The sequence below is a fragment of the Mustela lutreola genome, chromosome 4 (genome assembly GCF_030435805.1).
Source record: "Mustela lutreola isolate mMusLut2 chromosome 4, mMusLut2.pri, whole genome shotgun sequence".
NCBI lineage: Eukaryota > Metazoa > Chordata > Mammalia > Carnivora > Mustelidae > Mustela > Mustela lutreola.
In genome coordinates this window covers 96,646,392-96,873,470 of record NC_081293.1, presented here as the reverse complement: position 1 = coordinate 96,873,470, position 227,079 = coordinate 96,646,392, and the positions used below count along the sequence as shown (strand labels likewise).

The following is a 227,079-nucleotide window of genomic DNA, read 5'->3' as shown; positions in this document are numbered from 1 at the left end:
TTATAGAAAAAAAGCCTTAGATGCTCTTACTGTTACATTAATGTATCCATGTTATATTTACATAAAAGTTTAAATGTGAAGTTAAAAGTCAGACTGACCTGTGACTCTGATGCCCACCTGGGGCTGAAGCGTTTGTATGCAAATGTGGCCTGAGGCAGCCAATCTGAACGGGGAGGGAGACCACATCTCCAGAGTGAGTGGTTCCAGTGCAGGAAGACTTAGATCATTTCCTTGTAGTAAACACAGAACTAGCCCACTCTTACCTCCTCCGGTGCAAATAGAGAAAAAAGTCATTTCTCTAAATCTGAAGGTAGTAAACATTAGTGTTTAAAGGAAAAAGAGTGCACGAATTAACACACAGTTCTCTGTTAATCTCTTCCTTTGATGTTTAAGAAGAAACCAGACAGGGCAGCCTAGGTGGCTCAGTTGGTTGAGCAACAGCCTTTGGCTCAGGTCATGATCCTGGTGTCCTGGGATCGAGTTCCACATTGGGCTCTCTGCTTGGCAGGGAGTCTGCTCCTCCTGCTGACCTCTCTACTCATGCTCTCTCTCTGTCTCAAATAAAATCTTTAAAAAATAAAATAGAAAATAAAATTTTTAAAAAAAAAGAAGAAGAAGAAGAAGAGACCAGACAGGAGATACTTCAAGACTGTTTTTATATTCTGTGGAAAGCCTCAATGGTGAATGTTATTATTTGTTGACTGAGCTTTGTATCTTCCAACTTAAAATTTATTTTATTACAAAAAGATATTAAGAGGGGCGCTTGGGTGGCTCAGTCGGTTAAACCTCTGACTTCAGCTCAGGTTCTGATCTCAGAGTCCTGGAATCAAGCCCTACATCCAGTTCCCTGCTCAGTGGAAAGCCTGCTTCTCCCTCTCTCTCTGCCTGCTTGTGCACACTCTATCGCTCTGTCAAATAAATAAATCTTAAAAAAAAAAAAAAAAAAAGATATTGGGACGCCTGAGTGGCTCAGTCGGTTAAGCGGCTGCCTTCAGCGTAGGTCATGATCCCAGGGTCCTCGAATTGAGTCCCGCACTGGGCTCCCTCCTCAGCAGGGCACTTGCTTCTCCCTCTACCTCCTCTGCCTGCTGCTCCCCCTGCTTCTGCTCTCTCTCTGATAAATAAAATTTTAAAAATAAAAAAGATATTAAGATAAAAAGCAAGCATGAATGAGGAAGCTACTTAACCCATAACACTTTAGTATTGTACCCATTTCACAAATGTAAAAACTGAGGATAAGAGTTTCAATAACTTCTCTAAGATTATACAAAACAAAATATGGTAAAGCCAGAATTTGATGCTGGCTTAGGAGCCTGCTTTTTAAACCACTGTGCTGTATAATTACCCACAATCAGTTTTAGGTTTCAATATATTTTTCTATATACCATATATAGACATATTTCTTTAATCAAATAGAATCTTACTATACTTTTTATCCATAACAATATTCTCCAAGAGATGGATGTTTATAGGATATTCATGCTTATTACTTTGTAAATAATGAGATTATTTATAGCAGATTCTCAGAAATGGAATTGCTGTCAAAGTGCATTTTCCCTTCCTCAGTATTTTAAAATTTTTGTTATTCAGACCCTCAAAAATGTGTATTTCATTTTTTAAATTTATTTCTTTAAAGATTTTATTTATTTATTTGACAGAGATAGAGATCACAAGTAGGCAGAGAGGCAGAGACAGAGAGAGGGAGAAGCAGGCTCCCTGCTGAGCAGGGAGCCTGATGCAGGGCTCGATCCCAGGACCCTGAGATCATGACCTGAGCCGAAGGCAGAGGCTTTAACTCACTGAGCCGCCCAGGGCCCCCCAAATGTGTATTTTAAACATTTTCTCTTTTTAACTTTAGTATCTGTACTTGTATATAACCAATTGTCCCAGCAAACTTAATGTCTGGTAGAGCAAGTCCAAATTCTTGTTTGTTTGTTTTTTTTTCCCAAATTACCTTGGCTATTCTTGGCCCTCTCTTCTTCTGTATAAATGCTTCTAGCAACTTTCTCAAATCGTGTATTAATGCTATTAACTTTCCTATAGATTCTCTTCGGTGTCCTGTGTGGACAGTCATATAGTCTGCCATTAGGAACTTTTTCTTCCCTTCCAAACCTACTTTTCTCTTCCTTTCTCTCTCTCCCCAACTCTTTCGTAACTGTGTAACAAAGACCTGCCACGAAATGCTGAATACCAAGTAGTAACTAATAATGGGCATCTTTGTCCCTTCCTGATCTTAAAACGAGCATGTCTAACATTCTGTGCCAATATGTTCCATGTGTCTTTAGGTTTAGGTAATGATTATAATAGTTATGTAACAGAACTGAAACATCATTATTTTCTTAAATGAGTCTAAAATCATGAATTTTACTTCCAAAAATACATTAGGAAATAGAGGGCCAGGAAAAGGGGAAAGTGGGCAAATTTCTTTTTTATTTGGTAATGGTCTACAGCAACTCTTTTATACCTGAGGTTATTCATTCAAAAAATGGGTTTACATATGTCTTCCAAACATTTAAAGCTAAACAGGAACATTACAAATCAACAGAAGGCCTCCAAACACGAATTTTAAAGAGAGAGAAAAAGAAAGTTAGCAGAAGGTTAAAAACAAAGCCAGCAAGGTGACACTGAAAAAAGAAGAGTATAAAATAAACTGACAAAAGACTAGGTAAGTTTGATAATATTAAAACTGGACCTAGTAGAATTAAAGGTTTAAAAAACTTGAATAAATGGAATAAAGATTATGAATCTATGAACCTGTAAGTCCTGAATGTAGCACGGACTAGGTAAGACAAAGAGGATTAGGCCTATAAGGAAAAATACGCAAGAGCAGAATGAGAATTTACATTTCTCCTTGAGAGAAGTAGAGCATAGATGGTAAGGATCTAGAGACTCTTACCACTATTCAATTAATAACATTGACCTAATTGTTACATGACACATTGTTTCAAAGGACATACCCTTTACAGAGAACCAGGAAATATTTACAAAATGTGTTTGCTTAGCATGCTAAAAAGAAATCCTTATTAAATTCTCAAAAAGCAGCCTGTGTGCACTGGCTATATGTAATAGAAGCTATAAGTTAATAACAACAACAACAACAACAAAAGGTAAAAAATAAAAAATGCAGCCAGCCACCTGGAAACTGAAACACGCTATCCTAAATAATCCTTGGATCGAACGAGCAATCAAATTTGCAGCCAATAATGAAAACACACCATTCTCAACCTATGGGATAGAGCCATAGGAGTGAAATACTAAAAACTAGATATTCATAAGATCAGAAACAAGAATGTTCATTATCATATTCAATCAACTGGAAATTGTTAAAACCATCAGAGAATTCCTAACAGTAACATGGTTTTAGAATTGGAGAAAGGAAAACAAGTGTATCAGTCAGTAATGGATCCTCAAGAGGTAGGAATAAGTAAGGGAAGTAGAAGAAAGGAATCAAAGTCAAAATGCTGAAATAAATGAGAAAATGAGGAAGAGATTATTCTTCTCTGGTGGTGAAAGAAATAATGGAAGGACAAAGGTTGCCATTATGATACATTATGCCAAATGATACATTATAATATAGATAATACTATAATGTTATAATGATCAAGATATTATAATAGATAATAAATGTATTTACAACACAGATTATTAAGTGCAACTATATGCTAAAAACATTTTACTTTTTAAAAGATTTCATTTATTTATTTGAGAGAGAGAGCAGGAGGGGCAGAGGGAAGGAAAGGGACAAGCAGACTCCCCACTAGTGTGGAGCCAACAAGGGGAGGTAAAGGTAGGGGTTGAGGGGGAGATCTACCCCAGGAGCAGGAAATCATGACCAGAGCTGAAGTCGGATACTTAGCCAACTGAGCACCCAGGTACCCCAATGCCCAAAACATTTTATTTTTATTTATTTATTTTTAAAGATTTTATTTATTTGACAGAGAGAGAGAGAGAGAGAGAGAGAGAGAGAGATCACAAGCAGGGGGAGCAGCAGGCAGAGGGAAAGGGAGAGGCAGTCTTCCTGTGCAGCTGGGAGCCCAATGCAGGGCTCAACGCAGGTCTCAATCCCAGGATCCTGGGATCATGACCTGAGCTGAAGACAGACGCTCAACCGACTGAGTCACCCAGGCACCCCAGGAAAACATTTTAAATATAAGGTAGACCACATGATGAATTTCCAGAAAAGGGAAAACTACCAAGATGTACTTAAGAAACAGAACCCTGAACGGAGCAAGAACACGAGGAAGTGGGGCGCCTGGGTGGCTCAGTGGGTTAAGCCGCTGCCTTCAGCTCGGGTCATGATCTCAGGGTCCTGGGATCCAGTCCCGCATCGGGCTCTCTGCTCAGCAGGGAGCGTGCTTCCCTCTCTCTCTCTCTCTGCCTGCCTCTCTGCCTACCTGTGATGTCTGTCAAATAAGTAAAAAATCTTAAAAAAAAAAAAAAAAAAGAAAGAACACGAGGAAGTAAAAAAAACTGAAATAATCACCTTGTAGAAGAGTCAAGGTCAATAAACAGATAATCCTCACAATATATAAACTATTCTAAATCAAGCATGAGATAGTTTCCCAGTTTATTCTGTAAAGCTATCAAAACCTGTTAATCAAAACCAGACTTGTCTCTTATGCATAAATACAAAATCCTAAATACAGGGTTAGTCAACAGAATACAGCAGCATTTTAAATGAGCGGCTCAATATTAGATTCTACTAACATAGTTTGTTTCTATTATCGTAGCTCAAAGGAGAAAATCTGTGTAACGGTAGACATTGAAAAGTCATTTGAAAAAAATTTAATGTCTGTTCCTAATAAATAGGCTTCATGCATATTCTTAATATTCAATTTCTAATTCGTACTTAAAATTATACACAGGAGTGAAATACTAAAAACTAGATATTCATAAAATCAGAAACAAGAATGCTCATTATCATTTTCAATCAACTGAAAATTATTAAAAATCATAATAAAAGTTAATGTGGCCAGGGGACCCTGGGTGGCTCAGTGGATTAAGCCTCTGCCTTCGGCTCAGGTCAAGATCTCAGGGTCCTGGGATCCAGCCCCACATGGGGTTCTCTGCTCAGCAGGGAGCCTTCCCCCTCTCTTTCTCTGCTTGCCTCGCTGCCTGCTTGTGATCTCTCTCTCTGTGTCAAATAAATAAATAAAATCTTTTTTTTTAAAGATTTTATTTATTTATTTGACAGAGAGAGAGAGAGATCACAAGTAGGCAGAGAAGTAGGCAGAGAGAGAGGAAGGGAAGCAGGCTCCCTGCTGAGCAGAGAGCCCGATGCGGGACTTGATCCCAGGACCCTGAGATCATGACCTGAGCCGAAGGCAGCGGCTTAACCCACTGAGCCACCCATGTGCCCAAATAAATAAAATCTTTAAAAAAAAAAAAAGTTATTGTGGACAGTGCTTTAAAAACCCACATGACACCTTTCTGATTTATGCAGTGCCCAGTTTAAGATATTACTGTACTTATATAATACGAGTCAACAAAATTTCTAAAGTCAACAAAAATATTTTTTGGAAACTTATTTAAAAAAGCAACATGTCAGAACTATGGTAAAGAAAATTTTGGAACTTTTAAGGAGGAACATGCAAAAAAACCCAATTCTGTGCTCTCAACAGAAAGACTTCCAAGTAAATTAAACACTTAATGTTTCCAGTTACGATCCTAAGAGGATACCATTGGAAAAGTGATCAAAATGATTCTGATAGTCACAGGGAAAAATAAACAGGCCAGAATAGAAACCTTTGAAAAAGGGACACTTAAGTTCCCTCCTACAACAGTATTATTGTCTGCAATGTACTACCCATTGTTCTAAGAATTGAAAATACAGTGATAAAAACACTACAATGTCAGATGCATAATTTATAAAGATATGATCCAAGCAAACTTGTAACAAAAGAAATCAGGGTGTAATATAACTGAAAGCCCAGAAACAGACTCCAAAAATACATAGATGGTATTTACAAACTAGGACTAGGATGTACGGTTCACCAAGGCTGTTTGTATAATTTACTATGTCTTCCAAACATTTAAAGCTAAACAGGAACATTACAAATCAACAGAAGGCCCCCAAAGAAAGCAACAAAGTTGGACCCTTACCTCACAACATCTAATCGGTTAAATTCTAAAATGGTTTAGCACTAAAGGGCGAGAGTAGGAAGCCAGAGAAGTAAAACAAAACTTGTGTGAAAATTAAAATCATCTTGGAGAAAGCTTTTCTAAGGAGAAACCATAGGAACAGAGTAGAATTGACTACATATATATGTAACTGTTAAAATTTTCCTACATCAAAACACACCATTCAGTATTTTTAAAGTTATAGTTTCCATAAGGCTCTCTTTCTTATACAAAGAGCTCTTCAAAGAGACAGAGATAAACACCTAAAAATTAAACATGTGAATAGTTAATAAAAGAAAAGATACCTGGCTGACATGAAATAATAATGAATTTCATTAGCAATCAAAGAAATACAAATTAAGATGATCCATCACTAGTCCAAATGGCAGCTTTAAAAGTTTTAACAGAGCTAAAGGAAGAGTGACAGGAGTGAATGCAAAACTTATAGACCTTTCCTGGGCAATTTGGGTTCAGCAGGGGTTTAGAAGGATACTCTTTGCACCAGCAATGCCAAAGAAATCATGGGTATTGTGTATTTATGCAGATTCTTAGCACACTGTCATTTTTAACAGAAAAGTTAGAAATAGTTTGTGTCTGGCAATGAAGACATTTTAGGTTATGGTTCTTCTATAAAGGAATAATTGATAACCATCAAAAAGAAGGTAGAGGGGCGCCTAGGTGGCTCAGTGGGTTAAAGCCTCTGCCTTCAGCTCAGGTCATGATCTCAGGGTCCTGGGATCGAGCCCCCCTCATCAGGCTCTCTGCTCAGCAGGGAGCCTGCTTCCTCCTCTCTGCCTGCCTCTCTGCCTACTTGTGATCTCTGTCTGTCAAATAAATAAATAAAATCTTTAAAAAAAAAACACTAAGATTCTATGATTTAGGAAAAAAATAAAGAAGGTAGAATGTAATTGTTGACAGAGAAGGATGTTCACAATGTATTATTAAATGAAAAAACTAAACCACAAACTTATGGGCAATATAAACCCATTTGTTGTAAGAAGAGTAGATGCTCATTTATATACATCCATCAAGGCTAAATATTAATGGTTATGACTGGATGTGTTCCTACATTTTCGGGTGTGTACCAGGCTAAAAAGGGAAAAATAAGTGTTCTTATCCAACTGAGCCGCCCAGGCGCCCTGGGAATTCAGTGTTCTGGGTTTTAAGCTTTGTCCCTACAACATGGCACAATGGATAACAAGTTCCTCTTTGTCAGACAAGATTGTTTCTTAAAGTCTGTTCTGGGTATAAGCAAGAATAAAACAAGGCTAAAAATGGCCTGGAATTCTTATGGCAGTTTATTTACAGACTATCATATACAGCCTTTTTTTTTTTTTTTTTTAAACAAATGGCTTATATTAAACACATCAGATTTCACAGTTACAAGACTTTACTAAAAGTTCTTGCAAGAAAGCACAACACCTTTACAACAAACTAACTGTAAAAAACAAAAACAAAAACAAAAAAAACCCCAAAGGGAGATTCATTTACAGGGCCTCATTCTGAATGCAATTAGAACTAAAAATTCTTTTTTAATAGGACATTTGACATGGTGAAAGGAGTAAGACCCACAAAACTTGTTAGTCTACATAATTCAAAGGACAAGTTTTTTTTCCATTATGGTCAATACTCTGTTTTCTCCATCTTCAACTGGATCACTTGATAGCTTATTAATTTGTTCTTAATAGCTTTTATTTTTAATTAAACTAAAAACACTTTAAGAAATTATCTGAAGAGGCTTTGATAAATGAGAAACTGTTGCTCTCTCCTAACACTGTTGAAAATTATAAAACCTTGGAAGAATTTAAAATTAATGTTTGCAGAGGACTGCTGATTTTCCTCCTACAAACAGAAAACAGATTTAAATGAAAGATTTTGTCTTACTACCGAATTGTAATAACTACGGTCTTTAAAAAAAAAAAAAAAAAAAGAGGAACCTCCTTTTTAAAACCTAGCCATCCTGCTCTAGGCTTCTTGTTTTCTATTTCTCTATTTTTTGTTTTTCAAGTTGACTTTTTGAAATCATTTGTGTTAAACTCATTGTTCAGTTTATAAATTTATTTTAGATACTGGTAACTATTTTAAGTCCATTTTCTTGTTAAAAAGTTAAGTGTTTCCTGCAGAATTTAGATAAGGCTTAGAGGGACAGCCCAGGCAACCCATCTCTGAATCTTCTTCTTAGCTATATAAAGCAAGGGGATGTATCGTATGATACTAGATTATTAGAATGTATGTTTCAGACTTTAAAAGTACCCAAACCAGTATCCCTGAGGATCAGTAGATCTTCATTCAGAACTTGTATTTCAGGTTTACTTAAAAAAAATAAAAAATAAAAAAAATAAAGAAAAAGGACTTATGGTGGAAAGTTGCGTAAAATTGGACTGTGCTCCCAGCAAACACAGCAAAACTTTTTTGACTCACAAGTTCCTGTGAGTAGTTTGGAAGCATTTAACCCATTTCACCTTCCACCTTTCTTAAGAAATCCTGATCTTTTCTGCAGATTGGCTTTTTACAAACTGGACAGATGCAAGTTAAAATATGTTTTCATGATAGAGTTTCCAGCTGTTCTATTTCTTTCTGGAATGTTATTTCTCTATTCCAATTTGACTATAAAATTTCACACTCACATTGTCATCTCTTACGTTCACTTACGTGTAATTTAGATACAGCTGAGTAGCCTGTCAGCCCACCACAAGTATGACTTAATGCCCTTCGCGGGCATTACTGACATACCAAGTACTCAACTATACTGACGCGTCCCGAGTGCTTGGCACTGGGCAGGCGCTGACTGTATGTTCACTGACAGAACGAAGCCCTAATCACAGCTAGAGCATTATCCTAATTCACATTCCCCCAAACCATTTTCATCAATCACCCCTTAAATGAGTCTCTTAAAATTTCATGGGTGACCCCAAGTCTCCAACAAATAGGAGACTTGAGTTGCATGCAGGAACTTCCTGGGTCAGGAAACAAAAAAGGGAGCTCCACAGGGGAGACAGTAAAATGTCTTGTTTTGGTAGGTCAGGCTTCTGAGCCTTCAACTTTCATCTTTATAGTTGCCATCTGACTTACCTGTGTCTGTCCCCAAAACTTAAGTAATATATTATGTTCCTGAGATTTCACTCCGGAATACTCAGGGATTACGGTAATTATAATTTGGAATTAGTGACTTCCATCCCTGTTCTTTTTATGAAACCAAATTTGCTCAAGTATTCAATGGTACGGAAGGGACGCATGAAGAGTTTTACTACCGTATTTCATTGATTAGTTTTACTACCATATTTCATTGATTCTTTTGTAGACTAACATCTCTGAATTTGGGAAGTGTCTTATGATTCATGCATCTTAGCATTGTGTTGTCATTTAATTGGCAACAATTTTTTTCTAAATGGTACGTAAAATATTGGTATGTCTCACAATTAACGATGTCTTAGGGTACTATTAGAAGCTGTAGTTCAGATTTCCAATTCCATCAACCGTTTCCCTGTCCTCCCAGCCACTCACCCAAAATACATACGTCACTGAAATGTTGGAAGAACTATCCAAACACAGTTCAATTTTATATAAAATATTTAATTTTTAAAACACAGGCTATTCATGTCACATAAATATCTTCAATTTTAGGTTAGCTGCTATGGTCAGCAGAATTATCGACTGTGACTATTAAGAATAACTTAGATACTGTCACTTATAGGAAAGTCTAAAGCGCTAAGACTCACCATATTAAAATTTCAGATACTTGAATACTGTAGCTATTTTGCTAAATTTCAAAATATTTCTTCACTTCCTGCAATGTAGTTTTATTATATAAGTTGTTAGTACGCAATATTCAAATAAAAGCAAAATAATTTTTCTTCCATTCATTTCTTTCTCCCCAACAACAAAAAAAAAGTTCCATCGAAAAAATAAAATGATCAACTGACATCAACTCATTTTATAGCAGTAAAATGGTAAAATATCCACTTTAAAATATCCTGTCACCAAACTACAATGTTTCCCATATACTGTTTTGAAATGAAGGGTCACAAGTCAGATAGAGGGCGTGGGGGTAAAAAGACTGAGTTTAGAACTGGAGCAATTTCCATTCTAAAACAGTTCTTTCAATTTACAATTCCAATCAAAAAGTAAGTTACCCGGAGAGCAGTTAAAACAAAATGGCTAATTGGCACGACTCTCATTTCCAGAGTTTATTTTTCCATTTAGTGATTAACGGAAACACTGGTTCTTCACCTTTGGTTCCTTTCGAGAATTATTATAATTCTGTGTGTGCGTGAGCATGCACGAAAAGTTAGTTAGACTTGACACCATTACGGCTTACATAAGGGTTAGTCTGTCATTCTTTGTTGCTTTTAAAAAAAGAAAAAAATGTTAAAAATGAACTAAAGTTGCTCTAAGTCTGGCAGAAGTCGTAATAAACCTCACAGAAGGTAAGAGGAGGGAAGAGAAGAGGTTTTCTTTCACTACTTTTTCTTTTTAGCATCAGTAAATTCAATCTAGGCAATGTTTCTAGTTAACAAACCAAACAGTTAAATTTTTTCTTAAAATGGCATTGCATAACTTAAGATATATGATGTTTGCCACCCCCCCCCCCCCATAAACTTTAACAGAATCAGGGAAATTCTGTTTCTGAAGCCTTGCGTCTATACTACTGCCTTCCAATGATCCATGACAAAATGAAACAGGGACAATATGGCAGCCTGGGAAAAAATGGTACTTGGAAATGCTCATTTAGCTATTACTTTCAACCACTTAAATGACATAACTTTGTAGAACTTCTTGGAAGTAACGAGGTCCTGACTGGAGTTCTAGTCCCTTTGTTTGCTCTCACTCTCCTATCAAGACCAGGTGATAGTGGAACGTAACACAGCCCAGCGATAGGCAAGAAAGAAGTGGGACAGGCAGAGGGAATGGATCTAGCAGGAACTGACAGGCAGCCCCGAAAACACTGGAGAGCTCCCTGCCTCTTCAATACAGTGTATTGATTCCCTTTAGAAGACAAATGGGTATAAAGGTTAACTGCTTTTTCAGACCTTAAGCTTACCTGTTAAGGCACTTACTTACCCTCCCCACCCCATATTTTTCATATAAAACCCACTATTTCATTTGAATGCATTTTGCTCGGCTATGATAATCTGCAAAATAAAACAAAAATAACGTTGACCATTTTTTTTTTTTATAAAACTGTTGCATCAAGAGAAAGGTTGTGTTTTATTTTCTGAAGTGAGCACAAAGTACACCTTTCACAATAACACTGAAAGCAGGTGCAAAGACTGACAGTGACCTTTGACTAAAGGTAGCTTTGTAAAAAGAAAATACCAAATAAATCAGTGCCCTTTCTGATTGTTGTAAAACTGAGGGGGGCAGGGGAGGGGTTGGTTGGTTGTTACATAAAAGTTGGTCCAAACTTACAAAATAAGCACAAATGTGCATAGTTCAGAAGATCTGCAAGAGGGCCATAAAAGACTCTTATGTCCCTAAGATTAGCATCCACTTAAAACTGCAAGAATACAAAATAAAACTGTTAACTAGAATTTGTGAAGATGTACAATCAACAGATCTAGTTTTTAGAACAGCATGAATTTAAGCAAAGGTTTTTTTTCTTTTTTTTTTAAACTATTGTATGCAAGACCCTTTTCCACATAAAAATAAAGCTGTTGTTGAATTAATATTATTCAAGTCTCTTGGATTGCTGCCTTAAATTGCAGCTAGAAAAGTCTTTCCAGATAAAAATGATGTGCCTGAGGAAAAACAGATACTCAGTATGGTAACCCTCTGCCTCGACCTCTGCCAGCTGGTGTGCTAATGTGTCCCCTGTATCCTTGTGAGTATCCAGGTCCTTGGGCAGGAGAAGTCCAGGTCTGCCCGTGCATGAGGCCAGGGCCACCCGGGTTTTCCTGTAAGTTACCGCCATAGTTATAGTTGTGCATCTTTGCTGGCAAAGGATGAGTACTCTCTGGCCCTGCGGGAGGGTCACTGCTGTTGGCCAGGACTGCAATGGGGCCATGGCTATATTCAAACCTGTGGTCCTTGTCTCCACTAAACAACATGGGACCGGTATTGAGGTAAACGTCTCCATATCCAGCTACTGAACTGGGAAATGACTCGGAAAAGGCAGAAGGCTGAGGCGGACCACCAGAATGAGATGAAGCAGTACTGTAGTTATCCAAAGACTGAATATCCGAGTTTCCAATGAAGCTCCGTCGTTCCAGTGTTGGAGCAGAGCTACCTCCCAGACCGTCACTGCTAACGTAGGGAGCGGAAGAGAAAGAGGAGGATCCAAAATTGTCCTTGTAGTCGGAAGTGGGTACGTAAGTGTCTCCTGCCTGGTAATCAATACCACTTTCTCTTTTGGGGTCATCCTGGGGCTGATGCTGGGCGAGCAGCTGTAACAAGGCAGCTTTCACTCCGGCGTGAGGGTCAGTTAACGCAGAGCTAGTGGTGGGAACATGCTGGTTTTCTGTCCGATAATCCAGATCTTCTTCAGTGACTGGTGGTGGTTCAGGTGGCTCAGGAGGTCGCTGATCAGGAGGCAGAATACGAGGCCGGTCTGGTTCTGGTGTGAGCTCCAACATCCTCATATCTTGATGCTGAATGAGGTCATCTTGCCCTAAGTGACGCAAAGCAAAAAAAAAGAGTTACAAGTTATCATGGAAAACCAGAAGTTCCAAACAGTCCATGTTTCCTATGGGTGGTTGTAATGAACACCAGAAGTTCCATCTCTGGAGAAAGGGGAAAAAAAAAGAGAGAGAGAGAGAAAGGAAGGACGGAAAGAAGGAAAAAAGGAAGGGAAGGGAAAGCAAAAGAAGGAAAAAGGGATGGAAGTGCTAATTTGCAGGCTACCGCTTAAGTCTACGGTGACTGAAAAATTTAATTGCATTTGACTTCTCAAAGGTATCTCACATCAACCTATTTATCGCTTGAAGAACAAAAAGCTCCTATCCACAGAGTCTCTGCCTTGGTCAGTATCGTCTTGTAGTTGGAGTAAAGACTATTTCTCAACTACAGGTTTACATGAGAAGGCTCTACGGCATTCATAATGAGCCAAGTCACACGTGAGGAATTTGTTAAAGAAGCTGCTCCTAGAAATAAAACGACTAAGGAGACAACCCACCACCTGGGATTTTTCAGAACCCGTCCGCCGGTGATGCCACGGACACTCCGCGTCACCGCTGCCCCCCAACACCACACACACGGCGCGGGCAGCAGCGTGTTAGAGATGGGCCATCTGCACACTCACCTGATGCCGGGGTGCTAGGTTCTGGAGGTGGCCTGAGTTGTAACGACGCTTCGTGTCCTGATCCATTTTCCCTCTCTTCTAGCAGCACATCCTTCTGCTTTGACTGCTGGGCCTTTATTAACTGAGTCAGCAGAACCGCAAACGCGCTCTGCACGGCCGCCTGCGCAGCGTCCGTCTCCACTTTAGGCTGCGTGCTCTGAGAAGAAGGCTGAATTCCTCCCAATGGTTTCGAAGACTCCTGCTGTGGTGTGGATGGATCTGTCTGTTTTTCACCTGTTGCCAAAATTCCAGCAGGAAGGTTTATTTTATTTAGCTGCTGTTGAGTCTCAGAGTTTACCTTAATGTTCAACACTTGGACAAAATCAGTCATATTAACACTTGTTTTAGACTGCAGTAGGTTTAGGAGAATTGCCAATTCACTGTGGTTTAACTGCGGTCCAGGGCCTGTTTTTACTAAAGACAAAATTTGTATTAATTAGCATTGCCATAATTCATAGCACATCCCGCCCCCTAAAATGGCCCTGTGTGACCATATTCAAATGTACATTTGTGGGACAGTGTTTAAGAAATGCTGTGAAAAAGGCATCTTAGTCTAGTTCTAATTTCATGGACGTTTAAGATGGAACTGCTCTGAAGTTAAAACAACTGAAACTGTGGCCCATTCTTCAGGGGGAAATACTTCACAAAGGAAACGTGAGACTATGGCTGGAAGCCCATACCCTACACAGAAGCAGGAACCAGGAGGGCAGAGGAGGAGGCACCTACAGAGTCCGCATTCTCTAAGCATTTCACATCCTTTACTCCTCACAGCAACCTTAAAGCCATGATCTGTTATTAGTATGCGCCGCCCCCTTTTTTTTTTTAACTGAAGAAACTGACCTCCGGAGACACTAACTCACATGCCCAAAGTCACGCACTCTAAGTGGCTGAGTTGAGGTGAGAACCTGGGTGCTCTGATTCCAGACTCACAGCTCTACTCACTGTACTGCTCATCTAAAATAATACTTTTTATATCTAAGGACTGTACCTTATTTTTGCAGTAAATTCACACTGTGATGTTGTAGAATCTTTCATAAATGTATTTTATTCAAATTACCATTTTTTAAGTTAACTCACTTTGGGAAGCTCGGACCCCCTACAGAAACATGCTTATGATGTGGACACAAGAGGGTTTTAGCTCAGCATCAGCAAAACACCTGTTTTTCTCGAATTTTCCATTTAGACTTGTGATAGTTACACAGGTTCTTGTGCAAGCCTCTGTGAGTCACATGGAACAAGGCTCGAGGGTATATACTACCATGGAAGCTCAGTGACAATACATCGATAAGCAATTTCTCTAAGAATAAAAGGCAAATAGAAGAGAGACTTCAAGAAGATGAAACACTGATGATTAAGGCTATCCTTTTATTTTCTCTTTATATATCTTGAGATACTTTTATTACTTCTTAGTTATTTTTAGGTTAACTTGAAACAAACTTTTGCAAATTCTTCTCATGACCCCCAGGCATTAATAAGTAAGGAGCCAAGCCTGTTTGCTGTGGCGCTAAGAGCCAGTTTCCCTCATTCTCCAGTTCATGGACGTTTAACCTCTATCAGCAGAGGTTCTGTAATGATGCTCTCTCCTCTACAGAAAGGGCATTTTCTTATTTTAAGACAGCTGATGATAACAAAAATGGAGCACAGAGGATTCATTTCTATTTCACAAAACCAGAATTCTCACTTCTTAACAGTGACAGTTAAAAAGGGTGGGGGACAAAAAATGAAATGTTGACCAACAAGTAACAACTGGTTTTGGTTTGTAATGTAACATGTATCAGCGCTTTAATGTAGTCTGACCAAGGTCAAGTATAAGCTTGCAGCTTACATGGGAAAGCATTAAAGGTAATCTCTCTCAGGCTTTCTCAGCTAATCTACTCTATATTTATACTCCACCACCAAAAATTGAATCTGATCAGACCTGTTTTCATCAACCAACTGACCTTTAAAACCTAAACCTAAATGACAGAATGAGTTTAATAAGATTTCCAACCACACTGAAAAGGTTTCATTCTCAGGAAGAAGCTGACTCTTCTAACAACTGAGTCAGAGGAAGAAATCTGTTTCCCCCAAACAGCCTTCTTCATCATACATCAAGTCCTTTCTGGCACAACAGGAGAGTCCAATCTTTGAGATTCTAGAATATAATGGGACATATATTAAGAGTGAGTGGATATTATAAACCATACAAAACAGCTTCTTTTAGGAATTCGGCTGTTTCCCTGTATCTGTCTATGAACGCCCACACTAGAGCAGGCAGAAAGTCAGGAAACCTGGCCTCTCACTGATCGCTCTCTGCCGAGTCCATCTTAACCCACGGTGACTTCCTACTGAGGCACCTGGGAGCAGTGCGGCGTCTGCGCAGGCAATTCCCAGGGAAGTGTTGAGTGCGGGGAATAAACCTGAATGTTTCAACCACAGATGCGAGCAGTCTCATCACCGTGAGGCCAGAACAAGGGAAGAACACCGACCGCCGCGCAAAGCACTACTGACCAGGTGCGAGACTCGAGTTGGCCTGAGGTTTCAGCTGCGAAGATGGCAGCGTGCCCTGCGGGGTGCTGGCCCTGCTGTCGTCGAAGCCAAGAGACAAGTCCTTCCTGGGGGCTTTCACTGTGGACACATCATCAGTCATGCCCATCTGCTTCTGTCGTCTTCGCTTCTTACTCCACAGCTCATGACAATCTTGCCATAAAGGAAGGCTGGAAAAAAAAGTATCCAATTGTGTGCAATGTTACTTCTTAACAACACCCCAAAACTGCTAACAGTCACTACAGAGCTGCTCCCCCCCCACCCTGCCAGTCATTTCAGAAGACTGCAGACACATGCTGTGTGACTCCTCAGTAAAAATCAGCCTTGACGCCCGCCCCCCAACTTCAGGGCTTCACCTCTACAGCCAGACTATTTTTCTGTGACTTCTGAATGATCAGTAAATAATCATTTAGTAAAACTATGAACGAAGAACACAAGTTCATAAAAGTATGTTACTATCATCCTTGGTGCAACCTTTTAAAGCCGGTTCTTCTCACAGTCCACCACACATTGAACAGGACATGGGGAAAAAAGGGGAAAAAATGCCACTTGCAGAAAATGGAAACAGGATTAAAAAGTAGCAAAAGCTAGGAGATGACGTCTGTGAAAAACTTCCTAGTAAAAGCGTCTTACTTTTTTAATGCCCTCTTATTTACTTCCATAATGAAGTGCTCTAAAATTAAACTATGCTACAGAGAAGTTTCAAAAATAGGTAATCCAGGCTCATGACTACCTGTCAACAAAGATTCTGAAAAACTAGCAACTATCAAAATTACCCACAATTCTGAAACAATTCTGCCTTAATGTGATTTCATAAAACTGAAAACACTATAGAGTAACTTTTGCTTAAAGACATAAACGTTTGATTTAGAAGTTGATTTCTTCTTATCCTAATAAAAATTCCAAAGGGAAGTTACTATTATATCTATTTTAAAGATGAGAAAATTGAGGCTTGGAAAGGTTAATAAACTTGCCCAGAATAACTACAAATGCCCTTACACAGCCCCAACCTGGTGATAGATCTGCCACCTTTAACCTGGATATGTTTCCCTCTAGGGATGCTCTCCAAGGGGTACACCTGAAACTGCTGTAAAATAACTCGCATCTCTCTTTGTCCTCTTTCCTGACCTCGATCCTTGAGAGTGGCCTGCACAGCAAGTTCATTCACACCTCCTCTTCCAGTTACTCTCATCTCACGTTATAAGGTAAAGGCATATGCAACAATATGGTCCAATCTTAGCAATATAATATTAAGTAAAAAAAGTCATTCCCAAAAGATTACAAACAGCATGATACCCTTTTAATAAATTTTTGATAAAATTAAAAACAACTAAAATTTTTAAATATAACTTTTTATGAATACATATAGATGGCAACAAAAGTATATACAAAAGAAAACAGGGATGATGGTTACCTCAGGTGGAGGGAGGCAAGGGGATAGGTCGTAGGGCAGGGGGTGGGGAGAGGGGATGATATGACTAACGGAGGTTATTGTCAAGGTTCTAGCTTTTATTTGGTAGGTTCATGGCTGCTTATTAAAATCATTTAAAATAACTAAGTAACTAAAAGAAAAAAAAGAGAGCCATGCATGGACCAATGATGAGTGACACGAGGATTATGATTAAACCAAGTCTATGCACCTGAGGTCCAAAAACAAAACAAAGGCATACCTCTCAGCCATCTTACTATGGTGCATTGCCTCAGCGTGTAAAAACCTCCTGGAGTAACAAACAAAGGTACAATTTGAAATATTGATATTGGGAAGCTTTAAGGCATCATAAACCCGCCGAAGACTTTCCTTTCTGTGCGCTGTGCGTGTACATGTATCATAAGATGTGTGGCCTTAGTCCCTGCTGGAATATTCTGAATTCAGATACGCTGCGGAGTAGGGAAACTGGAGTGACCTCACTTCGAGGCTCCTGCGGCAAAGCCCCATGAGAAGAAAGCAAGCAAAGAACTCCACTAACAAGGGCTTTGGTTCCCTCCCATAGTTTAAAGCTAACAGCTTCCTCTATGGATTATCTCAACACTCATCTCTAGGAAAGAGAAGCAATACCCAACAAACAGCTGAAACGTACAGGTTAGTGACTCTGACTCTGGATACACCAGCAATGTTTTCCAGGATGACCAAATTTTTATTTGCTTTTCTGAAGGTTCAAATACTGGCTCAGCCACTTACTTATTGTGTCTCATCAGGCAAGTAACTTGACCTCTGTGCCTCAGTTTCCTTATCTTTAAAAATGAGATCAGCAATACAATCTACCTTATGGGGTAGAGGTAATACATGTTAACATACGCAGGCACTGGACAGTGCCTCTCACACAGCAGGCACTATATTCATGTCTGATGCCATTTACCATCATTCAACATGACAGCTGAAAACTACTTTAATCAAATCACATCATGAAATATTTATTCCAATTACAGTTGATCACATTTTATCTTAGAAATTGGTGTTTTTTACTTGCTGTTAAGAAAAAATAAAATTATAGGCTAGCTGTCACTCTAATTCACTTTTTAGCAGAAAATGCCTTCTTTTCGTTAAATCAGAAAAATCTGACACCACGTCTCATACAATTAATGTAGTTGTTTTGGTTTTTTAATATCCCATTCTCATTTGATTATTCCAAAAAAAAATGACAAGAGTTTAATAAATACACATAGCTCCCAAAGGAATACCACGCCAATGCTTTTCTTCACAGTCCTCACCTCACAGATAATTGATCATTTTAACTACCTATTACATATTACAAAATAATGAGATGTTTCTATAACTCTTAATTTATATATTAAATCGATAGCATTATAATTTCAACCTGACTGCTTTAGTGATATATCCCTAATTTATTACTGGATTACAGCCTGTTCACCAAAATGTGTATTTAACATCCTTATTTTTAATGGAGAAATGCAGTCAGTTGTGTTCTGATAAAAATTAAGTGAATTTAGGTGATGTGTTTGACAATATGAAGAGAATTTCCAATTAGGTAATGTGGCACGCGCTTCCCATTAATGGGATGTATCTACGGTTCCAAGGCTTCCACAAAAACATTTAATAAGAAAAACAATCTAACATACAGACTGGCCAAGTTGTACTGACATTACATGTTGACTTCCTAAACTTTTCTACGTATACTAGATGAAACAAGCACTAATAAAAGAAAAAGTACCAAGTGTAAAAAGTCATTTAGGGGCACCTGGATGACTCAGTTGGTTAAGTGACTAACTCCTGACTTAGGCTCAGGTAATGATCTCAGGGTAGAGAGATTTGAGCCCCATGTTTGGAACTGTACTGGGTGTGGAGCCTGCCTAAGATTCTCTCTCCCGGGTGCCTGGGTGGCTCAGTTGGTTAAACGCCTGCCTTTGGCTCCAGGTCATGATCCCCAGATCTGGGATTTCTCTCTCGAAAATAAACAAAAATCTTTAATAAAAAAAATTTTCTCTCTCCCTCTTCCTCCGCCCCTCCCCAGCTCCCCACCCCTGGTTCATGTGCCCTCCTCTAAAAAAAAAAAAACAAAAAAACAAAACAAGAAGGCATTTATTAAGTATTGGTAAAGCTTCTTTAGCTTACTTTCTCAAATTTTGAAAAAAATGATTAATTACTGGATTAAAAAAAAGTCTCTTCAAGTCACATGGTTTCTAATTCTTTACTATCAAGAAAATTATGAGAAAGAATCCTAAAGTTGACATCTGAAAGATCATTCTAATAATTTCTGATGACAGGGGCACCTGGGTCGCTCAGTGGGTTAGGCCTCTGCCTTTGGCTCAGGTCACAGTCTCAGGGTCCTGGGATTGAGTCCCACATCAGGCTCTCTGCTCAGCAGGGAGCCTGCTTCCCCGTCTTTCTGCCTGCCTCTCTGCCTACTTGTGATCTCTCTCTCTGTCAAATAAATAAATAGAAATCTTTAAAAAAAAAAAAATCTCAGGGTGCCTGGGTGGCTCAGTGGGTTAAGCCTCTGCCTTTGGCTTGGGTCATGATTCCAGGGTCCTGGGATCAAGCCCCGCATTGGGCTCTCTGCTCAGCGGGGAGCCTGCTTTCTCCTCTCTCAGCCTACCTCTCCGCCTACTTGTGAGCTCTGTCTGTCAAATAAATAAATAAAATCTTAAAAAAAAAAATCTCTGATGACAAATCACTATGTGATTTTTTCAAGCCATGTGGAAGAAATGCAAAGAAATCAGTGACAAAACTATGACAAGAGTCCATCTGTTCGTGAAGGCTTATTTACAAGGGTACTTATAAAAATAAAAAATAAAATTACAATTAATGTGGGACTTTGTCATTCTAGAATAAGGAGTATTAACTGATAGATATTAAAATTACATGGGGGATCATAGCCCTACTATTTCATTAGGTTGCATCACCAACCAAATTTACATAAACATACACACACACACACACATATTCATTTTTTATTTTTTAAGTAGGCTCCACACCCAGCATGGAGCCCAACATGGCTTCAACTCATGACCCAGAGATCAAGACCTGAGCTAAGATCAAACAGTTGAACACTTGACTGACTGAGCCACTCACACACCCCTTTCTTCCTTTTTAAAAAAAAATTTTAATTGAAGTAGAGTTAACATATAACATTATATTAGCTTCAGGGGTACAACATAGTGATTCAACAATTTTCTTTCCATTTTTAAACTTAAATTAACATACTAGTAATATTTGCAAAGATCAATTGATCAAGAAGAAAAAAAAAGGCTTTGTATTTTCTAAATGACTCTTGGTGAATATCAAAATGCTAAGATATTTTGATCCCGCTGGACACATTTACAAGAGTGATATAACTGCCCATTTGAAAATGTCAACACTTACCATACACTGAAATTTATATCTTTTGCAACTATTCCAACCCTTGATTAAAAAAAGTTTATACACCAATTTAAAAATATGCTCAATATAGCTTTTACCAGAAATCTTTCCTGTGGACCAATTAAACCAAGAGATCAACTTAGTATTACCTTGGGAGAAAAATGACCTTATATTCCTCTTGACAGGATAAAGCAAGAAGCTCACCTCACTACCTCAGTAGTATTCTTGACACATACAAAGGTTACTCTAATTCTGATCACAAGAAAGCCATCAGAGCTAGATTATAGAATGTTTTACAAAACAGGTAGCTTCAACTCTTCAAAAATGTCAATGTCATAAAAGCCCTACCCAAAGAGTAATTAAAGACTGAAGAGACACTGCAACTAAATGAAATGTGTGAGCTTTGAATGAATTCTTCATCTAAGACAAAACAAAACAAAACAAAACAAAACAAAACACAACCCCAAAAACCAGACTATAAAGGAAATTACTGGGCCAACTGGAGAAATCTGAATATGGACTATCTACTAGATACCGCAATGTTAAATTTCTTACGCTTTATAATCGTACTGTAGTTATAAAGTCCTAGTTCTTACAGAAACACAGCAAATTATAAGTGTCGTGTCACTCTCACAATATAATAGTTCAGGAAAAAAGGCTTATTATATATAGTGATAATGCAGATGTCAGTGACTATTGAATCTACATGAAGGGTATACAAATGCTCATTGTACTATTCTTCCTGTTTTTCTGTAGAGGTGAAATGTTTCCAAATCAAAAGTTGAAAAGAATTCTTCTTTGAAGGAAGAAGAGTCAAAGTTTCAAAAGAATGATTCAGATCCTTCAACTTCAAATGATAGATCCTTTTTGTCTTTCAAACCATCCAGTAATGGCAATTCATATATAGTTCAATAAAAACTTAATAAAGCTGAATATGAAGGTCTTAGAAAATATAATAAGCCCAATCTAAGTGATAAGTGGAAGAGCCAGGATTTGGAACTCCAAAGCCCACGTTTGTTCATTCATAATACACTAATTTTATTACATGGAAACCTGCTTTTTATCAATTTTTAAAGTTATCCCTACAAAGTTTCTAGAGCCTATCAAAAAGAACCAAATGGATTGCTTTGTCCCCTCCCCCCCCCCCAAAATAGATCTAGAGAAATTATAGGAGCCACGAGGGAATGAAGGTTCAAGAACCCAGTTACTGTGACTCTCAAACTCTATATATTTTCTCTCAATCATACAATAAATTCATTCTATACTGGCTTTTGTTACTAACGCTCTTAGGATTTCCTATTGTATTGTCTGCCAAGGAGCATTTCAGAACTGCTCTTTCTTACTGAACTTGCTGGCTCCACCCTGAACTAGATTTGTATTCTTGGGCAAGTTTCTTAACCTCTTTGAGCCTGCTTCTTCCTCTGTAGAACAGTGACAATAATAATAACCACCTGATAGGAGGGAATACAAGAAAAATGCTTAGCAGAGCACTCAAGTTTTTAACTATAGGAACTAGCAGCAGGATAAACACGAGGTATGGTAGAAGTACTACCAGAATAATATTGGCAGCAGGAATATTAGAGTTGAAATCTAGTAAAATTAGAAAGAGGAAGACTGCTTTTGCTAATCCTGGTTAGCTAAACATGAAACGAGGTTCTGCATTCTAGATGTACAAATTATGTGTGTTACTACTACTCTTTCTTTTGATTTATGCTACTTCTTTTGACTTAACTAATCATGGAAGAGTTTCTGATTGTTTTATAGCGATGCTATTAAAACTGGCCAGATGGGATCTAACATAATGAAAAGCCACTTACTCTGGTGGAGGCATTTTTGAGGGTTCCACGTCCCGCAGGAACTCGCACTGGAGCGCCTGTTCTGCGGTGCAGCGCTTACTGGGATCCAAGGCGAGCATGTAATCAAACAAGTCTAGTGCGGCTGCAGGAATACTGGCAGGAGAGGACGACAGAAGTCATGCATAGTCTCTGACACAAGCTTAGTGTTTCTTTAAGTTGACATTTCATAACATGTTTGCTCTACTTTATTCCAATAGATTCCAAATTTCCCTTTTAAGACACAGTCATTTTTACATAATTTTTTAAAACTGCTATTCTAAATAATTTGAAATTTGGCCAACAATGGTGTATCTTATTACTGTTGGAAATTTGCGATTATGCCATAAATTAAGAACTGAATAGAACAGTTTCCTATAACAAAATAAAAACCGGAGCTTCATTAAATGGTGTTCCAGCTCTGTCATGTAAGCTCCAAATGAAACACACACCCCTAAATCACCGATACCATAATGACAGTGAGATGGTAATTTGCATGTAGCAAAGGGAAACTCAAAAGTAAAGGACATAGAAGAACTGTGATAGGTCTACCTTGGATCAATAGAGGACAGAGTGACATTTAGAATTCTCAAGAAATAACTAAAAAAAAAGAAAAAAAATTCAGTGCGATATGGACACTTAAGCATCCCCTTCTTACAAAACAAATTCTTCTCTTAACTTTCGACGATATTGCTTCTTTGGTTTCATGGTGTTGAAATATGGTAGTTTGATTACATCGGGCCACACTGCAGGACACGGACTCCCACATATACGGCTGAACAATACACAAAAAGAGGTACATCAATATAAACTCCACAGAAGAAAAAAATACAGACAACTGCTATATAAAAATCCCCCCATCCTTCAACACAGAAAAGTTGGAGTCTTGATACAATATATAAGAAATTTCATTAAATATTTTAGCATCCCAACTTAATTACTTGTTTTAAGGAATCAATTTATTGTCAGTGGATATTTCTAACACTCCAAACATTCCAATTCCTAAAAAGAAAACCTTCACATTTGCAAAATCAAGTCTTAAAACACAGGTAACACTCCAAATACGTTGACCATGTCTTGAACCGAGATGAAAAATTTTATGCCAATAAATTAAGGAACCAGAGTGTAGGTTTATGTCTTTCTCTGGTCTTACAGGTACCTGTCATTACTTCTGCAAGAACTGCGGAAACAAATTTCCACACAGGAAGGAAACTATACAGTCATGTCTGCTGCTGCATTCCATCAACAGAAGGACCCTCAAAGTAACACTCTTGAAACACAGAAGTTCTTCAGCTTAAGTAATGCCACTGAATTCAAGGTATTGAGAAATTTTAACTGCTTTACTCTGTGCTTATCTGTAGCTTGAAAGCCCTATTTTTGTACTAACGACTAAGTCCCTGTTACAATAATGTGTAGAGGTAACTCCAGCTGGTAAGCATTTAAAACTCACTCGCCAATAAGTAGATGAAAAATTTGTTAAATATGGTAAGCTTGCATATACTGAACCTCAAAAATAAATGTACACTGAACATAAAATCCTCAGCTGATCTTCACATGTGAAGAGGAAGTGTCCATGCATCACTGACTAAAAATAAAAATGTTCTGTACGTAATAAATATAAATGCACCAGTGTGCATAAACAAGGGATGACTAATGTTGTCCAGCCATCCTTTAGCTGAGCTGTAGAACGCTATCTCAGAAAACATACATATTTACATAAGACAACTGCTCATCTTTTTTAAGCTATGTCCCTAAAATGTACTTTTTTGGTTTCAACAGAGTTTACGATTTTGGAAACACAAGCTTCTAAGAAGGTAGTAAGAGCCTATCCTTTGCACACGGCCAGTCTCTTCTTCCTCCCGACTGGATTTTTACACCTCCTCAAAAATACAGTGGCTCCCTTAGGAAACAAGACTGACCCTGGGTCTCAATCTGCCTTCCTAATCTCAATCCCCAGTTCATCTCTCCCCACTGCCCAATCACACTCTTCAATGTCCGTGATCAAATTCTCTTTCCCTAGATTCTAACTAGTGGAGAATCTTTTTCATTGCTCGAGATTCATATCAAATAATCCATTCAGTGCAGTCTTCTGTATCCCCATGGCAACTCAGAAGGGTCCCTTAGCATTCTACTTGCTTCTTTGGACACTTTTTCATATTTCATGCTGCTTTGTATCTTGGTTGACCTGCCTGTTTCGCTCACTAAAGTGAACCGTGTCTCTCACTGTTTTGTGTACTTCTCCAAGTAAGTATATAAATATAAATACTCCCCGGCAGACTGATGTGTTATTACAGAAGTATGAAGTTCACTGCAATATTTAAAAATGAAGGATACTTTCAACTGCAGAAATACAGGAACATGCACTCAAGATATGGACGAGGTGTGGAATTTTGGCTACAGCTCCAAGGATAAGCAAGCAACAGACAGGTCAAAAGTAAGTAAGGGAAATGTTCCTGGCAAAGAGAAGTCCATAGACAGAGCCATGAAGTAGTCAAGGACAGACATGTGGGAAGAAGACCAAGGAAACAGGTGGAACATGGGGCTCAGGGAGGGTTAGCTGAGAGCACAGATAGGAGCCACACAGTGTTTTAAAAGCCTAACTATAATGAAGACAGACTTGGAAAACAAACTTTAAAACGGAATCCTGTCTGTGATACTGGTTAAACTGCATTGCTGAAGAATCTTTCTTCTTTTGTAAAAGAGAGGTTCATTTCCCTTCAAAGCTGTGAGATTAAATGAGCTGGCATCTGGACTGTTCAAAAGCCCTTCGATAAAAGTAAGTTTCATTACCTCTTAGCTGAAGAGCTTCAATTATTTTACTCTGTGTTGTGGGAAGATAGCTGAGTGGTTATCTAGCTGGTAGTAGCACACAGGACAGAACAGATCCACTGAGGCAGGGAAGCTTACTAGGAACTAAGGAAGCAGACAGGACAGCAATTGATGGTAATTGCTTATTAGCAAAAACTAGCCTGATAGCCAGCCAGTTATCTCAAAATCACTTACCGAAGAGGTCTTGAGATGTATTATACACTAAATCCGCAAATACCTGAGGTCTATTTTGGGAATCTATTCTGATCTATGTACTCTGATATCAGTACCATATGGTAGCTTTTAATTTTTGTAAGGCCAACAGAACAAAGCCTTCTATAATCCATTCCTCTAATTAGTCTCCTCAGCATGATGAACCTAGCATCAATGCTGTCACACTCCAAAAGTAAGAGCATCTGTTTGGATTCAACTGCAGCTCTGAATTTATAGATTAATTTAGAAAGGACAGCTATCTTCAGAAGGCTTAACACTTCTGTCCCAGAAATACCCCATTTTTCTATTTCCTTCAGTTTTATATTTCCATTTCTTCAATTAGATCTTATATATTGCTTTTTATCAGGTTTTTTGGGACGTTTTTGAATGTATTCTTATTCCTATTATACAGTCTAAGCAGTAAATAGGGAAGTTCTGTTACAGAAGACATTCTTACATATGACATACAAAGTTTTAGATAGCCATCTGAGAGCCTATGGCTCTTACCATAGTTTTAATAGTTTCTTTGAGGCTTTCCAGGTTTACAATCTTATCACCTATAATAATTTTTTCTCTGTTTTTTCAAACATGGATACTTCTTTTTCCTGATATGGTACGGTATGTGACAATTTCTAAACAATGTTACAATGATAATGATGCCACACAATATTGGGTAGTTTTGTTTGGTTTCTAACTTTAATGGGAGTACTCCCTCTCACTGTTTACAAATGGGAAGGATAATGACTTGTGGTTTGAGAAAAACAACACATAATAAAGATAATCACAGCCACACACACAAACTCACGCATATATGCTGTTAAGAATTCATTTATTCCTTTTTACTGTGGGCTTTATTTTTGTAACTTTTAAATTTTAAAGGATACTTCAGTTTTGTTAGTTTCATTTTTAGAAACTATTATAATCATCATCTGCATTTTTCCCCCTGAATAACTCATGTCATGAATCATACTAAAAGCATTCTTAATACCCACACTTACATTCAATAGAGGAGTACTTCCTGGCCTTAGTAAAATACTATCATTTTAGTGTAATGCTGTATCCTACTTGTTCATTTAGATGTTGTACATCAATATTCCTATGTGAGATTAGTACACAGGACTTCTCAAAAATGGAGTTCAGACTCTTTAGGTGAAAGGTATTACTAATACATTATTTGCCTTTTTCAGTGTGTTGATTTTGCACTGATGGTACAAAGCCTATGGTGGAGAATGACCAGCACCTTAGCAAGATTCAAGGCAGTGGCACCAAACTATCAGGCAGTAAATACTCTTCACGACTATACCATCTCCTGGGGTGGGGGCAGGGGTGGGGAAGAGACACACCACATGCCACTTAAGAATGTACTCATTGAAGTGGTAAAAAATCGTTAATGTTATTAAACCCTAACACTATTTGGAACAGTATATATCTTCTTTATATTTTCAATGATGAAGCAGAAAATACTCATAAGCACTTCTGCTGCTCAAGAAATTCTGACAGCTACCCTGTGAAGCACTTGTGCAATTATTTGAGCTGCAAGCTGAAGTAGCCGTGTGTTTTTCATGGACGGTCATTTTTACCTATATGAACAAGCAACACACTATGGTCACTCAGACTTGGGTGTCTGCCAGACATTTTCTCACGTGTGAACGAGTCCACTTGTTACTTCAAGAATGATGACTGCAGTATTTATGTTCAATTATAAAATCCAAGCTTTCAAGAGAAAATTAGAATTACTAGGAAGCTTACATCTATGCCATAGACTCGACAGCTTCACAATAAATATCTGTGGGCTTTTCTGATGAGATTAGTGGTGATAACCAAAATTATATAAAGAAATGTTACATTTAGAAGATCTGCTGAAATAGGGGACCCACTATTTTCCGTATTACCAGTGTTGCAAAATCATCACAGATCCAGAGTGCAAGACAGACTAATGCATTTTAATATATTAGAATACAAAATATGCCTTCATATGTTTTCAGACCATATATTACAACTAACCTATAAGAAATTACCACTTACTTAGTGTAATTTCAAAGAAGAACATGTACAATGACCTGAAAAGACAACCGAAACCAGCATATTACAGAGAGGGAATCCAGATGTTACTCTATTAAGCCAGACATTTCTTTTAATGTCTTTTTATGTAAAATCTTTTGTAAAAGATATGTAAAATATCTTTTTATGTAAAGATGTAAAACAGTGCTACTCATTTCACCAACATTTAGTTTGGAAAATACAGACGTTTTATAATTAAACAATGTTAACATACTGTTTTAAAATAGGTATTTTTACTTTCTCAGTTTTAATTTCTAGTATGATAAATATTGAATAATAGATATAACTAGCATAAATAAAGCTCCTGGGATCTTTCATAATTTTTAGGAGTGCAGAGAAATTCTTAGCGCAAAAAGTAGCAATTTACAGGATTTTTTATGCTATTGTTCTTTGAAGACACACATGCTTCATTTTTAAAAATCTGGGAGCTTCCCTTCTTTACCTATATTCTAGAACAATCAAAGTCTAAGCCTTTAAAATTATAAAAATCTCACCCGTGTGACCATCTAGGTCTCAGGCTTTGTGTGTATAGGGCCGGGGGAAGGGAGTGGAGGTCAGACAAAAGAAGGGTTCTTTTTATTCCAATCTAATTTTTTCCATGATTGTAATTTTTTAAAAATTTCATAAGCAATGTATACTGTGTGATATAAAGGTTCTTTCTGGCTGCTAAAAGGCTTAGGGTTATAAGTGTGACCCTTATGTTAAAAACATTTTTTGCCTTTATTCATCCCATCTTGTCATCACCTGTTTTTCATTTTCTTTTGCTATCACTTTTTTTTTCTAAGATTTTATTTATTTGTTTATTTGACAGAGAGAGAGCAAGGGAGAGAAAGACAGATAGCAAGCACAAGCAGAGGGAATGGCAAGCAGGGGAGAAGCAGGCTCTCTGCTGAGCAAGGAGCCGGGATGTGGGGCTCAAGCCCAGGACCCTGGGACCATGACCTGAGCTTAAGGCAGACACTTAACTGACTGAGCCACCCAGGCGCTTTTTGCCATCACTCTTTTTAAAAAAAGATTTTATTTATTTACTTATTCATTCATTCATTCATTTGACAGAGAAAGACACAGCGAGAGCGGGAAGACAAGCAAGGGGAGTGGAAGAGGGAGAGTCAGGTTTCCCGCTCTGTGATCATGACCGGAGCCGTAGGCAGACGCTTAACAACTGAGCCACCCAGGTGCCCCTGCCATCACTTTTAAACCCCCTCTATTTCTATCACAAAACTTCTGTACTTTGCCTAAAATAGTGTTTGGAACAAGCTAAGTACAAATAACTTGATCACTGCTGTGTGAAACATTTTAAGATAGATTCTGATTAGTATTCCCACCTTTCATTAGTTCATACATATTTCTGTACCATGCAGACTAGAACTCATCATTCCTGGGGCTTTAGATTGGGGATATATCCCAGCATTACTGCAGGTAAAATGAGGGGAAGAAATATGTAGGAAACTTACATTTATTGGACTCCTGTAACCCTAAGAATACGATTAGTACTGTTTTACTTGTGAATAAACAAACTGAGAGCACTATGGAACTTACCCTAAGTCCCAAGGGCAGGAAGCAGCTGAGCTGGCATTAGAACCCAGGTCTGTAAGATTCCAAAGCCCACCCTTTCAATTAATACGCTGCTGCCTCCTTCCTAACAGGGAGAAAACTGTTTCTTTTGTCAGAAACTTAACTTTTCCTTCATGTTTTAAAACTACTTAATGCCACAGAATCAAAATTGCAGCACTTTTATATTATTATTAATACTTAATATTTATATTATTATTAATACTTTATATTATTATTAAAATACTTGGTATTTTACCAACAAAAACATGCTGAAATATATAAATTGGAATGTAAAATAGTCCTCTTCGCAGCCCTCTCACAAATCCATGCTCACATAACAACTCCAGACTCTTCTGCAAACCAAACACAGCCTTCTATCGCACGGCTCATCATGAAATGATGTTGCTTTCCTGTGTCAGCATCCCCAGGTCTACCATTTCCTTTTTCATATCTATATAGTATATCACCAAGTGGATGGATTGAGCTTTCTTTTTTCTATATAGTTCACTAACCGACTTAACATGTTCATAAAATAATCCAAATACACTCATGCCTCAGGATCGTTATTACTTTGTTGTTCCCTCACTTCACTCAAATGATACCTCTGGGAGAAACTCCCGGACTCTCTCTGTAACACTGCCTCCTATAATTTTCTATCTCCTTACCCTTATAAGCACCTGATGTATTTTATTCATTTGTCTTGTCTCTCCCAATTAGAAACCAGAAGAAGCTGTGTGCTAGTTACTAGGCACTGAGGATACAACCCCCACTCTTCATTGTATTCTCAGTGCCCTGGCACACAACCAGAAACCAATGGATACGTGTTCTGTTAATCCCTCTGACTTGAAATGACTTCTGTCTCATATTCGGAGGTCCATATAAACTTGCTTTACTTCAGGACTTTCCCTGTCTTGCCACCACTTCATCTATGTATCTTGTAGTAAAATGGTTTTAGTTGCCATAATTTTAACATACAATATGCCAAATTTTCCTTCTTTTTAAGACTTTTTCTGGTTATTTTAATGTTTATCTGGAGGGAAATTATCATTTGAAATCTGCATTAGGCCTATAATGATTAATACAGGTTGAACTGTCATATTTAAAAAGTTAAGGCTTCCAACCAAAAATGAGATATGCCATTCCCAATAGGTACTTTAAATCTACTTTACAATTTTCAGTGAGACATAGTTTTCAATATCCCTGGACTATATATGGTGGTGCTTTTGTTAAAGGCATCTTCTTCCTCATGTACATTTCTAACTGCTTATTGCTGGTACATATTTTTAAGAAGCTACTGCTTTTAGTATGTATGTATTCGTATGTCATATTAGGATACTGTGTTCATAAGTTTACACACAATATACACAAGCACATATTTTCTCAACACTTGTCATTTTATTAGACTCTTTTACTTAAGGTGTTTCAGGTAATTTCCTTGCAGGCAGCCTGTATACAATGCTTTCATATACAAATTATGACAATACTGCCTTCATCCTGCCACTCTTTATACCTCTTACTGGGTCACTTACCAGTTAACTAGTTAGTACTTCTAAAACACTCCGAAAATAATGATACTAGAAGACGCTTTTTATCATTCTTGTCTTACATCTTCTAGTATTTCACCACTAAATATTATTCTGGCTAATACATATTTTCACCATGTTAAAGAAATATACTTTTACACTTAGTTTGTATTCCAGCAAATGCTTATTCAACACCTACTAAGAAAAACATATTACCTTATTTCTAAAAGTGGTGAATTATAATAATGGATGTCCTAAAACTGCAACATTCGTGTATTCTTTGAATGACTCCTACTTGACTCAGCAAGTTGATTTTTAATGAAAAGCTAGATATGACTGGCTAATCTTTCCTTCAGAATTTTTGGATTAATATTCTATAGAAAATTTTCAGGATGTTTTTGTCAATTACTGATGTATGTGTCATACTAACCTAAAAGCTTCAGGAAGTCTTACTTCCCACATGGTGTAGAGAATTCATTAACATTTCGCTACTAAGGTAGAACTGTCTAAATTCAAATCTCGATTTTGCTGCTTGCCAGTTATATGACCCTAGACAAATTCTTCACTTTCTAAGGTTCCATTTTCTTAATTATAAAAAGTAAATGGAAGGCTGTATGAAGCTTAACTGAGGCTAATTCAAGAGAAATTCTTAGAAAAATGCTTGCATCATGTATAAATAAAAGTTAGGATCATTAATAGAATCCCTAGTATCCAAAGAATCAGGACCACTGCCTTATTAAGTGAAAAAATGGGTAAGAGGGAATCATGAAAAAATAAAATAAAATAAAGAAACACAGATACAGAATTTAAATATTTTATTATAACTGAAAAATTTTAAATATACATTTTCCAATTTTCTGACACAGAGCAAGGCCTCTCTTTGAACAGAGGATTTGTTGAATGGGACTCAGCATTAGCTTTCTTGAACAAACCACATTATTCTTAAGGATTTAAAGCAATTTGAGTACTAAATTCTTCTAAATTTTTATGACTTACCTTTCTAACTTAAAGTAACTTGCCTCCCACCCAGTTAATTTGATAGCAACTTTGTTAAGTCTTTGCAAGCACTGCATCTGTATATATTTAAAGGACACACATATAATAATAAAAAGTTGGTATACAAAATTGGAAACAACCATCTCTTAGTCATTATACTTCAACGGGTAGGATAAATACATAGTCTTACTAGAGAGTAGTAGTCTACCAGCTGCAAACATTCAGCGTGTCATGTATCATGCTACTGTTACTTACAGAGGGACTGGAGAGCATCAATTAATCCAATAAGTCTGTTGAAGGGAAGGTTCATAGTATATTGGTATCTGTGCCTCATACCAATATCTTTCCTAAAAGTTCTCATCCATATTTTGAGACACACACAAAACTTAGAAGTTGCAAATTGACATTATTATATATGAAAGCCAAAACTCTTTTTTTAAAAAGAAAAGAATTACTTTAAAACATTACATGAAGAGAAAAGTGATTATGTATGCCCTTATGACTTAGGCACTACAACAGACTCCAAATAATGAAGACTGACGCCTGTAGGTACATACAGATGTTTCCATGTATAAACACTCACATATAAACATGTATGCATATGTGTATATAAAACAGTTTGTCTTTACAGTATCCCCAAAACACTAATTCTTCCATCCTGCCATACTAAAAAAAAAAATTTATCTACCATTTATTCTCTCCTTCCTCATATTTATTTACTCTTTCTTCCTGGTCTTATTTTTTGGGCCCCCCACCCTTTCATTTAATTGCAAAAAGATTTAGGGACTTTGAGATCTTTAATTTTACTAGATCAAGTATCAAGAAGTACCCACATTCTAGTTTCTCCTCCATGCAGCAATCATTAGCTTTCAAGAAAACCATGCTGTTCTCCTAAAGACACAAACTTGAAAGATTTTAAACTTCCTATGAAGTATTACACACCCCTCAACAAATATTACAATCAGGAGCTTACCTTATTAACTCTAGTTGTGCAAGTTCTTGATTTGCTTGAAATATAGGTTTTTTTGTGAAGAGTTCACCAAGGATACAGCTAGAGGAAAAAAAATATGCATCATTATAAAATGATATGATTTTACTTTACTACCAAAAATTTCAAGTAAATTAAACCAGTCAGTAAGCCTATCTTACCCACAGCTCCATACATCAATAGCAGGTGTGTATCTTTCTTCTCCCAACAGCAGTTCAGGTGGACGGTACCATAAAGTGATGACCTTGTTAGTATACGGCCGACTAAAAAACACAGAAAGCACTCTTTTGAGTTAATATCTGTTAATAAGAGAGATTCTCTTAAGAAATATTATTTTGGCTCATTAAAGCAATCCTACAATCCTAACTAAAACCAATTTCATCTGCCTACTAAATTCAGCCATGCTATTACATCTGACATATGTGATCAAAAAATACATTTGAGAGCAACATGATTAACTGAAAATTTCCAAGTAGTTGGCTGATTTTAACTGTCATCTGGTCAAAAAATGGTCCCAACTGTTCAGTTCTGTTTTTTCCTTTCCATAACTTTAAAGGGGATTAACTGACTTAAAGGAAGTTGATTGATTTTGACCAAATCTGGCAAATTACTAATGTGTGGCAAGATATAGTACAAATTGGAATCACCTAACAAAAATTTTCACTTGGGCTTATTTTTGACAATATTTCACTGACTGCAACTCCACTTCAGTATGCAAATACAAAGTACGTAAATGTAGACTGTAGTCGTTGAGATCTATTCTGCAAAGTACCACTGGTAATAGATATGATACTTTATCAAGATAATTTCTTTTGTCACCTTCTAAAAGAGAGGATAGACACATACTGCTACCTCTTTATTTGCCAGTAGGGCTTATCTGGTGGACCAAATAGGCTGTAGGGAATGGAACTGAGATACTTCTCCAAAAGGCTTGCCTGCAGAGTCACTGAGATACTTCTCTAAAAGGCTTGCCTGCAGAGTCACTCATGCCAGGGATGAACACAATGCAGCTGTTTGAAAAGCCACTAGACTGTTGTGAGGAAGATTCATTGGCTGATCTTAAGCCAGCCACAAGAGGGGCAGGGGCCTGTTGGGGCTCTGTCCAGGGACAAAGGTGCTGCCAGACACCACTGTTGCACCTTCCCTCTATTCTGATAGCACTGGTGGTACACTCCGACCCTGCACTCTCCTATGGCCCCACTAAAGCTGGCAGGTGCACCCCAGTCCTGTATTCTCCCCCAGCTGCACTAAAGCTGTTGGTCACATACACTCCACAACGGAGATGCTCCCTGATCACCTGGCTCTGGTGGCCAGGGAACCTGCATTTCTGGGTCCCATGGGAAAGTAATAATCAAACCGTTCTTGGCAGGCTACCATGCCCAGGGCATTATACAGACTGAAACACACCCCTAGTCTTTCTGGGCAGGCCTACTTAGATGTCCTGGAGCTTCAGCCTAAGGGGCAGACTTCAGGTTTGCCGCACATCTGAAGTCTACAGAGGTGTTCTCAGGGACAATAGGGCAGAGGACACCATCCTTGCATTCTCTACTGACCTCATTACTGGTACCTCTCAGAAAGGAGCTTTTTACTTCATCTTATGCTCTGACTTTTCCAACTGTAGTCCAAGGGATATCTCCAGAATAACCTGGTCTGCAGGCCAGAGGATTTACAATTGTGGTCCCATATGACTATATATATTTGCATACATTAAAAGCTACTGCCTGAGGGTCTGGCTTCCAATCAGCCTGAATCTAGGTGCTGATTGAAAGCCCTGCCTTTGCAACACTGACGGGTCTTGGAACATCCTCAATAGTTGGTTCCTATCAAATATAAATCAGACTGCTTAGACAAACACAAAGGTTTGAGAAACAGAAGAGCTAGAGCAAGGCTGAAAGATAAAGATCATCTCCTATACAAGGCCACTCCTTCAAGACTAGAAGAGACAGCTGTTTTCCCTAAACATAGAAATAACCACAATCAAGCAAAAAGAGGAAACAGAAAAAAATATGTCCAAATGAAAGAAAAAGGTAAAACCTCAGAAGAAAACTTATTTGAAGAAACAGTGGCTGCAAACTTCCCTAACGTGGAAAAACAGATATCCAGGTCCAGGAAGCCCAAAAGAGCCTATAAAAATGAATTCCAAAAGATCTACACCAAGACATAGTATAAATAAAATGTCAAAAGTAAAAGAAAGAGATAATCTAAAAAGGAGCAAGAGGAAAACAACTTTTACATACAAAGGACCTCCCCTCCCCAGGTCTGCATAAGACTCTCAGCAGATTTTTCCGCAGAAACTTTGCAAGCCAGAAGAAAGTGCACATTATATTCAAAGTGCTGAGAGAAAAAAAAATCCCAAACAAAAATACTCTACCCGGCAAGGTTATCATTTAGAATTAAAGGAGAGAGAAAGTTTTCCAGACAAGTAAAAGCTAAATAATTTCATCATCTAACCTGGCTTTTCAAGAAATGTTAAAGGGAATTCTTTAAGCTGAAAAGAAACTTTCTTTACTAATTAATAACAAGAAAACATTTAAGTATAAATCTCACTGGTAAAGATAGACTAATGGCAGTGGTTTAAATCACATAAAGCTACTATAAAGGTTAAAAGACATAATTAGTAAAACAAACTGTAATTACAATAATCAGTTAAGGGATATACAAAGGAAAAAGATATAAAATGTGACATCAAAAACATAAAATGCCAGGGTAAGTAAAAATGTAGAGTTCTAGAATGCATTCAAACGTAAGCTGCTATCAGGATGCCTGGTTGAGGGTCCAACTCTTGGTTTCAGCTCAGGTCAATGGAGTCCTGCACCAGGCTCCACACTAAGCAGAGTCTGCTTGAGATTCTCTCTCCCTTGGTCCCTCCCTCTGTTCCAATGCATGCTCTCACTAAAACAAGGATATCTTTAAAAACAAAAACAAAAAAACCTTAAATTGCCATCAACTTAAAATAGATTGTTATATATAGGCTGTTATGTGTGAGCTCATGATAACCACAAAGCAAACATCTATAAGAGATGCACAAAGATAATAAGAAAAGAATCTAAGCATAACACTAAAGAAAATCACCAAACCACAAAGGAAGAGAGCAAGAAGGCAAGAAAGGAACTAAAAGCCAGAAAACAATGAACAAAATGGTAATAAGTACAGATCTATTAATAATTACTTTAATAGAAATGGATTAAATTCTCCAACCAAAAGACACAGAGTGGCTGAATAAATAAGACGAACAAACAAAAAAACAAGATCCTTCTATCTGCAACCTACAAGAGACTTGCTTCAGATCTAAGAATGCACACAGCCTTAAAGAGATAGAAAAAGACGTTTCATACAAATGGAAACCGAAAGAAAGCAGGGGTGACTTTACTTATGTCAGACAAAATAGATTTTAAAACCAAGAGTGTAATAAGAGACCCTTATTAGTGGGAAGAGGGATGCCTGGGTGGCTCATTGGTTAAGTATCTGGCTATGGCTCAGGTCAGGATTCTAGGGTCCTGGGATTGAGCCCTACATTGCACGCTTTGCTCAGTGGGAAGTCTGCTTCTCCCCCGCACCCCCATGCTCATGTGCTCTATCTCAAGTAAAATAAATAAAATCTTAAAAAAAGAGAGAGCAAGTGAAACAAAGAAGACCTTTATGATGATAAAGGGGTCAATCCAACAAAAGGATATAACACCTCTTTTCTTTCTTTTTTTAAAAAAAAAATTTTACTTATTTATTTGATAGAGAGAGAGCATGAGAGAGCAAGCGAGCATGAGAGGAGGAAGGTCAGAGGGAAAAGCAGACCCTCTGCTCAGCCGGGAGTCTGATGGAGGACTCAATCTCAGGACTCCAGGATCATGACCTGAGCTGAATACAGTCGCTCAACCAACTGAGCCGTCCAGGCGCCCAGATTTAACATTTCTAAATGCTTAAGCACTCAAGATAGGAGCATCTAGATAATGTGAATATTAACAGACCTAATGGGGGGACTTACACAATAATACAGGGGACTTAATACCCCACTTCCACCAATGGACAGATCATGTGGACAAAAAACATCAATAAGGCAACATCAGCTTTAAGCAACCAATTAGATCATATGGTTTTATAAAGATATATACAGAACACTCCATCCAAAAGCAGCGGAATGTGCATTCTTCTCAAGTGCATATGGACATTCTCCAAGATAAATTACGTTAGGCCACAAAACAAGTCTCAATATACTTGAGAAGCTGAAATCACATTGAGCATCTTTTTCAATCACAATTGTATGAAATTAGAAGTGAATGGAAAAAAACTGGGAAATAAATCACAAATACATAGAGATTAAACAATATGTTACTAAACAACCAATGGGTGAATAAGGAAATCAAAGGAGAAATAAGTAAAAACCTCAAAACAAATGAAAATGGAAAATGCAACTTACCAAAATCTATGGGATGCAGCAAAAGCAGTTCTAACACGGAAGTTCAAAGCGATAGAGGCCTACCTCAAAAAAACAAAATCTCAAATAAACAATCTAACTTTACACCTAACGGAACTAGAAGAAGAACAAGCAAAACCCAAAGGTATTAGAAAGAAGGAAATAACAAAGAGCAGAAATAAATGAAATAGAAACTAGTAAGACAACAGAAAAGATCAATGACACCATGAGCTGGTTCTCTGAAAAAAGAACAAAAACAAAAAAAACAAACAAAGGCAACAAACTTTTAACTAGACTCAAGAAAAAAAGAGAAAAGGCTCAAATAAAAATTCCTAGAAATATATAATCTTCCAAGACTGAATCATGAAGAAAAATAAAATCCGAACTGACTGATTACTAGTAAGGAGAATGAATGAGTAATTCAAAATCTCCCAACAAACAGGTCCAGGACCAGAAAGACAGCTTCACTGATGAATTCTACCAAACATTTAAAGAAGATTTAATACCTATCCTTCCCAAACTCTTCCAAAAATTGATGAGGAGAGAACACTTCCTAACTCATTTTATAAGGACAGCATTACCCTCATAACAAAACCAAAGACATCACAAAAAAACAAAATTACAGGCCAGTATCCCTGATGAATACAAATACAAAAATCCCTGACAATGATGCCCACTCGATCCACTCTATTTGTCATAGTATTGAAAAATCCTAGCCACAGCAATTAGTTAATAAAAAGAAATAAAAAGGCACTAAAACTGAAAAAAGAAGTAGTAAAACTGTCACTATTTGTGGATGATATGATTTTATATATAAAAAATCCTAAAGACTTCACCAAAATACTGTTAAAGGTAATAAATTCTGTAAAATTTCAGGATATGAAATCAACTATACACTAACAATAAAGTGTGAGAAAGAGAAAATAAGAAGGCAATCCCATTTATAACTGCATCCAAAAAAAAAAAAAAAATGCCTAGAAGTTTAACCAAGAAGATTAAAGACCTATACACTGAAAACCATAAAGACACTGATGAAAGAAACCAAAGTCATAAATAAATGGAAAGATGTTCCATGCTCGTGGATTGGAAAAATTAGTATCATTAAAATGTCTACACGACCCAGTGCAATCTATTGATTCAATGAAATTCCTATCAAAATCCCAATGGCATTTTTTTTAATTCTGTTCAGTTAGCCACTCTATAATATATTACTGGTTTTTGACTAAAGGCATTTTTTTCACAAAAATAATGCAAAGTACCCCCAAATTTATACAGAACCCCAAAACACTCCAAATAGCCATGGAGGCACCACACTCCCTAATTTCAAACAAATTTACAAAGCTATAGTAATCAAAACTTTATACAGTATTGGAATAAAAACTGATGCATAGATCAATGGAACTGAATAGAAAGCCCAGATATACACCCATGAATAGCTGGTCAAGTAATTTATGATAAAGGAGGCAAGAATATACACTGGGGAGGGATGCCTGGGTGGCTCAGTGGGCTAAGCGTCTGCCTTCAGTTCACGTCAGGATCCTAGGCTCCTGGGATTGAGTCCTGCACTGCACGTCTTGCTTGGCAAAGAGCCTGCTTCTCCCCTGACCTGCTGCTCCCACTACTTGTGCTCTCTTTCTCTGACAACTAAATAAATAAAATCTTAAAATATATATATATATATATATACACATACTGGGGAAAGGACAATCTCTTAAATATCAATGGTACTGGGAAAACTGAATAGCCACATGCAAAAGAATAAAACTGGACTACTATCTTATGTCATACACAAAATTTAAATTGAAATAGATTAAAGACTGGAATGTTAACATCTGAAACTATAAAACTTATAAAAGAAAACACAGGCAACAAGCTCCCTGACATCAGGTGTTTGTTTGTTTGGATCTGACTCCAAAAGCAAAGGCAACAAAGGCAAAAATAAGTTGGGACTACATCAAACTAAAAAGCTCTTGCACAGCAAAGGAAACCATCAACAGGAGAAAAGACAACCTACTGAATGGAAGGATATCTGCAAATCATGTATCTCCTAAGGGGTTAATATCCAAAATATATAAAGAATTCATACAATCAAACAGCAAAACAACCTCCCAAAATCTGATTAAATTATGGGCATAGGATCCAAAGAAACATTTTTCTAAAGATGACACACACATGGCCAAAAGGCATATAAGATGCTCAACTTCACTATTCATGAGGGAAATGAAAACCACAATGAGATCACTTTACACCTGTAAGAATGGCTGTTATCAAAAGGACACGAAATAATAAGGATTACCAAGCATGTAAAGAAGGAACCCTTGTGCACTGTTGGTGGGAATGTAAAAACTGGTAGAGTCACTATGGAGTGTTACAGTATGGAGGTTTCTTCAAAAATTAAAAATGGAAATCCCATATGACCCAGCAATCCTACTTCTGTGTATTTATTAAAAAAAAAATGGAAACACTAATGGAAATACTAATCTGTACTTCCATGTTCACTGCAGCATTACTTATAATAGTCAAGATATGGGATAACCTAAGTGTCTCTAGGTGGATGAATTGATAAAAAAGATGTGGTACACACAGTAAGTCCCCCTTACCCATAAGGAATACCATCTAAAACCCCCCATGGATGCCTAAAACCACAATAGTACTGAACCCTATATATACTATGTTTTTTGCTAATCCATACATAACTATAATAAACCTTAATTTATCAATTAGATACAATAAGAGATTAGCAACAATAACAGAACATTTATAATACATACAGTAATGAAACTTGTGAATATGGTCTCTCTCTCCCTCAAATTATCTTATTGTACTGTACTCATCCTTCTTGTGATGATGTAAGATAATAAAATGCTTATGTGAGGAGATGAAGTGAGGTGAATGATGTGTAGGCACTGTGATGGAGCATTTGGCTACTAGTGACCTTCTGATGATACATCAGAAGGATCATCTGCTTCTGGACTGGGGTTAATCGCAGTAATCTGAATCTGTGAAACACAAAACCCAGACAGGGAGATTACACATATATAATGGAATACTATTCAGCCATAAAAGACAATGAAATCTTGGTATTTATGACAACATGCATGGCCCATGAAGGTATTATACTAAGTGACATAAGTGGATGGAAAAAGACAAATACCATATGATCTCATTTATATATGAAATCTAAAAATCAAGCAAATAATAAAAAACTCATGGATATAAAGAACAGAAAGGTGGTTGCCAGGAGGAGGGAGAGCAAAGTGGATGAAGGGGGTTCAGGAGGCACAGACTTTTCACTGTGAAATGAACAGGTCATAGGGATGTGATATGAGACTGGTGATTACAGTCAATGGTACTATAGTACATATTTAAAGGTTGCCAGGAGAGTGGATCTTTAAAGTTCTTGTCACAAGAATAAAAGAGAAATTTTTCTTTTGTAACTTTTTATAGTGACAAATGATGACTAGACTTATTGTGGTCAATTCACAGTGTACACAACTGCCAAATCATTACATTCTAAGATTAATGTGGGTTTTTTTTAAGATTTTACTTAAAAATCTTTATTATAGGGGTTCCTGGGGTGGCTCAGTCGGTTAAGCATCTGCCTTTGGCTCAGGTCATGATACTGGAGTCCTGAGATCCAGCACCACATCTCACCACATCGCCTACTTCTCGCTCTCCTCCCTGCTCATGTTCGCTCTCTTGCTATCTCTGTCTCTCCTTCAAATAAATACATAAAATCTTTTACAAATAAATAAAATCTTTAAAGATTTATTATTTTAATTTTTTAAAAAAGATTTTATTTATCTGACAGAGAGAGAGAGATCACAGGCAGGGAGAGTGGCAGGCAGAGGGAGAAGGAGAAGCAGGCTCTCCGCTGAGCAGGGATCCTGATGCGGGGCTTGATTCGGGGACCCTGGGATTGTGACCCAGCGGAAGGCAATGCTTAACCGACTAAGCCACCCAGGCAACCCTAAAGATTTATTATTATTTATTTATTTGAGAGACAGGCAGGTGGCAGAAGCAGAGCCCCAGAGCAGCACAGGCTCTGAGCTGAGTATGAAGCCCAACGTAGGGCTCAGTCTGATGACTCTGAGATCATGACCATCAAAGGTCAGACGCTCAACCAACTGATCCACCCAGGTTCCCCACTAATACGTGCTGTATGTCAATTACACCTTGATCAAAAAAAGTTCACCTGTTTATGCCTTAACTCCTTTCAAATTTGAAATCCCCTCCCTATTTTTCTCCTTTAATCCTACACCTCCTTCAAGACATAGTGAAAGACCAATCTCTGTAAATTCTAATCTCTATTATCAACAGATTTAATTTCACGTTCTTATTTTTTAAATAATATTTAAGACTATATTCTATTTTTAGGTTTTCTATCTTTCCCAGAAGACAAAAAACCCAGGTGCCATTTTTTGGTATGACCCCCACAGACAAAGCCCAGAACAACATGGGGCATGGGTCAGATACTTTCATGTATATGGCCTTTAGGGATGCCTGGATGGCTCAGATGGTTTAAGTGTCTGCCTTTGGCTCACGTCATGATCTGGGGTTCTGGGATCTGCTTCTCCCTCTGCTCACGCTCTATCAGTCTCAAATGAATAAATAAAATCTTTAAAAATATATATATGTGGCCTTTTTTTTTTTTTAGGATTTTATTTATTTATTTGACAGGGAGATAGATCACAAGTAGGCAGAGAGAGAGAGGGAGGGAGGAAGAGAGAGAGAGAAAGGAGGAAGCAGGTTCCCTGCTGAGCAGAGAGCCCAATGGGGGGCTAGATCCCAGGACCCTGAGATCATGACCTGAGCCGAAGGCAGAGCTTAACCACTGAGCCACCCAGGCGCCCCTATATGTGGCCTTTTAAGTTTAGTTGACATACATGCATTAGCTGGGTGGGAGAACAAAGTTTGTGAAAATTATAATGACCAGTTTTCAAAAAACATTTCAAGGATCTGTAAGCATATGAAACCTATGGTCTTGTTAACTCAAGTTTAACTGAATACCTATGGTCTCAAGAAAAAAAAAAAAATTTTTTTTTAAAGATTTATTTATTTATTTATTTATTTGACAGAGAGATCACAAGTAGACAGAGAGGCAGGCAGAGAGAGAGAGAGAGACAGAGAGAAGCAGGCTCCCTGCTGAGTAGAGAGCCCATGCGGGACTCGATCCCAGGACCCTGAGATCATGACCTGAGCCGAAGGCAGAGGCTTAACCCACTGAGCCACCCAGGCGCCCAAGAAAATGTTTAAATTAATATAGATCCTTCTGTAAACAGTGAATACTTTATCTTTTTGTTTTAGTGTTTTTAAATATATTTTTAAAAGTAAAAATATGTTAAATTATATAGAGAAATCACACAAATTAAAGTTATTAAATTTTATTGAAAAGAATATTTGAAATATTATTTTATATACTATGTATTAAGTTCTAGGCAGCATTTAGAACATAGTTGTCTTTAGCAGCTAAAATTAAGACTAGTTTTTTTTAAACTCTTCTATCAAATTTAGAAGTGAAAATATTTAGTGCATAATCGAAAATGATAGGGGCACCTGGTAGCTCAGTCAGTTAAGCGACTGCCTTCAGCTCAGGTCATGATCCCAGGGTCCTGGGATCGAGCCCCACATCAGGCTCCCTGATTAGTGGGGAGCCTGCTTTTCCCTTCTCCCTCTGCCTGCTCTCTATCTCTGTCAAATAAAAAAATAAAATCTTTAAAGAAATGATTAAACACAAAACTAGATGAAATATACTTCTAAGTATATGGTAAAAGTATTTCATGTATACCAATTAATGGCTTTTTCAAGTTTTTCTAAATTCTTAGTTTTTGCCACAAGAACTATGTAAAGTCAGAAAACACATTCAACTGTAAAATATGACACAGAAAGTTCAATTTTATTTATTCGTTTAAAGATTTATTTATTTGACAGAGAGAGAGAGCAGGCACACACAAGCAGAGGAAGCGGGAGGGAGAGGGGGAGGGAGAAGCAGGCTCTACATCCCCCATCCCCGGCCCTGCCCCGAGCCAGGAACACACTGTGGGGTTCCATCCCAGGACTCCTAGGATCGTGACCTGAGCCAAAGGCAGACAGTTAACCAACTGAGCCTGCCCAGGCACACCAGAAGTTCAATTTTAAAACACAAATATCTCAAAACTGTGGAAATGCTTTCATTTGTAAAATGAATAAAATATTCAGGCTGATAAATACTTTTAATAAAGCAAAGTACCATCACTGAATTTTCAATGTATTTTTCTTTACATCCAATGACGTATCAATCGAGATCAAAGACACATCTCAATACTCTGCCCTTAGATAATCCCAGGAATTCAAAAGATGGGTGGATCAGGAGAGATGAGAAATAGTTATGGTCTTCCTTACCTTCACCCCCAACAAATAAAAGTACCACCATTAAGGGTGTGTCCCCAGGCTGGCAGATGGCTGAGCCTGCCCTTTGGTCTAAACAGATAAAAGGCATAAAGCAACTGCTCAGAGCAAGATCTTAGTTAGGCCCTTGAGGTACTTGGGAGGTTCTGGATAATTAAAATACACAAGCCAGAGCTGCTAATTTTAAAGACCCTTACAAGAAATAAAAAGAGAATTATATTAAAGGAAATACCTAAATTGCTCTAAATGCTTCATTTTTTCAACATATGTAATAGTCTATACTTCTTTTAGACTATAATATTTTTAAGAAAAACATGGGAGAGCCTTCAGCTAACAAAATTTATCATCTGAACAAATGCCATGTCTTCCCTCAGAATCCACTGCAGAAACACCTACCACACCTACAGAAGAAATCTGGGGTCTGATTTTAACACCTATGCTTCAGAAGTCAAAAATCTTCTGTCATCTTTTATTCTCTTTCCTTCAAATCTCACATCTGATGGATGTATCAACAACTTCCATTATTTCTACATCCAAATAGATCCTAAATCCAACAATTTTCCAAAATTTCAGAAAGTGTAAGCCAAGATTATCTTTTGGTCTGAGCCACCATTATCTTTGCACTGGTACTAGTTTTTCTGCCGTACCTATCCCTAGCCTGCCTTCTCCATTTTTTTTTTAAGGTTTTTTTTTTTTTTTTTTTTTTTTTTTTTTAAAGCATAGAACCAGCTCATATTACTGTAACTACATAACATTTAAACTTTACCTCAGTGGGTAAGACCATATTCCCAAGTGTCTCATTTCCTATTTTTACACTGGGCAAATGTTTAGCTCTGAAACGTTCCCAGTCTAGTCCCAAGCTTTGCAGCTGCTGAGCTCCTTCTCCTTGCAATGTCCGTGGCCTATGCCTTCATTAAGTTATCCCATTCTCATCACTCAGGTTGGTCCTAGCTCAATTTTACTTTGTCAAAGGTCTGCACTAACTACCTTACCTAAAAATTACCCATATGCCCAGAGTGTTCTTACTGTCACTATTTTATTTGCTTTGTAGCATTTAAGTATTTTAAATTCTTTATTCCATAGACTTGTTGTCTACCTTCTTTCACCACCATGTAAATGCGATCAGAGACCAAGTCTGTCATAGCTGCAGTTATAATACTTAACCTGTAGGCATTACCTTGGTTGGTGTTAGGCACAAAGTAATAAGCACTTATTGATATTTTTAATCAACTGACCTATGCCATAAATGTTATATAACACATTTTTCCCCTTATCTTTTGATATTTTCCATGAAAAGTAACTCTGAAATTTCTGTATTATAACACTGGTACAGAGAAACCAAAGTAATTTTTTCCCAACTGAAATCATCTTACAATCACTTTTCTATTACTACTCATGTAAATTTATCAGTCCTGTAAGTACCCGTATCTAAACACATCCAAAAGGATGCTACCCACTTGCTGCCTGTTTCCTGTCCCAGGAAACACCATCATCACTTCCAGCAGAGACTACTACCTGTCCTCCAAAATCTGTTCTTTTCTTCAATGGTAGCTGCCCACCTACACTACATTCCCATCCTCACTGTAGCTGGTGTGATCACATGTCCAAGTCCTCATCAGTGGAACATGAATGTAAGTGTTAAGTGCCGTTTCTAGGTCTGGCTCATAATGCCCCTACCTCCTTTTTTCTAGTTTCTGGCTGACAAGAGGTGGTATACCTTGGAAGGCATATGAAGATGGCAGATCTTCCAACTTAGATCCCCGAATGACTGTATGTAGTCGACACCCCCTGATCTAATGATAATGAGATGGTTAAATACTCTTAATTGTCTACTGAGGTAAGCAACAACCACTCCTGATCCTTAAGTGAGAACTACATATAAATTTCCTATCTTTATGCCACTGAATTTTGAGGTTTTGTTTGTTGCAAAAGCTTAACTTACCCTAACAAACTGTGTAGCCAGTAGCTTAAGCAAAATCTTACAGCAGGGGCACAAGCTGGGATGTGTTTAACAATACGTATTCAACCATTTTATATCTTATGATATAATTGATCTTTCTAACACCTATGCCCATTCCCTAATTCTAACCATAATCATCCTGCCTAGGTTTACTGAAACAGCTTTCTAACTGACTGCCCTTGTTTCCATACTTACAAGGTCAATCCCCTTTTCAAAATAAAGTCAAAGTGATAGCATAAAGTGTCAGTATCTTATACCTTTAATACACACTGCTGCCTCCTACCTCCTAGAGAATATGCACACAAGGCCCATAAAAATATCTATTACTTGGTTCTTGCTCCAACCACAATGAACCATCAGTTCCCTTAGAAGGTTGAGCAAATGTTCATTTTCTACAGCTAGGAGAAAAAGCCAGGGAGAGAGCAGAGCTGGTAGGAAAACTTTCAAGAAGACAGTGGTGCTATAATTATGTTTTAAATGTCTGAGATAGACATTTTTTAAATAAACTTCTTTTTTTAAAGACTTTATTTATTTGTTTGACAGAGAGAGATCACAAGTAGGCAGAGAAGCAGGCAGCAGCAGGGTGGGGAAGCAGGCTCCCCGCTGAGCAGAGAGCCTGATGGGGGCTCAGTCACAGGACCCTGGGATCACAACCTGAGCCGAAGGCAGAGGCTTAAACCCACTAAGCCACTAGGCGCCCCTTAAATAAACATTTTAAATAAGCTTTTTAATAAACTAGTTTAAAATAAACTTTTAGAAGTTAACATTGACAAAAGATAATGAAAATGGTTTTATTACTCAAGAAAAAAAACACACCATTTATTCAAGAATTTTGCAAAACAGGTGTCCTGCCTCACTTTCCACCTTGGTGTTAAATGAGAAGGAAGCAAACACTGAGAAAGTACACAGACAGAAAAAGACATTAATCATAAAAGCAAATTCCAAGGTAGATGGAGTTAGCAAATAAAGCCAATTTCAAATCACCTAATTCACTTATTTAAATGATTAACAAACAAGTATTAAAGAAAATATTCTATGTTACGATCATGAAACTGTTTTTACAAACATAATGATGAAAATAAAAATAACCGAAACTATGTTCTGAAACTAGGTTGTTGGGGGCACCTGGGTGGCTCAGTCATTAAGCGTCTGCCTTCAGCTCAGGTCATGATCCCAGAATCCTGGGATAGAATCGCACATTGGGCTCTCTGCCCAGTGGGAAGCCTGCTTCTCCTTTTCTTACTCCTCCTTCCTGTATTCCCTTTCTTTCTGTCTCTCTCTTTCTGGGTCAAATAAAGAAACAAAATCTTTGAAAAATAAAAAACCACTAAGTTTAAATCTCAAGAAAACTAAAGTACTGTTGTAATATGAAAACAGAACATCCAAAATTAGACAAATAAGTGAAAAACCAAAATCCCCCCAAATGTGTCAAATTTGGTTACTAAGTTTAGCTATATATTATCAAGATCCTAAAGATGGTCTTACTTAGATCACAAAAATGCAACTGATGTGACACCTCATATATGATGCTTTATTTTTCTTTCATGAATTTTTTTTAAAAATTACATTCTTGATATCTCTACCCAGTATTTCCATAAAAAGTGAATTTATAACTATGAAAAAAGAAACAGGAATAAAAAACAAAGATGGTACTTAGATGGTACAGAATAAATACACTTTAAAGAAGACAACCTAAGTTCCTGGGGGGCTCAGTTGGTTGAGGGTCTGACTCTTGGTTTTGACTCAGGTTATGATCTCAGGGTTCTGGGACTGAGCCCCGCATCAGGCTCCCCAATCACTGGGGAGTCTGCTTGAGATTCTCTCTCTCCCTCTCCCCTTCCCCTTGCTTGCGCACTCTAAAGTCTTTTAAAAGAAAGAAAACCTAGGCGCCTGGATGGCTCAGTGGGTTAGACCTCCGCCTTTGGCTCAAGCCATGATCTCAGGGTCCTGGGATCGAGTTCCGTATCGGGCTCTCTGCTCAGTGGGGAGCCTGCTTTCCACTCCACCCCACCCTGCCTCTCTGCCTACTTGTGATCTCTCTCCATCAAATAATTAAAAAAAAAAAGGCCAAAAAATGGAAAATAAACCACCCCATTTACTCCCATAATTAAGTTAAACTCCCAAGTAATAAATTCCATAACCTGGCAAAACAGACAACACATGCAATCCCTCTGGCATTAAATTTAAAAAAACAAAACAGTAATTCCAATAAGCTATTATTCTTAGTAAAAACTAAACTTTGTAAGGATCCAGAAATAATGGTCTCAACAGTAAATACTCTGAATTTCAATTTCTATTGAATATCTTCATGGTTTTTGAGAAGAAAGCAGACACTCTCTTTTCTGCTAGGGGGAAAAAACCCCAACACTCTAGAAACAACAAGAAGAATACTCCCTTTGTTTTGTTATTTCAAAACTTCTACCTTAATACGGTCAACAAGGTTTTAAAATGTAAGTCATCAGGCTTGTATATAATAAAACTTCCATGTGAAATCTCAGGTTATTTAAAATATCTGGTGCTATCAAAATACTTCTCAATTACATCTTTCTCATTTGGTATTTAAGGAGCTTTACAGGAGATTCAGAAATGGAAATATCATACAACTTGCTGGAAAACTAAATGAGTATTCTTCAATGGGCAAAAATAAAATATATTATTTGAAGGCCAAGAAAATAGAGACAATGAAATTCAGTAACTGTTTGTTTTGACAACTGAAAAACCTGCCATCAGCCTAATGGTACCTCCAAAGCAGACTCTAGATGCCCCTAGAATTCAGCACTTAGAAGATACTTTTAAAAGTGGGAATTTTTTTTTTTTTAAAGATTTTATGTATTTATTTGACAGAGAGAGAGAGAGGGAGAGCAAGCACAGGCAGACAGAGTGGCAGGCAGAGTCAGAGGGAGAAGCAGGCTCCCTGCCGAGCAAGGAGCCCGATGTGGGACTTGATCCCAGGACGCTGGGATCATGACCTGAGCTGAAGGCAGCTGCTTAACCAACTGAGCCACCCAGGCGTCCCTAGAAGTGGGAAATTTAAAAAGAACATACTTCTAGGAGATCAAAGTTAGATCCAGAGTCTTACCGAAGCAGCACTCCAGTATAATGAAAATAAAAAGGCTTTCTGTCAAAAGATTTGAGTTTAATTCTTAGCTCTACCACTAATTAGGTGATCTTGAAAATATACTGAAATTTTGTAAATTTCAGTTTCATTATATTTAAAATGTACATAAGAATGATATCTACACCACCTGTTTCAGAAAAACTGCTGCTTTTGCTTAAAATAATTCTTGTGAAAGAGGACTATATATAATAAACTACCATGCACAAATGCTAGTTAAGTTTGTTCCTTTTTTATAAACAACAAATATTTATGAAACTCTGAGCTCGGTACTGTACTAAGAACCAAGAGATGGCTGGCCGAAAGAGTCAACCACCAACACGATTGGAGCTGTTTAAAGCCTAATTAAGAGTTTGGTAGTGATAGAAATTATAATAATACACTTTAAGTACTATGTAAATTAATGAAAAATGTATTCTGGCCACATGAAGACGTGCCCAATGCTGACTACAAGAATCAGGGTAAATTTTTCAGGAGTGGTAGTGACTAAACTGAAGCAAAAAAACAAATCTGTCAGATTGAGATAATGCAGAGTCTAACTCCATATAAAAGTTAAGAACTTATGCAGATTCAGAGAGGCATTTAACTTGTTTAGGGAACTACAAATAATTCAAGGGTTGCTTGGCGGGGCGGGGGTTGAGGTGGGGAGTAGCAGGCAGGGGACAGTAGTAAGAATGACCTAAGAAAATAATGTTAGGGAAAAAGACCAGAAGCACAAAAACCAATATAATGCTATTTACAGTGGTCTACAGGGACATATCTATAAGTGACTGGGTATCTTCAACTAAAACATGAAATAAAGGAAAAGGAGCAGACTTTTTCTGGGGAATGTGAAGACCGGCTTTGTAACAAGATGTTTAACTTACAGTATCTATATCACCTGGGTGGAGCTGTCCGTACACACATAGCTTTAGAGATCAAAAGAAAGATGAAGTCTTGAAGTTGGGATTCGTAAATCTTCAACATTAAGGGAATGGATCAAATTTCCCCTACATGAAGAGGGGGCACACCATACCCTAGAGAATTAAATTGCCTTTCCCATTTTATATACTAAAAAATGTAAGCTACTCCATTAAGGCCAAAGGAAGTACAATTTAATCTTGATCTTATGATTAGGTCAGCAATCTAAATGAGATTTCTATTCCTAAAGCTTGTTTAGTCACATTAGTGACATTATTTACTATTATTAATGTTATTAATGATCTTATTACTATGGTTCTAATAACTGGCCCAGAAGATCCTTTGAATTATCTACAGTCCCCAAGGCTCCCCGCACTAACTGATATCAGGAGGGTCCTCCAGATCAGAATGACCTTCTCTTGGATCAGAACTGATCAAGCAATTACTGTGAATATGTTTTAAACTTTAGGGTAAAAACCAAACATTTAAAATATGGTCCCTGTCTTTAAATCGACTAGAATTCTAGCTTGAGTGTAAAGACAAGAATACAAATAATAAGTCCTGGATATAAATTTCATCTAGTCCTTGGATAAGCTGCAAGAGGTAATACTTTCTCCCTCTTCCACTGATACCTATAAATAGCCTTCCTATGTATAGGAAAAGTTTAGTTTTGCTTTTAATGGCAATTTTATGAAAAGCCACTAGGTGGTGATATTGCCTTAAAAATGTTCAAGAAACTTATTTTGATCTCAGTAACTTGTAGAACTGTAAGAGATGTTTTCTAATACCCTTTAAATAAAGATTTTAGAGATTTTCAATCCTTCATCTTATAGTTGAGAATGATAAGATAGAGATTAAGTAACTTGCCAAAGATTCCACAACTGCTTAAATAAAGGGCAATGACAGGACTAGAGCCAAAGTCTCCCTGATTGAGCCCTAAGGGTGTTATGTTCCTTTCATTAAAAAATGTGCTAAGTTCTAATTCAATCTCTAGAAAATGAAATTATCTTCAGTTTATGTGGAAAGCATGTATGTACTCATATGGAATGGTCACATAAAGAGAAAAATATCCTGTAATTTGGAAAAGCACTGGAGCAACGACGTGGTAAAATAAAAACTCAGAAATGGGTTATATATTACTGTGGCTAAAAGTTTCAGGACAAGTTGATTTTAAAATAGCTACTGAAAAAAAATGAACAGGTATAAAGAAATGGGCAAAAACCTCTGGTCTCCAGTTCTGTATTTTCCAAGGCTAGATGGGACAGTGTATAAATACTGATATACAAAATAAGAAAATGATTATTAAAGTTTAAAGAAATAATTTCCCCCCTAATTTTATCCCAGTGGTTCTCTTTTCTTCCACTTAGCACACATGACAGAGGAGATCCACATGGGTCGCATCACACCCGATCCTCAATTCCTAAGTATGGACTATCACACTCCATTCCAGTTCTCAAGTTCAAAAAAATATCTGAAACCAAGTAAGTGAGAATGTAGTTAAGCTATTACAGTAGTTAGCTAAAATGTGTTCTGCTTGGGAACAAACAAAAAACACTGCAATAATTTCTTGAACACTTCAGTTAACTCTATCTGTAATAGCTAATTACATAGAAAATAATTCAAAGTGACTTAACATTTGGATGGGTGTTATCACGATAAAGGCTTACCCTTCTTCCGGCTTATAATGACAAAGAAATATGAATGAAAAGTCATTTGTCATGTTTATTTCAAGAAATATCTAGAGCGGCGCCTGGGTGACGCAGTGGGTTAAAGCCTCTGCCTTTGGCTCAGGTCATGATCCTGGGGTCCTAGGATCGAGTCCCACATCAGGCTCTCTGCTCAGCAGGGAGCCTGCTTTTCAGTCTCTCTCTACTTGTCTCTCTGCCTACTTGTGATCTCTGTCTGTCAAATAAATAAATAAAATCTTAAAAAAAAAAAAGAAATATCTAGAAAAGTTGGGACAATATTAAATCTGCTAAAGGCAGTATGGTAAAAATTGGTATGTTATTAAGATTTACTAGAACAAAACATGTATTTTTAAAGTCATTCCTTTAAAATTAAGCCTACTTCTCTAATTTTAAAGAATTATTCAAATCAAAAATGAAAAAGAAAAGTTTTAAGGGAAAACATAAGCCCCTAAAAGACAGGATATTTGCTTACAAAACAAAATAATACACCAAGCCCTGTCTTTTAGGAACTTACGAATTTGGGTAAGCAGGAAAGTTTAGTATATGTTACCTGAAGACGCAAATTTTAAATTTTCTTCTTTAGTAATCTCAAAATTCCTGTATCAATTCAGTAGAGCAATGGGGATCATGGCTCAATGAACATATCATACCCTTGGAACTCCACTGAAACCCAACATTCCATTTTAAAAAAAGGTAAAGTAAACAGGGAAAAATGGGAGTCTAATACGTAAAATTTGACTTTACAGTCAGTTATCCTGGAATGTATCTAATATGTGAATAAATATCAGCAAACAGGAATCTATAAGATGAAAACAGTAATTTAGCTCTTCTCCATCTCCACTGAAACCTAACGTGAAAACATGAAGGGATTTACATTCAAGAATGACAAATACATATACCTGTATTAAGGATGATCTAAACTATAGTGAAATCTCAATTAACCAGCTATGTAAATAGAATCCTTAATTAAGCAAAATTCCCCCCACCCCAAAGAACAGTCATTGAAATTTGGTTATTAAAATATACAAATACACATCAAGAGAAGTTTTCAATTAAGTGTATATTTGGCCAGTCTGTTTTTTCCTTCAATTTCTACCAAGAAGTATTATTATATAAGATGGAAAACAAAACAAGAAACAACCTGATAGCTGGAAACTTGAAATTATATACTCTTGATTCTGACAACAAATATTTTCTGATCTTTAAAGCCACCCAACCCTTTCTAGGTCTCAGTTTTCTCAAATACAAATGAGGGTTACGCTTTTGTGCTTTAAAACAGTTTTTTAAAAATTAACAGTTTCAGGGTACAGGTCTGTGATTCCTCAGTCTCACACAATTCACAGCGCTCACTATAGCACATACCCTCCCCAATGATCATCACAAAGCCACCTAAACAGTGTTAAACTTAAAACAACAACAACAACAACAACAACAAAAACAACCCACAATGGTTTCTTTAAAAAAGCGTAGCAAGTAAAACAAATAAAAGTGGAAAACTCTGACTAAAGGAAGTATAGGGGACTGGAACCCTGTCCAAAACAACTGTCTACACCACAGTTTTCTGAAGGGTTTAATGAATTCTAATGGATCTTAAACACACCATTTAAAAACCTCTCCACACTAAATAATGAAAATAATTTTCAGAATGACATGATGACACGGCAAGATTCAAAAATAAACAAATTTTCACTGTAAAAAATTCAAACATGAATGTTTTACCAACTAACCAGAAACTGGCCAACATTCAGTGAAAGTAAACACCTACTTCTAAGAATTCCAATTAACTGATGCATCATTACATTAAAGTATGGTTACACTGAAGAAATTACAGAATTGACAAACATAAAGTACTTTAGAATATGTAAGTGAAAATTAAGAAACAGTACTGTTTGACAGGAAAGAAATGGGTCACACTAGAGATATATTAAACTGAATTAAGTCTGCAATATATTTACATAAAATCCATTATATCACAGAAGTATTTTATTTTGAAATTCCGTATCAGTTCTTTTGTTTTTTAAAAATTTTATTTTTAACTAGCCTCTATACCCAATGTGGGGCTCGAACTTACAACTCCAAGATCAAGAGTCGTATGCTCTATGGACCAAGCCAGCCAAGTAACCCCATATTAGTTCTAATAAGACAAGTCATATTTCACCACCACCATGTCCAAAGGAGCCAAAGGAATATACATCCTAACTGCAGCCACAGAAGCTCCACAAAGAAAAGTTATGCAATGGAAATTCTTCACAATAGTTTGTTTAAATAAAAGGCTCTAATGAGATTAAAACAAATATAACTGTAGATAAAAGTATAGTTTTAAAAAGTCCAAAATAATAACTAAAAGTGTGTACGTTTAAACACACAATATTAAAAAAGGTATATATTAAGATTTTTCACCAAACACAAAAATCATAAACATCTTAATATCTGAGTCTACATTAGAAATTTAAGTATGAGTTTTTTAAAAAGAAATTATATTTACCTCTAAATGCCAAAAACCAATTATTTTTAAATTGAGATAAATGCATAAAATTTGCAATTAAAATAATCAATCCAATATGGTACAAAATTATATTATTTCACATATTTAACAATGAAAAGTAAATTTCCTTTTTCTTAAAAAAATAAAGTATTAATAAGGTATTCTTAAAACTGGTCTCTATTATCTTTAATAGTCACTTAAAAGTACTCTTACCTTTCTTCTGAGCTATACAATCGAGCAAGTCCAAAATCTGCAAGTTTTATTTGCCCTCTGGTAGAAGACAAAATGAACAAAAAGCATTAGTGTTCTCTGAAATAATACACATTTGTATCCATTCATTGATGTCTAATTATATACATTCATATTCTGTTCCTAAAACTAATTAAAAATATGTAAACTTTAACTTTGATCACACAGCAGTACCCTAAGTCCTAAAAGAAAAGGCAAAAAGATAAACAAAGTAAAAAAGTAGTACTTCTCCTTTGGAGACTTCAGTTATTATTATTCTATCTAGAACCACCACCACCACCGCTATTTTTATTGTACTAGTATTAACAGTATTTTAGTACTACCTAGTTCCTATTTAGAAAAGTATATGACAATGAAAATAAACGGAGATAATTTCTGCTACTTAGTAATTAGACGTATTACCTGTTCAATTCAAATCAATAATGCATAAGACTAAATCACATTATTTTTTTTTTTTTTTTTTTTTTTTAAAGATTTTATTTGTTTATTTGACAGACAGAGATCACAAGTAGGCAGAGAGGCAGGCAGAGAGAGGAGGAAGCAGGCTCTCTGTTGAGCAGAGAGCCTGATGTGGGGCTCGATCCCAGGCCCCTGGGATCATGACCTGAGCCGAAGGCAGAGGCTTTAACCCACTGAGCCACCCAGGTGCCCCTAAATCACATTATTTTAAATCTATGTTTAGTTTCTAGTTCTTAGAGGGACTAGGGACATAAAACCCTTTTGCACACTAAAGTCGAACTAGGCATGCCTCACTTAAACTAACAAGTAACACCAACTGTAACAGAATTACCAGAGCTCAGGTTATGTTGTCAGTAAAATGTTTTTAACATACACTTTAAATATCCATTTATGCAGGGGCATCTGGGTGGCTCAGTCGATTAAGTGTCCAACTCTTGATTTTGGCTCAGGTCATGATCTCAGGGTCATGAAATCGAGCCCCCTGTCTGGCTCTATACTGGGTGTGGAGACTGCTTAAGATTCTCTCTCACTCCCTCTGTCCCCCACCCTCCACTTGCACTTTCTTTTTGGGGGGAAAAAAAAAATCAACTTATGCATATGTGTGTGTATACACACGTCAGAAAAGCTCTTTTTAAAACTGTGATACTGGTGTAAAAACAATTTCTAAATAAAAAATTCTTAGATCTATTCTTAACCTAAAGCTGAAATCACATTATTAATTACTAGAATATCCATTCACATTATTTGGAAGAATATCAAATGAGAAATTCAATTAAGTATTATTTTATGTACATTAAAAACTACCATTGGAAATTAATTAAAGTATATTTAACACAAGTCCAGTTAGACCTCAAGCAATAATACTGATTATATTGAAACAGTTTGAGCAATAAAATAAATTTAGGTCTTTTTAACAGAATCAAGGCATATATTATACAACACTCATTTTAAACACATATATCAAACTCACATCATACCTATTATTTAGAAGAATATTTGAACATTTAATATCTCTATGCAAAAAGTTCTTCTTATGACAATAATCCAGACCTTCCATGAGCTGTCTCATGAATGACTTTATGTGATTTTCATTAAAATGAACCAAGCCTGATTCCAGTAGTCCCATCAGATCATGGTCCATATATTCAAACACCAGATAAAATGCACCTAAGAAGAAGAATAATTCATTAAAGTTTTTATTCTTATAACTTTTCTATAGGTTCAAAATTTTTAAAAATTAAATGCTATGGAGAAAATTATTCCTTGAAAAGAAGTCCTACTTTGTCATTTCAGTAACATTCATCTTTCTCTCTGAATTTAATATAAATAAATGCATTCCAAGGAAACATCTAACTCAATTTTCTTCTTTTGAAGAAGAAAACTGTTAAAATATCAAATCAACTCTACAATGCATAGTTTCTGGGTGGTGATTCATGTAAAATAAGTTCTTAACTGTTTTATATATTGAACAAACTGTCTCTCAGCAGAAGTTTAATAAAATCAGTGTAGTTCATCAAAGAAAATTCTAAAAGTGTTAAAACAATTGTGTTTAATTAAAAAAAAAAGAGAGACTCTGGGCCCAGTTGGGACTTTAGATGATTTCTATTAAACCTTCAAAAAACATATAATTTCATTCTGTTTATACAGCTCCAAAGCATTTGAAAGCACACAAACTGCAACTCTATTTTATAAGACCAGCTTAAACTTGCTACCCAAACCTAAAATCACACATAGTACATACACAACAATCGTGATTCAAAAATCCTAACTGAAGCTCATACAAACTGAAACCAAAGCTGTATCCAAAAATATTCCAATCAGACTAAGTTTAAGTTACCAATTCAAGAATGGAAAAACTAACAAAATTCAACATATCTATCAAAGAAAAAACCTATTTATATGTCAAAAAAGTCATCTGAAGAAAGCTAACAATCAGTTCCTAATTAAAAACAAACATCTCACTCACAGTAAACTTAGAATGATTCTTAAAAGTTGGGGATTAAAAAGTGTACTTGTGATGAGCACTGGGTGTTATATACAAGTGTTCAATCACTAAATTCCACACCTGAAACTAACACTTGAAACACTTGTATGTTAACTAACTGTAATTTAAAAATTATTTTTTAAGTTTATAATGGTATCTCTCTCAAATCAACAAGTCTTAATGAAGAGTAAAATGCCAGTAAAACATGACAAAAACATTCATTACTAGTAACTGCTCTAAACGTTAAGCAAAATTATTGTTAGTAAATAAAATTAAAGACAATGTATGAACACTGAAATAGAGAAAAATATAATTATTGATAAAGATGACTATTTTCCTTGAAATCCAACAGAATAAAGAGAGTACCTGGGTTAGAGAAAATCATATATAAAAAGCAAAAAACTTCATCTATGCAATTAACAACTCATTAGAAAATAAAATTTAAATAACTCCACAAAAGGAAAAAAAAATTACTACAAAGGATTAGGAATAAACTTTAACAAGAACTATACAAATTCATTAAATACCAAACTATAAAACAATAAGAAAATCAAGGATTTGCTTCTATTTTCTTTTACTGAGAGAATAAATACTTCACAAAATAATTCTAAAGTTCACCTTAAACAAGAACCAAAGTACCAGTACCAGCTAAAATGTTTCTGAAAATTAACCTACCAAAGATTAGTATGACCTATAGGGACAAATATGAAAGTATAACACGATATATACCAGAAAACAGAGCCTAAATATACATCTAATAATTATGAAAGCAACTATCAGTTGAAAATAAAGAGGCAAACTGGTTAATGGGACGAATGTGTGACACCTTAGGAAGATGGGGAGTTATAACAAAGACAAAACAAAACCCCATTAAAAACCAAGAAATTTTATTAAATAAAAATTTAGAATAAAACATATATAAGTAAACAATATGGAAGAGAGGGAAAAGTAAATGATAAAGCAGAGAAACACATTTGCTACAAAATGGGTTAATATCCTTAATATAAGACAAAGTCTTAAAAATCAGTACAAAAGAAGATCAATCCCACAAGAGAAAATGAGAAATAAAATGAACTGTCAATGTGCAAATGATATTTTGGACAAAATACATGAAAACTCCCACTATTAATCAAAATATACAAAGTAATATAATACTTTTAACTAAAGGGAAAAGATTTCAAAAAGACAGACAATAAATACACAGTAGTAACAACCTTTACTGTGTGTAAGGTAAACAGATAATGTTATAGAGTGCTAGTAAATCAGAAGATTAAAATTAGGATTAAAATCAGGCAGGCGCCTGGATGGCTCAGTGGGTTAAGCCGCTGCCTTCGGCTCAGGTCATGATCTCAGGGTCCTGGGATCAAGTCCTGCATTGGGATCTCTGCTCAGCAGGGAGCCTGCTTTCTCCCCTCTCTCTCTCTGCCTGCCTCTCTGCCTACTTGTGATCTCTCTCTGTCAAATAAATAAATAAAAATCTTTAAAAAAAAAAAAATCAGGCAATATACATGAAAGCTTTAAAAATGACATATCCTTTTACATAGCAAGTACATTAATAGATATTTAGCATAAGGAAATAAAGATTGCAAAGATTTAGCTATAAGCATGTTCACTAAAAGCAATGCAGAATTAAATATTTAAAAGCAAAACAAAAAGCAAACAAAAAACCTGGTTATTATGGTACATCTATACCATACCATGCACTTTGAAAAATCACTGCAGAGGTATAATATTAATGTGGAAATGTATTACTCATATTGAGTTAAAGTAAGTAGATTATAAAATAATAGTTACTTGATAGATCTATCTTTGATGGCATTAAATAACGAGAAAGTACTTAGAGTCTACACAGTGCAACAAAGCCACACCAGCTATTGAATACTTCAAATGTGGCCAGACCAATGTTCTGGAAGTATGACGTATACATTAGATTTCAAAGACTTCCTACAGCAACAAAAAAAGAATACAAAATACCCCAATAACTGTTGTATTGAGTATACTGATCTATTAGATATACTGGATTAAGTAAAAATACTTGAATTAGCAATTGATTTTTTAAAATGCAGCTAAGAGATTATTTTAAAATAAAACAGAATGGCTTGCATTCTATTTCTATTAGAACTGCATTAGAGGTATAAGAACTGAAATAAGAGAGCTAAAATTATCTCTCTATGCAGATAATATGATCTTTTGTTCCCCAAAAGACATAAACATTCAATAAAAAAATTATTAAAAACAGTATCACAATTTAGAAAAACAGCAGAAAAAAATCAGTAGTCATTAACAGAACTACCAATTAAAAGACAAAAGGGAAGACACCATTTCTACTAAGAGATTTTTTTAAACTTAGAAATGTAACAAATTCTTCAAAGATAAACTAAGAAGACAAAAAACTTTACACAAAAAAATGCATAAATTCTTAGGAAGGCTCAACCTGATAAAGATGTCAAAAATTTTCCCCTAAATAATTTATAAATTAAACACAAGCTCAATTTCTACTTATTTATTTAAGATTTTATCTATTTATTAAAAAAAGGGGGGGGGAGAGAGAGAGAGAGAAAACTCAAGCAGGGAGAGGGGCACAGAAAGGGAGAGCAAGCAAAACTCAAGCAGACTGCGCTGAGTGCAGAGCCCCAAGCAGGGCTTGCTCAATCTCACGACCCCAAGATCATGACTTGGGCTGAAACCAAGAGTCAGATACTTAACTAACAAAGCCCCCAGGTGCCCTCACAGCTCAATTTTTTTTAAATACAGATTTTTTCCCCTAAAATTAAACATGAAGTCCATGTTATAACCACATAGAAAAATAAAGAAAGAAGAGCAATGAAAACACCTAAAAGAGAAAAGGGGATCTAGGCATGAGGCTCTACCAGGTATTAAGGTCTATAACTAAAAAGTGTAATATTGCTAAGTTAACATGAAATAAAACAAATCCAGAAATAAGTCCAAGCATGTACAGAACTTTAATATAAAGATGGCATATCAAGTCAATGGGACAAAAGATAGACTGATTAACTAGCAATATTTGAGGAACTGAAGAGGCAGAAACAGATAAAACTGATCTGTTTCTCACAACATACAAAACATAAAAAAATAAAGTCATGAAAACAGTTTTTTAAAAAACATGAATTTGGGGGCACAGGTGGCTCAGTGGTTTAGACCTAGGCCTTCAGCTCAGGTCATGATCCCAGGGTCCTGGGATCGAGTCCCACATTGGGCTCTCTGCTCAGTTGGGAGCCTGCTTCCCGTCCCCCCGCCTGCTTCTCTATCTGCTTGTGATCTCTCAGTCAAATAAATAAATAACATCTTAAAACACACACACACACACACACACACACACACATGAATTTCTTCATAGCCTCAGATCGAGGAAAACTTTCCTAACTATGAATCAAATCAAGCAAAAATAAGAAGAAAACACTTCAATAATGTCACTAGGTAAAAATAAAAATCTAATGGGGCGCCTGGGTGGCACAGTGGGTTAAAGCCTCTGCCTTCGGCTCAGGTCACGATCTCAGGTCCTGGGATGGAGCCCCGCATCAGGCTCTCTGCTCAGCGAGGAGCCTGCTTCCTCCTCTCTCTCCACCTGCCTCTCTGCCTACTTGTGATCTCTGTCAAATAAGTAAATAAAATCTTATAAAAAAAAATCTAATGCATGGCTAAAAACACTACAAATTTAGAAGAGTAAAACAAACTGGCAAATATTCATTTGAAACTTACATTCCAGATAACTAAATAATATCCATCATAAAACGTCCCTATAAGGTGGAAAGAAAAAGATTAACAACCTTACAGAAAAGTGGGCAAAGATAGAAAACTCATGGGATGGTGGGCGGGAGGAGAGCAGGAAAGGACAATAAACTGCCATTAAATCAATGGAAAGATGCTTAACCTTACTCATAAAAAATTTATTTTTCAAACTGAAACTTCACCACAATAACAAACTGACAATAATCCAGAAGAATGACACAACACTCTACTGCAGAAGCTGTGAGAAACCCTCATACACTGCTAAGAATTTGGCAATATCAAGTTTAATCACATTTAGCATTTCCCTTTGACTTAAGCCCAATTCTAGGGAACCTGTCCCAAAATTCACTGACAAAAATACAAAATGATGCAGGCACAGAGCTATTCAATGCACCATTCTTTTTTTAAAATATTTTATTTATTTATTTAAGAGAGTGAGAGCGCGACAGCACCAGCAGGGAGAGGGGATAAGCAGACTCCCCACTGGGCAGGGAGCCCGACACAGAGCTGAATCCCAGGACCCTGGGATTGTGACCCCAGCCGAAGGCAGACGCTTAACCAGCTGAGCCACCCAGCCACCCACCTCAGCATTACTTCTAACAGTAACATACTGAAAACAATGCAAATGTCTATTAGTAGGAGGCTGAGTGAATACACCGGCACATCCACACAGTGGAGTACTGTACAGCCATAAAAAGGGATGACGACAATCTCTACTGACAGGGAGTAATCTTCAGGATACACAATACAGCATTTATTATTATGCTGCTCTTATATACAGAGGGGAGGGTGAATATATAGGAACTAAACGATGAATTGAACTTTTCAAAAATAAAATCCAGTTGCCCATAGGTAAGGGAGAAAACAAAAACAAGAGAAATGAAGTGGGACTATTCTGCATGTGGCCTATTTATTATAAAGTTTTGAGTCTGGAATCACATAATATTTTACATGATTAATATATATCATTAAACCAAAAGGGTAAAAAAATAAATGCCTAAAAATTGGAAACAGATGAACCTAAATGTGTATCAAACTGGCTGCACATGGTCTATATCATAGTATTTTGACTAACCATCCCCAGTGGGGTATATTCTAAGTATAAAAAGAAACACTATGAAATCTAAAACTTCAGTTAGTAGTCTTTTTAGTAATTAATAGTAATACTGTTATCTTAAAATTATTTTATGTATATTGTAGGTCTACATTAATATCTTGGAATCAAGATTTTTAGTATAAAATAAAGACAAGTTTAAGATAAAAAAAACAGGGCGCCTGGGTGGCTCAGTGGGTTAAGCCACTGCCTTCGGCTCAGGTCATGATCTCAGGATCCTGGGATCGAGTCCCGCATCGGGCTCTCTGCTCCGCAGGGAGCCTGCTTCCTCCTCACTCTCTCTGCCTGCCTCTCTGCCTACTAGTGATCTCTCTCTGTCAAATAAATAAATAAAATCTTAAAAAAAAAAAAAGATTAAAAAAAAAAGAAACCCTGTTCTTTTAAATTAAAATCATCTATGGTAGGGGCAGCAGTCTGGCTCAGTCAATAGAGTGTGCGACTCTGGATCTCAGGGTCATGAGTCCAAGCCCGTGTTGCATGTGGAGCCTACTTAAAATAAAAAAATAAGTAAGAGTTTCTCTTAAAAAAAAAAAAAAAATCTATGGTAGCAGGTCACTAAAATGGCCCCAATGCTTCTTATCTACGAGTATCTATGCCCTCACACAGGGATTTAAGGACAGTCTGTGTGACCAACAAAGTATTGCAGAAATGATGTCACTAGCTACCAAGGCAAGGTCACATAAAGGCTCCATTTTAGTTTCTTAGATTAATTTGCTCTGGGGAAAGCCAGCCACCAAGCTGTGAAGATAGTCAAACAACTCTGTTGAAAGGCCAATGTAAGGAACTGAGACATCCCACAAGTAATGGAACTACAACCTGCCAGCCATGTGAGGAAGGTGATTGTCCAACTCAGTCAAGCCTTCTTTTTTTGACTACAGCCTTGATCAACATATCATGGCGAACTCATGAGACAACTTGAGCCAAACAAAACTGCCCAGCCCAGATGCTCCCAAATCTCTGCCCATAAAAACCACAAGAGATAATGGCTTCTAGAATCATCTTTGAAGTATAACTGCCAAACAACTGGATTATATCTAAAGAAGCTTCTAGCTCTAATTACCATTCATAGGAAATATGTGAGTTAGAACAAGCTAAAAACACTAAAAGGAAGCATTTAGCCAAATCCAAAATGTGGCTTATTCTTCAATGAATAAGTGGAATGAAACGTCAAAAAAGCAAGAGAAGATACCACAGATTCTAGGAGACCTAAAATGATAATTAACCACATAAAATATAGATCTTGTTTGCATCCATAGTCAAACAAAGCTCCTATAAAAATATTTATAAGATAGCTGGGTAAATGTAAACACTGACTGTTAGATAATATTATAAAACTGTGTATTTTGTTAGGTATAAGGCCTCTTTCTAACATAAACACAATTTCATTATTATAGACAGATTATGTTCACAATATGATGCCTGGAAATTACTTAAAAATAGTCAAGCAAAATAAAAACAAGTAGGGAAGGATAAAACAAGACTAGTATAATGTGGTAACAGTTAAATGTGAGAAATGGTAATACTGGGGTTCAGTATCCCGTTTTATTTTAAGTATGTTTGAGTACTTCAATAATACTGTTTCATTTTTATTTTTTTTTTAAAGATTTTATTTTATTTATTTGACAAACAGAGGTCACAAGTAGGCAGAGAGGCAGGCAGAGAGCCCAATGCGGGGCTTGATCCCAGGACTCTGCAATCATGACCTGAGCTGAAGGCAGAGGCTTTAACCCACTGAGCTACCCAGGTACCCCAATAATATTGTTTTAAATGTCCAAAACAAAAATAAATAAAAAATTTAACAGGCTTTCAAATTATCCTGAATTAATCAATATATTGTTCCTGTATTTTAACTGGTTTTATTTTTATCAAGGTTTATATTTATATAGTTTTAGGCAATGTTTCAAAGTCAATGTTTCCAATCGTTTCAAATGTTTCAAACTGTGTCATGTAATCAATTTAGTAGGTCACAACCCACATTTTAATTTTTATTTATTTTTAAAGATTTTATTTTTTATTTTTTAAGATTTTATTTATTTATTTGACAGAGAGGTCACAAGTAGGCAGAGAAGCAGGTAGAGAGAGGGGGAAGTAGGCTCCCCACTGAGCAGAGAGCCCAATGTGGGCCTCAATCCCAGGACCCTGAGATCATGACCTGAGCCAAGAGCAGAGGCTTAACCCACTGAGCCACCCAGGCGCCCTAAAGATTTTATTTTTAAGTAGTTTGTACATGTAATGTGGGGCCCAAACCCATAATCCCAAGATCAAAAGTTGCATGCTCTACTGACTGAGCCAGCCAGGCATCTCACAACCTGCATTTTTTTTTTTTTAAGATTTTATTTATTTATTTGACAGAGAGAGAGAGAAAGAGACAGACAGACAGAGTGAGAGAGAGGAACACAAGTAGGGAAAAGCAGGCTTCCTGCTAAGCAGGGAGCCCAATGCGGGGCTTGATCCCAGGACCCCAGGATCATGACCTGAGCTGAAGACAGATGCTTAATGCCTGAGCCACCCAGGTGTCCTGACAACCTGCATTTTTAAAAAGCTCATTCTATTGCATATTATTTTTCCTTATATTGTATTTAAACATTAATAAAATCATATGTTATAGTATTTTTATAATACAGCAGGCCAAGTAAACTTTCACTTTGGTAGGAACTTACATACATACACAGAATTAGAAAAATGTCCAATATCAAAATTCTAAGAGGAGTTTATCTCTGTGTGAGCAGATGGGTGATTTTTACTTTCCTGTTACGCTGCTATTTTCTGACCTTTCCTGGGATCAAGTCCCTTGGGCTCCCTGCTCTGTGAGGAGTCTACTTCTCTCACTGTCCCCACCCCAAAATCATTCTCCCGATCTCTCTCAAAGAAATAAAAGTTTAAAAAAAAAATCCTCACCAAATTTAAGCAAATAGAATCCAACAATGTGTGAAAAAATATTTATACCATGACCAAGTGGAATTTAGTTCAGATATGCAAGCCAGGTTCATCATTCAAAAATCCATTAATGTAACCATACCATCAAGGCTAATAAGAAAAAAAAATTCGTATGATCATAGCAAGAGAGGCAGGAATAACATCTGACCAAATTCAGCACTCATTCTTGATTTAAAAGAACCAAAACTCAGCAAACCAAAAATAGAGAACTTCTATGAAAGAGTATCTACAAAAACCTAGAGCTAACATCATAGTTAATAGTGAGAGATCTCCCACCAAGAAAGAACGAGCCAAGGATAGCCCCTCTTATCACTTCTATTTGAGGCAGTACTATAAGACCTAGCTAATGCAGTGAGACAAGAAAAGGAAATACAAGGTATACACTATTAGAAATGAAAAAATAAAATGTCTTTGCTCACAAATTACATGACTGTATACACAGAAAATCCCAAAGAGTCACCAAAAAAAGTCCTGAAACTAATAAGCAATTATAACAAGGTTGCAAGATGTAAAAGTGATGTACAAGGTTAGCACCTTTCTTATATTCCAGCTATGAACGGAGATTTTCAATTAAAAACATTATACGATTCACATTAGGAACAAAAATAATTAAATACTTAAGTTATAAGTCTAATAAAATATGTACATGATCTACATAAGAAAAACTACAAACTTCAATGTAAGATACAGAAATCTTTATCAATGAAGATATTCCATGTACATGCACAGAAGACATAAGATTGTCAAGATGTCATTTCTTCACAGTCATATCTATGTATTTATCACAATCCCAATTAAATCCTAACAGGTTATTTTATGAATACTGACAGAGTAATTCTACAATTCATAGGAAGAGGCATTTCTGATAAAGGACTAGTATAAAACATGTACAAAAAAGTCATTAAACTCAATAATAAAAAAACAGACCAATTAAAAAATGGGCAAAAAATGTGTACAGATACTTCATCAAGAAAAAAAAAAAGAAAGAAAAATACCCACACACAGATGGCACATAAGCATATGAAAAGATTCTCAACATCATATCTCATTAAAGAATGGTAAACTGAAACAACAATGGGTTCCATACATACCTATTACAAAGGCCAAAATCCAAAACAATGACTACACTAAAGGCTAATGAGGCTATGGAACAACAAAACTCTCATTCATTTCTTGCGGAAACACAAAATCATACAGCTCACTTCTGAAGAGTTTGAGGAGGAGCTAAAATAGCAGCAGAATAGGAGGACCCTAGGCTGGTCTTGTCGGTGAAACACAAAGAGGTAACTATCAAGTCATCCTAAGTACCCCAGAAATACACCTGAAGACTGACAGAACAAACTCTACAACTAAACGGAGAGAAGCCGCCTCGTCGAAGGGGGCAGGAAGGGCAGAGGTGTGGTTTGGAGGAGAAAGGGATCATGACTGCTGTGGAGGAGGAAGACCCTTGGTGGAGGAAATGAGAGAGAGAGAGAGAGAGAGACATAAAGAGACAGAGTAAGCAAGAGAGTCAGAGGAGCACAGAGGGGAACCTACAGGGAGAACATTTCCCCAAAGTCATTTTCTGGGAAAAAGAGGGGGTGAGTTTTTTTGAGTTTTTTCAGCCAGCGGGGCTTCAAGCCTGGAGTCTGAAAGGTCGATGGGCTGGGCTGGCCTAGAGCCCTGAGGGTGCTGTCCTGCTCCCAGAGAGAAGGCAGGCAAACACCCCGGAGGCAGAGGGCATGGGAAAAGCCATCTGAAGAGCCCTTCCTGGAGGAGCTGGAGAGGTAGTATTCCTGGAGAGGCCTCAGTGGACACACAGAAGAGGGCTGGCGCCATTTCTCTCCCCTCCCTTCAGCAGAAACACAGATGCACCAGCAGGAGACGGCACTGAGACAACAGAGGCTGCCTCACTTGCTTCCAACAAACCCCAATTCCCTGCACTCTGGTGAGATTGTCTTTCCAGGTCAAGCTCACCTCAGCCCCAGCGCAGTGAGACCCTCCCCCAGAAGAGCAGCACAGACCCCTGCCCACATCATATCCCCGACAGCTAGAATCTGAGAAGTCAGCAGGCTCGACTGGGATAGAACCCACAGGACAACTGCGCTGCTCCTGGTCAGGAGGAAGGCCAGCAAGCCAGGAGCATATGGCCTGGAAAGAGCAACCTGGAAAAGCCCTGGGACACATCAGGGGGAGATGATTTGTTCTTCTCAGAGAACCTTCCTCAAAAGCCGACTGCTCTCCAGGGACAATGGAGAGTGCCATTTTCCTCCATGACCACAGAGTCACCTGAGGTGGTAAGCAGCACAGCAAGAACATGGGCCGCTTAACTTGCTGATGCCAAGTCCCACACTCTGGCGCTCTGGCCCCGCTGTCCTTCTCCGTCAAGCTTGCCTCAGTCCCAGAGTGGCAGGCCCCCGGCCCAGAAGAGCAGCACAAGCACCCGCACATACGGCATCCTGACTAGAGTGTTCTGCGGGGCTGCAATTCTAGCTGAGTAGCATCAGGTCCCATTTCACAAGCAAAGCAGAGCACACCTAGTGCAAACTCGCCACATTCCAGCCAGGGACCACCACTGTCCACAGCCGGCCAGGAGAGCCTGTGCTGATGACTGGCCTGAAGGCCAGAGCAGCCAAACCCCAGCAGCAGTCATGAGACGCACGCACAGACGCTTGCTCAGGTGCCAGATACCAGGCACTACATACCCTCGGCTTCATAAAGCCCTTGCTCTCCAAAGTGGGGAAACAAATGAACTTTTCTTGCACCCAGAAGGCAGAGAGTCAGACAAAATGCCAGAAAAATTCATCCCAAATGAAAGAACGAGAGAAAGCCATGGCCAGAGATCTAAGCGAGGCAGTAAAACACCTGATGGAGAACTTAAAGCAATCCTAAGGATACTTGCTGGGATGAAGAAAAGAACTTCAGGGACGCCCTTACCACAGAGATAAAAGTTAAAAAAAAAAAAAAAATCAGAAATGAAAAATGCAGTAACTGAGACAGGAAACACTTGATGCAATGAACATGAAAATGGAAGGAACAGATCTCTCCACAGACACGTGGCAGGCCAGAAAGGAGTGGCATGATCTATTCAATGCCCTGAATGGGAAGAAAATTTTGATCATAAATGGCAGATTTCATTTTTTTGATGGCTGAGGAATACTCCATAATCTGTGTATACACACACACACACACACACACACACACACACTATGCGTAACACATCTTCTTAGCCATTCGTCTGTCGATGGGTATTTGGGCTCTTTCCATAGTTCAGCTATTGGGGAGGATGCTGCTCTCAACACTGGGGCGCACGTGCCCCTTCTAATCTCTGTGCATCCTTTGGGTAAATAAATACCAAGCAGTGCAGTTGCTGGCTCATCGGGTAGCTCAGTTTTTCATTTTGGGAGGAAACTCCATACTGTTTTCTGGACAAATGTGGATATTAAGAAACAAAAGAGAAGATCATAGGGGAAGGGAGGGAAAAATAAAACAAGATGAAATCAGAGATGGAGACAAACCATAAGAGACTTTCCACTATAGGAAACAAACAAGGGTTGCTGGAGGGGAAATCGGTAGGGAGATGAGATAACTGAGATGGAAATCAAGGAGGGTACTTGATGTGATGAGCACTGGGTGTTATACCCAACTGATGAATCACTGAACTCTACCTATGAAACTAGTAACAGATGTTAATTCACTGAATTAAAAAAAAAAAAGAATGGAAAAAAATCTGCATCCAAGAAGACTCTATCTAGGAAGGGCACCATTCAGAATCGAAGGAGAGATCAAGAGTTTCCCAGACAAACAAGCACTAACAGAATTTGTGACTACTAAATCCGATTGTAATTATTAGTGTCAAGTGGTGTTCCTGTGAGATGTCATTTCCCAGTCTTTTTTGGGTGGTAATTATTTCACAGGAAGACATCATTTTTTTGTTTTGTAGAATCTATTTAGTTTTCTGTTACCTAATGAATTTTCTTCTCTCTCTTGAAAAAAAAAAAAACAGTTTGAAAGTTTTTCAAAAACCAAATATACTCTTACTACATGATCCAGCAATCGTTGGATTAATACCAATCCTTGGTATTTAATCAAAGAAACTGAAAACTTGGATTCAAACAGAAACATGCATGTGAATGTTTACAGCAGCTTTACTCATAATTATTCAAAACTTGGAAACATCCAGTATGTCCTTCAGTGGACGAATGGAAAAATAAATGTAGTACAACCATACAATGGAATTTTAATTATCATTAAAAAGGAAGTGAGGTGTGAAACTATGAAAAATACATGGAGCAAACTTAAATATAGATTACTAAGTGAAAGTAGACAATCTGAAAAGGCTACCTACCATATGTTTCCAATTATAATGATGTTATGGAAAAGGTAAAACTATGGAGACAGTAAAAAAAAATTAGTATTTGCCAGAGTTTCAAAAGGTGGCTATAAACAGATGGAACACAAGGATAAATTTTTAAGACAGTGAGAGTGTTCTGTGCATGGGGATGTTAGATTCTCTGTGCCTGTGAGATTTTCTGTGCCTCTTTGTCTCTCTTTCCCTGTGTCTCTCACAGTCTCTCTCAGACTACCAAAACTTGAATTCCCTGTATCCCTGCTTCACTGTTTGACTCTCTCTCAATTTATACATTTAAATATATTTTTCTATTATTTCTATTTTCATTTTTAAGCACAAAGCGTCTTGAAGGATATGTAACATGCTATTAACCCTGGATTGGGAAGTAGCAAGAAAAAAAAAGGGAAATTTTTTCTTTATATGTATTTATATTATTTCAATGATTAGGATAAAATCATTTTTACTTTTATGCTTATTACAGAACTTTATTTTCAAGAAAATATTTAAAAAATAGGGGCGCCTGGGTGGCTCAGCCGTTGAGCATCTGCCTTCGGCTTGGGTCATGATCTCAGGGTCCTGGGATTGAGCCCCACATCGGGCTCCCTGCTCCACAGGAGGCCTGCTTCTCCCTCTTCCACTTCCCCCGCTTATGTTCCCCCTTTCACTGTGTCTCTCTCTGTCAAATAAATAAATAAAATCTTAAAAAAAATAAAAAATTTATTAAAAGTTAAAAGACCTTGAATATAAGAGATTTTAAATTCAGTAAAAGCTAATCACAATAAGCTCTACACTCAAAGGCAAAGCAATAAAATGCAATAAGAAGAACAAATAAATTGGGGGGGCTAAATTATATTTTACTTGCACTTCTGATCACTTTCACTGAATAGATAGTTGAGTCATTGCTGTTCATAGTAATTAGATTAAATCCTTAAATGTCTGCCACACCAGATCTAGAATAACCCTTTATAAGAAGTCAAGTGAAGAATCTGAGGCCTGAGACCTGGGAATCACAACTTGACCTGAATTATAATTGGCAGAAACCCTCTGATCAATCCCAGAACAACCCTGTGCTACTAGGGCATTCTAAGACCACAGGCCATTTTAAGATGGACCTCCCTAATCCATACCTACAAGCCAATGCACACTGACCTGAACAAAAAAGACAATTTATCAATCTTCTAAACATTCTCTGTTTCAGGTACAGAATGAAACAGAGCTCTCACAGTCAGATGGCAGAAGTCTAGGTTCCCTATCTACCCCTCAGTGCTAGCTCTACATGTAGAACCCAGACTGTCACAAGGTGGTGGTTGTAACAACAGCTCCTTCTTGCTCTCAGGCTTATACCTCACAGGCAAGAGGACCCCACTCTATGCATGAAATCTGAGGACTAAGTCTCAATCTCATGGACAGGAAAACCTTACTGTAATTGGCCAGTGGTGTGCCCCTAAGGAGCTGGGAGTGGAGTTAGCTCTACAGCTACATGAATAGGTAAAAGGTAGAGCCTCAAAAACAAAAAGCCCACATCTGTTACAGGAAATAAGGCATTAAGAAGTAGGGTAAACTGGTGGTAGGAGGGCGCCTGGGTGGCTCAGTTGGTTGGACGACTGCCTTCGGCTCAGGTCATGATCCTGGAGTCCCGGGATCGAGTCCCACATCGGGCTCCCAGCTCCATGAGGAGTCTGCTTCTCCCTCTGACCTTCTCCTCGCTCATGTTCTCTCTCACTGTCTCTCTCTCAAATAAATTAAAAAAAAAAAAAAAAAAAAAAAAAAAACTGGTGGTAGGAGACACCAAAACATGTCAAATACTGTATCAACCCCAAAGTAAAGCCAATATCAAGCTATATTCTAGAACATGTTGTCCATTCAAAGGCCTCAGTCACAAGTGCCTATGGTGCAACTGAAACGTGGCTAAACTCAATGAGACGAGATGTACCATGGATTTTGAAGATGGTACAAAAACATGTAAAATATTTCAATAAATTTTAAATACTCATTACATGCTGAAATGATAGTACTTGAGGAAATTTTATTTTTGTTTATTTATTTTTATAGATAATATATTTTGTATTTTAAATAAAATACTTACAAAATATTAATATATTATGTAATATATTATTTTTTATTTTATTTTAGAGAGAATGTGTACAGGAGAGGAGGAGAGGATCTTTTTTTTTAAAAAAGATATATCTAGGGGCGCCTGGGTGGCTCAGTGGGTTAAAAAGCCTCTGCCTTCGGCTCAGGTCATGATTCCAGGGTCCTAGGATCGAGCCCCGCATTGGGCTCTCTGCTCAGCAGGGAACCTGCTTCCTCCTCTCTCTCCGCCTGCCTCTCTGCCTACTTGTGATCTCTGTCTGTCAAATAAATAAATAAAATCTTAAAAAAAAAAAGATTTCTCTATCTATTTATTTAATTTATTTAAAAGAGAGTGAGAGTATCTACAAGTAGGGGAAGGGTGAGGGAGTTGAGGGTGGAGATAGAGAGAGAATGAGAGAGAGAGAGAGGCAGATACTGACTCCTTGCGGAGAGTAGAGCCTGACAGTAGGCTGGATCCCACGACCCTGAGATCATCACCTGAGCTAAAATCAAGACTTCAGGCTTAACTGACTGAGCCACCAAGGCACATGCACCTTGGGGTGTTTTAGATAAAGTATTATTTAAAATAATTGGTGGGGCACTTCCGGGTCTGGAGATCCAACCCACGCCCCACTCCCTACAGGGCGTGGAGCCTGCATAAGATTCTCCCCCTCTCCCTCTGTTCCTCCCCTGCCCAGCTCATTACGCTCTCACTCTCTCTCTCTCTAAAAAAAAATCACATCTAGCACAATTTATAAAAATGTTTTAAAATTCTTACACAGTAAGATTATTCCTAATAGGGAAAACTATTCAAGAAAGATTGTGAAAGACCAATCTACTTTCAATTATCCATTCTAGAAATCATCTACATTGATTCTACCTGTTCAAGGCTAATAAATCAGTAATGCCTGAACAGAAATAGTGAATATGAATGAGAAACTACAAGTTTCCATTTGTAAATCGTAATTTATTTTTTAGTTACATATTTTATGTAAGCTCTTTATATGATCTCAATCATTTTATAATTTTATCTGAGACATTTTTCAATAAAACAGTCAACAGAAGTTTATTGTTTAGAAGTACAAAGATGACTAAGAGCTGCTGACATCAAGAGCCTAATAAGGTAGCACTGCAGACATTAAGTAAATAAAATAACACTACAATACTTCAATTGCTAGGCCTAAAATGCAGCTGGTATCCTGATTAGGGAATCAAGAAGGAATATTTTAAGTTGGGCTTAAAATTAGGGCTAGGAACAAGCAGGGTGATGGGTACAGGAGGCACACTCAGTTTGAGAAATGCTTGAGAAATGTCAATATGGAGATATCAACTGAATAGCCTGTAACTATCTGGAGCTCAGGTGTTGAAATATTTTTACAAGGTAATAGCACAGTCAGTGATGGTAACAACCTTAGCCAACAAGAGTATTTGGAATAAGAGAGAAGACCACCAAGGACATAACCCCGAGGAATACCAACATTTAAGGATAAGGCAAAGAAAGGGCCAACAATTAAGACTATGAAGCCACAAAGAAAAGCAAATCTGACTAGAATTTTTCATACAAGCCAAGAAGACATTCAAGAAGCAAATCAATGTAATAAACGCTGCCCACATAAAGAAAAAACTGAAAAATTACCACTGGCTGGCAAGAGATCTTTAGTGACCTTATCTTAATAAAGTGGTAGGAAAATTCAGACCCACTTTGTGAATGAAAAAGCAAGTACAGACAGCAATTGCTGATTATTCTTTCCGAAAGTCTGGCAATAAAGGAAAGGAACAAGACAGAGTAATGGAGTCATAGTAGACTCCTATCAAAAAATAATTTTTTGTTTTGTTCAAGATAGAAGAGATCTAAGTAAGTTTAGTGCTGAAAGAAAGGAGCAGAAAAGTGAAATGGATGAAATGCAGAAGAAATAACAAGCAACCAAGATGCTAGGAACATGAAGGAATCAGCTTTGCTATGAAGACTTAAAGAAGAAGCTAAGGGTTGTCTAAGGAGCCTTGAAGTCCTAGTAATATAAACCAAAACCTAGGGAGGAAGAAAACCCTTACACTTCAGTGATTTTTCTCAAGCAAGTTTAGTATCAAAAAAGTGATCAAGGGGCACCTGGGAGGCTCAGTGGGTTACACCTCTGCCTTCGGCTCAGGTCATGATCTCAGGGTCCTGGAATTGAGCCATACATCGGGCTCTCTGCTCAGCAGAGAGCCTGCTTTCCCCCTCTCTCTGCCTGCCTTTCCACCTACTTGTAATCGCTCTCCCTGTCAAATAAATAAAATCTTTTTAAAAGAAAAGTGATTAAGGTTGAAGGTTAGGGCAGACAGCTAGGACTGAAGGACAAATATCAAGAGGTAGGAGTTGACTGGCAAAAGCCATTAATTATGACTCCAAGTATCTTTACTTTCCGAAAATGTATAATCAAAAATAAAGTATCAGTTGTATAACATCAGAAATAATCAGGGAAGGAAAGTTTATGGAGATGATTTAACAGTTCTCACTATAAAACTAAGGACTGCAAGAAGTGCCTTGTTTTCTTTCTTTTTTAAAAGATTTAATTTATTTATTTGACAGAGAGATAGAGAGCATAAATAGGCAGAGCAGCAGACAGAGAGAAAGGGAGAAGCAGGCTCTCCGTTGAGCAGGGAGCCCCATTCAGGGCTTGATCCCAGGACGCTGGGATCATGACCTGAGCCACAAAGGCAGCCATTTAACTAACACGCACCCAGGCACCTAAAGTGCATTGTTCTTAAAACAAGTAAAAGAATCATACAGACTCAATTCGTAATGTATAAATTTTCAAGACATTTATATAAAAATCAAAAACATTTCTGCCTCAAATATGCGAAGAAAGAAAAAGAAAGCAAAAATATTTCTTCTTCTGGTCATCTCTGCCTTTAATCTGTAATTGCCAGAAAACATTTCCTGCTTTAACAGGAGGAAATTATTAACCTAACACCAGCATCCCAGCCACAGAGCATCACTGGAGTAGATGGGGGACATTGCTCCCCTCTCTTTTGATTCTGTCATTCTGTTCAAGCTGGAGCAGTGAAAAGCATCTTCTTCATTCCCCTATTCTGTTAAATCCGCCCCAGCCTAACCCCAATCCTCAGTTCTTATGGTAGAATATCCAAGACTGCCTGCGTCTTACTCAACTAGAACTTAAGCACTGTAAGATAGGAATCTTGTCTATCTAATTTACTGCCTATTCCTAGCACCTAGAACAACGCATGGTAGATGACAGGTACTCGACAAATATTTAAGTAATCTCTCTGAAAGTATCCAGACAATCTTATTTCAGCATTTTTATTTACTCAAAAGTCACTTTTGTAGCTCACATTTCCCACAGGCCAAAGAGACAGAAAAATGTGTTTGGGTTAAGGGGCTGGTGTGTGGGTATTGACACAGAAGGCAGAAACCCGTTCCCCTCATTCTCATTGGTATTAGTGATAGAAAACAAAAACACCGGATATATACATGTTATACATTACAAGAAGTTGCAGCTGGGAGTGGCAATCAGTAGCAATCAAAAGAGAAATAGATCAATTCTGAAATGGCAGACTTTGTGAGAGCCTGAAACCAAATACCTCAAATCCAGAGATATTTATCTGGATTTGGCCCGAAGCTTCCAACTCTGAAAACCTGAGAGCTCCTGGCTCGTCACCTGAGGTTCTCCATTCCTCATTTCAGGCCTCCAAGGCCACTACCAGTGACAGCGAGCTGGATTAGGAAACACGCACCCACCATGTGAAAGTAATAGAACCAGAAAGAGGAGAAATCCATTTAATGCCACAACTGGGAATGGGAGGAAACAGGTATGTACCTGGCCTCAATATCTGTATTCCTAATAACTTTCCCCACAGGTATACTATGATACACAATAGTTAATTTCCCTCATCCTACTAAAATCAAACAAACTGAAATGACTATCTGCTTGAAAAGAAGTATTTCTAGTCACTATTTTTCATATACCAGGTATTGTGTACATCAGAAAGTGGTTCTGACTTTTCCTGTATCTCATTTCCTTCTCTCTTCCTCAGAGATTTTTTATGAGGATTAAATGAAATCTTTATAAACTGCTTAGGATAGTGCCTTGCCCACAGTAAGCATCATTATCATCATTATTATTTTACTAAATAAAACACTACTTCATCTTTCAAATATGTTAAATTAATTTTCTTTCTTTTTTTTTTTTTAAGATTTTATTTATTTATTTATTTGTCAGAGAGAGAGAGAGAGAGCGAGAGCGAGCACAGGCAGACAGAGTGGCAGGCAGTCAGAGGGAGAAGCAGGCTCCCTGCGGAGCAAGGAGCCTGATGTGGGACTCGATCCCAGGGCACTGGGATCATGACCTGAGCCGAAGGCAGCTGCTTAACCAACTGAGCCACCCAGGCGTCCCTTAAATTAATTTTCTGAATAATTTTCAAAAAAATATATTTGGCTCTACTTTTTTTTTTAAGTAGGCTTCAGCCCAGCATGGAGCCCAAGGCAGGGGGCTTGAACTCACAACCCTGAGATCAAGACCTGAGCAGACTAAGCTACCCAAGCACCCCTTCACTTTACCTTTTTAGTGATGTTTTCATAATTTTTTTTGAATCTACCTCAAAAAGGAATGTCTAGCATTCACACAGTCAAAATTACCATTTCTGAAGACTAGCACATCAACTGCTCTTTGGGACTTTCAGATTACTTTAATTTATAACTTTATCATTTGTAACTTCCCGGTAAGGCTTAATCTTTCCTAAAGTTGCCTTGCTTTTTTAAAATGTTATCTACAACCTGTTTTACCTACAGCTATAATTATCACCCCCTTAAAAGTATCTTTGTTATGTTTAAGCAACTTCTATTTACCTTAATCATGAGTGCTCCATTAAACTGCCATCATTTTTTTTTAAGATTTTATTTATTTATTTGACTGAAAGAGAGATCACAAGTAGACAGAGAGGCAGGCAGAGAGAGCAGAGAAGCAGGCTCCCCACTGAGCAGAGAGCCTGATGCAGGGCTTGATCCCAGGACCCTAAGATCAACCTACTGAGCCACCGAGGCACCCCTAAACTGACATCATTTAATGCAGCTTCTGCTGTGAGAGCTGGATGAACAATAAGTCTGTGCGACCTCAATTACATTCTGGGACAAATATAATCACAAAGCATTTTAGGGAGAGCATGCCAATCAAGGCTTTCTTATGCAACTGAATATGCTGGGAGAAAGGGAACAGCTTTTAAAATAAAGAGTAAAAGTGTGTAGACTTGTCAGTGAAGGGAATCAGGGTGGCCAAGTGGCTGCAGCAGAAATAATACGAGGTGGTAAAAGAATCTGAACTTTGGAACTTTAAAGTTTACTGGTTCTATTAAGTCTAGAACATACTATAAAATTCCAATTCACTTTCAGAAAACTTATTATAACCAGAAACAAATAACCACAAAAAGCTGTCGAGAAGTACAAACTCATTCAATTCCTGTTACCCCAAATATCTGTAATAATGGAAAAATCTTATGATTATACAGCATTTGTTAGAAAAATCCCACTGTACACAAAAATGACCCCAAATCCCCAAATTAAAAGTCTGGTACCTGAAAAACTTAAGAGTGAAATGAACATAAACCCTACTAAACAAGCCCAGTGATAGAAGCAGCAGTCAGGAAATAATTACTACATTCACTAAAATAAAACACAGAAGTCAGAACATTAAAATAGGATATCAATGCAACTTTCCATATCCTAAATTAAAAAGTCAGTAATTCCATTAACTTTATGACTCAGCATTTTGGCTGCCAATTCCCACCTGTCCTAGAGACATAGAGTAACTTAAACAGAAAAAAGTTTGAGTAACTTTTTCTTGCATGACAGAGTAGGTATTTCTTGATCTTCTATTATATTGCAGTGTCTTCAGATCACATGTGAGGCCAAGATCCAGCTTCTGTCTGACTCAGCTATCTCCTCCCTCCTAACAAATCCCAAGTGCCAAAACTGGTACTTTTCTTAAGTTTCTTTTCTTTTAATCATATTCTAATTACAGCACATTTTATGGTAAGTATTTTTTTTTTTTTTTAAGATTCTTATTTATTTGAGAGAGAGAGAGAATGCATGGGGGGAAGGGCAGGAGAGGGAGAAGTAAGCTCCCTGCTGAGCAGGGAGCCCAACACAGGCTCACAGCAGGGCTTGACGCCAGGACTCCAGGATTGTGACCTGAGCTGAAAGCAAGCACTTAACCTAGCCGCCAGGGCGCCCCTAAGTAGATTCTTAATAACCCTCCTGCGTGGGGAAGTGGTTCACAGATTTGCAGGCACAGCACAGATTTGGGCCCACTGAGGCACTGAGGAAGGCCCCTGAGAGAGAACCCTTCATGGACTTTAGAAAGCCATGGAAAGCCAGGCTTCCCCCTTACCAGAGAGGAACAATCAATCACCTCTTCCCCCTATCCTACAGTGAGAATGAAACAGACACTGTGGATGGTATAACTTGAGCCTTTGATGACATCCCTAAGCCACTAGTGAATCAACTAACCCTGCCTGCACAGTCTCTGGACCACTGCTTATGTAAGCTAATACATTCCCATAGGATTTAAACCATTTCAACTGAACTTCCTGTCACTGCTAAAATCACTCTGATACAGTATGATGGTTAATTTGATGTGTTACCTTGACTAGGCTACAATGACCAGTGTGAAGGTATTTTTAGATGAGATTAACACCCAAGTCCATAGACTCTGAGGACAGATTACTCTCAACAGTGTGGGCAGGCTTTATCCAATCAGCTGAAGGCCTCAAAAGAAAAGACTGAGGTCCTTTAAAGAAATTCTGCCTTTAGAATGCCTTTGAACTCAAGACTGCAACACACACTCCTGCCAGAATTTCCAGCTTACTAGCCACTCTCACAAATTTCAGACTTGCCAGCCTCAACAATTCTATGACCCAGTTTCTTAAAATAAATCTCTATATGTGCATATATTCTATTGGTTTCATTTTTGAAGTAATAAACTCAATAGTTTTCCTTGAGCTTATTACATTTTAACAGAACAAGAATGTTTTAAAGTTTTAATGTGTTAATTAACAATAATAAATTAGAAGGTACACTTTAAGTAGTTTTCATATGGGTAAGCACCTCTGAGACTATGGCTACAACTAAGACACCCATCACCCTCAAAAGGTTTCCCTGTGCTCCTGGAGTATACTTTTAATACAGAAAATGGATTAAACTTTATATATTCCTTTGTAAACGTTTTCCAGTTCATAATATATAGAGTGAACGATTTTCCTTATCTTGAACTTTTACACAATTTTAATGGCTACACAGTACTCCACAGTAATAATACGCCATAGTCCTGTTAAATAATCCTCTGTTGTTAGATATTTACATTATTTCTAACATTTTAGTATTGTAAGTCATACTATGAAGAACATTCTCATAGCTGTATTTATGTGAAGTCATGACTATTTCCTTCTATATTTCTGATAAGGAACTGCTAAGTTAAAGAACACGTTATTATAAGATCAACATTAAATACTTACACATTTAGTGTGTGCCATGTACCATACATGCCCTTACTCTATGAAAACTTTACCAATTTTCACTCTCAGGCATTACATGAATTTACCTATGATCTCATACACTGACAATTAAAAAAAAAAAAATCCTTATCCTTCCCCAAATAAATCTGAACATTAATTCCAGTCAAATCTCCATTGTTAAGTTTTCACACTTCATAAACATGTAAAATGCATAAAATAAGCAAGTGGAATTTGGGAGGAGACCTTTATCTAACAGTAATTAAAATGTAATATGAGGCTACAATAATTAAAACAATGTGTGCTAACAGGACATGCAAAAGGATCTATAGAACAGGAGAGCCCAGAACATGTACAAATTTTATACAGGATAGACATGACAGAATAACATAAGAAATTCAGATATCTAAATATTTTTAAAAACTTAAATAGAGGGGGCGCCTGGGTGGCTCAGTTATTAAGCATCTGCTTTCGGCTCAGGTCATGATCCTGGGGTCCTGGGGTCCCTGCTTGGCAGGAAGCCTGCTTCTCCCTTTCCCCACTTCCCCCGCTTGTATTCCCTCTCTCGCTCTCTCTCTCTGTCAAACAAATAAATAAAATCTTTAAAAAAAAACCCAAAACAAAAACAGAAATTTTTTAAAAATCAGAAAATAGAACTACTCTACAATCCAGCAACTGCACTACTAGGTTTTTATCCCTAAGACAAAAATAACTCAAAGGGATACATGCACCCTGATGTTTGTAGCAGCATTATCTACAATAGCCAAATTATGGACAGAGCCCAAGTGTCCATTGACAGATGAATAAAGATGTGATTTTTATATATATATATATATATATATATATATATATATATATATATATAGTAATACTCAGCCATAAAAAGGAATGAAATCTTGCCATTTGCAACAACACAGATGGAGCTAAAGAGTATTATGCTAAGCGAAATAAGTCAGAGAAAGACAAGACCATATGATTTCACTCATACGTGGAATTTAAGAAACAAAACAACTAAACAAAGGCGAAAAAAAATGAGAGAGAGAGAGAGAGAGGCGCAGACCAAGAGTCTTGATGGAGAACAAACTGATGGTTACTAGAGAGAAGAGGTTACAGGGAGGTGGTAATTGGGTGTTGGGAATTAAGGAGCGCAATTGTGATGAGCACTGGGTTCTGTAGGGAAGTAGTGAATCGCTATATTGTATACCTGACGCTACTGCACACCTGAAACTAGTATTACACTGTATGTTAACTAATTGGAATTTAAATAAAAAATTTTAAAAATTGTTTTAATACCTGAAAATAATCAATTAAAAAACTAAAAAACATTCTTATACCTTTCCAGAGGGTTGAGCCTTCCTGAGCATGAGACAAATCACCTTCCCTCAAAAAAATCCCCCAAACTGACAGACATGACCACATACAAGTTTCAGAATAACAAAGAACAGAGAAAAACAAAGTTAAGGGCAAACAATGGAAATAGGGAAAATTATCTGTATGTGAAATACACAAAACATTTATATTTTCATAAAACTATCCTGTGAGTAGCCAATGCCAAAGAAACAGGCAATTCAGAGAATAGCAAAAAAAACCCATGAAAAATCTTGAGCCTTTTGTTTACTGCTCTAATGCTGATGGTGCCCTAAATGGTGCTCTGCTACTTCCACCCCTCACCAGCCCTGCTGCAGAATTCAAGTGCAGAATTTTTTTCTTTATTAATGGCCACGGTATTCTCAATGTCAGATCACCTGCTTCTTCACTTCCCCCTCTACTCTCCATTTCAAACTGGTACCACGGCCTCTGCACTTGGCATCTGTCTTACATGCCCTGTTGCTGAGTGTCATTCTTATGACTTCCTTTTCTAGGCCTGGGTTTGATCCAACTGAGGACCTCACTTTTTTAACTTCTGGTAGGTTAACTAGTCAGTTAAAGCTACTCATATGGGACAAGTTTTACACTCTTCTTTAAAAAAAAAAAAAAAAAAAAGATTGTATTTATTTATTTGACAGAGAGACAGAGTGATCACAAGTAGGCAGAGAGACAGGCAGAGGGGGAGGGGTAGGCAGGCTCCCCACTGAGCTGAGAGCCCAATGAGGGACTCAATCCCAGGATCCCAAGATCATGACCCGAACCGAAGGCAGAGGCTTAACCCACTGAACCACGCAGGCACCCCAAGTTTTACAATCTTCTTGACAACTTTTACTATTAGTAATTAGAGACTACTTTGAAGCTTTCAGAAAAAAAGTTTCTTTTTCTTAATTTCTGGGTCTGCTCTCCACCTAATAAAATTTCACTAGAGGACTAAAACTAAAATATTTAGTTCTCCCAAACCTCCATCTTCTCTGCTCAATTATAAACAATTATTGTATTACTGATCTATTTCTGCCCTCTCAATCAATAGACTATTAAACTATAATAAATGCAAACCGGACTGTGTGCTTACGGTCTGTAATATTCTTAAGTGCTTCATATGCATTATTTCATATAATATAACACACGATGGAAGAAGCATGGATTCAAAGTACACTTCTAACCATTACACACATTTCTCATCACTACTACCTTATAACATGTGCCCTGAAAGAACATACTTCTTGTAAAGGATATATTGCCAAGAGAAAGGCACTCCCCACTTTTCATGCCCATCTACTCCTTCCCAACATTCCCACAGATTTCTTGTCCCTTAAATTCTACAATCCTTTTGCCATAAATCATCCCCTGGTGGGCACCTACATTCTGATTTCTCTATATTCTTAAAACTCTAAATTTCAGGGGTGCTTAACTGGCTCAGCAGAATTCACAACTCTTGATTTCGGGGTCGTGAGTTCAAGCCCCACCTTGGACGTAGAGCTTACTTAATTAAAAAAACAAATAAATGAAATTAAACTATAAATTTCAACAGAAGATGCTAACTCTATATTTCCTTGTGATCCAAAGAAGAGAGTCACTCCTAATTAAGATTTTACATTTTTTCCTTTAAAAAGTTACATGCTATATTTAATTAAATACTTTCCTATATTGGGGCGCCTGGGTGGCTCAGTGGTTTGGACTGCTGCCTTCGGCTCCGGTCATGATCTCAGGGTCCTGGGATCGAGCCCCGCATTGGGCTCCCTGCTCCGCAGGAAGCCTGCTTCCCTCTCTCTCTCACTCTCTGCCTGCCTCTCGGCCTACTTGTGATCTCTGTCTGTCAAATAAATAAATAAAATCTTAAAAAAAAAAAAATACTTTCCTATATCTTTTAACTTATTATGCAAAATTTACAATAATTTAAGGTTCATTTGGTTATTGTGGAACAGACTACAATCTGTTTTATAAACATTTTCCTCCTCAATTCAACTCAAACACTTACTGAACACTACCGTGAGAAACAGGAGAGGAAGGAAACCAGACGCCTGGATAGTTTTTATATAAATCACTCCAGAGAAGAGCATCCTTACTATGTGACAAATATATTCAAAATCAATTAAGAAAAACACTAACACTAGAAATGCACTCACTTTAAAAAATATAGGCAAAGGACATAAAAATAAGCAATATATGGATAAAGATATATAAATGGCCTGTAAGCGCAGGAAACTGTCTAACCTCTATAGTAATAAAAATAATTATTAAAAAGACAGGATACCATTTTTTACCTATCCAAATTGTCAAAGATCTACAAAATCACTGTTCCGAGCTATTTTTTCTGAAAAAAGTAAAAAATATTTTGGTGTCTTGGCGTTGTATTTAAGGTCAAGCACCATTTTTGGTCCTAGGCTTTCTTTCCAGCCTCCTCTTCCATACTGACACATAACTCCTCTCAGCTTACATGGTATTTTCATCAAAACTAAGAATCTCGGGGAGCTCTCTGGGCTTCTGTCTTAAATAACAGATTTATTGAGATCTAATTCACATACCATACATTCACCCATTTGAAGTATACAATTCCACTGGTTTTAATGTTTTCACAGAGCTGTGCAACCATCTCCACAATGAATCACCTCAAAAAGAACCTCATACCCATTAGCAGTCACCCCTCCTTTTCAGCCCCTCCCCAAGCCTCAGGCAACAACCACTCTATTTTTTTCTACAGATTTGCCTATTTTATATAAATGGAATACAAGTCTTTTTTAAACTAGCTTCTTCCACTTAGCATATTGTTTTTAAGGTTCATCCACGTTACAACATTTATCAGTTCTTGATTTCTTCTTTTAAAAAATTCTTAAAAATTGTGGTTATATATATATGTATATATACATATGTATATACACACACATATATATATATATATATATATACACACACATATATATATATACACATACATACATACATAAATCAAGCATGGTACGTATTTTGAAGTATACAGTTTAGTGGCATTAAGCTCATTCAAACTGTACGCAACCAATCACACCATCATTTCCAGAATAGTTTTCATCTTGCAAAACTGAAATTCTGTATCTGGTACACAATAACTGCCCATTTTGCACCACCCACCTCTACTCCCTGGTAACCACCATTCTACTTTCTCTAGAAAGTAGTTTCTCTATAAATTTGACTACCTCAGGTTCTTCCCATAAGTACAATCATCCTTTATTTCTCCTTTTGTGACTGGCTTATTTTAATTATTAGCATAATGTCCTCAAGGTCCAGCCATGCTGTAGCTGTGTGAGAATTACCTTCCCTCTTACAACTGAATCATATTTCATTGCATGCATATACCACATTTTGCTCATCCACTCACCTATCTGAGGACATCTGGGTTGCTTCCACGTTTTGGATACTCTGAATAATGCTATGACCATAAGGTACAAATATCTCTTCAAGATGCGGCTTTCAGTTCATTTGAGTAACTAAGCAGAAATGCTGGCTCATATGGGAAAACTACTTTTAGCTTTTTGAGGGATCACTGTGTCATTTTCCACAGCAGTTTTACCATTATTCATTCCTACTGGCAAAAAAAAAAAAAAAAAAGGGCTCTAATTTCTCCACATCTTTGGCATCACCTGTTATTTTCCCTCATTTTTAGTTTTGTTCTTTCGGCAATAGCCATTTTAATGGGTATGAAGTGGTGACTCGTTGTTTTAATCTGCATTTCCCTAATGCTGATGTTGAATGTCTTTCATATACTTAAAATACATTCAAGTCCCTTGCTCTTTGATTTGTGTTGAGTTGTAGTTCGTAAACTGAATACGAAACCTTATCAGATGTGATTAGCAAATATTTTATCTCATGAGCTGATTTTTTACTCTCTTGATTATGTCCTTTGATGAATAAAAAATTTTATTTTGGGGGGGCACCTGGTTGGCTTAGTCGGCAGAGCATGTGGACTTTTGATCTCAGGGTCATGAGTTTGAGCCACATGTTACATTTGGTGTAGAGTTTAAAGGGTTTTTTTGTTTTGTTTTGTTTTTTAGTTTTCATGTAATCCAATTTTTTGTTTGTTTGGGTTTGTTGCCTGTGATTTTGATGTTAAGAAATGGCTGCCAAACCCAAGGTAGTGAAGCTCCCCCATATGTAAGAGTATTCTTGTTTTAGCTCATATATTTAGGTTTTTGATCCATTTTGCGTTTGTTGCTTTTTTTTTTTAATATGGTGTTAGTTAAAAGTCCAACTTCATTGTTTCACATAAGGATATCCAGTTTCCCCAATACCATTTGTTGAGAAAACTGCATTTTCCCATTTTAGCACCCTTGTCAAAAATTATTTGACCATATACGACAGGGTTTCATTTTGAGCTCTCAATTCTATCCCATTGGTGTATAAGTGTATTTACGACAGTACTACAATCTGATTACTGTAGCTGAGTAGTATAGGAATTTGAAACCTCCAACTTCATTCTTTTCCAAGATTGTTTTGGTTATATGGGGGTCCTTTGAAATTCCGTATGACTTTCAGGGTGAATTTTTCCATTTCTGCAACAACCATTGTTGGGATTTTCATTAAAATTCAATTAAATCTATACATTACTTTGGGTAGTATTGACATCTTAACAATATTAAGTCTTCTAATCCAGGAACACAAGATGTCTTTAATTTATGGTGTCTTTAACTTCTTTAAGAAATATTTTGTAATTTTCAATGCACAAGTCTTTCATCTCTTTGGTTTATTTATTCGTATTTTATTCTTTTTGATGCTATTGGAAATGAACTTGTTTTCTTCATGTCCTTTTCAGATTTTTTGCTGTTACAATACAGAAACTCACGTCTTTTGCACATTGATTTTGTACCCTTCCATTTGCTGAGTCCACTTATTAATTCAACATTTAGCATGGTAGAATCTTTAGGGATTTCTACATTAAGATTATATTATCTATAAACAAAGGTAATTTTATTTCTTCCTTTCCAATTTCGATGACTTTATTTCTTTTTCTTGCTTAACTGCTCTGATTAGGACTTCCAGCACTAGGCTGAATAGAAGTGACAAAGGTGAGTATCCTTGTTTTCTCCCTGATTTAGAAGAAAAGCTTTCCATCTTTCAGCAGTGAGTATGATGTTGCCTGTGAAATTTCCATAAATGGGACTTTAATATGTTGATATAGTTTCCTTCTATTCCTAGTTTGTTGAGTGTCATTAAAATGAAAGAATGCAGAACTCTGTCAAAAGTTTTTCCTGTATCTATTGAGATGATGGTGAGATTTTTTTCCTTCATTCTGTTGAAGCAATGTATTATTACACGGACTGATTTTCGTATGTTAACTGTCTTAGCATTCCAGGAATAAATCTCATTTGGTCATAGCACATGATCCTCTTAATATGCTGCTGAATCAAGTTTGCTAGTGCTTTCTGAGAATTTCTGCATAAATATTCATCAGAAATACTGGTTTATAGTTTTCTTTTCTTGTCATGCCTTGGCCTGGGTTTGTTATCACGGTAATGCTGTCCTCAGAGAATGAGTTTCAAAGTGTTTTTTTATGGTCAATTTTTTGGAAGAGTCTGGAGAGGATTGGTGTTAATTATTCTTTAAATGACTGGTAGAATTCACCTGTGAAATTCTGGTTCTGGGCTTTTTAGTTGTGATTGCTGGAAGTTTTTGCTACAGATTCATTCCCTTACAGTTATAGGTCTCTTCAGATTTTCTATTTCTTCATAATTCTTCTTAAGTTGCACATTTCCATGAATTTTTCTATTTCATCCAGGTTATCACATTTGTTGGTATAAGTTCTTCATTCCCTTTTATGGCATAATAATATTGCACTGTATGGATACACCAGATTTTATTTATTCATCAACTGATAGATATTGGAGTTGTTTGTATTTTTTGACTATAATGAATTATCCTGCTCTGAACATTAGTATACAGGTTTCTGTGTGGACATTTGCTTTTATTTCTCCTGGATATATCCTGAAGAGTAGAAGTTTTAGGTCTCACGATAACTCTATGTTTACTATTTTGAAAAAATACCAGATTTTCTTCCAAGATGGTTGTACCATTTTACAACCCTATCAGTAGTGTATGAGTCTCCCACCAGTAAGTAATGTTTTAATCTTTCAATCTCCATATTTTTCCCAACACTTAATATCTACCCTTTTTCTTATGGCCATCCTATTGTGCACTGAAGTGGAATCTCACTGTAATTCTGATTTGCATTTCCTTGATAGCCATGATATTGAACATCTGTTCAGGTGCTTACTGGTCATTCGCATTTCTTCTTTGGAAAAATGCTGCTTCGGATTTTTGTACACTTTTTAAACAGGTTGTCTTTTTATTATTTGGTTTTAAGAATTCTTTATGTGGGGCGCCTGGGTGGCTCAGTGGGTTAAGCCGCTGCCTTCGGCTCAGGTCATGATCTCAGGGTCCTGGGATCGAGTCCCGCATCGGGCTCTCTGCTCAGCAGGGAGCCTGCTTCCCTCTCTCTCTCTCTCTCTCTCTCTACCTGCCTGCCTCTCCATCTACTTGTGATTTCTCTCTGTCAAATAAAATAAATAAAAACCTTAAAAAAAAAAAAAAAGAATTCTTTATGTATTCTAGATAGAAGTTCCTTATCAAATAGACACTTTACAAATATTTTCTCCCATTCTATAAATTGTTTTTTCACTTCTTTAGTAATATCCATTGAAGCACAAAGGTTTCTAATTTTGATGAAGTTCAATATATCTACTTTTTCCTTTATTACTTCTGCTTTTGGTGTCTTAAGAAGGCTTTAGCTAATCCCAAGGTCATGAAGATTTACTCTTATATTTTCTGTAAAGAGTTTTAAGGTTTTAGCTCTTATATTTAAGTCACCTATTTATTTTGAGTTAATTATTATGTATGATGTGAGGAAGAGGCCCAATGTCATTCTTTTGCATATGGCAATCCACCTGAGCCAGAAATGATTACTGAAGTGTTGTTCTTTACCACTAAACTGTCCTGGTGTCTTCACTGAAAATCAGTTGACCACCAAAAATGTTAGTGTTTTATTCTAGACTTCCAAATCTATTCTCCTGATCTTATGTTTACCCTAAAGCCAGTACTATACAGTCTTGATCACTCTATTTTTGTAGTTAAGATCTGAAATCAGGAAGTATAAGTTCTTCTGTTTAAAGGTATTTCTTGACTGTTTTACCACTCTCGAATTTCCACATATATTTTAAAATCAGCTTGTCAGTTTCTGAAAAGAAGCCAGCTGGGATTTTGAAGAAATTGAAATGAATATACAGATCAATTTGCCATCTTAAATAATATGGAATTTGTAGCATCCATGAACAGAGACTGTCTTTCCACTTATTTAGGTTTTCTTTAATTTTTTTCAATGACATTCTGTAATTTTCAAGGTACAGACCTTAGATTTTTTTGTTGATTTATTCCTAGATACTTTATTACTTTTAAGGCTATTACAAATTGAACTGTTTTCTTTCTTCCTTTCTTTCCTTTCTTTAAAGACTTTATTTATTTACTTGACAGAGAGAGACAGGGAACACAAGTCAGGGGGCTGGGGGGAGAGGGAGAAGCAGGCTTCCCACTGAACTGGGAGCCCAACGCAGGGCTCGATCCCAGGACCCTGGGATCATGAACCGAGCCAAAGGCAGATGCTTAATGGCTGTGCCACCCAGGTGCCCCTGTACTCTTTTCTTAATTTCACTTTGGAGTCTTCATTCTTAGTGTACAAAACTACAACAGATTTTTCAGTACTGATCTTGTATTCTTCCACTCTGATGAACTCATTTATTAATTCTAAAAGTTTCTTTTTTTTTTTTTTTAAAGATTTTATTTATTTATTTGACAGAGAGAAATCACAAGTAGATGGAGAGGCAGGCAGAGAGAGAGAGAGGGAAGGAGGCTCCCTGCTGAGCAGAGAGCCCGATGCGGGACTCGATCCCAGGACCCTGAGATCATGACCTGAGCCGAAGGCAGCGGCTTAACCCACTGAGCCACCCAGGCACCCTGAACACAGCAATTATTAACACTGGTTTTTGATTATCCAGGATAACCCAGGCGCCCAGATGATTTCCTTTTTGAAACAAAATAGTATTGGGATGCCTGGGTGGCTGAGTGGGTTAAAGCCTCTGCCTTTGGCTCAGGTCATGATCCCAGGGTCCTGGAATCGAGCCCTGCATCGGGCTCTCTGCTCATTGGGAAGCCTGCTTCCTTCTCTCTCTGCCTGTCTCTCTGCCTACTTGTGATCTCCATCTGTCAAATAAATTTAAAAAAAAAAAAAAAAATTTTTTTAAACAAAATAGTATTTTATTTTCAACTTCTCAAATTTTTGTAATTTTTTTTCATCTTTAAGTAGAGCCAAGTTTTTAAAAAACTCTTTATGGTGTTACTCATATATAGTCAAATACTTGTGTTATAATAATGCAAATATTTATATTTTTATATTAGCAAATTTACTTGGTATGTGTGTTGTTTAAATTTTTCATATTTAAATAAACTTTAAGTATTTGGTTTTACTTTTTTTTAGCCTTATGAATTTTAATATGAACTATTAAAGTTCCCATACTGTCCTTCTGCTCCAGGGTAGCAATCACAATTAGTATAATGGCACAGAGCTAGATTAGAACCCAAAGACTTCAAATCTAGTTCCCTTTTCACCAAATCAGGCTGTTTCATCATGGTTCCCCAAAATTAAGATTCATTAAAAAAGGATTGTGTTATCTCATACTTATTAGAATGTCTATTATCAAAAAGTCAAGAAATAACAATTGTTGGTAAGGATGTAGAGAACAGGGTACCCTCAGGCACTGTTGGTAGGAATGTAAATTGGTACAGCCATTATGGAAAACAGTATAGAGGTTCCTGGAAAAATTAAAAATAGAAGTACTATATGATCCAACAATTCCACTTCCGGTTATTTATCCAAAAGAAATAAAACTCTAACTCAAAAAGATATATGCACCCACCACGTTCACTGCAGCATTACTCAAAATAGCCAAGACATGGAAGCAACCTAAATATCTGTCAAAAGATGAATGAGTAAAGAAAATGTATTATAAATATACGATGGAATATTCAGTCATAAAATAGAAGGAACTCTTGTCATTTGCAACAGCATGAATGGGCCCTAAGGGCACTGTACTAAGAAGTCAAATAGAGAAAGACAAATATTGTATGATCTCACTTATATGCAAAATCCAAAACAAAAAACAAGAATTAAAAAAATATATATATAGAGAGAGAGATACAGAGTACAGACTGGTGGCTACCAGAGGCAGGAAATAGGAGGTAGCAAAATGAGCAAAAGGGGCCAAAAGGTATAAATTTCCAATAATAAAATAAATAAGTCATGAGGATGTAATACACATTATGGTTACTATAGTTAAAAATACTGTATCGACAGCTGAAAGTTACTAGGAGAGATCTTAGAAGTTCTCATCACACACACACAAAAAAAATATTCTATGTGTACACACACACACACAAAAATCCAGAACGTTAACTGGATTTATTGCAGTGCTCATTTCACAGTATATGTAATACTAAATCCTTATGTTAAATATTATATGTATGTTAATATAATCCTTGTATTAGTTAAAATCAATTATATCTCAATAATTTTGAAAGAGAATTTTATGCTGACATAAATTATATCCCATGATTATATCCCTGACATACTATACTATATTTAACTAATACTTGGCATCTGAATATAACTTCTCATGTAGTAAAATACTTTTTCTTATTTATCATGATTCCAATAATTATGAACAGGATTATGGTGGAGGGAAAAGAAGATGAGGAAGCAAATATATGAAATTCTATGATTTGTAAAATACAGTGCTAGGCATTGTGGGGGAGACAAAACAAAACAAAAAACAAAGTACTCAAGGGAATTTATAATATAGTAAGGAAAATAACTTACAGCCATATATATAATACAAGGAAAACTATGAATGCTTTTATGTTCAAAGATAACGTCTTTTAAAAAGTCATTTAGAGTATGGACAGGATATAGTAACTAGAGCTGACTTAGACATCCAGCAATCAGTTATTCATAGTATCTTCTTCCATGGCCTAACCAGTGAGCTAACCAGTAAGGGTTATAATAATGAATAAAACAGATATGATTCCCATCCTCATGTGGAGTAAACAAGTAACAAATCAGTTATTTGGAAAAGTTATTTAGAAAAAAATAAGCCTTTTAAGTGGCACGTGTCTACATAAAATAGAAAGTGGTCCAGTTAGGCCTCACTGATAAATAAAGTAACATTCAGTCTGAGACCCAGAGGATGAGAAGCCAGCCTTCCAAATGGTGTGTGCACAGGTGTGTGTGCAGGCGTGCATGCGTATACACGCATGTGTGATGAGGGTGAAGTGTAAGCCCAGAAAGCTACACATGGAAAGACTTCTAAGACAGAGAAGCACATTGGCATATTTGACAACTCAAAACACCCATATGACTGAAGCTTGGTGGAAAACCAGAAAAACGGCAGAGATGAGGCATGGGGCATGATCCCAAAGATCAAAGAAGCAGGAGGTCCAGAGTACGTTGGAGGAAGAACAAATATATTAATTTGACTACATGAGGAGGTTAATGGAAAACAACATTACACACAACCCTCATGTATAAGATCTTAATTTATATTATATTAGAATAGAATAAAATAGAATAGAAATAATGTAAGAGAAATAATGTTTCCCTTTAACAGATGAAGAGGTCAGAGGCTCAGAAGGGCTAAGAACTTGCTCATAAGCAAAGTGATGAATTCCAGACATTGAAGCACAAGTCACACCTTTCTACTACATAAAGGAATAAAAAAAATAAGGTGAAAAGTACAAACTGGATTAACAATCAAGCTAAGGAATATGGGTATTATCATGGACAAAAACAGTCCCCAATTAAAAAGATGATTCTAATTATCTTCATAGTACGTACAGAATACTGACAAAAGAAGTTCCTTTCTACAAAATTACCGTGTATTATGTCAATCACTTTGATACTGTTCCCCAGAAGAGTAAGTGTGGGTGTGTGCACACACATATGCATCTGTGTAAGTTGGGGATGGAAGGGGGCTAAATACCATGTTCAATCAGAACGTACCTATTTTATTCTTTCTCTTTGAAAACTACAGATTATAATTGAGTCATTTTTGGTTCCGACATCTTACTCTGAAGATCCAAAACCTAGCAGAAGTACAATCTTTTACTCACCATATTCCTTATAACTACTTTAATAATCATGCTAATTTCTTTTTAGCTTTTCTACTAAATATCAAGCATATGCCACTATAGTTTATTAAAGTCAATTTCAGATAAGATTTTGGCCTCCACACCTTCAGAAATAACATGTTTACCATAAAGTTTCCTTATATGTTAAGGCATGATATTAAAAAAATGTAAGGTAAATATATTCTATACTACTATAAATTATTTTTCAACATCTAAGAAAAGCAGACTAAAAATTACACATTTATGTTCAAAAAACAACTACTACTACTGACAAATATGCTTTTTTGTTTACTAAGGTGACTCAAAAACTACTGAAGTAAATTAATTCTTCAGCTCAACCACATTTAAAATTAGAGTATGACATTAACACAATAGTTTTATGTACCCAGTAATTACTCAACTGATCAATACCTATGACAAAATCTCCAAGTTAGCAACATCATGCATATGCAGAACTGGTTATGTAAATATGTATGCATACCTTTATCCTTCTTAAAATCCAAAGCATCTTCTTTATCAGTCACTATTTCCTTCATATTGATAATACTCTGATGGGTAAGCTGCCGGAGAATTTTAATTTCTCGAATTGCTGTAATTGGAAAGCCTTCCTTTTCATTATCTAGACGTACTTTCTTTAGGGCTACCATTTCTCCTATAAAAATTAAGTAAAATCAAGTTAATCAGATGATAAAACGAAATGACATTTTTCTTAATTTTAACTTTATTTTAATTCATAATGCCTGTTCCTACCTCTTGAAATTACAATGTTTATAGTACAAGAAATTAAATATCTGGTTAGATAAAAGTATAAAATATTTACCCAAATTGTGGAATACTATACGACTGTTAAAAAGGATGGGGCTAGGTACATAAGTACTGTTATTTTGGCTCTCCAAGATATATTAAGTTAAAAAAAAGCAGATGATGTGATGAACAGTAGATGTATCACAATACGAATTTTAAAAAGTGAAGGAGGGGTGAATAAATTTACCCAATATGGTTATACATGCATAAAATCTCTGAACAGAAATTCTGTACATTATGAAGGTAAGAAAATAAGCTCAGACCTATTAACTTGTACAAGGCTGCCCAGGTGACTAGCAGTGAAACTGGGATTCAAAATCTGAATCAGCTATCTCAAAAGTATTTCTTTCCCACTATACTAAATGGCTTCACAATTCAGATACCAATGAGTTCTGATCAGGGAAGATCTAACTATTAAATAGAACACACAAACACATACCCCTTATAAGAAAAAGTTCACTATCATTCCACTTCTTTGGAGAAAAAAGGAATTCTGTACTTAAATATTTTCCAAAAGGTCATTTATAACATTTATGCTTTTAATTATCAAAACTTCCTTGATTCTTTTTGACAGAAGTCTAAAATGTACGATTCCTTGTTTAATAAACGGCTCCTAGAAGTTATAATTTAATCTTTTTGATAATACGGAATCATTATAAATATTATTACCCTATGTTATAATTGCCCTCCAGAGTTTTCTTATACTAAATGGCTTCAAATAACTCTGCTATTTTAATCTACTGGTTTATTTTAACAAGAAATTATAAGTAAAGATTAAGTACAGGCTCTACCCATTACTTGCTAAAATACATAGCCTCTAACATAGTTACTTTTTTACTCTGCTGCAAAAACTTTTAAAACTTTCTCTCAGGTTCCTGATTATGTTCTAGAAGATTAGGCTGCTAAATCTAGCCTCCAAACAAAGGGTAACTTCAAAAGAAGAATATTTTGGGTAAAATAAAAAGTGTTACATAAGACTTAATACAACAAAATGTACTACTAAGTTGGTCAAGATACTTTTGTTCCCTGATTACTAATAACATAAGAATTTATTCACAATTAAAGAAATCGAAATCCTACCATACTACACATCACAAATACTAAAAAACTTTAAAAATATTTACATACCCACTTAGAGGTATTCATACCTTACATTAAGCGCACACATAAAACAAAAAAGACGAAACAAAAGCATAATAAATTCAAATTTAACTTAAAAAAACCCTTCAAATTACACATTTGAGGAGAAAAACAAATTAAGTACATTCCATAGATCTAGAGATCCACAGCAGCTGACATACTTACCAGTGTCTTTATCCCGGGCCTTGTAAACTTGTCCATAGGTACCTTCTCCAATAATTCCAATGATATCAAATTTATCCACGCAGCGCTTTCCCCAGTCAATATCTTTTTCTTTGATTTCACCATAGCGAGGCCCACATATTCTATCAAATATAGTTCTGAAGTTTTTATATGCAATCAAGCAAACTGAATAAACTGTTTAATACTTAATACCCACCCTCCCCCAATCTTAAATCCTTTATTTCCCTCCACCCTCGAACACTTGTGATCATGTAAGACAAGTAACACTGTAATTTGCTATTATAAATTATCACGAAAGTCAAGGCATCATTTCTCCATACCAGCTCTTTTTCTATAGACAAACAAGCTGAGAAAAAGAAGTAAAGCTTGTATGAAGAACTTTCAAAAATATAACGCAATTTTCAATAAATGGATAAAACCAACACTAATACAAAGAGTCAACGTTCTCTAACCAACCTCCAGAGGTTTTTCTTTTCATCTATTATATATATATATATATATATATATATATATATATATATGTCACTCATTTTTCAAGAACAAGTTTAATAATGAATATTATTACCAAAAATTCTAACTATAAAGCTTATTGACAAATTTAAACTTATGGCCCTTAAAAATGAAAACACAAGAAGGATTTTTAGTCCAAGAAAGTACAAAAGTATTACTATAATCAACTCTCAGTAATCCACCCTGTGTATGTGTTTCTGTGTGTCATATATATATATGACAAATATTTGACATTCTTAAAAAAAAATAGGTTATTTTGTAGTCTCTCAATATTCTGGTATGTAACAGAAATTCACTAAAGGAATAAAGCTACAAAACTCAGAATTTTAAAAGTTTTCTAGTTTTCTACTCTATACTAGGAAATCCCATCATACTCTCGCTAGGCACCTGAACGGCAATTCTAAAATCAGATCTAACTCAAGTTCTTACTCACACTTTCACACTTTCCCTTGATTAAGTAGAAATAATAAAAAAAAAGAATCAGTGTTCTCCCCCTTTAACTGATAAACAGGTTTCAAGGGAAAGAGTTGGTTCTAGGCACTTACTTGAAGCTAATTTAGGATACAGATTTCAAACCTTCTTCCACTCCACCTCTTGCAGAATGAAAAATACATTTAGTTAGGGGAGCAAATGGAGCTAAAAAGCAAAGGAAAACACAGCAGCTTGCCCATTACTAATTTTGTTTGGGCTCACTGAATGCTGACTTCCATCTTCTCCAATTTCAGTGTTTTAAATTATTTAAGTATCTTAATTATAGAAATTATCTTTAACATATAGTAACCCAAGAAATTAATACATTACAAACTGTGAGAGAAAATTAAATCTGGTTTTATTAGTCATTTTGAATAGGAATGCAGGGAATTATGAAATGTTTTTAAAACTCTAGAATTTATTCATATACTTAAGTTTAAAGAATAAATACACTTTTTATTATTTTAAATCTTAATTTTTTGTTTTATGATTTTATGATGACCCAGAATCATTTCTGGCCAATGTAAGAGCAGGCGGAAAGCAAGCACATACTTAGGCCTCCTTTTACTATGTAACTGTGTTGCTGTTTTCTTCTCCTCTGGACTCTTCGAGAGATCATCCCCTCCTGGTAGCTCTGGGGGCAGTGGTAAATCAGCAAGTAAACATCGGAGTTTCTTCTCTACTTCCTTTTTAACTGCTTTTACCGAAATATTTCCACGTAAGCTAAAAGAGAAAGGAGTCACACAAATAAAACCCAAACATCTGAGAAATAAAAACACAGCCACATCTCACACTTAAATAGCAATGGCAAAATACTGAACTAAGTTTCTTTACTTTCCAGCTAAAATAATGTACTATATTCAATTACAAAATATAAAATTGGGGGGTAAAAATGATACAGAATTAGAGAAACACTAAGGAAATCTGAACAAGGTGTGAAGTTTAGTTACGATAATGTACTGATATGTGTTCACTGATTGTAACAAAGGTACCATACTAATATAAGATGTTAATAATGAAGAAACTAACTACAGGGTATATGGGGACTTTCTGTAGTACCATAATGTTTACGCAAATCTAGCACTGTTCAAAAAAAGTATACTTTTAAAGATGATACAGAATTACTATAAAATTGTATATTAATACCAAAAAAAGTCAACTTGCCATGCTTCACTGAAAAATTGAATAGTTTTGTGATTGCGTTTTGTTTGACACTATTAGAGAGACATAAAGAGGTTTTCTAAGAAATAACACTACATGCTATTATTTATCTTACCCATTTAAATAACCACAAACAACTAGTCTAGCTTTGCCCCTTTATAGGGTTACTTTTCTTAAACTAGACAATAATTCTTTTAAAATTTTTTAAGGTTCTAGCTTACTGATGTTACAGGTAAAAATTTAAGTTCAGTTAGTTCTGTACTTTTTTGAATGCATAAAATATATCTTAATTAGGTAATTTAAGTATACTAAACCTCCCAGTTACTAAAAAAATCTCTTTAATAGTAAGATATTTCTTGAAAGAGAATCTTATTTTAGTAGAATTTGGACTTCCCACAGTTTCATATCAGTTATGAGTCCCATAATGAAAAAGTTTAGTGAGACTACAATACTGGGGTCACAAATTACCAATACATTAGCAAAGTAAATCATTTTAACTTCTCTTATTCATTCTGAACATTAATATTGTTGTACAAATGCATGATTTAATACCATCTGATAAAAACCATTTACCAATAACTATAACAAAACTGTGCCTTTTCTTCGTAACTTTGTGTTACTCACTAGAAGGGTTTTTTTTTTTTAAGATCTCATTTATTTATTTGAGAAAGAGAAAGGGGAAAGAGAGCGAGTGTGCTAGTGTCAGAGAACAACTAAGCAGGGGCAGGGCATTGGGAAAGGGAAAAAGAGAACCCAGAGCACACTCCGCACTGAACATGGACCCCACTGAGGGTTGGATCCTACCACCCAAGATAATGACCTGAGCCAAAATAAAGAGTCAGAGGCTTAATTGACTGAGCCACCCAGGCACCCCAGAAGTTCTTTAACAGAGAAAATATGCTCAAAAGGAAATTGGTTTGTAGTTTTATTTTTAAAATAACGGTATGGGAGCACCTGGGTGGCTCAGTGGGTTAAGCAACTCTTTTTTTTTTTTTTTTTTTTTTTTGAAGATTTTATTTACTTATTTGACACTCAGAGATCACAAGCAGACAGAGAGGCAGGCAGAGAGAAAGGAGGAAGCAGGCTCTCCGCTGAGCAGAGAGGGCGATGTGGAGCTTGATCCCAGGACCCTGGGATCATGACCTGAGCCGAAGGCAGAGGCTTTAACCCACTGAGCCACTCAGGAGCCCCAAACAACTGACTCTTAATCTTAACTGATTCAGGTCATGATCTCAGGGTAGTGAGACTGAGCCATGAGGCTCCATGCTTAGCAGGGAGCTTGTGCAAGATTTTCCCTCTTCTTCTGCCCTGCCCTACCCCACCCAATGCTGTGCCAAGTGTGTTCTCTCTCTCTCTCTCTCTCTCTCAAAAATAAATAAATAAATAATAATATCACACAGCCCACTTTTCAGTACTAATGTTTTGTCCAATTTGCACATTGATTTCATGCTTCTATGTGCTAGGTATTAGGTAAGGCACTGGTGTTTAACAGCAAAGACAATAAACAGATTAAGATAGAACTCCTCTCAGAAAGGAGCTTGGATGGTCATTGGGAGAACACAGTCAAATAAGCAGCAGGATAAAGTACTACACAAAGGGCTTCCTAGAGTAATGCTGCTGAAGGGTAGCTAAATCAGGACTGAAAAACAGTAAAAGCTTCCTTCTAAAAAAGATACCACATGAACTGTACCTGAAAATAAACCTATCTCTAAGAATTTACTTAGAAAACTATAGTTTCTTAACTTGTAAGGTTTTAGTCAAGAATTCTCATTAGGCTGAATATTCAAATGAACATTTCTAGAAGGTAAAACTAAAAATCTTAATTTTACTTACAATTTAAAATTTAAGAGACTGCCTATATTGATATATATTATTACATGAACTACCAAATTCAGCAAGGCTTCCAGACTTCAGAGAAATGAAATACTAACTTTCCAAGAGTAACACTGTATAATTAAAAATATCATTATTTTAACTGAGTACTTGTAATAACCAAATAGGGAGTATGATTTTTATTTTTTTAAAGATTATTTATTTATTTATTTGACAGAAAGGTCACAGGTAGGCAGAGTGGCAGAAAGAGACAGAGAGGGGGAAGCAGTTTCCCCGCCAAGCAGAGAGCCTGATTCGGGACTTGATCCCAGAACCCTGGAACCATGACCTGAGCCGAAGGCTGAGGCTTAAACCCACTGAGCCACCCAGGTGCCCCAGGAGTGTGATTTTTAAAAGTCCCCATGTGTTCTAGCAACAAAAACAATAAAGTACCTCAACAAGAAATATATAAGATCAAAAGAAGAAAATTAAAAGATAGGGCTGATGAACCTAAAACTGGATCTGAATGAACAGAAAGAAACCATGTTTTGGGGGCACCTGGGTGGCTCAGTGGGTTAAAGCCTCTGCCTTCGGCTCAGGTCATGGTCCCAGGGTTCTGGGATCAAGTCCTGAATCGGGCTCTCTGCTTGGCGGGGAACCTGCTTCCCCCTCTCTGTCTCTGCCTGCCTCTCTGCCTACCTGTGATCTCTATCTGTCCGATAAATAAGTAAAATCTTAAAAAAAAAAAAAAAAAAAGAAAGAAACCATGTTTTTGTATGGAAAATTGTAATATGGTAAAGCTGTCAGTCTCCAAATTAATCTACATTTGGTTGAGTCCCAAACAATTTAAAGTGACTTGACAAGCAGACTGACTATAAAATCTGTCAAGAATAAAGGCAAAAAATCTGCCAAAAAAACTTCTGAAAAAGAGTAATTAAGTGCAATTTGCCCTGTCGTGTGGTCAACCTATTTTAAAAGATTGCAAACCAGAAGCCCAAGACTGGTTAAAGTCAAGGGTATGTATTATGGTCTACCCAACGTTTTATAAAAAAACTATGAATTTAAATTGCCAATATTTTTAAATCAGAAGATTCAGATTTCAGGCTTCCTTCAAAAAAAAAAAAAAGTACCAAAAGCTCTAGCAACACTGGGCCCTAAATTAGGTGGGCTTCAGCAACACTGAAGCGGAGACTGAATGGCAGAGCTATTCGCTAATTAGTAATTCACTCCACCCTTCACTTTTGTACTAGCTGCCTATCCCTACAGCAGAAACTCGAGTCTGAGAACCAATGTATCATGCCTAACGAAGTTAAAACAAATAAGTACTGGCAAAGAAATAATAAAACATCTTAATAGAAAAGAGTCCAGAAACACAGGTATCCATAATAGTTTTTATATATGGCACCACAAATTATGGATTTTTCAGTAAATGTTGTTAGAAACAACTGGATCTATCAGTCTACATGGGAGATGGGGGAGAGCATCTTTCTTCTTCATGTAATAAACAAAAAAAAAAATTTGTGTGACTTGATTTAATCTTTTTAGCTTTATAAACCCGTAAGATATAAAGAAAAAATTATTAAATCCGACAATATTTTAAAATGAAAATAGCCAAGGGACACCTGGGTGGCTCAGTTGGTTAAGCAGCTGCCTTCGGCTCAGGTGATGATCCCAGCGTCCAGGGGATCGAGTCCCACATCGGGCTCCTTGCTCAGCAGGGAGCCTGCTTCTCCCTCTGCCTCTGCCTCTGCCTCCCATTCTGTCTGCCTGTGCTCGCTCTCTCCCCCTCTCTCTCTCTGATAAATAAATAAAATCTTAAAAAAAAAATGAAAATAGCCAAAACCAAAACAAATATATGTCAAAAACAAGCAAAAAGACTCTGATAAGCAAAGATCAAGATCCTAAACATAAGGGGCACCTACAACTCAATTAGAAAAAGGAAAACACGTTAAGGAAAAGTTAGCATGAGATATGCACAAATAGTTCACTGGAAAAAATAAATACCCAACAAGTATTCAGAAAGTTGCTATATCTCAATAATCAGAAAAATGCAAAATTAAATAATTCCATATTTTAAGGACTAACAAATTGGTAACAGTCTTATTAAAGTACAATTTGAGGGAGGCAGCTGGGTGGCTGAGTTCGTTAAAGGCTGCCTTCAGCTCCCAGGGTCCTGAGATCAAGCCCCACGTTGGGTTCCCTTCTCAGTGGGGTGTCTGCTTCTCCCTCTCTCTATGCCCCTCCACCCCCTGCTCTCTCTCAAGTAAATAAAATCTTTAAAAAATAATAAAAATTTAAAAATAAATGTATATACTTTAACCTGGTAACTATCCACAAAAATTGCTCTTGTACACATAAAATAAAATACAGTTTGGTAACAAAAAATTATAAATCTACATATCCCTTAATCAATAGCTGAGTAGTAAATAAGAGCATGATTTATCCATTCTTTTTTTTTTTTTTTAAGATTTTATTTATTTATTTGACAGAGAGAGAAATCACAAGTAGGCAAAACAGCAGGCGGGGAATAGGGGGTTCGATCCCAGGACCCTGAGATCATGACCTGAGCCAAATGCAGGGGCTTAACCCACCGAGCCACTGAGGCACCCCCATAATTTATCCATTCTTATAGATAGGAATATTAAACCTATCTATATAGGTGAAATAAATTTAAATAAAATAAATTAAACCTATCTATAGCTATCTATCTATATATATATATTGACACGGAAAGATCTCTAATACATTAATGAAAAAAAAACAAGTCAAGGAGTATTATGCATAGTATGATCCTAATTGTTTTAAAAAATCAATTTATTATATGAAAGCATACAGTTTAACAGTCTACCTTGTGATTTTCAGAGAATAATAAATTCCAGGTCTGCAAGAGAAGCAAAGTTAAAAGCAAGCCTAAAAGATACTATCTGGCCGGAAAGTACTCAAAAATAAATAGGTCACGTCAAAAGGACAAATAAGTCAGCTTAAAGGAGTTCCCACTGACATTCAGAGCATCAAAAAGAGTGACTAGTGTTGAATTGACCTTTGGCCACACCAATTAGTAGTAGTATCCATGAAATATACAGACACCTTCAAAGAAAGAAGAGCAAAGACGCAATAGAAGAGAAAAGCAGAAGAGACAGAGAAGAAGGTGGGTCAGAATATTTTTTTAGGGGCGCCTCAGTGGCTCGTTCGTTAAGCATCTGCCTTCGGCTCAGGCCACAATCCTGGGATCAAGCCCCACATCAGGCTCCCTGCTAGGGAGGAAGCCTGCTTCTCCTTCCACTCCTCCTGCTTGTGTTCCCTCTCTCACTGTCTCTGTCAAATAAATAAGTAAAATATTTTTAAAAAAATTTTTAATGATAAGCATGACATGTACCGTCACCCCATTAAAAACAGATGCACAAAGAATACCCTCCTTAAGCACTCACTTGTATATATGTTGAGTTCTTGAAGAAACCACCAGTAAAAATTTACTTCCAAAGCATATATGAAGAATAAAGTAGAAAATGAGTCTCACTGGCCCAGAATTACTGGATTTTTTTTTCCTTAAGATTTTATTTGTTTATTTAAGATAGAGAGAGCACAAATGGCAGGGGGTGGGGAGCTGGCAGGAAGGGACAAGCAGACTCCCACCAAGTGGGGTGCCTGATTCAGGCTCAATCCCAGGACCCCAAGATCATGACCTGAGCCAAAGTCAGATGTTTGACTGAGCCACCCAGGCGCCCTCAGAATTACTGGATTCTTCGCAACTGGGATTATTCACTCACTAATGAAGTGACTCAGTTCTATATTCATGCCTCCCTGTGATGGAGAGCCCATTCCCAGACTCATCCAAATTATAAATCACTACTCTGTTATGAACCTTCAGTGCTCCTAGAGAACAGTCAAACCTGTAGGTACCATAATTAGAGTGATATAATTGGTGAATACCTGATTATATTGGATGAGATCTCTTGGCAAATTTTTGATTACAGAAAAAAGACATCACAGAGGGCATGAAACACAGGAATTATGATTTCTTTTTTGTTTTAAATTCTAAAATTTTCATAATGCCAGCCAAAGTGAGCACTTGAAAGACCTACCCACACAACATTTTCATCCACTTTTCAAATTCTATAAAGATGTCAGCTAGAACTGCTCACATAGCTGTTTTTTTAAAAGAAAATGAGAGAACAGCTTTAATTTCTCCATAAAAATAAAAATGAAAATGAAAAATGTTAAGTGGTATAACAGACAGATATTACACAGCAGCATAATGCTTCTATCCTAGCATACATTTCAGAGATATTCTTAGAACTGCATTTACCTTACACTCAACTCACTCGTATCTTTATCTTCTAAAAAATAAAAATGTTTCAAAATTTAAAAAAACCTCACACCCCCAATATTCACATAGAAATCTGTAAACACGTTAAAGGAAAACAAACACATTATGGGTTTCCTGCAACATATAATTAATCTCCAATCGCAAAAAAATTGAAAGGTTCAAGGAAAGTCTAAAAAACTATAAACTCATAATGTACCCAGAGTGATAAATTTGTAAGACTGCTGAAGAAACCTAGAAATAACCAATACACCTGCTTCATACCACCCAAGGTAGAGTCTCTCATAAACTGTCACGTTTCTGACAGGGTCATTAAGGAACACTAAGCTAAAGAAAGCACACTATGCACATTTCCAATTCCCAAGCTGACATATATGTTGTATCCCAAGGCGAGAGCAAATTCTTCCTGGAATTCTTAAACTATAATTCTGTCACCCTACAAGCAATGTGCTTCATTTATAATAAAGACAGCTTATGGCTTTTTTATATAACCTTTCTATCTGGGGGGTCAGACAGCTTCTCACTTCAAACTTTTCTTTCAACTGCTGGTGACAACACTCTCTGGCACTTACCTGTCAGTGTCCTTATCTTCAGGCAGCATGGGAGGCAAAGGTAACGGTGGTAATGTAGAGGTCACTAAAGCCACATGGTGCTCCTTCTCCTTGGCTCCTAAGCTTGGTGTAAGTGGTTTGGTTTTCTCTTTAAGAGATACTGGTTCGTCCTTTGTAGCAGCAGATTTACTCTCCTTCCCAACTACAACTGCTTTCTTGGTGGCTTTATCTACAATCAAGTTATTGTCCACCTTTGTTACCTGAAGAGGTGGCTTTGTTTTTGCCTTGTCATTTTTTAAAGTTCCACCACTTGAGGGAGAAGGTGCATGCTCAGTTTTCAGTTTCTTCACATCCTTCACGTGGTTGGTTTGTGACGCACCAGCCCCGGTCTCCACGCTCCCCTTTGTAGGTGTAGAAGTGTTAGAAGCTTTGGCAGCTTTGGCAGCGGCCTCAGCAGCCTTCGCTGCCTCTGCAGCCCTCGCTGCCTCTGCAGCCCGGGCTTTTTTATTCTTGTTCAACTCGGCTGCCAGGCTACTCTTCAGAGTTAGTGTGCTAGGAGAAATGCTAGAATGACGACTTCTGGATCTAGACAATCTGTGCCTGCTACGAGATCTTGAATGCCTAGATGAATATGGGCTTCTGCTTCGGGATTTGGCAGAACGTCTGGTGGAAAATAATGAAGATATAGTCAGTAATTCAGAAGAGGTGAGTTCTAAATTTATAAAAACTGCGAACTGAAGCCTGTGAAATCAAACAGAAATTTATTTAATTTCAAAATCGTAATATATTTTGATTATATTGATCTTGGTCTAGCCTATGAATGCTCAGAGGTGAGACTGGATGAAAGTAGATCTCTGTGAGAAGAAATACTGTAAGGTTAGGAGAGAAAGTGTGACAAGACATCCCCGCTGTCTTGGAAAACAGAAGTATACAACAAGGACACAGCAATGGTGGCAGCAGCTGGGTCAAGTCTGACCAATCACTCAATAGGGAGACCACCTCTACACCTAAAAAGCATCCTTGCCCACAAGCTCAGAAGTCAGCAGTGCTCTGTCCAAAACAAGAGTGAAAAAGATAAATGCCTATCATGAGAGAGTAAATACAGTCTCTAAATTTTGGAAACTATTTAATACTGACTATGTAATTCACTTCCCCCAAACTATTGGAAAACACAAAACCTATCATCTATTTAGAAGTATGGTGGCAACCAAAGTTCCTGTAAAACAAATGCAGCACGGCGCCCCGTGAAAGGAAGCTGAAGTTTTCAAATCAATACCTTATCAAAACTAAAAACAAATACTCACCAGACAAAGGCACTATGATAGCACTTTCACATGTCTGCCATGTCTCATTTTAATTGCTCACATCAACCCCAGTGAAGTATCTACAGTTTACAGATTAGAAATTTAATCTAAAATACCATGTAACCTAAAATCAATCCCATACTTATCAGTAAATGTACTAGTAATTATCTTACTACCACTACCCTCTTCCTCTAATACTCTTCTGCCCAACTCTGTGCCCAAGAAGGCTAACCTTAACAGACATATCTTCTGGGTTTCAGTGTTACCTGTCACTGGAAGGTCAGAAGGTAGAGAAATGCTGGGTTATTTCTTCCCAGCACCCTCCCTCCTTTTGGTCACATTTTCTGACAGAAGCTTTGTCACCCGACCACCATGGCTCCTCTGTCAGGCAACCCTTTCTCCACAACTCTCCCCAGGCTCTAATAACACTGTATTTTCCCTGTCCCTTGAAGCTTCCTTCTGTAACTTATAGAAAACATCCCTTGTGGGTTCCCTTAATCCACCCCTACCTCTGCAGTCCTTCACTGAAGTCTCTTGCACCATCTCAGTTAGATTCGTTTCCTTCTAGAACCTTGCCTGATCTAGTTGTATGCCATCTTAAACCCAGACCTTCTGACTGGAAAGTACATAGGTCAACACGATACACAAATTAATACACTGTGGAGGAGATAGCTCCTGCAGACATTTTGTAGAAGTTACATGGAGAGGGTAAATAAAGGAACAAAACTCCTAAAAACCCATAATTAAAATGCACACAGAGGAAAGGAAGGACTGGAAATTTTGTTTATATTTGACATTAAAAGAGCATGGAAGAAAATACTGAGAAACATTTTACAATTCTAGTATGAAAACGAAATGATATTTAGGTTTAAGATAAACTCAAATACAAACTGAACTTTGCCCTCATTTTTTCAAAAAGATTTCAAAATGTACTAAGGGCTAATTACTCTTCAGCACTGAGGTACTTTATACATAGTGTTTATATAACATTATTTTAGATTAATGAGAACAGTTTAGAAAACATTCAAATCTAACACTTATCATTAAATACTCATTAAAATTACCAATGAGCTTACAAGTATTTGTGGAAATGCAAGGAAATGTTTTGTTAAATAGACAACTTTAGTATAAGAACCAATAATGTCATAACATGAAATACTCAGCCACATTTTTTAATTTTCTCTCCCTTCAGACCCTTAGATCTCAAAACAAGTCTGACCATGCTTCTAGAGCAGAAAGGTAGAGCAGGAGGAGAGCAAAGAGACTATCATTTCATCAGAGGTAATAGCACAGAACTTTGTTAAATTAACTTTCCTACACTAACAAGATTCTGGTCACCAAATTCATACAGACACATAAATTATATTTAACTGAGAGATTCATGGCCACTAAGTTTCACCTAAGAAAAGAGAGACAAATATATCAGGTAAAATCCCAACATAATTAACACCTTTGACCTACTAAATTATTTTTTACTGGAGAGAATCTAGATAAGCATTATCAGCGAAGACTTAAAAAACAAACCATAACCTCCATTCCTCTCCAATTTCTCTCTGTTTCTCTTTAAAAGTTCCTTAACTTTTTAACTTCATGTCCTAGTAAACATGCATTCTTTCACAAAGTACGTATTTACTAATAAATGTCAATGATATATTTAATGTTCATAACATGTTTTGGGAACCCAAAATTAAATATAATCACAAAATCCAAATTTAGGTAATTTTTACTAATGACCTAACTTCAGCCATACAAAGTTAGGAGGGTAAGAAAATGCATCTCTGAGACTATATAATGAATTACATCATGAAGTTTTAGTAAAAGAACTGAAATGGATGGTAGAAAACAAGTCCTTTTTTTTTTTTTTTTAAGATTTTATTTATTTGACACAGATGGAGGGCATGAGCAAGAGTGGGGAGAGACAGAGGGAGAGGGACAAGCAGACTCTGTACTGAGGCACAGAGCCCAATTTGGGGCTCAATCTCACAACCCCAGATCATGAACTGAACCAAAACCAAGAGTCAATTCCTTAACCAACTGAGCCATCCAGGAGCCCTGCAAGTCCGATTTTTCTTCTTTCTAAAAAAAGTTTTTTTTCTAATTATTTCTATACTACAGAATCTGCAGTGAATATGTATTAGCTGTTTGTCTGTTATTAATGGGTTTTTTTTAAGCTTTTTTTTTTTTTTAAGATTTTATTTATTTGTGAGAGAGAGAGAGATCGCATAAGAAGAGGGAGCAACAGGCAAAGGGAGGATCAAGCTCCCCACTGAGCAGGGAGCTTGATATGAGACTTGATCCCAGGACGCTGGGATCATGACCTGAGCTGAAGGCAGACACTCAACCGACTTTGCCACCCAGGCATCCCAATGTTTTCAAGAGATGACAGTATCTCTTTAGGAAGAGAACTTTCTATGTTTCTAATGTTTCCAAATTCATGTAACACAAAGCAGAACCACAACAGAAACTCAGTATCCTGAAACTCAACTGGTTAAGTTTGCTGTTGATTAGGTTAGTGTTCCTTAGAAAGGAGAGCATAGTGTACTATTCACTCAACTGTATCACACAATCTCTCCAAGAGTTCAGGTCTCCTGAAATGGTGCATAATTAGCAAACACTGATTCTTAATAATTTTACTATAATAAGATCTAATCCCTTATTATATAAAACAACAGTGAACAGTGCTATCCAAAAGGACTTTCTGGGGATGCCTGGGTGGCTCAGTAGGTTAAGCCGCTGCCTTTGGCTTGGGTCATGATCCCAGGATCCTGGGATCAAGTCCCACATCCGTCTCTCCTTGACCTGTAAGAAGCCTGCTTCTCTCTCTGCCTCTGCCTGCCACTCTGCCTGCTTGTGAGCTCGCGTGCTCGCTTGCTCTCTCGTTCTCTCTCTCTCTCTGACAAATAAATGAATAAACAAAATCTAAAAAAAGAAACCCAACAACTTTCTGAAATGATAGTGTTCTATACATGTTGTGTCTGATACAGTAGCCACTATTTTCAACATTTTTTAAGCCTAATTTTTCTACCCTGCTTATTTCTTTTCTTTCTAGTATGGGAATTTAGTATATGATAAAGAGTATTTTAATTTTGTTTTGAGAAAGAGAGAAAGAACAAGTACATAACCAGGGGGAAGGGAGGAGAGGAGAGGGAAAGAGAAAATCTTAAGCAGGCTCCAAGCCCAGTGTGAGCCCTTGAACTGAAATCAAAAATCAGACACCCAAAGGACTGAGGCCATCCAGGCACTCTTCCCTGCTTCTTTTACATGCTAATAGCAGTTGTACCCATTTGAAAAACTTGTTGATTACCCTCCCCAAAAGGATATAAAAACCACTTCCCATACAAGCATCATCCAAAATACTACATCTACAAAATGAAGGATAAAAATCACATAATCACAAAAGCATTTAACAAAATTCAGCATCCTTTAATGACAAAAACTAAACAAACTGAGTATAGAAAGAATATACTTCAACATAATAAAGGCCATTTAAAATAAGCCCACAGCTAATATTGTACACTCAGTGATGAAAGCTGAAAGCTTTTCCTCTAAAGATACCCACTCTTACCACTTTTACTCAACATAATACTGGAAGGCCTAACCTGAGCAATTAGGCAAAATAAATAAATAAATGATTTTTTTAAAAAGATTATTTATTTGACAGAGAGAGAGAGAGAGACAGCAAGACAGGGAATACAAGCAGGGGGAGTGGGAGAGGTAGAAGCAGACATCCCCCCAAGCAGGGAGCCCAATGTGGGGCTTGATCCCAGGATCCTGGAATCATGACCCAAGCCGAAGGCAGATGCTTAACTGCCTGAGCCACCCAGGTGTCCCCCAAAATCTTCTTTTTAAAACATAAGAAACCGCAGCACACCTAGGTGGCTAGTCGGTTAAGTGTCAAACTCTTGATTTTACCTCAGGTCGCCAACTCAGGGTCCTGGGATTGAGCCCTGCAACAACTCCTCTATCCGTGGGGAGACTGCCTGAGGATTTCTCTCCCTCTCCCCTCAGGGGTGTGTGTGTGTGTGTGTGTGTGTGTGTGTGCGCGCGTGTGCACATATGCTCTCTCCCTCTAATATAAATAAATAAATCTTTAAAAAAGAAAATAAAAGCATCAAAATCAGAAAGAGGTAAAATTTTCTGTTTGTAGAAAACCCTTCCAAAGATACCACTAGGAGGATGTTAGAACTAATAAATTTAATAAAGTTGCAGGATATAAAATCAACAGTTGACCCCGGACCAATACAGGAGTTAGGAGAGCCCGAGGCCTCCTGTACAGTTGAAAATCGACCTTTAACTTTTGACTTCCCCAAAACTTAACTACCAGGCCTTCTGTTGACCTGATCCCTTAGCAGTAACATAACAGTCAGTTACTTTATATTTTGTATATTATATGCATTATATACTGTATTCTTTTTTAAAAGCTAGAAAAAAGAAAATGTTATTTAAAAAATCATAAAGAAGGGTGCCTGGATGGCTCAGCTGGTTAAGTGACTGCCTTAGCTCAGGTCATGATACTGAAGTCCCAGGATCAAGTCCAGAATCGGGCTCCCTGCTTAGCAGGGAGTCTGCTTCTCCCTCTCACCCTCCCCCTTCTCATGCTCTCTTTCTCTAATAAATAAAATCTTAAAAATAAATAAATAAATAAATAACCATAAAAAAGAAGAAATACATTTACAGTACTATCTATTGAAAAAAAAAATTCCATGTATAAGTGGGCCCACACTGTTCAAACCTGTGTTCTCCAAGAGTCAATTGTGTATCTTTTTTTTTTTTTGGTTAAGATTTTATTTATTTATTTGACAGAGAGAGAGAGGTCACAAGTAGGCAGAGAGGCAGGCAGAGAGAGGGGGGGGGAAGCACGCTCCCCACTGAGCAGAGAGCCTGATGCATGGCTCTATCCCAGGATCCTGAGACCATGACCTGAGACAAAGGCAGAGGCTTAACTCAGTGAGCCACCCATGTGCCCCAACTGTGTTTCTATAGACTAACAACAAAGAGCTGAAAAGAGAAAGAAAATAAATTTATTTATAACAGCATCAAAATGAATAAAATACTTAGGAATAAATTTAATCAAGTAAATGAAAGAAACAGATTAAAGAAATTGAAGAAGGCACAAATAAATGGAAAGATATTCAGGGCTAATGAAATGTAAGAATTACTATTGTTAAGCTGTCCATACTACACAAAACCATCTACAGAGTCTATGTAATGCCTATTAAATTTCCAATGGCATTTTTCACAGAAACAGAAACCCTAAAATACATACGGAACCACAAAGACCCAGAACAGCCAAAGCAATTGTAAAAGAAAAGCAAATTTAGAGACATCACACTTCCTGATTTCAAGCTGTATTACAAAGCTATAGGCCATAGTAATCAAAATAGTATGGTATTGGCACTGGGAAAAAAAAAAAAGACAAATCAATGAAACACAGTAAAGGGCCCAGAAATTAATCCACATATATATGGTCAATTAATTTTCAACAAAATAGGCAAGAATATACAATGTGGAAAAGATACTCTCTTCATAAATGGTGTTGGGAAAACTGGATGGCCACATGCAAAAAATAAAAACAAAACAAAACAAAAATGAAAGAAAGAAAGAAAAGAAATTGGACCCCTATCTTATACCATACACAAAAATCAACTCAAAATGGATTAAAGACTAAACTTAAGACCTGAAACCATAAAACTCGTAGAAGAAAACACAGGGGATAAACTCCTTGACATGGGTTTTGGCAATGGTTTTCATATTTGACACCAACAAAACAAAGCAAAAATAAAAGAATGGGACTACATTAAACTAAAATAACTATGCTCTGCAAAGGAAACCATCAATAAAATGAAAAGGCAAGCTATGAATGGGAGAAAATATTTGCAAACCACAAAGAAGTCGTGTAACTCAAACAGGGAAAACAAAACAAAACAAAACACCCAATTAAAAAGTGGACAAAGGGCCTGAACAGGTATTTTTGTGCAAAGAAGACATCCAAACAGCTAACAAGTATCTGAAAAGGCACCGAATATCACTAATCATCAGTGAAATGAAATTCAAAACTACAACGATATCACCACACCTGCTAGGATATCTATCATCAAAAAGATAAGCAATAACAAATGCTGGTGAGGGTGTAGAGAAAAAAGAACCCTTGTACACTGCTGGTGAGAATGTAAACTAATACAGTATTATGAAAAATAATATTGAGAGATTACTCTAGAAGTTAAAAATAGAACTACCAAGTGATCCAGATATCCCACTTCGGAGTATATAAGTCAAAGGAAATAAAAGTATTACTTCAAAGAGATACTTGTACTCTCCTGTTCATTGCAGCACTATTCACAATAGCAAGGTACAAAAACAACCCAAGTGTCCATCAACAGATGAATGTATAAACAAAATGTGGTGTGTATACATGTCTCTGTGATGGAATACAATACAGGCTTTAAAAGGAAGGAAATTCTGCCATTTAGAACAACACAAATGAGCCTAAAAAGCTTTATGCCTTGTGAAATAAGCCAGAGAAAGACAAATATGGCACGGCACGGTATCACTTATGTGTGGAATCTTAAAAGAGTCAAACTCGGAGAATAAAGGGTGATTTCCAGGAGCTAAGAGGGAAGGGAAAAAAGGAGAAGCTGGTAAAAGGATACAAACTTTCAGTTAGAAGATTAATGAAGTATGAGGATCTAATGTGTAACATGATGACTACAGTTGATAATACTGCATAATTGAAATTAAAAAAAAAAAAAAGAAGAAGAACTCTAGCCACACAAAAAAATAAATGTATGAGATGATGGATGCATTACTTAACTTGATTATGGCAATCCTTTCACAATATATACATGTATCAAATCATCAAAGTGATACTTTAAATATATTAATTTTGTCAATTATATCTTTTTTTTAAAAGATTTTATTTATTTATTTGACAAAGAGAAATTACAAGTACACTGAGAGGCAGGCAGAGAGAGAGAGAAGGAAGCAGGCTCCCTGCTGAGCAGAGAGCCCGATGCGGGACTCCATCCCAGGACCCTGAGATCATGACCTGAGCCGAAGGCAGCGGCTTAACCCACTGAGCCACCCAGGCGCCCTGTCAATTATATCTTTTTAAAAAAAGATTTATTTATTTATTTGGGAACAGGAGAGCATGGGGGGGAGGGGCAGAAGCAAGAACTTGGGCTCCATCAAGGGCCCTGAAATCATGACCTGGGCCTCTGAGGCAAAGAGCCACTCAGGTGCCCCTAATTTTGTCAATTATATCTTAATAAAACCAGGAAAAAATGCTTTCTAAACTGAGAAACAGTAAAATAGTAGCAATTTTTCAAAAGCCTTTCCCAATCATCCCTCTTGTTACATGCTCAGTCAATATTCTAAATATTCGTATATAATCTGCCATATACTGGTATTAGCAGCTCAGTTAACTTTTTTTTTTTCACTTTTTTCAATTAACTATTAACAGTACCATGGCAGCCTCTTAAATTCCTCTCCCTGCTTTAGATCTTCCTTCACCCTATCTCATCCGTACTTACTGCAAAATGAACATCTTCCTTTAAGATCTACTCCTTGTAATTCTGTATTTCACTACTATCTTCCATCCATTTACCCAGGCTAGAAATCTTCCCAGATTCCTGATGCCCATCAATCCCAATTAATTTTCAACAAAAATTAATCAATCCCATCCCACATCCCATCAATCCCATCAACTGTCTCGCTTTATCAGTTCTAACTCGGCATTCCCGTACACCCACGCTTCAAAGCATGTTTCCTACTACTGCTGTAACAAATTATCACAGACATAATGGTTTAACCACACCAATTTATTATCTTACAGTTCTTGAGGACAGAAATTCCATAATCAGTCTCATTGGGCTAAAATCAACAACAACAGGGCTTTGTTTCTTATGCATTTTCATGGGAAAATGTTTCCTTGCCTTTTTCAGCTTCAAAACGTCCATGCCTTGGCTCTCAGTCCAACAATCTGACCTCTGCTTCCTTTATCACATTTCCTCTTCCTGTGCTTCTATCCTCTCATGGCCTTTTCTGACTCTGCTGACCCTCTTGCTTCTTTTTATAAAGATCCTTGTGATTACATGGCACCCACCTATACAATTCAGGATAATCTCTCCATCTCAAAATTCCTATTTTAATCAGACCTACAAAGTCTCTTTTGCACATAAGGTGACATACTAACAGTTTCACAGGGACATCTTTGGGTGGGCCACAATTTGTAATTATTTCTCAAGGTCCCTGTTCTGTTTCAGACCTCATTGTCTCCCCTCAGGGCTACCTTATCATTTTAAAAATCGTCCTATCTAGTCTCTCTCTGTTCCAATTATTTCTACAGACACTATAACTGAACTAATCTTCACTGTTCAGTGACTATTACGTATCCCAAATTCACTCTTTCCTTCTCTTTTTAGTAGCTATTCCAAATCTTCACAAACTGTTCCAAACCTTTCTACCCATCTTCAAGTTAACAATTTCCAAAGTACTTCTATTCTGCAGAAAAACAAAACAAAACACAAAAATTATTAGGCCTGTCTCCTGCCTGCAAGCTTAATCTGTATCTCTGTCTACCTCACATTTTACCTGAGCTCAGAACAGAGTTACTCCTCTTCCTACCCAAGGTTAACTCCTGTACAATACTAGCAATGTCCTATCTCAAGATCTTACTTCAAAGAGGGTTGGCCACAAATCTGCAGCTTCAGCCTCATCTGGGAGTTTGTCAGAAATGCTGTATTTTAGGCCCCAACCCAGATCTTCCGATTCAGAATCTGCATTTTAGTAAGATCCCCACTAAAGCTTGAGATGCACTATGCTAGGCTCCTCTATGACTTGTGACTTCGACTCTTTGCTATCCATTGACTATTTCCCCTCAAGGATTAAATAATTCAAGTCTCTAAGATCTTTTAAAACAGATAAGAAAAAACAAGCAAATAATGGTACTCTGATATTTTATCTTTCTCCTCTCCTTCCAATAACAGCCAAATTCTCCTACACACACCCCCACCCCCCACACGTGGCCCTCAAACCACAGTAACTTGGCTTGTATCCTCACCAAAATTACTAAGGTGACCAATGATTTATCTTTGGGGCGGGGGGGGGGGGGGATAGCAATGCCTGTGATGACAATGCTGACCACACCCTTAAATACACTTGCTAACCACTTTTACTCTTCTTTCTCCTGATTGTTTTCTAACCTCTATGGCTATTTCTCAATGCTCTCTTAAGAACCCTCTTCTTCACTAAGTTCATCCACCCACAAGAGTCTAATTATGCTATGAATGGTTTAAATTATCACCTAAAAGTTGATTACCCCACCAAGTCATCCTCCCTGCTCCCAATTATCCTACATGCATGCAACTTCAACACAGTCCAGATAAAACGATTAAATCCAAAATCCACCCTTTTTCTTCTTATAGATACCCTACACACAGGCAATGGCAGATTCTGAATTTCTGAAATAGCAAAGATCCAGAAATCATTCTATACCCCACATGGTCCTTTTCCTTTCTTCTTCCACATCCAACTGATCTCCAAGTCCAGCCAATTTTATATCTTAAGCATCTCGACAGTTTTCTAGGCTCTTTGTCCCCAAAGCTATTCTTTCTCTTTAGGTCCTGTATCATCTCTCACCTGGCCCAGTGCAACAGTCACTCTCCAGGTTTCCCACCTCAAATCTCTATCCTTTCCAATTTCCTTTCCCTACCACCACTTGAATCTTTCAGTTCCCCCTCTACCAAAGCTCTTGAAAGTCTTGCACTACATACAAAGACCTTGTGCAGCCAACCCAAAACATACAAAGTCAGGCATGGAAAGCTGTTCTCACATTTCCTCTCTTCACCTCTTATATCTGGCTAAGTACAGGGATACTTACCACATCACTTTCAAGTCTTCCCTCATTATGGCAGAGAGCTGGAGATGTTCCTCGTCCTATGATTCTACTACTTTGTTCATACCTCATTAGAATAATAATTAGATAATCTGTCTTCCCCAATGAGACTGAGATCACTGTACCTCCACAGCCCTAACTAGCACAAACCTAGCACAAAGGCAGATGCTAGATAAATATTTGTAGAATCAGGGGCACCTGGGTGGCTCAGTGGGTTAAGCCTCTGCCTTCAGCTCAGGTCATGATCTCAGGGGTCCTGGGATCAAGTCCTGAGTTGGGCTCTCTGCTCAGCAGGGAGCCTGCTTCCCCCTCTCTCTCTCTTGGCTTGCCTCTCTGCCTACTTGTGATCTCTCTCTGTGTCAAATAAATAAATAAAATCTTTAAAAAAAAAAAAATTGTAGAATCAGGTACACTGGTGAGAGTATTTCTACTGAATAGAATTCACTTTCCTTAGCCTAATATTAAGGTACTGCATGATCTTCCTGGTTCTATCAAGTTCTGATTCTGCCTAATACTACCATGTCTTTACTCCCACAGACTCACTGAGAATGTCCTCTTTCCACCATCTTCTACCGAAGTCCCATCCATCTTCCAAGAATGTAGCTCAAGAGTTCTTAATTATTCACAAAGCCTCACCAACTCCAAGAAGGCTCTCCCTTTCTGTGAACCCCCACTGGGCCTTATCTGCATCTTTCTTAAGATCTTAATCATTCATAACTTTGTATTTAAGATATTTACCACACTATTAGACTATATCCTCTTTGAGGCGCAGAAACTAGGTCTAATTCATTTTTTTATCACTCGACAGCCCTTAGCATACCACACAGATGGTAGTCTTTTACTGAGTAAACAAACATACAATAAACCTCACAGTTCACAAAAAACACTTTTATGACATTTTTCATTTGACTTGTTCTTCATAGCAACCAAGGTATACAGAAAGGAGATGAGGGAACTAAGAAGAGAGTTAAGAAATTTAGAGTTCAAGGGCTATAAAGAGAGTCAATATGCAGACCACATCTTCCAATTCAAAGCCAGGCACTATTTTTGTGTTACCACATCAGACTACACCCTTCCCCTCCATTTATTTGATTCTCATCTGTCTTTAAGGATCAAGTCGAAGTCCCACCTCCTCTATAACCTCATTTGCTAAAATCACATAATGCTTGTGACATATTGCTTTGTACTTTAAAAAATAAATTGGATTATGCCATACCTTTGCCTAAAACTCTCCAATAGCTTTTCAATACATTCAGAATAAAAATAAAAATCCTCATTGTGATCTGCAAGACCCAAACCACCTCTCACTTCACTCACTATAAATCTATTCTCTTACACCCTCCTTCACTCACTACGATCTATACACACTAACCTTTTTTCTAGTTCTTCAAAAAGTTATGCTTCTTTCCTGACTTGATGTCTTAGCAATACTGTTTTCTCTTCCTGGGATGCTTAAATCACATAGCTGCTCTTTCTTATCATTCAGGGCTCTATTTATCACCCCTTTAGGGAGGCTCTCCCACATCAGAAAGATAAATGGGCATATCATATACCCCTCTCCTCCCACCATTGTCATGTTCACCATATCCCCAGTGCCAGAACTATGTCTGGTGTGGAATAAACAAAAGGTATTTATTGAATTGATGAATAAAAAAACATGTATATCAACTACTTTCCTAAATGCTGCCCACAAATACAAGCAGAATGCTTTGTATAACTGCTATCCAGCTAATTAACTAATAGGCATAGGTCCACTGATAAAATTCTATTTAAACTAAGATTTAGAAGACAGAATAACCCTTAGCTAATTAGTTTCTTCATATAAACATTGAGATGACTTTATTATTTTTATTAACAACCAAACCTTTTGCATCCATTATCCCATTTTGCATCCATTAATAAGTGAAACTAGTTTTTCTATTGTAAAACTATCTTTATTTCTTATTTTTAGTAGCTACAGGGTTCTCTTGATTAAAAAATATATAGTCACAGAAGAAATACAAATGGCCAGTAAAGAAATGTAAATGCTCCCTTCTCTACTGTAACCAGAAAATGCAAAATAAAAGGAGCCATCCATCAGAATGGCAAAAAATGGAATTTTGAAAACATCAATTGTTCATAAAAATACGAAGAATGGCCACTTATATAAATTATCAGAAGGAATATAAAATTGCAGACTTTTATATCTAGTCAATGCTTCTGATTTGCAACTTCACCTATAAGAACACATCTGACAAAAACATTTACATATGTGTCAAAAACTTACTACAGATATTCTTAAAAGGATTGGCTGTAATAAAGAAAAATTGAAAAACTAGTACCCAGCAACTGATAGTTAAATAAAGCCTGAAACATTTCATGCAATACTGGAGTTCTATGTAGCCATTTGGAAAGACCTTCAAATCCTACTGCTAAACAAAAAAAGCATGTAAAAAAAAGTATGGTATGGTAACATTCTTAATGTTTATGTGTATATACTTAAGTTTGAATATAAGCATATACACAGAAAAAGGACATACAACAGCTACTGACATGGTAATATATTTGAGAAGGACATAAAGGGTAGCTTTCACATCTTGCTATGTATGCTTCTGTACTATTTTCAAGCATCTTGCATATAATTTTTAAATACAGAGCATGGATTTTAAAAAAGGTAACAATTTCAGCATAGAGAATTGAGAAATACAGAAAAGTTTAAAAATAAACTCTAATAGAACTTGCCAATGGTTCTGTTGTAGCCTTTATGCCCTTGATTGCTATTCTGTTATTCCCAAATAAATCCACTTTTGCTAGTAAAAATAAATAAAATAAAAACAAACAAACAAAAAACCAAAACCACCAACAGGGCTCCTGGCTGGCTCAATCAATAGAGCATATAACTCTTGATCTTGGGGTCATGAGTTCAAGCACCATGTTGGACACAGAGATTACTTTAAAAAACAAACAACAAACAATATAATACTCAAAACTTATCAAAAAATAAATAAACACCAACAGAAAAGTTTAAAGATGAACACCAGAAATTACATCAAATTAGAATGTATGGTACAAAGAAACCCTGTCACTTTTTTTTTTTTAAAGGTTTTATTTATTTGACAGAGAACACAAGCAGGCAGACAGGCAGGCAGAGAGAGAGGAAGGGAAGCAGGCTCCCTGCTGAGCAGAGAGCCGGATGAGGGGCTCGATCCCAGAACCCTGGGATCATGACCTGAGCCGAAGGCAGAGGCTTTAACCCACTAAGCCACCCAGGCGCCCCAACCCTGTCACTTTTTTTAATAAAAATAAAAAAACTTACTCCAGTACACCAATTACTTAACCTTAAAAAAATTAAATTTGGAAAATCATGAGTACTTAAGTAGCACTAATTTTAAAAATACTATAACATTAATGCATATACTTTTCATAATAAAAATTTCTTCATGCACATTGATGAACTCAATACAGCTAACCCATTACACATACTACAAAATAGGAATCTTCCTCTTTTCCTAGACCCTAGGACAGAAATAAATAATTAGACCAGTTCATGTATTAGGGACAACCAAAGCATCCACAATTTTTTTTGATACCAAAAATTATACCCTGATGGAAACAATTTTATTTTTTTATTTTTTTTAATATTTTATTTATTTATTTGAAAGAGAGAGAGATCACAAGCAGGCAGAGAGGCAGGCAGAGAGAGAGAGGGGGAAGCAGGCTCCCCGCTGAGCAGAGAGCCCAATGCGGGACTCGATCCCAGGACCCTGAGATCATGACCCGAGTGGAAGGCAGAGGCTTTAACCCACTGAGCCACCCAGGTGCCCTGGAAACAATTTTAAACAAAAAGTAGGCATTTATAATAAATTCACAGCCAACATCATGTTGTAGAAAAAATGACTAAAATGCTTTCCCTATGGGATCAGGATCAGAACAAGGAAATCTAATTTTGCCACCTCTAATCAACACTGTACTTGAGATTCTAGGCACTGCAATTAGGCAAGAAAAATACATAAAAGGAATCCAAACTTGGGGGGAAGGGGGCGTAAAACTATTTGCAGAGGACAATCTTGTACACAGAAAATCCTAAGAAATCCACTAAAAACTATCAGAACTAATAAACAAGTTAGCAAGGCGGCAGGATATATGATCAATGTAGAAAAATATACTACAGTTCCATACACTAAGCAATAGACAATTAAATGAAATTACAAAAACAAATCCCATTTCAATAGCCTTAAAATGTAAACTTACGAATAAATCTCAAAAAACTTCAAGGACTGTACCCTGAAAACTTCAAATTACCAATGAAAATATTAAAGGAACATAAATAAATAGAAAGACATTTCATATTGACGTATTTGATGACTTAACATTAAGATAGCAATACTCCCAAATTGATCTCCAAATTTAGTCCAATTCCAATGAAAATCCAAGCTGCCTTTTTGCACAATTTGGGAGGCTGTTCCTAAAATTCATGTGGAAATGCAAAAAACCTTTCTCCTCCTCTAAGAAAGGGTATAAGATCAAAGCAATGCAAAAGAAGGAAGCTGAAAGACTTGCGCTTCCTGATTTCAAAAACTACCACAAAATTAGAAAAATCAAGACTGTATGATACTGGCATAGGATAGACATGTAAGTCAACGGACAACTGACAGTCCAGAAACAAGCCCTCACATTTATGGTCAATGTATTTTCAAAAAGGATGCCAATACAATTCAATAAAGAAAGAAAATTTTTTTTAACAATGATGTTGGCACAAATGGCTTTCCACACAAGAGAACGTAGTTGGGCCACTTTCTCTCACCGTACACAAAAATTAACTCAAAATAGATCAATGACTAAACTAAAACTAAAACTATAAAACTCTCTGAAGAAAACATAAGAATAGAGCTTTGTAATGTTCATTTAGGCAAAGACTTCTTAGATATGACATCAAATCACAAGCAACAAAGAAAAAATAAACTGGACTTCATCAAGATTAAAAACTGTGCATTAATGGATGGCAACAGTGATACAGTGGGGAAAATTTTTGCAAATCATGTATCTGTACCATAATTTAACTGCTCCCCAATTCACTGTACTTGGGTTGTTCCCAGATTTGTTTCTTGTTCTTTTTTTTTTTTTCTTAAACTAGGTTGGCATCATTTCTCCCATTTTACAAATAAAAAGACGAGAGCTCAAAAAGGATAAGTAAAGTGATTAATAGTGTTCTGCTATGAAAGCACCAGAATTAGTACCTAAATCCACATCTGTATAATTTCTAGTCTGTGCTTTTTCCTTTATAGTGGGTATTTACCCAGTCAACCCAAGAGAGAAGATCTGCCACTAGATAAGAATCTTCTAGTTGTTCTGTTAACACTAGATCCTAGAAATTCTTTCCTTCTTTTTTTCTTCTTATGGTCCACACTGACTCAAAAGCTAAGTTCTTTCCCAAAGTTTACACTATCAGAATGACCTAAGTGGTTACAAATAAGTTATACCTAGAGAAGAGCCTCCCCCCCCTCCATTTTTTTTTTTTAACTAAATTAAAATGGACTCTCCCAAATACAAGAGTTCTTCTTTCTAGAAGAAATGTCACAGGAATATTAGTACCCAAAATATATAAAGAACTCTAGAGATTCAACAAGAAGCCCCAACTTTTTTTTTAAAGATTTTATTTATTTGACAGAGAGAGAGAGAGAGAAAGAAAGAGACAGCAAGCGAGAGAACACAAGCAAGGGGAGTGGAAGAGAGAGAAACAGACTTCCCACTGAGCAGGGAGCCCAAAGCGGGGTTCAATCCCAGGACCCTGGGATCATGACCTGAGCCAAAGGCAGACACTTAATGATTGAGCCATCCAGGCACCCCCCCCACACCATTTTTTAAAATAGGTGAAGGATTTGAATAAACATTTTCCCAAAAAAGACATATAAATGGCCAATAAACATATGAAAAGATGTTCAGTATCAGTCACTTAGGAAAATGCAAATCAAAAGTACAAGGAGATATCAGAATACAATTTTAAAAACTTGTCAAGATATGTGAAACAATTGTCAAGGACATGGTGAAACTGAAACCTTCATATATTGCTGGTTGGAATATAAAAGCAATGCAGACACTGAGGAAAACAGGTTGGCGGAGCACCAGGGTGGCTCAGTCATTAAGGGTCTACCTTCAGTTCAGGTCATGATCCCAGAGTCACTGGTCTCCCTGCGCAGAGGGGAGCCTGCTTCTCCCTCTCCCATTCCCCCTGTGTTCCTTCTCTGGCTGTCTCTCTCTGTGGAATAAAATCTTTAAAAAAAGAAAAGAGTTTGGTAATTCCTTAAAATGTTAAAACACAGAATTACCATATGACCCAGAAATTCCACTCCTAGACATATGCCCAAAAGAAATAAAAACATATTTCATGAAAAAAAAAATCTCATGCAAAAACTAAACACAAGTGTTCGAGGAAGTATATAATTCGTAATAGTCAAAAACTGAAAACAACTGAAATGTCCATCAACTGAAAATAAAATGTGGAATATTCATACAATGGCATACTATTTTGCCACAAAAAAAATAACCGATGACACATGCTACAACATAAATGAACCTTAAAAACAGTATGCTTAAATGAGTTTAGTCAGCCATAAAAAAAACATGAATAATATGATCCTATTTATATGAAAGGTCCAAAATGGGCAAATCCATGAGATAAAAAGTAAATTGGTGGTTGCTAGAGGTGAGAATGGGGACTGACTACTAACAGGCATGGAGTTTCTTTTTGAGATGATTAAAATGTTCTAAAATTAGTGGTAATGGCAGCGCAACTCTGAATATACTAAAGGCCACTGACTGTACTAGTTAAAATCGGAGTAAATTACATGGTAGGTGAATTATATCTCAAAAATGTTATTTTAAAAACTAGAAAAATTAAATAACATAAAACTGAAATGTTTGTGCTTATTTCCTTTAGTTCCTTATGAAACACTAAAAGTTGAGAAAATAAGAGTCATGACTGACTTTTTGCGGATTTTCTCAGGCAAACAAGTTCTAGTCCACTGAGCACATGAACTGTGCTTGTCTTCATGTTTCACTGAACCATGTCCTGATACGTGTTTTTGAAGAGAGAAAAAGGAAAGATGGTAAGAAGTAGAGGGAAGGCTTAATACTTGATCTGCACAAAGGCACATTCTTTTGATTGGTCCAGCTCTAGCTATGACAAATTTGTACATAAGCCAATATTAGACCCTGTTAATATGAGAAGGATTTTTTTTTCAAAGTGTAAGGTGCTGGATATTTTCTTACACAAATCAATTTTATAACATTTGTTGGCTATCTATTTCCTATCACATGCTGTGGTAAGTGCTTAAGAGACATCAAGATTAAAAAAGAATCCCATGGGACTTACAATCCAGCGGCTGAAGCAAAAAATAAGTATTATGTAAATTCTCATCAAACTACAAAAGCCAGAAGCAGAATACGTCAAAGAACTAAAAAGGGAAAAAGAAGTCCATGTAGAATTCCATACCCGGCAAAAATATCTTTCAAAATGGAGACTTTTTCAGACAAATAAAACAGCAGAGCTACATTATAAGAAATGTTGAAAGCCAGTTCTCTCAGTAGAGGAAAATATATCAAACTTTGGATCTACATAAAGGAATGAGAAGTGTCTGAAAAGAAATAAATTAAAGCAGACATAAATGATTTTTCTCATTTTTTAGGTCTATAATTAACATACATAAGTCATATATATATATATACATACACACACACATACAGAAATAAGACATATGACAAGAATGGTACATAAAAGGAGAAAAATGTAAACATGCTCTTATCATATTATATTATACAAGAAGACAGACTGTGATAAATTAAAGATGCATATTATAAAACCAAAAATGAAATCTTTGTGACCATGAGTTAGGCTTAAGTTTTGGGGTGGCAAAAAAAATACATGACTCATAAAAGAAAAAAGCTGCTACATTGGACTTCATCAAATTCTGCTCTTCAAAATTATGTGAAGGAAAGGTAAACCACAGAATGAGAAGAACCATCTGCAAAGTATTTATATCTGACAAAGAACTTATCTAGAATATGTACAGAACTCTTAAAATTCAATAAAACAAATAACTTCACAAAAGATATGAAGAGCAAATAAACATACGGAAAGATGCTCAACATTATTAGTCATTAGGCATTCGCAAATAAAACCACAGTGATGTACCACTACACACCCACCAGAACAGACAGCTGAGAACAAAGACTGACAAAAACTAAAGTCTTAGTGAGGATGTGAAGCTACTGAATGGTCACACACTGTTGACTGGGATGCACAATCATACCATTTTGGAAAACAGGCTGCTTATAAAGTCAAAAATTCACTAACTATACAACACAGCAATCCCACTCTTAATTTATTCATGAGAAATAAAAACAAAAGAACTATATTCACAGCAGCTTCGTTCATAATAGCCCAAAACTGGAAACAACTCAAATGTTGATCAACTAGGTAATGACAAGCAAATTACTGTATATATATGGAATGTATAAGGAGATGGAATACTACTCAGCAATAAAAAGGAAGAAATGGCTCAAACATGCAATAACATTGATGACTCTAAGTGGAAAGCACACACCAAAAATTACATACTATATAGTTCTATTGATATGAAGTTTAAGAAAAGTAAATTTGTTATTATATATACAAATATATATATTTTTTATTTTGTTATTTTTATTTTGATCTTTTACAAACAAATTTGTAGATTTGTTATTTTATATATATATATGTATTTGTGTGTACACACACACACACACACACACACACACTAATGTGACAGAAAGCAGAGTAGCAGTTGCCAAGGACCACAGGTAGAGTAGCGGACAAACTACGAAGGGGCCACAGGAAACTTTTTGGGGTAATTAAATGTTTTTTATCCTGACTATGGTGGTGGTTACACAAGTACACCTATTTGTCAAAAGCCATTTAAATGTATATGTAAAATCGATAAATTATACCTTAATAAAATTGATTTAATGAACAGATGAAACATGTCCAATATCGGAGGGGAGGCAACCAACTCAAATTAATGCAAGGCTGAATATGAGAAATCACTTCTGGATGAAATTAATGAAGATGACACCTCAACTATGGCTGGAAGAATGGCCAAGTAGGATTAGCCTGTTAAGGGAAGGGCATAAACTAAAGTGTAGGGAACCTGTAATTCCATGTTTTGAAAATAGTAAGGGGTCCAGTTTGTACTGTGATCAGCATATTTACTGAGAAACAAGGGAAGTTTGGGTCTGTCTCAGATAAGGAATCTTAAGTGCCCAGTTCAAGAATTTGATTCTGTAAGTATGTTTCACAGAAAAATGAAGGACTCAAAATGGCATTTTAAGATTAATATGAATGCAGAAAACAGGAGAGGCTCGAAGAGGGAAAAACCCAAAGTAATCAGATCCAACAATAAAAACATAAACAAAGGGGTTTCAAACCAAGTAAGAATAGATAAAGACCACTACAAAAGGACAAACACAACAAGCAATTCACAAGAACTGGGGAAGGAGAAGAGGTTAAGTATTACTAAAGTTTTGGCACTGAGTGTGTGGGAGCAACTACTGTTAACTTTTTTTTTTAACAAGATTTAATGTACATTTATTCCTAACATGTGGAACATATAAAGCTTTTATACTGAATAAATGATATTCATTAAGCCAGAGGAAAAGGAGGAATTTACATCAAGTTTCTTCTTTTTTTAAACTACATTATCTTGAAATACAAATGTGGATTCTCGTCACTGAAAAACCTTTCAAGTTGTGTTTCTTCTTTTTAGTTTTATTTGTTTCTTTTTTGTCTGTACTGGTAACCATAGTCTAAATCAATCCATATGCAACCATTTCCACACCTTGATTCATGAAGCAAATTGTGATCAGCTGCTCTCCCAAAATAGAGCATGACTTTATACATACAGAAACTTGTACAACTACTGTAACTTAAGAGACATGAACATAGACATATGTCAACAGTTTTTGTTTTTTTTTTTTTTTAAGATTTATTTACTTACAACAGAGAAAGATAGCAAGAGAGGGAACACAAGTATGGGAAAGCTGGAGAGGGAGAAGCAGGCTCCCCGCTGATGCTAAGCAGGGAGCCCATTACGGGTCTTGATCCCAGGACACTGGCATCATGACCTGAGCAGATGCTTAACAACGGAGCCACTGAGGTACCCCCCAAGTCAACAGTTCTTAAAACACTTTGAGGTGCCTGGGTGGCTCAGTCAGTTAAGCATCTGCTTTTGGTTCAGGTCATAATCTGAGGGTCCTGCAACTGAGCCCTGCATCAGGCTCCCTGCTCAGCAGGGAGTCTGCTTCTTCCTCTCACTTTGTGCCATCTCTCCCCTTCTCAGGTAAATAAATGTAAAAAAAAAAAAAACTTTAAAAACAAAAGAAACCAAAACATTACATAAACAATGTTAAAGAACAAAAGACAAAATTCATGAAAGATACTTGTTATGCCACAAAGACAGTTAATATCTCTAACATACAGAAAGCTCTTATAAATTAGTAACAGAAATGAATCAAGAAATTAAAACATTCAATAAACAAATTAAAATAAATTCAGTCTAATTAAATAAATGCAAATGGAAAAATTGCGTACCTGACAACTCTTAAGTGATGATAATACTGAGGAAATAAGCACTGGCACATTGTTGGGAAACAAAAAATGGTAAAAGCCTTCTGAAGGGCAACATGACACAGTATCAAAATTACAAATGTGTATACCATTTTTGACCCAACAATTTTACCTCCAAGAAATCCAACATATAAGGAGATAAGGGAACAAATGTGCACACCAACTATTTGCAATAGATACATACACATCTCAAAAATTTTGAAAGTAAAAAACTAGGAGTCTAACAAAATGAACTTGGCCAAACAAGTTACAGCACATGCATACTACAAAATACCAGACACCAACAAGAACATAGTACAGAGCATGGCATATAAAGTAGCATTGTAATATGTTCCTGTAATTCCCAAGATTTACATAAAATCTTTTGTCCCAAATCATACATGCAGAGGAAAATCTAGGAAGAATGTTATTAAAACCTCAAAGATGATCATCTCAGGTGGTTGGATTCAGTACAACTTTTAATCTCTCACTCTTCTGTACTAACTGAAAACTTCCACCTCGAGCCTGTAGTATCTTTGTGAACAGGTGAAAAATAATGCAGAGCAGTATCAGAAAAAGAAATGACTCCAAGAAAGGTGAAATAATTAATTTAATGTTAGATAAGTTTGGAGAGTCAATAAAATATCTCATTGAAAGTGCCCCATGCAAGTGAAAACGCAGAAACAGAAAAGTGGGGAGACTGTAGCCCATTAACTACTTTCAGTTTTCAGTTCCTCTCACTACCTTTTTCATTTCCATTTTATAAATCCCAGTTTTTAAGCCAGCAAAGGGAGAAAAAGAGAAAGCGGGGGCAATCAAGAAACAGACTCTTTACAGAGAACAAACATGGTTACCAGAGGTGGGGGGGGGGGGTCAGGGTATGGATTAAATAGGGGATGCAGATTAGAGCGCCCTTGTTGTGATGAGCACCTGGTGTTGCAGGGAACTGTTGAATCACTATCCTGTACACCTGAAACAATATTACAGTGTACGTTAACTAACTGGAATTTAAATAAAAACTAAAAAAATGAATAAAATAAATTGTAGTTTTTAATCCTCTAATTTACATTTATTTTGTTTCCAAAATATACTAAGAAAACTAGATTCTCTCACAACTTAGATGTGTGGAAATTCAAGGCACAAAAAAAATCACTACAAACAAGTAATACTTCTGACTCTAGCCTCATACTTTTGCTTCTAACATCCACTTTAAAGTTTACAAATATCTACCTGTAAAACAAAGCCAAGCAAAAACAAAAACAACAATAAAAATTTAAGTGCTATTCATAGAAAAAGCAGAGAATAAGAGATCAAAATTATCTAAAATATGAATATTAATTTTCAACTGATTTTTGAGAAATAGCTATAATTTTTCAGAGAGGAAATAAAGCTTGGCATACAGTTTGTTCAGAAAATCTGCACGAAGAAAACATATCACTTATCTTGATTAGTACAGCAGAATGCAAATACAAACACTAGGTCTGAATTTATTCTATTCACACTAGAAGTGACTCCTAGCATCCTCAACTCATTCCAGTAAAGCAGCAGCTGGAAAGAGAAGGTTCTTAAATTCTCTCCTTACCAATCACTTCACCTATCCTAAAGTATATGTGAAATAGCAAGTAAATTCAGAGATACAACTTCAATCTGTGCAAAGTTGGCTTGCATTAATCTGTGCAGAAAAATGCTATTTAAACTGATTCAAACACTAATAAACACACACTAAAATTTGTCCTCCAGGAGCTTACAGTCTAGTAGAGAAAATACAAATGTAGCCAGCCAAATAATCAGAATATTATATAGAATTTTTTAAAGCTCTATAACAAAGATAAAGCAAAGTGCCATAGGAATATAAGAATGAACTTTTTCTACATGAATGGAGCAAGATCTCGAGATGGTTGAATTGGAGCTGGGTTTTGAATGCAAAGCCTGAAGCAGAGAAGAGGGGGAAAAGGGCATTTCAAGGTAAAAGAACAGCAAGAGTAAAACTACAGAGAAAAGTGCCTCTAAAAATAGAAATCTGATAGAATGGGACCAGTTCATAAAAGGCATTACCTGACAACGCATTGGAAAGTCTGGACTGTGGAAGTGATGCAATGTGACCAAGAACTTAAGAAAATTCTCCTTTAAAAGAATGAATTGGGAAGAAAGGAATGGAAGAACAGCAAAGAAAAGAACAGTAACAGGTAGTCTGATTAAAAACAAAGGCCTAAACTGAGTTGCTGAAAATGGAAACGGGGATAAACATTAGTGTTAGAACAAATAAATGATAAAGACTGTGCAGATGTAAATGTTGGGTAAAGTTTGGTCAGAGAAGGAACAAAACACAAGGCCATCTTGAGAATGAAATAAGTGATTACAGATTTGGAGACTTAAGACTTCACCTAAATTTCTGTTCCTTCTCTGAGTGTTTCTGCATTTATTCTAGTATCCTACATATCTGACATTTTTAAAAAACATTTTAAGCATAACATTCACCTAAGGATACTCATGATTTAGTTCTATTAAGTACAAACCAAATCAGCAGCATTTTATGAGTTAAAAGGACCTTTTTTCCTTATTCTGAAATGTCCTCATTTTGTATATTTCTGAACACAGTTTTTAGGACAATTACATTAAATAAACCATGACAGAGGTACCCCGTACCATACACAAGTAAATACTAGTAACTTCACTCACTTACACCTACCGGTCCACCCATCTTTAGACTCCCAGGGTCACTAATACTACTCCATAACGGAGGCTTCTGCTGCTTCTCAGTGGAAAAGAATCTCACAGAATCTCCGTAAGTTCATAAACAGAACCAATTAACAGTATATATAACAATTTAGTGTCCTGTTTGTAACTGATCTGACTAGAGTGACTTCAGATCAAGATATCCCACTGCAAAAACAAAACAAAACAAAACTGTCAATAACTAAATATAATTAAAGTCTTCAAGGACATGTTTTTAGACTCATACTCAAAAGCTACAAGTTAATGAGCCAAAAGAATCTCTAGAAGAATTTGTTTTTTACAATTCTGAAAATGCTGCAAAAAACGGTCATGTAAAAGAAATTGATACATAAATACCCAAACAGGAGATGAATTTTAGCAAAACAGATCACTATTTGAAGGGGTCAGCTCCCTTGAATGCCATGACAGTATCAATATCTAGTATCAAGATCACGTCACTTCAGGGGCACCTGAGTGGCTCAGTGGGTTGGACTGCTTTCTGCTCAGGTCAGGATCTCAGGGTCCTGGGATTGAGCCCCACAACGGGTTCTCCACTCAGCAGGGAGCCTGCTTCCCCCACCTCTCTCTCTCTCTCTGCCTGCCTGTCTGCCTACCTATGATTTCACTCTCTCTGTAAAATGAATAAAATAAAATCTTAAAAAAAAAAAAAAAAAAAAAAGCACATGTCACTTCAGTCAGCCCAGGGTTTGAATCCAAGCTGACTTCGGAATAAATCACTTCTATTTTTTGGAGCTTCAGTTTCCCCATCTATCAATAGAAATGTAGGAGGTGAATGTATGTTGTTAAGTATTTATCAATGCCTGGCACACGGTAAGACCCAAATGTCAGTACCATTCCCTCCCTTCAAAAACAGCTCTACTACACTCTCACATGACAGGAACTAAATAAGACCAAGAAAAATCTTCATACTATGGTTTGAATACTATTTTCAATGTGCATGCATCTCCTTAAAATATCTATGCTGACAAGTCTTTAATATATAAGGTCCACGTGGGCTGGTAAAAGATCATACTGCTCTTTCTCATAGCATAACACATGGTCTCTATTAAACACTTATACAATCCAGGCCCACAATATTTCATATGCTCAGTAAACTCCATCATCCCTTCATTTACCCATTCAACAATTATTAAGCAATGATTTCTGCCAAATACTATGCTGAACACTAGGAATACAATGGTGGGTTAAGACAGGATAGCTGCCTTCAGAGCTCAAAATCCAGCAGACTATTCATTAAATAACACAAGCCACTTAAGACATTGCTAAATTCTTTTTTTTTTTCTTTTTTTAAGATTTTATTTATTTATTTGACAGACAGAAATCACAAGTAGGTGAGAGGCAGGCAGAGAGTGAGAGGAGGAAGCAGGCTCCCCGCTGAGCAAATAGCCTGATCCCAGAACCCTGGGATCATGACCTGAGCTGAAGGCAGAGGCTTTAACCCACTGAGCCACCCAGGCGCCCCGTCATTGCTAAATTCTTAAAGTAAAACTTTTTGCACTAAACTGGACAAATGAGTTCAATTAACTGTTCCTAAACAGCAATAACACACTTGCTGTATTTAAAATTTTTTAACTTTTCCAATCAGCTATGTTAGGTGTAAATTCTGGGCCCTAAATTTTAAGCAGGACAGCTGATAAACAGATGTAATGTGAAAAATCTGAAAACCATATCTCATGACAAATGAAGTTTTTGGACCAAAGAAGGAAAGACTCAGAAGACTGGCAAGTGTCTTACATTTTTAAAAAGTAGTAGCATACAGTCGAGTTTGCTCTGGTTAAACTTGAAGCAATGGATAGAAAGTTATACAGAAGGAGATTTCAGTTTCAATGCGAAGGGTTCTAATAATTCAAACTATTCAATAATAACCACATTACATTTCCATAATAATCTATAGTATTTCTATACTTTACAAAACATAAATTTTCACTTAATCCTTGAAATCATCCAAAAAAAACGCCACAAGTATTTCCCTGTTACAGTTTAGGAAACTGAGTCTTGCTAAGATACTGGGGCAAAGCAGTCCAGTTTAGAACTCTCAAGTCCCAAATCTAATGGAAGAGGCTGTCTCAAAGTAATGTCTTTCTATGTCTAGATGTATTTAGGCACACACCAAATGGACAGCTGTCTGGAATGTTGGCCGAGATACTCTAAAGCTTTGTCCAAATCCAATCCTTTAGAAATGTCAGTGGTAAATATAAAAACCATGAAAAGATTCAGCAATGAATGGTCCTCTAGAATGCAATCTTCATGAAGGCAAGGACCTCAGCTTCCTTCATTAATCTATTCCAGGCCCTGAAACATTAACTAGCATATGATGTGCTGAGTAAATATTTGCTAAATACAAATAATACTAATCATACATGACACTACTACACAATATATATAAAATACCTACGACTATTAAGGGCAGGACCTTGCTGAAGCATCCAGCAACTAAAAATTCAAATAAACACAAACCCAATTTCTTAAAATTGCATCAAACACTCAAAATTGCTATCTAAAGTCCTGAGACTTAACCTAATCAGTTTTCAAAAACAATGTTAATTGCAAAAACAAACAAACAAACAATAAAAAAAATGCAAACCTCTGGCAAATCTAAAATATTTTAACTAAAAGTAAAATGCAAGGAGTGATATAAAGATACAAAGGCTAAATTTGGTGAACTGAGTTCAGTGTTGACAGACCTTTCCTTAAAGCATCTATTAGCATTTTAAGTGTACTGAACATTGTAAGAATGAAGAGATTTGTAGAGCTGCTTTCAATTAAGGACAAACTCACAACCAGATCTCTACTTGCATCCCATCTTGACAAATATTTACTAGGCTGACACTTCAAAGAGATTCGGTAATTTTACAGGTACATGCACTGAAATTCAACATAATGTCTACTCAGAAGTACTTGCATCCACTTGGCATTACTGAAAACTAAGACCAATAGGAAAAACACAACCAGCGAAAAGTCATTTTTTTAATATTCTAAACTATAATACACTAAACTATAAGAATTTCCAGACAGCTCAAGAAATAGAACCTCCAAAATATTCAAAAGTTATTTTTAATTAATTTTGCTGAACAGGTATGCATAGATCAATGCTCATACTCTTCCTGAAGAACAGAATTATATAACAAGGTATAACAACTACATAAAAGATTTACTCCAATTTCGCTAGGTTAAATTATACCTTTTAAAAAGATTTCTGAACAATGATCGTGATATTTAAAAATATAGCTAACTTTAAAGTAAATGTAAATAGCAATTTAATATAATAGTAAACAGTGTAATACTGTAACGGCGAACAAGACCATTCACTTGGTTACACCAATTAATTATACGTTATTAGCAACTGGGTGTCATCACAAACCAACAGCGAAACCACAAGCTTGTCATTTTCTCTTCTTTTAACACTTAAAAAACCATTCCACACAAGAATATCACAAAATGAGCATCTTCCTTATCTTAAGAATTTAGAACTGTAAGTTTCCACATAAGCTTTTTTCACCTATTAAAAGAAGAAACTCTAGAGAAAAGCTGCTTTTTTCACCGCTCTATGCATCAGCTGCAACATATGCAATCCACATCTAACTGACATCAGCAAGTGGTTCCGAGTCTCCTCCACAATATGTGGGTCCGTCCCTAAATCTCCAAAGATGGAACCTCTTCAGAGAGCTTTCAAAATTATGACAAATTAAACCACCTCTAGGTTTTCCCAAAGAAAATGCTGGAAATGCAAAGAGCAGTTGAGAGAAATCCCGTCAATATGTTAATGCAACAAATTTAAAACTCTGGGAACTCTTTCTTGGACACGTTCCCCGGCAGAGCGAGAACAGCCCCGCTGGACCTGTTGCTTTGTCCCTCCACCCCCCTAAAAGGTGCCCTGGGCGCGCGAAAACGCTTCTCCCTACTTGCACCCGGCCTGAAGCTGGGTTTTCCAGCGCCGGTGGCCGACCGGGGCGGCTCGGAAGAGGCCAGTCACCACTTCGCCAGCCTCCGGGAGAACAGGTCGGCGCCGCACAGGACGAACGCCGCGGGGGGCGGACTCACCTGATCACGGGGCTGTAGGGGCTCCGGGAGCGGCGCCAGCTGCTGCTGCTGTACGGGCTGGGGGACACGTCGCCGCCCCGCTCGTAGGAGCTGTGGCGGCTGTAGCTGGGGGAGCGGCGGCGGCTGTAGGGGCTCGGGGAGCGCGGCAGCCGCCGAGAGTACGGGCTGCTGCCACCTCCTGCCGGGCTGGGGGACTTGCGGCTCCTCAGGCTCTGCGAGGCCCTGTGGGACACCGGGCTGTCGTCCCTGCCTCCCAGCGGGCTCAGGGACCGCTGCCGCCGCCTGTAGGCCTTGGGCTCGCTCTTGTCCTCCCGGTAGGCCTTGGGCGGCTCCTTGTAGGCCGAAGGCGGCTCCTTGGACGACTTAGTCCGGCTCCGGTGGGCCTTCAGGTCTCGATCTTTGCGGCTGCTGCTGCTGCTAGACGTGGCCGAGGCGCTTTTCCGGCGGCCGCCGCTGCTGCTGCTGCTGCCGCTCTTGGCGGCCTCGGCCCGCTCCTCGCCGCTGTGGCTGTGGCGGCTGCGGGACTTGGAGGCGTCGCTGCCGCCGCGCTGCCCATCCCGCCGCCGGTGCTCGCGGTGGCGCTCCTTGCTGCGGCCGCTGCTGCTGCGGCGGTCCCGGCGGGGCCTGCGCTCCGACCCCTCCCCGCGCCGCTGGGTGCCGGAGGAGGAGGCCGGACTCCCGCCGCTGCCCCCCGTTCCCCCGGCAGCCGTCGCCGCCGTTGCCGCGCTGGCCCCCCCCAGCAGCAGCCCCTGCTCGGACTGGGAGCTCACATCCTCGTATTCCACCAGCGGGGTCACACCCCCGCCGCTACTAGCACCGCCACCGCCGTCCTGCTGCGGCTGGGGCAGCGAGAAGACCCGACGCTTCTCCGCCTCCTGCCCGGCGCGGGGCCCGCGGCGCCGCTTCTGCCGCCCTCCTGCGCGCCTCTTGCCTCTCGCCAGCCGCTTGACCTCCAGAGGGGGGCCCGGGCTGAAGCAAGAGGAGGAGGCCGCGGCGGCGGCGGCTGCGGCGGCGGCCGTGCCGGGAGCAGCCAGGAAGAGCAGAGGCGGCGGGGGCGGCGGCGGTTGCAGGAGCTGCGGCTGCAGGAGCGGCAACAGCAGCGGCGGCTGCTGAGGGGACAGGAATCGCCTCCGCTTGCGGCGTTCCTCCAACTTCTTCTCCGCCCAGCTCAGGCCCCCGCCTCCCCCCAGCGCCGTGTCCGAGCTGCTCGGCATCGCCTAGAGCCCGCCGCAGAGCGCGGCGCGGGTGCGGCCTCCTCCCGGGTCAGATCCTGGCCATCTCCCCCGCCGGAAACGGGAACTGCGGCGGCGGCGGAGGGACACCGAGCGCCAGGGCCGGCCAGAAGACACGCCACGATAATCCGGGTCAGGACTCGGGTCCCGGGGTTCCAGGTCACAGTCGGGTATGCAGCGGCCTCCGGGCCCGAGAGAAGCAGGAATCCGGGGGACAGAGCTCGCGATCGTGCTCGTCGTCCTATCCTCGGCAGCGAAAACACCAGATGCGCCGGGCGCTGACCTGCGGGGGAGTCCGGAGTCCTCCAAGTGCCCCCGGGGGTGGGGGAGCGGCCTCGGCCGCGCTCTTGGCTCGGGCAGCGCAACGCGGAAGTACCACCTTCGTCCCCGCTTCACTCCATCGTGCCCTGACGTTGGGTGCGAGTTCAGGGGAGGGGAGTGGGCGAGACAACAACACGCCTCCGCCGCCGCCGCCTCCTCCGCGTCGACGTCGTCCTCCTGTGGTGGCGGCGACACACGGCGGGTGCCTCGGAAGTGGCCTGGGCCTGACAACAACTCCCGGCCTAGGGCCTCGCGCACTCTGCCGCCCGCAGGGACGGGCGGCGGGGCGGGGCGAGGCGGGGGCGACCGGGCTGCGGCTCACGGTTGGGGCAGCGAGTGTGCGGGGCTGGGCGGGGGGCTGTTTCCGGGGAGATAGGGGCGGGGAGGGGGAAGTTTCTGAGCCTGTGGCGGTGGGTACGGGCCCTGACTTTCTTCTTCCTTCGCCGCCGCCGCAAACAGAGGTGGCGGAGCTCTCCTTTCCTCCGCTCCCCCCCCCTCCACGAGGAGGCTCCTGGTGTGCGCGGCCGGCCCCGGCTCGCTCCTCCCCTTCCCTCTCCGATCCTTGTCTAGGAGGAGGGAGGGCGACGGGACTTGCTGGTTGGGCCCTAACCTCCACAACCCCTCCTTCTCGCCTCGCTCTTTCGGCCTTTCCCCTCGGCCCTGACGCAGGGCCGGGGGCGCGCACGCACGTCACGCTCCGAGAAAGCCGAGGGTGAGTGGTGTTGGGGCAAAGGAGGCGGGAACAAAGTTGCCGCGCACCAGCGTGCTCGCTCCCGCCAGAGACGGGCGCGCGGACCGGAAGTGGCGTAATGTAGAAACGGCTCCACTTCCGGTGGGGGGGCCTACGTGTGAAGCAGGGTTAAAGAAAGGAGAGGGAGGATTCGTGTACGCCTACTGCTGTCGCTTGAGTCTCTCGCAGTGATGGCACGCCGGTCGTGCCTGTTGGGTCCAACGCGGAGTTGCCCGCCCGCCTGTTGAAAGATCAGGGCAACAGCAAGAGTTTGGGGACTGAATAATTAAGTTAGGGGCCTTCTGGACTGTGTAGTCCCCCCATCACTGTGCCCTTAGCCAGACCCTGCGGAGAAAAGAGGGCACCCCGCAAAAGCCGGCGGAGGTGGCATTGGTTAAACTGTCTTACCTACGCCTAAGTGCGAGGCCCCATCTTAACGTAAAAACACACTTGGGTATCACATTCTTGAGCATTAGTAACGCTGAAATTCACTTTAAAAAAAAAAAAAAAGCCTTAACGTTAATTCAGGGAGTAAATGAAACGTCAAAAGAGACTACTGGAAATCCCAGAATTATTACAGCTGCTTGAAGTCCAAATATTTGCTCAAATCAGGGCTGCCCTCTCAGCACTTCACCCACTTTCTCCTTAATATCTAAACCTGTGGAAGCGCCGAATGTAGTCATTCGCTGTCTTCACATCTAATTTCTTGCCTTACCAAGCTTACCTTTCAGTGATAGACTGGGCTCATAGGATAATTGGCTCTTAATGTGCTTGCAATATCTTATTTTCTTTTTAAGATTTTATTTTTAAGTAATTTCTACACCCAACATGGGGCTCAAACTTACTATGGGGAGATCAGGAGGAGTCCAGTGCATTACCAACTGAACCAGCCAGGTGGCTTTCATGTGCTTGAAAAGAAAAGCCTAAGGAGTCCACCCAGGGACTACATATAGCAACCCCTTTGCAGGTTTATTTTTTCAGATCACCAGTTGGTTCTTAATTCCTAAACACTTGGTATCCATCCATCATTCATGCCCTAGTGTAAATATTTTTAATTGGCTTGACATCCACTAACACTGTATTTCAGACTGGACTAATCTAAACCGAAAATCAGACTAAAGTGAATACAAAGGGTGTGTGTTTGCTGAAGGATAAAGGAGGAGGCAAAGCATTGCCCAGGAAGGTGGACCTAGGTGGGCCACAGTGGGGCCTAGTGTGTAGCCAGCAGGAAGTGGTAAGGGCATTGAGAAACTGAATAGAGAAGTAAGGGGCAGGGTGCCTAAAACAAATTTCTCCTTGGTAATATTGCTGAGTGGAGGTCTTATAGTCTGCTAGAGACCAGTTAGCAAGTGGTTTTTTCCCCAAAATAGGATTAACTACTATCATTGTACTTTGAAAAGCCTGGAGTAACAGAAGAGGAAACCAGAGTAAGAGGTTTATTTAGCAGGTTCTCAAATCTGTAACCAATTTCACTTGAGAATGTCATCTGTACTTGCGGAAAAACAAAAAACAACCTTGACCCGTAATAAGTGGGCAGCTTACAAGCCAGGTTGCAAACAGAAAAGATGTACTAAAAAAAAAAAAAAAATATATATATATATATATATATTTTTTTTTTTTTAAGATTTTATTTATTTATTTTACAGAGATCACAAGTACTGAGAGAGGCAGGCAGAGGGGGGGGCTCCCTGCTGAGCAGAAAGACCCCATGCGGAGCTGGATCCCAGGACCCTGAGATCATGACCTGAGCGGAAGGTAGAGACTTAACCACTGAGCCACCCAGGTGTCCCCTAAAATATTTTTAGTAAGGTTTTGCTGCCTACATGTTCTGCAGAGATTCTGTCTTGGGAAGAATGGAAAGGAGGAAGAAATGAAAAATTAGGAGCTTCTCAAAGATACCTGCTTGCATACATTGAAATACTAATAATCAAGTTCAAATTTAGAAGAAATAAAATAAAATAATGAGAAAGACCTATAAGTTAGTAGCCATCTGTTTCTTTTTTTTTTTTAAGATTTTATTTATTTATTTGATAAACAGAGATTGTAAGTAGGCAGAGAGGCAGGCAGAGAGAGAAAGAGGAGGAAGCAGGCTCACCGCTAAGCAGAGAGCCCAATGTGGGGCTCAATCCCAGGAGTCTGGGATCATGACCTGAGCTGAAGACAAAGGCTTTAACCCACTGAGCCACCCAGGTGCCCCAGAAGCCATCTGTTTCTTAAGCATGTCTACTTGTCTGCATATAAAAAGATTTGAAATTGCCATTTGGAATTATATTTTAGTATCTCACTGTTTGTGTGTTATAACTTATTGCTTCCTGATTTAAAAAAAAAAAAAAAAAGCAGGTAGTGGATTTGTTTTATTTACCTAATAGTCATATCATACCATATCAGCTGTTCTTAAAGTGTGGCTTAAGACTAAAACCTATTCAGTGCCCCATGCAGTCAAATCTATTTTCATAGTTAAAAAACATGATTTTTTTTATCACTCTCATCTCCTGAATTTACAGTGGAGTATTCCAGACACAACATGACATCATCATTCTTATGGCTAATGGAACGTGTGCTTGTGTGTTCTTATGTTTTCTTGAATGCTCTACAGTATTAGGTTTCTCAAATATGTAAACATTTGGAATATCTGAATGACTCAATAAACTAATGGATGATTTTACAAAATCTTGAGTAAAACGTTCATTCAAAGTGCAAGACTAACCAGCAGGCTTTGATATAACAGTACAAAAAGTTCATTGATGGGATTTCTGATTCCACTTTACAACTAACTTTTAAAAAAACTACTGTGGAGTTTTGGTGTAGTATAAAAGAATAACCACAGAAAGGCTATTAAAATATTCCCTCATTTCCAAGGACCTATCTCAGTTCATATATTTTCACCAATACAACATATTGCAACAAATTGCACAAAAAGGCAGAAGTGAGAATCAGTTTCAGTTCTATTAAACTAGTCAGTAAGGAGATTTGCCAAAATATTAATCCTCTCACTCTTATTTGTAAAGATAGTTAAGGGATGCCTGGGTGGCTCAGTTGGTTAAGCAGCTGTCTTCAGCTCAGGTCATGATCCCAGCGTCCTGGGATCGAGTCCCACATCGGGCTCCTTGCTCAGCAGGAAGCCTGCTTCTGCCTCTGTCTGCTTGTGCTTGCTCTCCCTCTCTCTCTCTGATAAATAAATAAAATATATATTTTTTAAAAAAAATAGTTAAATGTTCGCTGTGTTAATATATGATGGGTTACTGTTATTTTGCATGAATGCTTTCAAATATTTTCCACTTTTATTTATAATATCAGTAGATATAACTCATGTAAATGAAACTCTTTGTGGTCCTCAAAAATTTTTTAAGAGTATAAGGGGATCTTCAGACCAAAACCTTTGAGAAATAGTAGACAAAATCATTAAAATTCTGACTCCCTGCTTTGTGCTTCTAATGAATGTCTTTCTTTCAACACTGTTCCTCCTCTGGAGAATTTGGCTGTTTGACTTTCAATTAGGTTTTTCTCCACCTTGAAAAAAAATCAAGCTCTTCTTATGGCAGTCCACTATTCTTTATCATAAGGAAGATTATCAACATATTATTGCTAGAAAAGCTGAAACAATGGAAATTTTCAGTTCAAAAATAAAAACGTGGCTAGAATTTACTGAGCACTTGCTCTGTATCAGGTTATGTACTAAATGCTTTATTTTCTCATTTAATCCTCTCATCAGTACCTTGAAGTAGGGTGACCGTAGTTCTGGTCTTATGCCACATGTTCAAGGATAATAGTTAATATTATCCCCTTCCCATCACATTAAAATTTTCCAGTTTGGACATAAAGTATCCTATCATCCCACTTATAAAAATTATTATCCACAATTTATATATGAGGAAACCGAGGCATTGATAGATTAAATGTACATTGCTAGTAAATATAGCTCTGGGATCCTAACCCCAATCCATCTAGCTTTATAGTCTAGTCTTTTAAGAATTACAAGATGTTCCTGGGGTACCTTGGTGGCTCAGTTGGTTAAGCGTCTCACTCTTGATTTTGGTTTAGGTCATGATCTCATGGGTTGTGAGACTGGGCTCCTCCCTGGGCATGGAGTCTGCTTGGGATTCTCTCTCTCCCTCTATCTTGGCTCCTCCCTCTCTTTAAAAAAAAAATTACAAAATGGTTCACAGTGTTATCAGTCCTGAGACTTATATTGAACACAGCTATAGTAATAAGTTCCCCAGTACAAAATAGTATAACACAAAATTTATGATAAAATTTTAAGATCAATTTCACTAGTAAAACTCAGAAATAAAAGCTGTGCCTCTCCCATGCTCATCTTTCACACAGTTCAGAGCCCATACTGGCTATCAATCCTTTGCAGAAGAGCAATGCTGCCTCTGTGTGTGGCGATTTGGGGGTTGGGGGGGGGCAGGTGATGAGGAAAAGAGTTCTTCCCAGTTCAATAAAGCTGAAGGGTACTTATTTATAGAACAGGAATGGTGGACTGAACTACTAGAGACCTTCCTAATATGGATTCTCCCTGATCATAAGTAACAGAACACTGGTTTTGAAGGGGGTATAAATATGCCTGGTGAAAAACTACATCTCCCAGCACTCCTTGCAGATGAAGCACATAAACGTATTATGCAGTTCTGGCCAATGAAATGCAAGTGGAAGTTATAGGATAAGTCTTCTGTAAATACTTCTTAAAATGGAAGGCAAATTTAAGTGCCCTGTGCCTTTTGCCCTTCACCCTTACTTTTCTTTACGTCTGGAATTCAAATGCAGTACTGGAGTTTGAGTAGCCGTCTTGTGACTACAAAGAAACAAACATGTGCTAAGAATTACTAGGTGAAGGAAGGCCAGAGGGACCTGTCTCCCTGAGGACATTGTGCATGTGTCAAACCAACCCTGGACAAAAAAGACATAAAGCTGGCAATATGTTTAAGCCACTGCTTTTTCCAATTTTATTACAGTCAAACTAAATTCTTAAATATTGCAGTGTGACCCATGTTCATTCCACTTCCATGATGGATATCATTAATTAAGGACAGCAGTCCTTCCTGCACATTCTAAATATAACCTCAGACTCCATCTCAAAATAAGTGCCTAAAACCCACACAGGAGCAGATCAGCTACATTGCCCAGCAGCTTGGGCTTGAGAAGGACAAGGTCCAAGTGTGGTTCTTTGGCCCTCACCAGAAGGGCAAGCAATTTAGTAATTACTCTTCAGGATGAAAGGATTTTGAGGCTGCCGGTCTCCTATCTCAGGGGCACCAGTATCCTTTTCTGTAGCACCATGGCCTCATTTTGGTACCCCAGGCTAAGTCCCTCACTCCACTAGGCTGAACTCCTTGAAGCCTTTCCCTGAGGGTAAATCCTTTCCCTGTGTGTCCCCCACCACTCTGGGCTCCCCCATGCCTTCAAACTGAGGTGCCCGCCCCTTCCCAGGATTTGAGAAAGAAGAGAAGGGAGAGCTACGGGAGAAGAACCCTGGCGTTTATACCATGGCTTTTGGAATTAAATTATTCATTCACTAAGGAAGGAACTGGGAACACAATGGGTATGGGGACAAAAAGTTTAGGGAATTAGTTGGAGGGAAAGTCAAGTTCAGTGATGCTCTTGATGTTAATCCATCATCACTTTGTTCTTTTTTTTTTTTTTAAAGATTTTATTTATTTATCAGAGAGAGAGGGGGAGAGAGCGAGCACAGGCAGACAGAATGGCAGGCAGAGGCAGAGGGAGAAGCAGGCTCCCCGCCGAGCAAGGAGCCCAATGCGGGACTCGATCCCAGGACACTGGGATCATGACCTGAGCCGAAGGCAGCTGCTTAACCAACTGAGCCACCCAGGCGTCCCATCATCACTTTGTTCTTAAAGAAGCCTGGGATAGAGAGAGAAAGGTAATGTATTTCAGAATAAGGTAATATTTGTGATAAAATTTTAAGGTGAATTTTGCTAGTAAAACTCTGAAGTAATAGATGTGCTGCTCCCACACTCATGTCTCACATGGTTCAGAGGCACATTACCAGCAATTAAACCATGTTTCATACCTATCCTGGAGGAACTTTTGTAATGATTTGGGGATGAAAAGATGCTCAGCATTATTCGTGATTAGGGAAATTCAGATAAAAACCATAATGAGATACCACTTCGAACACGAGGATGGCTATTATAATCAATAGACAAGTTTTGTTGAAAAATGTGAAGAAAATGGAACCATTATTGCTAGCAAGAATGTAAAAATGGTACACCTGCTTTGGCAAACAGTTTGGCAGTTCCTCAAAATGTTAAACATAGAATTTCAATGTGATCCAGCAATTGTACCCCTAACCTCTGAGATGTGAAAACATATCTCCATGGAAAAACTTGTACATAAATGTTTATACCAGCATAATTCATAATAGCCAAAAAAAAGTAGAGCCCAAATGTCCATCAATAGATGAATGGGAAAAAAATGTGACATAGTCATACAAATATAGTATTTGTCGGCAATAAAAAGGAATGGATTTCTGATGCATAGCTAGGAATTTCTAGTGGAAATCAGGGGATTGTAGAGCTGGCAAGAATCTTTAAAGTCGAACTCAATCCCCCCATACTCTCTTTATTGATAAAAACTGAAATTTACACAAATGAAATGTCTTGTTTAAGGTCCTACTGTTACTTTGTATTAGAAATCCAGGGTTTTTTGGTCTCCCAAGCAGTACTCTTTTTACATGAGACATTTTCAAACTCATTAGTGGTACTCAAAGACATTCCAAGGGGCATATATGCTGGGAAAGTTCTGAGAAATTAGTGGTCAGATCCTCAACTTCATACCTCTAAATTGGATCTGCTTGAGAATGTTCTCATGGTCAAAGGTCTCTTGCAGGTTCTCCTCGTTCCACTTTACAAAACAAAGATAACACCCCTCGTTCTGTAATCCTAAAGACTCACTGCCCAAAAGCATAAGAACAAAGACAAAGCAAGCCACAAATCAAAACACTAGTGTGAGGAAGGCTTTGTAGATAAAGACAACCTGTCTAATTATAGTAGTCAGTAATATATTTCTATGGACACAAGAATGAATAGGGGGCATATGTACTAATGTCTGAAAATTATTAGTCCAGGGACGCCTGGGTGGCTCAGTGGGTTAAAGCCTCTGCCTTCGTCTCCAGTCATGATCCCAGGGTCCTGGAATCGAGCCCTGCATCAGGCTCTCTGCTCGTCAGGGAGCCTGCTTCCTCCTCTCCCCCTCTCTGCCTGCCTCTCTGCCTGCTTGTGATTTCTGTCTGTCAAATAAATAAATAAAATCTTAAAAAAAAAAAAAGATTAATCCAAACATGAGATATTTTTGCTGTTTTGATCAATTGTATATTGCTGATAGTAAAGATTTTGCTTCACACTAGCAGAAACATTCTAACATTCATAAATTTCTACTTTTTTTTAAATAAATTTCTACTTCTATACATACTTTTATAGCAGTGTGTTAAGGTGATCAATTAAAAACTTTAAAACAAAACTGTAAGTATATTACATTAGGACAAAATTATGTGAGAGAAGTTGAATGAAAATATAAATTCAAAGAGAAAGGAACATTGTAAAATTCTGCCTATTGAAGGCTGATACAGCTTTTCTAAAAGAATGATAGTGGGGGCCGGGGGCTGGCTGGCTCAGTTGGTAAAGCAGGCAACTCTTGATCTTGGGGTTGTAAATACCAGCCCCCACCTTGGGTGTAGAAATTACTTAAAAAGAAAATCCGACAAAATAAACAAACTGAAGAATGATAGTGGGTATCAAATAGCTATCATTTGAGAGTCTTTTAGATACACAGAAAGTAATCTAATGGTTTTATTTTTAAATATTAATATTTATAGGGGCACATGAGTGGCTCAGTCAATTGGGACTCAAACGAGTCTCAACTGAGACTCTGACTTCTAGTTTGAGCTCAGGTCGTGATCTCAGGGTGCTGAGATCAAGCTGCAGGTCAGACTCCATGCTCAGCGGGGAATCTGCACGAGGTCCTCTTTCTCCCTCTCCCTCTGCCTCTCCCCCAGCTCTCTCTCTCTCACTCTCTGAAATAAATAAATAAATCTTAAAAACATCAATGTTACCATAATACACGGAAAATTGCCTCCTTTGCAAATATTTAATTTTAATTTATAACGAAAGAACAATGTTAATATTTAAAATGTGCAAAGGTATATAGAGTGTTTCAAAATTATTTTAGGACGTACAAACAGAAAAACCTGAAGGCTACTGTTACAAACAATTCTGTATAGTAAATTGATGACTCATAAAAATCCATTACCATTGTCAAAGAAAATCCTCAAACCATCTGCTAATTTTTTTTTTTTTTTTAAAGATTTTATTTATTTATTTGACAGAGAGAGATCACAAGTAGGCAGAGAGGCAGGCAGAGAGAGAGGAAGGGAAGCAGGCCCCCTGCTGAGCAGAGAGCCCAATGTGGGACTCGATCCCAGGACCCTGAGATCATGACCTGAGCCGAAGGCAGCGGCTTAACCCACTGAGCCACCCAGGCACCCCATCTGCTAATTTTTAACGCATGAATATCATTTCTACACATAAAAGAAAGCACAATATTACTTTCTTTAAAAAAAAAAAAGTCTGGAAATAACAGATTTTTGCTTCTACCCCTAAATTTTGCAACATTTTCTTACACAATATTTTCAGGCACTGAGGCAGCAGTTGCTATATAATAAGATTTCTGTTTAAAACCCTTCTTAAGGGGCGCCTGGGTGGCTCAGTGGGTTAAGCCACTGCCTTCGGCTCAGGTCATGATCTCAGGGCCTGGGATCGAGTCCCGCATCGGGCTCTCTGCTCAGCAGGGAGCCTGCTTCCTCCTCTCTCTCTCTCTGCCTGCCTCTCTGCCTACTTGTGATCTCCGTCTGTCAAATAAATAAATAATAAAATCTTAAAAAAAAAAAAAAAAAAACCCTTCTTAAAATGACTGCTTGTGTGAGAAGGTGCTAACACTTTAATGGGATTCATATTATTTTGCATGATCTGATTGCTCCATATTTATGTTGTTATCCCTGTGCAAACTCTGCACTTCAGTCACATACAACTTCTTTTCAGCTCTTTGAAAGTCCTGTACCCTTCTCAACTCCAGGCCTTCTCATGGGTTGTCCCTTCTATTTGGAATACTCGCCCCAACTCCTACCTCTCAAGTATGTCTGACTTTTACATATCTAAATTTCAGTTTAGATATCCCCTGAAGCTTTCTCTGACACCCCCTGCCACTGCCACCACAAAGGTTGGGTTAAATGCCCCTTCTTTGTGTTCCTGACGAATAGTGTCCTTCTCCACCAAGCTTGTACTGCAATCATCTCTTTCCTCATTTTATCCTCCAGTAGACTGGAGGGTCCAAGATAGTAGGGACAGTGTCTACTTTACTCACCATCCTATTAAGGCCCACTCTACATATGGTACCTAGGTGCTTAATGGACATTGGGAGAACTAATGAATGGCTGGGTTGATTTTTCAGACTTGTCAATTAAAATAATGCCACTGTAAGTTAACAGCTCTAAAACAACTCTAAAAATCTCAAGTTAAAAAGGAATTTATTGGAAAAAAAAAAAAGGAATTTATTGGAGACACGTAAAGGACTCACGAGTTGACAGGAAGCTGTAACACCAGGGCTTAAAAAGCTAAAGACCCAGATAAGTCCAGACCGCAAGAAAGCTGGAAAACATTAGCAGGACTAGCTGAGGAAGGACATAACCACTTCTGTTGTAGGGCACTGCTGTTTGGCGGGAATCTCCCCAACGCTGTGAATTAAATCTCATCCCCTCTTGATCTTTGCGTCATTGGCTTAAGATTCAAATTTCTGAAAAAAGTGATCGTTGGCAGCCATGCAGGCTGCCAGGGGATATGGCCCCTTCCACTTCCAGAATGGGAAGGAGGGCCTGCCTGTCAATAAGACAGTAGGGGAATTCCCACAAACAGGAAGCAGGGAAGGTGACGGTGCGGCCGAGCAAGTCCAGCTGTCCATTACAGCTGTCTAGAACTAAAGCAAAGTATGTGTTCCCATACAGAGCAGTTTGTTTTGGTACCATGGGTGTATTGGGGGCCTCTAGAATAGCTTAAAAAATAATGAAACGCAAGAATTGAGCATGATGTTTTCAGAGAAACATAATCTTAATTCTGTCATCAAATGGAATATTCAGTAATTCAGATGTGTTTATGCTAGAAGTTTTACTTAATGAAGAGCTCAGTTAAGGATAGAAAGAGAAATTACAAAATGGACACTTAAAACATCAACTGAAAAGAACTTCAAGTATCTGGGTCGCATTACAGATAGGTTATTTCCTGCTACATTCTCGATTGTAGCACACGGTTCTCCCTTTCTGTGGAAATAGGCATCAGCCTAGAAATCCAAAGGACTCTGAAAATCACTCAACAAAGTTAAAAGTGTCGGTCTGAATTTTGAGGAAAACTTGCAGTTAGTATTTACTGAGAACCAACAAGAATTCAGGCTCATATAAACAAGATGAAGAGTTTTTCCTCAGATATGGAAGAAACGAACCATCTAAGAAAAAAAAGTTTAGCATAAACCTGAAGAACCAGGGATGAAGAAGAAGTATATGTCCACACAAAATCCTGCACAGTCAGTGTCTACAGAAGCTTTATTTGTAACTTCCAAAATTTGCAAGCAACTGAGATATCCTTCATAAGTGAATGGGCAAACCATCTGTGGTACATCCATACAATAGAACATTACTCAACAATGAAAAGAATTGAGCTATCAGGCCATAAAAGACATATAGGAAACTCAGGTGCATACCACTAAGTGAAAGAATCTGGTTTGAAAAGGTTGCTTAAGGGCACCTGGGTGGCTCTGTCCGTTAAGCATCTGCCTTCAGCTCAGGTCATGATCCTCGGGATCCTGGGACAGAGCCCCACATTGTGGTCTCTGCTCAGTAAGGAGTCTGCTTCTCCCTCTCCGTTGGTGTGTTCTCTCTTGCTCTCTCTCTCCCCAGTAAATAAATAACCTTAAAGGAAGAAAGAAAAGGCTACCTACTATAGGATTCTAACTATATGACATTCTGGGAAAGGCAAAACTAGAGATAGTAAAAAGATCAGAGGTTCTGGGGCACTTGGGTGGCTCAGTCCTTAAGCATCTGCCTTCAGTTCAGGTCATGATCCCAGGGTCCTGGGATCGAGCCCCACATCAGGCTCTCTGCTCAATGGGAAGTCTGCTTCTCCCTCTCCCACTCCCCCTGCTTGTATTCCCTCTCTTGCTGTCTCTTCTTGTGACAAACAAATAAATAAATAAAATCTTAAAAAAAGAAAAAAAATCAGAGGTTCTTAGGGGCGAGTGGGATGTATAAAAGTGGAGAAAGGAATATTTTTAAGGAAGTGAATTGTTGGGACGCCTGGGTGGCTCAGTCGGTTAAGCATTTGCCTTTGGCTCAGGTCATGATCCCTGGTCCTGGAATCAAGTCCCGCATCAGGCTCCTTGCTCAGTGGGGAGCCTGCTTGTCCCTCTGCCTGTGTCCCCCTGCTTCCTGCTTGTGTTCATGCACACTGTCTCGCTCTCTCTGACAAATTAATAAATAAAATCCTAAAAAATAAACTATTAAAAAGAAAGGAAGTGAACTGTATGACACTGTAAAGGTTGGTATGTGTCATTATACATTCATCAAAATCCATACACATGTACAACACAAAGAGTGAACCCAATGTAAACCATGAACTTCAGTTAATAATAATGAATCCACACTGACTCACTAATTGTAATTAAAATACCATTGTATGGTAATGAAATACCATTGTTGTAATGAAAATGTTAAGAGAAGAAACTAAAAAAAAAAACTGCCCCAAAAAATAAAGTCTATTACTTTTTTTTAAGAAGAGAGAGGCACATGCAAGTGTAACTTTGGAATACTATAAATGTCTCAGCTATGTCTATCATAGTATCTATCATCCTAATAACAATTGATTGGTGTTTTCTTCACAAGTGGCAGGTGAAAGCGTGCTGAGGAATAAAAATGAAGTAGAGGACGTAGACACACAAGAAAGTATTTACTGACAGGGTTAGCCAGCGCCAGGATAAACCCCAGTGATCCTCACATCCCTTTTATTGCGGTTTTAAGCCCCTAAATTTTGCAGTATTTGTTATGCAACAATAGATAACGAATACAATGTATCCTGAGGATTAAATCAGTGGATCCACATCACGAAGTAAAAATCCTAAGAACGCATGCACAACTCTGGAATTGTAGGGTATAGGAAGTATTACAGAGAGGAAGAAAGCGGGGAGGCAGAATCAGAATGACCTCAAGGAGTCTAGGGAACAGACCAGCTGTGGAAGAGAATAGTTGCGAGCCGGGTGATTAGACCTGGCGGTTGGAGAGGAGAATTCCTTCCTAGAGAACTGCTGAGAGAGAATTAGGGTTGCTAGGAAGGAGTTTGTACAGTAGAGAAAAACTCCTTCTGGCATGTGAGAAGTTTCCATCACAAAAACCAGCCCTTGACCTGTACTCTCAAGGGAGTCCTATCAATTGAGAATCTCCTTCTTTGTGTACAAATCATCCAGTCAGTCTTACTGTTGTCTCTTTTTAAAAAAATGAAATCAACTGATGTAGTGGCAAATGTATAAGGCATGTAACCACCAAAGAATAAATATTCTTTATTCACAAAAACAAAAAGTTTCCTCCTGCCCCTTTGCAATCAATTTCCACTGCTACCAGCACCCCTCACAAGTTTTAATGTTCTATAATTTCTGATGAATTGTATCATAAAGTATGCAGTACTGGCTTCTCTTGCTGAATGTAATGTTTTTGAGATTTGTCATGTTGAGATTTGTCATGTTTTTATCAGAACTCCTTTCTTCCTATTGCTGAGCATTACTCCACTGTATGGACATACCACATTGCTTATCCATTCCAGGGTGGACGTTCCAGTTGTTTCCAGTGGATAGCTATTATGTATAAAACTGTTACATTCACATATCCACGATTAGAGTCTCATATAGAATGGTTTCACAGCCCTAAAAAATCTCTGGTGATTCACCTATTTAACCCTCTCTTGTTCCCCTCAAGCCTCTGGCCACTCACTGATCTTTTTAACATTGCTGTAATTTACCTTTTCCATAAGGTAATTGTCATTGTCATTATATGGTGGTCTTTTCAGAAGGGCATCTTTCACTTAGCGTTATGTACTGAAGATTCGTTCATGTCTTTTTGTGGCTTGATAACTAATTTTTTTTTATTTTATTTTTTAATGTTTTACTTTTCTTTTCTTTTTTTTTTAGGATTTTATTTATTTATTTGACAGACAGAGATCACAAGTAGGCAAAGAGGCAGGCAGAGAGAGAGAGAGAGAGAGAGGGAAGCAGGCTCCCTGCGGAGCAGAGAGCCCGATGCGGGGCTCAATCCCAGGACCCTGAGATCATGACCCGAGCCGAAGGCAGCGGCCCAATCCACTGAGCCACCCAGGCGCCCCTTGATAACTAATTTCTATCGCTGAAAAATATTACAGTGTATGACTGTGCCACAATTTGCTTATCTAGTCACCTATTAAAGGGTATCTTTGTTGCTTCCAATTTTGAGTGATTATGAATAAAGCTGAGATAATGATTTTTGTGGGTATCTGTGTACACATGATTTTTCAAACCAATTGAGTAAAAACCTCAGAGTGCAATTGCTGGAACATCTAATACTATTATGTCTAAACTATTTTTAGCTTTGTAAGAAACTGCCAAAATGTTTGTACCATTTTCCATTTCCACCAGCAATGAATGAGAATTTCTGTTCTCCACATGCTCACCAGCAACAGGTATTGTCAGTTTTTGGATTTTAGCAATTCTAACAGGTACATAGTAATATCTCGTTGTTTTAATTTGAAGACCTCTGTGTCAAATGCTATTGAGCGTTTTTCATATGCTTAGCTGCCATCTGTATATCTTCTTTGATGTGTGTGGGGAGATTTTTGTTTTGTTTTGTTTTTCAGATCTGGTGCACCTTTTTACAATTTGGGTTGTTTTCTTATTGTTGAGCTTCAAGCATTCTTTGTATGTTTTTCATACAAGTCTTTTATCAGATATGTGCTTTCCAAATATTTTTCTGCCTGTCTGAGGCTTGATTTTGATTGTCTTTCCAGGACAGATGTTTTTAATTTTTATGAAGTACAAGTTACCAAATTTGTCTTTCATAGGTCATGCTTTTGGTGTATCAAAAAATTCACCACCAAACCCAAGGTCAAATATATTTTCTCCTATGTTCCAACCGGAAGTTTTATAGTTTTGCAGTTTAAGATTTGGTCAGTGATTGATTTTTAATTTTCATGAAAGGTATATAAAATGCTTTTTAATACTTCTTTTTTTTTCAGTGTACTGCTAATATTTGAATTAGAGCTGATTTTTGTATATTGGCCTGCTATTCTTTTAGCTTGCTAAATTCACATATTCTATTACGTTCTTTGTAGAGTCTTTAGGATTTTATACACATATGATTATACTATCACTAATAAACATTTTACTTCTTCCTTTTCTGTCTGTGTTGCTTTTTATTGCCTTTTTAAAATGTTTTTGATAAGCTTGGACCTCTAGTGTTGAGTAGAAGTGGTAAGAGCCAAATCCTTACCTTGTTCCTGGTCTTAGGGAAAGAACATTCAGTCTTTCACTATTAAGTTGTAACATTAGGTGTGTATTTTTCACAGATATCCTTTATACATTGGATGAAACTCCATTTTAATCCCGAGTTGCTATGTGTTTTTATCATAAATGAGTGCAAATGTTTTCATGAATGAGTGTCTCAATGTTTTTCTGCATCTATTGACAGAACAATGTGCTTTTTGTCATTAGTTTCACTAACATGGTGAAATACATGATTGAGATAATCGTATAGTTTTTCTTACTCAGTTTCTTAATATGGTAAGCCAACCTTGCATTCCTTGAATAAACCCTGTTTGGTCAGCATACATTATCATTTTTATATATCATTATTTGATTTGTTAGTACTTTGTTAAGATTTTTGCACTTAAATAAATGAGGATATTGGTCTATAAACTTTTTTTTTTTCATGTCTTTTTAGGTCTTGGTATATACACCAGCTTCTTTTTTTAAGATTTTATTTATTTGGTAGAGAGGGAGAGAGAGAGAAGAGAGATAGAACACAAGCAGAGGACATGGGAGAGGGAGAAGCAGGCCTGGGATGCTTCTGAGCATCCTGACTGAGACACCCAGGCATGCCCACACTAGCTTCTTAAAATGAGGGGAATTAATCCCTCATTCTCCATTCTGGGAAACTGTATTATTTTTTTTCCTTAAATGTTTGATAGAATTGACTAGGGAAGCCATCTGGAACTAAAGCTTTTTTTGTGGGAAGTTTTTAAATTACAAATTCAATTTCTTTAATAGTTATTAAGTCTTATGCCAATTTTTGTTATTTTTGTCCTCCAAGGAATTTGTCTATTTCATCTGAGTTATAGGATTTATTTTAATTAAATTCTTCATCATATCATGTTATTATCTTTCTGTGTGTCTTGTGGTCTCCCCTCTTTCAACCCTGTTACTTTTAATTTATGTTGTCTACTTTGTTATCTGTTTAGCTAGTAGCTAAATTTAGCTAGTAGCTATTTTTTTTTTAAAGATTTTATTTATTTATCAGAGAGAGAGAGGGAGAGAGAGCGAGCACAGGTAGACAGAAAGGCAGACAGAGGCAGAGGGAGAAGCAGGCTCCCTGCCGAGCAAGGAGCCCGACGTGGGACTCGATCCCAGGACGCTGGGATCATGACCTGAGCCGAAGGCGGCTGCTTAACCAACTGAGCCACCCAGGCGTCCCGTAGCTATTATTTTTATTGATGTGTTCCAAAGAGCCAGCTTTTGGTTATTCATATTTGTTTATCCATTTTCTATTTCATTGACTTCTACTCCTTACTATTTCTTTCCTTATACTTACCTTGGATTTAATTTACTCCTTTTTTACTAACTTCTTGAGATGAAACATGGATTATTGATTTTAGACCTCATTTTTAAAAATACAAGCATTAAAAACTATACATTTCTCCCAGGCTCTGTTTTAGCTGCATCCCACAGATTTTGATATGTTGTGATTTTGTTATCAGTTGGTTCAAAACATTTGAAAATTCCTTTTGTGATTTCTTTTTTAATCCATAAATTAATGACAAATGTGTTGATTACCCAGGTAAATTAGACTCTACTCATATATCTTTTGGCTATCTAATTTAGTTCTATTATGGTCAGAAGACCTACTCACTATGATTTCAGTACATCTAAATTTATCAAAACTTGTTTTATGGTCCAGTATATGGCCTATTTTAGTGATTTCTCTAAGTCAGTTAGAAAGAATGTTTATTCTTTGGTTGTTGGGTATAATGTTCTGTGATAAGGAGAAAGCATTCTGTAAATGTCAGTGGGTCAATGTGGCTTAGAGGTCTTGTATATTCTTACAGATTCCCTATTTAATCTATCAATTACTGAGCTGAGTGGACTCTTCCCACTGCAATTGAAGATTGTTCTATTTCTCCTTTAATTCTATCAGTTTGTGCTTCATGTATTTTAAAATGTGTTATTAGCTGCATATACATTTAGAAATTATATCATGCTGATGAGTTTAATCTTCTGCCCTTTCTCATACTGAAATGTCCCTCTTTATATTTGGCATATTCATTGTTCTGATGTTTATATTTTTTCTTATTAGAGCCATTCCAGCTCTCTCATGATTATTCTTTGCATGTTTTTTCTTTTTCTATCCTTTTAACCTATACATGTCTTTACATTTAAAGTAAGTTTTATTTAAAAAAAAAAAAAGCAAGTTTCTTGTTTACATTTATTTATTTTTTTTAAAGATTTTATTTATTTATTTGAAAGACAGAGATCACAAGTAGGCAGAGAGAGAGGCAGAGGGAGAGGAAGGGAAGCAAGCTCCCTGCTGAGCAGAGAGCCCGATGCGGGACTCGATCCCAGGACCCTGGGATCATGACCTGAGCCGAAGGCAGAGGCTTTAACCCACTGAGCCACCCAGGCGCCCCTCTTGTTTACATTTAATATAAGTATTATATATATTATAGGTAGATAGATATAGCATCTATTTGGGTCTTGTTTTTTTTTTTTTTAAATCCAGTTCAACAATCCCTACTTTTTAATTAGAGTATTCTATTTCGAGTATTCCATTTTATCTCCATTATTTACTTGTTGACTGTACCTCTTTTGTGTATGTGTGTGTTCTTGCTCTACATCTTGCCATATGCACTTTAACCTTAGCAGAAGCTACTTCAAATAATATTATACTACTTCAAGTTTAGTGTAAGAACCTTACCACAAGGGGCACCTGGGTGGCTCAGTCGGTTAAGCGTCCAACTCTTGATTTTGGCTCAGGTCATGATCTCAGTGTCCTGGGACTGAGCCCCACCTGGGGCTCTCCGTGGAGTCTGCTTGTCCCTCTCCCTGGCCCTTACCTGATGCCCCCACTCATGCATGCACATGCCCTCTCTCTCTTAAATAACTTAAGTTATTTAAGTTATCTCACTCTCTCTTAAATAACTAAAAACTTTTTTTTTAAAGATTTTATTTATTTATTTGACAGATCGCCAGTAGTCAGAGAGGCAGGCAGAGAGAGGAGGAAGCAGGCTCCCCGCTGAGCAGAGAGCCCGATGCGGGACTTGATCCCAGGACCCCCGGGATCATGACCTGAGCCGAAAGCAGAGGCTTTAACCCACTGAGCCACCCAGGCGCCCCCTAAAAAAGAACCTTACCACAATATACTTCCGTTTCCCCCTTCTGTATTTTGTGCTTTCTTTGTCAAGATTTTAATTCTATATATATATTACATAATGCAAATTGTTTCTTTTGTTGTAAACAATCAACAATCTTTTTTTTTTTTTAAGATTTTATTTATTTATTCAGGAGACACAGAGCGAGATAGAGGGGCAGAGGCAGGGGGAGATGCAGGCCCCCTGCAGATCAGGTAGCCTGATGTGGGATTCATTCCCAGGACCCCGGGATCATGACCTGAGCCAAAGGCAGATGTGTTACCATCTGAGCCACTCAGGTGCCCAACAATCAACATTCTTAAAAGAAATTAAAATAAAATAAGGATCTGTTATAATTACCTTTATTTTTACCATTTATGAAGCTTGTCACTCCTTTGTGTAGATCCAAGAGTATTTGATATCATTTCCTTCAGCCTGAAGAATGTTATTCAACCTTTCTTGTAGTACAGGTCAGTGAAAAACAAATTAATTTAGCTTTATTTGTCTAGAAGTTTTGATTTTTTTCTTTATTTTTAAAGGCATTTTTTTAAAATATAAAATTCTAGATTGAGAGTCTTTTCCTTTCACCATTTTGAAAACTGTTTCACCATCTTCTGCCTTACACGGTTTCTAGTGAGCAGTCTGTGATAATTTTTTCTTTTTTTCTGGCTTCTTTAAAAGTGTTCTCTTTGGGGTGCCTGGGTGGCTCAGTTGGTTAAGTGTCTTACTTGTGAGTTCCGTTCAGGTCATGATCTCATGGGTCGTGGGATATGGAGCCCAATGTCAGGCTCCACGCTCAGCACAGGGTCTGCTTGTTCTTCTCCCTTTGCTCCTCCCCCTGCTATTTCCCTCTCTCTCTCAAATAAATAAATAAAATCTTAAAAAAATGAAAGAAAGAAACATTGGCTCATTTTCCTCCTGGTTAAGGGTCATATTTTTATCTTCTTCACTTGTCCAGTGATTTTTGACTATGAATATTATGATGTTGAATATTGGAGTTTTGTTGTATTCTTTTGATGAATATTAAATTTGCTTGGCAAGCAATTTTGTTACTTGAGGATCAGCTTAATTATTTCAAGACCTATTTTAAAGCTTTGTTCAGGGACACCAGGGTGGCTCAGTTGGTTAGGTGTGCTTTCAGTGCAGGTCATGCTCCAGGGGTCCTGGTATCAAGGCCTGAATTGAGCTCCTTGCTCAATAGGGAGCCTGCTTCTTCTCCCTCTGCCACTTCCCCTGCTTGTGCACGCTCTCTCGCTCTGACAAATAAATAAATAAAATCTTTTTTAAAAAGATAAATCTTTGTTCAGGCAGATCTAAAGTAGCTTTTGTTCTGGGGCGCTGGAGTAGCTCAGTCTGACTCTTGTTTTCGGCTCAGGTCATGATCTCAGGACTGTGGGATCAAGGACTGTCTGCTTGGGGAATGTCTCCCTCTTCCTCTCCCCTCACTTGTGCTCTCTCTCTCTCCCAAATAAGTAAATAAATAAATATTTTTTTAAAAAAGTAGCTTTTACTCTAAATGCTTATTTAGCCCTTCTACAAGACATAACACTTCTTGGTTCTCTATCGAATGCCTCAGGTTTTTTATGTTTTCTTCACATGGTTAGGAGGTGATAGTGTCTCTGAGCCCTGTTTGAGCTGCAGGATTGTTTCGCTCATAGCTCCCAGGTTGTGTCCTTTGCTCAGAACATGTAGTGTCACCTTAGATCATTTCATATTACTGTTCTGTCAAATAATAAGGGAATCCCCATGCAAATTTTGGATCTCTTTCTCTGCATCGCTCCCTCCCCTTTGATATTCGGCTCCTACCAACAATTCTGCCATCCCAGCCTCCCCAAGTCCTTATCTCTGGCTCCTCAACTCAGTGACATCGTCTAGCAATGTTTGGGTTTCTGGAGACTATAAATTGTAGGTCAAAATGTCAGAGTGTTGGCTCCCTCTGAGGGTTGTTACGGAGAATCTTTTCCATGCCTCTCCCCTAGTTTCTGCTGGTTTTCTGGAGACCTTTGGCATTCCTTGGCTTCTGCTGCACCACCCCAATCTCTGCATTCCCCCTGTGGGTATGTCTGTCTCCAAATTTCCCCTTTCTAAGGCCATCAGTCATATTGGATTAGGGACCCACCCTACTTCAGTATGATCTCATCCTAACTAATTATATCTGCAATCAGCCTATTTCCAAATAAGGTCACTGTTCTGAGGTACTGAGGATTAGAACTTTGGCATATGAATTGTGGGGGGCACAATTCGACCCATAACAATAATTAAGGTGCTTCTGGCAAAATCTGTGAGATGGAAAGGGAAAGGAAGAGAGAGGGGAAAGTGGAAAAAATCTACTATCTTGGTCTTACAGAACAAGAAGGGAGCTGTAAGATACTGACAAAAGCTTATGAAACACGGAATAGGAGTTCTGGTTTATTATTTAAAAGTTATAAAAGGGGGGGCATCTGGCTAGCTCAGCCAGTAGAGCATGCAACTCTTGATCTCAGGGTCGTGAGTTCATGCCCCACATTGGTCTTGGAGCCTATGGACCCAATAGATAGATAATAGAAAGAGATAGATAGATAGATAATAGAAAGATAAAAGTTATAAAGGTAAACAATATCACAGTTATCACATAGCTATTTGTGGGAGCAAAGCAGGTAACATAGATGAGAACTAGGGCTCATGTATTGGTGCAAGTGTTTGCCTCATAGATGTGATGAGAATTTTGATGTACTCGTATGTGCTTGCCCCACTACTAGGTGCTTGCCCCACTTGGAGAGTTCAGCCACTGGACCAGCTTTGGTCAGTTCTTAGGACAGGCTCATATATGCCATATATTGGATTCATGCCTCTCTAGCCCCATCCCTACCACATTCATCCTTCTGGGACATCAAAATGTGATCTAACTTGGAAATAGTGACTTTGCAGATATAACTAGTTAAGGTGAAGCAGGATCAGGATGGGCCCTAAATCCAATGGCTGGTATCCTCACAAGAAGGGGAGATTTGGACAAGGAGACCCAGACCCGGAGAGAGGACAGCCACACAAAGACTCAGGCAGAAATTTGATAACACCTACCAGCCAAGGAAATGGGTTTGTTGGCAACCACCAGAAGCTGGGAAGCATCAAAGAAGGATTCTTTCCTAGAGCTTTCAGAGAGATTATGGCCCATGCAACACCCTGATTCCAGACTTCAAGCTTCCAGAATGGTGAGAGAATAAATTTCTGTTGTTTTAAGCACCTAGTTTGTGATGCTTTGATACAAACGTCCTAGGAAACTAAAACATACACCATCTGACTTTTTGTGAGAAGCTAAACATTTGGACTTTTAAAAAAGATTTTATTTGGGACGCCTGGGTGGCTCGGTTGGTTGGACGACTGCCTTCGGCTCAGGTCATGATCCTGGAGTCCTGGGATCGAGTCCCGCATCGGACTCCCAGCTCCATGGGGAGTCTGCTTCTCTCTCTGACCTTCTCCTCGTTCATGCTCTCTCTCACTGTTTCTCTCTCAAGTAGATAGATAAAATCTTTAAAAAAAAAAAAAAAAAAAAAAAAAAAATAAAAAAGATTTTATTTATTGGACAGACAGAGAGCACAAACAGGGGAAGCTGCAGAGGGAGAAGCAGACTCCCTGCTGAGCAGGGAGCCTGATGCTGGGCTCAATCCCAGGAGCCTGGGATCAGGACCTGAGCGGAAACCAAGAGTTGGCCGCTCAACTGACTGAGCCACCCAGGTGCCCCATTCAGATTTCATTTTTGAATCACCTAAGAAAACCCTTGGAGGTACCATCTGTGTTTTATGGAGGTGTTTTGTGCCCTTCAAAGAGGGAGTATAGATCCCTAGTTATACAACAAACAAAAACAAGTTATCCAAAAACAAAACAATGACTAATGATTTCAAACGACCAAAGGAGCCAAACCATAGCGACTGCACAAGGGGAAAATCATCTCTAGAACAATACCCAGCTTGTCTTGAAATTCTTGTTTCTATAAAAACCTATGAACATATTCTCAGTATAGATTTACATGAAGTTCACAAATTGAATTTATAGAGTTAGGTAGTTATTTGAGATCTCTGAGTTGCTTCTAAGAACAACATTAGGAAATTAAAATTATATTATACATGAGAAACAGGTGTATTATATGTCACTTTCTTCCCTCTGAAACACTGCAGGAAAACTGGGCCAATAAGCCAGAATACGTCCCTCAATCTGTTCATAGTAGTCCCAAAGGTCCTTACACCAAGGCAAATCTGCTTAAGCCTTCCCCCAGCCTAAATCCTCTACTGAATCTCCATTGCCTCCATGACAGTTAAGGTCTTTCAGGACCTTTGCTCTGCCTTTCTGGCCTCATCTCTAAGCTCTTCACCCAGTCCTAACAGTGGGGGTTGCTGGTCCTTGGATCTGAGCTCCTGGGCATGCATAGGTCCTTCCCTCTCAATCCTCTTTCCTATGCCTAACTCCTACTTATCCATGAAAGTCCAAGTTAGGTCTGCCCCCTCCTCCAAGAAGAGGCCTTCTTCATCCCTCCACAGCTGGGTTGTATGCTATCCTGGGCATTTCCGTAGGATCTTACTGGATAATTCATCATAGCTTGGTGTGTTCACCCCCTCTCTCCTGACCTTAATTTCACTAGTGGACTTGTCACCTTATGACCATAACAGTTGAGCTTAATGAGGAAGTTTCTTCTTTTGTTTCTAAACAATGGCTTTAGTTCTTAGCTCATGTACGAAAACAGACAGATCTCAAGCCAGATGAATAATTCAACCCCTGCCTGTCCTGCCGGATCTGACCCTCAGATCCCTTCACTTCCAGTTGTCCTCTTCCCACTCCCCACGGGAGGTGTCCCAGTTTAATACCAGAATTATAAAAATTCAAAGAGAAAAAAACAATAGTCAAAAAAGAAAAAGAAAGAGGACTGTTTTCTCATAGTATGATGCATTCCTAATCAATCACCTAACTTTCCTTTTCAATGATTTGAATATAAGTATCCTAGAGGCTTGAATCATGTCCTATTGTGAGCATCTTGTATTAAATGGGACGCAATTACTAAATATTTGCTGCTGATGACGATCTTTCAAACGACCTGATTTCCATCGATCTCTGGACTTACTAGCAGAAACATTCCATGAGGAGTGGTTTTCAATTTTTTTTGTTTTTGTTTTTGTTTTCCACAAAATTTTAATGGAGAATGAAAGGGCTCATGAAAGTTAAACAGCTTATGGGGCACCTGGGTGGCTCAGTGGGTTAAGCCTCTGCCTTTGGCTCAGGTCATGATCCCAGGGGCCTGGGATCCAGCCCCGCATCAGGCTGTCTGCTCAACGGGGAGCCTGCTTCTCCCTCTCTCTCTGCCTGCCTCTCTGCCTACTTATGATCACTCTCTCTCTGTCAAATAAATAAATAAAATATTTTGTATTAATTATTTTTATTAACATATAAGGTATTATTTGCCCAGGGGTACAGGTCTGTGAATCATCAGTCTTACACACTTCACAGCACTCACCATAGCACACACCCTCCCCAATGTCCATAACCCCACCACCCTCTCCCTACCCTCCTCCCCCCAGCAACCCTCTGTTTTGTGAGATTAAGAATTTTTTATGGTTTGTCTCCCTCCCAATCCCATCCTGTCTCATTTTTTCCTTCCCTGCCCCTCCACCTCCCTACTCTGCCTCTCAAATTGCTCATATCAGGGAGATCATATGATAATTGTCTTTCTCTGGTTGACTTATTTCGCTCAGCATAATACCCTTTAGTTCCATCCACATCATTGCAAATGGCAAGACTTAAATAAATAAAATCTTAAAAAAAAAAAAGTTAAACAATTTGCCCCATTTTACAAAAAAAGTATACAACAGATGATAAGAATCTATCAGTTTAGATCCAGGTAGAACCAGAAATTCTGCAGGATTTTTTTTTTTCCTGATGATTTTTTGGTATTTGCTCTGAAAATAAGCCAGATGTATGCAGGTCTTTGATTTACACACAGTTCTCCAAAAGCAAAAGAAAACTCAAACTGCCCATCTTTCAGAAAAGGCATAACTGGCCTAAACCTGAGAAAATTTTTCAGTCCTACACCATCGACTTTCCTCAAAAGTGCTCTCCAAACATTTCCTGCTTCGTTCTCTTTTCCTGCAGAGTCACATCAGAGTCCAAAGAGAAATTTTATATCGTTGGTAAAAGTTAACTGTCATTTTTGCACGTTGCTTAACCCAACAGTGCCATGAACAGCTACCGCGCATAAGCACCCTGCTAAGAACATTCGCAGACAATCGCTCATTCATTTTTCAGAACACTCCTGGGATGTAGGGATTCTTATTCTTATTCTTATTATCACTACTTCTCAAATGTAGAAATGTGAGATCAAAGAAACGATGCCCCTTTCTCAACGTCACACACCCAGCAAGGAGCACAATCTTCAGTGACATTTGTAAATGCTGGGTAAAGGAGAGGAGATGAAATGAGAATTAGACCAGAGAGGACAAATAATTCTGAAACATTTTTTCACAGCTGTGTGTGAAATGACAGCCTGCTGATGCCTCGTGAGATAATGTGAAGTCAAAGCCCATGTGTTTTTATCCCTTGACCACCAACAGGGAAAGACAAACAGATAATTACTGTGGAAAGCCCAGGACTGATTTTTGTTTTGTTTTGTTTTGTTTTAATCAAGTCCTTTTTGCTATCAGGATTGATGACAAAGATTTGTTGAGCCCTACTTCCATCTCTTTCAGCAGAAGGTTGACCTGAATTTTGCTTCTATAGCATTCCACTGTCCCACCATATGGCATCATTGAGACTCCTCTATCATGAGAAACAGCCTTGGGGATACTTATGTGGGTCTCCACCTCCGTAGTAACCCCGCCCCCCGCCCCCCCCAGCCCCCATCTAGCTCCCCACAAAGCTGATTGGTTATCATCGTATCTCAACCTAGTGACTATCATTGTAACTTTTGGCTCTGCTACCCCGTTCTGGTGTAGGGCAAGGGGAGTAAGTTTGGAGACGCAGAATCCTCATTTGTCTTTCTCATGATGAGGAGCCCCTAGGTGTCCAGGATGCCTGACTCGGTCAGATATTTGGATGGCCTTCTCATCCCTTCCAGCAATAGCTTCTCAGGGCAGGAACATGAGTTGACAGGTGCCAGCTTCTGCTTCCCTCGGCTTATGAAGTCGGTACAAAGTACAGACATCTTCAGTTACGAAAGGGCTCCTCTCTGCTGGGCGCCTCAGCCTGCGGGTGCAGGATTCTTTAAAGGCTCTGATGAGCTCCGTCTCAGTAAAGTCGCTCCCATATCGCTTATCTCAGAGAGTTTGAAGGCTGGAAAGCAGCAGCCCTATTTATTTTGACTTCGCTCTGGATTTACACGAAGTGCAAAGAAATGAAACCCTTTGCAGCTTGTTGTCATTACTGCCTTTTACCCAGAGCAGTCTGAGGACTTTTTCTCTTTTCTTTCTTTTTCTTTTCTTTTCTTTTTTGCATACCTTTCCTCTGGTTTGCTTTTCTTTGGAACTAAGGTCTGCAAGAGGTTCGCTGCAGTGGGAGCTGTGCGACTGAGGCTCTGGCCATCTGAGAGGCAGCTGGGTCCCAGGGATCAGCGGTCACGACAGCCGAGCCTGTCACATGGCAGGAGGAAACACGAAGGTAGGTCTTGACAAGTCAGAGAGCGTGTGATCTCACGGATGCCTGCTCCCCTGCTGTGCTCACCCGACAAATGAGAGAGGCTCCCCTGAAAACTGCTTGGAACACTGAGTCTTCTACTTGACGTTACAACAGATCGCTGCAGTGCAACAGAAAGAAATGAATTCAAAACAAATGCTTTCTGGAGTCCTTCTAAAACGATACAGGCAAACTGCTTCAAGGCATATTTTACTTCATTAAAATCAACATTTTACTGTTACCATATCTGTACCTGTGTATAGCTTTTAACTCCCTTTCATGCTGGAATCTTTCTCTTGAAGAGTTTTGAAATCCAGTCCCTTGACAAAATCTCAAGGGGAAATGGAATATCGTGGCAGGAGTAAGGCTGAGTCAGACGCACTCTGATTCTGCATTAATCAGTATTTTCATCTACTCTCTCTCACCCTCCATTTTCATTCTTGCAATATGACAAGAATGACAGCTTCCTCACCTACTGTTACAAAGTTCTTGTGATGATACTGGGTGACATGTATGAACAATGGGAGCCAGCGTGGGACGTAAGTTACAATGTTACCCATTGTGTAGAGGAGAGTACTAAGGTTCGAAGTGCCAGGTGACATTCCTAAGGCCCCTTACAAGATCCCAAACTGACTTTATGCACCACCCCAGACCTCAGGTCAGGCTCTCTCTGACCCCGGACCCCAGCCTTGGCCTCTTGCTCAATGGGCTCTCCCCATCCAACATCTCAGCTGACTCAGACTCCCCCAGGCTGAGGGGCTGGCTTTAGCCTGACCTCCCTTATACTGGCTCATGCAGAAGCAGTAGCTTCAGCACCCAGGTCCAAATGGACCCACCGACTGGCTCCTCCCGCCATCGCAGATTAGATGAAGCTGGGCGCCATTTTCCCCACCCAACTCATAGCAGGAGATGGCAAGGGGCCAGTAGAGGAGTGCATTTCCCTTCTTCCCCAGAATGGGCTGTCCCCACATTCGACAGTGCTGCATGGCACCACCAGAGACGTCCCATGTGGCCAAGCCACCAGTGTGTTTGTTGGTGAAGCTGTGACAGCTCAGTTATCCACCACATTTGGGTGCGTTCCCCCCCTTCCCTTTTTCTTTCCATCACTCTTTGTTGCCCTAGGATTGCACCCCTCCAATGAAGCAGTTGCTATGATCCTATTCTAGACCTGTACTGTCCAATTCACCAGCCACTAGCCTCATGTGGCTATTTAAGTAAGTCAATTAAAATTAAATAAAATTTTAAAACTCAGGGTCTCTATCATGCTGGTCACATTTTGGGTGCGGGATAGATAGAATATTTCCATCATTGCAGAATATTCCACTGGAGATCAAAGGGAGGAATGTCTGCATCCCTCTTTGGAAGGACTCAGCTCAGGAAAGGCCTTCAACTCTTCTCCATTTCACAAAAAAACAAACAAAGAAACAAACAACTATGACCCAAACTTCCCATCACAAACTGGGTGTTATATATTCCATCAAACGTCAATATAAGGGACGCCTGGGTGGCTCAGTTGGTTAAGCAGCTGCCTTCGGCTCAGGTCATGATCCCAGCCCACATCGGGCTCCTTGCTCGGCAGGGAGCCTGCTTCTCCCTCTGCCTCTGCCTGCCATTCTGTCTGCCTGTGCTCACGCTCTCTCTCCCTCTCTCTCTTTGATAAATAAATAAAATCTTAAAAAACAAACAAACAAACAAACAAACAAAAAACGTCAATATAAGACATGCACAGCAGATCTCTTATAAAATAAAAGAGGTGTGCTCAGTCTGAGAAGTAGGTCTGGAAGACAAGTCACCTGTATAAGCAGGTGGCACAGACTCCCAAGTTATGGCTTTTGCTGCTTTGTTGCCTCTTTCTCAGCCTCCACCAGAGCCCTGTGAGCAGTTCCCTGTGGCCAGTTATTAGAGGAAAAAAAAAATAAGTTAGACTTATTGCTGGATCTACCTGTTGCACAATCATCGCTGGAAGTGGGTGGCTGCTACAAGGGTTGCCCAGAAAGACAATGGTAGAGGGGAGTCCCTAGAGGCCACATCTCACTGTCCATTTCTCATGGAAGAAGAGGCAGCCTGACCTGCAGAACTACATGATACCTGGATAGTAACTCTATCGGTCAGGGACTTGGAAAGATTGATTTTGGAACAACGGTGGCAAGATCTCAGTGCTTTTGCCAGCTCCACCAGTTTTTGGATTCTTGGGACACTTTATCCACCACCATCAAATCCCACACAGCAATTGCATAAGACTAGGCAGGGCATTTTATGGCAAAAGAAGTGGAGCAATGGGCTCACTGTCTATGAACTTCGGTGTCTTGCCACATGCCACATGACATGGCAGCAGCTGGTGTGACAGAACAGTGGAATGACCTGCTGGAGGCTGCGTCCTGACACTGGCTGGGAGACATCACCCTGTGAGGTTGGGCTGCTGACCAATGAACTAAGGTATACTTTTAACCAGTAACTAATATACGGTGTCTTCTTTTTTCCTAACCAGAATACACAGGCCTGGGAACCAAGGGTTGGAGCTGGAAGTGGTCTCTCTCATTATTGAAAAATATTTGCTCTTTGTCACTGTGATCTTGGTCTCTGGGGGGTTAAAGATCCTGGTGCCCAAGGGAGCAAATCAAAGAATGGGGCTATTGTGCTGACCAGGGTCAGTGATCCTGATGAGCAAAGAGAAATTGGGTTGCTGCTCCATGAGGATGTCAGAGAATGCTGTGAATGTCACAGAGGATTTGCCGGGTGCCTCCTAGTACTCAGTTGTCCAATTGTCCTTATCAAGGGGAAGTGGTAGCCACAGAATAAAACCAGAACACGAAGGACTCAAATCCCATAAGAATGAAGGTTTGAGTCCCTCCTGCCAGCAAAAGAACTCCATCCAGCTCAGGCACTCTCAGAGGATAAGAGAAACATGAAGTGAATGTGAAAGAGGACAGACACAATCACCACCTACTTAGACCTCATGTCCAGTCACAGAAGCAGGGATGGTAATAGTTACATTTCATATTAATTCGTTATTTTCCACACTCTTGTCCTAACCATATGATATGAAAAACACTGGTGTTAGCCAATATTTCAGGTTTCAGATGGAACCATGACTGAACAGACATTTTCCCAAAACATAGAATTTGAAGGACTTTGAGTATCTCCTGTAACAGAAAGACAGATTTTTACCTGGGCTAAGAGCAAGAGTTAATGTTGAAGGGGGAAGGGGCTGGACCCTGCTCAGTATATTTTGTTCACCTCTCCAGATCCAGTCTCCATTCTCCTCTCCCCTGCTCTGTGCTCTAAGAAGCCTCTTATGGAAACCTCTGTGGAAAATGTGGAAGGCTCCCTTATCTTCTGTTCCTAAGTTCAAATTATGAGGAATACCTACAGGGAGACTAGAGGGAGGGAGAAGAGTGAAGCTGAAATGTTTATTTCCAGGCTCCCTCTCTCAGGGGTCTCTCAGGGGGTTGCTGCCTGGGGGCTGTATTAGTTAACTATCAAAAAACTGAATGACTGGAGTATCTGGGTGGCTCAGTCAGTTAAGCATCTGCCTTCACCTCAGGTCATGATTCCAGCATACTGGGGGTGAGCCCCATATCAGGCTGCTCAGCGGGGAGTCTGCTTCTTACTCTTCCTCAAGTAAATATTTTTTTTTTTTTAAAGATTTTATTTATTTATTTGACAGAGAGAAATCACAAGTAGATGGAGAGGCAGGCAGAGAGAGAGAGAGAGGGAAGCAGGCTCCCCGCCGAGCAGAGAGCCCGATGCGGGACTCGATCCCAGGACTCTGAGATCATGACCCGAGCCGAAGGCAGCGGCTTAACCCACTGAGCCACCCAGGCGCCCCCTCAAGTAAATATTTTATTTTAAAAAAAAAAACACCTGACTGGGGCACCTGGGTGGCTCAGTGGGTTAAAGCCTCTGCTTTCAGCTCCAGTCATGATCCCAGGGTCCTGGGATGGAGCCCCACATTGGGTTCTCCACTCAGCAGGGAGCCTGCTTCCCCACCCCCCACCCCCCCACCCCTGCCCTCTGCCTGCCTCTCTGCCTACTTGTGCTCTCTATCAAATAAATAAATAACCTGCTCTGTTTCTGATCTGGGCTGGTTTACCCCTCCTTAGGCAACCTGGTGGTACCCCGCCCTGGGAGGTCACCATATTGATGCTCATCTTAGTGCGGCCACCCGATCAGCATAGCGCACTACAGCCCAGAACTCCTGGGCTGAAGCGATCCTCCTGCCTCAGCCTCCCAAGTAGCTGGGACTACAGGAGCGTGCCACCGTGCCTGGCAAATAAATAAATAAAATCTTAAAAAAAAAAAACAAAACAAAACACCTGACTGACTTAGGTGATCCTTGGTGGCTCCATCAGTGTAGAGTCAGACTCTTGGTTTCACCTCAGGTCATGATCTCAGTGTGGTGAGATTGAGCCCCGCATTGGACTGCACTCAGTGGGGAGTCAGCTTGAGATTCTCTCCCTTCTCCCCAGTCATGCTCTCTCTCTCTCTCAAAAAAATAAATAAATGCTTAAAAAAACCACAACTGCTGACACAGAACCATCACCATTTTATTGTTTCCCATGATTCTGTGAACTAACCAAATTTCCACTGAATGATTCTTCCACTGGTCTCACAAGTTGTCTCTCACAAAGCTGCAGTCACATGGTGGTTGGAATGCTCAATATGTCTTTGCTCTCATGTCAGGTGGGGACAGCAGGAAGGTTAGGCTCAGCTGGGGTTCTGAGAAGGTAAGACTTCTCTCTCTCCCCAAGCAGTCATGAGCCCCTTTCTCTCTGGCTCACTATAAGCTCTTTCCCCGTGGTCTCTCCAGCAGAGTAGCTGCACCTGGTGACTCAAGATTCCCAAAATTGCAAGGACAAAAGCTAACAGGCTTTCCCAAGTTTCAAGGCCTGGAACTGGCAGAGGGTCACTTCCATCATCTTTTGAGTAGTTCCTTTATTAAGCCAATCTAAAATAATCCCAATTTGCTGTGTCATCTGTTTCTCATTGGGACCTGGGAAGTTCCTACTTCACACAACTCTGTACTCTGTCCATGCCTGCACCAGGTAGAACTGAGCTGCCTTGGTGAAAATCAATTGACCGTACATGTACAGCTCTATTTCTGAAGTCTCCATTCTGTTCCAATGATCGATATGTCTACCCCTACACCCCTACCACATGGTCTTCCCTCTTGAAGCTTGGTACTAAGTACTGAAGTCAGCTAGTATAAGTCCTCCAATTTTGTTCTCTTTTTCAAACATGTTTTGAATATTCTATATTGTATGCATTTCTGGATAAATTGTAGAATCATCTTGGCACTTTCTGCAGAAGAGCTTATTGGGATTTTTATCAGAATTGCATTGAATCTATAGATCAATTTGGCAACAAATTACACTTAACAAAATTGAGTGCTACAGTTCATGAGCATGGAACACTTTTTTTGTAAGTTGCGTACTTCATGAGTCTTGATCGCTTAATTTTTCAGTGTGTATTTCCCAAGAATAAGAAAATTCTCTTGTAGTTCCCTAATACCACTATCAGCTTCAGTAAATTTAATATAGATGCTTTTACCTTATCCATTGTCTATATTCCAATTTTCCAAGTGACCCCACAATGTCCCTTATAACATTATTTCTTCTAGTACCGATTCCAGACCAGGATCACTATCCTATTAGCTGTCATGTGTCTTTAGTCTCCTTTAATCTGGAACTGTTCATCATTAGCTTTTGTCTTTTATGACACTGATATTTTTGGAGAATATACCCCCCTTTCTTCCCTTTCATAGTCCCCCTTTTTAAAGAATGTTATTTTAGTGTGAAACAACAGTACTGCGGAATTCCCATATCTAGTTTTTAAAGGAAATTTTTGTAATAATTTTTACTTCTCAGAACAGAGAAGTCCACTTTAACAAATAATGTAGAGATCCCTTTTGTATAATAGAGTTGTTTCCTCTACTTACACATTGAACAGAATAAGCATTGCTGGTCGGATTACACAGATGTACATATTTTACACACAAGTATATGTGTACAGTGACAGAGACTGAAAGGGCTTCTTCACACCTAGTTCTTCTCTCCTTTCTAGGCATCAGGAGAAACTGTACTCCCTGGCTGTTCTTGCCAGTGAAATGTGAACGTAAGGTGGGGTGTGTCACTTCTGGATGAAGATGTTTAAGAGCTAGTGTGTTATCTCCATGTACACTTTTGCCTTTCATAGTGACCTTGGAAGCCCCTGATTGAGAAGGCAGCATTTCTACATAGAAGAAGCCTGGGTTCTTGACTCACCAGGTGGAAGACAGCTTTGGCTCATCTGCATCAAATTTTTTTTTAAAGATTTTATTTATTCATTTGACAGAGAGAGATCACAAGTAAGCAGAGAGGCAGGCAGAGAGAGAGGAAGGGAAGCAGGCTCCCTGCTGAGCAGAGAGCCCAATGCGGGACTCGATCCCAGGACCCTGAGATCATGACCTGAGCCGAAGGCAGCGGCTTAACCCACTGAGCCACCCAGGCGCCCCCTGCATCAAATTTTGTACTGGTGAAAAACAAACTTTTTAATGTGTGCTAAGTCATTGAGATTTCAGGGTTTGTTGCTATATTCTATCCTATCCTATCCTAATATAATTATGTACCAGTTATTTGTGTTAGGAAAGAGAACTGAAGAATAGCTGATTCCTAAAATGTCCTTTTCAAGTTGCGTCACCCCCGTGTCAGGCAGTTAAGGAAAAGTCGATCTTCAACCATCAAAATCAATATATGAAAAGATCCTAGGGCTATAAGGAAAGGAAAAAATGGTTAAGTGTGAGACATCTTTCCTGCTTTGGAGATGTATCATGTTTTAAGTTGCAGATGTCAGAAAGTCTAAATCAAATTGGATTGAAAATAAGAAAATGCATTATTAAAAGTCTGCATCAGTAAAAGTCTCTACTAGGGTAAGGAGTGCTCCAGGATTGGTCAGGTCAACAGCTCTGTGTGCAGCCAAGGACCTGGATTCTTTCCATCCTTCTCTTCAGAAGTCCTTGGTGTTGGCGGTGTTCTCATGCTTGTCGTAAGCCATCAGCAGCAATACTTGTTTCCACATTCTCACAAGATTGTCAGGTGGAATGGAGAAGACTTCTCTTATAGCTGCCCCTCTGGATTGAGGGAAGTTTCTCCAGAAGCCTCCTCCTGGACTTCTCTTTGTGTCTCATTGGCCAGAACGGAGTCTCAGGGTTGTTCATAACTCCTCATTGACAAGGTGCAGCGTGATCATATGTGGAAGACTAGGGTCTGTTCTTAGAACTGGGAGTATTGGGACCACAAGGAGGGGGATAGCCTTATAAACACCACCTGGGTGCTGTTAGGAAGGAAAGATCCTGGCTATAGTCTGGATGCAAGCTGACTGCGTGCCACACAGTAGGAAAGACCCACGAGGCTCCTTTCTGGCCACCTCTAAGATGTGTTTATCAGTCATGAAGAAAACAGTTGGAGAATACCTGGTCATGTTTCTTCCCCCTTTATGGTGCTCAATTTTAGATTGTGCAAAGTGTATCTGATTAGGCCATTTTGTAGACTAACAGATGAATCAGAATGTGGAGGATTGTGTGTACTTATTTTACGAACGATAGTGGAAATCAGATGACTATATCAGGCGGTATGTTTCGGTTCTAAATTCGAATGTATTTCGAAACATGACTTAAACCATTTAACAAGAAGGGAATTTATTATCTAATGTGGCGATTATAAACTGACCCTGATTCAGCTGTTCAACGATGCCTTCATTCCAGGCTGTGTTCCATCTCTCTGTACTGACTTCGTCTCCAGGTTCGTGGCGGGAAACTTTCCATGCTTCCCTACATCATACTCTTCTTTAATATATATATGTTTTGTAAGATTTTATTTATTTATTTGAGAGCAAGCGAGCAACAGAGATAGCAACAGAGAACACAAGAGGAGAGGGAGAAGCAGGCTCCCCACTGAGCAGGGAGGCTCGATCCCAGGACCCTGAGATCACAACCTGAGACAAAGGCAGCCGCTTAACCAACTGAGCCATCCAGGTGCCCCTCCATATGTCAAATTCTGAAATGGCAATGTCCAGATGATGGGTGGCGGGGGAAGCGTCTGTTCCCACGGATGGAGGAACTTTTCTCAGAGCTCCTTCCATCCAGCAGGATTCTCCTCACATCTCACTAACTCAGTTTTGGTCACAAGCCCGTCCGTGCAGCAAACACTAGCAAGGAGTATAGAATCTGACAATTGGTTTATGTTCATCACCTGGAGTCAAGTGGATGTTTGGAGCCAACTTTATAACTGGGACACTAAAGCCAAAATGAGGCATACAGTTTGTGTAGGAGACCAAAGAGGAGGACTAGAAACAGCACATGGTGAAGACCAAGTTTCCCGAGATAGTCTGGAAGTAGAAGAAAGATGTCACTTGTCTCCTTACCCTCTCAGGTTTGCAGAGGACTCTGGCCACAACCCTACAAGGAACAGGAGAAGACCACAATTTATCGCAGCTATGTTCCTAACAAAGTCACCTGGAGCAAGGATGCCATCCATCCAGCCATTCATTCATTCAACATTTATTCAGTATGGGATAAATGCTAAGGATAAAAATTCATGAAATGGGGTCTCTTCCCTCAAGGATCACATACACTGGTGTTTAGAAGTGTTTTCACTTGTTAGACTGTTCTAACAACTATTAACAGGTGTTGAACTGGGTCCCATGGCAGAGATAATGAGGTGAGGGGGGAGGGATTCACAGGCTAGAACCACAGGTGCCTGAGCTAAATACTGAACATGAGTAAGACTCTGCCAGACAAACGAGGGTAGGCTCGAGAGTTGGAGGCAAAGGGAACAGCATGTTGGAGACACTGGGGCACCGAGGATGTGGCGGGACAGTGGAACATGAAGACGTTCAGCATGTCTGGTGACTCAAGCTTGTCAGAGTTAAGATCGTTAAAGCAGGGCTGGCACCGAAAGGTCTCATAACCAGAAGACTGGGATCCTCAGGCAGTAAGGAGCCCCTGAGGGAGTTTAAGGAGGAGCGTGACCTAGTCCGGTTTGGGTCTTCCAGAAATTACTCTGGCCAGAGACTGCAGGGATGAAGCCCAAATCAAGCAAAAGGTTTCAGGAGGTGATTCAGTGGGTGGCAGAGTGGCATCCCACCAGATTAGGCAAGGCTGGGCAAACCTGGGTGTCAGGGGTCCGGATGACTGGACCACATCTCGTCTCAGAGACAGCAGCAACGACTCAGCCCAGGCTACGTGTAGCTATGGACCTAGGGGCGCCAGACTTGCCAGTTAAAAAATAAAAACAAAAAGCCCCAAAACCCTTTCTGTGAAATCTCCCAACATGTATACTTTGGTAACCACCATCAGCAGCAACAAGACTAAGCAGGTGAAAGAAACAATTGGTCAGCTGAAGTCTAATGGTATTTACCAGTTTGGGACCTTGGGACATGAAAACCTCAAGGGCCCTTTCAGCTCTAACCATATGTGATTCCGTAATATCCCAGGAGTGTTCGCGCTACATTGTCATTGGTCCTTCACGGTAAGTCATTCATGTGGATGACGGTCTTTGGTATTCTTGAAAAAGCCTACCCAGGGATCTCCAGGGTTAGTGTTCGCCCACTGATATTGTCATTCATTCATTCATTCATTCAACAAGTGTTTGTATAGTGCTGATTATAGGCGAAGCATTGTTAAACTGAGATAGACAGATAAAAGAAAGAAATGGACCTGGGGGCTTGTGGAGGAGAAACTGGTCATTTCTCATGTGTTGCCTCCCCCAGCAGGTTTTAGAGCAGAGGAGTGGGTGGGTGTGCAACCCAGCCCAGGGGCTCAGTGCCCACCCTTTCTAAGGTGAGCAAACTTGTCTGTCGTGGGTCCCCTAGATACTGAGGATCCAACTGCTTCCTCTTCCACCTGAAAAAAAGACAAATGAAAATAAAGGAAAGAAAAATAAAATATAAAGAAAAAAATAAAATAAGGAAAGGAAAGGAAATTGCTGCTTAAAATGATTCCTGTGGTTGTTATAAGATGATGGTAGCAGGTAAAAGAAAAAAAAAGAATAAATATGGAAATGAAGGGCATAGAAAAATGTGTATTGGATGGTAGCTTTGTGTGGAATGTGTAGAAGGTTCTAGAAGAAAGTACACATACAGAAACTGACATCTGAATTCTATCTCATTTCTGCCATCAACAGAAAAGGAGCGTGAGAAGAAATGAGGTTTGAAACAAAGAAAGGTAAAATACTATGCTACTAAAGCAAAGGAAAATAACATTTGCCATTTTAAACTCATTTTAAACCATTTTCATGTAACTTTTTTAACAAAAATGACCATTTTATAAGAATCACAAAGGTTTAAACAAATCATTAAGTCCCAATGGTGTTCGTATAATACAAAAAAGTGTCAAAATCTTTAAAGGTTGTATTAGCATCAATTGGTCCAAAGGAGGTTATTTAGCGTGCATAAAGATTTGACTGTAAGGATGATTGCCATAACACAACTTTCAGAAACCGGAAAATAAGTCAATGACTTGCAATAGGGAATCAGTTAAAGATATGGCATAAATTGTCACTATCTAGTCATTAAGCAAGACTCATTTATTCTCATAGAACGCTGTCCCAGGGGGCGCATGTGTGGCTCAGTTGGTTAAGCATCTGCCTTTGGCTTGGGTGATGATTCCGGGGTCCTGGGATCGAGTCCCGTGTCAGGCTCCCTGCTGGCTGGCGAGCTTGCTTTTCCTTCTCCCTCTGCTGCCCTTGCTTGTGCTCTCTAGCTCTCTCTATCAGATAAATAAATAGAATCAGAAATAAAGAATGAAAGAAAGAGAGAGGAAGGAAGGAAAGAAGGAAGGAAGAAAGAAAGCAAGCTGTCCCAAAGAAGCATATTTTGGCTTATCTATGAAAGAAATTTCTGACAGCTAGACTTGTGCATGGAGCCATCGGGGGCATTCCAGCCAGGCTCCCTGGAAAGAGCTGTGATGTGTCACACAGCTCTGTGGGCAATAGGATAGGGCTGGTCAGAGGGCAAGAGCTAGAAAGAACCGGAAGGATCATGTACCTTAGGGAAGTGGTTAGGCCCCAAGTGGTTAGTGACAGTAGGGACCATCAGAGAAATACCACAGTCTCAAATCAGCAGGGGTTGACCCACTTGATGTAATTTTAAACCCTCTTGTAGCTAAATTTGAAAAGGACAAATAAGCAACTGAAATTAGTTTTAATAATATATTTTATCCAAGCCAGTAATCCAGGATATCATTGTTGCAACATGCAATCAGTATATATGTATGAGATATTTTACATTCTTGCAAGGTCTTCAGAATCTGGTGTGCATTTCACAATTTCAAGCACATTCTGCTTTAAACACATTCCAAGGTCTCAATGGCCACATGTGGCTTGTGGCTACTGTGTTGCTCTAGCGTCTGAGATGTGGGCATCAGCGCTCGTGATCCGAGTGACCAGACTAGTAGGCTGTTTTGTTCTCTGCCTGTTTGGGTAGAACTGAACTGGTAGGCTGTTTTGTTCTCTGCCTCATTTGTAAGCCTTGCCGGGCAAGGAGGAACTTGGGTTAGAGGAGAAGTATAGCTGAAAACAGGTCCAAGGCTGACAGCTGCAGATGTCTAAGATAATATCCCCTGAGTGAGTACGTGCAGAAGAGACTGCTGTCCTGGGAAAGAAGCCCGGCTTTGTCCTTCCTGACGCCGAGTCCCTGAGCCTAGGGTGGGTGTCAGGCTCCTGTTTCTAACAGAAACAGCAGATGCTCAATGTCAAAGTATTCCTGTCTGTGTCAAGTGCACAAAGTCAGCGCCATACCTCCCAGGGACAGAAAGACAGACATAGACACAAATAGAGACCAAAGGTGCCTCAGCTGAGCCAAACTATCAAAACACCAGCCAGTTGTCTTGGGAGGTAGCTTTGCTTTGCTGAAATGTGCGTGGTTCTGCGTCCAGGTACATTTCAGATTATTTCTGTTTTTGTGACCTCTTCATCCCTGACACTTCACCGTAACACACGACTTCAAGTTGCTCAGCCAAGCGTCTTGCTGCCACCTCAGACTCACGAGCATGATGAAGGGAACGAGGGGTCCAGGGGAGAGCAGGAGCATTTACTCTGACAGGAGCCAGGAGGTTCAGGCTTGTGCAGCCGGATGGGGCTCAGATCTAAGAAGGTCCAATCCTGTTGGCAGCAAGGTGGGAAGGTGGCAGCCAAAATGCGCACATTTGGTATGTGGACAGAGAACATCAGGACGATGAGTCACCAATCCATGAAGCAATTCCTAAACCTTGCCCAGTGATCACTTTGGGGTCTGGTTTAAAATGCTTCTTATCTCTACCTTCAGAGATTCTTTGTTTGTTTTTGTGTTTTTTGTTGTTGTTGTTTTGTTTTAGAGAGAGAACATGAGCCAGGGGGGCAGAGGGAAGAAGGAGAGAAAATCTCAAGCAGGCTCCGTGCTGACCGTGAATCCCCCTGTGGGGCTCGATGTCACAAACCTGAGATCAGGACCTGAGCTGAAAGCAAGAGTCGGACACGTCACTGACGGGGCCACCAGGCGCCTCTACCTGGGGAGAGTCTAAGGCAGCAAATCCGCAGCTGGACCCGAGGGGTCTGTTGTAGGCAGCAGCCCGGGAGACTCTGATGCGGTCGGTCCCTGGGGCAGTACTGGTGTCGCTCAACAATTCCAGGTCCAAGGAGCCGCATCTGGCTCCTGATACCACGATGCGAGGAAAGCTCTTAGGGCCCGAGAGGGCCATTCTGTGAGGAACAGGGAACTCAGACATTGGGTCAGGCGGACGCCTACTCAACATGTTGAGCCAGAGATGGAGTTGGGGGTAAGGGCGAAAGGACTCCAGAGACCCACGCTCTGAACCGCGCACGGCCGCGGCGAGGCTCCTCGCACACCCGCCCTCTTCCCGCGAGGCCGACCACCGGCTCTGGAACGCATGTTTCCCTACGACAGGAGCCAACCCCAAAGGCTCGGCGGTTCCTCCACGTTACTTCATGAGTGCTTCTGCTCTAAGCAGCTTGCGGTCCATACTGCCAGAGTGGAATCCGGGAGGGTCATATCGTTAGCTGTCGAATTAATAATCCGGAGCCCAGTGCCACAGAGCTGGGTTCTTTGGAACCGAGGCTGCGGGGCGAGGGCGGCCTTACCGCGCGCGCGCCGCCAGAGGGCGCCAGAGGCTCCTTCGCCCGTAGAATTAGAATTTCTGTTCATTAAAGCCCGTTAGGCTTCGATTAAATCCAGTACTTGCCCAAAGCGACCGTCTCCACGGAAGTGGCCCTAAAGACGTCGGAGACGGAGCGGGGCCCCTTGAGGAGTCTCCCGCGGGCATGCAGTTCTGTGGAGTCATCAGTTTGATGTTAGCAACTGATGTGACTTCTCACCGAGGCTCCGGGTCTGTCTCGGCCGCGCACACGGCGTGTCACAGCCCCGACGGCCGGTCCGCAGGACGCACACCCGCGCCTACTCGCCGGCCCGGACCGCAGCAGCCCCGACCCGCGGCGGAGCGCGAACCCGCCCGCCTGCTGGCCGCCTCCTGCCAACTCCGAGCCCGGCTTGGAAGCCCCGGCTGTCGCGGCTGCTGACCTCGGAGAGCCCCTCCTCTGGGGTTCCCGCTTCCTCCAGGGAAACTGGGGCTCGCGGAGACACAGGGACCTGCCCGGGTTAGTCTTGCGGTCGAGGGGACACTTTTTTTTAACCCATGAACGGACACTGGGGTCCCCACCAGGAAGGGGTCTGGTCCGCTGATGTTCTAAATCCTCAACAAAGATAAAGAATCTGAGACCCGGGAAACAGGGTTCAAAGTGCAAACAGCTGGCCCGGCGGGCGGGGTGGGAGACGTGGGGCGGAGGGGTCGGCGGGGCGGAGCCCGCGGCTCGGAGCAGGAGTCTCCGGCAAAATTCCTGTGAGGTGCTGCCACCTTCTGTTCAACTAGGGAATTACACTCACTGTAAGGCGCTTTTTCCAATAAAATGGTATTTTGTGAGAGAGCTGGGACTTGCTAGATTTCTTTCTAATACTGTTTTCCTAACGCATTTGCTTGGTATTTTCAAGCTCCATGATCTTCACTAAAGAAATACGAAAAGAAAAATACGAAGAGACGTGAAAATTTCACAACTAATTACTAAAATTAAATTTTAAAATGTCAATTTCTTCTAGACTCAGCCTTTACGAGTGTAAAGAGCTGTGGATCTGGCATATTTTATAATGGACATTTGCAGTATAATCACTGACTCACAAAACGTATTCTGAATTAAAATAATAGTAAACACTTGAGTATTTACTCTATGCCATAATCCATTTTTTATGTGGAGGAAGTATTTTGTGGATGAAATGCTTTATGGATACGGACAGTACCCATATTTCATGTGGATTAATTTATTTAATCCTCACCATAACTCCCCCCCAGTAGATGCCATTATTATCCTCATTTTACATAGAAAGGAACTGAGCATGGGATACTGAATGTCCCAAGGTCACACAACAGGTGGTGAGCTGGGAGTCCACCCCACTGAGTCTGACCTGGACCCTGTGATCTTAACAAAAAAGCCAGTGGTTCTCAGACTGTGGCCCCCAGACCAGCAGTGCCCTCATCATTACCTGGGAACTTGATAGAAATGAAAGTTCTCAGATCCCACTCCCGGGTTTCCTAATCAGAGGAATGAAAACCACCACAGTTTTAACCAGACTTCCAGGTGATTCTGCCACAGGCCAAAGTTTGACAACCAGGGATCCAGGCGATACTATCTCCAAATGTTAGAATATTTTACAAAAACAACTCTGGGCCTCGACCTACCCTAGAGAGCAGAATGATAGACACAGTGTAACTTTGCATAAGTATGGTATATTCAAAAGACACTGTCCTGGAATTAAGTAAAAATATTTTTTGAAGATAATGCTTATATAATTAAAAAAAAATGCTGCACTTAGCAAACTCTTCAAGAGCCCTGGTGACTCTAGGGGATTTTCTGTTTATCGTGACTGAGTTTTGACTTTGGGGAGAAAAGTCCAAGGACAGAGGTTGTGGGTGGTTCCCAAGAGAAGCGAAGGATCCGCGCAGGTGTTCAGACCAGCAGCCGGCAGCAGGGAATACGCCTTCGTTTTACAACAAACACAAAGTAAATACTAAAGAAAGGGAATTCCGTAGGCATTTTTTCTCCCTCAGCTTTTTGGACAGCCAGGTAAGATATGATGGGGTTTGCACGCTCCCCTTGCCCTGATCTGCTGGCTGACCTTGCTGCAGACAGTGGCTGGGCCCACTGCCCCTCTGCCCCCACGGAAGCCTCTTCTAGCTTCTGGCTCTTGGGGTGAGGAGTGCATATTTAGGGGAGACTATGTATTCCCAAATTTGAGAAACCAACTTAAGGTAGTGGATCCCAAAGCTGGCTTTATGTTAGAGCCTTCTGGGGGATTTCCGTAAAATACACATGCCAGGCTCTATCCCAGACCTACTAATTTAGAATTTCCACAAGTGAAGCCAGTTGCGCTCCAAGTGATCTGATGATTGGCCATTTTGAGAACCACTGATTGAGGAGCTCCTTTATTTCTCTCCGTCAATTAGTGCTTAAATGCATTCTACATTTTCCTGACAAACACGCATCCTGTGTTAGCCTGTGTTAGCCCCAGTGAGGGACCAATCACTTTCCTCTGAGTCAGCCCATTCTAGAGCAAACACTATTGTTTATTTTTTTCTTATATTGAGCTGAACTCCCTTTCCCTCAAATTTTACCTAAGGGTCAGTCTGATGATAAAGAGAACAGATTTAGATCAGAACTTGGAAAATAATTATTAAACAATAATATTTGTCTAGTAACCCTCTTAAGACACCCTGTCTTCTAAAAGGCTAGTAATTCTTGGACAGATTTTTTTGGACACAAAATCCCAGACTCAACATGCTATGTTCTATATGCTGGGACTGATTCTTATATGCTTTATTTAATCCTGATGATTCATAAACTCTGGTCTGGCTGGACTCGTGGGAAGTATGTATTATTTTCTTTAGGAAATTTTGGGGGAAAATATTGGGAAAGTATATGTACAAGGATTATATTCAAGGAATGCAATTTGTTAAGGAAGGTAGTTTTTATATTTTTCTCATGATGAATCTTTCTGTTTGTTTCTTTGTTTGGATACTGTTAGTTTATTTTAAAGGAGAGCCATGAGAATAATTTATATGAAGAAGGATTTCACAACTTCAATGGACAGCTTCACTTGATGTCATTTCAGTGATTTATATTAGTCTACATACTTTCTGAGAATGTCGCATACTTTCTGAGGATTCTCCAAATAAGAAATAATCCTTTTCACCTAGGACTACTTTGGTGCCTCCATGTTCTGGGAAAAGAGCTTTATCTCCAATTTCCATGCTAACTGGTTGAATGTCTCCACTTTTTCCTTAAAGGCCTGACCCACCGGCTACTACTGTTGCTTTTCCTTGAGGTTTTACAGGAAATATAATACGTCCCCCGGTTACAATTTTGGCCGCACTGCTTTCAACTCAAACTCGGTCAAAGAGGGGAAGAAACTTTCTAAATGCCTGTTCTGCCCTGACTCCAGCCTCCACAGTTTACACTCTGCTCTCTGGAGCTGTCAGGTCAAGGAGACCTATAGTCTGACCCTTGGGCCACACAAACATTGGGGGGGAAAAGGGTCTCATGATGAGTCTTTTGATTTTATCTTCAAATTCTTGAAATTTTTCCAGTATTGTTTTCTTCCTGCTGTCCCTCATTCCTTCCGTCCCTTCCTTCCTGCTTTCCTGAGGCTTGCCAACATGTATTTAGTCTTTCTCCTATGGGGCCGGGGAGAGGCTGGAGGAGGAAAGCTGGTTTGGATTTGCTACAGCAACCTAGGAGTAAATAGACAGAGGAAAGGGTGGGGGCCATGAGCGGAGAAAGAAGAGACAGAAATGAGGGTCAGGGAGAGAGACATGCCAGGATGGAATCACCACATGGACACAGGGCACAGAGGAGGGGGAGGGAAAATTTACTCCCAAGATTTAGAGGCAAGGGAAGAGTGATTGGCAAGATCTAAAGGAGTAGATGCTGAGGAGAAGATCATACATTTGAACATACTGGTTTGAAGAACTGGTGGAGAGAGTTTAGTAGGCTTTTATAATGTGGTGCTGGAATTTAGGACCAAGGTTAGGACAGAAGAAAAAAGCCTTAAGCCAAAGTAATAAGGCTCAAAGAGATGGAAGGCGTCAGTGAGAAGGTTGGAGGAGTGTTGGTGGAGGCAGTATTTCTTAGAAATCCTAGAATTAAGAAGTGATCCCTATTTAATAATCCTTGTAATCTTTTTTTTTTTTTAAAGATTTTATTTATTCATCTGACAGACAGAGATCACAAGTAGGCAGAGAGGCAGGCAGAGAGAGAGGAAGGGAAGCAGGCTCCCTGCTGAGCAGAGAGCCCGATGTGGGGCTCAATCCCAGGACCCTGGGATCATGACCTGAGCTGAAGGCAGAGGCTTTAACCCACTGAGCCACCCAGGCGCCCCAATAATCCTTGTAATCTTAAAACAACAATGTGTCAGGGTCAAATTCCCGTTTGGTTGAAGTTTTCCTGATTTTCTACATAGATTTATCTTAGATTTTTACAATAAATTTCACTTTTCCTCAGGATTGGATTGATAAATTTTTACTTCCTTTAGGTGACCTGTTTTATTTTGTTTTGTTTTGTTTTTACTGTAGCCATTTTCTGTCCAAACTATGTAAGTTATTTAGTCCATCCTATAGCAAGTTGTCTTTATAACTCTTTTTTTTTAATTGTGGCAAAGTATACATAGATAAAATTTACCATCTTACCAACCGTTAAAAAACATAGTGAAATTGCAGTGGCATCAAGTTCATTCACATTATTGTGAGGCCACCATCATCATCCATCCTCAGAACCCTTTATCTTGCAAAACTGAAATTCGTACGTATTAAACACTAACTCCCTATTCTCCCCTCCCCTTGGCCCCTGGCAACCACCATTCTACTTTCTATGAACTTGAAGGCTTTAGGTACCTCATCTAAGTGGACTCACACAGTATTTGTCCTTCTGTGACTGGCTTACTTCACTCAACATCATGTCCTCCGGGTCCGTCTAGGTTGTAGTTGTGTCAGACCTTCCTTCTTTTTTTAAAGCTAAATAACATCCCATTGTATGGATATGACATATTGCATTCGTCCATTCATTGGTCGTTGGATACTTGAGTTGCTTTCACTTTCTGATATAAATGGGTATATAACTACGATGGCTGGGGTGTATACTCTTCAATTCCTCGATACATCTTCATTATTTGAGGGTATTTGCTGGGTTATATGTTAATTCTATGTTTGTGGATTTGGGGGGGTTGAGGGGTGGACCTCCATACTATTTTCTGTAGTGGATGCACCATTTTATATTCCCACCAACAGTGCACAAAAATTCCAATTCTCCACATCCTCACCAACACTTGTTATTTTGTTTACTTGTTTGCTTTTTAATAGTCGCCATCCTAATAGGTGTGAGGTGACATCTCATTGTAGTTTTGATGTACATTTCCCGAATGATTAGTGATGTTGAGCATCTTTCCATTTATCTGTTGGCCGTTCTTCCATGGAGAAATTTCTAGTCAAGTCCTTAGCTCATTTTCAAATCGGGTCATTTGCACTTTTGTTGTTGAGTTGTCCATGTAACTCTTGATGATAGTGTTTCTCTAAGTAATTTCCATCCTCCTCTTTTTTCTTTTAGCTTTTTTTGTATTTTGCCAGCAAAGCATGTAGCTTCTTGTGTAGTTTCAGTGTTTATTTAGGAATGTAAACAACTTAAAAAATAAAAATAGAAGAAAGTAGCTTCCACCTGGAATCTGGTGAATTATTACATATTTCACCAGCAAGTCTTATGAAAAAGAAATTTTTTGACTCACATAAGCCGAAAAGTATAGATGAAGAGCTGATTCACTAATTTAAAACTTAATGTAGGGCTCCAGCAAAGTCACCCGGACCCACGTCGTGGCTCTGCTTCCTCGGGTCTGTTCCATTCTGAGACAGCCTTTCCCAGTGTGGTTTTAAGATGGTTGCCAACAGCAACTCTTTTCTTTTTCCTCCTCTTCTTCTGCCACTTCTCCTCTCCCTCCTGCTCTTTTTCTCCAGTAAACTTTGTTTTGACATAATTAGATTTACAGAAGAGTTATGAAAATAGGAAAGAATCCCTTTATATCCTCTGTAAAGGAAAACTCGCTTCCTGTTGTCTCCTTTGGTCTCGACGCTACTCCCACACTTCACTCCTGACACCAAAGGTGTGCTAGTTTTACACACATTAAGCAATTCTGCAACACCGCCTGGGTGTCCTGCAAGTTAACTCAGTTCTGACACTGTCTAAATGGACATAGTGTCAGATCCCACAGTGAAGGGCTGTTTCGTTTTCACGTGGCAATCACAATTCACATGTTTCTGACAAACTGGCTATAGGAAGGTTCCCATGACCCTCTTCTTAAGTTTGATTACCTTGTTAGAGTCACTCACAGAACTCAGAGAAACATTTATTTCCATTTACTGGTTTATTATAAAAGAACAGATGAATAGTTGGATGGAGAGGTACAGAGGGTAAGGTCTGGAAGCTGGAAGGGCCCCAAGGATAAGACATTCTGAGCCCATGGAACTGGGGTGCAAAACCATGGATGTTTTCACCAACCCTAAAGCTCATCAAACCTTGTTGTTCAAGAGTTTTTATGGACCTCAATCTTCAGCCCCTTCATCCTTCCAGAGGTTGGTGGGCATGGCTGAAATTTCCAACTCTCTAACTATTTGGTCTCTCTGGTGACCAGCTGCAACCTGAGGCTAGATTTGGGACCCAGCCTAAGTCATCTCATTAGCATGAAAGTGCTCAAGAGGGGCCTGTTGTGAATGACAAAATGCCGAGGGTTTTCAGGACTCTGTCCCAGGAACCATGCACAAAGACCAAATGTATCTGCTAGGGCCCCTGGGTGACTCAGCCATTAAGTGTCTGCCTTCAGTTCAGGTCATGATCCCAGAGTCCTGGGATTGAGCCCCACATCAGGCTCCCTGCTCAGCCGGAAGCCTGCTTCTCCCTCTCCTACTCCCTCCTCCACTAGTGTTCACTCTCTTGCTGTGTCTCTCTCTGTCCAATAAATAAATAAAATCTTAAAAAAAAAAAAAAAAAAGACCAAAGGGCATCTGGGTGGCTCAGTGGGTTAAGCCTCTGCCTTTGGCTCAGGTCATGATCCCAGAGTCCTGGGATTTTAAATCGGGTCATTTGCATTTTTGTTTAATGCAAATCAGGCTCTGTGCTCGGCGGGGAGCCTTCTTCCCCACTCTCTGTCTCTACCTGCCTCTCTGCCTACTTGTGATTTCTGTCAGATAAATAAATAAAATCTTAAAAAAAAAAAAAAAAGACTAAATGTATCTCTTATTACACCACACCCTTTAACCAGGTTTCTCCATTGCTAACTTTTCAGACCATTTGCTCTACCATTCTTTTTCTTGTCCCCTCCTTTAATGTATTATCCTTACATGTGTGAGAGTGTGTGTGTGTGTAATGTAATTCTTCCTGAACCATGGTGCGTGAGTTGCAGATGTGATGATGTTTTATGTCTAAATACTTTAGTGTATATCACCTGAAAAAAAGGATATCAACCACAATACAGTTATCAAAATACAACGATCAGAGTCCAGATAATATGGTTGATATAGTGCCTGCTAATCCACACACCTTATTCCAATTTCACTAATTGTCTTAGTAAAAAATTTAAGATTTTATTTATTTATTTGAGGGAGAGAATTAAGTGGGGGGTGGGGCAGAGGGAGAAGCAGACTCCCTGTGGAGCAGGGAGCTGGACTCAGGACTCAATCCCAGGACCCTGGAATCATGACCTGAACAGAAGGTAGATGCTTAACAAACTGAGCCACCTAAGAGCTCCCTGTTACAGACAAAGAAAACCGTAGATTAGAAGTCATGCTCTGTTGTCAGCCTCTTTGGATATTGCTGAATTCGCCTCTGTAAAGCTGTAACATTTTGCATTCTCCCCAGCAATGCATGATAGCAATAGCTCTACTCTTTTTTTTTTTTTTAAGATTTTATTTATTTATTTGACAGACAGAGATCACAAGTAGGCAGAGAGGCAGAGAGAGAGAGAGGAGGAAGCAGGCTCCCTGCTGAGCAGAGAGCCCGATGCAGGACTCGATCCCAGGACCCCAAGATCATGATCCGAGCCGAAGGCAGTGGCTTAACCCACTGAGCCACCCAGGCGCCCCTCTTTTTTGTTTTTTTATTATTTAATTTCAATTAGCCAACAAATACATCATTAGTTTTGGATGCAGAGTTCGAGAATTCATCAGTTGTGTGTAGTACCCAGTGCTCATCACATCGCGTGCCCTCCTTCGTGCCCGTCATCCAGTCGTCCCATCCACCCAGCCCCCCTCCAGCAACCCTCAGTTTGTTTCCTACAGTTGAGTCTCTTACGGTTTGTCCCCTCTCTGATTTCTTCCCATAAAATTTTCCCTCCCTTCCCCTATGATCTTCTGTCCTGTTTCTTATATTCCACATATGAGTGAAACCATATGATAATTATCTTTCTCTGCTTGACTTATTTTGCTCAGCATAATGCCCTCCAGTTCCATCTGTATTGATGTAAATGGTAAGCAATCATCCTTTCTGATGGCTGAGTAATATTCTATTGTGTATCTATCTGTATCTGTCTCTATCATCTATTATCTACCTATCTATTTATCTATCATCACATCTTTATCCATTCACATCTTTGGAGAAAGAATTCCCAGGTCTAGGTCACTCATCATTTTTTTTTTTTTTAAGATTTTATTTATTTGACAGAGAAATCACAAGTAGACAGAGGGGCAGGCAGAGAGAGAGAGGGAAGCAGGCTCCCTGCTGAGCAGAGAGCCCGATGCGGGACTCGATCCCAGGAGCCTGAGATCATGACCTGAGCCAAAGGCAGCGGCTTAGCCCACTGAGCCACCCAGGTGCCCTCTCATCATTTTTTTTGAATTGAGTCTTTTATGCCCTGATTGGTCCAATTTGGGTCATGTGTTCTTTCCTGAATCAATTACTGTTGTCAGGGGAAATAGTGCTGATAGCTTAGCCTGGTTCACACACCACTCCCTGGGGGCAAAGGACTGGATTCAGGTTCATCTGCTGGCCGCAGACTTGGGGGAGGGCTGGTTTTCACAGCAGAACTGGAATACTATTTCTACAGAATAGAACTGGATGAAAGCAACAGAAACAACAACAAATATCCAATGCATTCTCCCCATAATGGGTGCCTGACAGTTACACATACCAAAACAATAAGTGCCTACTATGTGTGGCAAAAGTGAGATTTACCAAAATCAGAACGTACGTAGACCCTCACCTAATGTTTCATTTTTATGCAATAAATATTTTATTTTATTTATTTTTTTTAAAGATTGTATTTATTTATTTGACAGAGAGAGATCACAGTAGGAGAGAGGAAGGGAAGAGATCACAGAGAGAGGAAGGGAAGCAGGCCCCCTGCTGAGCAGAGAGCCCGATCCAGGACCCTGAGATCATGACCTGAGCCGAAGGCAGCGGCTTAACCAACTAAGCCACCCAGGTGCCCCTGCAATAAATATTTTAATACCCCTTCTTCTATTCGTAGCACCACTTACTCTGAAAGATATTTGGATCTGTCTAATTTTATTTTATTTTTCAATTAAACTAACTCTTAGAGCTCTAGGTAGCAGGAGGAAATTGCATATGTCTCCTACTTTTGCAAAGTATGTGCTAAAAAGGTAAAAGTATGTCCTTTGAAATAATTTCACTAAATGGTACTCAAGTAAATAAACGTAAGCCGAGTTTTTCCTTTTGTTGTTGCTCTAACCTATAGGTCTTTTGAGACTGTGATCTGTCTAAAAGAACTTGGCCTCTACTTTCCTCTCAGTTCCACAAACAAACCAACCAAAAAACTGTCATTGTTAGAATGTTTATTTTCCTGTCTTTTCAAATGACAGAGAGTTTTCATCTTGCACAGAAACTGGAGGGCTCTTGGTATAGGGTGATGATCTGTGGCTGTTCCTCACTTCTCCTCGTGTTTGTTTTTATTCAGATTATAGAGCTTCTAAGTGATCAAATGTCGCTGTAACAGACCCTATGGCAGTTGTGTTCCCCTGGGGGCAGTTTCTTTACGCCCAGCGGTATTGACCTTCCCAGATGTATCTGTGCCAGGACAAAGGGATCTCTTGTTTTACATCCAAAGAGTATTTGGGAAAATCTTTTCTGAACCTAAATGCTTAGTGTACTTCGAAGAACACACATTTTATTCCTGTAGTCGTCAAACCTCAAAAAATCCTACCATTCCTTGATGTAAGAATGCATTCATTTTTCCTCTTATTTTCCACTCAGTAGAGTCCAGAAACACCTTTTTTAAAAAAGAATCCAATTTAAGTCAGTCTCTCTCCATTCTTAACCAACAATTAGACAAATATTAAACAAAGGAAACCCAGTGATGGCCAAGCCTGTATCTTTCCCTTCATGTGGATCTGAAGGAGAGAAATACAGCGGTGTGTTTTAGAGAGGTGTTGGAGGCTGCAGCGAAGAGGCATGAGTCCTGGGAAATGGACGCAGGACACATGCGTCCTAAGAGGGCTGTGTAACCACAGCCAAGCCACAGATATTTTCTGGAGGTTAGACCATGATATCAAAAAAGCACCAAAAAAACCCCCCAAACTTCAGAATTTAATCAAAATCATAATTGGCCCCAAAGTGACAGACAATGTGTGTCTTCCTGAAAAAAAACACTCATAACTTTGAGATCTCATAATTCAGATAGTCCAGACAGATATTGTTCGTATAAATTCTTCCCTAATATAATGACAAAATCTGTCCTATCAGATGGGTACGTTTATTCTATTTGAGAGGGACAGGGAGAGGCAGATTCCTGTGACCAAGCTCTCTTCACCCAACGCAAGGTCAATCGGAGGCCATTTCTATTATAATAAGGAAGACAAGCCTTAGGAAAAGAAAGGAAAGACAGATGACCCATTCCTTTAAAAACAACTGATGTGACTTCAGATTGAAGGGGCCTGGGCAGATCACTGGAGGCTCTTGTCTTGAGTGATGTTGGCTACTTTTCTGGAAAACCTCTTATCCCAAATTAAACAGCAATTATGTCTTGGAACCCATTTTAGGGGATCTATTTTCTGTAAAACTGGATTAAAATGGAAGACTTTTGAAATAAAAGAGAAACAGAATGGGACAAAATAGTCCCTGAAACCTCTTTAAAATAAAACAAGTGATCAAAATCAATTTCTAGACTTCCAGCGGGCAACTCTGGATAGTCCCATTATATATCAGAGGAACTGTTTTGATAAACAACCAACAGGTCTGAAGGCTTTGCCTCCAGGTTTTAATTAAAAAATTATCCCACAGTGTATGTTCATTATTTTTTAAGGTAAATAGTATCTCAGATTTTCCTTATGTTACCATCACTTAGTCTAGAAACTACACTTAACTGACCCCTGTCCCTCCAAAATTAAAATAATTTAACCACCAGGAAGTGTCCTGGGAGGGATTCTTATTAGAGAATATTTATTCATTCATTTAAATGTTAATTAGGAGCATCTGGGCATGCAGTAATTAACCAAAACAATGGCTCTGATCTCATGAAGCTGGATTCTAATGGAGAGAGACCTGTAAGAAACAAATACATATGTGACCTCAGCTAAAGATGAGTGCTACCAAGAAAAATAAAACATCATATGGGTGCAAAGAGCAAATGGGGGGGCATGCATTCCATTTAGGTAGGGGGGGTCCACGAAGACTTCTCTGATAAGGTGACATTCGAGTGGAGACCTGAATAAAGGGTGGGAGGGAAATGGGAGGTCATCTAGAACAAGAGTTGGCAAATTTTTTCTGTGAGGGGACAGACAGCAAATATTATTGGTTCTGCAGGTCATCCGGTCTCTGCTGCAACTGTTTGACTCCACCCCAGGGGCAAGAAAGCATAAATGAGTGGATGAGGCTATGTCCCGCCAATCCCACACGTACAGACAGTAAAATTTAAATTTCATGTGCTTTTCATGAGTCACAAAATATTATTTTTCTTTTGTCTTTTCTAATCATTTTAAAATGTAAAAAACATTCTTGTCTCAGAGGCTATACACAAGTAAGTTGTGGGCTATGTTTGCTGACCTCTGATCTGTGACCCCTGATCTCCAGTAAACATTCCGAGAGACGGAAGCATCGGGACTGGAAGCAGGAGCATGCACAACTTGATAATCGAAAGCAAAGGACAGTTCCATCCAGAGACCTCAATCAGTAGTCATCATGGGAGAGAGCCCCCTATACTCATTTCTAATTATTTTTACCTGGATATGTCAAGCTTCTAACTATTAGGTATCTTTAGGACCAAGATGTGTTCTGTTGGTCTCCCTTCGGAAGAAAGATCTCACATTTCAGAGGAATGGATGGATTTGGAGAAATTTCTCAGAGGCAGCAGGTTTTGAACTGGTTTGGCTTTGAACAATGAGCAATGTTTTAACAGACAGGCCTGCACAGGGAAAGAGAAAGAATATTCTAGTTAGAGAAACAACCTGAATAAAGGCCAGAAAGTAGGAGAGTAGTATCTTGTGGGTTGTATATTTGGTTCTGTTCCAAGTACTGTGTGTGTGTGTGTGTTGCATATCCCTATACCTTGAAATGCAAGCCTCCAAACAATGTTCTCAAATCTGTCCTTCATCAGAATCACCTGGAGGGCTCATTGCTAGATCCCACTTGAGGGTCTCTGATTCTTCAGGTCTGGAGGGGAGCCCGAGAATGTGCATTCCTAGTAAGTTCCCAGGTGAGGCTGCTGCTAGGGAGTCCTAGGATCCCACTTGGAAAAGCATTGCTCTGCAGGGTTGTCTGCTGCAGAGCAAGGGTGGGGTCTGGCCATCGTCTCTTGCCTGGCCTTCAAAATGCGCTAGTCCCTGACCAGCCATGGAATGCATGTCCATCATAGACTTCTTTATACGTGAATTCTGTTTTTACAAAAAGGTCAGAGAGACGTTTTTTTGCCATCAAGGACAAATAACACGGAGCAGCACACACCACACTGAACATTCAAGGACTCCTAGGGTGTCGCCAGAGAGACAAAGGAAACTGGAGACATTTTGGGATTGACTCACAGAGTGCATTTGTGTATCTTTCTCACAAATTAAAGACTAAGATTCAACTTAAATTCTCCAGCAGCTAAGAATATCATAATTAAACTTTTTATTATGCATTCTATTGATTCTTCTGTCATAACTATTCTTTAAGACTGGCAGGTAGCAAAGCTAAGCAACATATTATTTCTTTGAAATCATTCACTTGCATCAAATTTCCAATGATTAGCAAAAAGTCCAGAAGGTAGGCAACTGGGAGATCAATACGCTCCAAAAGAAATGTTTTTTTTTTTTTTTTAAAGATTTTATTTATTTATTTGACAGAGGGAGATCACAAGTAGGCAGAGAGGCAGGCAGAGAGAAAGAGAGGGAAGCAGGCTCCCTGCTGAGCAGAGAGCCCGATGCGGGACTCGATCCCAGGACCCTGGGATCATGACCTGAGCCGAAGGCAGCAGCTTAACCCACTGAGCCACCCAGGCGCCCAGAAATGGTTTTTTTTTTTTTTAATGGACAATACTAAAAATAAAAATTCTCCCATGTGTTCCAAAATTAAACAGTGGAAGTGAAGTAGAACACCCATATGTATTTGGAAGTGGCACTTCAAAAATAATTAAGGTAAGGGGTGCCTGGGTGCCTCAGTCAGTTAAGCTCTTGACCTTTGATTTTGGCCTGGGGCATGAACTCAGGTTTGTGGGCTTCGTGCTCAGTGGGGAGTCTGCTTGAGATCCTCTCTCTCCCTCCCTCTCTGCCCTCCCTACCCACTCACATACCCTCTTTCTCTCTCTCTCTCTCTCTAAAATAAATAAATAAGTAAATCTTTTTTTCTTTTTTTTTTTAAGTCACATTACTATTGAACTAAAATCTAATTAAGAATGTGGAGCAAAGGGCGCCTGGATGGCTCAGTGGGTTAAAGCCTCTGCCTTCAGCTCAGGTCATGATCCCAGGGTCCTGGGATCGAGCCCCGCATCGGGCTCTCGGCTCAGTGGGGAGCCTGCTTCCTTCTTTCTCTCTGCCTGCCTCTCTGCCTACTTGTGATCTCTGTCTGTCAAATAATTAAATAAAATCTTAAAAAAAAAAAAGAAAAGAATGTGGAGCAAAAACTCAAAATTTGAATGATCAGAATAATCTCCATGTGCTCAGCTTGCTGCTGTTCAATCTCCTAAGAAATCAGGCCCTATTTACAAATTATTTAAAAATTCTGTGGACTTACCTGGCTTGTTTGTTGTGTCTCACGACCCTGTCCCATACCCCAGCTATGGCTTACCAGGCATTCGATCCAATGGTTACCCATCTCAGGGAAGCCAGCAACCTACGATGTTGGAGCCACTGGGCCAGCTAGCTGTGAGAACCAAGGGAGGGCTCACTGTGGACCACAGGCAAAGTGAAAGCATGAAGCAGCCCAGGGGTAAGAAGAAGACGACGAGGTAGACAGACTCACAGGAAACAAGTAGAGAGGCCATTAGTTAGAGATCATGGGGCCACTACCGGAGAAAGGGACAGACTTGTTCTGGATAGTTCTCTAGTTCCAGTACACATGTATTCTTAGAGTCAACTACCTTTTCCTTGAGATAACAAACTCATATAAATTTCTTTAAAGGGACCTAATGCAAACAGCAGCTGTGTTTCCAATTATTACTATTATTTCTCAGTAGGAAAGCAGCAAAATTTTATTTTAAGACATTTCAGCACATCAACTGGGGAAAAAATGATTTAGAAGAAGTCATGAATCAGGTTTTGTGTGGTCTGAAGTTTATACAGATTGGGTGGCTATCTTTAAGAAAAAGAATGCCAAGTTACCCATTAAAAAACAGGTAGAGGGCCCTAGAAGAGGAGACCCAGGTAGAGGAGGAGCCTGAAAGCCTGAGCTTCATTAACTTTATGGGAACTTCAACTCCATCTAGAAGTGAGTACATGATCGAAAGGGCCAATGTGAGCTTAGACATTTTTTCTCCAACAACCGTGTTTAAGTAAAAAGTGTCCCCCAGAAAATGGTATTATACCATCCTCATGCTTTACTTCAGTGTTTTTAAACCTTAGCTAAAGAATTATTCATGGGCATGACTGACATTTTTTTTAAATATTTATTTATTTATTTGAGAGGCAGAGAGAGACAATGAAAGAGAGAGAGCATGAGAGAAGAGAAGTCAGTGGGAGAAGCAGACTTCTGCTGAGCAGGAAGCCCGATGTGGGGCTCAATCCTGGGACTCCAGGATCATGACCTGAGCCGAAGGCAGTTGCTTAACCAACTGAGCCACCCAGGCGCCCCATGACTGACATTTTTTTTTTTTTATGACTGACATTTTTTAAAGGATGAAACAATAGGAGAGAGAAGAAAATATCAGGGTGCATCACATGATATCAGGAAACAATTGTTCTATGAGACACGTATTACAGTTTTACACTTAAAGTGCCACTGGTTCTTAGGATCTCTTCACAGCCTTAAAATATGGGCAGAACCTCCCAAAGTTTTTTGCTTGTGTGGGATACATCTATTGATATTTGCTGTATTAGAAATTAAAACTGAGAATTAAAATATATATGTACATATATGTATATATTGTAGACTTGTCGAGTGAAGTTGGTGAGACGGGAGAAAGGGTAGAACAAGGCATTCAATCTGCAATTGACTGTGAACAATCAGTAGAGATAACTCACTACCTTCAGACAAGCCTAAAGCATATAATTTATTATTTTTTATATTAACAACTGCTGTGGTCACCCCAAGGAGGCAGGATGAGCTCAACAGCTGTCACAACGAACAGGGTGTTTCAGTGGTGACCATCACCAAGAGTCTCTCTTCTCTTGCTTTGGTTTGCTAACCGGCTCCGCTGCAGCTACTGAGGGTGTATTTTGAGCTGCTGCCTGCTGGCCAGAGTGTTCTTTGAGCCGTGCTGCTACCTGCTGAGGAGACCACACTTCAAACTGTGCTATTTGGTGCTGCAATTGCTGTGTCCTATCAAGCCTCTCTTAGAGAGGCAAGCAACTCAAGTGGAAAGTTTCAAGAATTCGTGTTTAGGGCCTGGATCGAGACCTTCTTTATTTCTTATTTATTTTTTTATAAAGATTTTATTTTTTCATTTGAGAGCAAGACAGAGAGAGCGCAAGCAGGGAGACAGGGAGAAGCGGGCCCCCTGCTAAGCAGGGAGCCCGACATGGGGCTTGACTGCAGGACCTGGAAATCATGACCTAGGCTGAAGGCAGATGTTTGACCATCTGAGCCACCCAGGTGCCCCGAGACCCCCTTTAAAGTAGTCCTGGGCTATATGTCTCAGCCTTTGCCAGATGCTATGATGCTGGAGGACCCCTTGGCTCCATGAGGAGACCCTGGGGATCAGCAATGAATAGCAAGAGGGGTTTGCTACTTTACGACAGTATGGCCATCATCACACATGAGGGAGCCTGCCGGAGAGTTGCTGGTTTCCATCTCTTCCCTGGGACATCCCTTATTAAAGATGGGACACAAGGGTGAGCACAATTAGCTGCACTACAGGAAGTCAGCTTAGTACGGGTCCCTGGCCAATAACTGACCCCATCTGCGCATTTTTACAGGTACTGGAGTCATTTGTTGCCAGTGCTTAGCCATCTGGTCCAGCCAATGGCAGCAACAATTCCCTATCCAAGGCCGTATCCTTATGGATAAAGAATTCTGGAAATCTATTGCTGACAGACACCAAAATTATAAACCAAGGTTACCCATATCTCTGTACATACTAAAACCACAATATGAGGGTTCACCGAGACACTTTTTTGCAATTCTAAACTTTACTGACAGTGACCAAGGCACACATTTCACTTTGCAAAATACACGAAGCTAGGCCCTTGAACAAGGTCTTCAACTGGACTCCCTAACCAAACTCAGGCTACAGTTTCATCAGTAGCTTATCTGTTAAAGTTCACGTTCAGTTAAAGGAACCACGGCATTTTCAGTCGTCAGCCAAGTATCAGGAGCGAATTGGGATAATCAGTCTGACTCCGTTTTGGATATCGGAGGGCTGACATCTTTCAGCCTCCTCTCCTCACATTTCCCTCTGGCCCACATCTGGTAAGAAGGCTCATGAGCATTTCCTTTGGTGCCAACAAAGAATGCAGACACAAGTTCTGGTCCATATGAGAGAACTCTTGCTCCAGCCCCACCTCCTAACCATCATAGAACTCCAAGCCAGTCACCTCTCCCTGCTTTCTCAAGCCATTTATGGACCATCTTGGTCCCTTCCCTGCTCTTCCCAGAAAGCCTTATTATGTGAGTAATAAATTGCTTTATGCCCTCTTGGTGTATATGTGATGTACCAGTCTAAAAAGCTGAGTCATATTTTGGGTGTGGCATCCATACAGCTCTAAGAGGTGACCACAACAATAACAATAACAAACCCATTACCTGTTAAGTAAAAAAAAAAAAAAAAATTTAAAAATACTTATTTATATTTAAAATATTTTAATATTTTATTTTATATTTAAAATTTGTATTCATATTTAATATATTTGTTAATATAGTGAATATTGATATATTTAATATAATTATTAAATATGAGCAATATGTTTATTTTATATTAAATATAAAATATATTATTTATTTATTTATTTATTTATTTTTTAAGATTTATTTATTTATTTATTTGACAGAGAGAGAGAGAGATCACAAGTTAGGCAGAGAGGCAGGCAGAGAGAGAGGAGGAAGCAGGCTCCCTGCTGAGCAGAGAGCCCGATGTGGGACTCGATCCCAGGACCCTGAGATCACGACCTGAGCCGAAGGCAGCGGCTTAACCCACTGAGCCACCCAGGCGCCCCAAAATATATTATTTATATTTAAAATGTTTTTTAAAACAGGAAAACATGGGACGCCTGGGTGGCTCAGTGGGTTAAAGCCTCTGCCTTCAGCTCAGGTCATGATCCCAGGGTCCTGGGATCGAGGCCCGCATCGGGCTCTCTGCTCAGCAGGTAGCCTGCTTCCTCCCCTCTCTCCGCCTGCTTCTCTGCCTATTTGTGATCTTTGTCTGTCATATAAATAAATAAAAATCTTTAAAAATTAAAAAAAACAGGAAAACATTCAGTGAGGAGAATGGCTTTTTTTTTTTTTTTTTTTTTTACATTTTGGGGGGAAATCTCTTTGATGTTTAGTTTTATAGAAGACACTTTGATTTTCATATTCTTCATTCAGTTTATTGCAATGAGCTTCTCTGGTTAAAGTGTTTGAAGAAAATTCAACCCCACTGTTATACAGCTGGAAAGAGGAAGAGTATTTTATAACATCTTTAGATAACCACAGCTATTTCTGATACTGCCGCAGACTTGACAAGTGGTAGTTTCCTAAGTTGCAGTGTGGAACCTTACCATATCAATGTACTTTTCATACTCTGCTGCATTAAAATCCATCCTGCATTTTGAATCGGTCTTTTACCCATGCATGTTTTTTTCAACATTATGCATTGATCATTTGGAAAATGCTGATTAACTGAGTTATATAGCTCTTACAAAATGTGACACATTTCATAATACGATAGTTTAAAAAATCACCTTTGTTAATATGACTATCAGTCTTAATTATCATATGATCTCCCTGATATGAGGAAGCGGAGAGGCAACGTAGGGGGCTTGGGGGGTAGGAAAAGAATAAATAAAACAAGATGAGATCGGAAGGGAGACAAACCATAAGAGATTCTTAATCTCACAAAACAAACTGAGGGTTGCTGGGAGGAGGGGGTAGGGAGAGGGTGGTGGGGTTATGGACATTGGGGAAGGTATGTGCTATGGTGAGTGCTGTGAAGTGTGTAAACCTGACGATTCACAGACCTGTACCCCTGGGGCTAAAAATATGTTAATTAAAAAAATAGTAAAAAATATGACTATCAGTCTTATTCGAAAAATCTTTATATGCTGGAAAACTGTCAAGTTCATACTGGTGGATACGAGTTTTCCAAAAATTCTAATTTTTACTTGAAAACTCAAATTGTATCACTGCCAACAAATGCTGTCAATTGTTGTCCTTAAAATGACAGACTCCCTTCATTCATTTTCCAGGAAATGCCTGCCAGATATTCAAGGGTGAATAAATCTGGTTTGTCTGTTTGGTGTTCTTCCAGGAAGTAAAAATGGCGCTTCATGAACACTGCAGCTAGTTCAGTCTGCAACTCAAACAGTGGTTCCAGTGCTCTTCTTGGATAACCGTTGGACTTCAGTTTGCTGCAGAGTGCTTTATGCAAACTTATTTCATATACAGATATCAAAAAGATGTGTATGTGAGGAACGAGATTTGATATAATGTGTGATTTTTTACTGTTTTATCAATAATGTTCTTAAATGATATTGGCTTTTAAAACAACCGGCAGGGCATAGAGATGAAGAATGCCACCATGACTCGTACAGTTTGGCGCCACTGCTTTCACTGACTCTGAGGCACCAACAAATTTACTGCCACTGCTCTTTGCTGTAACTCAACACAGTATAAAGGCAAATAACGTCTGATGTACAGCGGCAGGGGACAGGAGGTTGTGAGCTGAAACAGAGTTCTGTTGTTGTCGTTGTTTAAAGATTTATTTATTTGAGGGGCATCTGGGTGGCTCAGTTGTTGAGCATATGCCTTCGGCTCAGGTCATTATCCCAGGGTCCTGGGATCGAGTCCTGAACAGGGCTCCCTGCTCTGAGGGAAGCCTGCTTCTCCATCTCCCACTCCCTCTGCTGTGTTCCCTGTCTCACTGTCTCTCTCTCTGTCAAATAAATTAATAAAATCTTTTTTAAAAATCTTTTTAAAAATGATTTTATTTATTTATTTGACAGACAGAGATCACAAGCAGGCAGAGAGGCAGACAGAGAGAGAGGAAGGGAAGCAGGCTCCCTGCTGAGCAGAGAGCCTGATGCGGGGCTCCGATCCCAGGACCCTGAGATCATGATCTGAGCCAAAGGCAGAGGCTTTAACCCACTGAGCCACCCAGGTGCCCCAAATAAATAAAATCTTAAAAAATGTTTATTTATTTGAGAAAGAGAGCATGAATAGGGAGAAGGGGAGAAGGAGAGACTGTTGAGGAGACTCGCCGATGATTGTGGAGTCCGATGTGGGGCTCGATCCCGTGGCCCATGAGCTCACAACCTGAGCTGAAATCAGGAGTTGGACCTTCACCAACTGAGCTACCCAGGTGCCCCTGAAACAGCATTTTAAACAGGAAAAAGCAAAGACCAGGAATCAAACAGTCATGGGTTCTAACCCGGTCCCTGTACTACTGAGTATAGAGATTTTCATGTAGTAGGGGGTCAGTAACTATTTTATTGGTGACTGATGAACTGTGTGGTCTTGGGAGATCACTCCAGCCTCGATGGGGCTCAACTGACTATAAACTGAGGTGAACCTGGGTTCCTTGAGGCTCCGAAACGATGGTGGCTCTGTGTTGTTTTGTGGAACATCAACATTCACTACTGGTCAGGTCTCCCTGGCGCTCCCGTCATTCCTTCACTACCTTCGTGAGCGAGCCTTTGTTCCTTGCCAAATTCAAGAACACGTCAGGAGTTTTATTTTCCCCAACTTTCCTCGAAAAAGAGAGCCCTTCGAAGGTGTACTGTCTCCTACATCTGGAAAGGTACCAGTGGGCACAGGTGGTGAAACCCTAAAGGACGCTCCCCTATCCATGTGCCTTTCTATCGGGGAGCAGAGCTCAAGGATAATTTGCTGTGCCAATGCACCTGGGCAGAAGAATATCCTTTTCTGTTCTTTATAAACTGCCACCAGATGGTCAGCGATGACCATTAAAATCTTTACAAGACTCCAGTTTATTTGGAGCCGGGGGAAGCGAATGAATCCAAATCAAATGAAAAACCAAGAGCTGTACAGCCGAGGAGAGAAAACACCTCTCCTGTGCTGAATAGGGTCCCTACTCTGCCAAATCCATGTCCATCCAAAACCTATGAATAGGACATTCTTTTCTTTTTTAAAGATTATTTATTTATGTATTTGACAGAGAGAGACAGTGAGAGCAGGAACACAAGCAGGTGGAGTGGGAGAGGGAAAAGCAGCCTTCCTGCTGAGCAGGGAGCCCGATGTGGGGCTCGATCCCAGGACTCTGGGATCATGACCTGAGCTGAAGGCAGAGGCTTAATGACTGAGCCACACAGGTGACCTGAATGTGACTTTCTATGGAAGGAAAGATGGAATCAAGTTAAGATGAACTCATGCGGGATCCAGGGAGGCCCTAAATCCAGTGACGGGGTGGCCTTCTGAGAAGAGGGATATTTGGAGACCGAGACACAGACACCAGGACACAGAGAGAAGAAGGTTGTGGGGCCATGGAGGCAGAGACTGGAAAGATGTAGCTGCGAGCTGAGAAGCATAGAGGATTACCAGCCACCGGAAGCCAGAAGAACCAGGGAAGCTTTGCCTACAAGCTTCCGAGGGAGCATGTCCCTGCTGACACCTGTTTCACGCTTCCAGACTCCCACACTGAATACATTGTTCTCCCAGTTCGGGGAACCTGATTAGAGCAGTCCTAGGAAATGATGACAGCATCTTACACACCTTCCACATGAGAAAATACGATGGCAGGAGTTATGAATAATTCTGGCATATCTCTAGGCCTGAAGGCATGCATTCTCTAAAAACATTGCCATGCGGCTGTAACTAGTAATTAGAGAGATCAATTTTTATTTTTTAATTTTTATTTAGTTATTTACTTGATGCGGAAAGAAAGATCAAAAGTAGGCAGAGAGGCAGGCAGAGAGAGAGAGGGAAGCAGGCTCCCCACTAAGCCGAGAGCCTGATGAGGGGCTCGATCCCAGGACCCTGAGATCATGACCTGAGCCGAAGGCAGAGGCTTAATCCACTGAACCACCCAGGCGCCCCTAAAGAGATCAGTTTTTAAAAGACAACAGTGAAAACCCACATCATTTATATCAGGAGGGTTTGTAGGTATGACGTTTGGACGCAGGCCACTGGTGCCAGCTCTCTAAGAAGACCCATTTCCCCCACACGATTTTAGGAGACTCCAGAGCCAGGCCCTGACTGGGGTGAGGTTAAGGGGCAATATGAGTTGTTCTCTAAATGCTGCACCTCGGGGCCTGCCTTCCACCACCTTCAGTGGTGCTGCAGTGCACTCACAAGTATGCACAAAGAAAAAGCCATATCCGTAACCCGTACCAAAGACACTCCGGATAAGAGTTCCCGGAGGGCAGGTGCACCATGCATTTGATGAAACTCTCCAGGTGACTCGAAGGATGAACCAGGTGGTGTCGGTGGAAGTGATCCCTGCCAGGCCCAGAAATAGGATTCAGGATATACACATGCTTCTTGCCTTACACCTGCTGCGTTCCTATCCGCTTAAAATGCAGAGACTCCAAGGGATTTTAACACAGGCTCATGCTTCGAAGAGGGAAGTGTTGAGAAGCTAGAGAAGAAGCTGATCACGAGGAACAAATGAATTAAAGACAAGAGGGTAGAGGTGCCTGGGTGGTTCAGTCGGTTAAGCATCTGCCTTCAGCTCAGGTCATGGTCCTGGGTCCTGGGATGGAGGCCCTCAACGGGCTCCTTGCTCAGCAGGGAGCCTGCTTCTCTCTCTGCTGCCGCTCCCCCTGCTTGTGCTCTCTCTCTCTCTCTCTGACAGATAAATAAAATCTTTAAAAAAATAAAGACAATGGGGCGCCTGGGTGGCTCAGTGGGTTAAGCCGCTGCCTTCGGCTCAGGTCATGATCTCAGGGTCCTGGGATCGAGTCCCGCATCGGGTTCTCTGCTCAGCGGGGAGCCTGCTTCCCTCTCTCTCTCTGCCTGCCTTTCCGTCTACTTGTGATTTCTCTCTGTCAAATAAATAAATAAAAATCTTTAAAAAAAAAAAATAAAGACAAAGAGTATAAGGAAGGCGAGGGAAGTCGTGAGATTCCCTTTGTATGACGCGTCTAGGCCGGCAAATCCAGAGACCGGAAGTAGCACAGTAGTGGCCAGGAGCTGGGGACAGGAAGGCATGGGGAGGGGATGCTTAGTGGGTACAGTGTTTCCCTCTGAGAAGATGAAAAGGTTCTGGAATCTTCAGCAGTTGCAACATAGAATGTTATTTAGTGCTGATAAGCAACGGACCATCAAGCCATGAGAAGGCATGGAGGAAACTGAAGTCCGTATTACAGAGTGAAAAAGCCCATCTAGACAGGCTACACAGTGAGTGATTCCAGCTCTAGAACATTCTGGTTGTCAGGGAGGAGGAAGCAATGGCTCGGTGGGGCACAGAGGATTTTCAGGGCAGCGAAACTGCTCTGTATGACACTATAATGGTGGCTACAGATCATTATAAATACATCCAAACACACAGAATGACAGCGGCAAGAGTGAACCCCAGTGTACACCATGGACTGGGGTGGCTCTGATGCCTTGATAGTCTACATAAATAAACCAAAACCAAAGCCCGAGTCCGTGCCCTGGAATCCCAGGAAACAAATTTAAGGACAAACAGCCAAGGAAGCTATCCGAAATACGGCCACCGCTCAAGCGACAGCCAATCATATCATTGTTTGGCTTCTGGACCTTCTCCATGAAAACCTTTCTGCCGGCCCCTGTCCAGAGGACTCCTGACCGCTATTTGCTGGTACTGCCTGATTCAAAGGATGCTTGCTCAAATAGCCTCAGATTTTTAATGTGCCTCAGTTTACCTCTTACTAATCACCATGTGCTGGTGTGCACGTTATGTTGAGAAGAATGGCTCTAAACCGTCCTCCGGCTCTGGGGTGCTGTGATGAAGGCGACCAGGCAATTCAGCAGAGTCTCGAAGAAGTCTCGGGTTCTCAAGTCTCCACGGACACCTTCTCTGCCCGCCTGCTGAGATGCGGCACTTTATTTTTTTTGCACCTTGGAGTTTTTCACTTCACAATTAATTTTAGAGACATTCCCACATCAGCATATTCTGCACGACTGCACTGGAGTCTTAAAGCAGCACGGACAGTTTTGCTACAAGAAAGCACCCAGCTTAGTATGCGCAATCCATGCATCAGAGGGCTATCTGAGCATAATGGGAATTTCATATTTGATTCTGCGAGACTTCTTGCTCTGGAAATGCTAGGTGACGCGGAAAACTGCTTGCTGCTGAATTGAGCCCCGGAAGGATCCATGAGCCGCACACAGGGCCACAGCTCAGACCCTCCAGGGGCTCAGCAGGCTGCTGGGCGGCGAGCCGCACCCGTGTAGGGGACGAGGCACTTCCGAAGAAATGTTACACTCCTGCAAGAAGGGATCCACCCAATCTGCATTCAGTTGTGCAACCTAAACGCTCGAACCTCCTTTTCTGGACAGTTCATGCCAAAACACTGGAACGGCAAAATCACAAGCTGTCAAGACATTTAGAGAGAGGCTGAAACTTCTCCAGGGCAAGAGAACCACATTTGCTTCTGATATTCTAGAGGTTCTGAGCACTCACGTGGGAGGCTCTGATAAACGCCCAGAGGGGAGAGGAGTAACAAAACCGTGAGGCCAGGAGGGGGCGCCTGGCAGCCAGGAGGGAGCCTTCTAGAGAGGACAGGCTCCCCCAGCGGTGAGGCCAGCACGGAAACAGGGCCGTGGGCAGGAGAGGGGGCGATCTTAGTGACCTAGCAGCAAACCAGGATGACTTCTTGCATCTCCCACTCACTCACTCCCCAGCATCAGCTAGGTGCGCAAAATGTCAACGGACCCCAACCCAAGATTCAGACCAACAACTTTGTGCGAGTTAAAAGCCGAGGCCGGGGGAGCCTGATGCGGGTGTGGTCCTGAGGTCCCTGGTCTCACCGTTTTGGAAGAAAACAGCACGTTTTGCAACTTCAGGTTTGAGCACATTGATACGGAAAATTGAACCTCATTTGAAACTGAGAAGTACCCGTTTATAAAGTGGGGCCCGGGGGGTGCCTGGGTGGCTCTGCCTTCGGCTCCGGTCGTGGTCCCAAGGTCCTGGGATGGAACCCCACATTGGGCTCTCTGCTGGGCAGGAAGCCTGCTTCCTCCTTTCTGCCTTTCTCCTCTGCCTACTTGTGATCGCTGTCAAATAAATAAATAAATAAATAAAGGGGGACCCGGAAGATCCAGGCCAGCCCACCACCAGAGCCCTCCATGTGCCTGTTCCCAGGCAGCTTCCCCACCTACCCCCACCCCATTCCCCCCCCCTCCACACACACACCAGTGATGAAGTCCTAGAACCTAGGTGAGGTTCGGTGGGCTGAGGTCCGGAGCCGATGACCAAGAAAGAATTCTTGAGACCTCTTTGGTGCAAAATGGTGGTTTATTAAAGCACGGGGACAGGACCCGTGGGCAGGAAGAGCTGCTGCCCCGGGTTGTGAGGGATGGCAGGTTATGTACCCTGTGGTTGGGGGAAGGTGAGGGAAAGGGAGGTTTCAATAGAGTTTTCATATGCTAAAGAGGGCCTTCAAGGTGCCAGGGTGTCCCAGGCCTACCGAGGCCTTGCCCTTGCTGCTGGATCAATGTTGTCTTTAGACCAGCCATTAACATTAAGATAGTTGGGAGACTTTTGGGGGGGGATGTCACAATCCTGCTATCAATCGTCTTTGTTAATGAGATTTAGGACATTTGTAAGCCAAGGGAGACTCCTGTCTAGCAGGATTGTGAGCTCTGCAAGTTAACTATTTGCTTATTGTTCATGGCAGTCAGGGCTGCCTGATGGATGCTACACATGACTGAGTGGGAGCGGATGGAGAGGGGGGGTGCGAGGCGCCAGCTTTTGCTTTGTCTTCAGCCAGCCTCGTGCTCCCTCATCACCAGGGCCCAGGTCAAAGCCAGACCAGGCATGGGTTACCTGGGTAGTTCTCCAAACCTGAGATGCAGATCTCCTGGGAACCTATTACAAGTGTACTCTTGCACACCCCGCACCAGACCTATGGTTTGGGAACCTCGGTGGGGGTGGGGGGGCAGCAATCTGCGTTTTAACAGGCCTCTTGAGGGGATGCTGATGCTTGAGAACCATGGAGCGACCTCATCCAGACACTGAAACTTAATGGCATCCTCCATGTCCAGATCCCCCACCACACTGTAGAGCGAAGCCGTCACTGGAGGGATGCCAGAGGGTGCGGGGTGGAGGGGGCGGTTGGGAGGGGTGTGGCGGTGAGGGCAGGCCAGTTGCTAAACCTTTCCCTCTGGTCCAGCTTAACCTGGTGCCTAGGGCTCCCCCATTTTCTTTTCCTTCTCTGAATGGCCACCGTCTGCCCACAGCTTCACCCTGCTCCCCAGGAAGTCTATCTGTTATCAGATAAACTTTATCAGAGCCCGCCTGCTTCTTGGCCTCACCCTTCCCTCCCGCAGGCCATCTGGCCTTCCAGATTTCTCTGTCAGGGGCACCAGCCCACCCTCCGGGAACAGACACTTCCTGTCCTCTTCCTCAGGCTGCCTGCATCCCGCTGCAGGCTGTTTGGCTCTAGAAAGCTGAGAATTCCCTGCCTCTGGCATGGAGAGGGCTGATACCTTGTCTTGTCTGCAGCCCAGGCTCAAACAGCTCCTTTGTGACAGCTTTGCCGGGACCCACCCCCACCACCCCAGCTGGGGCGTTTCCAGGAAGAGTGAGCTGGTTCCTTCCGGGCTCCTGGGGCCCCTGGAGCTCACCTCCAGCACTTGCCTCACTGCGTAACCCCCTGAAATCCTTTTTGGATCCCTAGTATCTGTGCCTATTCCTGGCCCCATAAGTGTTCAAGGGAACATACTAGATGATCCAAGTGCTAGCTGGGCTGGATGTCTGATTTCCTCCCAAGCGCAGGCTGTGGTCAGTGTACCTTGCTTTCTGCATGCGGGTTCCTAGAACATGGGGCCCAAATATGGGCGCTCACGTAAATGAGGGGGAGCCAGACATGGAGGTGAACCAGAGCATGTATCCTTGCCATCTGGGTCTGTCCTTTATGAGTCTAGAACAGTCTAGACCCTCTTGCGCCCTCTCCATTCCTTTTACTTCTGGGGAACCAGTCCCATGACCCTGGACCCTTTCTCCAAACCCAGGCTTCCAAGTCTTGCTAACTTTTGAAGGAGCAGATCCCAGTCAGGTTCCTCCTGGTAAGGAAAACCTGTCACTTATCCCCAATATTGGGGAACTTTGGAGAGAGAAAGCAGCAGGATGAGTCGTGACACCAGGACAAAGGCGTACATGGGGCATGTTGCAGGCACGCTGGGAGATGGGGTCACCGTCTCTCTGAGCCATGTGACTGTTCCCTCCCCTAGCACTCAGGACCCAGGTTGGGCTGGGTTGGGCCCATGTAGCAGATGGACCTGGAGCCCTGAAAGTGATCACAGGGCTGAGGCAAACAGCCTTTTCCCATGGAAACTAGTGCCCAATTTTGAACTGTGGGCATTTCCACTTTGGAAAGAAAATTACATTTGGGGGTGCCTGGGTGGCTCAGTTGGTTGTGTCCGCCTTTGGCTCAAGTCTTGATCCTGTGGTCCTGGGATGAGCCCTGCCTTGGGCAGGGGTGGGGTGTGTGTGTGTGTGTGTGTGTGTGTGTGTGTCCCTGCTCAGCGGGGAGGCTGCTTCTCCCTCTCCCTCTGCCCCTCCCCCTCTGACTGCTTCGGCTCGCTGGCTCTCAAATAAATTTTAAAAATTAAGAAAAGAAAAGAAAGAAAATTACATTTCAAAGGTCTGATTTGACCTTCAGCTGCCTGGGGTATCACTTCATTTTTTGGCACTTCCTCTTCTAATTGGGCTACCTCTGGTCCCAGATGCTCAGGGACTCCAGGAAGTCATCTAATTTAATTATAACCCCCAACCTGTCTAGCTCTTCAGTAAAAAACCACTTTCACACACTAAATCTCTTTGGGGCCACACCATGGCTTCCTGGGGGGGCAGGGGAGGCAGTGAGTAGACCAAGCGTGTGTCTGTCATAGAAACACCGGACACAGCAGAGTGTGAGTAAAAGGGATTCCATGTGTATACCCATAACCCTTCCCACACTGGGCAGTCGTTTACCTGATTAAACAGTGCTTATCACTTACTATCTTACTGCATCAAATTAGAGGGGAAGTTGTTCCCATGACCAAATGAGTCCCCATTTTTCAAAAGGGTCATTTTAAGAAGCGGCTTGTCCTGAGTTCACTTGCAGATTGTTAATATGCTTAACAGAGGGAGAACCCAAAAGCTGAAGTGTCCCAACTTGCTGCTTATTAAACAGAATCAAAAACTGAGGTAAGTCTGCCATGATGGTGCCTAAAAACATATTTTTATATGCTGGCACTCACACATCCATAGAAAGAGGCCGACTCTGGACCTTGACTCAGTTTCCCCAGGCCCACACCACTTGCCAGCCAGCGCCGGGGCACCACTCACTTCCCACCTCCAGCTCCTTCATACCCTTGGCCACTTCCTTGGGTCTCTTCGGGTCAGCCAGAGTGGTGAGGAGCACTGTGTCCCCAGATGATCCTGCAGTGTGGGGAAATGGGAAAGAGGGAGGGTGGGGACTCCTTTCAGGACACGCCCCTTACTCACTACAACCCGGCCACAGGCTTCTGTTCCTTTCTCTGAATGTGCTCAGCTCTGTCCTATACCACAGGGCCTTTTCCCAGGTGGTTGTTTTGTCTGGAAAGTTCTTGCTCTTACTGGATAGCTTGTGGAATCCCTCTGGTGTGTGGAAACTGAAAACTCTCTACGTGCCTTTAACATCATCTGACCGTTAATGACTCTTCTCAGCACTTAGCCAAGGCACATGGCAAGGATCAGTGACATGACCCGGTCTGCAGATGTTCCCCGGTCAGGAGTAGAAATTCTGCAGCGACTCCCCAACTGGGAGCCATGTAATTTGGGATTTCTCTGGAATTCTATGTTATCTTCCACCACCATGCAATTAAAAGCCTACGGGACACGTTATTAAGTCACTGTGAACATTCTAAATGATTGTTTACCAACAAAAGATACAAGCAAAATTTCTGTAAGATAACTGAATTTCTAAGCAGTACTCGTTTATTTCTTTTGTGCAGTGTCATTTAAAGACCTCCCTAGAAGAAGATCCTATTTACAAAGACAACCAAAGATAAAAACTACCGAGGAATAAACTTAAAAATAAATGCATCAAAATGATGTGACGAAAACTGTAAAACTTTGCCAAGAGACATAAAGATTTTGATAAGTAAATGCTAAATGAGGGGCACCTGGCTGGCTCAGCTGGTGGAGCATACAACTCTTGATCTCAGGGTTGTGAGATCGAGCTCCATGTTGGGTGTAGAGATTACTTAAAAATAAATTCCTGGGACGCCTGGGTGGCTCAGTTGGTTAAGCACCTGCCTTCGGCTCAGGTCATAATCCCAGCGTCCTGGGATCGAGTCCCACATCGGGCTCCTTGCTCCGCAGGGAGCCTGCTTCTCCCTCTGACTCTGCCTTCCACTCTGTCTGCCTGTGCTCGCTCTCGCTCTCTCTCTGACAAATAAAAAAAAATTAAAAAAAAAATTCTTTAAATAAACACTGGGGGCACCTGAGTGCCTCAGTGGGTTAAAGCCTCTGCCTTCACCTCAGGTCATGATCCCAGGGTTCTGGGATAGAGCCCCGCATGGGGCTCTCAGCTCAGCGGGGAGCCTGCTCCCCACCCCCTTCTCTGCCTGCCTCTCTGCCTGCTTGTGATCTTTGTTTGTCAAATAAATAAATAAAATCTTAAAAAAGAGAAACTAAATAAACACTGAACGAGAATTCTCAAAATTAAGGTATTAAATTAACCTATGTGTTTTGCATTACCCAAATCAAAATGCTAAAGTTAGCTTTTCTGAGGTTCCTGACAAATGATACTAAAGAATATCTATGTGAAATAATTACATACAAAAATAGCCTAAGAATTCTGAAAAGGAAAAATAAGGGATAGGGACATTTCCCCTTCAAATATTAAAGACATGTACAAGAATGTTCATGTAAAATTATTGCTAATAGCCAGAAATTAGGTAAAATCCTGGAGCCCATCAGCAGTAGAATGGATAAGAAAATCATTGTATATTCATAAAATTTATTTACAGCAATAGAGAATGATCTCCGGCTGCACCCAGCAATGTAGTTGCCTTTGAGAGATATAACGATGAGGGAAATAAGGCAGTCATCAAAGAATACATATACTGTATGATCTAGTTATACAGAAAGTTCAAAAATAGACAAAACAAATCAGGCGTGATCAGAACCAGAAGAGGGGTTACCTTTTAAAAACAGTGACTGCTAAGGGGTACAAGAGAGGCTCCTGACATGCTGGTTTCACATGAATATACACTTACTTATTTTTTTAAGGTTTTTAAATTTTTACTATTTTTACTGTTATTATTAAAGATTTTATTAGGTAATCTTTATACCCAAGATGGGACTCAAACTTACAACTTCAAGATCAGGGGTCACATGCTTCACCAGCTGAGCCAGCCAGGTGCTTGGAATACAGACTTTTAAAAAATTCACTATTAGACTATTCCAAAAAAATACATCTGTGAGAATGAATGAACTACTGCTGAACCAACAACACAATTAAGTTCACAAGGACAATAGTGAGTGAAAGAGATCAGACACAGATGAGTGCACACTTCTATGGTTCCATGTATACAAAGCAGAAAGACAGCTAGAATCAATCTTTGGCATTAAATTTCAGGAGAGCAGTTACATCTGGAAATGTGAGGGCGGGAAAGGATAGGAGGAGGGACGAGAGGGGTTCTGGTTACTCACATTTTTCTATTTCTTGCTTTGGGTAGTATTTACACAAATGTGTTCCCTTTGAGATACTTGATCAAACTGTCCATTTCTCATAGGTGCACTTTCTGTATACAAGATATCCTATAATCTACAAATTGGTCTTTTCCCAGGTGCCTTCCCTTTAACCTTGCAATTTCACTTTTATGATTTTTTCCCCTAAGGAAACAATAACAAAATTACCCAAAGATGCACAAAGAAGTGTATCAGAGCACTGTTTGTATAAAATAAAACTAAGAAACAATCTAAATTTCTAATGGTAGGGGCATCAGATGAATAATTTAAGGGGCATACACTGAGATACTATCTAGCCAAGCATAGATAACACAGATCTACATTTATTGACCTAGAAAAAGGCTCACTACACAGGCTCAGATAACAAAGCAGGTAAATGTATTGATGTTTTCAGATATAATCCTAAAATGTTTTCGGCATCACTTGGGATGGGGGATTGATTATTTGACTGCTTTTGTATTTGCCTCAGTATATTTTCCACCTTTTCTATAAAACCCATATTTTTCTTTTTAAAAATTTCTTTATTTATTTAAAGTAGGCTCCATGCCTAGCATGGAGCCCAGTGTGGGACTTGAACTCACAACCTTCAGATCAAGACCTGAGCTGAACTCAAGAGTCAGACACTTGACTGATGGAGCCACTCAGACGCTCCATAAAACCCACATCTTTAAAAAGACATTTAGTCATTTCATTCACAGCAAGACAGTCCAGCAGTTAGTAAAGAGCTAACTTACTTGCCCTAAGAGCACAGACTCCGTAGATAGATCCAGAATGGCGTTCCAGCCTTGACCACTTGTCAGCCACATTACCTTGGGGGTGTTGCCTCCATTTCAGTTAGAAGCTTCCTCTTCTAACTTCACTGCTTCTAACTTCCTCTTCTAATTTCAGAGCTTCCTTTTGCAGACTAACAAAAATGAAGATAATTGGGTTTATAGGATTTGAAATATTTCATTGTACGTAAAGCATTGATCGCTGGCTGATGCACCAAAGATGCTCTTAAATGCCGCGCGGCCCTGCTTCTGCTGTGTTCAAGGCTCTTCGTATCAGAATTTGGATTTGGGATGCAACAATCCTTTTGACAGATGCTCAACTTCCCAGGGAATTAGAAAATGGTCTATGGTCTTTTTTTGTTCTTATGAGGTCCTTTTTTGGCTTGTGGTAGCAGCTTTTGATCAAAACTTTTGACAGTTCCTGGACCCTTTTCCTTCAGGAGGGCCGAAGAAACGTCATTAACTGGTGAGGGCAGAATAGTCGTGTTCAACCTTGTCAGCAGGTGGAGCTGCTACACCTGTGCTCAAGCTTTTTTTGTTGTTAAGATTTTATTTATTTATTTGACAGACAGAGATCACAGGTAGGCAGAGAGGCAGCAGAGAGAGAGGAGGAAGCAGGCTCTCTGCTGAGCAGAGAGCCCAATGCGGGGCTCGATCCCAGGACCCTGAGATCATGACCTGAGCTGAAGGCGGAGGCTTAACCCACTGAGCCACCCAAGCGCCCCTTGTGCTCCAACTTGAATATCTGCAGGGTGAGCAGCCCAGAGGACTTGGGAGGAGCTCTGGTGACACAGGAGCTCTGAGACAGCTGAGGTCAGGATTCCTGGGCCAGAGCAGCTGGGCTCTCACTATTCAGCATTCATGACCCAGCGACTTCACGCGTACAGGGCACGGCACACCCAACGGTCCCCGGTGCTAGAGTGTCAGACTCCTAAGTGTCTTGTTCCCAATAATCTAGACCAGGATGTCAGGCCACAGGTATAAGCCCCGCATTTGTGTGGTGCAGGGAGATGTGGGGTCCTTCCCAAATGTCACCCCATGCCCCAAAAGGCTACAAGGTGCCTTCTCAAACACGACAAGTCCTAGTGTAATCCCCAAAGTCTAGCTGATGTTCCAAAGGAGGAAAGTGCAATGATCAGAAGCTTGTCAGAACATGAAGCCTGTTAGTGAGTGAAAACTACATGACATGTGAAGCAGAAGTTCACTGATGCTGGGACAGTGTAAACATTGCCACATTTTCATTAAGACAGGAACTAGAGGGGCACCTGCGTGGCTCAGTGGGTTAAGCCTCTGTCTTCACCTCAGGTCATGATCCACCGGTCCTGGGATCGAGACTGGCATTGGGTTCTCCGCTCAGCAGGGAGCCTGCTTCCCCCTCTCTCTCTGCCTGCCTCTCTGCCTACTTGTGATCGCTCTCTCATTCTCTCTGTCAAATAAATAAATAAAATATTTAAAAAAGAGGGAGAGATAGGAACTAGAGACAAAGTTGTCTGTGAACACCTTCCTGTAAGGAGACTCCACTGGTAGGGGAGGGGGTTCTCCTGGTTTATCCACTAAAACAGCTACCCTGTTTCCTCACCTCTCCAAGCCATAGTCATCGTAACTAAGACTTAGACCCCGATTACTAACACTTCAGTAGACTGACTCATTTATTCCCCATCATGACTTATGAGGCAGGTAACTTCCAGTGAGAATGCTGAGATCATCAGCCCATGAGATTGGGCAATGCGAGCCTTACTAGTCCTCTTCATCATGCAGCTCTCTCAGCCGCTTTTGTGGTCTGGCTAAAGCCAATCTCCTCCAACCAAGCCTCTTGATGATCAGATCAGAGGTACCAGACCTTGATCCACCCAAGATGGCTCCCTGCCACCCGTCGAGATTGGTGATGCTGGATTGTCTGTAATTGACTATGGCTGCCATTTCCGAGACTGCTGGTCAGATTGATGTTCCCAGGGCTGTGCCACCCAAGTACAGTCTCACTCCATTGTACGACTGAGGCTGCTTCCACCACTTGAGCAGGAGGGGACCCCAATGATGCCTCAGATCTAACAGTGATTCTGAGTTTGGGGGATGCACACTGGAATCACTGAGGGGAACTTCTAAGAATCCATTGGCCAACCAAGCCCTGGACTAATTGCACCAGAATCTCTAGGGGTGGGGACGAGACATCAGCATTTTTTAAAACTCCCAGGTGAGCTCTATGGTCAGCTGTCACCGACTGGAGAGGGGAAGACAAGATCTCCATGAAAACGGTCTTGGAACTAAACTGTTGGAAACCCAAGACAGAACTATGATCTGGCCCTCCCTTCTTTGTTTATTTAAAAGTATAAAACTTCTAAGTGGGCTAGATTTCATTTTCCTGTTACAGAGAACAGAAAGATAAGCATTCTGTAATAAACATATGGTACACATTATTCCTTCAAATAGAAAGTACTGAATAGAAGAATCCTCATCGCTAGACCAGAAAGAAGAGTCACAGAATGACCACTTTTTAATAAATATTTAATGAGTATCGACCCTATGTCAGGCATTGTGCTTGATGCTGGGGAGGAGGACAGTATCTATAGTGGAGAGGAATACTATGAAACCATAGTACAGACAACGATAAATACTTGTCAATCAGTCAGTTGCACCAGAGATATCTCCCCAGGCCTGAAGGTCAGAGTGTCTAGACAGTGCGGTTTTGCCTGAGATTTTGGTAGGAATAAGTGGGCAGGTTAGAGGTGTGGAGAACTAAACAGTGGGATTGTTTTGCAGTTAGGAGAGGTCTCAGGCAGTGGAATGGGCAATGTTTATCTCTGTATCTACCTAGTTTCTTTTTCTTTTATTAAAAAAAAAAAAAAAAAAAAGATTTTGTTTATTTGGGAGAGCTAGAACAAGCAAGCACAAGCAGGGGGCGCTGCAGAGCTCGATCCCAGGACCCTGACATCCTGAGCTGAGCCAGAGGCAGATGCCTAACTGACTGAGCCACCCAGGCACCCTTTTGTCTACCTAGTTTCAAGGGGACAAATAGTTCTAAGCCAATCACTCATGAGACAAAGAACAGGATGTTGACCAAAGGCAAAGGGGTCTACGTGTGGCCTTATCACTCCTAATCAAGATTTTGTATATTGTATATATGTGCTTTTCTTCCCTCTCTTTTTTAGTTGGTAGCATTTCAAATATATGCAAAGGAAGAGAGACTAGTATAATGAATCCTCACATACAATCCTCCAACTTCATTAAGTATCAAAATTTGGTCACTCTTGATCATTTATCCCTCTTTATCCTTTTCAACATAATTTTAAGGCAAATCCTAGACATGTGTCACTTCATTCCTACATACTGTGATATGTATACAGTTAATTATATTTAACCAATTTTTTAGATTTAGGAAGACTTCCTAAGAGAGGTGACATCTAAGTTGAGATCAGAAGGATGGGTCACAAATAGCCTGGTGAGGATGTAGGTGGCAGGGCCGGGACATGGAGTCAGGAATGTTTTAGTCAGGGAGAAGAACGTGCACTAAGTACATTTTGAGGAGAAAGGGATCCATAAAAGTTTTTGAGAGCCTCGAGCTCCAGAAGGCCTGAGTTAATTAGAGGAGAAAGAAGGAAACGGTATATCAAAAGATTTCCCTAGCCCAGAGCTCTCTGTAGCTTCACTCTGCTGGGGTCCACTTTCAGTTCCTGCCTGAGTTGGGAAATCTAGAATCTCATGGGTCTCAAAGCATCAGACTAAGCAAACTGTGTTCAGGCGCTCAGTTCCCTCACACAGCATCCCTCATTCCTGCCAGCCGAGGTAGGTGGCCCGCTGCCTGCACCCCCCCCCCCCTTACCATGTTGTTAGATCAGAAGTGGGGGCTTGTCTTTCATGGATTTGTTCCTCCTGAAACCCACCCAGAGAAGTGAGGAGGCCCATGTTCTCGAATGGAAGAATGAGGACATTGCACAGTACACAGCTGAGTCCACAGGTCAGGAGAGAGATGAGCTGGCAACAGATCTGGGAACCATCTGCAGAGATGCGCTGGAGGTGAAAAGTGAGCCTGGGCCAGTAGCCAGAGGGATGCGAATATTTAAGTGCCTAGCAGAGCAGTTCCATTATATCTTGGTATCATTTCCTTAAGCTTCATAATTACATTGGTTCATTATTTTTCTTGCACCCAATTGTGTTCCTGCGCTAAAAACTACAAAACTATTAATTATGGATCTGTGGCTTTGTCTTTGGAGATAGTAAACCTAGGAGATGGCAGCAGGTTGGGATACAGGAGGTTGGGGGTGGGGGGGGCATGAAGCGATCAGGAGACTAGAGAAGGAAGCTGAGTCCCTGGGAGTTACAGAATTGAGGGTTCGGGGAGGGAGAAGCACGGGAGGCCAAACTTGCTAAAGGGGGAAATAGTTTCCCATAATTGCAGGGACACCCCACTGAAGGATTCGCAGTCCCGTCCACCAGTGAGGACACGCTGGCTCTGGAAGATCCCCCAGGGCCTTGCTGGTTCGAAGCGCTGGAAGCGACCTACGTCCCGACTCAGCCACTAACTGTGGGACTGGGGCAAGGGCCTTCATCTCGAACCCCTTAAAGACCCCTGGCAGCTGAGGGACCCCGGGCTTGGAGCCAGCAGTCTAGAGGGGCCCTAGCGCCCCTGCACTCCCGCTCGGCGGTCCAGCTCTCACCATCCCTGTTTTACAGATGAGAAAACGGGGGTCAGGGGCAACGCCAGGTCTGGACCGCAGGGCTCCGGGGGTCGACAAGAACCTCTGCTTGTGACGCTGAAGCCGCTCGCGGGCCGGCGCGGACGGTCCCTTCCCGCGGTTCCACGGGACGAGAACACGCCCAGCGCCAGCGTGAGCAGTACGGAGCTGGCGGCCGGCGCTCGGCTGGGGGTGGGAGGCCGGGGGCCGGGGGCGGGAGACTGGGGGCGGGAGACTGGGGGCCCGGCGCCCGCCTCCTCACCGCGCTTCCCTTCCGCGCAGGTGCGGCCCGGCGGGAGCTGGGAAGATCCGGCTTCCGGTTTCCAGGCACTAAGGACGTCGCCGCCTCCGCCCTAGGGGATCCCGTCTCCTCGGGGCGGCCGGGGGACGCCCGACAGGGTTCCTTCCTGCAGTCGCCACGGAAACCGCCTCCCGCGGCACTGGGGACCACAGCTCTCCCTCCTTCCCACGCAAGGTTTCGACCAATGAGATAGCGGGAGTCCTGTGACGTCGGCGGTAGCTAGGTGGGCGTCGGCCGAGAGCTGAGCCCCGGACCTGGATGGAGCGTCTGGCTGGGGGTTGGGAAGGACGGGGCCGGGCGAGGAACTGAGGAGGCAGTCCGAGAGCCACAGCTTCCTCTCCTCCTGGATGCCCCGCGGGCACCTCCTCTCGCGAGCTCTCGGGATTCACCTGCCTCCCCGCCCACCCCTCTACCTGCTCCTCCTCCTGAAGTCAGTTTCCTAGCTGGTGGCCCCGGTAGGGAGGGTGGGAGAGGAGCGTTGTCCGAGAATCCTGCGCTGAGTTTTCTGGCCAGGATTGTGGCTGATGCGGCTGATGTGGGCTGACTGTCGCTTCTGCCTGGAGAGGCTGAATGGGGCGCAGGCAGCAGTGGGAGGTACGGGTGAGGAAGGTTTTTCTTGACTGGGGAGGGTGGGGGAGGGAAATTCCACCCTGGAGACAGAAGTCCGCTGAGCTGGGGCGTACCTGGGCCGGAGCGGAGCTGTGCTGAGCCTGAATGCCAGCCCTGTCCGCTTCCTCCTCCTGGAGGTGGCCGGCAGACAGTGAAAACGTGGGTCTGTACACCGCGGAAGCCCGAGGGGACATTCCTAGGTGGAAGCGTGTACTCACTGGTATTTGTGGTTGGGGTGAGGAAGGGGGGTGTCTTTGTTAAGGATTCTTTGGGCCCAGAAGATTCTGGGGCTGTTCCTTAGAAGGCCGTAGAACCTGGCTCAGCCCAGCGTGGAGAGCGTCCCTGGAGGGAAGTCCATCATTCTTCCCTCCTTCCCTTTCTCACCTCTCTCCCTCTCTTTCTCAGTGTCTGTTAAGGGACGTCTGTGAGCCAGGCCCTGTTCCAAGGACTGGAGGGAGAGAGTGCAGACCACACACGAGAGTTCAGGCCCTCCAGGAGACGGCATTCTAGGGTGCATTCGAGCCTGCCTTCTAGATGCTAGACCCCAGACCCTGCTCTGGAAGTGATCATTTGTGCTGAATGCAGGGAAGAGATCACGACCAGACATAGTCCTAAAAGTGGGTACCCCCCCTTTTTAAAAAATCTCAGCTTTGTTGAGGTATAATCAGCATATACAATTACAAGGGGTCATGATTCCAGGATCTTGAGATTGACTCCTGTGTTGGGTTCCTTGATCAATGAGGAGCCTGGTTCTCCTTCTACCTACCCCTCCCTATGCTTGTGCTCTTTCTCGCCTATGCGCGCGCTCTCTCTGACAAATAAAATCTTCTAAAAAAAAAAATTTGAAGGGTACATCGCAATGATTTGATACAGGTAGGTACATAGTGTGGAAGGATTCCCTCATCTAGTTAATTAACACATTCATCACCTCCTCAGACCTCATTCATCTTACAGTTGGACATTTATACCCCTTTACCAAATGTCCCTATTTCCCCCCCATCCTAGCTTCTGTCAACCATTTTTCTACGCTGTGTTTCTATGAATTTGGCTTTTTTTTTAAGGTTCCACATATAAGCAATCCCATGCAGTATGTGTTTTTCACTAAAGAGTGTATCCTTTCAGGGCGCCTGGGTGGCTCAGTGGATTAAGCCGCTGCCTTCGGCTAGGGTCGTGGTCTCGGGGTCCCGCGTCGGGCTCTCTGCTCAGCGGAGAGCCTGCTTCCGTCTATCTCCCTCTGTGCCTGCTTCTCTGTCTGCTTGTGATCTCTGTCAAGTGAATAAATAAAATCTTTAAAAAAAAAAAAAAGAGTGTATCCTTTCTTTCTTTTTTTTTTTTTTTTAAGATTTTATTTATTTATTTGACAGACAGAAATCACAAGTAGGCAGAGGGGCAGGCAGAGAGAGAGAGGGGAGAAGCAGGCTCTCTGCTAAGCAGAGAGCCCGATGTGGGGCTCAATCCAGGGCTCTATCCCAGGACCCTGGGATCATGACCTGAGCCTGAGGCAGAGGCTTTAACCTACTGAGCCACCCAGGCGCCCCAGGAGTGTGTATCCTTTCTTAATGGCATCCCGAGCATATCCCCAAAGCTGCCCTTCCCTTGTGCTAACTCAGGGCCAAGTCTCCAGGCCTCTGGGTAGTATCCATCCCCTCAGCCCCAGTACATTCTCTCCCCTTTGGTCTGGAATCAGAAGATTTACCCAGGAAGAATTGGGCCTGGACTCGAGCATCTCGGTCCTAGCCTCAGCTGCAGTCTTTGGAAGGACTCAGAGGGGTAAGGTATCGAGGTTCGAGGGATTTGGGGCCCAGCCAAGGAAAAACATACGACCTTGAGAGGCAGTAAAACACACACCAGTTTTAACAAGGTTGGGTTTGAACAAGAGAGCAAGGGCGGGGGGGCGGGGGAGTCTGTGAGGGCCTGAGAAGCTTAAAGTGAGCTGGAAGGAGCCCCCACCCAGCAGAAGGAGGCAAGGGAACGACCAGGGAGGTGGGACTCAGCGAGGGGGCTTACAGTTCTAGCTACTGTTGCTCAGCGGCATGGGGGGCAGGGTAGGGGGCAGTGTCTGAGTCAAAGGGCAGTTTGGAGTCTTATAACTATTAGACTCTATCTTATCTCTGGATCACAGACGTGGGGGGAGCTGTGCCTTGCAAGGTATGTGAAGCAGGCAGGCTCTAAATGGCTAAAAATCTGCTGGTTAGAGCTACTTTGTAAATAAGGGGATATGTAAAAATTTGAGTTTTGCCCTGGGAATGAGGGAGTGCTGTTGGGTCTCAGCCCACAGTGAAGGAATGAACAGCCTAGGGACTGATACATGGAGGCCATCTTTGGCTCATTTATGTAAGATGTGGGCTGCAGGAGTCTAGAAAGTTCTGCTGGCAGCCTTTCCTTTGCACATGACCTTGTCTCAGGATCCTCTCAAAGAGTGAATGCGGGCGTCTTGTGTTGGGTGTTATCCACCCTTGGAGGACTCCGAAGACTGCCATTCAAGATCCTTTAAGATCTGGCCCCAGCTGGCTGCTATACCAGTGGCTAAGTATCCTAATGGCGCAATAAGGAGACAGTCTCCTTATAACAACTTTCTTCACATCATTATCCCATTCGGAAGCCACAGTGGCTCCCTACCATCCATTCTGTCCCACAGACTAGGTGTGCTCAAACAACAGAACTTTATGGTGTCACAGTTCTGGAAGCTAGAGTTCCGAAATCAAGGTGTCACGGGCCCTCTCTCAGGAGGCGCTAGGAGAGGAATCCTCTCGCCTCTTCCAGCTTCTGCTGCTTGCTGACATTCCCTGAGTTCCTTGGCTTGTAGAGGGATGTCTGCCCGCCCACATCACGTGCTGTCTTCTCCCTACGTGTCTCTCAGTGTCTGTGTCTCTCTGTCTTCTTACAAGGCCATGGGTCATGTTGGATTAGGGCCCATCCTTGATGACCATCTTAACCTGATTGTATCTGCAAAGATCTTATTTCCAAATGAGGTCATACTCACAGACATGGGGATTAGGACTTCAACATATCTTTTTGAGGGACATAATTCAATCCATAATACGAGATGACTAACCTCCTGTTTAGTGACTGTGATAGAAATATGCAAGAGCTAGGCATCTGGGTGGCTCAGTCGGTGAAGCATCTGCCTTCTGCTCAGGTCATGATCTCAGGGTCCTGGGATCGAGTCTCACATTGGGGTCTGTGCTCAGTGCAGAGTCTGCTTGTCCCTCTCACTCTCCTCCTGCCCGCGCGCTCTCTCTCAAATAAGTAAAATCTTTAAAAGAAAAGAAGTATGCAAGAGTGTCCCTAGCCCGCCCTTAGGAAACAGCTTGTGGGTTCCCTTGTTTTGTCACTGTCTCTTCCTCTGTCTTGCCACCCAGAACTTGAACTCCGATGCTGAGACCATTGCAGATGAAGCAGCAGTGCAGAGGAGCCTGGGTTCCGCATAGTGGGGAGCACACCTCCAACCCTGGACATTCAACCTGGGCTTTTACTTTAAAGAGAAGTAAATTTCAGGGGCGTCTGGGTGGCTCAGTGGCTCAGTCAGTCTGCCTTTGGCTCAGGTCATGATCTCAGGGTCCCAGATTTGAGCCCCACATTCGGCTCCCTGTTCAACGGGGCAGCCTGCTTCTCCCTCTGCCCACCCCCATCCTGCTCTTGTGCTCTCGTGCTCCCTCTCTCTCAAATAAATAAAATCTTAAAAAAAAAATAAATAAATTTCAGTGCTCACTTTGATATACTAAAAATTGGAAATGATACAGAGATTAGCATGGCGTCTGAGCCAGGATGACTTGCAAATTCGTGAAGTGTTCTGTATTCTTACAGATGGGTCTAGAAGATATCATGGGGTCCTGCTTAGTGAAATAATCCAGTGGGAGAAAGACAAATGCCATATGACTTCGCTCATATGTGGAATTTAAGAAACAAAACAAATAAGCAAAGGGAAAAACAAAAACAAAAACAAAAACAAAACAAAACAAAAAACAAAACCCGGAGAGAAGAACCAAGGACCTGAGTCTTAACTGTGGAGAATAGTCTGATGGTTACCAGGGGGAGGGGTGGGGGAGGGCAGAGGAGGCAGGTGACCGGGACTGAGGAGTGCACCTGTCAGTGATGGGGAGGGGAAGGATGTATGGAAACGCTGGATCACTATGTTGTACACCTGAAACCAGTGTAACACTGTATGTTAACTACACTGGAATTAAAAAAAAATTGTTTTTAAGAAATTTCAAAGTGTATAAATATTTTACTGTGGAGATTCTACCCATAGCAGCTGACTCCTGTTCCTTTACTAGTACACTTTGTGCCGTCCTAGGCTTGGGATTTCACTGTGGGGATTGGTTCCCCCTCAAGAGTTACCACAGGGAAGTGAGCACAGGCCCTTTGGCTTTCAGATTTTCCAACTAACTTGGGTTTCTGTCACGTCCTCCCCTTCGCGGGGGCTCACCAGTGCCTCATCTCTCTCTGCTCCTCTGAATTTTTTCTCCTTTCCTCAGTTCAGAGAATCTCCTAAGGCAGGAAAAAAATTACTCCTTTGCATTCACCCAAATCTATGATTTCTGCCATAAACAGACGCTCTTAGTCCCTTGGGGCTTTGACTTTTGAAACTCAAAACCTTTCTCTCTCATCCTGTTGTTTCAAGATGTAATCTGAAAGCCAGAACTCCGGAATGGACATTTTTGTGTGGCTGTACCCTTCCTTTCCCTGGGGTTGAGAGTATAGAATGCCACAGCTTATGCCCTCACAGGGGAAAGGTCATGAAGGCTCACAAATGACCAGGAATGAGGACAGGCTGGCTAATTTATCAAATATGAGCCTGGCCCACGAGCATTCACCTCTGTGGTGTCCGACAATGACAGTACTGGACGGTGTCTTTAAGAATCTACCCCCAGGGGCACCCGAGTGGCTCAGTCCATGAAGCATCTGCCTTCGGCTCAGCTCATGATCCGGGGTTCTGGGTTTGAGCCTCACAGGAGGCTCCCTGCTCAGCGAAAATTTTGTTCCTCCTTCTGCCTCTCCCCCTGCTTGTGCTCTGTCCGGGAGAAAACGTAAGCTGGTACATAGGATGGCCTCTGGGGATCCAAGGTGGGAAGTCGACTTGCTTTTCGCTGTACAACTTTTGCTCTTTGGGGTTTATGCTTTCTAAGTGCAGGTGTTACCCATTGATCTGGAACGGGCACGAACTTCGGAAATGAGCGGATGAGCCCAGAACCCAGGTCGGGGTGGTGGGGGAGGGGCTGGACAAATTGAAAACTTAGCTCTTAGCTGGGTTTGCCAATGCTGTTGCCAACCAAACTCAGACCTGCAGCAAGAGAAGCCCATAACTCAAGAGACAAGGTTTTTGGAAAAGAGAAAGGGAGACACTTATTTCAAGTGCTGGCAGCTGGGTCAGGTGTGACAGAACAGGCAGAGAGCCAGAGATCCTACGTGAGGTTGGGGGTGGGGATTGTTCAGCATGTGATCGTGGGCGCGGCAGTGGGGGCACCTGTGGGGGTGGTCTTCTAAGGCGTTTCATTGCTCTCGGGGCTTTCCCAACCTGGCAATTGGAATGTTCCAGTCATTGCAAAACATCTTCCATGCCTCAAGAAGTTGCAATGAGAAATGAGAACCATGGGTTTCAGTGACAGCATGAGTTGAGTTGTCTTGTCTCTTGTCTGTTTCTGATTTTAATGGTTGGGGTCTATAGTTGAGCAAGACGGCTTGCTGACTCTAATGTAGAGACAATAAATTGACAGTCGCTTAGATAAGCCCCAAACTGGATATTGACTTGACTGAAACCTCCTGGGGATGGATAACTCTTGTCCTCTACTGAAGGTCTTCATAAAAAACATCCCTCAGAAGCTCACCACTGAGGGCGATGTAAGAAGGACATTGAGGGTGCTGTGAAATCGGAAAGCAAGAAAAACAAGAGCAAAATCTGATTTAACTGTTCTGGTGTGGAACTGGCTGTGGCAGATGTTTTAAAAGCTCTAATGTGTAGCCGTAGTTGAGACCCGCTAGGACTGAGAGGGAACAATTTAAGATCTTCATCCAGAAGGTGTTTCTCTTGTTTTGGGCAAGGCACTGAGGCGGGGAGTGGGGTGGGATGGGGGAGGATTCAAAAGTAAGACTTGGTCTCCAACTTCAGATGTCTCCTGGAGCTGGAAGTTGCTCTGTTTCTTATTGGAGATGTTTCTGGAAAGAGCCTCTCCCCTACTCCCTGTCTACTTCTAGTGTCATTATGTAAGAGCTGGGGCTGGGGCTGGGTTTGCTTGTTGAGAGCTGAACTGAAGCATTGTGTCAGCCTCAGAAGAAACAGAGCTTTGTGTCACCTGGAGCCCTTGAGGGCAGCTGGCCCTTCCAGGCACTTCTGGGAGAATTCCACATTCCAGATCACACACTCAGGCCTGGGGAACCCCAGGGTGGGGGTGGAGGGCATCCCATGGCTTGCAGAGCCACAGATCCAAGTTTTGCTCTAGAAAAGACTTTCTGGTTGCCAGCCCTTGGACAAACTAACTATATATATTTTTTGCCATCTTGATAACGGAGTCATGTAACCTTTTTCAAACTGTAGCAATGAATGGGGGTGCCTGGGTGGCTCAGTGGGTTAGGCCTCTGCCTTTGGCTCCGGTCATGGTCTCAGGGTTCTGGGAGGTTCAGAGACCCCTCATCGGGCTCTCTGCTCAGCGGGGAGCCTGCTTCCCTCCCTCTCTGCCTACTTGTGATGTCTGTCTGTCAAATAAATAAATAAAATCTTTATAAAAAAACCTGTAGCAATGGAGAAATCATCATTTCTCAGAAGAGAGAGCATTCCAAGTTTGGAAAATTCTATTTAATCTTACATTTTTTTTTTAATCTTACATTTTTTATCTTTAAATAATTATTGGCTGTCAGGATGCCGCACAATTAGTACAGAGTCTTGTGTCCCCTTCACCTCTCTCCCCCCACCAGTGACCTCTTCTTATCTGGGGGTAAGACAGTTTCAAAATCAGGAGATTGACATTGGCACAAGAGTGTTTTATTTCCTTTGCCTTTGGAGGCATGTCTTGAAAGAAGTTGTTGTGGCTGATGTTGAAGAGGTTACTACTGCCTATGTTGTCCCCTAAGATTTTGATAGATTCCTGCCTCAGGTTGAGGTCTTTCATCCATTTCAAGTTTATCATTGTGTACGGTGTAAAAGAATGGTCAAGTTTCATCCTTCTACACATAGCTGTCCAATTTTCCCAGCACCATTTATTGAAGAGACTGTCTTTTTTCCAAAACTGGATATTTTTTCCTGCTTTGTCAAAGATTATTTGACCACAAAGAGTTGCGGGTCCATATCTGGGCTCTCTAATCTGTTCCATTGGTCTATGTGTCTGTTTTTGTGCCAGTACCATGCTGTTTTGGTGATCACAGCTTTGTAGTAAAGCTTGAAATCAGGCAACATGATGCTCCCAGTTTTGTTTTTCTTTTTCAACACTTCCTTAGCAATTAGGGGTCTTTTCTGGTTCCATACAAATTTAGGATTGTTTGTTTCAGCACTTCGGAAAAATGCCGGTGGAATTTTGATCGGGATGGCATTGAAAGTATAGATGGCTCTGGGTAGTATAGACATTTTTTTTTTTAAGATTTTATTTATTTACTTGAGAGAGAGACAGTGAGAGAGAGCATGAACGAGGAGAAGGTCAGAGAGAGAAGCAGACTCCCCATGGAGCTGGGAGTCTAATGCGGGACTCGATCCCTGGACTCCAGGATCATGACCTGAGCCGAAGCCAGTCGTCCAACCAACTGAGCCACCCAGGCGTCCCTAGTATAGACATTTTAATGGTGTTTATTCTTCGGATCCATGAGCATGGAATGCTCTTCCATCTTTTCGTATCTTCTTCAATTTCTTTCATGAGTGTTCTGTAGTTCCTCAAGTTCAGATCCTTTACCTCTTTGGTTAGGTTTATTTCTTTCAAGACATGTCTCCAAAGGCAAAGGAAACAAAAGTGAAAATGAACTTTTGGGACTTCATCAAGATCAAAATCTTCTGCACGTCAAAGGAAACAGTCAACAAAAAAAAGAGGCAACCCACGGAATGGGGGAAGATATTGGCAAATGACACTACAGACAAAGGGCTGATATCCAAGATTTATTAAAAAAACTTCTCAAACTCAACACACACAAAATAAATAATCATGTCAAAAAATGGGCAGAAGACATGAACGGACACTTCTCCAAAGAAGACAACAAATGGCTAACAGACACATGAGAAAATGTTCATCATCATTAGCCAACTGGGAGATTCAAATAAGAACCACATTGAGATATCACCTTACACTAGTTAGAATGGCCAAAATTAACAAGACAGTAAACAACGTGTGCTGGAGGGGATGTGGAGAAACGGGAACCCTCTTATACTGTTGGTGGGAATGCAAGTTGGTATGGCCACTTTGGAGAACAGTGTGGAGATTCCTTAAGAAATTAAAAATAGAGCTTCCCTATGACCCTGCAATTGCACTACTGGGTATTTACCCCAAAGATACTGATGTGGTGAAAAAAGGGCCATCTGTACCCCAATGTTCATAGCCCCAATGTTCATAGCAGCAAAGGCCACAGTCACCAAACTGTGGAAAGAACCAAGATGCCCTTCAACGGACAAATGGATAAAGAAGATGTGGTCCATGTATACAATGGAGTATTATGTCTCCACCAGAAAGGATGAATACCCAACTTTTACATCAACATGGATGGAACTGGAGGAGATTATGCTGAGTGAAGTAAGTCAAGCAGAGAAAGTCAATTATCATATGGTTTCACTTACTTGTGAAGCATAAGGAATAACATGGAGGACATTAGGAGAAGGAAAGGAAAAGTGAGTTGGGGGAATTTGGAGGGAGAGATGAACCATGAGAGACTGTGGATTCTGAGAAACAAACTGAGGGTTTTGGAGGGGAGGGGATTGGGAGGTTGGGTGAGCCTGGTGGTGAGTATTGAGGAGGGCACGTGTTGCCTGGAGCACTGGGTGTGGCACATAAACAATGAATCTTGGAACGCTGAAAAAAATAAAATTTAAAAAAAAAAGAGTGATCTAGGCTATAGGTCTTATTCACACTTCATCTTTTTTGTTGTTGTTGTTTAAGATTTTATTTATTTGTGGGGTGCCTTGGTGGCTCAGTTGTTAAGCATCTGCCTTTGGCTTAGGTAATGATTCTAGGGTCCTGAGATTAAGCCCCACATCAGGCTCCCTGCTCCGCGGGGAGCCTGCTTCTTCCTCTCCCACTCCCCATGCTGTGTTCCCTCTCTTGCTGTGTCTCTCTTTGTTGAATAAATAAATAAAATCTTTTTTAAAAAGGGGGAGCTGCAGAGGGAGAGGGAGAGGCAGAGGCAGGCTCCTCACTGAGCAGGGTGCCCAGGACCCTGGGATCATGACCTGAGCCAAAGGCAGACTCTTTACCAACTGAGCCACCCAGGCATCCCACTTTTCATCACTTTTTAAATTAAAACAAACAAAAAACCTGTATTCATTCGTGTTTGCAACTTGTATGGATCTGCATAGAAATTCCCGCATTTAAGATACAGATCTGTTTCATCACTGAAACAGAACTCCTTCCTTCTTCTTCTTTATGTTCACACCCACCCATTTCTAGATGAGAAATGTTCTATAAATGGACTGTAAAGTATGCAGTCTTCATTTGAAAGGTGACAGCTTGAGGGATATATAACTCACATACCATTCATTTAAAGTGCACAGTTGAGGGGCCTTAATGTAGTAAAAGACGTCGGCAACCATCAGCATAATCAAGTCAGAACCTTTCTGTCACCCCCCAAAAAAACTTTCCACCAGTCCTCATGGGCTTCTGATTTCTCCCTAACTCTCATCCCTCCCCAACTACTGATCTGCTTTCTATCTGTAGAGAATCGCCTGTTCTGGACATTTCCTACAAATGAAATAATCTAATATTTATAATCATATCTATTTAGCTTTTTATAGTCTGACTTCTTTCACTGAGGAGGTTGTCATCAAGGTTCATTCCAGCGGTAGCCAGAATCAGGACTTTATTACTTTTTTTGTTTAAAGATTTTATTTATTTATTTGAAATAGAGAGAATGAGAGAGCAGGAGAGGGGGTAGGGCCAGAGGGAGAAGCAGACTCCCCACTGAGCAGGGACCGCAATGTGGGACTTGATTCTGGGACTCCAGGATCATGACCTGAGCCGACGGCAGTCTCTTAACCAACTGAGCCACCCAGGTGCCCAGGACTTTATTCATTTTTCCTGCTGACCAATAGTCCGTGGAATGGATGTAGCACCTTTGTTTCTCCGTTTATCCATTGTTTCCACTTTGGTCTACAATGAATTGATTGAATTGGTTGGCTATTTTATTGATTGAATTGATTGGCTCTTACGAATTGATCAATTGTTTCTACTCATGGCTATTATGAGTAATGCTACCAGGAAAATTTACATACAAGCTTCTGTGTGGATCTAGGTTTTTATTTTTTTTAGGTTGTACCTAGGCATGGATTGCCAGATTTTACGTAACTCTCTGTGTAACCTTTTCGGGAACTGCTAAGGAAGGATAGTTGGAAGAAAGGCAGACAAGAACCAGGAACCCCTGCCCTAAGAGGAAACCATCCTTAAAAGGATTTGACACCACCCTGGAAGGAACCCTCCACCCTTTCCCAGGTGATAGATGACAAAAACCTGACTGGATGCGCATGAATGGTAAATCGGATTAAAACAGCCTGCCCACAAGCCCATAAAACCCCCTAGATTTAGAAAATCCAGAAGCAACCAACTGGGTTTGGCTCCCTCTTCTTTGCATTATCGCTCAATAAACGTTGCTTTATCTGGTCTATCTCCTCATTCTTCAGAGCTGCTCGACCACGAACCCTGGACGCTACAGGCAAGGGAATCCTGTAACACTGCCCAGCTGTTCCCCAAGCAGCTGTGCTAGCTCACGGTCTCACCAGTGGTGGACGAGGGTTCCCATCTCTCCACATCCCCACCTGTGATTGTCTGTCTTTTTGATTCCAGCCATCTTGGGGAGTGAGGAGTAGGATCTCATTGTGGTTTTTCAAAAAAGATTTTAATTTTATTTATTTATTTATTTATGTTTTTATATATTTTATATATTTTTTATATAAAAATTTTATTTTTATATGTTTCTTTATTGATTTGGGAGAAAGAGTGAGAGAGCACAAGCAAGGAGGAGAGGGAGAAGCAGGCTCCCCACTGAGCAGGGAGCCTAGTGTGGGGCTTGATCCCAGAACGCTGACGGCAGATGCTTAACCAACTGAGCCCCCAGATGCCCCTAAAGATTTTATTTTTAAGGAACCTTTACCCCCAACATGGGGCTCGAACTCATAACTTTGAGATCAAGGGTCACACACTCCACCGACCGAGCCAGCCAGGCGCCCCTCACTGTGGTTTTTTTTTTTTTTTTTTTTTATTTTATTTTATTTTTTTTTTTAAAGATTTTATTTATTTATTTGACAGAGAGAAATCACAAGTAGATGGAGAGGCAGGCAGAGAGAGAGAGAGGGAAGCAGGCTCCCTGCTGAGCAGAGAGCCCGATGCGGGACTCGATCCCAGGACCCTGAGATCATGACCTGAGCCGAAGGCAGCGGCTTAACCCACTGAGCCACCCAGGCGCCCCTCACTGTGGTTTTGATTTGACTTTTTCTAATGACTAGAGACATTGACCATCATTTCATATGGCCTTTTGCATATCTTTTTTGGAAAAAATGTCTACTCGAATCCTTAGTGTCCCTTTTTAAATTGGGTTATTTATCTTATTGTTGTTGTAAGAGTTTTCTCATATAATCTAGATACAAGTCCCTTAGATTTATGGTTTGCAAATATTTTCTTCCATTCTTTATGCTTCCTTGGTGGTATTCTTTGAAGCATAAATAACTTTAATTTTGATGAAGTCCAATTTATCTATATATGTTTCTTTTGTTGTTTTTGTCTTTTTTAAAAAAAGATTTTTATTTACTTATTTGAATGAGAGAGAGCATGAGCAGTAGGGAGGGGTACAGGGAGAGGAAGAAGCAGGCTCCCCCCTGAGAAGGCAGCCCAACTCTGGGCTACATCCCAGGACCCCAGGATCATGCCCTAAGTTTAACCAACTGAGCCACCCAGGCACCCCCTCCTTAGGATTTTCTATATGCAAAATCATGTTGTCTGCAAATGGAGAGGGTTTTTTTAGCATGCATTTTTATTTTTTATTTTTATTTATTTATTTATTTATTTATTTATTTATTTTTAAGATTTTATTTATTTATTTGTCAGAGAGAGAGGGGGGCAGAGAGCAAGCACAGGCAGACAGAGTGGAAGGAAGAGTCAGAGGGAGAAGCAGGCTCCCTGCGGAGCAAGGAGCCGGATGTGGGACTCGATCCCTGGACGCTGGGATCATGACCTGAGCCGAAGGCAGCTGCTTAACCAACTGAGCCACCCAGGCGTCCCTATTTATTTATTTTTAAAGTTTTATTTATTTGAGGGAGGGAGAGAGCATGCATGTATGTGGAGGGTGGCGTGGGGGGCAGGGGGAGAGGGAGAGAGAGAATCTCAAGCAGACTCTGTGTTGACCGCCGAGCCCGTCACGGGGCTGGATCTCCTGATGCTGAGATCATGACCTGAGCTGAAACCGAGAGTCGGACACACTTAACTGACTGTGCCACCCAGGTGCCTGTGTTTTTTAAAATAGACTTTAGGGGTGTCTGGGTGGCTCAGTGGGTTAAAGTCTCAGGTTGTGATCCCAGGATCCTGGGATTGAGCCCCGCATCGGGCTCCCTGCTCAGCAGGGAGCCTGCTTCTCTCCCCCCTTGGCCTGCCTCTCTGCCTACTTATTATCTCTGTCAGATAAATAAATAAAATCTTTTTTAAAAAGTCCATTAAAAAAAAAAAAGATTTCATTTATTTATCTGAGAGAGAGAATGAGAGAGCAAACATGACAGGGTGAAGGTCAGAGGGAGAAGGAGACCTTCTTCTGAGCAGGGACCCGCCCCTTCCCCCGAAGCAGAGGGACCCCCTCACCGCCCCATGTGAGATTCCATCTGGGGACTCCAAAGAAAGTCGCTCAACCAACTGAGCCATTTTTAGATCAGTTTTACGTTCACACCAAAATTAAGAGACATGTACTCCCTGCCCCTACACATGTGTAGCTTCCTTCTTTATCCACATCCCCCATAGGAGTGTGGGGCACATTTATTACAGTTGGTGAGCCTATTCAGACACATTGTTATCACCAGGAATCCATCATTTACATTAGGTGTACATCCTGGCGTTGCACATTCTCTGGACTTGAACAAATTTATAATGACATGTAACCATCATTATGGTATCACATGGGATATTTTCACTGCCCTAAAAATCCTTTGTGCTCTGCCTCCTCTCTAAACCCTAGCAACCACCCGTCTTTTATCTATTTCCATAATTTTGCCTTTTCTGGAGTGTTATTTAGTTGGAGTTATACAATATGGTGTCTTTTCAGGCTCGCTTCTTTCCCTTAGTGGTATGCACTTAATTCTTCAGAATTGAACAACATTCTATTATTAGATATACCACAATTTATTTATCCATTCCCCTACCAAAGGACATCATGGTTGCTTCCATGTTTCCACAATTAAAAATAAAGCTGCTATAAACATCCAAGTTCAGGGGCGCCTGGGTGGCTCAGTGGGTTAAGCTGCTGCCTTCACTCAGGTCATGATCTCAGGGTCCTGGGATCGAGCCCCGCATCGGGCTCTCTGCTCAGCAGGGAGCCTGCTTCCCTCTCTCTCTCTCTGCCTGCCTCTCCATCTACTTGTGATTTCTCTCTGTCAAATAAATAAATAAAATCTTAAAAAAACAAAACAAAACAAAAAAAACCATCCAAGTTCAGGTTTTTGTGTAGATGTAAGTTTTCAACTTCTTTGGGTGAATACCAAGGAACACAATTGTTGGATTGTATGGCAAGAATATGTTTAATTTTCCAAGAACCACCTTGCTGTCCTGTTAAGGGGCTGTTCCATTTCGCATTCCCACCAGCAACAAATGCGGGTTCTTTTTCTCCACATCATCACCAGCATTTGGTGTTGTCAGTGTTTTGGATCTTGGCCATTCTGATAGTGGGTAGTGGGATCTCGGTTGTTCTAATCTGTTAAGGTCTTTGGCCCATTTTTAAATTGAGTTGTTTTCTTATTGTTGAATTTAAAGTGTTCTTTGTGTATTTTTGGATAACTGTTCTTTTAACAGATGTGTCTTCTGCAAATATTTTCTCCCAGTCTGTGACTTGTCTTTTCATTGCATTTTTCTAATGGTTGATGATGCAGAGCATCTTTTCATGTGTTTATTTGCCAGCGAGTGTAATACCTGTTTATGCCTTTTGTCTGTTTCTTAGAGTTTGCTTATCACCGTGGAGTTTTGAGAGTTCTTTGTAAATTCTTGATATAAGGCCTTTGTTGGGTATGTGTACTTGTATACTTAAAAAAATTAGTTTCGATCATGTAAGTAGTACATGAATGTATTTTTTTCTCTCTCTCTCTTTTTTTAAATAGGCTTCATGCTCAACACAGGGTTTGAACTCATAACCCTGAAATCAAGATCTGAGCTGAGATCAAGAGTCAGCTACTTGGTGACCAGACACCTGGTTGGCTCAGTCAATTAAATGTCTGCCTTCAGCTCAGTTCATGATCCTGGAGTCCTGGGATCAGGTCCCTGATCCGGCTTCTCGCTCAGCAGGGAGTCTCTTCTCCCGCTGCCTGCCACTCCCTGTGCTTGCGTACTCTCTCTGACAAATAAATAAATCAAATCTTAAAGAAAAGAGGAGATCCTCAACAAACTGAGCCACTCAGATGCCCTACATGGATGTGTTCTTTTTTTTTTTTTTAAAGATTTTATTTATTTGACAGACAGAGATCACAAGTAGGCAGAGAAGCAGGCAGAGAGAGAGGAAGTGAAGCAGGCCCCCTGCTGAGCAGAGAGCCCGACATGGGACTCGATCCCAGGACCCTGAGATCATGACCTGAGCTGAAGGCAGTGGCTTAACCCACTGAGCCACCCAGGCGCCCCGGATGTGTTCTTTATTTAAAAATAATAAAGTAAGTTTGATAAAGTTTCAGCCCCCAAATCCGTTCCTTTCCCACCATCCTCCCGGGGATAACCACAATTATGTATTTGAGGTATAGCACCTAGAGTTTTTAGAAATACTTTTCTCAAGATACACAAACTCACAATGGATATAGTGCTGTTTTGTATATGGGTTTTACAAAAAACTTACACTGTTTGTATTGCAGTGCAAGATACATTTTTGAATGAGGGATTTTTTCTTCTATTTTTATTTTTTAAATATTTTATTTATTGGACAAACAGAGATCACAAGTAGGCAAAGAGGCAGGCAGAGAGAGGAGGAAGCAAGCTCCCTGCTAAGCAGGAAGCCTGATGTGGGGCTCGATCCCAGGACCCTGGGATCATGACCTGAGCCGAAGACAGAGGCTTTAACCCACTGAGCCACCCCAGGTGCCCTTGAATGAGGGATATTTTAGTGAGCTTCTTAATGCTGATAGATATCTCTGATCTGTTCCTTCACACTGTCGTAAAAAGCCTTGCATTGTGTGACTGATTTATGTTTAGTCACACCTCTGCTCCTAGACATCCACGTGGGTCCCAATGGGTCTCCAGCAAACAGTGCTGCAGTGAACCGCCCTGTACAGGGCTCTGGGCACACGTGTGAGTGTTCCTTTAGCACAATACAGAGAAAGGGAGTGTTGAGAACATTAAGGTATTATATACATATATAGATTTATATACACACATATGTATACACACACACATATATTAAGATTGTATTTATTTTAGAGAGGGAGGAGGAGAGAGAGAGAGAGAATGAGAGACGGGGCTGAGGGAGAGAGAGAATCACAAGCAGACTCCACGCTGAGTGCGGAGCCCGATGCGGAGCTGGATCCCATGATTCTGAGATCAGGACCTGAGTTGAAATCAAGAGTTGGACGCTGAACTGACTGAGCCATCCAGGCACCCTGTGCTTTTTATATTTTAATAGATCCTGCCAAATCACCTTCCGAGATGTTTTCCCACACCTTAGCCGAGAACCACATGCCTTTTGAATGTAAGACCCTCTATTTTGTATGTCAATTGCCTACCAGCTGCCAAGATGGGGGCTGTCTGAGGGCAAAGAGGAGTGGGATTCAGACCCGTGGCCAGTGAGGGGAAGAGGGAGCTCACACTTGATGGTGCCTTCTCTGCCACGGGGCCCGTGCCCACATGCTTTCAGCTCAACTCTGTTAGGAACTGTCGTCAACTGGAGGGGACAGCGGAGACATGAAGACTAAGTCTAGTGCGGATTTGGGGTTAGAACGTGAAACAGAAAGAGTGGGGACACAGGTGGTATCCCATGAAGTCCGTAGTTAACTGTTGTGTACCAACGTTAATTATGTCTTGTGACAAGTATGACTGGGCTCTGCTGGGAGAAGGATATACAGGAACGCTCTGTCCAATCTTGGCAACTGGACTGTAAATCTAAAATTATTGTAACACAAAATTTGTAAAATAAAAGACTTGAACATGCAGTAAAATATATGATGTGTGTACCGTATTTGGATCCCAACAGAAACAAACAAACAAACAAACAAAAAAGAGAGTTGGTGGGAGAAAACAGCAAAAATTTGAATATAGACTGGGTTTTAAACAGTATTAAGGGATTACTATTAATTTTGTTAGCATGTTTGATGAACAAAAATCATCTTTAACTATTGAAGGTTTATGCTGAAGTATTCACAGGTGAAATGATGTAATAGCGGGATTTTGTTTTAAAATATTCAGAAACAATGGGGAAGCTTGGAGTGCGCAACTCTTGGTCTCGGAGTCGTGAGTTTGAGTCCCATGTTGGGTGTAGATATTACTTAAAGAAGTAAATAAAATAAAAATGGATACATCCCTTTAAAAAAAGTTAAAATATTCACAAACAAAAGAGAAGTACGGGGCGCCTTGGTAACTCAGTGGGTTAAAGCCTCTGCCTTCAGCTTGGGTCATGATCCCAGGGTCCTGGGATCGAGCCCCACATGGGCTCTCTGCTCAGCGGAGAACCTGCTCCCCCCTTCCCCGCCGCCTGCCTCTCTACTTGTGATCTCTGTCAAATAAATAAATAAAATCTTTAAAAACAAAAACAAAAAAGAAGTACTTATGGGTACAGTGATATAATTTCTTGGGGTTACTTTAAAATATTCCAGAAAGAAAAATGTAATTGGCAAAATGTTGCTGCCTAGTGAACCTGGACGGACCATACAGGGTGTCGGTGGGTGTCTGTCCTACTTTCTTCTCTACTCTTATGAATGACGAAGTTTTTCTGTAATAAAAAGTTAAATAGACAACACTGGCCCACGGATAGGAGTGACTCTGTGACCCCTCCCCCAACTTTTTCTTCCCATGGGACTTTTCCACGCTTCAATAGCACTTCCTCTGTTGTTTGACGCCATCCATAGAACCGGTCTCCTCTCTGGTCTGAAGGCTCCTTGTGGCTGTTATATCTGTGGGCCAACTTCATCCAGTCCTGTAAACCCCTGGGGAGCCTTGCTATGTACCAGACCCTGTGCTGCCCTGGGCGATGGGCTGGTCGGGAAAAGCAACATTGTTACTAACTGATTGAATTTATAATCCACGCTGGATCAGATCCTTGGGCATGAGACTGAATCCCTTGGCTCTCTGTTTCTGTTGTCCTGACTCCTCTGATTTTATCTGACCTTTCTGCCTCCAGCATATAAATCTTGTGATTACCCTGGGTCCACTGACATAATCCAGGATGATCCCCCATCTCAAGATCCTTGCTTCATCATGCCTGCAAAGCCCCTTTTGCCAAGTAAGAGTAACATATTCGCAAATTCTGGGGGCGAGGACAGAGACATCTTTGAGGGGGTGTTTTTGAACCGACTCCCTCTTATTTTTTTGAGTTCTGTGTTTATCCTGAAAAAGACTTGAGAAACCATCTCAGTGAATGAGATGGTTTAAGCAAAGGGAGGACCCAATCAGGTCCGCCCTTTGCCCTGATGGTTGTATCCAGGATGGACTGGGTGGGGGTTAGGAGGGGAGCAAGGGCAGGGTGAGGTGGGAAACTAGGAGGTTGTCGGGTGAAATCCTTTAGTCTGGATAAGAATGGAGGTGGTAAAGATGGAGAATGAAGAATTGTGTTTGATGAATGAATGAATGAACGAACGGTCAGTTTTGGAACAAGAGGAACTTGCTTCCCCACTGTGAGGTTTCCACTGTGAAAGCACAGTGCGCTGCTGAGATGGGCAGCCCTTGACCACCACAGCACGGCTTTCCAAGGCCCATGTGGTTGAATGTTGCACAGACTCGGTTTTTATTAAAAACGGGGCCAGGCACAGTTAGAACCTTCCTCCGCATTAAAAAAATATATGCCTTCTAATAAAAATAGTGTATTCTCTGGGCCCTCTTTGCAACCATCCCAGGAGGTAGGCAGTGACTGCCTGTTTTACAATCAAGAGTCTGGGGTCTGTGGGAGCTCAAGGCCACGGAGAAGTCACGGAGGCCAGACGAGTCAGCTCACTGGGTTCTGGGAGGCTGGGTCTCTCTCGTGCCGTCTCCAGGTCAGGCAGCCTCGACATCACCCCCAAGCTGGAAAGGGGAAGGAACTTTGATGCCAAGACTGCACACCTGATTCTGGTTCTTACCTGACTCATGGGATCTTGGGCAATGCCCTCCCCCTACCGGCCTGTAAACCCGATGAAATAGTGGTTACTGCCCTTTCTCAGCCAACTCCTAGGACTCTGCTCTTTCCACCACATCAGACGTCCTTTGCCAAGGTCAATCCGCAGACCCTTGTGTGTGGAACACTCTGCCCTTAGGAGCATTTCCTGTGGGGGTGGGGTGGGGGGCTGGAAGCACCTGAACATGCCAGCTGTTGGGTTTTGTTGGGGCTTTGGGTAAAAGCTGTCTTATTCTTCTAACAGATCAGCCCCTGGCCCTGGCCGCCCCCCAGGAGTGGTGTTCTGCAGAGACAGACTACGGATGGCCCAAACTCCCCGCTCCCCACACCAGGCAGCCCCCAGGCCTCTGTCCGCAGCAGCTGTGTGCAGGGCTGCTGGAGCGCAGGGCCAGGAGGATGTTACTCTGCAGCCAGGAGACTCTGGATGAAACTGCTGGCCATCCCCAAGGCAGGCTGCTCCTTCCCGAGGTTCCAGAAAAAGCACAGTGAGGCCTGAGTCCGCGGTGGAGCACTGCACAAAGCTTTCCCTCGGGCACTTGGCCTTTCTTTTACCAACCAGGCTGTCCACACAAGGGGCCTCTTGGCCACTGGCTCCCAGCCAGGCCA

General features: G+C 40.2%; 1 protein-coding gene and 1 non-coding gene across 3 annotated transcripts; one reads left to right on the top strand and one right to left on the bottom strand.

Moving 5' to 3' along the window:
• Nucleotides 1–9,672: 9,672 nt before the first annotated feature.
• On the bottom strand, nucleotides 9,673–131,537 carry CDK13 (cyclin dependent kinase 13). Of its 2 annotated transcripts, none has more exons than XM_059170559.1 (14): nucleotides 130,173–131,537; nucleotides 101,603–102,244; nucleotides 94,286–94,456; nucleotides 92,735–92,874; nucleotides 91,107–91,277; nucleotides 55,345–55,534; nucleotides 53,873–53,929; nucleotides 32,878–32,979; nucleotides 32,702–32,779; nucleotides 23,232–23,348; nucleotides 22,559–22,690; nucleotides 15,887–16,092; nucleotides 13,358–13,810; nucleotides 9,673–12,727 (listed from the first exon to the last, which is right to left on the bottom strand). In XM_059170559.1, exons 1-14 carry the CDS (start codon nucleotides 131,384–131,386, stop codon nucleotides 11,877–11,879), a joined length of 4,524 nt encoding a protein of 1,507 aa, XP_059026542.1. In that variant the 5' UTR covers nucleotides 131,387–131,537; the 3' UTR covers nucleotides 9,673–11,876. The 2 variants fall into 2 exon arrangements, with proteins under 2 accessions (XP_059026542.1, XP_059026544.1); XM_059170561.1 differs by having other exon boundaries at nucleotides 13,358–13,630.
• Nucleotides 131,538–211,525: 79,988 nt separating this feature from the next.
• On the top strand, nucleotides 211,526–211,628 carry LOC131830996 (U6 spliceosomal RNA). Its single transcript, XR_009353519.1, has one exon. It is a non-coding gene; the product is annotated as a U6 spliceosomal RNA (small nuclear RNA).
• The last annotated feature ends 15,451 nt before the right edge of the window (nucleotides 211,629–227,079 follow it).

What these genes read in the sequence shown, in the direction of transcription:
- CDK13 (XM_059170559.1), bottom strand. Translation starts at nt 131,386, where the DNA reads ATGCCGAGCAGCTCGGACACGGCGCTGGGGGGAGGCGGGGGCCTGAGC. An exon ending in GGCCCGGGATAAAGACACTG is followed by an intron (nt 91,278 to 92,734) that starts GTAAGTATGTCA and finishes TAATTTTTATAG; the next exon opens with GAGAAATGGTAGCCCTAAAG. An exon ending in TTGTATAGCTCAGAAGAAAG is followed by an intron (nt 32,980 to 53,872) that starts GTAAGAGTACTT and finishes TGTGTTTTTTAG; the next exon opens with TCGGCCGTATACTAACAAGG.